The 288358-nt window shown below is 41.5% G+C and overlaps 4 protein-coding genes and 3 long non-coding RNA genes across 10 annotated transcripts in view; 2 read left to right on the top strand and 5 right to left on the bottom strand.

The window, feature by feature from the left end:
• The window catches only part of cyyr1 (cysteine/tyrosine-rich 1), a 9140-nt gene extending 1957 nt beyond the window's left edge, over positions 1 to 7183 (bottom strand). The window contains exons 1-3 of the mRNA XM_004066596.5: positions 6931 to 7183; positions 3927 to 4026; positions 2724 to 2884 (exon numbers count right to left, since the gene is read on the bottom strand). Coding sequence (XP_004066644.1) covers positions 2724 to 2884; positions 3927 to 4026; positions 6931 to 7015 — 346 coding nt within the window. The 5' untranslated portion in view covers positions 7016 to 7183. The remainder of the gene's footprint in view (positions 1 to 2723; positions 2885 to 3926; positions 4027 to 6930) is intronic.
• A 5075-nt stretch (positions 7184 to 12258) lies between these two features.
• Positions 12259 to 17558, bottom strand: adamts1 (ADAM metallopeptidase with thrombospondin type 1 motif, 1). Its single transcript, NM_001104716.1, is given in 8 exon segments — positions 12259 to 13961; positions 14041 to 14216; positions 14428 to 14606; positions 14719 to 14905; positions 15022 to 15479; positions 15559 to 15691; positions 15771 to 16111; positions 16672 to 17558. Coding segments are annotated over 8 exon segments (2805 nt in total). The 5' UTR covers positions 17261 to 17558; the 3' UTR covers positions 12259 to 13219.
• A 7498-nt stretch (positions 17559 to 25056) lies between these two features.
• Positions 25057 to 41706, bottom strand: adamts5 (ADAM metallopeptidase with thrombospondin type 1 motif, 5 (aggrecanase-2)). Its single transcript, XM_011485086.4, has 8 exons — positions 39835 to 41706; positions 31766 to 31898; positions 31252 to 31419; positions 29463 to 29746; positions 28378 to 28561; positions 28114 to 28289; positions 27859 to 28034; positions 25057 to 27405 (listed from the first exon to the last, which is right to left on the bottom strand). The coding sequence occupies exons 1-8, from the start codon at positions 40834 to 40836 to the stop codon at positions 26727 to 26729; spliced, it is 2802 nt and encodes a 933-aa protein (XP_011483388.1). The 5' UTR covers positions 40837 to 41706; the 3' UTR covers positions 25057 to 26726.
• A 3279-nt stretch (positions 41707 to 44985) lies between these two features.
• On the bottom strand, positions 44986 to 91294 carry LOC101161615 (sodium- and chloride-dependent GABA transporter 2). 3 transcript variants are annotated; one of them, XM_023965870.2, is made up of 16 exons: positions 90473 to 91294; positions 66750 to 66796; positions 66104 to 66342; positions 65856 to 65990; positions 61832 to 61972; positions 61673 to 61763; positions 61468 to 61600; positions 56671 to 56805; positions 56458 to 56561; positions 56162 to 56286; positions 54694 to 54806; positions 50724 to 50861; positions 50546 to 50648; positions 49170 to 49270; positions 47998 to 48168; positions 44986 to 47913 (listed from the first exon to the last, which is right to left on the bottom strand). In XM_023965870.2, exons 2-16 carry the CDS (start codon positions 66755 to 66757, stop codon positions 47767 to 47769), a joined length of 1884 nt encoding a protein of 627 aa, XP_023821638.1. In that variant the 5' UTR covers positions 66758 to 66796; positions 90473 to 91294; the 3' UTR covers positions 44986 to 47766. The 3 variants fall into 3 exon arrangements, with proteins under 3 accessions (XP_023821638.1, XP_023821632.1, XP_023821633.1); XM_023965864.2 differs by lacking the exon at positions 90473 to 91294 and adding an exon at positions 67661 to 69906; XM_023965865.2 differs by lacking the exon at positions 90473 to 91294 and adding an exon at positions 67375 to 67513.
• LOC111949229 (uncharacterized) lies at positions 67446 to 237495 on the top strand. The gene is made up of 10 exons (XR_002875247.2): positions 67446 to 67582; positions 102308 to 102612; positions 103241 to 103323; positions 110231 to 110362; positions 110692 to 110739; positions 126346 to 126436; positions 195042 to 195165; positions 230577 to 230638; positions 230735 to 230854; positions 231197 to 237495. It is a non-coding gene; the product is annotated as an uncharacterized LOC111949229 (long non-coding RNA).
• Positions 237496 to 250075: 12580 nt separating this feature from the next.
• Positions 250076 to 252065, top strand: LOC144990093 (uncharacterized). The gene is made up of 4 exons (XR_013654038.1): positions 250076 to 250196; positions 250838 to 251018; positions 251093 to 251223; positions 251400 to 252065. It is a non-coding gene; the product is annotated as an uncharacterized LOC144990093 (long non-coding RNA).
• Positions 252066 to 274053: 21988 nt separating this feature from the next.
• LOC111949227 (uncharacterized) lies at positions 274054 to 276276 on the bottom strand. 2 transcript variants are annotated; one of them, XR_013647828.1, is made up of 4 exons: positions 276165 to 276276; positions 275255 to 275899; positions 275045 to 275175; positions 274054 to 274872 (listed from the first exon to the last, which is right to left on the bottom strand). It is a non-coding gene; the product is annotated as an uncharacterized LOC111949227 (long non-coding RNA). The 2 variants fall into 2 exon arrangements; XR_013647825.1 differs by having other exon boundaries at positions 275255 to 276182.
• Between the last annotated feature and the right edge of the window lie 12082 nt (positions 276277 to 288358).

Genomic DNA, 288358 nt, shown 5'->3' on the forward strand with positions numbered 1-288358 from the left:
AAACACAACACCTGGGAAACAATAGTGTAAAAAAAAAACTCAAAATACCCCCAGAAGATTATATTTCCATTCTACAGATACAAGCATCTTTTTATTTCACTAATCCACATAAAAAAGAGAAAAAACTACTAATTTTTTTAAACTAAACCTGTCTTTCCTCTCTTTAGTTAATGAGTAACTGAGCGTAAACGGTGCTTCCGTTTCACAATTCCTCTCGTTTGCAGGCGTGGATTGAAAAGCAAGTGGTTTGAAAACACAGATGTCAGCTTCTATGGCCGCAAACCCCAGTTAGACCCCAACAACTAAAAAAATAACCACCCAATGATCAAAGCTTCAGGTCTCACAGAAGACTCTCAACTGGGGAACCCATTCCGATCATCTTATGATCTATTTTCAAAGCGTTACCAGAAGTCTTTTAATTGTAAATTTGTAAAATTGTAAAAAATTCTAATGAAACAATTTTTTGGCAAAATCAAAAATCTGTGTTGTTTCTTAGGACATAGTTTCTGCAGGAGTCGATTAAGCTACACGGGACATTTGACGCGAATTCAACAATGAATGCCCGCATAGGCCATGGTGTTCACACTGGACATCAGGCAGGGACTTTTTCTTTTTTTTCAACTGTTTACTAGCATATGTCCGCCACCTACGGTTAAAAAAAAAGGTTTGGAGGTAAATGTCAAAGTTTCTCTGTTTCTACGTTTCTGTCACAGCTCTATTCCGATAAATGAAAGACTTTGGTTTTGTCCGAATTCCTTCCCTACTCACTATATAGTGCGTTAGTCATTTTGTAGTGCTGCTTGAATCTACACTTCCAAAATCAAGTGCCCTAGAAATTTTCCCAGAAGTCTCTGTGAAAAACCAGTGTGCATCGATGCTCACTAGATCGGTGAATATAGACCACAATGCATTTTTTATTTAAATGTCTTTTTTTTAATAAACCATCAACATTTTCATCTTCAGAAGACAGTGGATTCAGAAATGGTCGTCGCAAAACACTCATATAAATTAGATTTTAACTTTGTGAAATCAATGATGTCATATCCGCCGTTTTAATGGCCGCATGTTTTGTTTGTAGAGGCTGAAAACAGTCGTAAAGATTGATACCCATTCACATAGTCTTTCATTGTAGGTGGCCGCTTGAACATAGCTTTAAAAATTACCCTCTGAGTTGTGGGTGGGATCTTTGGTGTAGAGCAACCCTGATACCCCCTTCCCATCACCCACAACTGAGAGCTCTCTGTTTACACACTCTTGGTGGCTCACAGCTCCTCACACCCCCAACCTAACATCACAAAAAGGTGACCAATATTGGAACTATCCAGCTGAACAGTTTGTATCCAGATTCCAGCTCAACAAACGTGGATCTATTTGTCTCCAAGTGGATGCATCCGACATTATTTTATTTATTTAACATTTATTTAAGCAGGTAAGCTATTAAAAACATGTTCTTATTTACAGTAACGACCTGTAATGGAGTGGGGCAGGGAGCTGGTGGCCTGTCTGGCGTATATTCTACGATCTTTTTTCATCTGCTCCTGATTCACAACGATTTGAATAAAGGAACAATCAAAAATGCAATTTTGATCTTGTTATTCTATACACACGTCTTCAGTCTCTGGAAAAATGGCACAAAAGCACGTGGAAAATACAATTTTTAATCACAGTGGAACTCTGAACAGTTCTCTTCTTCACTGCTCAGGCCGCATAAGTCTAAATGATAGACCTCCTCTTTGTTAATGTCATATAAAACAGAACAAGAATAAACAGACGGGACAAAAATGAATCCATGGAGAGTTTTAGGTAAAATCATTTTAGTCACACTTACAAAGAACATTCAGGTTCGTCCCCAAGACTTGTTGGGGGAATAATCTACAAACCAGTGGGGTCGATTTTTTTCATCGGTGTGCATTCTGTTTGAGATTTTCTAAACAATCTTGATAAAATCTCAGTAAAAAATCCTATGCGGTGGCAGTGTGATGGTTTGGAGCTGATTCAGGACCTAAAACGTCAAACATAAACTCCCCCTGCAAGGAAATCCTGAACAACAATATCTGATCAGCAGCTGATGAGCTCTAAGGTTCTGCAGGACATTAACCCAAATTTTGGATTGTGAAGTGTTAGAGTCAAACTCTGGATTTAAATCAGAACACGACGCTGTTTTATTGTGGAAAAGTCTTCAACAGTGGGACAAAATTCTCCAGCTTTCCATTGTATTCCATAGATGTTGGCACCACTGGTAGCCCAGTTTTCGTATTTTCCCCCCACATATTTCATACTGCAAAACACATTCACTCGTTGGCATAAAGAAATAGGGGTTTACCCAGTTAAACCTCTGCAGTGCCCCCGGAGTTTTCTGTTGTTTCCGAAACACTAAGCGTTGCACTCAAATAAGATAACGCCCAACTGATGAATAAAACAAAAAAGTTAAAATGGGCAATTACCCTTTTTTATATCAGTTTGGGAAAATTGAAACACTTTCTCCACAAAACCATCAAATAAAAGTTAAAAATCTGAAATTTATAGGCATTTAAACCACAATTAGGCTCCAGCAACCCCATGACCCCAATTGGGATTAAGAGAGTTTAGAAAACTAATGGATGGATTTGAAATAAATCTAAGCGGTTTATCCTTTTCAAACAACTCTATGTATCCATATTTTAACATAATACGCTCCTGTTTTGCAACAGTTAAGAACCTCAAGAGCTGCTGGATCGACCAACCTGGGTAGCTCTGTGTCACAGTGTTGATGTAAGAGGTGTTGAAGACGCCGACCCGCGCGCCTCGTCCGTTCTTCATGCACATGCACATGCACAGGAACAAGGCGGCCACCGCCCCCATCAGAAACACCACACCGAACACGATGCCGGAGATGGCGGTGCCCCTGGAAAAACGAACGCACAAACTTCAACAATGATTCTTATCAGATCGTTTTATGGACTTCTTTTGATTTTCTTGAGGCTAACCCTCATTGTTCTTAAACTGTTGATATCCAGCCAATTAATTTGTACCACAGTCATACCTAACGAGGTCCTAACAAGCTCATGTACCGTTCAATTAGGATGCCCTTAAGTGGCCCAAATATGAGAGGATGTGGTACAGCGGTTGGGCAGTTAACAGCATTCTCTGATTGGAAGATTGTAGGTTCAGTTCCCGCCCTGCCCAACCATGTGGGCAAGACATCGAACCCCGCACTGCTTCTGGTGGTTGTAGGTTGGCGCCATTGTTCAAGCCGCCATCAGAATGCGTGTGTGGATGGGTGAACGGGACTGTGATTGTAAGGCGCTCCGGGCCTTAAAGCGAGGTAGTAAAGCCATTTACCATGAATATGGGGCCAAATGGGTGTCAGAAGATGCAAGTTTCTGGTTTCCAAGGAAATAAAGTGACAGGACACATCAGGGGGGGTTTCAATGTAGAAAGTCTATGTGAGGAATCATTTCGTGACTGAAAATCCCCAATTCATTTATTGAAAGCGGCTCTGAACTCGTGCAACAGCAAACAGTCCCGTTTCCTACACTTCTCAGCTTCAACTGTGATCATCAGCACTTTTCTCGAGGTTTTGGCCAAATCCCTTCTGGAGGGATCTATTAACTTAACAAGATATTCAACCCCCCGCCCCCACCCATTTACCTCACTCGAGTTTCACAGTGTTCTGAGTGGGCAAGCGTTAGATCACACTCTTTTATCCAGCAGGAGATAATTGAGGCTTCCTAGCAACCAAGGTTGTTGAGGAGCAGACTGCTGCATCTCAGATCGGCCCCCTTTTCATCCTCATAGACGTGTCAGGCCGGCAGATTTGTCACATCCGAACGCTTTCAATTACCTGAGTTATTTCTGGACTCAGAACTGTAGACTTTGCTGTGGACGAAAACAGAAGTGCCTTGGGGGAAAAAAACGGGTCGTTTCTTTCGACGCATTAAACTTACGAGAGGACGTCCCCCACGTAGGCGTAGTAGGAGCAGCAGAAAGGAGGAGATCCGTCACAGCAGTATTCGATGCAACCTTCGCATTGGCCGTCACTACCCCCTGCAAACATTCACAAGGTTATCAGAGCTTCAAATGCAGAAAAACTAATCTGGGTCATACAATCTGCTTCTTTTCGGCTTCTTCAGATAACCTTACTTTGGTCAGTATGAGATCTGCAGGCGATTCAACGGAAAAAACCCTTTTGTTTTCACAGAAACACAACACTGCATTATAGAGAGAGATACAGATATTCTTTATTGATCCCACGTTGGGGAAATTCACTTGTTAAAGCAGATCATTGCAAAATAGAGAAAAAATAAGAACAACAGCAATGTGTAAAAAGAATGAAAGGGTTTTTACAAATGTGCAAAAATGCAAAAATAATAACATTTAACAACAAGAAGAATCTACAACTATATATTTACAAATAATACTTACGAATGGTAGCCAATCAGCTCAGTCATAAGCCCTTTTAGTCTCTTCAACATTGCAAAAAGATTGGGTTTAACTACTAATACAATTGTTGTAAATAAAACACGAGATAAAACTGGTTTTTGAACCAACCTGAATGTTTACTTTGGTTATAAAGTTGTCTATTTTACCACTAGAGTGAACAGAGACTGATTTCCTATTATTACAACCCTCCAAAGGTTGATCATTTTCAACAAGCGACAGGTCATTTTACGCACCCACTACGTACATGTTGCGCATATTGTATGGATGAAAATTGGTCATAGGTGAATTTACGTGGAAAAAGCTAGAAAAGTTGTGGTCTAAACGTGAAATTTTTCCACAGATGTATCATGATGAACAACGTTAAAAACACTACAAACAAACCTAGCAAAGAACACGTAAATCAACGTAAAAGCCAAATCTGGCCCAACATTTGTGTGTCTATTGCGTGAGATTTACATAATAATTGCATATACTCTACGTATAATATCTATAAACGGTATCATTCCATTTGAAAAAGGACAAAAAGGAAATAATATAAATACCCGTCGGCTGAAACCCTCGATGGACATCTGCGCACGTCGGCAGATGACAAACGCAAGAATGATTTTCGTATACCACGCACGTTTTGCGAAAGACTGAATATTCATACGTGGAAAATGCACAAAATGCTGTTTGACACGGCCACTACAACACGTAAGGGTGAATGAGATGAGTTGTAGTGTTAACAGGTTGATTGTCCAATGGGTGTGATCCCAATTATTGAGAATTCTTCTCAGGTGTTTTCCCTGTGGCCATCCCATGTCACTGCCTATTTAAACTGCACCTGCACCAATAAACAGTTGATTGTATGTTCTGACTGCAGACTGTGTCCCAGTGGAAAGCCATGTTTAACATGTAGGCATGTTGCACAGATTCTTTCATTTTGTATCCCCCCTCAATTCCTGCTGACTACGCAAGTCCTGTTCGTGTGATGAGTAAACGCTCCTTGTGCAAAGCCTGTTAGAATTTAGGGAGTTAGACGTTATACTCAGCCGAATACAAGCGGCTGAAAGGAGCTTCTTCCGTAGGGCGGCTGGAGAGACTATGCCTCTCGGCTGGCCTGAGAACGCCTCGGAGTCCACCCAGTGGAGCTGGAGGAAGTGGCCGGGGAGAGGGGAAGTCTGGGTATCTTTGCTTAGACTGCTGCCCCCGCAAAACAGTCCAGGATAAGCGTAGGAAGATGGATGGAGACGTTCAGAGTATAGTTTGTGTGGGGTCTTACGTGCACACCCTACGGGCACACCCCGTGCGTGCAGCTTTTGCGCGCGGTCAGTAAGGAGCCAGTGCATGTACCTCACTAATCACGGGAATGTGGCATGAGGGCCCCCTCACGGTAGTATTACCCACTACCCAAGTGCACGAGTGCATACAACTTCCATTAGCCTTACAAATACATCACAATACCACATGCACGACAATGGTACGTTCCATTTCCATGATATCCCTTGAGGTGGCCATATGAGCCCCAGGGGAACTGCAAGACACGCCTGTTCTCCCCTTAGGATGACCCTATACGGGCCCGGACATCCCAAATCCCCACCATGCAGGGCATGCGACAAAGGTATTGAAGTTTCAGAGTGATCCAACTGTGGATTTGAACCCATTCCCCCAGCCTCAGGGAAGACACCCAACCACTTGGATACCGAGCTTGTGTTTCTTGTTTGCTCTACTCACTCAAGTCGATAATCTGGTAATTTAAGGCCATTTTGTGCTGAGAAATATGAACAACCAAATCATATGTACACCAAGCAGATGCATCGTGGGTAACGGAGTTGTGGTTTTGAGTTTTTTTGGGAGATCTTTTGATCATGAGTGACTCATCTTTAATGAAATCAGACACTGAATTGTCAGACTGCTCTTTTGTTACTTTAAAAGTGTGAAAGCAGCATCAGGGATCCTCACCGAGGATCTAATTAGTCGAGTGGGAGATCGTTAGAAGTGCACATGGCAAGATGGGCACAGACGAACAGGAGCTCTATCACAAGTGCAGACAGGACTCCTGATCGTTTGTAGGGCATGCTGAGGATCTTCCAAGGAAAACAAGCAATCTTTGCTCATGGATCTGTTCTGTGTCAACACTTCCCGTCAAAGAAATGTGTGCCTGGGAGGGAAAATATGAAAGGTTGTGAATGCAGAGGACAATTCCAATTCGCTGAGGAACAACCATTTTCAAATTCATCAGAGGACTTTTAATTTGGTTTAAAAAAAAAGTAAAAAGCAGGAGCCGACTCCTGGGGGGATCTTTCTGGGTGGTCCTTTGAGGTCCTGGCTCCTGTCTCTCCACACCCCTGTGGAGGCAGTTGCACCACATGTCACCCCCCAAACACCACCACCCCCAGAGCCCTCTTTTTCTTCTCACTCTGTGTGACACTCAACCCCCCACATCCCATCCACAGCAGCGTTGTAGATTGAACTTAAATCTCCCCCACGCCTGATAAGAAACTTCATTAGAAGAAGAGTGAAGCTCACCAGTAAATAAAGACAGAAGCAAGGAGCTCCTCAGCCACCTCCACCTCACCGTCTGGCCCCTCCAGCTGCTCCAAAGCTTCTCCATGCTCACTTTGAAGAAATGTCAGGGATTTAAAAAAATGTTTAGAAAAATCACATGTTTCCCTCTTTCCTGCAGAACTTTAGGCTCAAAAGCTCAGTCCAATCCCCCTGAAGAACAGGGATTCATTTTGTTCCCCACAAGTAGGTGTCTTCTCTATTTCCACACCTCCAGACCGTCTGATTACTGAGGTTTTTATTCCCCTCCCCTCCATCCTGCCCTCCCTTTTAGTTTTTTTTTTTAACTCAAATTACTCCATTGACTTCCCGTTGAGGAAAGACTGTTGTGAAGTTTGACACAAACAGGAAGCGGATCCTGACTGTTGCTTTTCAAAGTAAAAGTGAAATTTTGGTCAAATCCCTTTTTTTGGGAACAAACACCTGGATGTGCGTATATGTATTATAAAAAAAAAAGAATGGAGCATTGACAATTCAGGAAGTCAGGGACGTGTTTTAAGTGGGTTTATCATCCTCACCTGCCATCATGAGATGAACACTAATGCTAAAATAAATATTTGCCGACTGATTTGTGCTATAAATTCAATTTTATTTTGATTTTTCTTTTTTAAATTAAGGATTTTACCGTCTACATGTCAGTCTTGCTTATTCAATGTTCAATTTACAGTGTGGGCAGCGGGCTTAGATGGCTTGAGCGTTTTGCTAATTTAGCACGCGCTAACACTGTTTTGCTTTATTAAAATGTTTGTATACATTTAAAAAAAACTTCACGTCTCATCTGATAGTTAATGTGTTTTACGTTTGTAAAATATGTTTATTTACAACTCGTTCTAAAAGGACATTAAGTCAGACCGGAAGCGGCTCTGCCGCACAGGAAGAGGGCGCACGTGAGCTCAAGTTTGTTCTAAAGTTTAATGGGAGTCCGTTATTTTACTGCTCTAAGTGCAAAAACGACGTATCTAACAACTGAATCAGCTCAAACATTTCTTAAAAGTTAACTTTCAGTCAGAACGTTAGTAATAAATAATGGAACACCAAAACGTTTGAAATGAAAGGAAGATAAGAAGGACTTATTTGTCATGAGGTCATGAAGATTTTTTTCGAGAATGAGAGCTTTTTAATGCAAATAAAGGTAAGACCGCTGTGTGTACTAGTATGAGTGAAAGAACGCTTCTGCCTTAGCTGGTGCTAGTTTTTTTTTTTTCATTTAATTCTTTATTTTATTGGGAGTCATTTTGAACCACTGTACATTTTACATTCTTTCTTGACCTGCTATTCATGTTGCAAAGATGCTGATATGAGAAATGAACCACAATATTGGGTTCATATGTTTGAAAATAAATTTGTAACTCTGACTCGTGAAGAGTCAGTGCCTCACCTGCGCCACAACCTTCACCGCACGTCACTGTTTTTTTCCAAGTTTGGGAAGTTTTTGTTTTGTTTTGTCTATGCTTTTATTTTGAAGACGGTGCTGTTCCGGTGTGTCATGGCGGATCTGCTTGACGCACCAGAGCGCTGCCTGTGATCACGACCCCACAGATGAAAGTACAATCCGAAAAATAATCAGAGACCACGCAGAGAGTTTCCTCAGGCAGACTGACGTCAGCTTTACATGAGTCAGGACATGTTTTTAGGAGGTAAAGTGCTAAAAAAACAACAGGAAGTGCCCTACTTTTGATATACTTATTTAAAAAGTTAAGAGAGTTTGGGAAAAATGTACCATATAAAGGCACCGGATTTAGGAAATCAAACGAAAAACATTAAATCCCATGACTTCAATGTATTTATTGCAAAAATAGCCATGAAAATTAAACTTTAAAGTAAACAGAATTGTTGTTTTTGACGTAAACCTAATTAAATATGGCCTCACAGTTCTTTTTTTTAACCTTTTTGTTTTTTGGAGTGCAAATTAATTAAAAATAACTCAAATAAAATGGATATAAATTTATATAAATATATAGTAAACACACGCTGTAATGATTTGTCTTAAATTTCCTTTTTTAAACTTCAAATTCATGTATAGATCTCTTTTTTTAACCTTTAACCTTTGTAAACAGTAATAAATGTCAAAGGGTACCTTTTTTTTAACCATTTCTTTTCTTTAAACCAACATATTCTGTATTCTTACATAAATGGATCATCTGTCATTGATGAACAGCTAATCTTAATGAATTAGATTAGTCTCGATCACTCCAAACTGGTAAGAAGGAATGAAGAAACAACTGCTTATGTTAACCCAAACATACCTTACCTCAAAAAATGTCTCTATCTTTTCAGACAATCTTCTGTAAAACAAAATGTCTGTGTTTACCTGTGGTGACCTAAAACAGACCATTCTGGTTGCAAATTAAATTTAATCAAGTGATTTTGGATTAAAATAAGACCTCATCCGGCATAAAAAATTATTTTAATCAGGTTGCATTCGCTCATGAGCCACAAATCAATGTAAGTGAATAACAGAAGTTCACAGCATTTAAGTTATGACTGTAACACAATCGTTCCACAAACTCGTTAAAATATGCATTTGCCTGGAATCGATTTTTAAAATATGTTTGTTTTATTAGCTGGTAAACTGGGTCACATTTGCAATAGTTTAAACAAACTTTTACAGGCAAATCAAGGGTGGCAAGAAGGATGAAGATAATTAAGTTGTTGGAAAAGCCACCCACCGTGTGGACCGGTGATTCATGATGCCTTCCAGATGTTTCTTTCAGACTGTAATGAAGTGATGGGGAGACATGTAAAAACAAGCAGGTACAAAGTCGAGCACCTTTTAAATTTCCGCTAATACAGACACAATTTCCCCTAATTTTTTGTTATCTTTTTTAATTAGTTATCATCTCAGAAAGAAAAGTCATTTGAGTTCAGTCTAACATTACAAATCGTTTTTTTTCTTCAATACCGTAGCAAACAGAACTAGATGATCTCCTGAATTACCTGTAATTACGAGATAATGATCACCTTTATACGGCAGAGCAGTAGATTGCTGTCCTTGTAAAGCAACAGGAAGTGACAATTTAGTTCTGGGCTTTATTGACAGTACTTTGTGAGCTCAGCAAGAGCCCAGAAAGTTTACGAGTCATGCAATTTTCAGCCTAGTGACAAAAGCTGTAAATAAATTGAAGAAAACTTTGGCTGCAATCACAATTAAATGTTATTCAGACAGAATGCATTGGTTGGAGTTCTTTATCTGAAAGATAAATACTGTGCATTAAACATAATTTGCGTTGATTAATATCTAAAAAGGACTTGCCTGCAGCCCAATTGCTGAAAAAGCTACCTGTGAATCAAAAAGATCTGGGAGCAGAAAGCATCTTGGTAACTCACTTGTCTGTCCGGATTGACGTCAGCAGTAATTTTAAGGCCAATTCATTCACTGTGCTTTGAAGAAGTTATGCAAGGTGGATTCTGAAAGGTAACCAATGTTGCCCCCTGGTGGTTGAGTTTGATCATGAGCCAGGTCCTCTTGGGACTAAGGGCTTATGATCTGAGTAACTGTTTGACCCTTGTGCTATCTTAGATGAGCCCACCCTTACATTGACGTGTTTCCCTACCATGACAAAGGTGGATAAAGGTGGAAAGATTTCATGTCATCCATGGACACCAGTGAGGTTGACAAATCATTGAAGAAAAAAGGTTCAGCGCACTGTCTAGTGGGTCTAGATGACCCAACTCCCAATGTTAAAGTGCCTAAGATAGCACAAGGGTTAAAAAGTGATATTATGTATGTAAGGTCAGCATTGAAACCTCACATTGTGGAGATGCTAGTTCAAATCCTGGCTGAAGCTTGACTGTGTGAATTTGGACGTTTTCTAAACCTCTGGCTTCCTCCCATGGTCCAAAATCTGGTCTGAAAGGTTAAAGGAGATCTGTTTTGCCCTACATGGCGCATTTTTGCTGTTTTTAACATGTTCCTGGGGTATTATTCTGATCAATGAAGACATATTTGAATAAGACTAAGCTTAAAGGTGCATCTCAGAGTATTTCATTATTCCAGTCGATGTGAATCAGCAGTAGACATAAGCAATTCTGTTTAGAAAGGAACGTATTTGTGACATAGGAATACGCCGGGGGGCCACAAGGTCCCTACTCTGAGCTTATAGCAACAGGAAGGAACAAAGGGGTGAGGTTTTTTCTGCGCCAACGGTCCCAACCACGAATCAATGGTGAATTTCTAATTAACTCCTGCCGCTCTGCAGAAATTAAGTCCTAGTTGGCTAAAAATGGCATAATTATAATTTATAAAAAAGACCACTGGGAACACTTTGAAAATACATCAAAAGATTATCGGAATAGGACTTTGCATAGAAAACTGATAGAAGGTAGATTAGACCCAAACAGCGCCCTCTTAGGCTCAATTATAGTGGTGTTAGGGGCTCTGGAGATTAGACTGATGAAAGCATCTGGCTTTCATCTGAACGTTCAGTCCTGTTTAGAATGGTCCAGGTAATTCAGGCAAGTCCTTCAAATTAAAGTTGGACTGTCACGGCGTATGTGGGTTGTAGACCTATTGCGTAGCTTTACGTCATTGAAATTTGACTACAGTAAAAGCAAAGCTATCAACAACAACACTGGAGGTCTCACTTTTTTCCCCTTGGCTTTTGGTACTTCGTATATACACGTCATTCAATGTTGTTTGAGGGAAGATTGTGGGCGGTGAAGCGGAATACGCTGGTGCTGGTTTGGCGCTTTCTTTTGTCGTAATGACCTTCCCCTATTCAATAGGTTTTATTGTGTGAGGACAGTAGCTTCGCCCTGACCAGTCCGTTTCATTTTTCTACAGACCTACAACCCACAGGAGCCCAAAAATGATACGGTTCAGTCCGGCTTGATGGGTCCATTTTATAATGGAAACGCTCAAAATACTGTACTGGGCCATTCAGAGGAAACAAGGCTTATGAGTGAAGGGATCAATGAAAAGGAAGGTGGTAGATCTTGAGGACTGGTGTTGGGTTGCCCTGTCCAAGAGGAAAGAGTTGGTTTTGTTTTCTCGGCATGTAGTTGCCACTACTTTATGGACTATTGATTGTTTTTCTTCTACAGCTTGTTACAGATTGTATCAAGATGATCCCTTTATTTCTTATGATTTGACTCTTTGGGTGAATGTCTGCTTGGAGAAACAGTTTCTACATTATGGTAACGTTTTGGATGCTAATCAACATCTCATAAAGTGAAGTTGGAGTTAGGCAGTCTCTGAGTGTATTACCCACCTCTAACCTTGGTAATGTTGCTGCCTCAGCAGGTCAGACATCAGTAAAAGTTCAAGACAAAAAAAACTCAGGAGACAACCACTGCACAAGTCAATGCAACGCTTTATTCATGAACCTAGGACCTTATATATATATTTATAACACTGTATAAATACTCTGAATATTCTACTTCCTTCTGTGATCTCAATAAAACAAATAGAAAATAACTTTTTATTTTAGAAAAGCAACATGATTATATTTACCAGGCTGTACAAAAATAAATAAAGTCTGAATATTCTGTACAAAACCGAAAGAGAACAAGTGAAAACAAGCCTTCGCAGAAGGCACGAGAGACTTACTTATGAAGTAGTTGTAGGAGACAAGTCCCTCTTTAGGTCTTAACACACACAAACACACACACACATACACACTCCTCTTTGGTCTTTCAAAGTTTTCCTCACAACACAATGAGTAGACGAGGGCAAGATATGGCTAGTAGAAAGTACTGAGACATGTTGAAAAACTGTTTGATAACGATGTGCCACTGGTTAAAAAAAAAAAACAGACAAAGAAGAAGTGCTTTATGTTTGCGATAAATAAAAGTGACTTTAAACGCTGTTTATTTTCCATACCTGATGGGTTAAGAATGAAGGTTATTCTGTTACTTTTCTTTTTCATTGAACTATCAAACCCCAGATCTCCTTGTTCTGTCCAGCCCAGCTTGGACAAAGATACTTGAGCTAATGCAACACTCACACAGTCACTCACACGGAGATATGACAACAGCATGGTACACAGCATGCTGTTTTAGGAAACTCAGGAATGTGCTGGTTTCTTCCTCTCATGTGCCTCTGCTGCCGGGTATAAAGCTGTTGATGTTGCTGCATCACCACTGTTGTACATTTGGCGGCAGGGTAAACGTCACAGTCACCAGAAGCCTTCTCGTTGTTCATGTAAACATTCATTAGCCCTTTTAGAGTGTCCGTGGGAAAAGGAAGGCATTGGCGACGGGACTTTGTCTCAGAAAGTTGGGAAGTGGAGAGGTCAGCTGGTGGACGCAGTCCTTAGCAGGCGGTCTGATTGCACAGTTCCAAGAGGGGCCGTGGCTGGTTTTTAGAGTCACAGCTGTCATTCGTTAACGTACGGCCATTGTGCCCAATGCAGCTCAACTGACGCTTGCGGAATCCCCGGCCGCAGGTCTTAGAGCACCCTGACCACTCTCCCAGCAGCCAAGTTGGACATTCTTGGGAAGCGCAGGGCCGTGAGGCCAGAGGACGAAGCTCTTCAGGGCAGTCCAAGGATGGTCGTCCCTGTGGGTCTAGACACACAACCTCTCTTTGTTGAATGCCACCTCCGCAGGTTTGTGAACACATGCCCCACTCCCTCAGAGTCCAGTCGGCTGTGCCTACATCCCGGATGGCGTTGATTGACTGCCGGCGAGCCCCGTTGTTATTGGAGGCTGAAGCTCCATTGTTGGGTCTAGGTGCAAAATAGCTGTACTTCACGCGAGGTCTTGGGGCTTCCCCCACTGACAGCACCTGGATAGTAAGAGGCTCAGGGAGCGGCGCAAAGCTGCGAAGCCGCTCCAAGGTGGCAGAAGAGCCACTGTACCTCAACAGAGCTCCTCTCATAGCAATATCTGTCTCCATGGTCATCAGTTTGTAATCGCCGTTTAAAAGATATGTGCCGTCCTGACGACGCACCGCCAAGTAGCTGTTATCATTGCGACCGTTCCCTGGAGCACGTTGTTTGACATCAAGGTGGGTTGCACCAGCAGGGACAGTTATAATATCCTGATAACCAGGCCTGAAAAACATTAAATATTAAAATGATTTTTCAATCTATGAAATAAAAGCCAGAAATGTACAACCTGACAGGCCCTTACCTTGCACGGTCGAGGGAGCCCGACACTTTCTTGCAGGTTGATCCATCTCCACCACAAACACCACACTTATCAAAGCGCCTGTTAGAGCCAATGATGCGATCACATCCAGCCTTAACGCACTGGCCTTGCACACATACTGAGGTAGAATCTGGGCTGCAGGTCGTCCCATCAGCCACCTGGGGTCAGCAAAAACACACAAACGGAGGCTTGTCAGATGGTTTGTAACTGTGTTGAGTCAAAAGATTAACTCTTTTTCTAATGCAAGAGTGAAAGCTTAACTTTTTTAAAATAGCTGAGGCGTGGGAATTATTCTGAGATCACTAAAACCTTCCTCCTATTTTATTCTGAAGCAAAATTATTTTTATAAAAGTCCCTTTGTTTACTGACCTTAGGTTTGAGAACAAAGAAGTATCCCGTTCCCTTGGCCCGGCACACCAACTTGCAGCGGTCTTTGGGTGAAACTCCGGCATACTTGGGCACCCATTCGACGCCTTCGCCTGAACCCAGCGACACCTGAGCTGACATGTCATTGTGGGCCAGACACTGTTCCTCACGGAATGACAAACCTGATGATAAAAAGCAGGAAGACGGGTCAGATTTATTGCAACACTAAGAAGGCAACTATTAATTTGAAAACTGCAAATTAATTTTTTCCAAATCTGTAACAGAATGTCTTACCATTGGTGTCTGGGCAGGTCTCCGTATTGCAGGAGCGATACTGAATTCTCTTGCCCTCACAGAATTTCCCTCCATTTTTTGGTAGAGGGTTGTCACAGGAGCGAAAGGAATACTGAACTCCTCCGCCACAGGTTCGGGAGCAATCGCCCCAGGGTCCCCATAAGCCCCAACCACCATTGACTGGAGTCTGTAAAAAAATAAAAAATAAAATCCGTTTTGATCAAGAATAGGCCCAAAATGTGTTAAAACACAGTCTCTTATGGTCAGACAAAGCAGAGGTCAGTTGGGTAGAGTGATTCCTACCTGATGTTTGGCAGCCTGGCTCTTTGTGAGACATTGTCCAGCCAGGCAGTAGCTCTCGGTCCCGCATGCTGTCCCATCGGCCCAGGGGAAGTTCTTGGTCTGGCACACCATCAGACCACTTGGTAAAGTCACAGTGCACCACAGAACTGCACAAGTGCTACTATGCTCTTGGCAGTGCTTGGAGTCGTCGCCAAAGATAAGGCGGCACTGGTGGTTCACATCATAGACTGTTCCCGGGAGAGGCTGCGGGAGCGGCTGAGGCTTGACAGGCTTGTCCAGCAGGCACTGGCCATAGCCATTGTCCAGGAAGCTGGTGATCATGAGGGCTGAGCAGGGAGACCATGGCTGCTGCTGGTCCAGGTTAGACAGAGTGGAGGCCATCATGTGGGATCCCCAGTGAGGCCCGTTCACACCAGAGCAGAGCTGGGCATCATCGTGCGGCATGTTGAAGACGTGACCTGGGATGTATGATACTTTTAATGCCATGCTTGAGTTTATGCACCACCATGCGTTATACTAACACATCAACACTCGTACCCAGCTCGTGTGCAACTGTAAAAGCTGCTTGGAGTCCATCATCCTCAATTATTGAGCAGCTTCTTTCAGGGTCGCACACTGTGCCGACATCTGCCATGCCCAGGGTATCACAGTTCTTGGCACCGCAAAGATCCTAATCAATCAGATGGAGCTCAAAATCAACATCCAAAAACTCTTTACCACAACTTTTATCTATTTGTCATTGGACCTACCGTCCTGGTGAACAGCACCGCTGTGTCGTAGTGCTCCGGGTGGCGGTCACTTGTGGGGTTGTGTTGCCGCTGCCACTGGCAGAAGTTGCGGAGGGTCATGGCTGCGTTGGATGACACCTGAGGGCCCTTTTCCTCCTCGTACACCACCAGAAGCTTCACCACCGCCAGGCTGATAGAGTTATGGATGCTTGGGTGACGATAGAGGCGGGATGCCACAGCCATGATGGTTAGGAGGTAGGGTTTGAGCCCTGCACCGTGGAACTCAGCCATGGACTGATCTGCCACCAGCATGATCTCGAGGTAGCGTGGGGTGGAAACGAAACGCCTGGTTCTTTGGCGAGCTGTAAGGAGACCAGAAGAACGTTAATGGGATATTACTCTGTTAGAGACCAGCGGCTGCCTCATTGTCACACCACCCATGGCTCCTCCTCCTCTACTTCAGGGACTCTAAAAGTGGCCTTCTCTAAATTTGTGACAAAGCCATAAATTCTTGGGAGAAATAAACTCCTTTGGGGCGACTTGTACCAGGAGTTTAACCTCTCAGCGCCAACCAGCTCCAGTTGTCCCCATCGCCTGCTCCCCCCTCCTTTATTCCTTCTGTTTCCACGAGTCCAGCCCAACACACACATGCTGACATTTATTCCCTCCCTCCCTCCTTTCCTTCCTGGCCGCGCGCTGACAGCGCTGTCAAAGGGTGGCTGAGTGCACTGAGCACGCTGTACAGGGCGCACACATCCATCCAGAACTCTGGAAACACTTTTGGAGTAACAGAAACATTCTTTCCTCGTAAATTTGTTTAAAATTTGTCAAAGTTTTGCGTACTTTTTGTAGAGTTTCTGCTGTGAAAGTTTGGGTTTATGCTGAGAGTGAGTGATGGTGTGTGAAATGCGCGCGAGACTACCTGTCTGTTCTGCGTTAGGGGCTCCGTGACTGGCCTCCTCTCCCGGATTCTTTGGCATTCTCTCCTCGTCCTCGTTGACCCCGCACTTGGAGCTCCCTTCCTCCTTGTGAGCCGCCCGGCTTCTGCGCCGAATCGAGTGGACCTGGTCCAACTCACTGGAGTCGAGGGGCTGAATGAAGTATTCATTCCCTTCAAAGAAGAAGCCGCCGCTCAGCCCGCGGCAGAGGTTGAGCGCAGCGGCGGAATGCGCCTCTCCATTCACGGTGCCGGAGAAAAAGCAGCCCGGTTCCGATCCGCTGTCGGATCCAGCCAGTGCCGGCACGGACTCCGGGCTCCCCACAACATGGAAAACGAAACCCGGCGCCAAGAAGGTTTGGTCAGGTTCGAGCCGCAGAATCAGCTGTTTTCCAAACACGTCCAGCTGATAGACCCTCATCTCCCCGACTTTCTGCTCCTCTTCCGCCGACAGAGTCCGCCACGGTTCGCGCTGGTCCGGCTCCAGCCGGACCGGCACCACCGTGCTCTCCTCCCAGGTGCAGAGCGCTGCGCCGACGCACAGCGCGACGATGGAAACGTGTAGAAGCCACATTACGCAGCGCTGGGATCCAACAAGTAGTAATCAGAGCAAAGTCCTTCAAACAGCAAAAAAAGGAATCCTTTCGATATTTCTTCCACAAAAGTGTCCACAAAATTACGCACGCGCACACAAATAATCTTCAGAAAAATCCAGTGCAGAACTCAGAGGAGCATCTCCTATCTGTCTTTGCAGGAGATGCAAACCAAAGCTGGAGATCAGCAGTAAATTCCAGTGGCTCTCTTTATGCTCTCAGACTTTTTAGAGGTCAGGAGGCAGCTTTCTCAGACCGTCTAGTCTGCTGTCTGCTCTTGCCTTGCAGTCAGACCCGAGCCGATCCTCCTATATATAACTCTCACCCCCCTCCCCTGGCCCGGGACCACCCCTTTCCTGAGGGCCCTTTGATCTTGGCGGAGCCAAATCCCGTGCGCAAGGAAAACGCAGCAGCGAGTTGGAGCGCTGCCACGATAATCAATCATCCTGGTGGAGTGGGAGAGAATCTTTTTTCCCCCCTCAGCCTGTGCCTTTCAAAAGACTCATAATACAAGTCAAACCAATACATTTGTGTTCGGAGACCAAATCCAAACTAAAATAAAAAAACTTCGTTGTGAGTGCAGATTTGATTTTAAATTCACTTTATTTCAGTTTGAGATGTGGGGACAGCCGCTCTCCGGGACCCCGGCTCTCCACCTTACAGCCAAGCCGGCTTTGGCGCGCCTCAGGAGCGAAGAGGGGCTACTGAGGTTTTAAGGTGGACCAGCCAAGTGTTGCTACGTTTTTCCAAGACTTCCAGCCCTTAGACCCCCCCCCCCCCCCCCCCCCCCACACACACACACATGCTTTCTATTTGCGTTCCTATGCACAGTACAGTTGAATTTAATGAAAATCACTTTTAGCGCGAATCCTTTAAGCCTAGATAATAATATAAAACCTAAACATTTTAAAAATATTGTAAGTTTTAATAACATGCAGTTCAACATTAAATTTAAAAAAACAGTAATAAATAAACATATTTTCGCTTGAAATTATGCAAAACTAATAAAAACTTTAGTTTGAGAGCAGAAATTTCATACAAGTCCCCCTTAAGAGGATTGGCCCTGAAAATATAAACTATTGCAGTTCAATTGTTATCCACTGAAGGGCAGACATGTTCTTTATACTTCATACAGGGAATGAGAGCTGTGAGAGACAGATTCTGATGTTTGGTCGACAGGGGGCGCTGTGGGATTAGAAGTACAGACTCCCAAAATGTCAAAGCAGGATTTGATGAGGCACGCGGGGGCGACGTGGAGAGTTCAGGTCACCAGCAAGGAGCCCAAATCATCTCTGATTTTCAAGAAATGATGTTTGATGTTCTCAAAAAACAGTAACGCGAAAATGCTTTACTGACTTAAAACAATTGAAATGTCAATTTTAAGGCACAACATAATGAAACAAAAAATTACATATGAATCAAAGTCAAAGCAGAAATAGAATTAGAAACCTGAATGGAAACCTGGGAAATCTGTGTTGTTGATTTGATCATACCTTGCAGGGATTCAGAGGTGTTTGGGAGGATTCTGTGACAAATTGGGGGAATCATCACCCTCACCTGTCATCACGAGATGCTTGATGATAAATTAAACTGATAAAATAAACTGATGGGTGCTGTACGTGCAATTTCTGCATGATGTACATTTTTTTTAATGTTTTGCATACTTCCTGTTCAGTTGCAGCGCAGGCAGCGAGGTTAGACGGGGCGATCTTTAGAACAGGGCGTGCCTTTTGCTAACTTGGTGTGAGCTACCAGTGTACTGCTTATACATTCTTACTTTAGATCATGTATTTCATGCTTGCCTATCGTTTATGTTTTTTAGTGTTTGGATCTGACGTAAAGTCACTCTGAAAAGACAATAGGGGAGACAGGAAGTAGCTCAAATGTAGAAGGGAATCGTGAGTTCACGTTTCTTTCTTCTTCTGTGGTTGTAAATAAAGTTCAATAGGAGTCTGTTATTTTTTGAAATAGTCTGACTGACTACAAAAATGGCAGATTTCTCAAAATTAATTGAAACGTGATGTAATAAATAATGGAGAACCAATGCTGGAGCTTAACCCTTTAACAACAGTGTTTACGTTCTTTTGACTACTGTAACTCTTCAACCGTTTACGCAATTAACATCATAAATTGCAGAACTAGTTAATTTATAACGCAATCTAAGTAAATGGGAGGATTTTGTTGCACAGAGAAGAGACTTTGTGCCATCATGCAACACTTTATCTGAGTTGTGTGTTGCATATTGGTTTTCTCGGATTCACGTTGATTAAGTCTGCATGATATGAGAAAAACTTGTGATATGCGATATTGGTGATCAATATTGCGATGGCGATATAACTTGCGGTACATGAACAAATAGCAAAACAACCAAAATCATAATTTCCATTTCACTGCAACAGTTTAAAAAAACACACTCCAAATGACCATCGTCTACATAGGAGGCGAACACCCAATATATATTTTAATAAAGTCATCTATCTATAAAAGGGCTCCATCCGATTGGTCAACAATGTAAAGGAGTCCATCCGAGTGGTCAAATGCATAAATGGATTTGTTTTATTCCATAAATACTTCAAGCTGCCATAAGATTGTTTTAGAACATTTAAGGGAACCGTTTATTGCCATTTCCACCTACTTTCGCGATATGTGTTTTTCATAAACTTGGCCTAACGTTGATCGTATAAACGGCTAAAGACTTACTGTAGGTCGAAGGGCGTGGTATTTAGGTGTCTTCAGCGAAATCTCTGGTGTTAAGGGGTTCAAGCTTCAAAGTTTACAAAATAAAAGTTGGAAAATTATTCTAGTACTGTTAGAAGGAATAGGATTTTTACACCAAACACTAAAGATTTTACATTTTTTTTCTGACCTGACATGTACTTTCTATGTTTATGGAATAAATGCTAATATGAGTGGTGAATATAATGTTGGAGCAAATCTTGTTCTTGGTTTAGATTAGAACTTGGTTTGTTTTGGTATTGCTTTGAGTGTATTTCTGTTTTATTGCACTGTGACCTACGTTACAGTCAACCCCTGGTGGCAAAGTGGAGTTTATAACAGCGAATAGATGTCAGTGTACAGGAGGTCACATTGGTTTCACGAAGGGTGTATTTAGACTAGAAAAGTCAGATGGTCCGGATGGAGTCCTGAACGTTGTGCTTGGTCTGTACTCAGACAGCCTTCAGGCGGACAATTCCTTTATGAATCCAAGGTTGCAAACAGAACCATGTGACTGAAGATGTCTTCAGTCAGTGGCCAGGAATTACAAGGGCGGGGCAAAGCAATGAGAGAAAGAATAATGGAAGTCCTATGATTTGCAATCCTTGGCTGCAGGTATGGGGTAAGGAATCTGTGGAAAAGATACGTTTCATAAAGACAAAGATTTATGTGCTGACTTTTCTTTGTCTTGAGCACTAAATTTCCTCTGTTAACAAACTGTCAAAAAGGGTCACAGGGTGTAAACATCGTAAACATGTCACTTAGCCTAAAGTAGGCTAAGTGACAGCCGACTGTTGCTGCAGTAAAAAAAAAGCTCTAAATAAATAAATATATAAACGTAAGTAGGTTGAGAATACCCAATTTTCTTTTTTTAAAATTTTCTTTCTTTCTGTTTTTCTTTTTTACTATCGCTGCGGTCGGCTACCATTCTTAGGCCGCATTTCCACTGCATGGTTCAAGTGACCCAATTCCGATTGTTTCCTCTCACGTGGCACTGATCGGATATGACCGCTGAACGTGTAAGCAGGACAAAAGCGCATGGATTCCGATTTTCTCAGATCGGATACAGGCCTCCTTCATATGTGGAAATAAATCGGAAACGAATCGGATACGTGCATTTGCGTGTGCCATGTAAGCAGACAAATCGGATAATCCCCAGTAAATGCGAGTCGTACGTCAGTGACATCAACTCAGGACACCACCAACTGAGATCACATGACTTATTAAGGTGCTTTTGTGGGCTCATTTTGCTTGTTCGAGGACAGCTGGAGCCCCATCTGCGTGTTACCTTTCAGCCTCAGGCTTCAGACCGTAGTCGGAAACTTCTGTTATTTCCGGTCCGGTCCCGGTCGGGACGCAAACGGTAACTAATCAAGCGGGACACCGTTGCTCTGGAACAGACTAGAAACTGTTTATTTCTTTGCTTGGATCAAACTATTAGTACAGCACAACGTCTGCAAACTCTTCCTGCCTCACTGTCGCTGCCCGCCTCCGGCGGCGCCCTTGGCCAGCAGGCAGATGGGAAAGCGATGGCTGCAGGAAAGCGGGGATCCCTCAGCTGCCTGCTCGGGTTTTTATTATTTTGTTTCGTCATTCTCTTATTATCACCTATTTTTAGACGAACATGACACCTTATATGAGGGATGTCTGCTGCTCTTTTCCCCCACCACTTCCAGGTCCGGTGCATTGTTTATTCGAACCGCTGTCCTCGCCTCTCAACAAAAAATGTGGCAGGACATCGCTGTTATAACCTGTTTTTTGATTCAACAGAGAATTTTGTAAACAAGACAAAGACAAGTCGTATTCAAAACAGACACATCAAACATAAAACTAAATGTTGTATTCATATTTTTTATTTTTAAGTTGTGTATAAAGTATTATTTTGTGCACAATGTAGTATTTATGCATACATTTCTTATTGACAGTTATCTAACTGCGTAGCAAGGAGGTTACTGAGGAGACAACAACTAAGAAGGTCCGCTGATAAGTCTTTATGACATAGAAAACTCTATGAGAAGCAATGTGTATCATTTTAAAAGTTGTTTTAAAGAGCCTGCATTCATCCGACCAAATGTGTTGATGTGTCTCATCGTCATGTTGCTTCCTTTCTACTCTGTTTACATCCCATAACGCCCGGCTACAGTAGCTGTTTTGGTTCAGTTGTTCCACTCCGAGCACAGAGGCTATTCAGGCTGAGGAAAGTGAGAGCAAACCGGAGCTCAATCCGATTGGAAACCAACCGAGACCACCAGGACCAGGAACCAAGAACTGGTCCCAGACCTGGGTCTGCTTGGGTGCATTCAGACTTATTGAAGGCAACAAACTCTGGTTCACTTTAAGCCAACCAAATGTGTCCAGTCTGAATACACGCTAAAACAAAGGATTCTTTGACATTATTTTTTCAAACCATAACTATCTCCATGCAATAATGGCCGCCCTGGATTTTAATGGGAACACAAACCCAAAAGCCAATTTTGGCTTGACATTATTCTTGCAGTGTGTCAGTGCTTCCGTTCAGATCTGAAGAGTGACTAAAATTCGGGAAGGAATAGTCCCAAAAGAGAGTAAATATTTGTAAATCTGACTCGGAAAGAGTCGGCGCCTCACAGCCACAAACCTCATCGTACGTCAGTGTTGCAAAAAAATGTTGGATGCCTCAGTGTGTCAGACTTCTAGCTATGATTGTAACCCAAAGGTTCCACAAACGCAGTAACCTGCGCTTCTCAGTACCGCTTATTTTACAAACCTGCAAATCAATTTGAATTTTTCTCAGATGAATAAGGAGATGCCACTTTTGACAGTCTATTTTTAGAAACTTCTTAGATTTCATCATTTTTAAGTCAAATCAAACCCAAATCATCAACCTTCTACCTCCGTGCCATGGTTCTTATGAGTTGTTCTATAAAATGTCATCATTTGACTAAAAGATTGTTGCCAATACTCAACTTGTTATTCAATTTATTAAATAATAGTGTATAAATGATAACAATCAAGTTTTTTTTTACAATCAGTCATTATGGCTGTATTTTTGCAGTGTTTTATGACTAAAATAATTAGTTTTTCTCCATTCAGTCTGTATAATTTACTTTTACATTATTATTAACCTTTATTTATATTCATACCAACACTTAAATTGCAATTAAAACTGATATTTTACAACTAGTTTATATACGTTTTCAACCATTTCAATTTACTTTTATTTTTAAAAACAAAACAAAACTGGAACCAATGTTATGCACACAGACAAAAATTCAAACATACATATTTATAGTTTATATACAAATACATTTGTAGCATACTAAAAAAGAAAACACTTTACTTACATCAGTGTGATTCAGAAGGTCATAATTCTCAGTTAAATAGATATTTGATACAAAATGACTAGAATAAATACAGATAATCTCCTTGTTCTTTGTTTTTTATTCACACATACCAGTTGTACAAACAATAAATTACAAATTTCAGTGCTGTTTCTGTCGCTCATTGAGCAGAGTTTTGCTGATGGGAGAGTGCCAGCAATATCGGAAAAAACTGGTAGAAATAGGATTTTTTTTCGCACATTTTTCTCTGAATATGGTTGCATTCAGACATGTGTAATCACTGCACAAACACGGCGACTTTATGCTAGTATTTCAGCATGGGTTTTTTGTGAGAGGTACGCTGACCTGGGTCATGCACTGAAAAACAGGGAGGCTTTTCTCCCGCGTGGGAGCCAAACGGGTGAGGTTCCCCACACAGGAAAGGATAATGGGTGCCAGACATTGCAACACAATGACATAAAGTTATTTCCAAGCCCTCTAGATATGTTGCTCACTTCGTTATGCCTAATTATCCATGAGAGCTGAGGTCATCTCTTTCAGAATACTTTGAATTTTTAATGCAATAAATTGGCCTTCATGGAGAAAGGCTTGTCTTAACACAGATGTACATTCTTTACACATTTACTAAAATAAAGTACAATCTTGCTGTTTTTTTTTTAAGTTGACCTAATTAAACATTAATAAACAATAAATGACCTGATGGTTGACGTAAGCCTGAGGTGAAAACAAACATGTTTCCGAATCATGAAAACAAAGTAAAGTTTGGTTGTTTTTGATCAGTTTTTATCCGGTTGGTTGTCATTTTTGTGTTGAGTTGTACCCCAAATTAGCAGGTGCTAACAAGCTAACACGAGATGTTTTTACTGAAACTTCTCAGCATTTGTGTCGAGCCACCAAACAAACAGGTTTAGGATTCGTAGATGGCTCATTTTTGCAGCCTAACAGTTTCAGTCTATTAGTAGGACTAAAATCACAACTTTGCCTAAAGATAAAGAAGTCTGCATCGTGAAAAACAATGTACAACTTCCCGTTGGTTTTGTCGCTAATTCAAAAACTTTTGCCCTCTTTTCCATTTATGCAAGAATCACATCTGATGTTCAGGCCTTTGTCCTGTTTTCCCAAAATGTCTGTTTATGTAGATTTTGATCCTAACTTATCTGAAAGTCCTCCACTATATTTGTCACCTTATAAAAAAACAAATAAGAACAACAAAAAAGCATTGAAATCCATTGCTGTCGTTGCCAGTTTCCAGGGCACACATTGTCATACAGGCAGTTTGTTAGAGACAGCACTCACCCACCCGGTCACAGAAACACAAACAAAACCTTACAACGATGATATAAGTCAGAAAGAAAAAGCTTTAAGACACTGTAAAGGACAAAAACACATATTCATGGAATATACTGTTTGATTTGGAAGTTTTGGAGACAGCAATGTGCGAGCGCTTCGTTTGCTTACATGAGCCCCTTCCACACATTTACGTCTGAATAGTTAGCAGGAAGTAATCGATTCGTCAGCAGCTCAGGTGAATTATTTTGCTAAAATGAAACAATTTCAGTTGGTTTCTCATTAACCCATAAATGGAAAGCAGGGCTTGTTGCCGTGCAGAAAAAGGCCCATGGAGCAGATTTTCTATCTTCCACTATGGTCTGACTCATAGGGTGCAAAGTTGTTTGCAGGTTGGTTTGCCTCACCGATTGTATATGAAACCTTGATCGAGTGAGTGTGACATCACCCATTGAAAAATAACTTACTTTTGGGTCCAGAGAAATTATGTTTTTTTTTTTTTTTTACTTTTAGTGCAAGACTTCATACATTATTAAAGTAAATTCAATTTTTTCTTTTAGTTCTTTTAAATCCAAAGAAAATTTGTTTTAAAGCATAAAAATAATTGGCTAATTTATGAAATCCGTTCAATAAAAAATCATTTACACCAGTTTTGGAGTGAAACTCACATGAACTTAGAAAATACCCAACACAAAGTCCTCATAATTTAATTACTTTTTAGCATAATTTTTTGTTTTATACAACTTCTAAACCTGTCACAAATTCCTGATTTGTTGGGCTCTTTTGCAACTCTGTTGCGGTTCAGTCTGATAAACTAAAACTGTATTGTTTCATGTGTGAAAAGGGCTCCAGACAAATATTAATACAATGTGGACAGCTTCCCCCAAACCATTGAGTCATCATGAAGCTTCATAATTATTAAACTGCATCTTGGTTTAACTCTTTTGTTGGTTTTCCCAAAACACTGGAGCTGCTTCTACACTGATAATATGATCAAAATCAGTACAACCAGTTGTGTTTCCTGGAAGAACTTTCTTTCTTAGCTGTAATTCCACAGAACTGCATATTTCAGCTGACCAGAATCCAAAATGTGTGGATTTTCCACGTCGTTCTTGGCTGCATATTTCAAAACGTGAAAATCCTACACATGATGCTGACCACTTTGGAAGACTTTGGAAGACAATTTTCTTTGAATAAGCACTTCAGTTTAACAGTTTCGTAGTTTGAGATATCGCCGTTCCTGATCCAAGGCTGTAGTACATGAACACATACACTATAGTAGGAATTTGTGTTTTAAAAATAGGTCATTATCATCTAATGGAATCAATCTTAATAACTGAAGATTTATGTAGCAGTAGCGAAGAATACTGCAACAAAGATCAACAGTCTAGTGCAGGAATGCCAAAATCTAATCCTCAAGGGTCTTTGACCTGTTTTGAACTACCCCCACCTGTGCTGGTCCTTAAGATGAGTACCTGTTTCAGGTAATCACAGAGAGCAGGGATATCTGAAAACCAGCTGGACTCTAAAGAACTGGGGTTTGACACTCTTGATCTGGTGGGTCAGTGTTTCCTAAGATTCTTCTATCACATTTCAAGGTAAACATGCAGGAATGAGCGATTTAGAGGCATCATGTGTAGAATGCAGGCTCTGGAGCAAGGTAGCCGTGCAAGTAATCAACATCAAGCATTTCCCATTGTTGGGGCTCTTGTCTCGGGCACAAAGGGCAAACATATGTGACGGCAATGACGACACATAGAGCCATAAAAAGACACACATGCCATCATTGGGAACAATCCCAAACACTTCCAGGATTGAACCAAAGTAAAGACAAATATAGTTTTTTTTACTGTGGAAATTATATGCAACTTGGATCCTTAGCTGTTCCAAAGCGGTACGCTGTTTTGCTTGAGCTCTGCATAGGTCATTTCTCTGGGCTATAGTCACGCACATCCACATCAGTCTTTCATTAAATCTCCTTGTCCTGGCTTTATTCGCCAACATTTACAATCCAGTTTAAGGTTTTGTGTTTTAATTCATTGGTTCATTGTCTTACATCCACCACTTTAGACATCTAGGGATAACAGTGTTTTCCAACAAGTCCTTTTTGTCCAAAACTGCAACCTTAACATTTCTTTACCAGACAGTGCCTGAAGGCGGAGGGCCGTACACCTATCAGGCAGTTCTTAGATAGTTTTCCATGTTGGTCCTTGCATTGAACTGTCCTGCTCTGCCATCCAGTGTCACATGTCCTGGAACATGCCATCCAAGATCCCGTCACCCACTGGGGCCCTGCGGTAGGAGGTGAGGGGCCAAGTGCTGCCACTGGTCCTTGGATCAAAGCAGGGAGAGTAAAGGAAGACATAGTGGTGCTAGAGGTTGTGGAGGTGGTTCCTGTTGTGCTAGACGTTGTGGTGGTGCTCTGTGACTGTGTCAACTTTGGAGCTAACAGTTGCTGTGGAGATGTCACTCGTGGCATGAGGAAACTATAACGTACGTCCAATGGTTTTTTTGCATCTGTAGCAAGGATCTGGACTACCAAAGGTTCTTGAAGAGCTCCAGGACCCATGCTGTGAAGCCACTCATCCCGCTGACTCCAGCCGCTGTAGTTGAGCAAAGAACCGTTGAGAGGGACGATTGTCTCTGAAGTAGAGATCATAAACTTGCCATTAAGAAGGTACTCTCCATTGGGCCGTCGAAAGGCCAAGTAGGCAGTGAAGCGGGTTTGGTCCTTAGCCTTGTGTTGACGAACCTTGATGTGCGTCGAGCCAGCAGGGATCTTTACTATGTCCGTGTAGCCTTTGCTATTTGGCAAAAAACAAAAATTGATTAGATGCAAAGTCTACCACAAAACAAACAAAATACCTGACAAAACTACTTCTGACAAGAAATGATGAGGAGATTGATTCGTTTTTGGGGAATCTGTTCTTTAAAACATTCTTGTTGCTTTTCTCTACACTGAGCAAATAGGCAAATATTCAGAGGTCTAAAATAATCAGTCATTTCTTTTGAATGGGGACTGGATCCATGCCCCGATTAAAGATCTTAATTGAGAACATGCTGCTGAAATATGGGTTCTATGGCCTTACTCTGAGTAATAAAAGTCCTGACACACGGTTGTTTTTAGTGAAGGAATCTTCAGGTGTTAGATTGTTTTTGTTAACAGCCCACATTGTCAACTTAGAGGAATCAAAACAGTTTTCTTGTTTCTGACATTTTTTTTGACTCTCTTATCTGGATCGTGACCTTAGTCTTACCTTTTTTTTGTGAAATTCCCAACGACCCGAATGCATCCTGTGCTGTCGCCCCCACATACACCACACTTGTCATACTGTAGCTTAGAGCCGATGATGCCATCGCAGCCTGTACGCACACATTTCCCTTTCACGCACACCGAGCTGCTGTAGGGGCGACATTCTGTCCCGTCCACCACCTGAACACAATGAGTGGAGGCGTCACTCCCTTTTTCTTTAATAAAGCTACACCACTTTTGTTTTGTGTGGCTGGCTTACCCTGTGTGAAAACACCACGTAGTACCCGGTACCTTTGGCTCTACAGGTTAACTTGCAGACATCTTTTGGAAGAACACCTGCATACTTTGGCACCCACTCAACAAAGGTTTTGACTCCCTTAGGATCGGTCTGGGGACCGTTTCGGGCTTCACATTGCTCCTGGCGAAAAGTTTTATCTGCAAAAAAAAAAATTCCATGTTAATAGTGAGGCAAAAGGACTTCATCTACTGCAAATTGACAGTTACATGTGCACCCTTTACTTACTTGATGGTGGGCATGGAGTGACGTTGCAGGATCTGTAGATGGCTCTCTTCCCGGTGCAGTAGCGCCCGTTGTTCCTTGGTGGTGGGTTGTTGCATAAACGCTGCGCAAACTGCACCCCACCTCCACAGGTTCTCGTGCATGAACCCCAAGAACCCCAAGAACTCCAGCTGCCGTGGTTGGACGTCTGGCAGGGAGGTGGAAAGTGGTGAAGAAGCAGAGTGACATAAAGAGAAAAGAGAGAGACAATCAGTAATGCTTATCAGATTAGTTGGAAGTTGAAGTGACAACGTGTCGCAGTAAAAGGCGTTTGGAGAGAACGCCAAAAACGTGGCATTCACTAGAGTGTGGAAAGAGGAAGACCGTCGTCATCTTGTGATAATAACTAACGTCTGTTTATAGCAGAAGGCAGAAAGCTCACATGGTCCCCTTGAGGAACAGCCTGAATACAATTCTTCATTTTTGTGTTTTTTCCAGCCTTTGGTACATGACTCTTCAGTTTTTGATGGTTTTAGGGGGGAAGAATACCATTACTGATCCTATATTCCCCACTCTCTCTGTGGAAACTGCTTTTTTATTCACTTCCACAGCTGAGTTTTTATTATCCCTTTAATCTATCCTTTCCATTGTAATAAAAGGATTAATTTTGCACTCGCTTTATATTCAATCATAGAGATTCTGAAGTCTAACATGGAGCGGTAAACTGCACAGCAATAAAAAAGAAGCCAGGAGACGTTGGATCAGATTTATCCATGGCTGCCAAAAGATCCAGCAAGGACAATTTTTTCTGTCTTTTCCTCCTCTGATACATAAACAGCATCAAGAGGCTGCCAAGAACAGATTTGAATCTTTAGCTGCTTAAAGTCACATTGATTTTAAATCAAAAGGGAATAAGGGAAACTAAACAGCAGACCAGCATTGGCATAAAATAGAGGAGACCACACAATGGGGCCACCTAAGGAGTATGTCAATTCTTGTCATGAGACTTCTCTGCATCTCATTGAACACAAGAGCTACAGGAAAAATCGGTTTTCTATTTTGGTCCCCTCATAAATCTACCATGTCCTCAGATTATCTAACACTCTCACCGAGTAGTGCTTCTTGCGGGTCTTGTCCACACACTTCCCCTGCAGGCAGATGCGTCCCTTCCCGCAGGGAGTTCCCTCAACCGCCGGCAGCTTCTTAGTGAGACACACCATCTGTCCCTGGCGAATCACTGAGCACCACAGTCGAGAGCAGACGTCCATGCCATGGCAGACGGTGTACTCTGGACCAAAGGCCAGGCGGCATTGGCGGACGGCATCGTAGCTTTGACCTGGTAGCTCTTCCGGGCCGAGAAGGGACTGACGTGGGGAGTCGAGGAGACACTCAGCTGTTGTGTACGGGAGACAACAAAGACTGTTAAGCCTCAAAGAGAAATTTAGAGCATGCTCCCCAGTGTTCAACATTACTCCTTGTGCTTACAGTTGGCACCTTGCATGGCAGTTGACCGCTATCAGTGTGTAAGTACTACTGATGGGGTCAGTGTTCAAAGCTGTTTGAGCTAAGTTGTGCCACTAATTTTGTTGGGCAGTCTACATCATAAAACAATCAGAGTCCTGAAAAACTTGAATGACTACATATTGCTTGCGCCACGGTGCAACTACCCACCTTTGGGTGGTGCTGCAGTAGAACCAAGTCCTTAAAATGTTTGTACAGGTTAGGACTGAACGTTCTTAAGAAATAGATCTCAATCTTTTTTTTAATCTGCTCCCGCCAAACCAAGGCTGCATCTTCTCTGTTTGTGGACCCGGCTAGCTATTCAACCATTTTTGACATTTACAAATGAAGGCACACACAATTACAGAGATTTCTGGTCCCGGCCAGTCAGAGGGGAGCTCTTAGTTTAAAATATTTCTGATTGGGCTTAATGTGTGTCTGCTATTAAACCACAGGGAAAGACTTTGGGCTAGAATCCGGATTGCTTCCCTACCCCTCTTGCTCTTCTCTATTACTCCAATTGTAAGGGCATTTGAAGCTGTAGTGGTGTCCAAAACTGTTTTTTAAGTAGGACACAGGGCTGGTTTTCCCCTCTGCCAGTAGGGTAATCCACACTGCACTTGTGGCCTAGAGCAGAAGTGCATTTCTTCATATGGGTGTGCTCTGAAGCACAGAAGTTTACATCTAAATGTAAGTAATTACTTTTTGGTTCTATCATGACTTTTTAAAGGTATTAAACTGATGTCGTGTATTTTCTGAGCACTGGTAGCTACGCGTTAACGTAGCTCAACGGTGACTATTGACTGTCATATCAGAATTTGAACACACAATCTGAAATCTTATTGTTCACATTACTGGGAAATTAGGTTGCATGTGTGACCAAACTGATCGCATTCTAAAGCCCTAATTCCAATTCATTCAAATAACTGGGTGGTAGTGGTGCAGAGGTAGATCGGTCGACCTCTGATCAAAATCTCATAGGTTCTGTTCCTGCCTTGCCCGCTCATGTGTCGAAGTGTCCTTGGGCAAAACACTGAACCCCCACATTGCTGCTAGTGGTTATAGGTTGGTGAAAGTGTTCGGCATTAGTGCCGCCATCAGTGTTCGAATGTGTGTGTGGATGAATGGGACTGTGACTGTAAAGCACTTTAGGCCTTCAAGGCAGGTTTCAGTATACGTTGGAACGACCATGCAAACTGTCAAAAGCAGCACTTCAAAGCTGTACACTATGAAGCTTGAAAACAAGCATGATTCACATTCATGTTTGGCTGCACTAAAGCTGCACTTTTTTAAAAAAATTAAGAAGGTTTTAATCGACTTTTTTAAAGCAAAGCTTAGAAAGTTCTCTGGACACAGAAATCATACAAATACACTTTTAAAGTCCATTCCGCCACTTACCGTTACCGTCGTCGAAGAAGTCTGTGATGGTGGATGAGGTGCAGCGGCTCCAGGGTTTGGACGCATCAATGGAGGTGAGAATGGAGGACATGAGCCGCTTGTCACTATTTACCCCAAAGCGCTCCTCACAGAACTTGGAGTCATCATGGGATAAGCCCAGTAGGTGACCTGGTGTGCAAACAGACAGAGGAAAGATGGATTTAGGTTTAACACTTTATGGAAAACTGATGCTTCATTCTTTTATTCTAAACAAATAATGGAAACTCTCCTTAAGCTGTATTTTCTTTGGCTTTGAAATGATGGTGAAAAGGCATGAAAACGCTCCCTAATCACTTGGCAGAACTCCCAGAAATGACAGGATTTGCCTCCAAAAGAATGAGAGAAGAAAACATACCAAGCTCTCAGATTACGAGGTGAACTACGTGATATTAATCCACAAATAAGACCTGCCGACAGATGTGCATGCCTTGGCGTGATCGTGTTGCTTTATCTGTGTGCAGTCATGCCTACCTACCGATTTCATGAGCCACTGTGAAAGCCGCGTGAAGCCCGTCGTCCTCGATGACGGCACAGCTTCTTTCTGGGGAGCAGATGGTGCCGACGTCCGCCATGCCCAGAGTATCACAGGAGTGATGGCCACAGAGGTCCTGTGGAAAAGAAGTGTAAATCAGATTCTAACATGGTGTTTGGATCTGCTAAACTTGTTCAGAGGTTGAACAGTCGATCAGAAGATCAGAGGTCGAACCCCACATTGCTCCTGGTGGGTACAGGTTGGCGCCAGTGTAGTAGTAACCTGTAGTAACCAACAGGAAAAGTGCATAACGCCATCTTTATGGGGTAAATAACGCTGTAGCACATTCACTCCAGTCTGGACCCCAATGAGCAGTGTCAACATTGGCCAAGGAAGGTCAGATTTGGCCATCTACTAGGAAATTTGTACCGTACCATCGAGTAGATTTGACTCAAAAGTATGGTTTATTTGGATGCTCTAAGGCAGGGGTGTCAAACTCATTTTGGTTCGGGGGCCACATTCAGCCCGTCTGATCTCAAGTGGGCCGGACCAGTAAGGTAAAAGCAAAATAACAGCTATGTTTTAGTTTTTTTACCCAGTTGGAAAAAATGCCTCAACCAACATAGTAGCCTAATAACTTGCGGCCAATGGATCTTAAATTAAATTAATTTCACTTCAAAAAAAGTTGGTCTATTCAATTTTATACAGACTGAAAATTTGACATCTGACACTGAAGCAATCCCGATAATAAACTTTCAGCATCGTGAAAAAAAAGCTCTGTCCATTTTCCTGGAAAGCTCTTCGCTCCACTTTACTTTTTGACAACATTTAGGTCATTAGGGTGTCACTACTGATCATCCTTATAGCAAGATAACAGTGGTAAGGCTCATAGGGAACCAAAGTGCATCCCTACCCAGACGCAGAGCTGTTAGATTTCACTATTGTTACATGCAGAAATATGCTGTTTCACCTGTTATATTTTTCCTTTGCTAGTGGCGGAATTGCGCATTTCGGTTATTTCTTTGAAAAATCATAACTCGCCACAGGAATGGACTATAAACTTGCTTTCTTTTTTAAACATCCTTTTGATTTTGACTCTTCATGTGTGGCCCGGACTTAACCACCTGGCGGGCCGGATACGGCCCGCCAGGTGGTTAAGTCAATTAGGCAATTAGGCAACATCCCATTTAGCATCTACAAACATTGTGCTTTCATTGGTGGATGATGACCCAACAGAAAGAGTTTATAACGCCATCTTTATGGGATAAATAAAGCTGTGGCATCCTCTCAGGCCTGGGTCACTCTAAACAGTGTCAACACTGGTCAGGGAAGGTCAGGACTAGGCGGACAACTGTGCTCCGGCATGGATTGCCTCATGTGAGTGGACACAAAAATGAACTGCTACAGAATTGATTGAAATAAAATGTTCCTGTTGTTCCAGGAGACGGGCTTTGTCAAGCTATTTTTAGAGGGTATGGACACCAACTGTACACACGATTGACCTAGTTTTACCATCAAGTGATAGAATTTAGCGGCCACCTTTTAATTATTATCATTATGAAGTGCCAATGGGGGAAAGAGCTTTTCCACCAACACTTAGACTAAGTATATTGCATCGATTCTGGCTCATAGTTCCCACACATATCCATGTAGATGAAGCCTCGGGCTTGAGCAGCCTGTCCCTTCAGCGCAGAAGTCAATCCTCTAATAACGCACCCACATCACCGTACATGCTCGTACGTGCATCCCGACAGGCTCAAAAGGCCCACTGAGATCCACGAATACTCATGTAGAAACGGACATCCATGCACATGGGAGCATAAACGCGCCCTCATGTCTCGGGGAGAGGATGAATCGTCTTGTTAAGTGGCGCTGACAGGCCTGCTGGGTTGTGTGAGAGGCTCTGTGGGGAGGGTGTTTACCCGTTTTTGGCCGATCCCTTTGGAACAACCTGCCTTGTGTTGAGACGTCACACACATGACTGACTGGGTGGGACTACTTCACAACAACACGCTCACATACTCAGATAACTACATTAAAGTACATATAATAATACTTAGAAAGCATACACAAAGGGTGTGACTTTGCCTGCTGACTGCTGGATACCTGGCTAGCAAACGAAGATCCAAGTAAAGTTTCTTGGCTTTATTGTGTGTGCAGATCATCACGAAGAATGTAAAGCAAAGCCTGTTTATATTGATCGGAAAATAAAATACAGAAAACTTTTGCTATACTTTTCTTTTTTTATCCACGTATTTTGTTTCCTCCCATCCAGACGTCTTTCTCCGGTGTGGCACAGCGAAACAGGAAACACCGGTTAAAATAGCCGGTCTCCGCTTAAATTTTGACGTGTGAATACAACCTGAAATAACCCCCAAACTGACAGAATTATTTCTACTTCCAGCCAGGTCTCAGCAGAAAGAAGGCGGGAATAAAAAAAAAAAAAAAAAAAAAAAAAAAAAAAAAAAAGAAAAAGAAAGAAGGCGGGAAAACAAAAATAAGTCAAAGCACTTGAGACACCAGGGAGGTACAGATGGAAAAAGAAATGCCGGAAATGAAGGAGATGAACCAGGAGACATATGGAAACGTTGGCAGAAACAACACAAGAGCAGGTGGCGAGCTGGCCGCAGAGGTCAAGAGACGATCAAAGGCTGTGCTTACATGTGAGGTACGAGACCACTCAATATCCAAACCAACGACGGTGTTAAAACAAACGGAGAGCCAGACGCACACATGCACACATGGGAGTCACTTACTCCATGAAATACAACCCACTGAAACAGAACCCAATAAAGAAAAGACTGAACAGATGAATTAACCACCAGAAACAAATGTATTTGAAAGAAAACATCAAGAAAATTTAACTGCTTTTTTTTTCTTATTTGGACAATGGATTTAGATACTAAAATAGTCGTAGTGTATATTGACTAACCTCACATCCTTGTTCATTAGAGTGGGTACAAGTAATACCACTGCAACAACTTATCTTGATCACATATGTGCATAGAAAAGTAAAGTGAAATTTACATCAAAGAAAAGTAGAAAATAAAATTAAGTTTGAATGAAACTTTTGAGATGCAGTCGATGACACTATATACTCTACTTATTTGTTTACTAGAGGTGTAACAATTGATCGACCTAATCGATGAATCGACTTATATTCCTATGATCCAACCAGATCAATCCGCCTGAGGCAAGATGTTAATCGAATCGACCTATAGCATTAGAGAATCGTTTCAAAATAACATGAATCGATAATTGAAATTGGAAAATACTATTTGGATCAGTGCTTCTCAAGTTTTTTTTGCCAGCCCCCCCCCCCCAGGAAAAAGAAAATGTTTCGCGTACATGGGCCCAGAAAAACCTTATCTGATTATGACAAACGTTTACATACGCCACACTTTGAGTCTGAATAAACCATTTGGACAGAAACGGTTGTAGAAAAAGAAATGACAAATTCAGTTGTAAACAAACAAAGCTGCGGCATAGAGTGAGATGGTCTTTTCATTAAGGGTTTGTTTGATCATAATTTTCCAAATTCGTGCGGCCAGTGCTTTATTCTTGGGCAAATTGACCCGGAAGAAAGGTTACGGTTAAGCTAATATGTGCAGACAAGATTTACCAGTTGATGCGGACAATGTCGCAATCTGCATCTTGGCTTCATATAAATATGTCTGGATAACATCGGCCTTTATTTTGTCTGGACACGACTGGTAACACAAATCCACATGATTGTTTGCTCGGTTCCTCAGGACTGCGCGGCATTTCTGCATTCAAAAGCCGCTCCTCTGCTTGGAAACACGGTTTTCTTGAGTCCTGCAGCTCGCTTACGCAGAGCAGCCGGACGGACTGCGGTCCAAAGCGTCACCGTAACAAAGCATCCTCCCCTGTCCGCAAACACAAAGCTACGCGTCCGGCTGCTCTGCTCAGAGACTTCAAAGTCTTCTTTGGAGCCACACAGTCCATGCATGATGCAAAGCCAGCGCACTAGTGACACACGATCAGAATAAACTGTTTACATGCACAACGATCTGACCAACAATTGGCATAATCCACCTATGTCGATCGGAAATGAAATTTGGATCTGAACGAGTATTATGTTTACATGACACATTTTTGTTCTGATCAGGCGTTCATTCCGATTGCTTATGTCCATGTAAAGACAGCCACTCTGTCACTGTGCGCCTTAAAACCAGCAGCCTGTGCTTCCTTTCTCATCAGTTAAGTGCAAGAGGTCCTGATTTGAGCGTCTCTTCTTGCAGAAGAGATCGGTTTCATCCATCCTTCATTCATCCGGATGATAATTGTTCTCTGCGATTATCTTCCTCAGCGTATCAGGATACTGTCCGAACACTTCTGAGTCGGCTTGAGTTTCTCCACGCAGGGACACAAACTTTGATTATAGAAGTTCTGGAACCGCTGTGAAATGTTCTTTAGCGGCCGGCGAGGAAGCCGACGGGCCAGCGTGCTCTTCATCTCCGCTTCCCTCCTCAGAAATTCACGCAGCACCTCTGTCGCACGCAGTCACATGACTGAAAAGGCTAAAAAAGCGTAGTCTGTTTCAAGTCCATCCTAAAAGAACAACACACTTCCCTTTTCAACCCTTCAAAATAACACATGTTGGGATAGAAACAAAGTCTCACTAAGGAAGAATTATTAGGCTATTGACGCCCGCTAACACTTTTAGCTAGTTAGTGGTTATTCATTTCCTAAAGTAAAATATAAAGAATTGAGGCAAAGACAGTTATTTCCTGTAAAATTGATGTTTAGTCCAGTTTCAGAAATTTTGTTTTTTCCAATAAACACTTTCTTTATCAAATACACACAAGGCCTTTTCGCCATTTATGCTAACGTTTTCAGGATCTTCCTTTTTTTCACCCATTTAATCCACAAACGTCTTCCAGCTGCCATCAAGAATGTAAGATGTTTGCTTTTTTTCTAGAAAAACAGGTGAAACCTTAGCAGGCTGCTTGAAACGGATTCCCTCACGGTGGAACATCAAAGCTTTGATGGACCAAAAAATAAAGTTCCCTCTTATTTGCCCGGGTAAATGGGAGAGCTCAAGGAAGACCATCGGCTGTGACAGCAAACAGGAGTCGGCTTGAAGGCTCGCTCATGCGTGGAAGCCCGTGTTGTTGCAGGACAGACCAAGTCCTCTGGACAGTTTGCATCATGTCGACAGGCGTGGTGCCGAGGTCAGGAGTTTGATCTAAAGGAGCTGTCTGCGGGCTGTCGACTATGCCAGACAAAATAAAGCACGTGTGAAATGTCAAAAGCACGAAAACAAATATAGTGACGAGCTGCGACGGGGGCGAGGGCTGGGAAATGTACACTTCAATGTATAGTCAGACCCCAGAAGGTACATGCAGCCAAAGTACAGTAGACGGGGAACAGACTGTACTTTTAACAACAGGTTGCTGACATTTTTTCCCCAGCTGTGTTTTTATCTGTAATGTTTAACGTTTTCCCATAATGCACTGCTGTTTGCCTTAACTTTTAAGCTAGCTGACTGACAGATGACCTCAAATTTCAAACGAATTAGGTTTCATAGGCTCTGACATTTTCTCTCGGTTACATTAAACCAAATGGAAGTTGGGTAAAAACAAACAGCTGAGTTAATGGCGCAAATGCACAGTCGGTGGTAACTCATTGCTGCAGTAACACGCTACTTCACAAACTGGCTCAAAGATGAGACGAGAAGAGATGCTGCAAGGAGTCTTCTCCTCCCCAAGGAGCAGCAGCAGAGCAGAAACCTTCTAAAGATGTCCTCCATGATCAGGAAAAAGGCCACAAGAATTAGTCAAAAACACCATTGTGCATCAGAGTGGCTCATGTAGCCAATGATGGCTAATGAAGCTGGGTAGTTGTCTATGTGCAATAGAGTCTGCAGCTTTAAAAAAATCAAACTGTTGCTCATGAGTCTTCAATGCTGACTTGCTTGTGTTGGCCAGTGATTGTCCAGCGCTCTGTTGGTGTTATATTTTAGTATAAGAATCAAATATCAAACAGTTATCAGACCAAACAGGGGGAAAAAAGTGATTGAAAAGCTCAGGATTCTGCTCTTTCACATGACCATTAGTGAAAAGCACAGAAAACTGAGTGACAAAAAGCTAAACTCGCGTGTCCACAGCACCACAGTAGCGCTTTGTCCGCCATCCAAGCTCCCGACAACACAACCATGCGGAACATTTAATGTTCCCACATACCCTGATGCACGCTCAGAAGAGCCCCTTCAATGTGCTCCTTGTTTGGTTCCGGTGCTGGCATGTGTGGCGCTGGTCCACACTGCCACACGGGTCAGCTCCCAGCAAGGACGGCCCGTTGGAGTAATTGGACCCAACCACACAGAAGTGAGTTTCCTCTAACCCTTCCGCCCCCGTTCCTGACAGCATGTGAACAATAGGGCGATCTGATTCCACAATCGCACTGTAAAACTCAGTACCACCAATATAACTTGTTATTTCTCTTATTTACAGTTTTTCTAGACGTCTGACCTTCATGCACCTTAGTTTTTAAAGATTTCCCTTCATGAATATCACTATTTTTCCGTTTTTCGTCTAAAATGAGCCAATATTAGAGCCAATTTTAGTTATTTCATTATTAAAAGCAGCAAGTATGTTTAGCACAAAGCAGCACAGAAAGCCCTATAGGCAACTGCTGTACCTTTACATGCCAAATAAAAGTGTTAGATGACAAGAGAAATTGGTTCTGGCAATAATAGCAACAAGGTTCAAAGGCTAAAGCGAGTTCATGGCCTCTCTTTACGTCTTTTTTCAGATCATGACCCCAAAGCCAAGTCACTGAGGGCTTATTCTGCACGGAAACCCGATTTAGGTGCAATTAGGCCAGTTTTTCTGCAGAAATTAAACAGATTAAGATCAAGAATGTGAAGTTTTCCACAGATCTCGGCCATGTTGCAGGTGAGCCTACCTCCTGGCAACAGATTAAATCCACAGCACGCCCTGTGGCTCGCCTGCAGCAGTGTGAGAAGGAAAAGGGGCAGAGGCAGGTTTATGAAGCTCTAGCATCTGTTTCCGTAACCCCGTTCAGCCGACTAAAGCCAAACATCTGATTATTGCTGCTGCAGCCAAGTGGAGATACAACATAAGCCACAAGGTGTTTGGCATTCATGCCTGGTGCCACACTGCCAGAGGACTAACCTCAGGCATGCACTGCCCAAAGCCTCTCCAAGGAATCACACTGCCAACTGTGCACAAGTGCACGAGACCTGAGGTAACACCGCCAGCGTGTTATCTTCTGGCAAGGCCTTGCAAGACTTGACGGCACCGCAGTCCAAGGTGAAGCCATCTGACCCGTGAACTGAAGCAAACCACCACGGAGCCCCACCCAGAGGTGAAGAATGCGCGCAGATCCGCTGCTGCCCTGCGGCTTTGGACCAGCCACTTTACAGGGAGGGAGGAAAGAAGGGATGGATGAGTGTGGTCTGGCCTTCAACAGGGTGTTGGTTTTCCTGACAGTCTACGGACAGCTCCCAGTCCCAGCTGACAGACCCCTGGAAAAGTGGCGGGGGGGGGGGGGGGGGAGAAATATGCAGGCTGGAGCGATGACAGAAGAAATGGGAGCGCAAATGTGATGAAATGCAGTTTCAAGGGGAATTCCGAGATATGTCTGCAATGTGCACAGCAGCTGATGCGAAATCTCAAATATCCATGGGAAGAATGTGTGCGCGGAGCCGTGCACGCACGCGCACCGTTACATGCCCGGGAAAGTATCAGGAGCCAGGACAAAACGCGGAGGGTTTTGCGCAGTTTTACGCACGGAGGACTCAGCCAAATGCACAAAGAAAACACACAAATGCGCGTGCTGGTGAGTGTGTGCATGTGTTTGGGGGGAGGGGGGCATAACAATTAGCGGAATTTTAATTAGGAAAGGAGGAAATCGTTTCAGTAAATGCCAGGTGAGCCCGCTGAGTGCAAACATCGTGGCGTCACTATGTTGGCATCAGAAACAGAGTGTGGGCTACCCCCCCCCCCCCCCCTAAGGCGGGCGGGGCTCAGAGACCTTTTTTTAACTAAGGTGTGAAGAGGGAAAGTGGAGGTGGGTTTGTTTACCTGCCTGGTGAAGAGGATGGCCGCGTCGTGGTGGTGCGGGTGGTCGTCATCCAGCGGGTTCTGTTGGTTCTGCCACTTGCAGAAGCTCTTGAGCGTCGCTGCGGCGTTCTTGCTCACCTCCAGACCCTTCTCCCGCTCGCTGAGGACCACCAGCTTCACCACGGAGAGCCGGATGGGGTTCTCGATGCTCGCGTGTCCGTACAGCTTCGAGGCGATGGAGGCCAGCGTCAGCAGGTAGTGGTTCAGGTCCTTCCCGTATTTCTTGGCCATGCTGTCATCCGCCACCAGGAGCAGCTCCACGTGCCTGGCGCGGGACACTGACCTCCTGCGCCGCGCGCCACCCTCATCCTCCCTGTTGTGCGGCTTCCTCTTCCTCCCTCTGCGTGCCCTGTCGCGCGTGCCGCAGCTCTCGCGCCCGTCGTTGGCCGCCTCGAAACGAAAACTTTCGCGCGTAAAAACGTGCAGCGCGCTCTCCGCGTCCTTGTCCTGCAGCGCGCGCACGTCGTGCTCGTGTCCCCTCGCCCTGATGATGGGGGTGATGGTGTAGCGCGACTGGTTGACGGCGAAGAAACCCTCCAGACCCCCGCCGCAGAGGTTGAGGACGGCCAGCGACTCCGGCTCCGAGTTGACCGTCCCGCGGTACGCGCACTCCCGCTGCGAAGGTGCGGAGCTCTGCCCCATCAAAGCCATCACATACTGGGGACTAAAGTGATCCGACAGCACCGACTCATCCCGCTCCATGTCCAGCTGGAACCGCCTCCCATCCAGGTACACCAGGTAGCCCACTTTCCCCCCACCGTGGTAAATCCGGTCAATCGTCCGCACCACCCCGTCCGTCCGCCGCGCAGGTGTGAACCGCGTCCCGCCGGCAGGCTGGATATAAAACCCCTGGAAAGTCGGCACCTCGGCTGCCAGCTGCGCCTCCACGGCGCACAGCAGCAGCAGCAGCAGCAGGAGACACCGCAACATGCCCACAGTCAGAGCTCCAAGGAGCCGCACCATTGTTCATTCCAGTCCCGAGAACATCTATGCTCCCTCTAAAACAGCCTCGGACCGGCCGGAGAGACGCCTCTGAGGCTCCCCGAAAAGCGCATCCTCCCGCCCAGTGTCGGGGTTCGGTAGTACGCCGGCAGGTGAGGAGACCAACCCCGAGCCGCAGAGGGAGAGTGCGGAGCCTGGAAGGGACGGAGCTGAACTTGGAGAACAAAAACACAAAGTTTGCTCTTAATAGAACCCGGAGAGTTGAAGTCCTGCCCCCTTTTGCGCTCAATCACCCCCTCCCTCTCTGCCTCTCCTCCTAACATCACAGTTGGAGGAGAGAAACCTGGACTGTGGAGGCTTCCTAACGCCTCAGCAGGAAGGAGGGTGCTGGAAAAGTTTGAAAAATCACCATAAAACCAACAGCTCATCTAAAAAAACACATGGTGAAATACTTTGCCTGTGTTGATAAATAAGAGCCTAAAAAGTCCTTTGTTTTGCATTGAGAGGAACAGATCATCCATGGCTTTTCCAGAACCTCAATTCCAAAGTCAAAGGTTGAATAGAGGAGAAGAGAGATGGAGGTGGAGCAAACGTGTGAGTGTGCAGTTCTCCTCCTAAAATTGAAAAGAAAGAAGGCTTTTCTAAAATGTCCTCAGCAGATGATCAGCTTTTGCTCCCGTTAATGCACAACAACTTTGTTGCATCAAACGGTGGGAGTCCCAAAGCTAAACCAGGGATGACAGAGCGGCGTGGGCCGCCTGGATGCAACCGCTGGTGGGCGGGCGGCATGAAGCCAAAATAGGTTAACTGATGCATTTGTAGTTTTATGTTTGTACACATATTTTCACATTTTAAAGACCCGCTCTGACTAAAACAATAAATAAAAAGGTGTCTTAACATATTGTGTCACTTTTCTGATGATGGAGGACACGTGGAAAGAAAATGAAGTTCAGAATTCCATTTATGAGTATTTCTTTGAATTGTTGAATCAGGAACGGACAAAGAAGGGCTGTTTGGGATTTTGTTTTTTAATTTGTGATGTAAAAAATAGGCTGGGCGGGTTCACAAGCTCCGCTCCATTCTGATGCATCCACTTGCAGACAAACCTCTTTGTTTTCCTCGTCTGAGCTGGAATCTGGATCTAAACTGTACGGATGGACAGCTCCAATTTGGTCGCCATTTATGTTACGCCACTGATGTTAGCTTGGGGTTGTAAGCTAGCGGGAGAGCATGTAAACAGCAGTTATCTGTTACCCCCGTAAGCTACTTTCAAGTGGCCACTTCCACTCAAAAATCCACGTAAATGTGAGTAAACGCACATTTTGGGCTTCTGTGCTCAAATCTCTTGTGTTGTCATATTAAAATTGACAACCGTTTTTGGGCTCAACGTACAAAACTTGCAACTACTGAAGGTGCGTTGAAAGTCAAAGTGGATCAGACTTTAACCAATCATGCACTCGGATATGGTAGTGCCGTATGGATGGCGTCCCCTTTGAATTCCACGTAAGGATCAAGTATCAGAAAAATTGATCACGGAGGAGAAATTGATCATTGTGGTTTGTGTCCAGCCGTAATTCTGCCACACAGAGTCTTTCAAGTATCGGAATAGAGCTGTGAAAGAAAAAGCCTGGAGCGAGATTCATCACATTTACGCCACATTGACATTTCGCACCAGGCGTCTTCCAGCTGTAGGTGGCGGACATGAGGAGGTAAACAGTAGAAGAAGACGAAGAAGCCCCTCCCTGCTTGTCCAGTGTGAACGCTATGGGCTAAATGTTCGTTGTTGTCCGCACAAGCTTAGTGTGTCCATAGCATTTGAAGTGGACAAAGGGGTGGGGGGTCTTGGAGGCGGGGCTTAGTCCCTCTGTGTTGACAAAACCTTCCTGCCCCCCCTGCAGCAGCGGATCCGGTATCAGGCTGAACTTTTTGACTCTCCTGTTATGCAATGCAACTGCCCCCTCCCCCCCCACAGCCCGTCTCTGATTTCCTTTCTGTCCTTAATGTATCTACCCCCCACCCGTCTCCTTAACACCCCACTGTCAACTCTCCGGGTCCGGAAGCGATGGAGCTCCGTGAAAACCTGAAGGCTTTTCCGGCATCTTCTCGGAGCTGCCTCTCCTCACACACACGCACACACACACCCACACACGCACGCACACACACAGACACACACAGACAGGCTTTTAGGTCCTCATTCCCTCCTCTTCGTCCCTCTTCCTCTCTGATGCCCCCCACCCCCACCCCACCCTCCCATTGGATCCTTTTTAATCCTCCATCCTCTGAAGATGCATGCCAAAGCAGCCATATGAGCATAAACCCGCCCCCGTCATCCAAAAAACACACACAAACACACACACGCACAGGACCAAAAACAACTAGCGTGTGTGAACGGCGCGTGGCAAGCCACGTGCTCCAAAGGAGAGCGGCCCACTTCCTGCACGAGGAGAGGGAATCCAATACGGCTAATTGATGAGCCGTTTATGTAACCGCCATGATCCCCCCCCTCCCCCCCAAGCACACATCTTCAACATGGATGTTAAAATAAAAGCTTCACACAGAAAACTAATTAAAAGCAGAAGACGGAGTGGAAGGCTTCTTTTCCTCCGTATCCCTTCGTGGAACCCAGGTGTGTTCTGAGCATCCGTTGCCATGGTGATGGGCTCCTGTGAGACCGATCTCCTTAGTCACAAGTAGACTTGTTGTTTTACTCACCTGAATTCAAAGCAGCAACTATTTCCTCCACAATTTGGGCATGAGGGAAAGTTGGTGCCTCATCCAGAGTTCATACTTTTCATTTTATGTACAATATTTAGAATACAACTAAACCATCGAATCCCATTTTAAAATGAAACTGAAGTCAGGTGCGGTTCAATTAATTATTTGAAAAAAATCTGTTCCAACTCCCTCCAATGTAACACAGTTCAGCTGCACAGCAGAAAAAGAAAATATTTAAAAGTGTGGTTGCAGAGACGTTTTGCACCTTTTTGCTGCAGTGTTTACATTCGTTTGACTACTGTAACACAATTCCAGCAAATTCTGAAGTTAAGAAAAGCAGCTCTGTGCTGATATGCAACACTTTACAGTAGCCTGTAACATCCTTCATTATAAACGTGTTTAAAAAAGGACGTTTTCGACCTTGAAGCTGGAGATAGTTTCCCCTAAAAGTGAAAAAAATGAACCTGACAGTTGGAGGCTCTCAGGAAATCTCATTTCTCCAACAGAACACATTCTGTTTGGAAAATATGATAGTAAAATCTCTTTGAGATATTAATAATAACATTACATTTATGTTGTACATTTTCTTTTGTTGAAAGGATTTGAAAATCTGAGCGCTAAATGTAGCTTTTAGGTTTGAAGCTTTTATTTTGAAATCTCTCTGTCAAATCGCAATGTAGAGAAGATGGAAATGGTGGAAAATTGTAACATTGACGTCACCTCAGTAATTAGAAAGAAATAATTGGTTGTTAAAAATAAAAGACTATTCATATTTCTAAATAGCTTTGAAAAAGGGGGCCAAGTAAGGATATTTATGTTTTTATTGTTTATTAAATGCACATTTCTTTGGTTCTACATTCCATGTTTTTAATGTATTTTATTTTGAAAAATTATGAAGGGAAAAAAAGTGCAGGTAATCTCAGTCGACATCTTTTTGCTCCCTTTCCGTCCATGTTGTTTTGTTCTGCATTTAAGGATCTAAATAAATAAACAAACAAAGCTGGTTTATTTACTCCTGAAGTGGCTTAATAAGCCCAGATCACCAGTCTTCCACCGCCGTGCTTTCACAAATAACTTGAGTCACAGTGCACTGTATGGTCAAATGTAACTCATCTGTTGCGTTTGATACTTGATTTTTTACTTTTAATGTACATTTTTTACATATTTGAAAACAAACTTCCAATAAATTATCAACCCCAAACCTTTTTTCATTTACCCAATCACAGACTAAAAAAGTTTGGGAACCCTCTCTGGCTGCAAATAACAGACAAAACTGCTAAATAAATCCACCAACTTTCTGCTTCCAGCTTCACTTTGGATCTAAATTCTTCACGGAAAAGTTAAATTCTCTGTTTTATTCATGACATTTTTGTCAATCAGAGGATTTGTAAGCGTTAACCTTTAGATATGAGTTTTCTTCAGAGCGAGGAGTGACAAGTACCATAAAAAATGGAGTTATCATTCAGTTTTTTTTAATGTACACATGCACACAAATGTAAACATAAGAAGAATCCCATTAGAAAACATGAGGCACGTGATTAAACCTGTAAACAGAGATGATGGTAAGTCGATTTCAGACACTTGAACACATCACACTCGCCCCAGAAATGTTTCCCATGGGCCGGGGCTTCTGCAGGATCCCGGCGTACAGTACTTCCTGTCCTAGACATACAGCATAGCGAGCTAACGCTAATCTGATTTAATAATCTGGAATCTGCAAAGACGCAGAGGAAAGAAAAAAAAACGTGGTGTGGGGGAAAAACTCAACAAGAAAAGTGAATTTTTAAGAGTTTTCTGACAATTCCAAATCAGGAAGTCACAGAAAGAAGTTGATAAAAACACATTTGATGATGACTTTCTTCGTAATTGCACACAATAGTTTGTTTTTCGGCAACAACATTCAAAAAAATAAACATTTAAATGTCTTTGAAGGAAAAAATTGTGATTTTCCTAATGAAAAAAAAAAGGCAACGCATGATTGATGCAGATCAGTTTGTGAACTTGAGCTAATGTTTCCTTCGGAATTGTTTCAGCTCCGTTTTCCAGAAGTATTTTTCATAAAACTATTGTTTTAATCCTCTAAACTGTGTCATATTCCAAATAAATTTTATTTAATCCTGAAGAACCCAAGAAAAAATGTCTTCGGGGCTTTAAAAGTGCGTTTAACGGATTGTGCTGAATTTGCTCAATTTGGGTGGTAGCCACTTCCAAAGAAAAAAAGCCACGCCCCCTCCCCTCTCACCCCCCCCCCCTTGATCCGCCCTCACTGGCTGAGGGGCAGCTACACGTGCCTTTCTCTCCCCCTCTCCTCTGTCACCCTGGTCAAAGCTGCACAAGACAAATTCATTAAAAAAACACTTTTTGTATTAATGGAAGCTTTTCTGTTGTTTTATCTCCATAGCAACCATTGCATTTTTTGGTCCTCTGGTGGTAACGAACAGGTCTATGTCATTTTTAGAAGAATCGACAAAAGTAAACTTTCGGATTTCCTTGGCAACGGCGTTTTTTGGTTAACCACGCCCACATTCCTCATATGTGCATATCGTATGTTGTATTGTTTTGTTCGGCTTGAGCTAGGGATTCATGTATTACATTTTGTCAATATTCCGGTAAACAATGTCCAAGGAACAGGGAACGGCACTTTTGCGAGCTCGCCACGCGGACGCCGCTCAAACTCTGTTTCCAACTTTTTTCCCCCTGGTATCTTCTCAAAGATGCTGAGGCGATACATTGAAATCCCCAGGAGGGGTTGAAATTTGTAGAAGCTACTAAAGAGGATTTCATTTATTTATTTTTTCAATTCAGGGTGGAGCCTCTTCAGGAGGTCAAAGTTCAACTAAACTTCGGTTGTGGTTGTAGACTTAACCTGGCAACACGTGCGTGAAATTTCATGAAGTTTTTCTTAACATTAAAATACTTCACACTTTGCCACAAAACAGCCGCCAAGCCGTAGGTCCTGTGTCCATCCCATAATAATTTCAAAACCTTCTTTGGATATGAAAATAGATTTTGAGCTCCCATACGAGATTTGGTGTCATAGTTTTTTGAAATGTCAGAATTTCGTTTTATGAGTTTTTGGGGGAAATCTCTGCTCAAAGGCGCAGAAAGAAAGAAGAAAGAATCGTGTAAACAATCTGAATAAATAAAAGTCTAGAAAATAAAAAAGCGAAATTTGACTCTGTGGGTTCTCCAAGATTAAAAACTAAATTTTATCAGCTCATAAATATATTCTTGACAATTCTGAATATTTCCTAAAACATCCTCAGAGCTTAAAACATTTTTATATCATACTTTTGATTTTTTTTTTCGGGCTAAAAAAACTTTTCTATCAGGCAGCAGCAGCAATTTCAAATCTAACAGGAATTCTACACAGATTGTTAGCAAAAAAAAAACAACAAAAAAACTTTCTTTTCATAAACATACGGTGTAATAAAATCTATCAGGTTGTTATCTAAAAAAAAAGGTTGAAAGCTTTTCGTATTCTAACGCACAACTTTGTCTTTTGTTCGATCCATTCTGTGGTCCGGTTTTCCCTTAAATTGAATGCTGATGGTTTCGTAACATTTTCGTCAAAAACTAAAACCGATTTGTTGCAGAAATAGTTGGAAAACCTTTTGCCAGCGAGTTACCTAAACTGCAGGCGTTAAAACGTTTTCTTTCAAACCATTAGACCGACGTGACGCAGCCAAACCAAAGCTGATCTCTCCTTCTCTCTCAGAGAGAATACAGGGAGCCCAAAGCGGCGGTCGGAGCTGCTAGCAGGTAGCGGCCGACACGGCCACCGAACTGTCAAATAAATACCAAACCACGGGAGGAAAAGGCCGACGGGATCCAGAAGGTAAGCTGGTTGGAGCCAATGGGGGGGACGGAAGGTTCAGGAAAACCCCTTTGTTTCACGAGGCGGAGCACAACCTGGCGGTCTTTAAGCCCCGCCTCCACCAAGCCGGTTCCAGACGGCGTTGGATTGTGCAAAGCAAATGGAGGAATCGACGGAAAGCAGGCTAGATTAAATTCCAGATTAAAAGAGCCAGTTTGGAGAGACGGATACAGAAGTTATATGTTGGATGAGCGGGAAACCGACAGGTTCTACCATGTGGAACCAGCTAAGCAGTGAAGTAGCACCGGGTCACGTTGGTTGGAAAGAGGGGGGGGTGCTCCATCAGGGTCCAGCCCTGCTAACGGGGTCCAGCTTGTCCTGGTCGGGTGAGCAGCACACGGGGTGACGCCATGTCCTCCTCATGTCATCTGGTCCTGGATGAGTCCCGCCACCTTCTCCTTTGGCTTCTCGGTGAGGGGGAGCACGGGGCTGTAGGCCAGCACCGAGCTGTTCGGGGAGAGGTGGTGGAAGGACTTCTTCGTGGGGCTGCAGAGACGCTGGAAACGCTGGAAACCAGAACAAACCGGTCCGTTGATCCAACAGGGTTTGAGCGAAACCTGGACCGAGGCGTTGGTTGGCGGGTGGGTTACCTGCGACAGGTTTCCGGGCGTGGTGATCAGAGCGTAGATGGCCCAGATGGGGAGGAGGGAGACGGAAGAGAGGGTGAGGAGCCAGCCCAACGTGGAGGCCCAGAGCGGAGCGACCAGACCTTTGACGAGGCTCAGAGGAGACCAGCGCACCAAGGAGAAAATGAAGGTGGCCTTCAAAAAACAGAGGACAAAAGGACATTTCTGTTGGTAGGAGAGTTTGTACCACTTTATATAAAAGACAGCTTCAACCAAAAAAATTCTTTAGCAAAATTATGAAAAATTAGAAATTGAGTACGGTATTTGGTTTTCTTAGCTTGATTGTTTAAGACTGTGATGGTTTTGGACCTTAAACTGCGATCCAGGGTTTTCCAAAGTTGGACAAATAGGTGAAAGAAACAAGAAAACGGTTTGTAATTATAAATATTTGATGGTCAGCTGTCAATCAAAAGACCACACCTCCATGTTTGGAGGTCAAATTATGAACAAATGTACAGAAATGTGATGCTTAATGCATCCTCATAACAATTAAAAAAATAGTTTTGCTTAATTTTGACTATAAAGTTCGACGATTTCATTTAGTCTGCCCCTAGTGGTTATAGGGGAAATTGCAGCTGCCCCGAGTAGAATTAGCTTTTCATTTTAACTGGCTTCATTTTGGAAGTCAAATACATCTACATTTGGTCTATTTTATAATAATAAATATAATTTTACTTTATTTATCCCACAATGGGGAAATTCTTTCTCCGCATTTGACCCATCCCCTGGGGGAGAGCGGTGAGCTGCAGGCTAGCCGCGCTCGGGGGGCGACAGCTGGCTGGGGAGAGTCGGGATCGTTCCACGCACTGTTTGGTTGTTGGACGACCTGCTCTAAACTCTGAGCTAAACTGCCGCATTTCCAGTGGTTTTTAAATGACGATGATGCTGTTTTTAGCCAAAATCTAAAAACCCGTGTGGTTTTCTTGGACATAGTTTCTGCAGAGTGGCAGGACTTCATTAGAAATTCCCCTCTGAGTTGTGGGTACGAAGCATCCCCGTTCACACGCTCTTCAGCTAGTGTACAGCCCAAACCCCAACCTAATATTAGTGGTGCGACAAAAATAGCAGCCTATATTGGAGCTGTTTTAGGCTGTTTATAGGCAGACTAGGGTAGGTTGGAGGGGGCAGTTACTTACTGTGCACACAGCCGGGGTCAAATACTTCCAGCACAGTTTGAAAACAGGCAGCGGGGTGTAGCCCGTCATGTCTCGGATGTTGGAGCTGAAGCGCTCAGCTCCTGTGGGTAAAACAAACACAACAAGGGCTTTGGGTGTGACATCATAGTTTGGTGGTGACGTTAACGGCAGCAGAAGTCCCAAAAACGTCACGTTTACGCTTGAAAAATGTGAGAAAACCCAGAAACTTCTATTCTCTGATGCTTTTGTTTGTCGTTTCCTTCCAAATATGTCTACACAAAAACAGATTTACGGCCTTCGCTGCAGTTCAAAGGTGTTTTTGTCATTTCTCTAAGTGTATTGTCCACACACGCCCTCACTTCAACACCCGGTGACAGAGAGACTGAGACGGAGAGACGAAGGGGGCCCAAAGGTGGATTTAGGGCCCGGAGGAGGCAGACGGGGGGGTTGGGGGGGGGGGGGGGGGGTGGCCTAAAGCCAAGCGCCTCACAGCAGCAGGTCGCCGCAGACGCGTTCATATTAGGTCTGCCGGCTGGGAAAGGAGCGCAGACGGAGCAGAGGAGTCTGCCAGTCTGACAAGCTGTGGGAAACACCGAAAACAGCCCAGATCACTGAAAGACCAGGGAGGAACGGTAAAACGAGAAAAAAAAACGCAAAAAAAAAACACAGGTGTGATGCCGAAGGACACCTCTGTATGGACGTTTAAAACATACAAAGTACCTTTAACATTAAAAGGGCTAATTATTGCCTAAGGTTGAGGCTGCCAAATGAAGATCTGATGCTAAAAAAATAAGAAAATAACCAAATGAAAGGGAAAGATCAAAAATATTTTTAAATCAGGAGCAAAATTAGCAAAAAAAATGCATAAAAGTACTATAAAAGTAAAAGTCGAGGTGAGAACGTCTGAATAGTAACATATAGTTTCACACAAAGTCTAACACGACGAAAATACTGGGGAGGGTTTGAACACTTTTCCATTCACTTTCAACAGAAAAACAATAAGTGAGCAAAAGAAAATGACATTCCCAAAAACGTGCAGAATCAGGATCTCACGAAGACTGCAGGGTTCTAAAACTTTCCAGGTCTAAGGCAAGTTTTTCCAGCAACTTTTGTAACTACATATGAATCTGACAACACAGATTCAAAGACCCCGTCTGACAAAAACGGTGTCTTTAACATGTTTTTGATGAGGACGGAGGACATTTATAAAGACATTTAAGCTGAAAATTCAATTTCTGAGTATTTCTTTATTCAAATCGTTATGAATCAGCAACAGGAAGGGGGGCGGGGTTGCTCCGTGTCAACATGAAAAGAGATAATGGAGAGAAAAGAGGGAAGAAGGCAGGAGGGAAATCCGACACGGAGGGGTTTCGTACCGTACACCCAGCCGACAGCCAGAGACTGGAAGATGGAGAGCAGCAGCAGGCTGGCTCCACTGCAGGAAAAGTGGTCGTAGATCTGGAACACGTAGAGCCCCCCCTGCACAGAAAAGCTCATCAGACCCCCGTCTTTTCAAGACAGAACGAGCAGACGTGGGGGCGGAGAAGGACGCACCGGCGTGACCATGACCAGCCCCACCAGGAAGCAGACGATGCACACGAGCAGCAGCAGTAGCTCTCTGCGGCGGCCCCGCCGGATCAGGTGGGGGTACAGGTCCGTCACCGACGTCATCAGCGCCTCCAGACTCACAAACTGATGGGAAAGAGGGCGTGTCAGCTGGTTCGCGCCTCGTTCAAGAAAATGGCGTGGTTTAGGTTCTATACGGTACTGAACTGGTACTTGAAATGGTGCCGGTGCCTAAACAGTGCCAATCTGGTGATTCAAAAAATGAGTGAGGTAGCAGCGTGACAGGGTGGAGGAGAGCGCTTGAATGTCCCAAATTTGTTTTTCTTTCATTGTTTCTGGCAGTCTTAGCTGCAGGGCTGCATCTCCGTTTTCACACACGCTAAGGGAAACACGCTTAACCATCAGGTCGCTAAATTAGAATCTTATACTGTGAAGTACAGACAAACTTTCGCTCAATGTGCTTTCTGCATTTTGACGGAAGCTCCGCCCCCTCTCACAGCTACACCCATTCTTGTATGAGCTGGAAAGGAAAGATTAATAGCTAGAATTCAGCAAAACTGAATAGAATATAAATGATTGACATGTCTGAAACAAACCACTAAAACGAAAAACCGACATCCGTATTTTTATGTGGTACTGGCAATACCGTATATGCTGGTACTGGTAATACCATATACATCAGTACCGATCGGGAAGTACTATATACATTATTACCAGTAGTACCATATACGTTAGTACCAGTTGTACCATATGCGTTATTACCAATAGTACTGTAACAGTCAGTGTTGGTAGGGTAGTGTCATATATGTCAGTACCAGTAGTACCATATATGTTAGTACCAGTAGTACCATATATGTTAGTACCAGTAGTACCATATATGTTAGTACCAGTAGTACCATATATGTTAGTACCAGTAGTACCATATATGTTGGTACCAGTAGTACCATATACGTCAGTACCAGTAGTACCATACGTTTGTTCCAGTAGTACAATATACACTAGTACCAGTAGTACCATATACTTTATTACCAGTAGTACTGTAACAGTCAGTGTTGGTAGGGTAGTGTCATATATGTCAGTACCAGTAGTACCATATATGTTAGTACCAGTAGTACCATATACGTCAGTACCAGTAGTACCATATATGTTGGTACCAGTAGTACCATATATGTCAGTACCAGTAGTACCATACGTTTGTTCCAGTAGTACAATATACACTAGTACCAGTAGTACCATATACTTTATTACCAGTAGTACTGTAACAGTCAGTGTTGGTAGGGTAGTGTCATATATGTCAGTACCAGTAGTACCATATATGTTAGTACCAGTAGTACCATATACGTCAGTACCAGTAGTACCATATACGTCATTACCAGTAGTACCATATACGTCAGTACCAGTAGTACCATATACGTCATTACCAGTAGTACCATATACGTCAGTACCAGTAGTACCAAATATGTCAGTACCAGTAGTACCATATACGTCAGTACCAGTAGTACCATATACGTCATTACCAGTAGTACCATATACGTTAGTACCAGTAGTACCATATACATTAGTACCAGTAGTACCATATATGTCAGTACCAGTAGTACCATATACGTCAGTACCAGTAGTACCATATACGTCATTACCAGTAGTACCATATACGTTAGTACCAGTAGTACCATATACGTTAGTACCAGAATTACCAAATATGTCAGTACCAGTAGTACCATATACGTCAGTACTAGTAGTACCATATACATTAGTACCAGTAGTACCATATATGTCAGTACCAGTAGTACCATATACGTCAGTACCAGTAGTACCATATACGTCATTACCAGTAGTACCATATACGTTAGTACCAGTAGTACCATATATATCAGTACCAGTAGTACCATATATGTCAGTACTAGTAGTACCATATACGTTAGTACCAGTAGTACCATATATGTCAGTACCAGTAGTACCATATATGTTAGTACCAGTAGTACCATATACGTTAGTACCAGTAGTACCATATATGTCAGTACCAGTAGTACCATATATGTTAGTACCAGTAGTACTATATATGTTAGTACCAGTAGTACCATATATGTTAGTACCAGTAGTACCATATATGTCAGTACCAGTAGTACCATATATGTCAGTACCAGTAGTACCATATATGTTAGTACCAGTAGTACCATATATGTTAGTACCAGTAGTACCATATATGTTAGTACCAGTAGTACCATATATGTTGGTACCAGTAGTACCATATATGTCAGTACCAGTAGTACCATACGTTTGTTCCAGTAGTACAATATACACTAGTACCAGTAGTACCATATACTTTATTACCAGTAGTACTGTAACAGTCAGTGTTGGTAGGGTAGTGTCATATATGTCAGTACCAGTAGTACCATATATGTTAGTACCAGTAGTGCCTTATACGTTAGTACCAGTAGTACCATATATGTTAGTGCCAGTAGTATCATACATATTAGTACCATTAGTACCATATATGTCAGTACCAGTAGTACCAAATATGTCAGTACCAGTAGTACCATATACGTCAGTACCAGTAGTACCATATACGTCATTACCAGTAGTACCATATACGTTAGTACCAGTAGTACCATATACATTAATACCAGTAGTACCATATATGTCAGTACCAGTAGTACCATATACGTCAGTACCAGTAGTACCATATACGTCATTACCAGTAGTACCATATACGTTAGTACCAGTAGTACCATATACGTTAGTACCAGAATTACCAAATATGTCAGTACCAGTAGTACCATATACGTCAGTACTAGTAGTACCATATACATTAGTACCAGTAGTACCATATATGTCAGTACCAGTAGTACCATATACGTCAGTACCAGTAGTACCATATACGTCATTACCAGTAGTACCATATACGTTATTACCAGTAGTACCATATATATCAGTACCAGTAGTACCATATATGTCAGTACTAGTAGTACCATATACGTTAGTACCAGTATTACCATATATGTCAGTACCAGTAGTACCATATATGTTAGAACCAGTAGTACCATATACGTTAGTACCAGTAGTACCATATATGTCAGTACCAGTAGTACCATATATGTTAGTACCAGTAGTACCATATATGTTAGTACCAGTAGTACCATATATGTCAGTACCAGTAGTACCATATATGTCAGTACCAGTAGTACCGTATATGTTAGAACCAGTAGTACCATATACGTTAGTACCAGTAGTACCATATATGTCAGTACCAGTAGTACCATATATGTTAGTACCAGTAGTACCATATATGTTAGTACCAGTAGTACCATATATGTTAGTACCAGTAGTACCATATATGTCAGTACCAGTAGTACCATATATGTCAGTACCAGTAGTACCATATATGTCAGTACCAGTAGTACCATATATGTCAGTACCAGTAGTACCATATATGTTAGAACCAGTAGTACCATTTACGTTAGTACCAGTAGTACCATATATGTCAGTACCAGTAGTACCATATATGTTAGTACCAGTAGTACCATATATGTTAGTACCAGTAGTACCATATATGTTAGTACCAGTAGTACCATATATGTCAGTACCAGTAGTACCATATATGTCAGTACCAGTAGTACCATATATGTCAGTACCAGTAGTACCATATATGTCAGTACCAGTAGTACCGTATATGTTAGAACCAGTAGTACCATATACGTTAGTACTAGTAGTACCATATATGTTAGTACCAGTAGTACCATATATGTTAGTACCAGTAGTACCATATATGTTAGTACCAGTAGTACCATATATGTCAGTACCAGTAGTACCATATATGTCAGTACCAGTAGTACCATATATGTCAGTACCAGTAGTACCATATATGTCAGTACCAGTAGTACCATATATGTCAGTACCATCTTAGCACAGACCTTCAGTACCCATCCCCAGCCTCATGCGGTCTGTCGCCCCAGTCTACCTGAGTGTCCAGCCCCAGCATGATGATCATGAGAAAGAAGCAGACGGCCCACAGCTGGGGCAGGGGCATCATGGACACCGCTCTTGGGTATGCGATGAAGGCAAGACCGGGCCCTGTCCAGAGGGACAACAGTGATCATCACCCATCGGTTCACTGAACAAAACTGAGCAATCAGAAAACACAAACGAGTGGCACTTTAGCGCAGAACGCCCTCCGCAATGGTGGCGAAAGCACAAGAGTTCTTGATGCTCCAGACTGTCAGGTTTACACAGATCTCTGTAAGAGTGTCTTTGAAAAACTAACACTTTCAACATCTTTCACTTTACTTTTCACATCGGCTTTGCATCGGCATGCAAGAGTTAATGTTTTAGAAAGAATGTAAACGCCTTAAAGCATGTGTCAAAGTCAAGGCCCGGGGGCCAAAAGTGGCCCGCCACGTCATTTTATGTGGCCCACGAGAGCATCAAAGTTTTAAACTTCATAAAATATATTTTTTTAGTTGATTACATATTATTGATTTGTAGCTGCTGTTGTAATTATTCAATGTTTGCAGGTCTTGTGTGTGTTTGCAGAGAAATTGTCGTCATCAAACCATCAGTTGGATGCAAAGCTGTGTGCGGCATTTTTTTGTAAAATGTAACACGTGTAACACATGTTCTTTCTAGCTCAGTTTTGTGTTATTTTTCTTTATTCACTTGGACAGTTAAATCCTTCATTAATGGAGTTATGTGGGTTTTATTAAGTGGACAAAATGTAAAAGGATTAATGCTAGAGTAACAAGCAAACATATGTTTTCTATGCTACTGTAATTGTCACTTTAAAAAGTTATAATAAGTAAATAATGAGTTCTTTAACATCAAGGAGAAGTTATATTTCTTTTTCATTACATTTAGTTACATGTATAAGTTATATCTGGCCCTTTGAGGACAGCCACTATGGTGATGTCGCCCTCGGTGAAAATGAGTTTGACACCCCTGACATAAAGTGTTAGAGGTGGAGCTAACCCCTAGGAACCTCAGCCACCCAGAATTTCCCAGAGAATCATGGGATGAAGCTCAGAAATCTCTCATCCTCTAAATATTGTCTGTCCTTTAAATATATTTGTGCTTTGCAAATCAAAGTCATAAATGTTAATTTGAATATTTTTTCTGCAGGTTAGTTCCCCAAACTTCCAGCAAATGTAATTTCAGTTTTGGACTTTAAACAGAGGCTTCATTAACCAGTTGTAGCTTTGCTGGAAAGTATTTTAATTTGAGACCATAATCACTCTCTCCGGACATCGTGGCGTTCATACTGCAGTCTAGATTCGTCCTGCAAAGCGCATACTCCTTTTTATGTTGGAAAAGTTGCATTCTGGGACGCATGTTTCGGATTTTTTCCCAGAAACGTCAGTTATTTATTTATTAGTCATTAGACTTGTTTTCTTGACCTTGGAGCAAACGTTTCCACCCGGAGACGGCGGTCTCACCTGACTGAGCCACAGCGGCGATGTCCACGCCCTGTTCTTCAGCCATGAAGCCCAGAACTGCGAAGATGGCGAAGCCGGCCAGGAAACTGGTGGTGCTGTTGAGGAGGCACAGCAGGAAAGAGTCCCTGGAGACACAGAGATGCCTTATTAAGGGGCGGGTACATCAGACTAGTTGGTAACAGCGGTTTGTGTGTCAGTTTTAGTGCATCTCTCCATGCCTGCCAATCCTTCGGTGAGCTAGCATTCAACATTTCAGTGAGTGTTTTGTGTGTGGTCGGTGTGACAAAGAGCCTCACTTATAGCAGTCATTGTTGTATTTGTTGTAACTTCCAAGAGCTGTGAGACTTCCCAAGCCGATTCCATAACTGAAAAAGATCTGGGTACCTGCATCCATCCATACCTGCAGACAGACGGGGAAAGGTAGAGCTCCAGCTGTCTGCAGCAGAGCCTCCACAACAATTTGACGGGAAAGCAGTGAAAGAGCACAAGAACTGTATCCCGGAACGCACCTGGGGGTCTGCCAGGCGGGCGATGTCGGGTTTGAGGTAGTAGATGATGCCCTGGGTCGCTCCGGGGAGGGTGGCACCGCGCACCAGCAGCACAAACAGCATGACGTAAGGGAAGGTGGCAGTCAGGTACACCACCTGCAACAAGGGGAGCAGATTTCCTGACTCATGCTGGTATAAAAAAACAATATATGTTTCAATTAAAAAAAACTAAAAAGTACTCAAAGTCACCAAAAAGTATCCAAATTTGGAGGTCTGCGTTTTTCCTGGGCTGCATTTGTACGCTGTCCAGATGCAACGACTCCTTCAAATGCGGCCAACGAATACGGCCTTGTTTTTTTTAACCGATTTTAAGGATTGGTTCATGCTGTCCCGATCCCAACATGCATTGCAGCCTATCCTGGAGACTTTCTGACAACAATGGTGGAATGTGATGTGGGAGTTGGAAAAAATTACACTTCCAAGAAGAAAAGTTGGATCAAATAAGCCAGGAAAACTTTGAGCTCCATGCCTGGTTCACTACTCCTCTCTGTCCGGGACTTACAGTTGCTAGGCGACAGGACATTTGCCGATGTAACGGCTGGAATTATCTAAAGGCTTCTGGCCTACCCGCTCGATGAAGGACCTGGCCAACGTCGCCCGGGAAGGCCGCAGCCATTAAAGGACGCAGCCCTTGGATCTGGACACACTCTTAGTCATTGTTCTATCTATCCATTTTCTTAACCCGCTATGTCCCTCTCTGGGTCACGGGGTTTCTGGAGCCTGTCCCGGCTGCTGTTGGGCAAGGGTGGGGTCTGTCGCGAGGATGAGGTCGCCATTCTGTTGCAGGGAACACAATCACATGCACACCCAGAGACACTTTAGAGCAGGCCTTGGGGGCCCAAATCCAGGCATGGGGGAGCTCCTACATGTTTTCCAACCAACCTGCCATTGAATCTCTTTATTGGCTAAACACACCTTATCCAGGTAATCCCTCGAGGCCTGGTTTTGGACACTCCTGCTTTAGAGTGACTAATGAAGCGTGCTTTTGAACTGCGGGAGGAAGCTGGAGTGCCCGGAGAATACCCACACACTTACCACTGCGTCACCGTGCAGCCCTTAGTTATTGTTACAAACTTTAAAAATATTGAGGGATTTATTTTAAAATAGATAAGCATTCGGTTAATTCTCGTCCAGTGGTTAGCAAAGTGAATTTCTCTTGGAGTCGAACGGAAATATGGATATTTTATGTATTTATCTGAACAGCTTCACCTGTTTTTAAGGGTGGCTGAAGGTCAAATGGCTCCAAAGCTGCACTTACAGTAGGTCTGGGTTCCAGACTATTTTTATAATCACTGCGCCCTCTAGCTTTGCTGGTAATATTCATCCTCCATCGATTGAATATCAATGGGTTTGATCAAATTGACTAAAAAAAGCTGCGGTTTCTCTCAACAAAACAATCTTTAAATCAACATATTTCAAACTAATAAAAATATTAAGTTTATTTTCTGACGTCCATACTTTCATTTAATTTAATGAAAAGAGGCGGGTCATGTTACTATGGAAACCAGATGCTTACTATGGGGGAGGTGCAGGTTCTGTCCACTAGACTACAGAACATCATTTCATGCTTAAAAACACATTTAAAAATTAAAAAAACAACATTTGTAAACATGAATAAAGTATAATTTGTAACTTACTGTTTTTTGACCAGAGGAACATATTTTTGCAGCAAAAGTCTTCATGACTTTAATATTTAGGTCCAAATTCAGTGTTTATGTTGCCACACAGCAAAATTATCCAAATATTAAAACAACAAAACTTCTTATTTGGCAAAAAGGAACATGTTTTAGGAGCATCTCTGCTAAAAAACACAAACACACGCTGAACATGTGTTTAAGTAAAGCTCTGTATATGCATAAAAGAGATTCTGGTGCAAAGTATTCACCTTTCTGAGGACTTCAGCTTCAGCAGCAGGAAACGGAATTGCTTAAGGACGATGCTGAGTCGTTTCTTCAGAGAAAGCGTGACACAATGAGCCAGTAACAGTTCTGAAACACTTCCAGTGTGTAGAACAAAACCACATCCTTCATGAAACGTGGGGCTCTGTGATTTTTCTATGAACTCCCACAAAAAGTTTCGTTTGTGCTGCAGGTGGACTCTGCAGGACTCTGCAGCTTTCAGAAAACAAAAACAAGCAGCCCTGACGTCGATTTTTTTGAGAAATGGTTATCCTAAAGGGAACCTGTTTCGTTTCAAAAATACACTTGGACTGAATTCCTTTAAGCAGCAAAGATTCGTGTAATTAGTTGAATTGATGTGTTATTGGTAGAATGAGCAGAGAATACTGTCTTTCTTAAAAAAAAAAAAGAGAAGTAACTTTCTAATTTTAATAAGCATTACGAATTTCCCGATCAAGTTTTTCTGGCCCCGATCCGATTCCGAGTCATTTGATTCTAAGAATCTGCCAATACCGAGTTCCGATCTGATACTTTTGTCCCCCATTAAAAAAATAAACATATGGATGAAACCGGTCCAGGTTTTCCACTGTTTTTAATTTATTAACCTTCTTTATACAATGGTCCGGGTGAATACTCGATTCTGATTGGCTGCTGGGTGTACATTAAAAAGTGATAATTATAAGTGATAATTCATTGATTCATTTACTTTTGTTGTAGTTGTTGTTTTTCAATTTTAAATTGTTTTTTGTTCCTGAACAGTTGTTTGTTTTTGTTCTTGGTGTGAACTTCATTAGTTATTTCTGTATTTTGAAAAAATTTGTAATGTTTTTTTACAGTTTACATGTTTTGCAGACCGCATGTTTTTTACACTTTTGCAGCTGTATTTATTTAATATTTATTTCTTTATTTAATAAGAATCTCATTTTTGATAATAATTTTTCATAATAATTTTAGTAATATTTTTATTTTTCTAATATAAATGTAATTTGTGATGTCCTTTATTGATGTTATATTATATAGATTATTTCTGAATGTCGTGTTGCTGCCACAGATAAATGAAATTTCCCCATTGTGGGATTAATAAAGTCATCTATCTATCTAAACCACAGTGATAACCGCACGGTGAAAAAAGAAGTTCCGGTATACCATACAGTCACTACTGCAGTTATATAGCATAAATGTTCTGTGTTACTGCGCCGGCTCCTTTAAAACAACCTTTTGCTTCATCATTTGGACAAAAACAAGCGGTAAGAAGTGAACTTTTTCTCTGAACTGATGCTTTATTCAACCCATCGGAAAGATCAGCATATATACAATGCCGAATCTTGACCGCAGCGGTGGTGCGGAAAAGCAATCCAAATCGGAAAAAAAACAAGAATTAAGGACTAAAAACTGGTTAATATGTATTGCTTTTGTAAGTGACCATGGTATAAGCTGGTTAATGGCCTTCGAAGTGTGCATTATTACTTTTTAACGCACTAGCAACGGTCCTCCGCAAGTTCAGGCTTCCACGGCGTGCATTAAAAAGTAATAATGCACACTTCGTCGGCCATTAACCCTTACTTAAACAGAGCCCTTCTGTGAAGTAGATTTAACAATCAAGTAATAGTAATGCAACTATTAACTAGAAAAAATAGATCAACCACACTTCGTCGGCCATTAACCCTTCCATAACGCACGCTTAAAAAAAGTTCCATTCACATAGCATAAATGTTCTGTATCACTGCGCCGGCTTCTTTAAAACAAACTTTAGCATCATGATCTGAACAAAAACAAGCAGTTAGAGGTGAACTTTCTCCCTGAACTTATGCTTTATTTAACACATCGTGACGATCAGCATAGATATCGCTCTCCTTTGCCGCTGCAGTCAAGGTCCGTCCCTGCTCAGGTGGCTAAGCGCGTCATGTAACAAATAGTCAGTTTTTTGTGTCAAAAAAAGCGATCCAAACCGATAAAATTACCAGAATAAAGGACTAAAAACTGGTTGAATATTTCTTTCTTTTTTAAGTGACCATGGCATATGCGGGTTAATGGCCTTCAAAGTGTGCATTGTCAGAATTAACGCACCCGCGGAAGTACCCATCCTCTGGTTCATGCGTTATTTTTTAATAATGCGTACTTTGTCTGCCATTAACCCTTAGGTAATAATTAGTCATGAGAGAAAGTTTGGTGACTGTAGCTTTAGGTCCTTCAGAGATATTGAACATTTTCAATCAGATGTTATTCATATCTTTATTAAAAATTCTCTTCCTCCTCCAAAACTTTTGATGTAGCATAAATATGAACACAAGTCATCATTTATTAGTTCTGGTTTGTGAGATTTCATGGATTTTTTGTGGTGCCTTTGTTTGCATTAAGACAAACCAATCAAGAGTTAACTTTAGTCTACATAGGAGGCGAGCATCAAACATCAAAGGGCTCCATCCGATTGGTCAACAACGTCAAGAGCTCCATCCAATTAGATGCATAAAGTGATTTATTTGATGCATAAAGTGATTTATTTGATTTGTTAAATACTTCAAGCTGTTATAAGATTGTCTTAGCACATTTAAGGTCACCATTTCACCGACTTTAGCGATATGCGTACTGCACTGCTTGATATTGCGATAACGTTAAATTTGCGATTTATTGTGCAGGCCTAGTCACGAACCTAATTTGATTATTTTCCCCTTGGTAAATAAAAGTAAAATAAGATCAAAACCAGACCCTCGTTCTAAAGAGGACCTCAGTTTCTTTGTTTGGTTAGCACAAAAGTGCAGGTGAGCTTCCACGCCAGCTGAACGAAGGGGAACACAAGTAAAGCTAACACGCGTGTGGATCAAAACCTGCCTCCTCGGGGAGGATCGACCCCGGCGCTCACCTTTCCGGTGGACTTCACTCCCTTCCAGACACAGAAGTAGCAGATGAGCCAGATGGCAGCCAGACAGAGGGCCAGCTTCCAGCTGATGGGGCCCAGCTCATCCAGCGAGTCGGACAGGCGGAGCACCTCCCGCCTGAAAACACGGGCAGTCGTTAGCGCCGCGCGCCGACCCCCAGGAGGCTCCACCCACAACAGCTCAACTCACTCCCAGAACTCCATGACGGGGGAGGTGGCGTTCTCCAGCGGGCTGCTTCCATTGGCTGTCTGGTTGAGGTGCTGGAAGAGCACGCAGGAATCTGCAGAAAACAAGTCGACCTGAGCAGCTGTTGCCTCCTGCGAGTCTAAGTGAGTCTCTTCCACTGACTTGTGTTCCACGTGTTGTTGCAGTGCGACCACGGCAGCTCCGCCTGGAAGCTGTAGGACAGGTAGTAGAGTGCCCAGGCCAGGATGACGATATAGTACACGCAGCCGTGTAGGATCATCACCTGGCTGGCGTAACCGAGACCTGTAAGGATGCGGTGATGAGTCACACAGCAGTGAAGAGCCTCTGTGCAGAAGTGTTCTGTTATCAGCCCCAAGGTGGTTGAGTATCTGATGAAAGCCTCCTTTTACTCACAGCCCACACCTCGTACGTCTTCAGTACGATTGGAGGCTGTGGGCCGAGACAAACGGCCGCTTGTCCAGGCGGCGTCAGATCCCTTCAAAGTAATTGTGAGGAACTCCTCCAGAGTTTCTTTTCTTCTTCTCCGCATTTTGACCCATCCCCCTGGGGGGAGGGGGGAGCTGCGGACAGGCTGCGCTCGGGGGGCGACAGCTGGCTGGGGAGACCGGGGATCAACCCGCCAACCCTTCGGTTGTTGGACGACCTGCTCTACCGCCTGAGCTAAACTGCCGCCCAGCTTATGAAATGAGAAAAACTTGCGATATGCGATATCAGTGATCAATATTGCGATGACAATATGACACATGAACAAATAGAAAAACAAATAAATACATAATTTCCATAAAAATAAGAGTCAACATAACTTGAATTATTCTCCAAATAACTCTTGTCTACATAGGAGGCGAGCATCTAACATCAAAGGGCTCCATCCGATTGGTCAAATATATTTGAATTGTTCACTTCAAGCTGCCATAAGATTGTTTTGGCACATTTAAGGCAACCATTTATTGCAACTTTCGACGACTTTTGCGATAAGTGTATTGCAGCGACAGTCCCGCCCGCAACTCAGAGATGAATTTCTAATGAGCTTCTGCCGCTCTGCAGAAACTATGTCACAGTTTGTTTGTTTTTATTTTGGCTAAAAGTGGCATAATCATAAAAGACCACTTTGAAAGTCGATCAAAAAACAATCAGTGTGGGACTTTAGCCACAGCAGGCAATCATTTATGCTGTCCTATACATTTCCTGAACTTTTACCTGCAGGCAGAAACTAAACCAAGCTGGATATACCTTCATTGTGTGGGAGGAATCTGAACTATCCAGAATCAAGCATAGCTTCAATACTCTGAATTTCCATAAATAAGTGCAAAACTTTTCCAACTGGATTTCAGAAGGTTTTGAAAGAACGTGCAGGAAAGTGACTCAAAAAGCTGGTTTTGATGATGATGATGATGATGATGATGATGACATGAAACATGTCTCGCATGGCCAACAGATGTCCTGAGTGGAAGATCAGTGTTTACTTTAGCGTGGTGCTAATCTGCACAGAGGAATGCAGCGAGCGCTCGCACCAGGGTGGCAAAGCAAAGGACAGAGACGATGAAGTCAAGAAAACAACATTTTCATCTCTTTAAAACTAAACTGGGCTAAAACTTCTGATGCCATCGCCTCAAATATTCCTGCAGTGACGACTTTGTGTTGTTGCCATAAAGAGGCGAGCTCAAGCAGACTAAACACATATGACTGACCTTTACTCATGTTATTACTGAGAGTTGCAAACAAAGACAGAAAGAATGCATTGTTCTCCAATGACACAAGAGGGAACAAAACTTGGTTCAAACGAAAGAAAACCATACTTCATTCATATGTGTACAAATACACCTTTGTTCCAGCAATCGTTTTGGCTTAAGAAGCTAAATTCATTTGAAATAAAATCAACGTTTTTTTTTCTCTGAGGTGTCACCTAAAACCAGCAGTAACCTTTCATTACCACAATGAACCCTCCAAATTCTAACAGTCTGTTGTTTCACAGTTTAATGTTTAGAGGTGGGAAGCACGCAAGCAAACGGTCGGGAGAGGGGCGGGCACGTTTAAACAAATAAAAAGACTATTTCAGTTTGTCAAAACACAAAGTATCCTGATAAAAATCAATATTATATCAGTTATGAAAGAAAGTAACGGTGAAATGGCTAAGAGCAGCAAAAAGCAGAAACCCCTTCCCCCGTCATTATTGATTTCTTTTTCAGCAGACTTCTGGCTGGTTGAATTACCCCTCCCCCACCCATGTTAAGGAACATTTTTAAGTCAAATTCAGATTCATAAGTTTTCTTCACCAAAAAACTAGCCAAACTAAAGATCCACACTCAAAAAATAAACCGCACTTCCTGTTGCGGCTCGGTATGAACCTTTTTTAAGATAAATCCGCTACATCTACGTTACTTTCCCAAAAGGCCGTGTCAAATAACCACTATGTACATTTTGCGCATTTTCCACCTATGAATTCTCAGTCTTTCGGGATCCATGCATGATCTACATAATTCATAAGTGTTACTTTCGTTCGTTGTTCGTCGATATGCGCAGATGTCCATCGAGGGTTTTGGGTCTATACGTCTAATGCAGTTTACATGTTTTTTACGTATTTCATACGCAATTATGACGTAAATCTTATGCAATTGTGCATGTTTTTTGCGAGATGCAAACTAGGTGCTTACCACAACCGTTCCTTACATGTCTGACAGATGTTTGACGCATAGATAACTTTTATTTTGCGAACACGACGCACATGTCACGTTAAATTATGTGACTGATGCACGAATCACTAACGAATTGCATATAACCATTACAATTATCACGCACGGATCACGTTCTACGTTGATTTACGTGTTTTTTTTGCGTTGTTTAGTCGTAATTCTTCTTCGCTGGTTTTAACGTGCTTCATTCGTGATACAGTGATCCCTCGCTATGACGCGGTTTACTTTTCACGGTTTCGCTACTTCACGGATTTGTATCGTACATTGTGTTCTGCATTCTGATTGGCTAAAAATCACTCCGCTTCTTTCCTACCTGTGCGTCAATAACGTTGCAGTTTAATATGTACACGTACGTAAAACAGCTTGCAGAATTTACAACACGTACGTGCAAATTCTCTTGCAATTTCGAGTTTCTCTAAAACCCATAGAAAAAAGAGCGACAACAACTGCCTATCATGTTCTTCTCCCGAACAAACACACCTGAACCGCGGGCTTCAAAGGGAGAAAACACTGCAGAGTGGAGTCAGGATGCAGCGGCTCAGTCTGAAGAGCAGTGAAATACACCTGAGTCACTATTTGTCCCACTGTACTTTGTATTTTTTTCATAATCATTTTAAATTTTCTCCTATTTAAGTTAATTGGGTCGCCTATTTAAGTTAATTGGGTCGCCCACCGCGACCCAATTACTTGGGTCGCGGTGGGCGGGGCTAATCTCCGCAATTTGAAGCCTTCTGTTCACATCGATGATTCAAATTATTATTTGACAGTACAGTACAGAAGTTATTTGTTGAAAAAAACGTTTCTAAAGTACTTTGATTTGTGTAACAAATGCTTGAGCCTGTAAATGGTTTGTTCTTTCTTTTCAATGTATAATAGAGTATTTGATTGAAAAATAATTGTAAAAAAAATAAAGGTTTCTACTTCACGCATTATGCCTATCATGGGTTCTTTTTGGAACGTAACCCCCGCGAAAAACAGGTTGTTTACTGTACATCTGTAAAAAACTGACGTTAAGACCACAACTTTTCTCACTTTTTCCACGTATGACCAATTTTCATTCGTCCAATATGTGCCAAATGTGTGACACGGCCTGAGGCAGCATACTAATTCATTTTACCAGGTGACTGCGGCAACAAAAACTTTGTTGCATGTTTTAGTGGCCTAATAATGAAATTAGGGTGCTCATATGGCACATCCAAAAATCTAAGAGGACATGCAGTTACCAGCTTTTTCACATTTTTTTGGAGTTTGACCTTTAACTTTGTTCAAAATATATAAAATCACAATAATAAATGTAGTTGAAAAGATACAAAAATCCTGATAAAATGATTTTTTCTAAAACTTCATGAACTGTGCCCAAACCAGACAGCCAAGATATTACATCAGAATTTGTAATTATATGACAAAAATCTATATTTTTAACACTTAAAATGTATTTTAATGTGTGTGCGGACGGCTTAGTAAGAGAAGTTTACCTCCAAATATTGGGCAGATAGTCTTCCAGGCGCTGACCCCTCCCAGGCTGGTGTACTGTCCCAGCGAGGTCTCCAGGAGGAAGAGGGGGATGCCACACAGCACCAGGAACAGCAGGTACGGTACAAAGAAAACACCTGGACACAGACAGGCGTTGCTAAAAGCTCATGGGAACCCTAGAGATTGGTGTCAGACAAAGAGAAATAACTCTTTTCAGACACGTCGAGAGCGATGAACTTCCTTCCTTTACCTCCTCCATTTTTGTAGCAGAGATACGGAAACCTCCAGACGTTGCCCAGCCCGATAATCTGCCCCGCCACTGCCAGGAGGAACTCGGCCTTGCTGGCCCACTGCCCTCTGGCGTGCAGGCCGTCTGCAGCGGCCTCCTTCCCGTTGGGGAGTCCCGCCGCGTGGAACTTCTTCAGCGGCTGCTCGACTGAAGCGAGCTTGTCGGCCATGACCGGTTCCGGTAGGGACATGCACACACCCCTGAGGAAGGAAATGAGTTACGAACAATTCCATAAAATTGAAATAACACACAGGGCAAAAAGCGCTGACATGTTTGCAGCCTGGACTGAGCATAAAATGCTGAGTGTCATTTGCTGCATGACAGCCTGGCCGCCTCACTTATCTAAGATGAGAGTCTCAAGGACAACTCATGTGGGTGTGTGTCCTTTATCTGCAACTTGCAGGACACTCTGTCACTAAACTTGCCCGTTTCCACTCATCCCTTCATTTCAACCACGGCATAAAGATATTTCCCAGACCAAACATTTTGAGTTGTGAGTGACAGCAAAACTTTTTTTTTTTGCACATTTATGTCTCAGGTATGTTTTTTTTAAACAGTTTTTCTGTCATAAACCTGGATTTTTATTGTTTTTTTTTGCCACTCTTACCTGACCATTTTTTCCGTGTCGACCGCCGCCTCAGTTGTTTAACTTAACTGAAATTATTCAAGCAGAAAAAAAGGACAATTTAGTCAAAGATCTATACATACAGCCTCACATGACATCAGTTATGAAACTATTTCATAACACTGTCATTACCAGTATCTTTCTATTCACCTTAAATGAAAGAATTCTAGAAAATTATCATGAAAATAACATTTGTTTTTATTTTGGAGTACCGTCATTTTTGGTGTGGAATATTACATATTTATATGTATATTTTTACTGCTGTTTGTGCACACATTCTTTATTTTTATCAGTCTGTCCTGATAGCATCTTTCTATCTATTCCACATTTCTTTATATCTTAATTCAAACAAATGGATTTAATCCACTTATTTGAAATAAAATTCTTAGAAACTGCTCGTTCTTAAATAACAAACAGTGGTCGTTTATGGTAAACATCGGAGGGCATCACCCCCGGGGCCTCATTTTTGGGGGACCTTTATTCTTTTCCTTAAACGCGCGTGACCTCACTTCCACCGCTCCGGCATACCCTTTTTTCGCTTCAAACACGTGACCAGGCAGCAGCGGACGTCGCTGACATAACGGACTCCCTTGCTTCTGTAACTCACCTTTCCCCATCACTCCCACGAGCCTGTGGGGCTACAACGGGCGCAGCGACACGGTGACTACAGCTGCGCCGCGCTTTCAGGACCGGCTCTGCCGGCGCGCTGCCGCACCGCTGTCATGTAACGGCACAGCGTCGGCGCGAAACTCAGCAGAAGAGAGGCGTGTTTCAGATCCAGGATGCTGCTCAAGCAACTAATTCGGCGACTTTACGTAAGCGGCGCTCTCACAGTCGCTCTCTGGGTCGACTGAAAAGATAAACGTTGAAGAGTTCAACAGCACATTTCCTACCTTCTCTGTTTCCTGTACTTCTCCTTACCGGGACTACCCCCCCGCTTGTGCTGTGAAATGGTCTGTTCCGGTCATTGGCAGCTTTTCATTGAGGCTAGCACGCGTGGTGGATGCACGTAAAAAAAAAGAGGTTACCAAAGTAACAGCATGGCATTCTGGGTATTGTTGTTTTAATGAGGTGATATAACCAGCAAGTCTCGACTCTTACGTATGCCTGCTTTGTTCTGTGTACCTGTTTAAACCAGAAACTGACAAACTAGCTAACAGGTCAGAAGCAAAAACAGTTCAATAGGATGAGTAAAGATAAGGAAGTATAATATATAGTTTAAAAAAAAAGGTAATTTCAAACAAATTTACCTTATTGCTTCTTAAAGAGTAGTGCACATAGGAGTCAGGGGTGCAACTTATATAGAGAAACTTATATATGTAACTTCTATAACTTGTATTATATATATATATAGAGAGAGAGAGAGAGAGAAGGAACACTGGGGCTAAAATTGCAATAAGATGCTAATATGTATATAAAAACATAAAATTGGGAGTAAAAATAAAGGCATAAAATAAAGTTAAATACATACAATAATATATATTAGCAAATTAGATCAACTAAATCAATAAAGGGTGAAATTAAAAAGGTGGGTGTTGAGAATCTTCTCAAAAACTTCTATGGTCTCTGCGGCCATGAGGCTCTCAACCAGGCTGTTCCAACACATCAGCACCAAAACCAAGTTTCTGATTGGTCGAGGCAACCAATGTACATCAAAGTGCCGCTGTTTAAAGTCTAGAAATTCACAATGTGCTGCCTCGATTATACCGCGCCACTCACCATTCCCACCATGTTGGCCACTAAATTTGTGCCATAGTACATCTCACCATGTGTTTAGAATGACTTGACATTAAAGTTTGCCTCCTCGCCATACAGAGTGTGTCTACGTAGATATTATTAGCCCTTGTACTATCTTAGATGACCCCCCCCCCCCCTTACCCTGACGTGTTATTCCCACCATGACAAAGGTGGATAAAAGTGGAAAGATTTCATGTAATCCATGGACACCAGTGAAGATCACAAATCATTGAAGAAAAAAGGTTCAGAGCACTTTCTAGTGCAGTGTTTTTCAACCAGTGTGCCGCGGCACACTCGTGTGCCGTGGGAGATGGTCAAGTGTGTCGTGGGAAATTGCCCTCATTAACTGATCTAAAAACATTTCCCATCTCCAGGAAATCAGCTCTTTGTTTATCCAAACAGGCCCTGAGAACACTGAGTAGTTAGGAATATAAAAGATCATAAAATTAATTTTTTTTTTTTTTTTTTTTTTTAACTTGTCCTGTCCAACAGCTAGGCAAACAGATGAGAGCTGAGGGCCTCTTGTGTTGGACATATTTTATTTTAACAAGAGGGGTTATTCATCTTCAGACAAACCAAAGGTATGTCTGAATAAACCCCTTTTGTAATTGAGGCCAAAATTTATTAATTTCAATCATGTTTGAAAATCTTTGGTGTTGCACCGGACGGAAAAGGAAAGAGGGGAAGAAGAGAGAGGGACGTTAGAGAGAGGGGGGGGTAGGAGGGTGATAATAGGAGGGGAAGGGGGGTAAGACCATGAAGCAGCATAGAGCAGACAGGTTTACTGGTTGTTTATCGTTACGGTACGGTTCAAATGTAGTACAAAAAGGGCGGGGCCTGTTCACACACACTCAAATATTATCAACACACCTGCTAGCCGCAAAAATGTCCACATGTCAACATGCACACAAAACAGATAGTGTTCACGAACGCATACCTATGCCTTTAAACCAACTAGTGTGAAATCTTTCATTCATTCAATCATGCAAACTATTAGTGCAAAGGTGAGCTAACACCTGTGCTCAGGTGAGTGTTTATGTTCTTCTAAAATGGATGGTGGAATGTGAAAAGAAGGAGGAGGAGCGCCCAGCCACCCCCACACCCATACCCCCGCCGCAGCAGCAGCGGCAGCCGGAATTCCCCCAACGCCACACGGGAACAGGCAGGGAACAACCGCCCCCCGGGCGACCAAGACCGCCACCCAGGCCAGGGCCAGCCGGACCGCCGCGAGGCCCCCAGAGCCAGAGAGCAGGGAGGCGCAGAGGGAAAGAGAGCGCCGCCCCAGCCCAGCCAGGAAAGCAGCCCCCCGCCGCGCCGGAAGAGCCCAACGCAGGGCCCCACCGGAGAGGGACGCCCACAGCCCCAGACGAGCACCCCACCACCACCCAGGAGTTCCGGGCATCCCCCCGCCCCGACCCCAGGTACGAGCCAGGACCCCCCAAGGGAGACCCGCTCCGCACTCCAGGCAGCCACCCACCCGGCCCACGGTTGGTCCAGGTAGGAGCAAGGCAGGGGCCCGCCGCCCCCGCCCAGGAGGGGGGAACCCCGGGGAAAAAAGGGCGGCCCACAAGGGATGTTATAAATATGGCCCGACCAGGCTCGGCCATGTTGGAAGTTTGGCGGGGCCCAGCGCCCAGGGGCAAGGACCAGGACCCACCCCCCAGGGACACGAACACCCCCGGCTCAGGTGTAATATGAACCCCCCCACCGTGCGGAGAGAGCACCGCCGGGCCCAGGGAGCCGGCACCCAAGGGACACGGCCGCCATCGCCAAGGGGCCCGCACCCCCCACCAGGGAAGGGGTAGGGGACAGATGGACCCAGGTCCCACCTTCCTTGTAAAATGTGTGTGCGTGTATGGGTGTTTGAGAGGGTGTTTGTGTGCATGTGTGTGTGTTTATGTTTGAATGTATATATTGAAGGGGGAGGGGTGTGTGTACTAAGGGGGGTGCAGTTAAAATTGGCGAGTAGGGCACTAAGGGGACATCTCCTGATTACTCACAGTGATGTCCCCTCACCCTCCACACCAAGGGGCCCTAAATGTCTAAGGTGCGGTTAAAATTGGCGGGTAGGGTGCCAGGAGGACATCTGCTGCTTGCTTGCAGTGATGTCCAAGCACCCCCCCTACCAAGGACCCTACATGTCTAAGGTGCAAATAAAACCGAAAGAGGGGGGGCCCACTCCATACGGCAACCATAGGAGGGGGGCCACTCCCAAGTAGCCCCCCCCCAAGGCGCATCGCAGGCTAGACCCCCCACCCCCTCACCCTAATATGAGGTTATATAAGGAAGGGGGTAAGTTGGGGACAGCTGGTAGACTGTCCCCCGGTGGTCAAACAGCCGTCCCCCAGCCCACCCCCAGCAAAGGGGCCAGGGCCACCCAGCCCAGGGGCCCACCCCCGGAGGCGCCGACACCCCAGGCCCGGCACCACCCACCCCACACAGAGAGAGAGGAGCCAGAAAGCGTCGCCCCCCCCCGGAGCAAGCCCAGGCCCCCACCCCCAGACGCCGGCCCTAGAAGAGCTCTGGTCAGGCCTCGACGGGACCGAGGAGGCCAACCGGCCGAGGCAACCACTGATTGCCTCAGCGGAGACCCCGACCCGCTAGCCCCCCCGACCCATACTAATAATGGGCCCCCCCTCCCCCCCAGAACGCCCCCCCACAGGACAGGGCCGACAAGCCCCCCACCCCAGACCCCGCAGCCGAAGCGGGTGACACCCAGAGCGACCGGGGGCCCCGAGAGGGTTGTCCCGTCCCGCCCCAGAGCCAGGGAAGGGCCGATCCCAGCCCCAGGTGCAGATGGGCAGCCCATCCGGCGCCGCTGGGCCCCCCCCACCCGAGCAGGGCCCCCCGCCAACCCCCCCCAGCACAGGCAAAGGGACCACCCCCCCAAGCCAAGCCAGACCACCACCCCACCCCCCCACCACGCACCCCCACACCCAAGCCCAGAGGACCACGCAGCGCCCCAGCCCGCCCCACCCAGGCACCGGACCCGACCCCCCGACCAACGGAGCCCCCCACCGCCCCCGCCAGGCACCGGAAGCCCCGACCCCCACCCCAAACCACGGCAGAAGGGCAAGGAGCAGCGACGACCAAGCCCCCCACCCCCTAAGTCATGGAGTCAACCACAGGAGACCAGAGAGACTGAATTCTTTCAAAGTTACTTGAGCTTTGGGCTGACATTTTTTCCAAGCTGATATGATCAAACAGCAGATTTCTGTGTTGACTTATGTTTATATTTTTCTTGTTTTTCCAATTCATTAAAATAGTTTTTTTGGCAATACAAAGAGTTATGAAAATGATAGAAGCTAATCCTTCTTCTATATCGATGGCACTCATGTCACCAAGCACACAAAGTGACGGTGAGGCAGTGATTGAAACCTTAAGCCAGACTGATAAATCGGCACATACCTGCTGCCAGAGAGCCTGGACAGGCGTGCAGAACCACAGTGCGTGCATGTAGCTGTCGGGTAGATTATTATCACAGTGCTCGCAAATGTCTGAGTTACTGAGACCCATCTTGAACATCCTCTGTCCAGTGTAGTAAATTCTGTGAAGAGTTTTGAGATGGATTAGCTGCAGATTTGGACTTTTTGTCAGTTTAAAGGTGTTTAGACAAAGTTCTGACCAGAAGCTTTCATCTGTGCTGATGCTCAAATCTGCATCCCATTTTTTTGTTGGAAGGGCAATATTGTTATCTAAATTACATAAAAGTTTGTATATTTTGGAGAGAGTTCTATTCATTGAAAAATTAATCAGAGTGGTAACTACATCTGGTAGCTTTAAATCGTCGTCTTTAATTTTATACTTTTTAGTAATACTTGATTTAAGTTGCTGATATTCCAAGAAGTTATTTATTCCATGTTTGTCTTGAAGTTCCTGGGGGGTTATGAATCTTCTATCAATAATTACGTGCTCTAGTTGTTTTATGCCCCCTGCTTGCCAAGCTGGGAAGTGAATCATTTTTTTGTTAATAAGGATGTCCGGGTTGTTCCAGATGGGTGTCATTTTGCACGGTTGAATTGATGATTTTGATATTTTGAGAAATTCCCACCAGGCTGTTAAGGTGGCATTTATATTAATGCTTTTGAAACAATCCTGTTTTTTAACTGTTTGGCTAATAAATGGTAGCTGTGACAGGTTGATCTTTCCACATAACGCCTGTTCCAAGTCTAACCATGAGTTGGTTTCTGGATTATTTTTTAACCATTTTAAGATGTATTGTAATCTATTTGCAAGAAAGTATTTGTGGAAGTTAGGTAATTCTAATCCTCCACAGTTTTTTGCAGATTTTAAAGTTTTTAGACTAATTCTTGCAGGTTTGTTGTTCCATAGAAAGCTTGATATGGATGAGTCTAATGTTTTGAACCATTTTAATGGCGGTTGTGTGGGAATCATTGAGAAGAGATAATTAACCTTGGGTAAGATTTTCATTTTAACCGTGGCTACCTTGCCCATAAGGGACAAAGGCAGGTTGGTCCAGCGTGTTAGATCGTCCTGTATGCTTTTCAGTAATGGGGTGTGGTTTAGCTGCACCAGTTCTGATAGTTTGGGGGAAAAGTAGATAACCCAGATATTTGATATTTCCTGTTTTAACTGGAATTGTGAGTCTTTGTTCCATATTCCTGTTGAGTGGTAATAAAACAGACTTATTCCAATTAATGGAATAGTCTGATATGGAGGAGAATTCATTTATGATCATTGCTGTTTCATTTACAGAATGTAAATTCCTTAAAAACAGTAATATGTCATCCGCATAAAGACTAATTTTATGATGGCTGTGTTTGGTTTTTATTCCTATAATGCTCTCATTCTGTCTTATTGCTGCAGCTAAAGGCTCAATGAATATAGCAAAAAGAGAAGGAGAGAGTGGGCAGCCCTGTCTGGTTCCTCTTCCAAGAAAAAACCTGTTTGAAGTCTGTTTATTAGTTCTAACTGATGCATTGGGGTTGTGATATAATATTTTGATCCAATTGATGAATGATTCTCCAAAACCAAACTTCTGGAGGGCAGCAATAAGGAACTTCCAATTAACTCTGTCAAAGGCTTTTTCAGCATCCAGCGATAGTACCGTCATTTTCTGGTTTTTAATGGTGGCAAAGTCTATTATATTAACTAGTCTACGGACATTATCATCCGAGTGTCTGCCTTTGATGAATCCAGTCTGGTCGAAGTGAATTATGTGAGGAGTGATTTTTTCTATTCTCTGTGCTAGTGCTTTGCAGATAATTTTTACATCTGCATTGATTAGAGAAATAGGGCGATAGCTTGAAGGACTAGTGGGATCTTTGTCTGGTTTTAGAAGAAGAATTATGTTGGCTGAGTTCATGTTAGGTGGCATTGATTGGCTCTCATTAATAGATGTGACAGTTTTATAAAATGTTGGTGCCAGTTGTTCCCAGAATTCTTTATAAAACTCAGCAGGAAAGCCGTCAGGCCCTGGTGCTTTACCATTGGGCATAAGTAACAGAGCTTCATGAAGTTCAGACGGCGAGAGCGGAGAATCTAAGTTTGTGATTTGATCCTCATTTAGCCTGGGTAGGTTTACATTATTAAGAAATGAGTCAATACTTTGCTCTGACGGATTGATCTGCGGTGTGTACAGGTTTTTATAAAAGTTTTCAAATGCGTTATTAATTTTGACCGGGTCATGGGTGACATTTCCTGTTTGGTCCATAATAGAGGTGATTGATGATTTTTCTCTGTTAATTTTAAGCTGATTAGCCAGAAATTTGCCAGATTTATTAGAGTTTTCAAATCTTTCAAGTCGTAGCCTTTGTATTTGAAATTGTGTTTGTTTATTGATGATGTCATTTAACTGCAGCTTTAAATTTTTCAGATCTCCCAGAATGCGTTCCTGTGCAGAAGCAGCATAAGCAGTCTCCAGGGTTTTGATTTTATTTTCTAATTCTAATAAATCTGCTTTCTCTTTGCGTTTTTTGTGCGTTGAATAAGAAATGATTTTCCCTCTCATGACTGCCTTTGCTGTTTCCCAAAGAACGCACGGTGGGATGTCTGGAGTATTGTTGAAGTCTAAGAAGGTTGCCCACTCTTTTTTAAAGAATTCAAGAAATTCCTGGTCCTTTAACAGAGACGTATTAAACCTCCAGGTTGTACCAGAGGGTGTGGATTTTTCCCTAGAAATGTTCACAGAGACTGGTGCATGATCACTGATAATAATTGGATGGATATTGGAGCTTTGAATATTTTTTAAAAGAGAGTTACTGATTAATAAATAGTCCAAACGGGAGTGTGAATAGTGAACTGGAGAAAAAAATGTGAACCCTTTAGTGTTTGGGTGACATGAGCGCCACGCGTCGCAGAGACCCAGATCATTCATGTACTGCTTTAGAATACTTGCAGATCGCCATGTACGCTGATTTGCTGCTGTGCTGAGTCTGTCAAGTTCAGGGTCCAAAACAAGGTTGAAGTCTCCTCCTATAATGATTGTGGAGTCAGAGTAAACTGAGAGTGAGGTGAAGAATCTGTGAAAGAAGGAAGAGTCGTCAACATTGGGACCATAAATACTCACTATACAAAAGTCCTTATTCTGAATGGATATATTAATGATTACAAATCTGCCTTCTGGGTCAGTAACTGTATCCTTATGAGTAAAATTAAGATTTTTATTAATTAAAACAGCAACTCCTCGTTGTTTGGAGTTGTAACTGGCAGAGTATATAACTGGAAATTGTAAGCAGCACATAAGGTGATCCAAAGAATTTGATAAATGGGTCTCCTGCAGTAGAGCTATATCTGCTTTTAGACCATCCAGGTGATTTAACACTTTCAGTCTCTTTGGCTCAGAGCCAAGTCCACGCACATTCCAGCTAACGATGTTAAGACTGTTCATAACTGCTCTGACTGAAAAGGTGTAAAGCTAAGTAGTGCTTGTGTACCAGTCCGTGTGCGCGTGCCCGCATTGAGAAGCGCTGTGCGCGTGAACGTTTTCTGGCTATGTGAGCTGCGTGTCGTGTGCGTCCTATGAGAGCCTGTGTGAGGTGATTGCAGTATGTCGGCGTGTGTGTGCGGGATCGCATGTGCACGCCCCTGTGTGCGCTTGTGTGTGCGCGCGCCCGCTCCGTGCATAAATAAATACTTACCGAGGATGAGTTGCTTCCAGGTGATTTACATATGATGAGGGGGGAGAGGGGGGGGGAGAGTAAAGGAAAGAAAAAAAGAGATAGAAGGGAAAACGAAAACAACAACAAAACAACAAAAGAAACATGAGTGGGACTGAGGTGACGAAGAAAAAAAAAAGACTGTTTTCCTGCGATCGAGGTGTGGATTATTGATGATCCGGTTTTCCATTCATTGAAGTAAGTTTAGCGGGTTTCTTCTGGGCAGCGCAGATGTTCTCAGCGCGGATCTGAAAGCCTTCAGCACAGCCAGGGGGTGATCTCCGGGTCCCGGAACAGCCGGCCGTCCACGTAAAGTTTGTCAACGGCCACAATCGCTCTCGAACCAGCAGCAAGATGCTTCCTCCTCAGCGGGAACAGGATCTTCCTTCTGCGGAGGATTTCTGCCGGGAACTGGTCATTAACGCTGTAATGCGTGCCTCTCAGTTCCCGTCCGCGGCCCTTCACCAACTCCTTCTGTTTGAAATGTTCGAATTTAGCCACAATAGGACGCGGGCGCTGGTGGTCGGACCTTCTTCCTCCGAGGCGGTGAACCCTGTGGAAGGAGATCTTCTGCACCTCCTCCTTGGGGAGCTTCAGGTGGACCTGTAAAAAGGATCTAACGGTGGCCTCGGGGTCTTCTCCTACCTCCTCTGGAACCCCCGCGACCACTAGATTGTCCCTCATGCTCCTCGACTGAAGATCCAGGAGGGTTTCCTTGATGGATCGGTTCTCCTCGGAGAGACGGGCGGTGTCATTGCTCAGGGTCTTCACGGTCTCTCTGAGGGCCTGGTTCTCCGCTGCGAGCTCCCGCACCTGCTGCTGGCTGAATTCCAGAGACTCCCGCAGACCTTGAAATTCTCTATGGAGGATCTCCAGCAAATTGAGGCGGCCATCAAAGCTGGAGAGCTTTTTGTCAATCGAATCCAGGATATCGCTCATTCCGCTGCCCGGAGAGGACACAGCCCCGGGAGAGTCCTCAGGCCGTTCACGCTTGGCGGAGGGGGTGGTGGTGGCGGTTCTGGGCTTCACCATGTTGCAGGTATTAAAACACTCGTCAATGAAATTCTCCAGGTCCTCCAGGCTGACAGAAGCTTAATACTCTTAACAGGTTGTGTTAGTTAGCAGGAAATATTTTAATATGGCGGAAAAATGAAACAAGATCGAAAATGTTTGTTCAAATGCTTACGCGCCGCCAAGTCGACTCACCACACTCGTCTCGCTGGGTCTCGCGATACTACAGCATCACACTCGATACTACAGCATCTCGATACTACAGCATCCACTCACCAAAATTAATTTTTCTTTGTGTTTATTTGATTCTATTAAAGACATTTTGATAAGAATGACGGTACCGCGATTTGGCTGCAGCTAAAGCTGTTTGCGGCAAAGTCCCGCCCCTTTAAATGTCTCCGCCAATCATTCTTGAAGGCTTGATCACATGTCATCAGTCTGACCAATCAGAAGTGGTTAAAGTCTTCACTTCCTTGTTCCAATTTAGCTCAAAAAGTCTCTCCGTTCTAAAAAAAATACCAGCCAAAGCTCGTCTTTAGCGGTGTAGCTTTCCACAGAATCCAGTATCAGACCGTGGAATAAGTGAACAAAACAATGAAGCTCAGAGACGCGAGTCTTTCTGCCCTTTTGCGGCAGTTTTCACACTACATCTCCCATTAAGCATTGGGTTAAAGGGACAGCGTCTTAGCGTACAATGAGTAGTCCTTAAACGTCTTGAAACCACAACAAACACAAATCAAACCGTTTTTGAATTTTCTAACTTAATTTTTATTTCATCTTTAACAAAAAAACAGCTGCAACTTCCTGCTTTTTCTGCCACAATTATCACAAAAATGGTTAAAGTGTGCCGTGGCTCAAAAACGGTTGAAAAACACTGGTCTAGTGGGTCTAGATGACCCAACTCCCAACATTAAAGGGCCTAGAATAGCACAAGGGTTAATCAGTCGATTTTTCTAGAGTTTCTCTTCTTACTGATGATAAAAATCACATGAAGAAACACAAAAAGTTCTAGTTTCATCTGTGTCCCTCATATGGAATCATGTACCCAGTCAAACACCCCAATTCTCTAACAAGGCCTGCATTATGTTTTAGTACAATATAAATTAGATTTGTCCACCAACTGCTGGAATTCGGTTGTAGAGTATTGAGAAAAAACAGCAGCGTCTCCCTCCAAATACTGGAGTCTATTGTCCCCCAAATGGTCCTAACAAGTTAGACCCCCTGAAGCAGCAATACACAGGTTTAACAGGCTGTGTCATTGCCTGCGCTCATTTAGCAGGGCATTTATAACTCCAGTAAAAAAATAGCTCCTCCCTTTTGTGCGCACACTATGGACTTCATTCAGGAAATTGAATTCCATTGCTAAGACATATTAGATTACATCACTTGGTGAATAAATCTCAAACAACGTTGGTGGATGTACTGGAAGTTTCAACAGCCACTGAAGCACATTTTCCTTAGCAGGCTGTAATCAATTATATTCCTAGATACCACTTAATAGTGGTTTCCACGGTTTTAATACTTCCCAAATGGAATTAAACTCAAGATTTGAGGCTGACAGCTTGCTTTGTCCATTCACAATGTCCTGATCCCTGCAATCCTAGAAAGTTTCCAGGATTCTCTCTGGGTTGTGTGAAGCTTTGACAATTTCCTCATTGTATTACAGAGTTTTACTCTCTCTCACAGGCCCTTTTCCTTACTCAAAGACTGATCTAGTTAGAGGATCACTTTAAATCTTACTAAGAAAACTGCCATGAGGAAATAAACCTGTCAAGGGCCAAAAAAATGTCAAATCTTTTTAGAGGAAAAAAGCTGTTTACCCAACAAAAACACACATTTTTATTCTCTATATGATATGATAGAGTTACATATGCTTCATTTAAGTACTCAATGCCGGATCTGCAAAGGAGAGAAAGGCAATGTCCCAATAGGTTGTGAAATCTAAACAAAAATGTGGTGATTTGAATTTATGAACAGATTCAAAAGGCTTTTCCCAAAATGCCTCTAAAGGCTGTCAGCGATTTAGCACACAATTGAGACAAATACACCCATAAACTTGTACCTTGTTCACTGACATTTACTGTCTTCTGGATTGTTGTGAATGGGAGCAGGAAGACAACACTCTGTGCCGCTCATCACTTCTGTCATATCTTTATGGTTATGATTATAAATGTAGGTGATGAGTTGGGAAAAACAAGTCCACGTGGGCTCAAAAATAACTTTACAAGAGTCCTACTTAAATTACAGCTCATTTAACCAAAGTTTAAGGCCTATTCATAAACTTATTTATGTTTGGGCTTTGGTTATGCCACCTTTAGCCTGCCAGCATTTAAGCTTCAATTATAGCAGGAAGACAAATCTCATTTAAAATGTGCTATCACAAGTGTAACTACTTTATTAAAACCAAACTTTAGAAGAAAAAGTATTGTCAAGACGTACTTATAATATCACTGGAATATCAATCTTAGTAGAATAAATACATTAAAGTAATTTCTTTCCTTTTTCAATAGTAGCAACGCCAACCTAAAGACATTTTCTGCATTCAAGAATGCCAACAGTTTCCATCCAAAGCCTCCAATTGGTACCAATTTAATTCTATGTCATAAGTAATTCACTTTGTCTTCCGTGATACCTGAAGGACCTTTGACATAGAAAAGCAAAAGGTTTAAGGTCAAGAGTCAGGAAGTGGTGAAAAAGTCATCTGCACTCTGCTTTAAATGGAAATAGCTCCAGTCCCAGAGGTCAAATAAAAGCCCCAGAATGAAGGGTCCTTCAGTATAGTCACCATTGTTCTGCCCCTGACGGAACCAGAGTCTCGTGTGCTGCCAAAGCCGTAGCTCCAAACAGGAATCTCCCAGCAGTTTCTGCGTGCTTTATGGCTTTTTTTATGGTTGCCACTGAGGGCAGTGGGTCATTGATATACATTGATACGCGTTGTAAAACTCCCGCGCCGTGTCTCCATTCTGCACTGCGGTTGAATGGTTTTTCTAAACAGAGTGCCGCAAAAGGAGCTGCTCTGTCCTTCTTCCATGTTTGCTTGCAGTATACATGGTTGGGTCCTATGTAAACCTCATGCAAACTCATAAAAGGAGTAACTGCTCATGTTACACAAGTGATGACAAAATAAAAGCTCTAGTGCAAACAAATCAACAATATCTTAAGCTTCTTTGAAATCTGAAGCTGGATAAAAAACAACAACACATCATCTAATCTTATACCATGGTCCGAGTGAATACTTCTGATTGGCTGCTGGTTGTAGATTAAGTTGGGATGATGCACACCTGAGAAAGAAGTTCCGGCCACATAGCTTAAATGTTCTGTATCACGGGGCTGACTTCTTTAAAACAAACTTTAGTTTCATCATCTGCATAAAAACAAGCGGTGAGAGGTGAACTTTTTTTTTTTAATCTGATGTTTTATCGTGACGACCAGCATGAATATCGGTTTCCTTTGTCGCTGCAGTCGAGGTCCGTGCCGGCATCGCTGGCTAAACGGCCACCACCACATAACAAATAGTCTGTTTCTTGTGAAAAAAGGTGATCTAAACCAAAAAAAAATGTCTAAAAGAAAGTACTAAAAACAGATTGAATACATATGACCATGTTATAAGCAGGATAATGGCCTACGAAGTGTGCATTACTTTGTCGGCCATTATCCCTTACTTGTCTAATCTGAGCAGACGTGTCTTTAACAACAGGACTCAAACTCAAATAGTGTAAAAGGTTGAAGAGTTAAGGTAGCTCAAAGAGCGTAAACACTGGAGCTAAAATTTCTGTGTTAAAGGGTTACATTTTTCCCCATTCTCATCCCGGACGCATACTTCTTTTGACACGGAGGTTGATGTGTCCCCCTTGACTGACTTGAACTTCTTCAGAGTGATGTGATCCGCATCCTCACTACCTTTCCCATGTTTCAAATTCCCATGTCCCAAATAGGTAAACATTCCTGCGGGTCGACCACCTTCTACCTTCAAGCTGTGTGCAAAGCATGCGTTGTAAAAGAGTCTTTTAAGCAGATCATTTGGCCTCATGTCAGCACTGCAGGCTCCCCTGAGGTCTGCGGTGGGCCTCATATTTTGTGTTGATAATCTTTCCTGGAGGAGTCATGTTTTCAGGGTTTGAAGCTCTTACTGGTTTGCTTTTTATTAGACCTTCAAATGCAATATCTCCTGAAAAAATAAAACTCCCGAAGCCGTCTAAGAACTGTTCCTGATAGCCAGTTCCGTTTCAAACACCACCAGATTTTCTAGTTTCGAAGCACTTTAGGGAGCACGAGAAAAAAGGTCAATTTGACGGAGAGAATAAAAACAGCAGGTGTGACCAAAGAGCCTATCGTCCAGGTGGAATCGTGGATCACGCCACGATCTCTTAGCTTTTCCAGACTGTTCAGGTGCTTGGTTTTATTCATGGAACGACACACTGTTTGTTTGGCGTTCGGGACCAAAACCAACTGTCTGGAAAACAATCCCAGTTTCAAACTGCTCTGCAAGAGGAAAAGCATGTGAAATGTAAAATTATGCTTTTGTAAATTTGTATTATTAATTAATCATCCCCTGTAATTAATCAACCCAATTGCTACATTTTTTAATCTAAACTGATATTTGCAATAAACAGCCTCATTTTGAGACATTTTATTTGAAATTCATGACATCGTGGGATCAGGTCCAGTCTGCTCTAATTTAACGTATAAAAAAGTTGCAACACTTTTCATCCAAAAAGCACTGACCACAAACTTCTAATTGATACCATAACACATGCTTACATACCTTATGCCACAGTTTACCGTCCCATGTGATCACGTGCCCCAATAAGTTATAAAGAACAAACACTTGATCAGGCTTTATCCCTTACATAATAGAAAAGATTTTTGGCGTTTGCGTTTGTTCTGTTGAGAGCTACAAAGCCGCTCATTGACGGCGTCAAAGCAGCGATGCGGCTGCATTGACCCAATGCAGAAGGAGCTGAATACATGACTTTTTAGCGCTATTACCTAATGTGTCAATAAGTGGAATCATTCATTCATTTCCAAACCCACTGGGGTGCTGGAGCCCATTGCTGAGCAATCAAATCAAATCAAATCCACCTTTATTATATAGCACTTTTACAACAACATATGTCACTCAAAGTGCTGTGCATAAAACACAATAAAATTTTAAAAAAAGATGACAGGAGAAACAGTGCCGACACCCCCCCCCCCCCCAACACATACACACACACACACACACACACACACACACGCACACACACACACACACACACACAGTGGTGGAGTTTACCCTGGATGGTCCAATGCCCCACTGCAGGGCATAAAAAAGAGACAAACAACCACCCAACTCACATTCACACTTGGAGACCATTTAGAGTCATCATCTGACCAAGGAGGTGTGGGAGAAAGCCCAAGCATGCATGAGAACATGCAAACTCCATACAGACTGGAATGAAACCAGGACATTCTCAATGTGAGGCAAAAACGCTAACCACCACACCATGGTGCAGCCTCTTACATGGATTAGATTCCTTGGTGAAAAACACATTTTCTTAGCAGTAAATAAATACAAAATACCAAAACTTCATTAAATAGTGTTGAAAGGGAAGTTGGCTTGTTGGGATTTGAGGCCAAACATGTCATCATGTCACACACAGACTTTATGTAGACATTCAAGATTCTAAACTGGATCAATCTTGAAGGAAACGTTTTGTTAAAAACACCTTCCAGTACTGAAAGGTTTGGCCCATAAAATAGTTCCAATGTACGCATCAGACGTTCAAGCGAATGCAAAGATCGGCCTGCAGTTGAGATAAATGTGATCAAAAGCCTGAAAAGATTAACATCAGCACTGTATTAGGATTACTATTTACTCAGACTTACCGTTGTTTATTAAATGAATAGTCAGACAGAGCAATAGAACTCTTTTGTGTGCAGCTTTACAAATTATTTACTGATGGCTACATTTATATCACACCAATTGCAGGAAAGAAATTCTTCTTGGTCCTCAATAAATACAGAAAACCACTAGCTTGTTTCATCAGAGACAAAACTTACCTCTGATTGGTATTGTCAATGAGCTCTGGAGGTGGTGCCTTAATGAGTTTGGATTCATTAAAATCCTGTTGGTGCTGAACATTTCACACTGTAGTGAGTCAGCCTCGCCTCTCCTCAGCCCATCCAGCTTTTGCCTTTGTCTCACACGGATCCGGGTAGGGTGAAACAGACCCAGATTCCTGTTGTTCACTGAGGCTAAAGCTTGAAGCCAGCCGATCATATCACGGGACTCGTGTGGGTCTGGATGCTGGGGCACATGAGCTACTCGCTACTTTTTGCGGCCTCAACCCCGAAGCAGCAACAACAGTCGACTTTCTGTGTGAACGCCAGCGTGACGATCAAAAGTCGGCAACAACTCCAGCACCAAACAGTCCTGTGTTTAGTCAAAGAAAACCACACCTCTGAGTATAGAAACCAGGCTTTAAGGGAGTAAATCAGCTGTACAGTAACTAACTCCTCTAATCTGGCTGAGGTTCCCAGACCTTCACACTCTTGGCTGAGGTTACCCCCAGGGAGGAATGCAGCTGTGGATTATCGCAAAACTAATAAGCAACCCCCCTCTGCCACAACTGACAGCAAACACAAAGACTCCTGTTTTACACTCATGTGAAGAATTAAAGAAATGTGGGCGACTCTGTGGGAATCTGACTTTGAAGGCTACATGATGAATGGACCAGATGGAAACTTCCACCTTAAGTCCAGAGGCGTATGGTTTGATTAATTGTAGGTGGCTTGTACCTCACATAAATCCATTGTTGTGTCCGTGACAAAGTCGTTTCTCCACCACAGGCCATTGCTTCTATTATAAGCTGATTTGATTAGTTCATTACTGCCCTCTTTGCTGACATGCCAGCTTTAGGTGGTGAGGTTTAGATGGTCATTTTAACAAGTTTGGATACAGAAAAGCTTAAATGAGGTTAGCACATTGGTCAAAAGGCTTTAAGGGCTACACTACACTACTTTGGAATCCACATGGCATCTCTTTATCTTGTCTAAAAAATGTGCAAATATCATCATAAGCCATTCTTTTGTGGCTAATCTACTTCTGACCCGTTTGCTTTATGTACTGTCAACGTCAAGCTGCATGTACAATATGGAGAGCATAGAATTAAAACAAGAAAACATGTTTACGTCTCACAAAGAATCCAACAAACTCTGTATAATTCTGCTGGAATTACAGAGAAACGTCACGTCTTTCTTTTATTTGTTCTGCTTTCACACTGCACTCTCGAGAGCAAATAATGAGCAGTAACAAACTCTGTTCATTCGGCAGGGATATCCCCCTAAGCAAGGATTAATCATAAATGGGCCTAAAGAAGAAGGAAACCATGAAACTACTGTAATTTTAACCTGCATCTTCTCAAGGCTTCATGACTTTAGCTATTTCTTGAACACAGTTTGATTTGTGCCTCGATGGTTCTTTTTTTATGTCTTAAAAGGTACAGAGTACAGTGGTCCCTCACTATATAGCGGTTCACCTTCCGTGGCCTCGTTGTGTCGCAGATCTTTGTCAGTGCAATTCGGGATGCTTCTGTGTCCTGATTGGCAGTTGACCTAGTCAATTAATCGCATTCATGCTGTGTCTTTGGTACAGAGTTCATTCAGTTTGCCACAATTACATAAATCTTTGATCGTCAGCAGATCTGTCTTTTCATTCTATAATACTGGACTTATTTTTCTGAAATGAAACAACAGAAGTGCGAAAATGTTCATGTCTATATGAGAAGAGTTCTAGAGCTTTAAAACGTCTCTTAATCCTCTTCAAGGATTTTACCTATCGTAGGTACTTTATCGAATGCTTCCTCGTATCAATAAACGAGTGAACACTCTACCTACTACACATGTTCCTAGGTTTAGGCTCTCTCTTTTTATAGTCAGACTGCATTTATATTGGAGCAAATTAAGGCATGGGTACCTTAAAAACCGATGAGAACCAGGGTTCACCGAATAGCAGAGCACTTGAAAACAAAAGACGACCAACTCAAAAATCAATTCTGGGTTAGACTGTATAACTCTAGTGTGACTAATCCCTATAGTATATTTTTTAGGTCATAAATAGGCAACTCCAACATAATACATCCCAACCCATTTATACCCCAAAATTTCCTATTTAACTGTGCTAAAGCATGACATTTTAGCCAGTTTAACTTCTCCCCAGCTAGCTTTCACAGTGCCTATAATAATCTGGAGCTGATCTTAGTGTTTCTGCTGATAACTGTTTGTCTCTATCCACCAATAAATGGAAAGAAATACAATTGCAGGTGAGTAGTAAACAAGTCATTTTTGGATATGAAACTGTATTTTCTGTTTTCCATTATAAGTTCATGTGGATCATTTAGTGATCACACCAGGTCAGTACTATACCAGTACTGTTCTCCGGCTCACCATGGTGATCTGTCCTCAGCCAAATTATTCATAAAACAGAACACGGAAGTCAGACAAGTCGTAAAATGGGGTCAAACATGTTGAAGTACAGAACAGATTGTCGTAGACGAGTGGGCTTCTAGCTAGGTTAGGGATCTGAGAGCCCAGAACAGAACAATGGACCAACATTAGCTCCATTCCACTTCAACTCTAACTGATGACACATTTTGGTCCAAAAGATAATAAATAATCAGTTTTACCAGTTATAATTCCTCCAGTAGGAGAAAAATACAGGACATAAATGGCGGTTCTGTACATTAGCTTTAGAAGAATCAGAGTGGTTCCAAAAATTAGTCAAATTCCTGTCGGTTTGCTGTTCTTTTTAGTTCATTTATACTCTGTTGGATCCTTACTTGTGCTGATTGTTCAGTTTTTTTAGGATATTACATTCACTATCTTGCTTACCTTTAAACAAAAACCTGTTTTCTGTTTGAAGTAGAAAAAAAGACATGGGAGAGGAACAATATTTCATAGTTTTTTGGATGTTTTTGACCTTTTTTTATCTGAGAGCTGCCCAGTTCAACCACAGATCAACCCATGACCAACAAGGAGAAGAAATTGAATCGATTAGTTCAAAAGAGGCCCAAGTCCACAATTTTTCAAAGTAAAGATATTATATGTTCTATGGTCTTCAAGTGAAAAGCTATCTGATTATGTGCAAAAAAGTCCCAAGTCTGTTGTGATGTATTGACTATGCTTGACATTTAAAATGAATTTAGTGCAAAATTCCTGGACTTGGGTTTCTCTTGCATGGGTTTAGCTTTATCCCATAGATGGCAGCACTAGTTATCCAATATGGCAGCGCCTTTGTTTAATTCAAGAAGGGCCCAAGTCCAGAGAATTTAGTTTGCTAGTCCTCTGAAATGATAAAAGTGAGGTGCTTCATATTATAGCATTTGTAAGATATGAACTGCTGCTAAATCTGGGTAAAGTATTAATCATTTGGTGTAGCCTCCCTTTAAGCTATGCAAATAAAATCACTTCCTGGAAAACCAAACCTCTTGGACTTGGACCCCTTTGAACCAACCGATTCAATTGGAGTGAAGGGCTTTGCTCAAGGGCATCACAGTGGGGCACAGAAGACTAATGGGTTATTTTTCCAATCCAGATTTAATCCAGCCACCCTTTATCTGGAAGTCCACCACTAGGCCACCAATGTCCATACTGGGACGTGCTTGTGTCGTCTTTCAGGTTTGTTTTGAACTACATGTTGTCTTAAAATGTAAATCTTTAAAATTTTATAAACTAGTGGGCCTCCTGTTGATGACATGATGTAGTTTTAACAGAAAGCATGTAGGCTACTGTATGCATCTCATCCAATGTACATGTGTGGCACAGAGGAAAAGGCTGCATTTTACTGCTCCCCTGCTTTATTGGCACATATTGTTTTTTGGATTAACTTCCCAAATTTGAAAGTCAAGACCTTGTGAGATCAACACTTTGATGCTGGTTTCATTATAAGTAAATGTGCTTATGGTATAAGTTTGGTAACAACATAAATTAGTGGGTACTTGTTGAGCACAATTGTGTCCATGTTCACGTCTCCATATCATCTGGAAGCTGTGGCAAAGTGATATGTAAATTATTTACAGTCAACAGAAGAGATCTGAGTGGGCTCATGTAAATTCTTGGTTAAAAAAAGGTAATGCTGGCTCCACCTGTGCTTTATCTTGACCAAAGAATGTCACAGATATTCAAGTGAAAATTCAATTAATGTAAAATGTATGCTGACATCACCACAACAAAAGTTCAATTCAATTCAATTTTATTTGTATAGCCCAATTCACAACAACATTCGTCTCGATGGGCTTTGTATAGGTAATTGAAAAAGTAAAACATGAAATCAAAAGGTTCATGAATACATAGATTTCAATAGGAAAATACTAAATTGAACTAACAAACTGACTAAACTAAACTGGACAATCCCTGAAGATTGTCCCCTGTTCCCCTACATAATGTGACTGTTGTCAATATCTATTGTCTACATCTCTGTTGTGTGTTTGTCCTGGTTGATGCCATGGCTACAGAGTTTGGGGTATCTCCATTCTCAATAATGCTTCTATTCTCTTGATTTTCAGGATGGAAGTCTCAGTTTTAGTCGGTGTTTCTCACCTGGTGTCTACAAGAGCCTTTTTATGTACTTAAAAATGCTTCTGGTAATAGCTGGAAAATCAAGATTTCTTAACTAACATCAATGTTTTTGAAGAAGTACAATTCACAACTAAAACCTACCATGCATTCTGGTGAAGTGCATTTTGTCTTCCGTTCCTAATTCTGCTCCTCATCACGTCCTCATTAACAAAACCATCTGGAAATTTCTCTTATTTACAATTTAACCACATATCACATTTTCCACACTATAAGGCACACTTAAAGAGCCTATATCATGCTTTTCTTAAGCCTTTTCATATACTTTTGGCACACTAGAGAACAAATTTTTTATGAAATATAAGTTATTTTCGCAGCTCATTTTCTTACCTGGAAGTTAGAGGCCCCGCCTTTCTCTCCGTGTGATTGATGCACATTTTGTGAAGTGAAGCTAGAACCGGCGTCGACAGCGTGTCTGCGTTTTTCGCCCACGAAAACAAACAACATCCAAACTTTTGCAAAGATGGATGTGGATGTTGTGCATAGAAAATGACAGCGTGTTCTAGCTCCACGGAGAAAGTGGGTGTGTGTGTTAGCCTGGGGGGGGGATGCCGTTAGCACAGACTCTTCCTGGAAGGGGCGGTTCGTCATTCACCTACGTCACATTGTGAGAATTCGTTTGTTTTTTTGGGTTGGGAGGGGCTGGTGCTCAGAGTGCAGGTCTTCAGAGGAATGTTCAGAAAAGCAAAATCCCGCTTTGGGGTTGTTTTTTGTGAGGAATTAACAGTATAATACACTTGAAAGCTCAAAAAAGTCTATTTGTAGGCCTTTTAATGCCCCTTATAGTTCGGTCCACCATATGTGTGACATAAGTTCAAATATAGACCATTCATTGACAGTGGGCCTTGTAATCCGGAACACCCTATAGGGCTGAAAATACAGTAATCAGTTCCTGCAATTACTTTACGCATTTATTAGAATGTCATAATTACTGTTAATATGCACTTTATTACTTATTTATATATATCTTAACTCTATAATTTTTTCTAACTTCTTCTTATTTTATTAATTACATTTATTTTTAAATTAGCAATAAAACAATAATTTGTTTGATTTTTAAGACACACTTCCAACACATTTTACTAATGACACGCTAAAACTCTGTGTCAGCGGAAACATCAGAAGAAAAGGCACAGCCAGCCCTCCATAGTTACATCTGAGCATTTGTCAACAACACATGGTGGCCTGGATCACTGCTGCACTCATCCACTGCAATTTTCCTCCCAATAGACAATGAAAAGAGGCGCACTGCTCATCATGCCACGATGACAGAAATCCAAATGAACCTAATTCAAGAAGCTGACTCAGCACTGTGGTCAAAAGGAGCTGGAAGCATTTGCGGTCAACTTTGGCAAAATCACTGAAGCTAAAATAGGATCTAAAACAGAAATGACATCACTGTTTGTTGCCGCAAACAGGAGAAGCAGGTCCTCGTGGGACGTGGAAGCATCTGTCGCGTTGTGCTGCACGTTTCGTGGTAAACTCTTTTTTTTAAAAGTAACCTGCTCATAAAAACTCAGTCCCAGCTCATTGCCCAACCCCTTTGTCACTGCATTTACACCGGTAGGTGTGTCTAAAAGGTCTACAAACAGTAAATATCTGCATACAAAACAATGGTGATAGGATTTTTCCACTAAACATTTGGAGCAGAAAAAAACTGAAAGAGTGACCAAAGAACCACAAAGGGTGGGGCAGCAGAATATTTGTTAACAGGTACTTTAAAAAGATGACTTTGGTCTGTAATGTTCCTCATAGGTATACTTTGTGTGGGAGAGACAGAATAAAATATATAATCCTGTCAACCAGTTTCCTAAAGAATGCCTTTGTGTAAAAGTGAATGTACTGAAATACAACTAATTCTCCAGTTAACAGGCACCAAAATGGAACTCTTTGGTATAAACGCCACTCGACATGTTTGCAGGGAGGCGAAAGCCGAGTTACAGCCGGAGAACACCATACCCACTGTGAAGCATGGGGGCGGAAGCATTATGGTTTGGGGCTTTGAGGACAGGACAACTGATCCATCCTAGGGAAAGGATGAATGGATCATTTATGATGAGAGTTTGGGTCTAAAGCTCCTTCCATCGGTGGAGAATATGTTGCTGGATCTTCCAGCATGACAATTATTCCAAATACATCACCATGGAAACATGGTAGTTTTAGGCTCTAGAGAAGATCTGTATGGAAGAATGGACCAAAAACAGCAGCTACTGTGTATGCAAAACTGCTGAAGACCTACAGGAAACCTTTGACCAACACTAAGCTGTGTTGAAGTGTACTGTTGTTATATTGTCTGGTCTATCAAGAAAAAAAACTGTTAATATGATTTCCTGGACTTTTTTTTTTTTACATAATGTCTCCTTGATGGACATTACAGACAAAACTCAGCTTTATAATTTGCAAAATGAGTGACTGACAAATATTTTTTTGCTCCACTGTACATGTACTTTTCTCTTTAAGAACTGTTTAGGAATCATCAGCAGCAGCAGTTTCATGTTGAAAACCATTGTTATTACTTTGTCCATATTTGGACCATAAAATAAAAGTGAATGGGGTAGGGGTAGTCAAGAATGGATTAGATTAAAAAAAAGGAATTCTTTGTAGAAAGAAGTGAGAAAAGGTTTCTCTGTCACTAAAGCAAACCACTGTTGGTTTAACCCCACCTCTTAAAAATGAAGAGTCACACAATAATACAAGTGTTGAGAGAGAATTCTAAAAGGACTCCAACTTTAGGTTTTGGTATTTCCAATTCCGACACAAGGGTAAAGTAGTCTTGTTAAACAAAAGATCGTAGTAACCCGCATGTGTGAGATGTTTTTGCTGTGTCATGTAGGTGTGTGTTTGCAGTCAGCAGCAGCTCTTTCACGTTGCTGGCAAAAGAGCTCCGATCTGCTCGTGGTCCTTTTGTAATTAGCATGACTCAGCTGTTTGCGTAAGTCCGACTGACTTGTGTAATTCTCACACGACGAGAGATTGTGTTATAATGACAACAACCTGCAGTGAAAGCAGCAAATGATGCAGTTAACTGGCTTGTTTCAAAGACCATATCATCAACTTGGTGATATTTGGCGTGGAAGCAGACGCAGACAACGTGCACGTTTCTGTCTTCTCCCCCACGTGGTAACCTGACACCTCTGGCTTTATACTCCTCTCATGTGTTAAATAAAAGGCAAAGGAAAGGAGTAAAAACACATTCACAGGTCAGGTGAGTGGAGCTGAACTCACCTGTCCAGGTGCTTATCTTCTGTTTGACCTCAATCCCAGAGTGGAATGACCTGTTCACAGACTCAGAAAGGATCTTCTTCTCACCTTTAAAGATTCGAAGCACCACGTTTTGTCCTGTCCTGGGAGATGTCTGATCTATGATCCTTAGGGCATCACAGGTGTAGGAGAGGCAGAGGGAGGAGCTAAAGCTTAGGGGGCAGGGCAATAGGCTGACACTTTCAAAAAATCTCTATCAATGGGGCAAAGACAGTTTTTTTTTTTTAAAACATGATCATCTCTATGAACATGTTGTGTATCCAACAAAGATAAAGACATTTTTATTTTGAACTCATCAGTGACAGGGGTAATGTTGTTATTGTTTACCTTTTGGCATATTCCCCACAGGTCACCACAGCAAATCAGCTTCCACCGAGTCGCACATGTGGTTTGGCAGATTTGAACGCCGGTTGTCCTTCCCTGTAATGTTTATCTGAACTGGGGCCTGGCACATGATTGTGTAATCAGAAAAAGTACAGAGTTCTGTATTGTCTTTATGACAGCTGTTTTTAAAATTAAGTCAAGGAAGTGAAGTAGTTTAAGCCTTAGTCCAGGGGTGTCAAACTCCAGACCTCGAGGGCCGACCTCCTGCTGGTTTTCCAATCCTGCCTTATGTGCTGCTGATTACCTGGATCAGGTGAGTTCAGCCAATAAGAAGCTTCAATGGCACCGGCCCTCGAGGCCTGGATTCTGACACCCCTGTCTTATTCTTTTGCACTCGTGCGGGTCAACCCAATGTACGGGGGGCAGCATGGAGAGTCGTATAGAGGCATTCCGCTTGAGGCTCGTGTGGCTACCACACAGTGGAACGCAACCAATAATCATCTCAGCAGATCTGATGGCTCTATTTTGTAACTTTTAGAAATTTGTGTGTTACACACAATTCAAATGTCACACACAAACCCGAAGTTGCGTACAAATCAAAAGTTACACACAAACCCCTACAGGGGCCCCCCCTAGCACCAAGAGGCATAGGGGAACCTAGTGTCTGGGCCCCCAGGCCACAGGACAGGTGCACTCCACCGTACCAGGCGGCAGCCATGGGGGCCACCGGGCGCCGGACACCGAGACGCAAGCCAAGGACGAAGCCAGGGCCCATGAGCCCCCCACTACCCAGCCTGTGCCCCGTCTCTGCAAGCCAGCCCCGGCACCCGACCCAAGCAACCCAGAGTTCACCGCGCACTCACAGCTCCACCCCCCCACTACTCTACCCTCTACAACCCTCCTCACCCGCCATGTTCTCCGACCCCTCCTCCCATACCCCCCTAAAGCCCTCCCCACTCTGCGATGGGGAGGGAGAGCCCCAGAGGATCCCGGTGAGCCACTCCCCGGTCTGTCCCACCCACGCACTATCGCACACACACTCACGATCTTCTGGTTGCCCTCCACCCCCCATCGCCACGCAGTAACCCCCTCCGGCCGATCGACCCCCCAGCGCCCGCTCGCCAGACCACCACAGAGCCGACAGGATACCCACAAGCCCGGCCTCCTTGAGAGGACCAGGCGGGTGAAGACCGGCTGCCCCTCCCCTACCCCACCTATGTTTGGTGGTGTGGGTGAACTGTGTGTGTGCTGCAGGTAAAATAGGAGGTCTTTAGTGTGGCGGGCCCCACCCCTGCCAAGCAGTAGAGCCCCCCCACTCCGGGGTCCCTCTGAGTGTGGTGTGTATTTGCTATGTGTTTGCTGCTAACATGCAGTGTGTGTGTCTAAGGTGGAAGTTAAAATTGTGGGGCGGTCCAGTGAAAGATGAGCACGGATGTTTCACTGTGCCCCCCTCCCCCAGACCATCCCCACAAGGCCCTAAATGAATCAAGGTGTCTAATATGCGAGTAAAAGCGGGATGGAGGGCGAGCCCAAAGTTACACGCAAACCCAAAATTATGCACAGATCAAAAGTTACGTACAAATCAAAAGTAATCTAAAGTTATCGTGTGTGTGGTAAGAGTATTGTGAAATATTTACAATGTACAGTAGGTTTCACACACTTGCGACGTACGGTTGATCTTGTCATACAGCGTCCTTACAAAGCGCTCTGGTCATTAGGGAGGCCAAGTACACGTTTAAAAACATGCTTCATAGGTTAATTGGTTACTCTAAATTATGGTGTTCATGTGAGAGTGCATGATGTACAGCAGGCACGGCGTGACCAAGAATCCAGGAGCCCATTGTAGATGTTTAACTGAAGCTTTATGGACACTCCATCTTACCCCTTTACATTCCGCTACATCTCAGTCCGTCTTCCTATTTTGCCCCCACTGGATGCCCACCACCACGTCAGTTCCAACACAATTGCCCCTCAGTGCACATGGGTTGTGCTATTGTGGCCCTGCGACAGACTGAGAAGATTAATGAATAAAATACGTAACAAAATGAGTAAAAGAAAATAAAGCGCCACCGACTACTGAATATTAAAATCCATTTCAATGAGGACACATCTTAGGAATACAAATAAAGATTTATTTGAGATACAAAAATGTGCATGAAATAGTCTTTTGGCAGTTAGGCTCTGGGCAGATGTCGTCTACATCTTGGTGGGATAGGCTTGGACCGTAGATAGATAGACCCCATAGCCTAGATGCAGATGGGGGTAGAGGCCAGTCTACAACGTCCGGTCCGAGTGGCGAAGGAGGCGGAGTCGGGCCGGCAAAACCATCTTGTATGTAGAGAGAAATGAGGATGTGAGTGGCTGAGAGAAGAAGGCGGGGAACTTAGCCATTGGTTTAGAGTGAAGGCTTCTGCGATGAGTGACGCAAGAACCCAGCTTACCCAGAAGTGATGTAGATCTTCCAAATTGAAAGTGCGCCAAAGCTTCACTCTAATAAGGTACATATTTAGTTAACATTTAAAGCTGTCAAGGTCTGACGTCATGCACAGTTCTGAAAGTCATAACTGAGGGCCGGCCATGGAAAAGGAACGGCTACCCCAGTGTTTCTGTCATCACCTGGGCATATAAAGCAGATATTGGTTGGCAAGCCTTAAAACTCTAGAATCGCGGCGGACTGTTAAAAGCTCAGTTAAGTAAACTGGGGCAAAACCATGAAGAGCTTTAAAAACAAACAGTAAAACTTTAGAGGTGTCACCAAAGTTACACTTGATTATCCTGCTAGAAATACAAGGAATCTGGAAAACTTTTTTATCTCTGGGTCACACTGGTTTAATTTTTGGCTACAGATGTCCTGGATCGGTTTTAGGTCAGTGAATTGCATTGTTTAAAATGAACCAAAAACGACTATGAAAAGAAAATGATGGAAATGATTGTTAAAACACTCCTTTCTCTGTCCTTTTTTTTTAAAGTAGTTTACTTTAATAGGACTAATAAATTCTGTTTGCATTTCAAATCTATTTAATTTCACAGTTGCATTAAAGGCTTTACCAAGTTTAATTTCCTACTTTGTGTTTGTTTACCTGCTATATCCCGGGGTTTAGCTTTGGGGTTAGTTTCAGGAGCTGTGATTGGACGCCACTCGGTGGATTTTTTGAAGTCAAATACCGAACTCTGGGGACATAAAATCCAAACTCTAATTCAAAAAGGAGGCAGTTTGGGTTGTAAAAAAGGTCAAACATGTTTTGCAGCTTTAGTCTAAGTGAAAAGGTTTAAACAGTAAAAAATAAAAAGATCAGTGGACATTTATTTGAGAGCGCAACTTGAAAGATTGTTTCTCATAGATTTGGGGTTTTAATTTGAAAAGTAAACTAGTTTGTCTTTGGTTTTGTCTTATTTTTTCTTTAAGCAGTGTGTTTTTTTTTCCGTAAGAAAGACATTTATATGAAGTGAAAATAAACATCTACAACAACAAAAACACAATAACAGCTTAAAATTCTATGTTTCTTTCTACCTTTCTTTTAGCAGCTGTTTATGTTGTGGGCTTGGCTCCATCCCACACACTCTTAAACTGTAAAATACTTCCTAATCTTCTGTCACATGAAGCCATTCTGCGTTTTCCTTGCGTTGTGCCCCAGTTATAATCCTTCACGTGTTTCCTTCCGTTTATGGGCTGTTTGTTTTTCTTTCAGCAACTCTTTAAAAAGACTTGGACCGTTGCAGCTGCACCTCCTGGTTGACAAGTCATGTCATGATCTATTGGACATATTTGCAGATCTGTTAAAAGTGTCACACCTTCTTTTTTTTTCTTTCTAGTTTGAATTTCCAAACAAGTACAATAGCAATTGTCTTGTATCATTGGCCCCCATTAACATTTTCTTTAGAACTAAATTGATCAAAGTTTTCGTCAAAGTTCCGATATTGGTAAAAAAAATAGCCAAACTGTTAATATACAGCTGATACATGCATATTCATTTTTGTTCTTTTCCCATTAGTTGTCTTTTATTGGACGGATAGTTTAGAGAATCTGAGATATTTTACGTTGGAGTCGATTGGAATTCAATGACTTGGTGAAGAAGCCACTTAGTGGTTGCTGGGTAAACGGACATGGACTAAGTGAATACTGGGGGGTTGCTCCATCAGCTGTCAGTCTTGTTTGTCCTGCTTTGTCCCCCATTAAGTGAAGGGTAGGGTTTGGTGACGTCCTGTCCTTGCCAAGATAATGATGAAAACCAGACCCTGAAATCTACCTTTGAGTCACTCAAAAAACAAAAAACAGGAGATCAAATGAGCAGAATCAGTGGTGCCAATGCAGCAAAGCACCAGGCTGTCCATCAAACTAGTTTGTTCGTTTACTTTGAGTCAATCCAGTTGGGGCCATCATGAACTTTGTAGCTGAACCTTCTTTGAGCCAAGGCACACTTTAGCTTTGACAAAAATTACAAGGCACACCAGCAACCAAAAATAGAGAAACTCTATAGTCTGTATTGTTGTACAGTCCCTCTACGATCTTGTGGCCATTTTTTTTGTTCAAATAATTAAAGGCTCAAAGTTGCAGTTGTTTTCCAAAAAGTCGTGCTAGTTTTTAATAATAATTTTCAACTAAATTAGGAAAACAAAATTTGCCGCAGTGGTGGTTTTTCCCTCGAATTTATTAAAATGCAATTTCATGTAATGTAAAAAATAAGAAAAAATAAAAACAAAAAGAAATCTTTACTGTTTCTTTCTTTTTTAACAGTAATTTTGTTATTGTTTGTGCAAAACAAACTGTAGTTTTTGAACAAATATATAATCACAACCTGCTTGATCCTCATGTTTAAAAGTTTCATTGTAACTACACACAAAAGTGAACTCGCTGAAGTTTTGTTCGTTTTTCTGTTATCTAAATCCGAAATGTCACTTAAAAAAATGTTTTATTTATTTTTGGGAGGTTAAATTGTTTCATTGGAATCTTTTGCTGTCAATGATTCCTTTGTGCTCCATCACAAACTCTGAGGGAGAACTCAACTGTTTACCTCTGATTTCATTAAAAAGAATAGACTGTTCGATATTTCTGGTTGTTTTGCCTCATGACAGTTAACAGTGAGCACAGTAAAAGTTACACTAACCCAATGAATCATGGGAGATGTGGTGAATAAACAGTGGCACTGGTACCACTCATGTCTTCAAGTTTCATTAGACCCCGCAAGACGCTACACCGCTAACCCCAACCACAATCTTTAGCTGTTATTTTTGTTGGTACTAAGAGACTTTCAAAAATTGGCACCAGGAAGTGAGTACGCTAACCGCATCTGATTGGTTAGACTGACGACGTATTGATAATGCCTCTAAGAATGATTAGTCGAGACAGCGTAACCCTTGTGCTATCTTAGATGACCCCCCCCTTACATTGACGTGTTCCCCCTACCATGACAAAGGTGGATAAAGGTGGAAAGATTTCATGTAATCCATGGACACCAGTGAAGATCACAAATCATTGAAGAAAAAAGGTTCAGAGCACTGTCTAGTGGGTCTAGATGACCCAACTCCCAATGTTAAAATGCCTAGGATAGCACAAGGGGGGCGGACTTTTCCCCCAAAAAACAGAGCGATTGGCTAAAGTTGCGGCTCAATTGCGGTCCATAACCAGTCAATTTGAATGTCTTGAATGGGAAAAAAGTATTTTATGATTTTTCCTATTCCAAAACTGTTCTGTGTGAAACCTAGACATGTTTGGATGAACACAGACCTGAAATTCTGCTATGGTAAATATCTTTTAGATCAGTGAAAATGAATAACGTCCCACGGCACACCTGACCATCTGTCACGGCACACTACATTGGTTGAAAACCAGATATGGCTCATTAAAAATGTCAAAACAAAGTGAGGGTTGGCAGTGAACAAGGGAAAGGAAACGGTGAGTGCTACAAATGGCATTCCACTGTCTGCTGGTGTAGATAAACACATTAGTGTGTCCAGTTCTTCATTTATTGACCTGTCGTTCCACCCTATGGCGGCACGTTGATGATCCCCCGACAGATTCATGATCTCAGCTTAGACAGGTGATTGCTGCCCTCATAAACACATGTTTTCAGCACAGATGTGTGTGTGTGTGTGTGTTTGGAGAGGCAGGTGCAAAGGTACGAATACCAGGAATCTAGTAAATACACACTGTGCGGTCCCTAACATTTGCACTTAATGGAAGGGGAAAGATGTCTGCACAAACAATCAGGAAGTAGTCATCCCCCAACATTTTTGGCTTTTGTGAGTCAGAGTGGGAGCCATGCATGCTCAGCACGTCCACATCCTAAAACCTTTAACTCCACCTGTGACTTTGTTACCTCACTGCTTTTCTTTGGGAGTCTAAAAAGCTAAGGAGTACAGGCACCCATCACCACAAACCTGTCACAATAAGGTGTTTTTACCACCGGACACTCTGGATTTTCACTCTGCATCCAACTTTACATAATTTGCTTCAAGATTTATTTTTATTTTTATTATTTATACTTTATTAATCTGTTTGGGAAAAATTGCAGGTAGTCTGGCCAGTATAAAAGTTACACATAAACCTTTCAGGTTCCACCTTTTTGCTTCTGTTTTATCTTTTTGGACAATAATAAGCACTTTTAAGGTACAATGAAACAAAGCAGTCATATTTCATGTTATGATTACACTACCCAGAATTCCCAGAGGGGCCAAGCGGCAGTAGGCGATTGGTCAGAGGGGTTGATGGGAAGTTTCTCAAGCAAACTGTGCTGTTCTTCATGTTTGCCTCTTTTCCCTGCAATAATCAGCCTTTGCTGAGTGAACAACACAACTGATAGGTCAAACTTTATTGGAAACACATAAACTACAAAACAATACTGTGGCTTTTTCACTTCAGTACTTTGAGGCACAGTACCTATCACTCTGCCAGGCTCCTGACCATAGGACTGCTTCAACAATCCATTGAGCGGTGTAGCTTTGTAGTTTACCAAAGTTGTACTTAAACATCTAGAGAGACTTTTGAGTGCTGTGTACCACAGAAAATTGGTAAGAACAAACAGAATTCGTACAGAGGGCGCACTGTTGATTTTTGAGAAAATGTAACATTGAAAGTCAATCTTATGGTCTGAAAAAAAGCCGGTATGTGTCAGAGGGACAAACATCCAAAAGTCCGATTAATCTACTTTAGGAACATTTGCTTTGTAAAATGATTTTAGGGAAAGATTTGCACAGACTGAGTTTGATTTTGTGAAGAACTCCCCCTTTAGTTAGTTTGCTTTTCACCATTTAAAAAAAGAGCAGACCACAAATAAAAAATGTAATCACCAGTTCCTCATGTGGGGGACTGTTGCTAAAAGCAAACTCTGACCAGGAAGGGAATATGCTCAAAAAACAAACAAACTCCCCACTGCTACCACTTCTCTGACTGTCAGTTAAGGCTAAACACCCTTACCTCCAGACTACAGAAACGCTACACAAAAATAGTCCAAGCATTTTATTTTTATTTTTACTGCGTCATTCTCACAATTGTTATTGTTTTTGGCCTGCAGTCCATCTCCATTTAGACCAGGGATAGGCAACTTAAAGCCTTGAGGGCCACATTCTTGCATGTTTTCCAACATCCCGTGCTCTGGCATGTTCCAGTTGGCTGGATACACCTGAACAAGGTAATCATTCATGAGTAGGATTTGGATATCTGGAAATCATGCGGACACACCGGCCCTCGAGGCTTGGATTTGCCCATCCCTGATTTAGACTGTCGCTGAACCACACCAGGGTTCACTTGCAACTACATCTAGACTTGTTTTTGTCGACAGCAGATGAGTTTTCATGGCAGTCAATAGAAGTGGGCTATCCAAGCAAACTACCTGGGGTGAGTAGCAAAAGGCTCAGTGTGAAAGTATCCTCAGTGTTTTGCTACAAGTACTCTAAAGTGTTTTAATAAGCCCCAAATTCTTAATTTTGTACTTTTAAAAAACCCAAAAATAAGCCCTGCTCTTTGTTTATGCCCATCAGAAAACCCTCAACAGATTTGGGCTAAGATTAACTTTTATCTTTGAACTTTTTAGATGAATGAAGCTTTATTTCTTAAGCACTTTACTACTCCTTCAGGGTACCAAAATGCTTTACAAGAACACAAAGACATGAGGGAGGTGTGCTCATCTGGATTTTCCAGTCAACAGTCATGCTGCAGCATTCTGGACTAACTGGAGGCGGTTCAGTGATTGTTGAGTGACACGCTGAATTGCAATAATTTGTCCGAGAGGTGGTCAGGTCCTGGATCGCAGTTTTGAGATGACTGTGACCCGGTGAAGGCTTCGCTTTAGCTTAAAGGCGCAAGTGATGGAAGCTTAGTTTGGCAAACAGTGTCACACTGAAAAACAGCTGTCAAAACTAACCCACAGATTGTGTCACCGAAAAAAATGCTTTCCGTTTTTTGACACTAATACAGAAAGTTCTGGCTCAACTTCTGCCTAACATGGTCAACACACTCAGTTAGAACATTCTGTGAGATCTTTTTTACCAAACTGAGGGGTAGACACATCTGCAGATCATCTTCCCACCAACAATGAAAAGTGACTTTATGACAGGATCAAGCGGCAGCAGAGATAAAGAAAAAAGAGCAGGACCCAGGATAGAGCCTTGCAGTACCCCACAGGACTGAGGAACCTCAGCAATCCTAACAGAAACATTTCTACCTATTGTATAGGACTTGAAATCCCTCTGGTTTATATTTTTAGTTGTCTTAGTGCTAGCAGAAAATCCCACAGCATGATGCCACCTCGTCTGTGTTTTGAAATGAAATGATGCCATTTTTCCCCCTTCTGTCCGGCAGTTTAGCAGGGGCAAACTCTTTAGTTTTAGTGTGACAGTGGAGGTTTTCCAAAGGTGTAATTATATAAACCACTTTTTCAAGACATCCTTTGATTTAATTTGTATTGATAGACACATTTTTTTCTCAAAAAAGCTGTAAAAGATAAAAAAAATACTTGATGCTTGTAGCTAAAGTCATTCAACTGCTGGTTTAGTGGATTTCTACAGAAAGGACAAAACTTCGCCTCTGCCCTGCGCTCTGCTTCCCTTCGGTACCCACACCCGTCTCATCCAAGTCTGACCACACCATGTGACCTCTTCTCAGAGTTAATATCTCGCCCTGTTTGGGCGCTTCGTCTCGACATTCAAATATTTAGATCAGTCTCTGTCACTGAAGCAGAGGTTAGACTTTTTGTGCAACACAGACGCTTTTTTCTGGTGGAAGGAATTTCCTAAACTTGAGCAAAGTCTGGTAGTTTCTCACATGAGAAATTGCTGCAGCTGGAAGAATCCACTACAGATAATTGCTCTGATCTGCTTAGACTGGGATACTTGAAACTCGAATTTGTGGTTGTGTTGGACAGCTTTTAAAACCAACATGTTATTTTACACACCCACTGTGTGCTACTAGCAATAGCAATAGCATAAAGATTCTGCTTTTTTGGATCCATTTTGTTTAATGATCTAAAAAATGATATAAGGTCGTGTCAGTCATAAAAAATACAAATTTACAAGGAAGGAAACAAAGAAAAAAGTGGCAAATTTGCTTTTTTTTTTACCCTGGAGAACGCAATAAGGATTTTCTTTTAAAGTTAATTTAACAAAATTGAGCAGCAGCATTTAAACGCAGCCAAAAGATGAAAAACAAAACAAAAATACAATGGCCAAATCTGACCCAGTGGGTTCTCCAGGGTTAAAAGCTGTATGGTTTTATCTAAAGTGGATTGAGTCACACTGATTGACACACTGATAAACAGAAATAATGAGTTCCCCCTAAAATTGAATCCTATGAGCTTTTTACTTTGATTGTAATTTTATAATGAAAGCCCCGCCTGGTCCTTTCAGGGCGGCCAGGCTTGTGGGTATCCTGTCGGCTGTGGAGCTGTGGGGGCGCGGTGATCTCTGGATTGCTGGGGTCGGGTGGCGGGGTGCCGGCTGGGTGGTGGACGTCTCATGGGTTCTCGGGGCCCTGGCCTCGTCCTTGGCCCGTGTCTCGGTGTCCGGTGCCCGGTGGCCCCCATGGCTGCCGCCTGGTATGGCTATGCACGCCTGTCCTGTGACCTGGGGTCCCAGACGCCGGGTTCGCCTATAGCTCTCTGCGCCGGGGGGGCTGTAGGGGGGCCTCCTCTGTACCTGGCTGGGTGGGTCCCGTTGCCGGGGGCGCTCTTGGCCTAGGGTTCACTTCGGCAGCATGCATGTATCTCCACCCCCACGTGCATGTGCACACTGCCACACTGCTCCCTGTCTGGTTCATCCCTCCTCCTAACCCACAGTGTATTGATGGACAGATGTATTCCGCTCATCTTCGTGTCAGAATTTCACCTTTGATGTAATATTTGTCGTCTCAGCAGATCTGGTATAATTGTTACACAGCTTAAAATAATGACTTGTTCAAATCAGTGCTTGTATCCCCCACTTTCTCACCTCTCTTCCTTTTACCCCCCCCCCCCCCCCCCGTCTCACATCCCCCCCCACTCTGAAAACACTCTGGTTTCTTGAAGCTATACAACCTCTTTTTGTGATAGTAAAACCTGTCCAACACAAAAGGCCTTCAGCTCTAATCTGTTTTCTCAGTTGTTGGACAGAACAAGTTAAAAAGGAGAAAAAAGCAGAAAACAAAATCTTATAATGAAAGCCCATGACTCAATTAAATCACGGCAGATGATTCACTATAATCGCAGCGAGGACTTAACACACATGGACGCCATCATTTTAAGTCCTACCTAGACAAACGTCGTCTGGAAAAAAAAACCATTTTGGTCATAAAGACGGTACATTAGGTATTTTTAAACTTTTTTGTAACTTTACTGTCAGAAAATAAGGTCACTGAACCCATTTTTTCCCAAACAGTTTGAAAAGACCCAGTAAGGCTGTTTTGGAGCAGGTCGTCAGTCCCTGACAATCAGAAGACTAAATCTTTAGTAGATCCTTTCGATTTTTACTAATTTAAAAGATTGTTTCCAATCTAAAAGTTGTCTGAAATTAACTTTGGGCAAAATGAGTAAACAGTAAAGCAAGCACAAGGAAAATGATTGACAACTGTTATAACTCTTTTCATTCCAAATATTTCGAGGTAGTGTTGGATATTAAAATCAGTCCCAGGCTAAAGCTGGATTCACACCACATGTGAATCGCACATCAGTGGAGGCCAGTTTCAATGTTAAGTCAATGTACAGATCCAATCAGCGGGATTTGAGACAAATTTGGACAGCGCGGCCAGAGTTCAAATATTTGAACTTTGGCTAGGTTGTCATGGTGCCTCTGGCAGTCTCTCCTCCCCCTCCCCTCTCTGCTCTGCTCTACTGATTGGAACCAGCTGCGGACACTCACGTCAAATACCACCTGCCTTCATAAGAAGATCCAGCCCCAGCATTCATCGCCAGTTCGTTGCTCCTAATGGTGCTTGGTCTGGTCGCCAAGTATAATCTTGTCTTCAAGTTTTTTCATGTTACTTACCTCGTTTTGTCGCCTCACTCTCAGGTCCATTTGCACGAGTGTCCACCTGGAACAATCCTCTCCAAGAGCAGCCACGCATTACTCCAGCCACGCAACGACTCTCGCTTCGTTTTCGTATCCAGTCACGACAAAACTCCTACTACGGCAAGACTGCTATCATTGCTAGCCATCATCCAAGCTACGAACTCTGAAGACTCTTTTACCTTTCCCATCTGGAAAAATAAATCAAGTTTGTTAACTTATCTACGTCTGAGTTTTCTTCCGGGTTCCAGCATCTGGGTCTGCTAGTGTCGTGGGTCCCTCAGTCAAATAAAGGCAGAGGAGCCAAGGTGAGAGTTTTCTTTCTTTAATTCAAGAACCATGAGCACTACAACTGCTCCATGCACATCAGCACATGACACCCTTCAACTCTCTCTTTACATTTCCTGTGACTCTTCCTTTTAAATGATAAGCCCCTCCTACTAGGCGTTGCTCTTCAATAGTCTCAGGAAACAGTCTTACATTGTTTTAGCAAGACCTAATTAAACATACAAAAATAAACAGTGTGGGTACAGTGTGGTACCAGCTGACGGTGCCACACCGTCACAGCTACGTCATACATATCATGAGAGAGGTCAACCAATCAGGGACTCTTCTTTGGGCAAATGCGTTTTTAATGACTCGATACAAATCCGATGGTGGATTGATGCAGGGGTTCCGGCCCTGAACTCCATTTTCTTTCCCTTTCGGGGTGATTGGGCTACCTGAGTCTGTTTCGGCTACTGATGGGGAAAGTGGGTACCCGGCCCCCGGGTGGTGAGCTGGCATACAGATATAGAGCCGCTGCAGCCTGGGGAGGCAGCCAACTCGGGCCTCCTAGAGTTTATGATACTTTTCTTATTTTCATTGAAACAAAAAATTTAAAAAAGTCCCCTGATTTTATTCTGGTTTTTGGTTTTTCCTCTTGGGTCAATGCAGGACAGCAAGTCGTCACACTGGGTCACAGAGACACGGAAACAAAGACCCAGCTCCCTCAGCAGGAAGCAACCTCACCGTACTGGGTGAGTCTCTGAATGATGTCACAAACCCAAACATAGAGACAAAATGGCCGATTCTTTTGTAGAGCTCTTCAGAATAAATTAACCTGATCTCTCAGCATCATCCACGTCTTTCATGTATTGCAAATATGGTATACACGTCCACGTAAGGATCAGGCGAAAAACATTTGGCAGTAGCTCCACACGGATCGCATTCAGTGTGAACACAGCTTCTTTTTATTGACCATCAAGTTGTAAGACTGTGGAGTGGAGAACTGTTGGATGTCCAAGAACAGAACCCACTCCTATCTTCAGAAATAAATTGTATTTGATAGCATTTAGTTTAGTTTTTGTCATCATCAGGGTTTATAGATTTTGGTTCTTTACCTCAGATTACCTCAATAATAATCTCACCCAACAACATGGTTCCTGGGTTTACAGGGTGTTTGAATCCAACTGGTATACAAGTAATTTGGATGACCTTTGAGAAGGGATTTAGAGGGGAAGCTGGAGTGGGAAATGGGGAGAACCAAAGGACAAACAACTGAATTGTGGTAAGGAGTTTTCAATTTATAATTTCAAACAGAAAGACATTCTTCCTCTGAAGGGAGACTGTAAATCATGGTGGAAACATTTTTTTCCTTTACATCAAAAAAGGTTGGTTGTGGTGATTTGGACTTTTGGTTTGGGCGTCTTCTGCCATCCGACGAGTTGTTTGGAGAAGTGGGGAGATCTCCCAGTTAGTTTGGGAACACTTCCGTGTCCTCTTGAAGGAAGAAAATGAAGTTGAGGACAGAAACGTTTGCATCAAAAATGAAAGATTGTAAATTTAAGATTTGTTTCCATTGAATAGAAAAACCAGATGATTTTGTGATGAAACTGTGAAGTTGGATTTTCAAAAAAATTGTTTAATGACCACCAAAAACATCTTCACCTTTAAAGACGCTCTCATAAATATGTCTGTGATCTAATGTTTTCCTAATATTGGACAAACAAATGTAACTTCAAGCCCTTTTTGCTGTAATTGTAACCACACCCCTCTTACACAAAGACTGTCGTCTTAGCCTGGAGGTTTTACTGTGCTGTCACGTTCCTTCTGACACTTACAGGTGGTTGGAACAGAAGCCTGAGGGCGAGCATGTTTTGTAATAATCTTGTTCAACACGTTTCAACACATGTTTTGTTGGGCATAACTTTTATTTTTTTTCTTTCTGAACGACTGTGTGAATTCACTTGGAGAGCTTCTCAGCGTTCTAGCTTCAAAATTCTCGGTAGCTCGTCGTTAAATATTCAAGAGGCGCGGAACCCAAGATAAGATGTCTTTGCCAGCAAGCTGGTATTCATTAGAGCTTCTGGAAGGGCAAAGCGTTGACTCTTCCTTTGATAAAGGATTTGTGACTGACTGTCAACGGTTAGAAACCCAATTAAATTAAAGTTTTGTTTGTACCATGTTCTTTTAGCAGGAGTAGACGAAAAAAGAAAAAGCCTTCTGAAAAAGCTTGTAGCAGTGACATAGATGCTACAAACGATGGCCCACCAGCTCTCTGCTCCGCTCCATTCTGATGCATCCACTGGCAGATAAATAGATCCCTGAATGTCCTTGTTTTCCTTGTCTGAGCTGGAATCTGGATCTGAACTGTACGGCTGGACAGCTCCAATATTGCTCGCCATTTTTGTTGCACCAGGTTGTGGTTGTGAGGGGCCTGTAAGCTAATGGAAGAGACTGCAAACAGATGGATGATGGGAAATGGGGGTGGGCCACAACTCAGAGGCAAGTTTGTGATGGACTCTTGCTGCTCTGCAGAAACTATGTCCTAAAAAGTGTCACAAGTTATTGGAATTTAGCTAAAAACGACCATAATCACAGATAAAAGGCCACTGGGAACGCTTTGAAAGATGACTGGAGTGGGACTTTAAGAAACATTGAGCAACACCAACGGTCGGGTTCATGCCTGTTTAGAGTTTTTGAGCACAAGTGAAGAGGATTTCATGTCTTGAAATGTTAACCTTTATTGTTAAAGTCACAGGAAACAACAGCCAAAGCTTTAGTCACATGCACCCATCTGGTGCGTTATCCGTACTTGTGCTCCAGGTTTTTGGGTTGTCCGGGCCCATGGAGGGTCGTGGAGAGGAGCGGCTGGATCTTAAGGGGAGCACAGCTTTGTCTTGCAGTTCCCTTGAGGCTCATTTGGCCACCTCAAGGAACGTCACAAATTATTATAAATTAAATAAAATTTTAATGCGTGTGGTTAGTGTATCGTGAAGCATTTGTAAGGCTGATGGAAGTTGCATACATGTATGACGTACGGGTGATGCTGTTGTTACGCCACACTTGTTACCTGTTGATCGTGAGGTGTGAGTACCGGTGACTCAGTGACCGCGGGCAAATGCCGGATGTACGGATGGAGATGTGTTGCATCCGTGCCTGAAGGACGCCTGTATGATGCTGAAACAAACTCTGCTCTGATTGTCTAATTTTCTCTTTTCTAACAGTCACGCTAAACGCAAAGAGTCCGCACAGATCACATGAACAGCACTAATGGGCTCCTTGCACAAGATTGGGGGGAGTTCATACCACATGCCTGAGTCTCACCCATTTCACCCTAACTTACCCTTACATCTTGTAGAGTTCCCTATGACCTGTCACCTGCAGGATGTCCATAGAAAAAAAAAGAGGTCTATGAACATTTTTGCCCATTTTTCCCTTGCAGACAGCACGTATCCACCCATAAGGGCGGTTGTGACTCAGGCTTAAAGAGAGCCCCCACCTCTTCGGTTGAATTTAAGACACAAAACCTTCAGCGGTGACTTCATTCAATGGTCATGTGTGGAGTTTACGAGCCTTAATCCAAGCCACAGTTGAGATTCATTAAGCCACCTCCTGCAACTCTCAAGAAATCTCTTTGTCCGGAAAAAAGAACATTTTCCCTAAAGGCTGATTCAGGATGAAAATACGACACCATCAAACCCCAAGGCTAAAAAAGAAACACCTGGTTAAATACGCCAATGCTTAAAGGATCAAACCCAAAAACCCTATCCATTCAGCACTGAGGTTATGCATGAATAATTCTTGCCATGTGAGGTTCTGGAAAAGCTCAAACCTCACATTAATGCTGTCAATGTTACAGCAATTAAAAGGATAAACTGAAGATGTCAGTGAAACCTATACCCTAATATGTTTTATTCACTCAACAATACTTTAGAAAATTTAATCAAACATCGTCAGGAAAACTTTCTGTCCACAACGGTCAAATTCTGTTATATTTAAAGCAAAATAAAAACATAGTATTAGCTGGGACCTAATGGTATTTCCCACTACCATCCCTTTGTTCCACAAACACATCTTTCATTTGCACTGGAGATTAGATACTAAAGTAATACAGTTCTCTGCTGCACAGGCTTAGACAGACAGCCACATTGCTGCCAGGTTGCAGGAAGTATGCAGAGATTTACGGTCAGCCGTCGCCATGCAAGTTTTTCTTTAGCGTCCTCCAGTGATGAATTATGCAGACACCTGCTGTCCTCTGGCACCTTTCTGTCTCCAATCAAGGCGCTCCCCATGGCCAGAAAAACAGGAACTTCAGGGAATGCAGAGTTCACTTTGTACTTGACAATTTCTTTTCCAGAATTTTTCATTGGATTCCCTCTTAATCCTGGGATTAAAAAAATCTATAAATCTACCAAAGCAGATCTAAGTGCACCTCAAGTCTGCTGCCTTTATTGTTATTATTTTTTTTTTTTTAGATAAAATCTGGCGTCAAACAACAACCGAACCGAAATATTAATCAAGGGGACTACTTTGGCTGCACAAAGTTCCCTAAAAATAATGCTGACCTTGTTTGTCACTTGGCAATTTTCAAGGTTTCTCCTTGAAAATCCCTGCTCAGACTTGGGGCCTCCCACCTATCTAAGACCTTAAAAGCCACTGAAGTAACATTAGCACACAGTCAAAAGGTCAAAAATGGCTCTTCTTGGCATCTGTGACTCTTGTGCTTGTGCACACAAACGTACCTCTGCAAGAAGCAGCTAACTACAGCCATCAAGTTGTGATTAGAGGCTTTGACACACGAAGGACAGATCTTCCAAACAAAAGCATTTTTTGAATATGCAAGGAGGTTTTGTCTGCTTGTTAAGACTTAGGGCTTCAGGCAAACACCAAATAACAGAACAGGTATATTTGTCTGGAATGCTTAGCGCAGACAAGCCCCTGGCTCCAACCTGAAAGCACTCAAGTCTGTGGAGTCCGACAGGCAGACAGAGGTGGGAGACAGTGGACCCAAGCCTCACAAAAATGTTGCTCAACCCTGACAATAGCAAACGCACCGTGGACCCCTCCTGAAACACAATCCAGAAATTCCTCCTCTTCAAAGCACTTGCAGTTGTGGCATACTGCCATCTAGTAAAAAATAACCTTTTCTCCAAGTAGATCTCTCGAGGCTTTGATCAATTCAGAGAGGGTCTTTCCACTTTTTATGTGGAAAACAAAAGTACATAAATTACTTTAAATTTCTCAATTTTGACCCATCCTTCATTGGAAAACAATTTCAGTTTAACAAGCCATTCAGTGCTAAATAGATAGAAGTTGCCAGTCTGAATTAAGGTTGTAGCAGAAATATTTACAGCTATACAAGTTCCAAAAAATAATACAAAAGAAACACTTTGTGATCAAACCCAACACTAAGCAAAGCATTTTGTTATTACTTTACTTTATAATTACATATTAAACTAAAACCTCTGACAGGTGAAGTCAACTCCGATATAAAAGCTGAATGAGTGATGGACCAATGGAACACACTGGCAAGTGTATGGGCAACTCATGTTTTTTTATCATCTTATCAAAACCTCAATTCTGGTGTTTATCATTCAATGACAGCGGTGGTACAGCATGATGTCATTGTTTTCTAAAGCTAAATTAGTTGATGCTTGTAGAAGAGCCAAATGAAAGGGTGGGATTGAAGTCTGAAAACGTGGTAAGTTGTTAAATATTTTTAAACAGAACGTAAAACCTATTGTTGACAAACTAAAGCCAGGAAGTAAACATAAGAAGAAACCAATTAGAAATGTGGGTTTGGGTTGTGCACATCACTCCTGTCTGCTCATCAACACAAAGGAAAGACTGCTACAGACTTGACTGTGAAAATCTATTGTCTTCCAAATAGACTAAGTAGTCACAAACTGAAACCAGAAAATACAAAAAAGTAGAAGAGACAAACTTAGTATGATTTGGTGAATAGTAACCATATACAGTAAGTTATGGTAAATGGTGTATACCTGCACAGTGCTTTCCTACCTTGTTTGAAGACCTCAGTCACATTACCCCATGCACACCCACATTCACACACTTATGGTGACTCTGCTGTCAAACACTGGGGTCAGCCTGTAAACACCTGGAGTCATGTGTGTGCCTTGCTCAATGACACTGACACATGTCGTTGAGCAATGACACATGACACATGACACATCCATTCATCCATCCATCCATCCATCCATCCATCCATCCATCCATCCATCCATCCATCCATTTAGGGTGACAGGGTTGCTGGAGCCTATCTCAGTCCCTGTTGGGTGAAGGCAAGATCTCCAATCAATCATAAATTACACGATTTTAGGATTAACCAACTGAACTAAAATAGGAAAGAAGAGGAATTGGCAAGGAGGAAAGGATGAAAATGCAGCTCAAACATGAAAAAACCAGAGGCATATATAAACAATACAAACTGAACAGACAATCTCTACAGTCAGTTATTGTTTTTGCATGATGAAGGTGAAGCCTAGAGATTAGCTCACCCGCTTACAAAAGAAGAAAGAATTATACTGTGATTAGGTTGGACAAAGCCATACTTAAGGTTACTCATGTGTCCACCAACCTGCCAATCAAAAACACCACAGATTTTACCTCAATAAAAATTGAGATAGCTATTAAAAAAAATTATGAATGAAAGATAATATAAAATTAAAAAAGATTTTGACACTGGGCTGAGTGTATGATTATTGAAATCTCACTTTTTACTATGAAAGTCTTGAAAAAATTGCTTTCTTCTTTTTTCGGTGGTCATTTGAAGAATTGCAGTGTTTGGGACTTTCAAGGTTTGCACCAAATGTCATCACAGAACAGTGGTAGCTGGATCAAAGCATGGATTTCCAAAAATACAAATAGATCAATCAAACAAAAACAAACTGGCCTCAGCGACATGCTTTCAAGCAAAAACTTCCAACAAAAAGTTTATGTAAATGTGTGTTTTGGCCTTTTGTGTTCAAAACTCTCACGTTTGGGCTACCGTAAATGCACGGCTATTGAATGTGCATTGAAAGTTAAACCAGCTGAACTTTGAACAATCAGGGACAAAGATGTGGTAGTGATGATGATTACCCTCCTTTTTAATTTGAGGAAGTGACAACCATCTGAAAACTGATTATGAAGGAGAAATTGATGATTGGAGTTTGTGTCTGTCTGGAATTCTATGACACCAAGTCTTTCATATATCTGTATAGAGCTGTGACAGAAAAAGTCTGGAGCAAGATTTGCAATGATTTGGAACCAAGCCTCTTCCAACTGTTTATACATGAGTTGATATCGGGTAGCAACAGTCCAGTGTGAACACCATATGCTAAAAGTGCGTTCAAGACCATGCTCTTAGCATGGTCCTGAATGCACCACATGTAGCCGAGGGGATCTTCATAGCCTTTTTTTCTGCTCCATAACTGGTTATGTCACAGTATCAAGAGCTATCTAAACAGAAATGGGGTAATTATCTAGGACAACAAGGATAAAAGTTGGAGAATTACACCAGGTAAAACTAATATATATAATTTAAACCCCAAATTTTATACATATATCTTTTATTTTTTATTTTTTTACAAAAACAATTACGTTTTCAAAAAGTTTATTTCCTCTCAAGATTTTCCCTCTTTTACAAATTTTTGTCCCTAGTGCATTGTTCCAGCCAATCACCGACTGTTGCCAGGGTAAAGTGCAAACAGAAAACACGTAAATTAACCAATCAACAAACAGCATCTGAGAGACACAAGCTGCTGTCGCGATTACACCAAAAAACATCGTCAAGTGAGTAAAACCTCTTTTTTTGCAGTTATTTACGTCTGTTATTTAATTAAATTCGATAAAGGAAAGTTTTATAAAGTACTTTATGAAAATAATCTGGGACCAGATAAGCGTGTCTTGACCTAACACGGTAAATTTTCGCTAAAAGTTGCTAAAATGGCTAATTTAGCTAACCGGAACTAGCTGCTACAATGCATTTTTCTGGTTTAATGTTGTTGGAAAGAGATTATCTGGACTGTGGTGGTAGTTAAAGACGGCCCTGTTTAGCATTCTTGAGACATGATTTATCATCAATTACAGGACAATAAAACATGTACATATTTTAATTACAGCACCCTCCAGAGGTTCACCAACAGCAGGAAAGCAAAGCCATCAGCCAGGTAGGTCATATCCTGTTTTTTCCACTTTGTTTAGCTAACTTCATGAACTGTAAAAAAATACAATAAATAAAAAAATCAACAACAGTTGTGCATAGAAAGCATTAATAAAATAAATATAAAAACCCTCTGGTTTTCTTTAGATGTAAATATATTTAGATAAAATGTTAGATAAGTTCATTACTGTGTTAATAGTGATAAAAGTCTAATGTGTTACTTTAAGACATAACAAGCAGAGTCCTGCTTAAATGAACGCAAACAGAAACTTAATTTAACAAACTGAATCTTAACATCATAAAAGTAAGGAAGTTATCATATATATGGTTATATACCCGTAAAATACATGCAACCAAAAACCAAAATTTACCCCTGGACGAACTTAAAATACGTGTGGAAACATCGATATGTTTCTGTGTCTCATCGTTGTGGTGCTATGAGATTTTTTAAAGACAATTCTGTCAAGGAAACTACAAGGTCGCTTTTAGGGACGCCTGCTGCGTAATGAGACACAGAAAAGCATGTAAGAAGCGTTTTCAGCGGTGTTAAAATTAAAGTTCTGACAAATAAACAGCTGGACTTTTTTTTTTCTTCTGTCTGATAACATGACGATCGTTGCTTTATTTGTGTCCGAGGCTCACTCTGTTTACGTCAACTACGGTGGCCATTTTGGTTCAGTTGTCCCGCTCCGGGAACGGATTGTATTCAGACTGAGGAATCTCAGAGCGATCCGAAGCTCAGTCCGATTGGAAACGAACCAGGACCACCCCCAAAGACGGGTTAGAGAGCTGTTCCTGGTCCTGGACCAGGGTCCGCTTGTGTGTATTCAGGCTGAATATTTGTTCCAGATTATCAGGGGAAACGAACTCTGGTTCACTAAAAGTGGACCAAATGTGTCCAGTCTGAAAACACCCTTAGATTAAATGCTCTTAAAACGTCCAGTTAATTAAATTTAGTGAGTTCAGTTGCCCCCGCTGAGGGATTTGCCTCTCCTTTCCTTTGGGCGGATGTTTGACAGGAAGTGGAAAGGTTCAGGCAGCCTCTTCCTGCACCAACCCATGCCAGCTCAGTGCAGGCCACCGTGAGAAAAACAGACTTCAACATCCTCCCAGATGAAGATTCAGTCTCTCAATTCCCTGCTGGGGCCAAAAGGAAAAGAAAAAAAACTCCTTAGAAATCTGTGCTGTGAATCTGACTGTCTGCAAGCCAGACCAGCTAAATTCAAAGCGTGGCTCCTAAGTTGAAGGGTTGAAAAGAGCTGACTTAAAAAAGCTGATTGCATTGTGGCGAAGAGTGACTTCGCAGGGTAAGAAGTAAGCTGGAAAACTGAGTAATAGAGGAGGAGAGCTGAAGCAGGGGGAGGAAGAGGGGAGGTTTAGCGGTGAGGGTTTCCCTGATGAAGCACAGCTGACACTGCAGTCCTTGCAGCTCTTTCATGACAAGCCTCACCACATCAACCCGTTGACTTGTATTATTCAGCCTTCCTCAGCTCAGGCCCACACACACACTGCTGACCTGCTGCACTGTGCTGCTCTGCCAGGCGAACGCCTCTCCTCACATGCACATTCCCTCCTGCAGGCAGGTACAGCCACTGTCTGCTGTTAACGCTGGGATTCATGTGTGCGGTTTTAGGACAGATCAGATAAAGAAGCTTGTTTTTGTGGTGGCCACATCTGTGCTTGTTCTTTTTGACAAAAAAGCAGGAATGTATTGAATTCTCCTATATTTTATGTTAATAATTGTCGACAGTTTTGGCTTAACTCTTTAACTCTTTAACGCTGGAGATGTCGCTGGTGACACCGAAACAACACACAGTCTTTGACACAGTTTGACCCCTTCAAGTGTTTACGTGATCAACATGATTTGGCTGGTTCTGATGTGGAGAAAAATGGATTTGTAAATCACATTAACGCCAAAAATGACCTCAAAGCTGCTTTTCCCCCCAAGACAGAATCAGCTGATTTACATTTATTGCATAAGCACTTCACTACTGTATAGGCGCTTTTCTCAGCCTTAGAATTATGTTAATTACACAAATGGTCGAACACTTAGGGTAGTTGAAAGAATGTTGCCACTGGAGCTGCTGGTCTGGTGTCAAATGGTTAAAAATGATAAAATAAAAACAATCAATTTTATCTCTTTAGCACCTTTCTTTGAACCCAAGGTCGCCTGATAAAAAGTTGGGACGTAGATAAAGCAGGAGTTAAAGATATACAGTTAGAGTTGTGTATTAGAGCCAAAATATTGTGTCAGGTGTTGTATTTTCTAGTGGCAGCTTGTTTCAGGATGCACCGCAGAATATAGATTCAAAAATTCTGATGCAGGTAGAAATTCTTGCTGCACAGCTCAATTTTTCAAATATCTGAATTTTGGTTTACATTTGTATCGTGTCGACTAATCAGAAAAAAACCAAAAAAAAACACCCCAAAAATCGTCAAACTTGGTCAAGGAAGTATAGAATTACTACTAATAATCAACCCTAGGGCTGCACGATATGAGGAAAACATGCGATATCAGTGATCAATATTGCGATGACGATATAACTTGCGATAAATGAACAAATAGCAAAAACAACACAAACATTTCCATTTCACTGCAAAAGTTTAATTTAGATAATAGTCAAAATACCTTAAATTAGTCTTAAGGGATTTTTAAAAATGTATTAAATAGTACAAGTTGCCATAAGATTGTTTTTAACATTTAAGGTTTACCATTTATTGCGATTTTCACCAACTTTTTGCGATATGGATATTCCACAGCTTGAAATCGCAATAACGATAAATTTGCGATTAATTGTGCAGGCCTAATCAACCCTGTAGTGGGATAGTCTCTGCATGATCTTGTGAACCGAGACGTGGCGGCATACTTGCCAACACCTTTGAGAAGCACTTTAAATAATGAAATAAAGCTAATCATCTCTCTTTACGTCTTCCATATCGTCCACAATGTAGCAATGAGGCTGTTAAAAGCTTTTGATGCTAGCTCTTCCTACTCGCCAATTTACGTCAGGTTTACGAACACACTTTTGGACAAGAGCCTTGCAGCTAAATTGGCATGCATCAAAACAGAGGCAGTGGATGCGTAATTGTTGCATGAATTGATTTTGTTTTGAATGCAACATGAAAAAGATAAACAGAGTAGTTGACCCCAATATTTACAATTTGGTTAACAGCTTCGGTACCAATAGATCCAGTTTGCAGAGCCCAAATCCATATACAGACATACATAATAATGTTGGTTACAGTCTTTTGATAAAAAAACCCCCAAATGTTCACTTTAATAACTCAAAACAAAGTTGTGAAAAGTTAACCAATGAAAACGTAGGCATGTTGTTTTATGAAATTATTTGAGAATGCAAATTAATGAAACAAGTCTGAGTAAAGAAGGATGGTTAGCTTAACCTAATGCTGTATAAAAATAACATAAATGTCCTTCTGGATTGAAGTTCTCCACATGACTCACAAGACAAAACTGATTACATGGAATGGACCTTAAGTACAGGTGATGATTCATCAGGTTGCTTTATTATTATGGATAAATAGCACTAAAACCCTCAATCTTTGTTGAGAAGGGTTTTGAATGAGTAATATTTACCCTCAACTCACATTTTTGTGCAAGTCATGCTCAGGCCACAAGTTAAAGATGAAAAACTGTGTTTGAGAATAGCTCAATGTAAAACCTTTCATTGTGCAACAACCAGCACAGCAGTTATTAGTCATCTTTTTAAATATGACAGAATGTCAGCTGCTTCTTGTGGGACTTGGCTGTTGAGGGGGGGCATTTTAGACTAAATTATTCTATGGTTTTGTCTTTATACAATCATTAAATGAATTACTTAAAGTCATTTGTCAGCTCTGTTTACAGTTAGCCATACCCTTGTCTTTGGGGGTCACAGTGGTGCATTCTGGGAATTTTTAGCTTGTACAAAAAGACAGGGTTATGGACGGGGTCTATTAAGGCCACCAAGTTAATAGAGGAATAGTTTCAGGTCCATTTCAGACATTAGCGTTGTTTTTACAAGTTACTTAAAGCTTTTACAGTTGACCTTTTCACCAACCAATCAACAGATTGCTTTGAGGAGTTTGAATGACAGCAACAGAAATGTGGCATCAACTGAGAGAGACAGTGTGGACTTTTTATTTTTGTGACCAAATTTAGGGCTGCATCCCCGTACACCTTGGTGTTTCCAATGTAATTATGGTTTTACTAGCCATAAACTTTGTTGGTGATAGCTAGATCTAAAATTCCTGTCAGATGTTGTGTTCACCTTATTTTTTATATAGGACCTCAAAATTATAAAAAAATACTATGTGGCCTTTTGATCATCAGTTTTTCACAATAACTGTCAGTTTAATCTGTTTAGTTTTTGGGAGGAGGCTGCTATTGGAACATCCCATGTTGGAACACAAATAAAGTTGACAAACAGATTGACTTCTTTATAGTAAATCTACAAATTGGTGATCTTAGAAACTGAAGAAGAAGGAAACCTTTCAGGGTTTTTTCACATTCTCCTGGAATTGAAGCGAACGATCTTCTTTCATGTTCTCCTACTGTTCCTTTACCGTTTAACTTTACCACTCACTCTTCATGTCCAGACCTACACACTCCTACACACCTGCAGCTGCACCACAGGCACCCCCTAACCTTTAATTTCATCATAAGCCTTCGGAGCAGTTGGCCCACGTTTGGAGACAAGCACAGCCTGTTCATTAACTCTATTATAAAGCGTTAAAGAATAGTGGGGGGGGGGGTTAATGGGATGACGACAGCAAACTTTGACCTCAGCCTGTCTTTGAGTGAAGACTTTAAACGCCACTGTTAGGTTTGGAGGCTGACAGGAAGACGCAATGAAACACAGATGCTCTCTCTCTCTCTTGTTTGGATATTTATTACTAACAGATAGAAAAGCAAGAAGGCAAAGTAGCAAGCTGGAATTTTATCTGCAAAAACCTTCAGCTAATGCAGCACAAATGCTAGAAATGAGTGTTTTTACTTAGTAGAAATGAAGTGGAAGAATTTTTTTTCTCATGTATGTGCTGCTTATGCAGAAAAGGAGGTGGGATGATAAGCTCTTATTTCTGCAGAAACACATGTGGCAGGGGAACAGGAGTTAGGGCCAGTCTATTTGAGAACATATTGTATTAGGGCTGCACGATATGAGGAAAACTCGCGATATGAGACATTAGTGACCAATATTGCGATGACGATAACTTGCAATATATGAACAAATAGCAAAAAAAGCAAAAACATCATTTCCATTTCATTGCAACAGTTTAAATATTACAATCCAAATGACCCTCTTCTACATAGGCGGCGAACATCTAACATAAAAGGACTGATTGGTCAACATCATCAAGGGGTCCATCCAATTGGTCAAATGCAAAAATGGATTTACATGATTGATTAAATACTTCAAACTGCCATAAGATTGTTTTAGAACATTAATTGTAGCCGTTTATTGCAATTTTCGCCATATATTGCGATATGGGTATTGCACACCTTGATGTCACGATAACAATAAATCTGCGATATATTGTGCAGGCCTAATAAATATATACATATATTTTTTAGTCAAACAGTTCAGAGAATGAAGCAAGAGTCCACAAAGATGGGCAGGGACGCACACGAAATAAGATCTGAGATGCACACACCAGTTTGTTTTAAAGGAAACAGTTTTGCCTGAATGTGGGGCTGAACAATACGTTTGGTAAAAGAAGACGTTTCCTTTTTATGAAGAGCCAGAGCCTCACATGCAAACAACGTTACCTAAAGTGGAATGACGGAATAGACTCAGGGGGACAATCAAACTTTGCCCTGGAAGACCTGCCCATCCATGGGTGACGGAGCCAGTGAGGTCTGGGTGGAGGCCTGGAGGGTGTGGAGCGAGGAAGCGGAAAGCTTGGAAGGGAGTGTCCCCCCCCCCCCCCCCCCCCCCCCGCCGTCTGAATGTTCCTTTCAGACGAAGCCAGAGAGATCCTTCTTCGCACACCACACACACATTACTCTTTAGCCCCGGTGACAGGAGCGGCTTCCTCTTTCACACACAGCAAGCCAACATCAAAACTCCCACATCGCGTTTGATGTTTCCACAAGAGACCCGGAGCAGGAGTCCTGAGCCGTTGTCTCAGGACGTTGAAGGAAACGCATCACAGCTCCTAAACTCCATCATCCAGATCATTTGTAACTTCATTTGAGCGTTTGACCTCAAATAAACACGCAGCCTGACTTACATCGACATCATGTAAACCAAGACGGTTTGGAGAAAGTGAGCGGTAACAAAAATATGTCAGTCAACGTTATTACCTTTAAATGACTTAGCAGAGCTTTGAGCATGAAACATGTGAGTGAATTCATTAGGAGTCACGCTACAGCTGATGTTTCACTGAAATGCTTTAAGTCAACAGCCTCAACATGGTAATTAAATACTGTAAAGACATGTTAACTTTGCTCAACGCACTGATGACAGTGAAAAATGGAGGTTCTTTCCAAATATTTTCCACTGAGTAGCTTCTTAGAAGAAAAAAACCTGACATGTGGTTCGTATTTTGTCTTCTGGGAAGTAAATTTTGGATAGACGACAATTCCAGACCGTGCTCCCTCAATGTATGGTTCCCCTTTTAGTGATGGTGATGGGCAAGCAGCAGCCACCACAGATTACTCAATTTGATTATTTTTTCTATCAAAGCACAGATGGACGAGAGCTCTTCCTCTGTTCTCAATTGGTTCTATAGTGGACTTAAACTTCAAGTCCCTCTCCGATCATCTTTAAATCTATTTTCAAAGCGTTCCCAATGGTCATTTAATGATGATCATGCCGTTGTTAGCTTCAATTAAAAAATTGTCATTTTCCAGGACATATTCTCTGCAGGAGTTCATTAGAAATTGACCTCTGAGTTGTGAGCGGGAATTTTAGCGGAGAGTAAGCCTGCCCCTATTTCCCATCATCCCTCTGTTTACACTCTACCGTTAGTTTACAGCCCCACACATTAGTGAGCAACATTGGAGCTATCCAGCCGTACAGTTTTCATCCAGATTCCAGCTCAGACGAGGAAACAAAGACGTTCATGAATCCATTTGTCTGTAAGTGGATGCATCAGAATGGAGCGGAGCAGAAACACCATTTTCACCTGAGTGGGTCTTTAATGAGAAAAGTTGGAAACCCTAAAAGAATGGTGTCAAACTCAAGGGCTCGACGGGCAGTGAACAACATGCTTTCCAACTAACCTGCCATTAAAGCTTCTTATTTTCTAAACACAATGGTTATACAAGTCCAAGCTCAATTTGCCCCTCCGTGAGGAATCTTACAGAACAGTAGCACCTGACCATCAGGTCAGGATCACTTTAGGAAATCTGAATGTTGTTTGGAAGTTGAACCAGGTGAGCAACTGGGCTCTTGGGTGTAGTTGGGATGGATTATTTTTTTCTCTGAGTTGCATTTAGCTTTAGTATGCAGTTGCTAAGATTTGAAAGTGTCTTTTGTTCAGACTACTCCACCAAAAGTCTGTAATCACACCAGGAGTTGGTTCTGAAAGAAGGTCCCGGTTGATAAAAAGGTCAAGAATAGCTGGATGGATTTCTGAGACAAACTGGAAGACCACCTGAGTTTAAGAGGATTCCAAAAATAGACTGAAACTTTACCATTTAGATAAGAAAGTCTTGTAGAAAAGTAGCTTATACACCATTGAAACTTAAAATAATTGCAATTTAAACTTATGCTGGTGTTTTTCTCTCCATCACCTCGTCTTTTTTTCCCCTGGCTCTTAGTCGGACCACATCTGTCAGTGAGGGGAACAGATGTTTTCCAGATGAAGTTCATAGATGAAGTTCATCTGGCAGGTTGTCTTCCTTCCTGCTTGCTTTATTTGGTCTGATTATGTCAGAGTCAAAAAGTTCTACTTAAATATGTCCTCAGCTTCTGTTTCTTCAATCTTCCTATCAGAAAACCTCTATCTTCTACTCGCAAAGTGTTTCTCCTTCACTTCATTCCACTTTCTGCTTCACTCCCAGCGATCTCCAAGACTTTTTTATTCAGAAGAATTGACATGTATCAGTAAGTTTTTGAGTTAAAGATAAAGTTCAAATCAACCAAAAGAAACTTAAAATTTAATAGAAACAATCTATATGGCAAGGCGCTGGCATATGAATTGTGTAAAGCAATTAAAGATACTTTTTGTTAACCCCCCCCAAAAAAAGTCCACCTGATACCCAAAACAAATGGTCTGTGGTGAAAAGTCGCCCCTCCCTGAATGACACCTGAGCTTCTGCTTCCTTTAGCCAGCTGGCATTCCTTCTCAGATACATTTGACTATAGTAACGAGGAATAAAGGCACCCTTCCTCTGTTTCATGTTTTCATTTCTCTATATCTGAGGGGCCCCCCATGCCTTTCTCAGCCAAACCACACTTACAACAAGCCCATCCCTCTGCTTGTAACCCTAACAGATCCCTTTATACAAATGGACCCTAGGCGGGAAATTATCTCATAATATAAATGCAGTTTTTTATAAGGGGTTGTGGATATATAGGATTAGGATGTGCAAAGGCAGGGAACACCATTCCAGATTTTTCTGTTGAAGAGGTTGCATTAATGATTGAATAAATCTTTGTTAGGTCACATGGGGTGTAGAAAAACTCTTTAAGATGTCAAAATAGCAACAAAATGTTGATCCTGTAGGTGTCTTAACACCAGGGCTGTTTGTTTTAGTTAATGTGTATAAAAATGGGCAGACTGTGTTCTCCATTGACATATAAAACATATAAGACATATAAAACTGAAATGACCTCACATACAAGACAAAAATGAAGCCTTACGTGGGAAGGGCACATTAACTGGAATTCAGTCCGTCACAACTCCCATGCATCCACCTAACTGCCTTTTCACTAAGCATGCTACCATCCATTTAAGTTAAATCCACCCATTTTCTAAACTCAATCAACCCCTTTCAGGGTCATGGGGTTGGTTAAGCCCGTCCGAGCTACCATTGGGGCGCAGGTGGGGTACACTCTGGACAGGTCGCTACTCTGTACACAACCACACATTTACACCGAAGAGACAATTGTTTTAGAAGATCATCTCTTAGATAAAGTAAATTTTTGGACTGTGGGAGGAGGCCTAATCGCCTGGAGAAAACACACTTGCACTAAGAGAACATGGAAACTCCACAGAAGGATCTAAGCCCAAGTTTTGAACCGGGGCCCACCAGGAGGGGAGATTGCCAACCACTACACCACCGTACAGTCTAGTATGCAACAAAAAACTCAAGTTGTAGTAAAATAGAGCCCAAAATTGTCTGGAATAGAAAATAAAATGATTCACAAAAAGTAGAAAAGATCCTTGATACTACTCTGTTCACAGATTTACTTTTTGGTTTCAGAAACCTGCCTCCAAGAAGTTTTGGTGGAACTGCAGCACTTTGCTCTTTTTGGGTTGCATCAAATTTTGGACTGTAAAGTTGGGGGTAGGTGTGCTCATTTGACTCAGTAGTTTTGCTTTTGGTCATCGTGAAGCCAGTCATTCAGCAGAGTGAATGTTTGGGTACGACATTACCAAACCTCAGACTTTCTAAAAATGTGCAAGTAAGTTGTTCAAATGACTTGACAGTTGTTGGAACCCAGTACAGCCATTCAGGAGGTTGAGGTTCATGTATAAGTGAGTTAGGACCATTTCACTTTTTGTGAGTACTTTTAATCTTAAATATAGAGTTAAACAGTGAAGACTATTTATGTTTCCTGTTTGTGATGGATGCTGAATCTAGCCCCAGTGGAAAAGAACTGCCTTGGAACCAGTCCGTGAATTTTTTCTTTTTTCTTTTAAGTTGTTTGTTATTTGAGTGAACTTTTTGGCTTCTTAATGAACAAATCTGGCTCCAGTTATTTCTTTTTGGACTAGCCTCAAGGAAGAAAAGAAAGTTTTGGTCCTTTCTCTCAGCCAAGGTTTATTTCTTGGTTATTCTGCTTCATTTAGGCAGGTGTGAAAGCTCGTCTAAACATTTTTTTCCTGACTAAATATGCAGATTAGGATCCAACTGAGGAAAGGAGTCTTATTTCCCTTGCAAATGTGTGTGGTTCACTTTACAGTGAAACCACTTGTAGAACAGGGTTATCCAGCAAATCAAACAGAGGTAAATCAAATTAAGAGATTACATTTCAAATTGAAAAAAAAAGTCAAAGAAATCCACTCTTATTACTTCTGATTAGTTTTTTAAAATGTAGTTCTTTCATCACCATGTCCCATCCCATAAATGTTATTGTCAACAGTATAGAATAACTTCTTATGGTTATTGCAGATCTATAGACTCGGGTCCCTATGCACAATTCTTGATTTCCTCTTTGCAACAAGCTGCAGTTGGTGATTCAGCCCCTCCCACATCTACATATTCACAGCACAGATGGGCGCAAAGTTAATTGTTTTTACTTTTATTTTTGGATGCAAAAAACATTAAAAAATAAAATAGTTTAACATGAGATTTGAATTTATATTGTGGCTAAAGTTCCACCTCACGCTATCGGTGACGGGAATTGTTGTCAGCAAAAATCAGAAAAAATGTTAGCAAAGTTGACAAAGTTGACCACACCCACAACGTGAGCGTCCAGCAGGTCACCCACAGACTTTGCTGCTTTGTGTCCAATATTGTCATCAGGAGTGACTCAAAGACAAAATAAATAAATAAACAGTTCCTACTGGCAAATATTTATAACTTCACTAGTGTTTTGGTCTGTAATGTCTGTGAATAAAGTCAGTAGGGAGAACAAAAACAACATAAACGAAACAACTCATGTCTATCATGAAAATCAAAACAATATTTTTTTAACAGTATGAACAGTAAATAGAACAAATTCAGTTTTTCTAAGAGTCTTTTGTCCCAACTCTCAAGCATCAGTCAGTTATTAAAACTATTAAAACGAAGATCCCCCTTGTTTTTTTATTGTTGAACGCAGTACACTTCCATACGTTACTGCAGCTTCCTTCATACCAACAAAATCCAAAAAAACATAGCATACAAAATTGAAAAAAATCGGCGCAACCGCAAGACCATGAAAGGTGAATCGCAACTGAACCGTTGACTGTATTAGAGAACTGGACCAATGAGTGAGATGTCACCAGTAGAAAATGTCTTTCTGGTTCCAGAACCAGAAATCGTCAGTGAGCAGTAATTGGTCAAAGTCGGTTTGAGTCAACATTTCTACGGCAACCATGCTTGCTAATCAGGAGTAAGCATGTTCACGTGTAGGTGATAGACAGAACAGCTCGTTAGCATAGCATCATTAGCATCAGCGTCTAACAACAGCGCTGTTTCCAAATCAACACTTTTAATGCATTTGTCTATTGCTGATGTGAGTGAAGCAGCTTTATCCTATCCTATATGTTAGAAATCGTTGCATGTTCTGCTGTTTCCTTGCCTTAAACTGAACATGTGTCACATGCGTTTGTTTCACTCATGTGCAGACTGTAGAGGAGGAGTGAGCAAAAGAAATTCACCAGAAGGAGAGAAAATTAACATGACAAAGTTCACGCAAACATTTACTCACCATCCGGCGACTAACCCTCTTACTTTTACTCGCCAAAGATGAAAAAATGCTCACAACTGGTGAGTGTTTATTTTGAAAGTCTATCATGATATACTCATTCTTCTTCTGAGAAAAAGCTTTGTCGTGATAGATTTAATTATCGTTTTATCGCCCAGCCCTATATACAGTCAATAAATGGAACACTGTATTAACTAGTGTCTCATCGTGTTATTCTTAATTTAAATGCACAAACCTTTATTAACCAGATAAACAGAAATCAAAACTTTGAAGAAACGTTTTGTACTCAACCCTAAAATAACCCTAAATGACATCCCCCCAGAATATTTCCTCAACTAAATTATCTGGATAAGAATCTAAATCCATCCTCTTACTCGTCTGTTCTCTGTGGCTCTCCTCCTCTCCATTCTTATTATGTCTCTCTCCAATTAGACATCTGGAGACAATCTGGTATTTTCCTGTGTGTGTTTATGTCTCCCAAGATGCTGACATCGCCTTTTACAGCGACAGCAGACAGGGTTAAGATGTGGGATGCACAGCTACAGAGAAAGAGCTTTTCATCCTTAGCGTGTCCACAATGAGTTAGACTTGTCGCGTTGAACAGAACGATAAAAGACGGCTGAATGACTTTGATAGTTTGCGGTCCACAGAAGGTGGTTTACATTGGTTTTCCCCATCGCAGCCTCCTCTTCGTGAGGATTGCGTGCTCCAATTCCCGTCGACAATCACACACACTAGGATTCCTGTCCTTTTTCATTGCATTAGCATGTGGTCATGTAAGCGGTGGGCGCCAGACCAGACCGGGGGTTGTGTAAGTTCTGCTGCAACAGCGAGGGCCAGAGGACGAGGTCAGCGGCTGCAGCTGTTCTCATGTCCTCATCCTTCAAGCAACCATGACTTCACCTCCACCGTTGAAGAATGAACTCTGAACTTACATCTCAACAATTAGCCATCCTCTGACATGGTTCAAGTTTGATTTGATTTGTCTGTGGTGTTGAAACACATATGATGGCATGCTGAGATATTTAAAAAACATCATTGATTTGGGACGCCATTTAAACCTAGTATTTGAATAGTTTCTTTTTTGTTAACCCATAGTTTGGCCTGTTTTTAATCCCTCTATAAGCAACATTATTCAGGATCCGCAGTTCCTTTGCTGCTTTTCTTTCCTCCCTGTTCAGAGGTCACTCTCTGGTTTTCATCATCAGTCCTTTAATAGCTTCTGATGCTGCACAGCCTCCAGGCTTGTGGTCCCACCCTAATAACACTCCATAGATGACTGACAGAGTAACTAATCGCAACCATCTGAATTCCTGATGGGCCTGTTTTTATTAATAAATTACAGCAACTTATCCCTCCATATAACCCATTATTCTGGAATTTATTTGGCAAAATCTTCATCTTTACAGTCTCTGCTTGAATGAACCCAATCCCAGTTGACCAAATTTGTCAATATTTAACCTTAAATCTTAAATTTATGGTCAGTGGAGAAGGGGGGGGGTTGTCTTTCAGAGATTTGGAGTCTTTACTAACGGACAAATCTTATCTGGTTTCTGGCTTAAAATCCAGCTCTCTGCAGTTCATCTGGAGTTGAGAGCCACAAATGTTCAGCTGTGTCAACTCAAGTATTTGTAGACTTCTATAAATGTCATCAAGATACAAAAGCATGTAAGGAATCTTCAGTTGATTTGAAGTAGTTTCCTGAAAAGTGTGCAAAATCTATTGACCTGCTTTAACCCAGGGGTTAAAGCAAAAATAGAACTCTCTGTTGTTTTGTGTCTGGGTCTCACAGTCAACAACCCAGGGGTTGTAGGTCAACCTCTCTTGAGAGCGTATTGTAGCTGGCATTCAGTACAGTACGCATGTACGCCAATAAAGAGACGACTTTGTTTGGTCTGTCAACACGCTGTCTAAGAGAGGTGGAGCCTGGATTGATGACAGGAAGTGGCCAAAGCCGATGGCAAACTGTGTCACTCATGGCCTCTGACACACTGACACACTGACACACACCCAACTATAAAAGTCAGCACACCACGAGCTCTATCCAAACAGATAAATCATTGTGAACGCTATAAAAGAACAGGGAAGTGGGTCAGATCCCTGTGGCAGTCTGCAGCCCAGCAGCAGGGCATCAACCAGTCCGCAGTGAACCTTTCGGGGTAATCTCAGATAAACAATTATCATAGTAACTGATTAAAGCGAGCTCCCAAAGCTTGACATAACAGGTGACAGAGCTTATCTGAGGTGCAAACAACAGCTCCCGTTCCGCAGGCTCAGTGCGTATCTGGCGTCAGCTGTTATGACTATCAGCTGCACTCAGTGTCATCCTTTGGCCTTGCAGAGTATCTGAACAGCTGCAGCAATGAAAGCAGAGTCCAACGGAATCCAGCACACACACCAACACGAGCAGTTGACACTGTGACCCAAAACTGTACTCACTTTCATTCATTATGTTCAATTCAAACCCAGCAGCAGGGGGTTTCCCGTCAGAACGACAAGAACACCACTTAATGTTTAGATGTTGAGTCAACACCCTTGTGTCTAGAACACTAACGACTTTAGTACTTCTTGTGTTTATTATTTTTTTACTTGATAGGTTTTTAAAGCTTTTTAAAGATGTTACAAAGATACAGGGTAAAGGAAGTTTTTAAGGCTTATATGTTAAACTCAAGTTAGTTGCCACTTGGCGGGTAAATGTTTGCATAAAACTAGTCATGTTAATTTGCCCTCCTTTTGGTAAAAAGTGTTGAGTTGGACACAGCGCTGTTGTTAGACGCTAATGCTATGATGCTAACGAGCTGTTCCGTCTGTCACCTAAATGTAAGGAAGGATTGCTTTAAAGTTGGGCAGTATTTTCATGGGCCGCCCTTTAAGAGGTGGCAGATAAATCTAACAAAATGAATTCATGGGACATTAAAAACGATGAGTTACACCAAAAACTGTGATCTGTTAGATTTGCTTAATCCTCCTGCCCCCCTCCCTCGTCAGAGAGCTGTAGCTTTAATGTTAATGATATAGAAGAACAATAATTCAAAACATGAACTGTTATCAGGCTGTTTTTCTTGGGATTTAATATGAAATATGATCACCTGGAGGCCAAATTAAATGTGTTCTTGTTCTCTTTGAAAAGAAATTCTGACAATTTGCTTTTTGTTCCTGGCTTATTCACAGGATGTTGACAAAAATGTTGGTCGATTTAATGTTTGTTCTGTAAAACTTGAAAACATTTAAATGGAAAAGATCAAACAGTTTAGCATTCTGTTTTATTTATGTTCTCCTGTAAAACTTGAAATCTTTTGCTTTAATCATGTTCCTTCAGTAAATCTGTTATGTTTAAAGGATGATAAGAAATAAATATTTAAAATCTAAACAACTTGCTGATGATTACACATTTCCCTTTTGAACAGAGTGTTCAAATTTAGTTATTTGGATTATATCATGATATATATTATCGCCTGACTATATCATGATGTAAAAAGACTCTATATCACCCAGCCCTACATACTGTACATCTGAGATGAGACAACAAGTATCTAAGACAAGTGAGCAGTAAACTGAGCCTTAATGTAGGTTTATTACAAAATGTTTTGATTTATCTAACGGAAACTAGATTTTGGCTTTTCTTGGTCTTAAGAAAAATGTTGTGAGTTAAAATGAAACCAGAAAAGCTGTAGAAAGAGCTTTAGAAAAAAAAGCAGCTGATTTTCTCTTGTATTTAACGTTTAAAGTTGTTCTCTTAAAAGGGTTCTCAGTTCCATTTTCAAAGGTCATATACTGGGCTTCAAAGTGGCAACCTTCAGCCATAATAATTTTATTACTGTTTTTCTTGCTGCTGCAGACACTTCATTTTTTTTATCACTATTTTGCGTGTTTTTGGTCAGTGTGAACTTATATTTTTTTATCAGAAGTTACTATTGAAAGCTTTGGATCTTGGCTTTGACAGTTTTTTATGTTTTATTTTTGGCCCACTGTGTATTTGGGTTTGAAAACACTGCTTTAAGGCAACAACTCCAGAGCTCTGTTTACAATATTTAGTCATTCCAGGAGAACGAGTCATCCACTCAGAGAAACTCCTCTGTCTTTTATAGGGTTCACCCAAGAGGCAACCAGAGAGGAACAGGCCCACTGTCTACTTGACTCCAATTTGGAACAGAAAGTGAAGCCAGAGCACTTCACCAGGTAACCACAAGGTGGCTTGTCAAACGATTGCATCAGTGCCTATTTACTTTAGAGTAAAACGCCAAAAACAGACTTGCACTTTATTTTCAAAATGTTTTCCCCCTTATGTGTGGAAAAATCCAGAAAATCACATTGTCTGACTTTGAAATAATTTATTTGCAAATTATGGTGGGAACAATTTGGTCTCCTACAAACAAGCAAGATTTTTGGCTCTCACAGATCTGTAACTTCTTCTGTGAGAGGATCCTCTGTCCTCCACTCGTTACCTGTATTAATGGCTCCTGTTTGAACTCGTTTTGTATATTAAAGACACTCGTCTAAAGTTTGTCAGAGAGCATTTGGATGATGCAGAAGAGGATTGGGAGAATGGCCTTTGATAAGATGAAACCAAAATAGCACAGTATACCACAGAAAATAGGTTCCAGGTCAGAAAAGACAATAAACTTTAGTTGTGTTTACTGACAGGGTTACAGAGTGCTCTGTATTTTTGTAACATTGTTACAGGATGTTGAATCACCACTTCACTGTTCAAACAAACATTTTAGAACTTCACTGTGTAAACTTTTTGCTTCACAGTCTAAAACGTTGAATTTGTCTGGACGGCTTTTATCTTGCTAATGTTTGCAGATGACTCATTGTTTATTGGCTTAGTGCTTTGGATTGGATTTCACTGTCTTTATTTATTTATTGTATGTCGATCATCCACTCATTATTGATTTATCAGGTGAAATGTGTACTTTAGAAGCTCACAAATGTAACTGTCGAAGTTCATAGAGTAACACTAAATTATTAAAGTATCTTTTTTAGTAAACAGATCGTTACAGCCGGCAGTTATAACTGATGCAGGAAAAGGGAAGATGAGGAAAAATGAGAGATAAATGGTTGTAATGACAGAAGTGGGAAATATTTCCATCATTAAGAACATTTAATGCTATTTCTATGTGAGTGTATTGATGTCAGTTAATTGTCCCTACATGTCTGAGTGTCTAATTTTGGATAAAGCTATAATCATCTGTTTGGAGAGTTTGGTGGAGAGAGTAGATGTTTGTTGAAGAAAACAGAAAGTTGCAGTTGGAAAAATACACCTTGCGTTGTTCAACTTGATTTAAACACCAAGAAGACAAATTCAGATAAACATTTCATGCGTCAAAGTTATCTGCTGGTCTATGTGAGGTTTATTTAGAACCTGGGCATCTCAAAAGGTCTGGAGTATCCCTCACAGTGAAAGCTCCAGCTTGAAAGGCTGACCTAGATCATCCCTCATTTCTTCTCCTTTCCTAATGACTGATTAATCCCGGCCTCTCCTCTTCCTTCCTACCGTTTTTCCTCCAACATTCCCCTCTTTCACCCTCATCTGCCTTTCACAAAATGTTCCTAGACTGGAATGTGTTTTTGTGACCCACATTTTTGAACAAAACAAGAGCATATGATGAGCAGACAGGGCAAGGCGCTTGGTGTCCTGCATGTGTGCTGGTGTTTTTGCTAAAATGTACCTTCACCTTGACTTTGCTTTTGACCCTTTTCCTCACAACCCCTCCTTTGGAACGCCATCTTAAAGTCAATTTTCCTGTGTGGCAGGAAATCTAATCAAAGTGGGAGTGTCTTTACAAATTGTTAAGTGTTAGAGATTAGATGTGGCGCTACAGTTTTTAAAACCACGCATGACGGAATAACTTCTAAATAGAAAACATATGGATGCTCAGTTTGATTTTATTCATGGCTTATATAATAGACATCTTATTTTACAACCTCAAAGCTGTTTTTTTGTAAAATAATAGTTTATTTAGTTTTTAAAATGATGAAATCACTCACAACTCAGAGCTGACTTCAACTTTGCGTCTGGATTTAATAAAAATAAAAGATTGTTATCACTTCTGTGGACAAAAGTCAGTAAAATTATTACTGAAGCGGATAAACATCAGAACCAAAACCTCAAGTAATCTATAAAGTGACATATCAGTTGAGCAAGGAAGAATAAAGAGCTTTGCTCAAATGATTTTATGCAACATTCACATCTTCCTGTAACTGTGGAGTGTTGTTGTATATCTTTGGAGATTGTACATTATATATTTCATATTTAAAAGCAATGCTTTATTGTTGGTAATGAGGATGTTGTACCCATCACTAGTTTTGTTCTCTACACTCATTCTGTTCCACATGGACAGTTTTGGTTTATTACTCGTACTGTGCCGGATTATTAACTGTTAACTGGAGACTTTCAGCCTTCTGTTTCTGATCTTCTTGTTTGTGATTTTTGACTTGGTTCTGACTAATTATTCTGCCTGCCGCTGCCTAAGCGTGAGTTATGTCTTTTGGACTGAGATTTTGATGAAGAACGTTGGCTCTGCTTGGCTCCCGGATGGATATGCTTGTGTACCTCGGACTTGAGAAGAGGGTCTTAAGAGAACAGATATTTACTTGGATAAGTCTTCTGAAAACTGGTTTAGTGACTTTGCATTTAAAGCAGGTTTGAAAACATAAATATCTGGAGCCAGATTATGTCTTAAGGCAACCACCAGGGAGATCGCTACAAAAACAAGTTTGCCACTCCAATACAAATTAGCTTAACGTTGTAACGGAAATATCAAATTAAATGATTTAAAACTAAAACCTTCACTTTTTGTAAAACTGCTGCCAGGTACTAACTTGTATTTGTCCCATTAGCTACTTTTGCGTCCTTTCCGTCTATGTTGCGTCAGCACCATCTAATTCAGCACAAACAAGTGAATCAAGATGATTCTCTTTCTTCTTCTGACACTAAATCTATAATACAGTATATCTTGAAGTCGTTTTATTGACACTTGATTACAAAAAACCTCTGGTTCGTACAGATGTCGTGATAAATAGAGCCGGTCTCCTTTAAGCATCGGTCTGCAGTAAATGCCTAACTCCAACGACCCACTGTCGGTTCTGTGCACTAATATGTAATACCATACAGGTTTTATAAAAGAGTATGGCTGTACTGATAACTTCATTAAATCCTTAAATGTTCATCCAGTTTTGTTGTCCACACTTTGTGGCCTCAAATATGGTACCAAACTGTATTTCACTGCCAAAAAAACCTGTTTATGCTGTCATGGCCTGTCAGGTACTCCCTCCTCCCCCCTCCTTCCTGTGTTGCATGCGACCAGCTGGATCCACTTACCTCATCTACACCTGCCTTCATAAGCTCCTCCAGGATCATCAGCCGGTGGCAGTTCGTTGTTCCTCCTATGGACTATAAACCTGTTGGATCCTCACCTGGTCGCTGTCCTCCTACGCTGCTGTCACGCCGCCTCAAGAAACCTCCAGCCAGCCGCCTCTTCTCGTCTTGGTTCAAGCCTCGCCTACGCCGCCTCAAGAAACCTCCAGCCAGCCACCTCTCCTCGCCTTGGTTCAAGCCTCGCCTACGCCGCTGTACCCCCTCAAGGAAATTCAACCTCAAGATTCCTCCAGCCTGCCACCGCCCTCTTCCTAGGGAAAAACCCGTCAAGATCTGGTTCTGATTAAATCTCTTGAAACTTACCGTTGAGTCCTAGCCTCCTTCCGGGTTCCAGAATCTGGGTCATTCTGAACTCACGTCCGAATCATGACAGAACGAACTGGCCAAACGCCTGACCCAGCTGACCCGGAAGGACTTCGTCACGCCATTGCTTTCCAAGGTAACCTGTTGAATCGCCAAGCTGACGCTCTGACGCAAATGTCTTCTGCCCAGCAGGAATTATTTCGCCGTCTCGACGGCATAACGCAATCTCTAATGGAACTGACCGGCCAAGCTACTAATCTCGCCCCCGGAGCTTCCTCCGCTGTTTCCGGCAACAATGCCACTTCCGCTTCCCCTTTTCCCCCGGAAAACGTTCGACTACAGCCGGAACCTTTTTTCGGGGATGTTTCTGCCTGTGGAGGGTTCCTACTGCAATGTGACCTGATTTTCCAACAAGCCCCCAGGTATTATCAAGCCACACGCTCGCATCTCACTAATCGTAAACTCTCTCCGCAGTAAGGCGCTGCAATGGGCTCAAGCTTTCCTGGCCTCCCATTCCATCACGCATCTCCCTTTCGAACGCTTCCTGGGAGAATTCCGCCTCGTCTTCGACCAACCTCGAAAGCAGGAAGAAGCCACCCGGCGGTTGCTAAGTCTCAAACAAGGCAACCGCCCGGTAAGCGAACACCTCATAGACTTTCGGATTTTTGCTGTCGAGGCTGGATGGCCGGATCCCGCGCTCAAGGGAATTTTTTACCAGTCCTTGAATGAGCGCATTAAGGATCATCTTTGCACCCAGCCAGAAGCGGACACTTTCGAAGAACTCGTCACGGCCGCCCTGAGGTCGGACATCCGCCTTCGGGAACGCCAAGCTGAGCAGAAAAGTAAGCCTCCACCATCCTTTGTCAATCCCGTTCGCCACTTACCTCTGGCGGCTCCAGCTAACCCAGCTTCGCTTCCTGTTAAACCAGAAGAACCCATGCAAATTGGTCACTCGAAGCTCTCTCTAGAGGAGAGAAAAAAGCGTCGTGATGAGGGATTATGTTTTTACTGCGGGCAGGCGGGTCATCAGGTCTCACAATGCGCTGTTCGTTTAAACTCCTGAACCCCCCGTTAAGTGACAGGCCACGGGGGGATAATTCTGAAACTTCTCAATTTCCCAAGTTTCTGTATGTTCCTGTCAAAGTCTGTAATCGGAGCAAAATTTTGGAATCTAAGGCTCTTATTGACTCTGGGGCCGAACATAGTTTAATGGATCAAAGTCTCGTTCATGAACTCTCTCTCCCTATTGAAGTCCTCGACAACGCTGTAAATGCTGCAGGTCTGGGGGGTAAACAACTTTCACGCATCACCAAACGCACCGGTCCGGTTCTCGTTATTACCTCCGGTAACCGCCGGGAGTACCATCACTTTTTTATCACTCAATGTCCGCAGACGCCTTTAATTTTCGGGTTTTCTTGGCTCCAAAGCACAATCCCTGTTTAGATTGGGGTTCGTCCCGCATTTCCAACTGGAGCACTTTCTGTATGGCTAATTGCCTGCAGTCTGCTGTTCCCCACACCATATTACCTGACTCAGGATCCGATAAATAAATCGATCTGACTAATATACCCTCCTGCTATCATGACCTGCGTTCCGTCTTCAGTAAATCTAGGGCTAGTGCCTTACCATCACATCGACCGTACGACTGCGCCATCGAGTTGCTAAATGGAGCACCTCTTCCTAAGAGTAAACTGTACAATCTTTACGGTCCTGAAAAGAGCTCCATGGAGGCCTATATTCAGGAGGCTCTTTCCCTGGGTCATATACGTCCTTCCTCTTCTCCAGTCGCTGCCGGGTTTTTCTTTGTGGAGAAGAAGGATAAGACGTTGCGACCATGCATTGATTTTCAAGAATTGAATTGAATCAGGATAAATACTCCCTTCCCCTATTAGAATCCGTTTTCAACTCCGTCCAACACGCCAAAATCTTTTCGAAGCTAGATCTCAGGAACGCTTACCACCTAGTACGCATGCGCGAAGGTGACGAGTGGAAAACGGCTTTCAACACCCCGTTGGGCCATTTCGAATATCTAGTGATGCCATTTGGGCTTACCAACGCCACCGCTGTGTTCCAACGTTTGGTGAACGATGTTCTCAGAGACTTTCTGAATCGCTTCGTCTTCGTGTATCTTGACGACATTCTGTTTTTTTCCTCCAACGAAACGCAACACGAACATCATGTTCGTCTCGTCCTCGAACGGCTTCTCGCCAATCAGTTGTTTGTCAAGGCTGAGAAATGTGCGTTTCATGTGCCCTCCGTCCCTTTCTTAGGTTATATAATCGAAGCAGGCAATATCCGTCCTGACCCTTCTAAGATCGAGGCGGTCGTTCAGTGGGAGACACCACAATCTCGCAAAAAGCTCCAACAATTCCTGGGGTTTTCCAACTTTTATCGTCGTTTCATACGTAATTACAGCAGTATTGCCGCCCCTCTCACGCAACTCACTTCCATCCATCGCCCCTTCGTTTGGAACTCTGCTGCAGATGCCGCCTTCAAGCGCCTAAAGACTCTGTTTGTCTCAGCCCCTATCCTCATCCAACCCGACGTATCCAAGCAATTCGTGGTGGAGGTCGACGCTTCAGACTCGGGGGTGGGCGCAGTTTTGTCCCAACGCGAGGACGGCACGGGAAAACTGAAGCCCTGTGCCTTTTTCTTTCGCAAACTAAGCCCCGCCGAGAGGAACTATGATGTCGGCAATCGCGAGTTGCTCGCCATCAAACTCGTATTGGAAGAATGGCGTCACTGGCTGGAGGGGGCGGAACAGCAATTTATTGTTTGGACAGATCACAAGAACTTGGCGTACTTACGCAGCGCAAAACGGCTCAACTCCCGCCAAGCCAGGTGGTGTTTATTTTTCGATAGATTCAACTTCTCCATCACATATCGCCCAGGCAGCCGTAATGTCAAGCCTGACGCCCTCTCACGCAAGTACTCCAGTTCTGATGTGAACTCAGTCTCGACCATTCTACCCACGACCTGTTTCATTGGCAACCTCACATGGGAGATAGAGAACAAGGTCCAGCAGGCTCAGAGCGAAATCCCAGCCGGTGTCACATACCCTCCGGGTACTCTCTATGTTCCTGACTCGCTCCGGTCCGAGGTTCTCACCTGGGGACATACTTCTCGTCTGGCCTGCCACGGAGGCGTTTATCGGACAACTCGCCTCCTGAAACGTCGTTTTTTTTGGCCCACCTTAGAACGAGACGTCAAGGAATACATTGCCGCCTGCAGTACTTGTGCTCGTTCTAAGACGTCCAACCGGCCTCCCTCTGGTCACCTGCTGCCATTGCCCATCCCTGGCCGTCCCTGAAATTCCACCTCAAGATTCCTCTAGCCTGCCACCGCCCTCTTCCTAGGGAAAAACCCGTCAAGATCTGGTTCTGATTAAATCTCTTGAAACTTACCGTTGAGTCCTAGCCTCCTTCCGGGTTCCAGCATCTGGGTCATTCTGAACTCACGTCCGAATTATGACATATGCATTGCTATTGTGTAATAAGAACAGGTAGACGGCTGGATTCAAAGGGGGTCCATAACAGATATGAGAGCATCACAGAAGAGATGGGGTAGTCAGGATGCAGGCGAGAGTCGGGGCAGGCGGCAGGCAAACGGAATCAGGGTCAGGAAACAGAAGATCAGGTCCAAATGTAACGCTCACTAATGAAAGCAGAGTAGCACAAACAATACTTTGCACTGAGTGAGGCTCAGTGCAGTGCTTAAGTAGATTGATTAATTGATTGAGTGAATGAGAGTCAGGTGTGTGGAATCCGGAAGGTGCACGCTGGGGTTGCTGGGAGATGAAGTGCATTCAGTACTCTGGAGACTGCTCCCGTCAGTGACCAGAAAAGGAGACATAGCTCAAACTTCTGACACATTGTAAGGAGAAATGTTGTCAATCTCCAACCACTGCCGGTCTCTTTTAAACGCTGGGCAGTCCGGATCATTGTTGAAATAAACACCTAGGCTACTAAGGTATTTGGTGGGAACCCTCTTTTTCCTGTCTTTCCTTTTATTCTTGTACCTCCCAATGGTTTTGGAGTCTCACTGCTGTTTTTATTTTTGCTGTGTCGTTCATTATAACAAAAAATCAATTTATATCATAATTTGTGGTTCCTGACACGATTCATAGTCAATTTTATTTCACTTTAAAAAACAAAATTCGATTTGATCTGATTCACTGACCTAAAATCGATCTAGGACTTTTAGCCAAAAAATTAAACTCAAAGAAAAATTCCATAAACAGTCTAGTTATTGCAAGCTTGTTGTTCATCCATCACAAAACCTTATAGAGAACATTACACTAAAAAAACAACTCTTGTAATCCTGCAACATGAAGATAAAGCAAGAAATTGTAGTTTTTATTTAGGAAAAACTTTTGGAAAATATTTGTTTAAACTAAATTGACCTTATGTATTTTTTCTTAATCACCCGTTGGATCTGGGAACACCAATGTCCTCAGAAAGAAGAACTTATCAAAAGAAAACAGTGTTAACAAACAGAGTCACAATCCTGTTCCCCTCCAACTCATCTGTACATATGCTGTATTTTATGTTTGAGTTTGCTTTCCCTAACAAATTTAAAGCTGTTCGCCCTCACTACGCATTCACTTCTGGTGGGGATTCATCCCTGTCTGTCAGCAAAGCCCCATTAAATCTTGAGAATTCCTGTCTCTTCAATTCATTCGCGCAGTTTCACTCACCTTTGTACACAATGCAAACCCTGTTCTGTCAGCTCTTTAAATGTAGACATACATGTTTGTTGGCATATAAAGATGTAAAAAGTCTTATTCAACTCAAACATGGACTTACCCGTAATTGAATTATATATATTATATTAGTTCACAATCCCTTTGACACCTAAAGTACATCAGTCATTTTGAAGTCATTATTTAAAAAAGAGAAAAGCAGATGCTTCATTCTGCTGTGCCTTGTCTATTCTATCTGGACTATCTCTCCATCTGGCTGGAGCTGACCAAAACAAATTGCTGAGCCAGACAGTCACGAGAAGTCAACTCACAGAGTGTAAAAAGCTGCTGCCAGAAAATATATATCTTAGGTCTGACTTTGAGTGATGGAAAGTAGGAAGAGAATAAAACAAGACAACCACAGGAAAAGAAAAAGATATGCACACGTGTGAGAGCTCTGTCCTAATGTGTTCTCCAGACATGACAAAGGGAAGGACAAAAACAGACGGATGGAGAGAATGGAGAGAAGAAACGCTTGGATGGTGTTCTAGGCCCATGACTGAAATGTTAGTTTTTCTGAAGGCACTTCTAAACTCAAAGCATACATTAACCCACAGGCTAAGTCTACATAAAGGCTGTCTATCAAGACTAAACTACATTAGCATTGAATCTGACACAATGTAAAACAAATAAATAGTTAAATCAAATGTATCTGTACACCAACAAAGAAAAGGTCAGTTTAGATGTTCTTAAATGTAATCTGGACTTCTATCAGTCCTACAAACTTTTCGGATTGGAGCTTCTTTAAACCAAGCCCCAACTTTCCGTTTCTGAATTTAATGCCACTCTGGAGATATTAAAAATTGTCTAGGAGGTAAAAGCCCAACCTCACACCAAAAATTAGCCTCACAAGTATGTGCTTTTAATGTTTATTGCTTTGTTTTCTATTATGACAACTATGGAGGGTGAGGATGGGTTTAACTTTATTTTTTAAACCCCCATTTTGTTTTTAGTGGATTTATAAATTAGCAGGAAAGTGTTCTTAAGTTTTGAATGGCAAGTGGACTCAATAAAACTTATTCAATCTTTCCTGCCCTTTTGCTCATTTTTGGAACGTTGTTGAGCCTGACCATTGACTCTATAAGAGAACTGGACGAAGTGAGTCTGACATCACCAATAGAAAACGGTTTACTTCTGTCTCCATCTTAATGAAGTCAACTCAACATCTATCATTTCTTTTGCAAGGTCTTCATTTCTACTTTAAATTAAAGTTGGTATCATTATCTCTTAAAGGCAGTCTGAGGTTTGGTTCAACTTCACCCAAGTACAATTGTAGGGCTGGAGGTTTTCCATAATTTACTACTTTGGTGTTGAATAAAAAAAAAGCATTTTGTTTTTTTCCGGCTAGACTTTTCTGTGACTCAAAAAACCCACAACCTTTCCACTAACAAGTGGCCTCCTTAACTTTCTCCTTCACAAGAAACATAAATACGTTCAAAAAATGTACTGCAAATACAAACAAGTCGAGAGAAGATGTTCACATACACACACACTGCAGCGTTTACGTACAGAGACCACAACTGGCACTAAATAGTGTGTGTGTGGGGAAACACCAGACCAACCCTGTGGGACCAGCTGTTACATAAGTGATGTCAGAATATGGTTATATTTCTATAAAAGGCTGGGAATAGGTTTGTGCAAAGACGTCAGATTTTTATATGTTGACTTATGAATTTCTCTCATCAGTCCATCTGCTGATGTAGCTTCATAGTTAGAGGCGTCCAAGCACAAATGATTAAGTCGTTGAAAGAAATGTTGAGTTTAATGCATTTGCTTACCTTAAAAAAGCTTTGTGTGCTTCTGTCTTTATATACAGCGGCAGGTTCCCATTTCTGCTCTCACAAACTAGGATTTTGAAAATCAGGAGTCTGGAGGACTTTGGACCTCAAGATCTACTTTTCTGCTTTCTTTCCAACCACTCTATCCCACTTGTTGCTGATTAGTTGGGTTCCAGAATTTAACTGACTGAACCACTTCATCTAGTTAATGGAACCAGTTAAGGAAGGGTTGAATGGAAAGCAAACAAAGGGACGATCTTACCCACTTTAAAGACCAGTGAAGCCACAATATATCTGCATGCCTCACAGTGGCAAAGGCATTTTAAGTGGCACGGCCAACAAGTAGCGGTAATGGACCTTCTGTTTTTAATAATATGGTCAAATAAGACTAATAATTAGGGCAGAAACAGCAATCCTAATGCTTTGGTCACATATACAACTGCCACAGTGCGATGAGGCGGCATCAGCTGAATCTTCAAGATTAGCCGCCTGATTTTTTTGAAAAATCATTGGCGTGGTCATGAATGCAGACAGCAGCAGTCAGGCAGCCGTCAGTCAGTCAGGGATGATGCCATAAGGAAATTGGGCAACAGCTGGGTGGTGGCAGCCGGACCGCTAACCGGCAGCAGCTCTGATTGGACAATGTGTAAATGTTGCTGTCTTTCTCAAGTGCCACCGGCTGGGGAATTTAAAATGCGGGCCATTCTGCACCACTGGTTATTCGGTAATCAGATTTTGAGCACACATTATCTTGTCAATTTACAGATTTACTAATTGTTTAGACAACATGGCTATCAAGAAAGCACAGTGTTCTGTCTTCTTCATATTCTTCTCAGCATCCACCACAATTCGTTAAGATGCAAATCTCATAGTTGCTGTGGAGGTATCAACGCCATGAGGAGTTTTGTGCAACATTAATGCCGTCTCCCCATTTGGACCCACTGTGGCCATGATCGCCAGATTGATGTCCAGTCATCACTGGGCCCACGGCCCATCTCGACAGCCCTCGTTGAGTACCTGGACTTGTACTGTACAATTTCTAACAATCGGATCGTGGCAGTAGGGTGGCAGCAAAGGGACAGGGGGGTGGCTAGAGGGTGATAGTCTCAAATTGGCTGATCATCGGTCGATTTTGGGGACCTTTGAGACCCTCTTATCCGTCAACTTTCACGCTGGTGCCTTCCTGCCACCCGCTTGTCACTGGATTGCCAGGGACCTCCAAATGTGCCCGGGTGGCCACGAACCCAGTCAGGACCATAAATATTTGGACAGAGACACATTCTTTCTGATTTAGTTTCTGTACATTACCACAATGAATTTCAAATAAAACCACTCAGATGCCATTGAAGCGCAGACTTTCAGCTTTTATTCCATGGGTTGAACAAAAAGATTGCATAAAAATGGGAAAAACGAATGCATTTTTTAAACACAATCCCTTCATTTCATGGGCTCAACAGTAATTGGACAATTGACTTCCACGCTATTGCATGGGCAGGTGTGGGCATCTCCTTTGTTATGTCATTATGAGTGAAGCAGATAAAAGGCCTGGAGTTCATTAGAGGACTCGTGCTTGCATTTTGAAGATTTTGCTGTGAACAGACAACATGCGGTTAAAGGAGCTCTCCATGCAGGTGAAAGGAGCCATCATTAAGCCGAGAAAACAGAAAAAAACCATGCCAGAAATTGCTACAGTATTAGGAGTGGCAAAATCAACATTGTGGTACATCCTGAGAAAGAAAGAATGCACTGGTGAACTCGGCAACGCAAAAAGACCTGGACGTCAACGGAGGACAACAGTGGTGGATGATCGCAGAATCATTTCCATGGTGAAGACGAACCCGTTCACAACAGCCAACCAAGTGAACAACACTCTCCAGGACGTAGGCGAATCAATATTCAAGTCTATCACAAAAAGAAGACTGCATGAAAGTAGATACAGAGGGTACACTGCAAGATGCAGGCCACTCATAAACCTCAAGAATAGGAAGGGTAGATTGGACTTTGCTAAAAAGCATCTAAAAAAGCCAGCACAGTTCTGGAAAAACTTTCTTTGAGCAGATGACACCAAAATCAACCTCTGCCAGAATGATGGCAAGAGAAAAGTATGGAGAAGGGGTGGAGAAGCTCATGATCCAAAGCACACTACATCATCAGTAAAACCCGGTGGAGGCAGTGTGATGGTCTGGGCGTGCATGGCTGCTAGTGGCACTGGGACACTAGTGTTTATTGATGACGTGACACAGGACAGAAACAGCCCAATGAATTCTGAGGTGTTCAGAGACATACTGTCTGCGCAGATCCAGGTGAATGCAGCCAAACTGATTGGGCGGCGTTTGATAATACAGATGGACAACGACCCAAAACATACAGCCAAAGCAAGGCAGGAGTTTATTAAAGCAAAGAAGTGGAAGATTCTTGAATGGCCAAGTCAGTCACCTGATCTTAACCCAATTGAGCATGCATTTCAATTGTTGAAGACTAAACTTCAGACAACAAACAGCAACTGAAAGCCGCTGCAGTAAAGGCCTGGCAGAGCATTCAGAAGGAGAAAACCCAGCATCTGGTGATGTCCACGAGTTCAAGACTTCAGACTGTCAGTGCCAACAAAGGGTTTTCAACCAAATATTAGTACTGACCATTTTGTTTTCAGTTATTTCATTTGTCCAATTATTTACGAGCCCATGAAATGAAGGGATTGTGTTTAAAAAATGCTTTAGTTTTTCACATTTTTATGCAATCTTTTTGTTCAACCCATGGAATAAAAGCTGAAAGTCTGCACTTCAATGGCATCTGAGTGGTTTTATTTAAAATTCACTGTGGTAATGTGCAGAAACTAAATTAGAAAGAATGTGTCTCTGTCCAAATATTTATGGTCCTGACTGTATGTCAAAAAATTCTCTGGTGGTTTAATGTGAACTTTTTCTTAAAACCACTGTGACTTACAAATCCCGCTACGCGGCCTCCTGCCGAATCGGCGAAAAAACTTGCATTTAGGTCGTTGTGCAGTGGCATTTTGGGATATGTGACCATAGTCTAACATAGGGGAAAGGGAAACCAAAGTTGAGGCCAAATTTAGTGGTTTGAAAAAAAGGCACTTGTTAAATAAAACCGTTGACAGCAGGATTGAATTTGAAGGATCCTTCAATTGTTGTCAACAGAAATCCCATTTTCTTTCTCCAAGAAAGGTTAAAGCTGAGGATGCTGTAAGTTTGTGATTATAATTAGCTGAAAGCCTTAGTCATATGCACACATACCGGTGCTGTGGGTTTTTGGGTTGTCTTGGCCCGTGGAGGCTTGTAGAGAGGAGCAGCCACCTCTTAAGGGGAGCACAGGTGTGTCTAGCAGTTCCCTTGAGGCTTGTATGGCCACCTCAAGGAATGTCATAAAAATGGAATGTACCATTGTCCTGCGTGTGGTAAATGTATTGTGAAGTATTTGTTAGGCAAGTATTTGTTAGGAAGTTGGACATTTAAGAAGTATGAGTGATGCTGACGACAGTGCCCTTACGCCAACAAGATGAGCTTGTTATTTTCAAGGTATGTGTACTGACCCCTTATATTACGGGGTGTGCATGAGATACGTAGGGCGCCCATAGGATTCTAACAGAAATTATGCTCTAATTGTCTAATTTCCTAGTTTGGATCAGTCAGGCTGCACGTAAGGAGCACGCCACCATGTGAACAGCACTAACAGGCTCCTTGTGTACTCCGCAGGATTTGGGGTGGGCAATAAAAAAAGAACAAATCTGTAAGACACGCCCATGCTTTACCTACTTCACCCATGCTTACCCTTGCGTGTTGAAAAAGTGTTTGCTACGACCTGTCGCTCGCAACATGACCATAGAAACATTTTTTTATGAACATTTTCACTCTACTAGCTCATTAGGCGGTCTACAACCTTGCTATTCTGTGTGAGACACCTGGGTGCCCCATGAGGGTTTGCTCATTTCTCACCTGCAGACAACCTGTATCCACCTGTGAGGGCAGTTGTGACTAAGGATGTGTGGTGCGTTCAAGAACAGGGTGAACGTGGGTTTTTGAATGCGCTATTAGAATATGGAGTTTTCACTGCGCATGTGCTAGCACATGTACTCAAAGTTTGAGGCTTGGTGCAAATTGTCAAAGTGGTGCAAAACTGGTGAATTTTGCTCCAGGTTTTTTTGTCATAGTTCTATTTCGATAAATGAAAGACTTGGTGTCATATACTTCTGGCCAGGCAAAAACTACAATTAATAATTTATCCTCCATGATCAATTTTCAAATGGTTGGCGCTTCTGTGAATGAAAAGGACGACTTTCATACGTCACCACCAAATTCAAGTCCCTGATTGGTCAAAGTTCTACTGGCTTACCTTTAGACGCACACACAATTGTGTTTTGTACGTAGAGCCTGAAAATAGGCTGCATAGCGATGCATGGACGCAAGATATTTGAGCAAAGATTCCAAAAAGCACTTATACATGCGTTTGCATCAACTCTTCGTTGAAAACTGTTGCTCAAATGCGTGTTTTCGAGCCCAGTGTGAACGTAGCATAAGACTTAAAATTTTCCTGACTGATAACTGTTTGATTCAACCATTTCTGTTTGAATGACTTTTACGGAAAAAAATCCAACTAGCTTGCCTCTTTTTTTAGAGACCTTGGCCCTCCTTAGTTTGATGTACTTCTTGGAGGCCATAAACATGAAGAAAACGGAGGGATTCCTGGGAGTTGCTGTCTTTTTACACTGCCTGCCACAGCTGTGTTATGATTTAACTCAGATTACTCAGTGAACATGAAGGTTTCTCCTAATTCTTTTCCTCAATTTCTGGTATATTCATGGTTTGGTTTGTAATTGATCTTTTTGATAGTATTAACCTTGTCAAATCAAAGGAAAGTATCTTGTTTTCTCTGTGACCTCTGCAACACTTCTCTACCATCCTTCTCATTGGAGTCTTGGTTGCTTCCAACTTGTTTTGGCTCAAAACCACTGAGCCATGTGTCTTTTCTGCTGGCTGTAAAGCTGCAACTTCCCATCGGTGTGGGTGAAACGGGATCTCATTGTTGGTCTTTCCAACTTTCCCAGCACACAGTGAGCTACAGTATGCATTTTCTCATGCCAGAGGAGGTGCATTGGAACATCCACAAAGAATTCTCCTCCATCTTTTGTTTATTTTGCATGTCTAGGAACAAGATGAGCTTGCTATATACATTTTTATACTGTAAGCATTGTTTCAACCATATGATAATAAGTTGCTCTGAAAGTATGTATGGATTGAATTTCCGCCTTCCTCTCTGTTTTTATTTTTTTTATTTTTATACAAGCGTTAGACAAATTACCTGGGACAGGAACAGGAGTTTTTGTCTGACAAAACCAGCAGCTGGATAAATACAACACCGCTGCTTTGGTCCGTTGGGTGGGCTCACAGGAGAAGTCTCGTTTTTGACTGATGGCTCCTCCATAAGAAAATCCTTTAGTCAGCTTGTGGATGACTCATTCGCCCACGTTGGACGCTCTGTCAGTGTCTTCATTAGCTGCAACCCACACTGCTGGAGAAAAACGAAGAAATAAGACGACTTCTGACAGAGGGTTGTTGGTGCTACTGAATGTGAAAGGTTCTTTATTCTGGTTACTGCAGACCACAACAAACGCCGTACAATTAATTCAGCAACTTCTGAATCTCTCCAGCGAGATGAGAGCGCTTCTCCCAACTTTATATTCACCTGCTCCCGCTCCAGCCCTCCCATTTCCCTTATTTGGCCCATAGCTGAACCCCATTGGTCCAAATTACCTAACAACAGGCTGAGCGACAGAACTGAGAGCCAATCAGATCTCTGCTTGATGCGTTCCAGAACTCCAGAACTTATAACGCGGCCTAACAGCCAAGTTAAACTCAGTCCGCGACAATATGTTTAAAACTAAATATACAAATGAATGTGTGCATTTGATGTAATTTCAACATTTTTAAAGTACAATAAGTCTGTGGATTCTTTTCAATAACATTGTTATGTTGTTGCTAATAAATGATGAGTATTTTCTCGTGGTAGTTTTGCTGATTGATTGTCTAGTCTGGTTGATACGTGGTGAGTTTCTGCTTCACGCAGGCGTTGAGACGTTAAACGTGATCTTAGGTTGGTCTGAATGTTCTTTAGATGTGACAAAGACTGCTCACATGCAGACGGGGAGCCAGACACACACGCCACAGTGAGTGACAGGCAGCGGGTTCTACGTTTTTACAATCCCTGCGCGATTCACCTGCTGCCGGTCCCCACAACCCCTAACCCCCACCCTCTGCTTTCTTCCTCACACATCCCGTCTCCGCAACTGCACGCTCTTTCTCAGAGACGATAGCGCGCAGTTTTAGCCACGGCAATTCACAGGTTTTCAGCTGGCACAAGCTCTGTGAAATAATAGATAATAGTAAACTGAAAGTGCTGGCGCAGATTTCTCTCTCTAAGCACCGCTACTACTGCGCGCCTCTGGCATCGCATCGTGCCGAGGACTGGTCTAATGAAAAAAAAAAAAAAGTATAATTAAAGATTTGTCTGCGAGCCACATGTGACCATCAAAAGAGCCATATATGACTCGCGAGCCATAGGTTCCTGACCCCTGGTCTAGACGTAGCATTGTGTTTTTAGGCTTTTCACTAAGTAGCGCTCCTGGCTCCATGTTCTAAGCATATATGACCTCTTTGCTGGGCTAGAGGGAAAATCCCTTACATTGACAGTTACACTTTTCATATTGTGTGGGACAACATTCTACAAATAACCCAGGAAAGGGGAAATCTGCGAAGTTCTGTTTTTTGTATTTACACAATTATTATAGATGTTTAAAGGGAGTAAAATATCTCTCTACACACTTTTTACACTTCTCAAACAAACATGAACTTTTTCACATTTTTCTCTCGCCTCACTCTAACACTCTAAACCTTTGTAGAAAAGTAAGTCCACTTTCATGGAATAAAACCAAAGATCTGATCGCAATCAAAAATGTATGTTGATGTAGAAAGCTGAACAGATATTTTACAGGACACATTGCACATAGGAGATTGATTGACAGTATGTCATGATCTCGCGAGAGTGACAGACCCAGATGCTGGAACCCGGAAGGAGACTCGGGAGGAGGCGTGTTCGATGGGAAAAGTTTTAATACTTTTCACAGTTGGAAAGGCATTTATGAACAATGGATAAATCCCAGGATACTTGGACGACCAGAGGAGGAGGCTGGAGGGTCTTGATGGCAGTAACCGTGATTTTCCAAGATGGAGTCAGAGACGAAGCATGGTGAGGCGAGCGGAGGATGGACTGCAACCAGGTGAGCTTCTCGTGGGTGAGGTTTCCTGAAGCAGCATAGAAACAAAGTATTAGCGAGGAGCAGACAGGCATGAGGGCAGACTTGAAGTGGCCAGACTAAGCACCGTAGGAACAACAACGAACTGGCGTCGAATAATGATCCAGGGTCTCCTTAAGAGGCTGCAGGGTGATGAGGTGAGCAGGAACAGCTGGTTGCGACAGGTGAAGCTGAAGAGGGGGAAGAGTCTGACAGAGGCACCATGACACAGTAGTCTACAGCCATTTAGCACTGTAAAATGCGAAACTACAAAAATAATCAGTAAAACGACGAGACTGTAAAAAGTTGAACTGCGTCAAAGCAAAGGGACCACTGTATGTAAGGTAATGTGAAAACTCTGAATTGAAACTCTGAATTGCAATTAACTTTACTTGGAAGTTAATTGCAATTGTTGGTCCAGAGAGGTGACCTCGATAATTCCTAAATCAAGTCTCAGTTAGCTCTAACAGTTGGATAATCCATCCATCCATTTATTTAACCAGTTTTATCTGTTTGTGGTCATGGGGCTGCCAGAGCCTTACCCTGCCACTGTTGTGCGAAAGCGGGGCACACCTGGACAGGTCACCAGTGTCTCGCAGGACCACAATCACGCAATGCACACATAGTCTCACCTAGGGACAATTTAGAGTTATTAATTTACCTATGAAGCATGATTTTAGAGTCAGAGTCCCCAGGGAAAACTCATGCATGCGCGGTAGGAACATGCAAACTCCACACCGAAAGATCCATGATCTTGGGAATTGAACCGTGGCCTTTTTGCTGTGAGGCAGGAGCACCAACAGCTGTGCCACCGTGCAGCCCCAGTCGGATTAAAATAAACCAATTCTGCTTTTTATGTTTTGTGTTTTTATTTTCAGTCAATATTTGTCAGCTTTAAAAAAACCTGTCTTTATGTCTTGTAAGATGTTAAATAAGAAGAAAGCGTCTTATGTAGAAGTGGGAATTCATTTTGACAGCTGGAGTGAATTGTTTCAGGATAAGGTTAAAAGGTTGACCTCAACTTCAGTCACACCGCTGTTGACTTAACCCCAGCCTGCTGACTGCCTGTTATCCACTGTCTTTGTCCAGCCTGACATTCAAATGTGATCTTTGATCTTCACTGTTTAGACTTTTACCAAGATCATCCTGGCTGCTGGCTCAGGCGGATGGCTGTTAACAGCAGGAAGTAAAGAGGAACAACAGAAAAAGCTTTGACACTCTTTACTATCAGTTTGGATAGAAAGAGAAAACTTCTTTCTAGCTTCTAGCTGGTTCTTCACTTCATTATACATGTATGGATGAGTTTGCATGTTAATCTGACAACTAGTGGGTGAGGAATATTGATCTTTTCTTTCATTTTTTCCTAAAACGCCCACAATCTGTAGACGCAGCATTAATCATATTGCTTATATGTGTGAAACGTTTGTCCCAAGTGCAGCATTTTATGGATGATGTCACTCTTTGTGCATGTCTTTGAAACATCCAACTCAACTGTTACTAGTGTAGCATAGGGATGTGGAAAATGGGTCGCTGTGGGGTTATTTGATTGTACTTTTTCACTTGAATGTACACATAGCTCAAGTGTCACCAGACAAGACAACTGAAAGATTTCACATGTAAAAATTGTAAGTTACAAGCTGTCATGATTTAATGTCAGGCATTTACAAAAAATGAAAAATGAAGAAAGATGTGAAGTGGATTAAGGTTTAGATTGACAGCAAAGATTTTGCAACAATAAAACTAAAAAAGTTTCCATCCAAAATAACTTGTTGACATAAACGTTTCATTTTACCCAGTTGTTTTGTTATCTTCGGTAGATGGTGATGTAGGAGACTCCGTATATTTTCACCAAGAAAATGAACTTTTCATCAGACTGCCCTGGATTTGCCATTTCTGCAGCTTTTTTTCAACTTTTGGTGGTGATTATAAAACAATTTTTGCTTGGATTGGCCACCATGACACATGACACTGCCCTAAGCTAAGTTCACATTGAACCCGATTCGTGTGGCATGAGCGTCCAGTTTCAATGTCATGTCAATGGCACAGACGTGATCTGAGTTCCTGCGGCACAATATGAGTGTTGCACCGCGGCGCTTCCAGAGTCTGAATATTTGTACCTTGGCGAAGCTGTCACATTGCGTCAACCAATCGGGGATTTGGTTTTGGGCAAGTGACATGTTCAGTGACTTACTCAGCGGATGGAGTACAATCCAATATAGAGGATTGATGTGATAGTTCTTGCCCTGAACTTCCTTCCTTCCTTCCTTCCATCCATCCATCCATCCATCCATCCATCCATCCATCCATCCATCCATCCATCCATCCATCCATCCATCCATCCATCCATCCATCCATTTTTTTAACCACCTATACCACTTTCGGAGCCATAGGATTGCTGTAGCCTATGCCAGCTACTGCTTATTCTTGTTTTTATGTCTTTCCCTCCTTGGTTAAAGCGCGATAGCAAGTCTTCAAACTAAACCCGATCTTTAAACATCCTTCGTTTCTTCCATGCATTGTATTGAGATGTACATAGACACTGTTCCATGTAGTGATCAGGCTAAAACATCTATTGGTAGCTCCTCCCATACGCGTCTGGGGTGTCAAGCTTATGAACACATTTGGACAGGCTTCAAGCAGCTAATTTGCCATACAGCGAAAGAAAAGCAGCTGATGCAAATTTGATCCTAATTGCCTATGCTGTCGTTAACCGGCCCAGTTTCCCCTACTGACAGAAAGACACTAGTGTGTTTGGTTTCTACAGTTCTTGAATGATAATGGCTTTGTGGCAAGAAAAACACTTGGTTAGATAACTTTGTTACTGAAAAAATACAAACTTTACTTAACTGATTTATTTTGAATAAAATCATTTTACTGAGTTCATGAATTGTTTGATAATCATATACGTTTACAAGTTATTTCAACTTTCAATAGTTTTTTTTCCACACTAAAAATGTGAAAATTGGGTCAAATTTATCCTTGTAAACTTCAACTAACGTATCAGAAAATGATGAACAATAAATTAGAATGCAAAAAAGTTGATTGCAAAGTTTTCTTTGAACAGGTTCATTTATTTTTTTGGTCTAAATATTTTTTACCCCACAATACCTTAGTGATTTAGATGTACTCCAAAATAAATATATAATGTCTTGACAAAAAATGTGAACAAAAGATAGTGTTTAATCAATGACAACATAACAAATTTGCAAACTAAGGCGTTGAAATACATCCATTATTTGATTTGATTTGATTTATTTCAAGCATTAATTGTAGTTAATACAACATCCATTTGGTTGATGTTTTTAATGGAAGTGGTCAGAGAGTGTCATCAGAATTACCTTTGATGGTAAAACTAGAGCTGCCCTCCCATATATGGTGCACATATGTATATTTAGTACATTGCAAAAGTTTTTCAAAGTAGTTTTGCTTGAATTATGAAAGTGATGTGTTGGTTAAATCTCTGCGTTCTTTTTTTTTAGCATTTAAAACAAAACAAACAAAGGATTCTTGTCATCACAGCATAATACTAACACTCTGTAAAGGGTACCTACTGAACCATATTTTTTGGCCGTCTGCAACTTTCTCATTTCTCAAACTTCATAGATTGTTGTAAACGTGACTTTATAAGTACCAGTGAAGCTTCCGAGGTCCAGACGGACAACATACTTTTTGCTAAAGATTTGCCTTCAGATTGTTGAAAAACCTTTATAGTCCTGTGAAGTCAATACAGACTTATTAGTAGAATGACTGATGAGCAGTCCAGTCACAGCAAAGAGATTGTTCTTGTTATGATTTCCTTTCCAGGAACTGTGGAACAATGCCTTTTGGGTATTCTACTTTTGGTCGTCTGGTTATTTTGTCATGAAGTATTATTATTTCTAGGAACTATAGAACAATTCCTTCTGGGTATTTGCTTGTTGAATGTTTGCTAAGGACTCTTGATGTGGAGAAAAAGTACATCCATCAGCCAACATTCTAAACCTTTGCTGAAATCACATCCCGATGTGCAATCCACGTCTCTGATGACAACCTAAATCTTTTCCTGGATCTCTGCGAGGAAAACTTTCCTGCACCTCCTTAACTACGAGCACTAAGATGTATGAGCGATAGCAGGACTGGAATATAAACCATGTGCTTTTGGTATGTGCAGTCTCTCAGTCTTTGTGAGTTTATGGATCACTACGCAGTCTAACACATGACATTCAGGTTTTTGGAAGTACTTTTATTGGCTGTGTTGTCTAAAGTAAGCAATGAAATGTGCATAAATGAGCCATCGAGCAATCAGAAGGAGAATTTTAGAGTTGAGGCTTTACATTTAATTGTTGCAATTCTTCTAAAATTAACTGAAACTTTAATGCCAAGCCGTTCTTTAAGTAACATAAAACGTTTAATTTCACTAATTGTCTCAAGGTTCTTTGAATTGTTTAAATAAATGTTACATATTCCTGCTGATGTACTTGCATTTTTTGACATATTCCTGATTTTCTGGCTTGTTAGCTGACTTTTATTAACTCTTGGGATATATGACTGGAATATTTACATAAAATTTGAAGCCAAAAAAAGATAAAAAAGATGTATTATAAATGAATAAAACCAAAGACTTGGGCGAGAGGCTTTAAATTAGGTGGTGTGTCGTTCCCTGTGTTCTCATCAATTAAAACCTAAACTGCTGCTTGTTCCATTACAGCAAAGCTACACAGCCGCACCTTCACGGCAGGCGAACTTCTTTTGAGGTTTATTTCTGACAACCACAGGACATTAGCTGGCAGAGAGAAGCCGGTTCATCTGAGGGGAAATTATACCCCGTGGTTTGTTTTTTCAATAGATCTAGAAGCCCAGATTCTTGTGTGGTCCATCGTTTCGGCCTCTCTGTAAGGTGTGGGCTATGGCGTTATTTGTTAGTTTTTCTAGCTCTCTTTACTCTTGTATTTCATGGAGGAATGTATTATACCTAGACATGAAGTTTAAGAATTTTTTTGACCAAGAACGAAGAAGATTCTCTTTATGACGTAGGGGGAAAATGACTTTAAACTGAGACTTCTACTGTTATTGATGAGTCTTTCTAGTCCTGTTGCCATGTGTTCTATGTCGGCCTCTTGGTCTATCCATGGTTTTGACTTACCCAATGACAGCTGTTATGGTTCCAGCCACCCACAAGCCTGAACAGGTGAAAGAAAATAGATGGGTATGTGACTACATGTCATAATATTCATGTAAAATATGGCTAAAGTTTAAAATAATCAGACAAACCGTTTACTCATAACTGCATGACGTCTAAGAACACCCATGAAGTGCAACTCACGAGCTCTGAGCCTGGTTCTTTGAAAGGCTTCCAGAAACCAAACCATCAGAACAAAGCCTGTTTTTTATATTAATATTTTCAGTCTCGTCTTTGTTATCAAACCAATAAAAGCTAATGATGGTAGAGTGAGTCTTTTGAATATGGTGTGTATTTAAATACTTCCTGTTTAAGCTTTTCAGTTTTTATCATCATGGATGTAAGGTGAAAGGTGTGGACCAACACATAATAAAGAAAACCCAGGATTGGAAATTAAAACGTGTAATGCCGAATAAAACAATCAAGGGTTTTTAGTTTACCAAGATGCAGGAAGAATCTATACAACATTTAAGATTTTTCTTTGGATGTGGTATGGCAAAATAAGGTAAAAACCCAAGACCTTGGTGGCTTAAAAGAGTAAGACATAGGTGCAGAACCATGTTAAAAAAAACTACCTTACACCTAAAGTAATTCCATCTACTCTGCACACTAATCTAAGCTTTTTGATGCTTGTTGCTTTATATTTATTTTTGAAAACTCCTGGGGGCCTGGGGGATCAGCCATTTTTATGTGGAGTATAAATCTCTAAGTTCCTTGCCATTTCGAAATGTTGACAGGAAAAGGCCTGTCTAACTTCAGGTAGAGTTTTTATCGTACAGATGGGTGTTCATCCTTTAGGCTTTCTCTATTTGAGCTTTTTAAGATGTTTAATCTCTGGTGTCTTCTAAATCCTGTGTCGGACAATCCTCTACAGCCATTTGTGTCTTTATTCCTTCAGACTAAACAATTTTGATGATCAACATTCAGACAATAATTCCAGTTTTGACAGACTCAAATTTAAAATATTGATAATATTAAAACAAAACGAAAAAGATGAATGTTTATTTGCTTATATAGGCTGCCTTTCCGTCATAGTTGTGAGTCCAAAACAAAAGCGCATTACTTGATTTGAGTGGGAATACACACATCGAGCATTTATTGTAAACGTTGACTACCACTGTACTCATCTGTCCCTTTAGTTAAGTACGCTCATGAAGTACGCAACACCGTCATCTCAGAGAATCAAATTAAACTTGTGGGTCACGTCATCAATAAGTAACCAAACACCGTTGACCGCAAATGTTTTCTGTTCATCCGAATTTGAAGGATTCTTTTCCCGCTGGAGCAACATAAAGGTAGCTTTGTGAGTGTGGCTTGTTTGTTTGGAAGCTGCGGCAGTGCTTACATGTGGAATAAACCTTTCTTTTTATGGTCACACTTCAGCCACAACTGAAGGTCTGTCTTTAGTACAGACTTTCCCTCAAGATGGCCAGCCTAAATGTTTTCACACCATTTCTAAATATTTTACTGCCAAGCCGGCGTACTGCACTTTTGTTGGTCGCCGGTGTCTGTAAATCAGTCATTTTGTGTATGAAGTGTTTAAATTCGCTGTGTTGTTCAAAAAGGCCCGTGCCAAACAAACCCACCTTAAAAAAAGTCGCTCAATTGTGTAACAGTTTAAGTTTTGTGAATTTCTGACTGCTAGAGGGGGGGGGTGCTCGCGGAAGCACCCGGAGGAGCAATTACAATTTTAAAGGAGGAGCTGAATTTGTGGTTGCTCCTTCATTATCATCGGCATTTGATGCAAACAGAAACTCAGAAGAAGCCAAACTGCGAAGGAGCAGTGTTGTTTTTCTTCACACAGGAAGAGCCCTCTTATGACTTAATGCTCGCTGTGAATAATCTGAATGAGTAGACTGTTTACGGATTGGCCTCTGAGCAGCTTTAGAAATGCTTCCACAGAGAGAGCTTGTAAACTACCGAGCTGTTAACATGGACAGCATTCTTGTTTGTTGGTGAGGGAGACTGTTTATACCCAGCAGAACCCCAGAGGAAATACTTGCATTTTGGCCGGAGTGGTTCCTGATCCTGTGTCCAAAGCATGCTGGGATACTGCTGGCAAGACCACACAAAAAGGATGAGCAGAAGGAGGATGACTAACACAATGTTGCAAAATAAATACAGTTTATTTGACGCAGCAAAAACCTCTAGAAGTGTAGTGTTTGTACGTTAAAAGTTGCAACATAACATTTTTAAATCATCTTTGCCAGTCACACCAAACCCTTTTCAAAGAAAATTTCAGAAAAAATGTTTAGAATTTGCACAGTAGATTCAAGGAAACTCTCAAGTCCTGTTAGAATCACACTCTTTGGGGCTCAAATTTGTGTTGCTATTATACATAAAATGCAACTCTGGCCATAATTTCCTGGTTGTTGTATAAAATAAAACATTCCCCTGGATGTTATCGTCATGGTACAGTTTGGACTCCCATTCATTTTCTATACTTATTGCAGTTCAGGGTCCTTTCATTGAGAATGGCGTTTACTTGTATAGTGCTTTTCTACCTACAAGGACAAAGCGCTTTTACAGTCACAGACCCATTCACCCAGTCACACACACATTCACGGCCGCTCCGCTGCCAAACACAGGCGCCCGCCTACCAGCAGAGGCAAGGTGGGGTTCAGTGTCTTGCCCAAGGACACTTCAAATGGTCGTGCAAGGCGGGAATCGAACCTGCAACCTTACAATCATGGGTTGACCACCCTACCGCTCCACCACGGCCGCCCCTTTCATTGGGAGATACCTCTGGCGAGGCATACTCTGGACAATGTTGGACCGGTTGACTGTATTAGAGAACTTGACCGAGTACTATGGGTGATGTCATTTTCCCACGATCTGGATGCCAGACGTCGTCATTGAGCAGTGGTTGGTCCAAGTCGGTCCGAATCAACGTTTCTATGACAACCATTCTTACCATTCAGGTGTGAGCTTGTTTGAAGGCCCCACCCCTATCACTCGAAAGCAAGCTTGGGAGAATCTGTCAATCAAACGTTACGAATATCTGATGTGGGGGCCAGCAGGCACCACCTACTTTTTTTAAGGCATCTGATTGGTCAGTCTATAACTTGAACAACTTGCACTACAGAAAAAAAAATACTATGAAAAAAAAATAGGATTAACAAGAAGGGGGTGGTTTGTGGTTATGACGGCTGTGAGGAGTTGCCGGTGACACAAATAGAGAGCTTAAAGAACTTAAAGCTACATTATACACAGTAAATAGGCGAATTCCCTAAATTTAAATACATGTTAGTATCACAAGTAATTTTCCAACCTTTTTATTATTTTGCAATGACTCCCTTTTGGTTCTGCTCCTAGAGTTGCACCAGAGTTCATCTGCAAGTCAACAGAGCCCCCTATTCTTTAGAGAGCCAGAATTGACATGTAGTCCAAACTAGAGTTTTTACACACCTACCAAACAAAGAAAACCACCTGAGAAAACAAACTCTGGATCCCATCAAAGTTTGCAGAAACATTCTTTTGGCACTTGACCCGTTCCCTGAATAAGCAGTGGTGATCCAGCAACAGCAGATTGGAGAGTTGGATCGCATGTTTGATATCTAACATTACCCACAAATCAATTAATCCCGCCGTTTTCCAGTCTCAAAATTAAACACTTCTCTAGGCTTCACAGATTTCCTCCAGCCTGCAGGCGCTTCTGCTTTTGGGTTCATCTGACAAGCACGTCTGAGGGCAGAATTACTTCACTTCAACTCTTTCTTTCCTCCTGCCCTTCAAGTGTTCACTGAAATATTTACCAGCGCTATCACACGATCTTCGTTCAAACAGCTTCTTGTTTTTCTATTCCCTCTCCCACAAGCCGAGCTCTGGTCTGAGGCCAGCTAACGGGATCTGTGTGTGTCATCAGCGTGAGACATCTGCTGAGCCGGCAGAAAGGGGAGTTCGGAGCTGCAGCAGGCGGAGAAGCTTTTCCTGCTGCCAGCAGCCACTTCACAGCTTCCTGTGGGCTTGTGTTTTCACGATTATGATCTTAAGTAGCATTCATAAACAGAACTTCCTTTCCTTTCATCTTCATCCTCTTTTATTATTTTCATTTAAACTTTTTAAAAGTATTTTTTAGGTAAGTTGTTTGTTAAGCATGCATTCTTTCGCCTTTTACCTGTTGTTTTACCCGTTTTACCTGAGCTGTTGAGTCATAAAGTGGCATCACACTCCAGAATTTAATCGCTGTTATTTCACATGCTGGAGCAGAAATGCAACCCCAAACCATGGTGCTCCCTTCTCCATACTTCAATTTCAGAAGGATTTATTAGTGCACGTTTTCATGTAATGTCTTATTTATGTTAATATTTGTGCAATTTCATTTACATGTAAATAAAATAAAATAAAAAAACATGAGTTTGAGCGACCGCATCCAATGAGAAGTCTATGTCAATACCCGCATATTCCCGTTTTTGGGCCGCTGTATCTAAAACCCTCATGTTGATGTGTCGCTATGCAGGTTTTATATTATATCAAGCTAATACATTTTAAAATTTGTCGCTACTTTTTATGTTTGATGATCAGTTTATTAGATTGGCGGATCTGAGTTGAACTTGGCTGTTTTTACTATTTATGAAAAGTACAGTATTTTTCGGACTATATGTTGCTCTGGAGTATAAGTTGTAGACGCCAAACAATGCTTAATAAAAAAGAAAAAATCATATATGTAAGCTGCACTTTTGGGGAAAAGTTTTTTACAAACACGGGAACACGAATAGATTATTGATTTTGAAAGGCAAATCATATTTATGAAAAGATCATAATTATAGACTGAATATATGCAACTTCTCTACTCTAACTGTATTTTGCTACACGAAACATAGGAGTTGAATAAGTGTCTAGTATAGTAACGCAAGATTTATTTAAAAACCATAGCATAAAGAACGTGCCAAAAAGTCGGCTAAGCTCTTTACATCACTTTTAAATCACTAAATCTATTGAATTTGTCATCGTCTGTGTCCCTTTGAAACAACTCAACCAAAGTCGGCGCTTCTCCTTCTGTGCTGCTGTCAGTAGCAAACATGATACACACACCTACAGCGCCCTCTAGCAGATGTTAGTGGGAAAAATGTTTTAGAAAATGTAAAAATCACATATAAGTTGCACCTGGGTATAGGTCGCACCCCCGGCCAAACTGCAAAAAACGTGACTTATGCTCTGGAAAATGTGGTACTTTGTTTTGTTTTTGTATTGGGTTAGATTTAATGAGGATAAATCATTTTGACCTGAATAATAGACTTTGTATTTCTTTTTTCTAAGTTAGTAACTTTTGGAAAGAAGGTCAGATTTGGGGAGATGAAAATGTGTGAGGGTCCACCATTCAGCCAGCATTCTTTAAACCCTTTTAATAAAATTAAACGCAAAATTACTATTTAATTGGAATCTTTTATGCAATAGGAAACTTTTCATTTCTTCACAAAGAACATGAATACATCTACTAAATACATTTTTACCCAAATTACTGTGAATTTCCTGTTTGAAGAGCAGAAAAAAATGAAGAAAATGTCTGGAAATAAAACTTTTGTCAACATGAAATCTGGGTTCACATAAAATCTTACATACTATGTACGTGCTCACCATAAACTTGTATTTTAGATCATGTGAACAGGAAAACACACAAAAAAAATCCTACTCAGGAGTACAAAACACAGTTGCTTTAATCGGAGAAACAAATCTTATCATTTTGTTTACAGTTGATATTTTAGAAATCTGCTTGAAAGTGTCACAGAAGGGTTTTGCAACAGTGCTGTCGCAGGTTTCCAATAGCTTATAACCTAGTTTATACAATTGCAGTCAAGACATTGTACACACAGTTTTTAGAAAGTGCTGGGGGGCCGCAGATTTTATGACAGGGCCATGTGGCCTAGGGGCCGAACTTTGGACATGTCTGTCTTAAAATGAGTAAAAGAAAAAACCTAAATCTCTTGATTAAGCTAAAATACATGTAAATGAGTGCTAATGAAACTGTTGGTCTAAAAAAAGACCTTTTGTCATCATTTCAAACATTCTAAACATTCTCAATTGTTTTTTATGTGCTGCTAGGGTCAAAGTTTTTCAGTAATAAAAAAAGAGCAACCTTGCACAAATAGTATGTGTGATAGATCGAAATGCTTCACATGTGTTGATTTGTGTGCGTATGTGCGTGTTAACTGTAGTTGTGTTGAGTAGATGAAGATTTTTGGAGCCAACAGGTATGTTTCTAACACCTGACTCTGTGTGTGGACAGACCACGCCCCTTTTGTCTAACCTTTAAACCAGACAGTAATGAGGAAAAGTTGCTAAGTTTAAACTAACAGACGTTCATTCATTGCTAGATAAGTATAATTGAGCTAAATGTAACCAAATTCAGTGTCTTAATGCAACACATGCCAGATCCATAGTGTCCTTTATTTTGAAATACTACTGGACAGCAGCTCATCACTACCTTCAGACAGTCTACTTATTTCATCAAACTAAAAGTGCATTTTCTTGGATCTGTGCAGCTCCATGCCCTTATTAGTCAATGATGCATTTGCGATCACTTTGACCTCAAATCCCAGCGCACACACACACAGGCCGCACACTTCAGCTTATTTATGCAGCCATGCTGCGACCAATACAAACAGCTCCCAGCTCCTCTGCCTCTCAGGAGTTGATGGCTGCTTCAGCCGACACCTTTCTCTGGAATCCGGCTGTGTGTGAGGACAAGGTGCCGAGGAGCTTTTAGGAAGCACAGACCACCGCAGGCTGTGAACCGAGGCCAAGGCCAGATCCCAGGCTGCCAGATGTGGAGGTGTGGATCTGGAGCTGTGGTCGTGCCTGTGGCCGGCTGCACTAGCTGACCCTGCACATGTACGTATATGCCTGTAATGACATGCTCAGGCTTATTTTCATTGCAGTGTGTTGGGGGCAAGGAGGCAGCCTTTGATTAATGTGCTTATTAAGATGCAAACATGACACAAGAATCTCCTGGCAGAGAGTGAGAAAGCATTTGCCCCATTCTCAGGGCTATTTAAACAGCAGCTAGCTGGCCACACTCAGTCAAAGAGCAACTTCTGAGTTGCCCAAAAGCACAATTACTCAAAACAATGCTAAAAAAAACATTTTATGTGTTCCTGTAACAATAGTTGTAGGATTTCCCACACGTTTGTAGTCCGTTGATGCATCAGCTGACCTAATGTTAGCCGAAGGTTCTTTTCCGGCAGTACCTTTTTATAACAAAAAAAAATTTATCTGCTTGAACAAATGACAACACCATCCATCAACATGAGTCAACAATCCGTAAAGAAAAGAGTATATACTTCCCCATAACCCGTCTAAAGGGTCTGTACGCCTTTAAGGGGAACGCAGGTGTTTTTTGAGGTTCACCTCTATGTCATAAAAATGGAATGTACAATTGTCAAGCATGTGGTAAGTGTGTCTTGAAGTAATTCTAAGGATAATGTAAGTTGCAGGCACTTATGACATACAGGTAATATGTTGCATGGTGGCCTTGTACCACACTCTTGTCGATAGTGAAGTACACACTGGCTCCTGACTGACTAGGCACAGATGCCGCATACACAGGGTGTGCAGGTGAACTAAAGTGCTCATAGGACACCCAACCAAACGACACTCTTGATTGTCTTAATTTCCTAAATTGTAAGTCAGGCTGCACAAAAGGAGTTTGTTCTTATCGCTGGAACAGCGCTAATTGGCTCCTTGCACAGTGCACAGAGTTACCGGGGGTTAAAAAATGAAATATCCGTATGAAACATCTGCGTCTCGCCTCCTTTACTCTTACTAATCCTTACCTGTTGTTAAGTGGGTAACGCTTTCTTTTACAGTACAGTACTTACAGCGTAGTTAAGTGGCATTTACATGGTACTTACAGGGTATTTAAATTGTACTTTTATGGGACTAACTGGGTACTTACATGGTACTTTTTTGTGTCTACTCGGTACTTACATAGTACTTGCTGTGTATTTATGTTGTACTATTTGGTTCATACTTATGTGGCACCTACTGGGTATTTACATGTACCCAGTAAAAATAAAACTGGCCTTGCAAAAATTTAAATTTTAAAAACCTGCCCCAACAAAATTTGTATTGAATTGAATTAAATAGCCCTGCACTATGCTGTACATATAGCAAGACAGTGCTAGACAGTGTTATTGCAGCTGCACCCAGCCCCCCCCCCGACTCCCAGTTCAGGTGCTTTCCAGCTTAACTTCTTCTCATTTACTCCCCCCCTCTCCTCCACCCAAGCCTCCTCTCCTTTCTCTTCATTTCTCAGACAGACTGCTGTTTTTATCCGCATTCTTTGACTCCAGGCCAAGTGGAGGAAGGCTGACATTTCCACTTGACTAGACCGGCTTTGGACTCCCTCGTTAACCCCCTGCCCCAGTGCTCGTCCCCGTGACAATGCTCACATTGACTGGCCCTACTTACTTCCTGGCTGTTGAGCCAAACAGCAATTTGAGGGTGTGTTTTCATGTGTAAGTGCGGTCTTATTTGTCTCTAATACATGTTTTTTTTTAGAACAAGTGCCTGCACAGAAGCAGCCAATACACAGTATTTTTTATTACAAAATACTGTTTTTATGTAAAATTAGCTTTCTCAGAAGTATTTTTTACAAAACAGCCATTGCTAAAATTCTATTTTGAGCCAAAATTCCCACTCCAATCATGTTTTGATCTATTTTCAAACTGCTCCCAGTGGTCTTTGAATTATGTTTTTGCCATTTTTAGGCAAAAGCAAAAACCCTGTGCTCTTTCCTAGGATAAAGTTTGTGCAGAGCGGCAGGAGTTCACTAGAAATTTACCTCTGAGCTGTGGGCTGGACCAGTGGCGGAAGTAAGCTTTTGGTGATATCCCATCATCCCTTTGTTTATACTCTCTCCCACTAACTTACAGCCCTTTGCAACCTCAAACAGAGCAGGACGCTTTTTACTTGCTGTTTTTTCAAACAGCATTTTGTCATCTGCTCCTGACACGTCCCGATTTGAATAAAGAAAAACTCAGAAATGCAGTTTTAATCTTAAATTATTTTAGATATGTCCCTCATTGTGAGAAAAATGCTACAAGAACATGTTCAAAACACAAAAAACACCATTTTGATTGGAGTGGGTTTTAAAGCTCTGTAGTGTCACTTTGTAAAAGTATGTACCCCCCCCCCTCCCCCGATTACTCTGGAAGGCTGACAAAGTGACAAAGTGCTTACCTATAAGGGAAAGTGATTTTGTGTTTTGGTAAGCTCTAGGATCAAAATGTCACCAAACTTTATTTGTTGAGCACTTTTTCGGACAAAAGTAGCTCAAAGTGCTTCACATAAAAAATTTTCAGCATTTACAAACCATAAAAAACCATGCATGAAAACTCCCTGAAGGCGGTGTTGTGTCAACAGGATAGACTGAATTTTAAAATAAGAGCAGTCATGAGAAAAAGCGAGGACTATTGAAAGAACATGAATACATCTACTAAATACATTTTTACCCAAATTACTGTGAATTTCCTGTTTGAAGAGCAGAAAAAAATGAAGAAAATGTCTGGAAATAAAACTTTTGTCAACATGAAATCTGGGTTCACATAAAATCTTACATACTATGTACGTGCTCACCATAAACTTTTATTGTAGATCATGTGAACAGGAAAACACACAAAAAAAATCCTACTCAGGAGTACAAAACACAGTTGCTTTAATCGGAGAAACAAATCTTATCATTTTGTTTACAGTTGATATTTTAGAAATCTGCTTGAAAGTGTCACAGAAGGGTTTTGCAACAGTGCTGTCGCAGGTTTCCAATAGCTTATAACCTAGTTTATACAATTGCAGTCAAGACATTGTACACACAGTTTTTAGAAAGTGCTGGGGGGCCGCAGATTTTATGACAGGGCCATGTGGCCTAGGGGCCGAACTTTGGACATGTCTGTCTTAAAATGAGTAAAAGAAAAAACCTAAATCTCTTGATTAAGCTAAAATACATGTAAATGAGTGCTAATGAAACTGTTGGTTTAAAAAAAGACCTTTTGTCATCATTTCAAACATTCTAAACATTCTCAATTGTTTTTTATGTGCTGCTAGGGTCAAAGTTTTTCAGTAATAAAAAAAGAGCAACCTTGCACAAATAGTATGTGTGATAGATCGAAATGCTTCACATGTGTTGATTTGTGTGCGTATGTGCGTGTTAACTGTAGTTGTGTTGAGTAGATGAAGATTTTTGGAGCCAACAGGTATGTTTCTAACACCTGACTCTGTGTCAGGTGTTAGAAGCTCAGCACTGAATGTCCAAACCATGATCAGTCTTGACTGGGTTCAGTTGATCAGTTTCCTGGACAGATAGACTGAATTTTAAAATAAGAGCAGTCATGAGAAAAAGCGAGGACTATTGGCTTCTAGAAGACTTCACAAAAATATATATATGCCAGTTGGCAATATGTCACTATGATGCAAGGGATATAAATAGTTGTGAAAGACAGTTTATTAAAATCCCCCTCTGATCATTATTTGATAAATCTTCAGAGTATTCACAGTGGTCTTTTAATTATGATTACACTGTTTTTAGCCAAAACAACAAAAACAACAACAACAACCTATGTCGTTTTCTAGGACAGTTTTTGCAGAGCGACAGTAGTTCATTAGAAATTCACCTCTGGATTATGGGCGGCATCGTTGGTGCAACAGAAATGAGAGGAGTAGGGAATTTGTGGCTTGCTGTCGTAGGTTCTACATCACACCCACAAGCTTTTTCCAACTGCATTTTTGCGTGGAACATTCCTCCATCATCAAACTGCCACAAGAACAAAAAACACGACTTTGGTCAAAGTGGGTCTTCAGGTTCTCCTAGTGTCTCATACTTGTTTTTAAATCAGTTTGGAAGCCTCTTAATCAAATCTTGTATCTCACATAATGACAATCGTATTAAGTCATGTATTCTGCATAAACTCTCAGTAAAACATGATCCAGAACTTGTGTAGAATTTAAATATGTGTCACAAAAAAGTTTCCCATTTGTCAGAAAAGTTTAGCACATTTTTGTCCTAAATTAGTCCATAGCTTCAAAGGTCACCAGGTGTCATAAAATAGTTTGATATACATTTTATGACTCAATGGAACCTGAATTTAAAGCAAACTCTGAAGAATATATTTTGTAGTGCTTCATACAACCATAAGAGGCTGATTTTATGATGGTAAATAGCGTATACTTACAGTATATAGCACTTTATTACCTTCTTTGAAGGGCCAAAGTCCTTTACAGGAACAGTCCCATTCATTTATTCACACTCTGATGGCAGCTCTGCTGCTGAACATTGGCGCCAACCTATAACCACCAGGAGCATCATGGGTTTAGTCTTGCCCGAGGACACTTTGGGCGAGTACGGCGGGAACCAAACCTGTGTTATTCCGATCAGAGGTCGACCGCTCCAACCCTGCCCCACGCCCGTCCATAATAAAGCAATTGATATTGATTTAAATGTCAAAAAGCCAAAATTCAACTCAAAGAAAATGCAACGGGTATCCGTCCTATGGAGTTTTATTTCATGCTTTTACTCTTAGTAGAGCTCATATTTGAGGATAATTAGGAGCAAGAATTTTGTTTTGTTTTTTGCTTTTCCTTTTTAGTTGCTCATTTTTAGGAATATTTTGCGTTGGCCGGGGGGTGTGTGTGTGACTACAGCTAATATGACTGTCCCACACATCAGCCTTTTTAAGAATCTCACAGATGGCAGAAACGTTAGAACCAACACAACCCTTTGACTTCCTCGTGTCAGAGAAGCAGATCTATTTTTCCAATTCATCGTGCCGTTGGGATTCCAATATCCCTCATGATCTGACTTAAAGCAGCACATTACCCCTTCTTCAACCACTTGACCATAATTCTTTGGCACATTCAGTAAAAACGTGTTACTATTTACTTTGTTTGTGGTTGACAAAGCTCAGCACTGAATGTCCAAACCATGATCAGTCTTGACTGGGTTCAGTTGATCAGTTTCCTGGACGGAATATTTGTTTTAGATCTGAGGGCAGAAACCAAAGACTTCTGGACACCCACACTTTAAACTCTTCTCGTTTTTTTTTTTTACTTGCTTTGCTGAAGTCTGTTTTTTATTTTAAAAAAACAAACAAAAGTCTTCCAATTAGGATTTTGTGGGTCCAGGAGGTTTTGTTGACTTCTGTTGTGTTGGCAGCAGCTAGAGAGCGTACAGGCGAGTCAAAGTTTGAGGTAAACAAGGAGAATAAGGCTTTTCTGTGGAGAAACAGCCTTTACTGTCAACCAATGATGTGTTAGAGTTTCTAAATCGCTTCATCTTCTCATGTTTGATGTTCCCCTATAACATTCCTTCTTGTCATCCACGGTCCAATCTTGACAAAAATTGTTAGAAAATACCTTCTAACTCGGAAAATCTAAGCTTCTCACACAAAAAGTTCAGGTTCACTGGGTTTTTACTTCACCACATCATTTCCATCTGTAAAAACACATTTCTTTTACACACATAAACACCTTTACATGGAAGTCTTTGGCCTAAAGAGAATAAAATAACTGAAAACAAGCCCAGATGCTAAAATGATGTGGATCAGACAAAGAAAACCACAAACTGAAACAAAAGTTTTCAGGCAAAATTTGTATTGGAGCTAAGAACAAATATCTCACTCCATTATGCCCTTTACCTTTGCTTCTACAAAAGCAGTTTCTGAAGGCTAAAAAGTGGATTAAATGACTTGTTAGGATGTCATCTTCAATAGTTCTTTTTTAAAATCATTCCTCAGCAGGTAGAGTGAGCTTCTTGGGCTCTCTCGGCAGCCCACATTCTGTTTTTTCAGGCTTACATGAAGCCGTGTAGCGGTGAGTCTGACCTGCTGATGACCAGAGCTGGTGGTGGGAAGCAGCACGGAGGCCCTGATTTGATCTGCCTGCATGGGAGGGAGGCCAAAGGAGGCTGGGTGGACTGGCGGATTGGGTTTTTAAGGAACTCTGTGCTTGTTCACGCATCTTCACATCGTTTTTACATTAAAATATAACCCTTTTGTGTTTATTTACACCTCCAAAGCCATAACTAAAATTCCATTAACATTTTCTAAATGCTTTACCCTCTTAAAATAAGCACTCAGTATGTTTTGGGTTCCATTAGGAAACTTTTAGAGATACACAGTCGATTTTTAGACGTTAAAGCCTGTTTAGAATGTTTAAAATCCGTCTGTGAAAACTGTTGAATCTGAACAAATAATCATAAGTTGTTAGGGTGATGTCATGTGTGTTTATGTCTGCAGAACGTTGGGTTCATCATGAACAAAAGCTGAGCTGCATTCTGGGAAAATTTGGATCAAAGGTTTATAAATGTTTTTGTTGATCCCCAAAGAGGAATTAAAGGTTTTTATAAAATCGTGTATAAAAATAGGGCCGGACGTCTCTGTCATTCGTGTTAACGCACGCAACCATTTCAGAGTTTTTCAAAACATCTCTAAATATTTCAAGATTGGAGAAAAAAAAACTTTTATACAAGTTACTATTAATAATCTGGCTGGAAAAAGTTAATAAAAGCCAAGCATCTGATCTTTGCGTGCAGCAAGTTAGTCTGAGGAGCAGACGTTCTGGTTCTGCACATCTGGGAATCTGTGCACACTTGAAGGAAAACAAACACAGGAAAATGATTTAGAAATGTTAGTGTGAAAACAAGCACATTATAACATTTTCTTGCAAAAGATACCCTAGATAGCTTGAAAGGATGCAGATGTGTAATTAGTTTTTATAATAAAGTTGGGGAATTAATAAAGATATAACAAATAAATCAGTTATAGTTTATACTTTGCGTGGGCAATGTTTTATGGACCTTCTACCTTTAATTTATTTAGGATGACATTGTGCTTTCATCTTCACTTTCATTTAGTTAGAATGAACAAAAACACCTGGACATTTCAGGTAGTTTTATGGGGCAGCATTTCCTAAATTAGGAATGATCATTAAGTTTATTGAGAGGCTATAATCTTTGTTTTGTCAACTTCTTCATCCCACACCACACAACCATTGTAGAAACATGTTTTAAACTCTGAGTTTGGAAGCAGACTAAACAGAAACTTTAAAAATTAAATGAACAAACATAAAAACCTGATTAAAAACCAAAGCACAAAACTATAACGTATATACTAAACTTATCATCTTTGACGTTATTTGTAGAACTCTAAATGGATAAAAGGAAGTTCAAAATGGGAGGGGCAAACTGACTAAAGTTTGCTCCACCCACCTCAACAACATGCTAGATACGGCCAAATCGGCAGGACATTGTAAAGTGGAAATTTGTTGGATCTCCTCCCAATATTTATAAAAAAAAACATTAAAATAATAATTAACCTTAATGTATTTAAGCTTAACGCTAGAATACTTTCGCTATAAAAAGTTACACCATCACTTTTGCCGGGTAATTTGTACCCGATATGATGTATAACCAACAAAAAGTACTTGTATTATAAAATAGATCAAAACATGACAACACATGATAAATGAGAGTGGTTTTCTTTTATTTTTAACTGTGGTATGTGTAAAAAAATGAAAAAGAAAAACATAGGAAGTTCCTAAAAACATGCTCAAAAATATTAGGAACTTGTGAACAAAGAATTCCTAAAAAATAATAGTATTATACCAGAAACTTGGTCTTTGGTTCACCCATTACTGTCACAGACGCCTCGACACGCGTCGTAGTGAAATTCATCTAAATAGTTTTGCTCGGGGGAAAATATTACGGCAATAGCACTCAAGGGTTAAGTCACTCAAAAATACCTGCTAAAATATCCTCTTAACCCATAACCTTCATTAAATATCAATGATAAAACGCCAAATAAGAAGGAGAGATACCCCAAACTCCACAAGTTTTTGTGTGTCATGTAAAATCAGGTTTTTTGATAAAGTGCAATCTTTGAAACCTTCAAATCTGGTAACAGAAGGTGGGGGTTTGACTACAGCATAACAAACCTTAAATGATGGGAGACACTGAATCAAAAGGTATTTGATTCAGACAGAAGCACTGATACTAATAATTCAAACTAAAGGGTTTTACCAAATAATCACCATATCATGACTAAATCCATTAAAATGACTAGAGCAGAAAAATACATACAGAAAAATCTAAACAAAATGCAAAAATGCCACCAAGGTCAAGGAACTGAATAAAAATACTGATCTCTATGATCCCTCTGTAAATTTAGTTTCCCTTTATTTATTTACCATTTATTTCTTATATTTTTTAGCTTATCAACAAAAAGAGTCTGGAAACTTCTTCTTGTATAAAACTTAAAAGTAAAAATTCTATGTTCAGTGCATTTTAGTACTTTACCTAAATGTGTAAAGTAATATCCCAAGACGTAGTTACACCAAGAGAGTAAGTTATAAAACTGTATTTATTAGAGAGTCAAATACTGCCACATCTCTGTCTTTGTCTCTTCTGGGCACACACACAAGGCTTTTTCCAAACAATTTGTATCATGAAGAACTGGACCGTATTTTTATAGCACATCAATCACTTTTGCACATTAATGTGTCAAGAAGGCACGAGCCTGCCTTGCACAGCCTCAGAAAAGTCTCTGCAAGCTTTTGTTTATGTCAGTTGCAAAAGAATGGAAGGACTTCAGGAGGTGCTGGGAGATCAACCAACACCCTTAAGGCACGTTGGCACATTTCCTTTAGAATGGTGCCAGTACTGTTTGTGTCTCCTTTTTTGGGTTTAGAGCGCAATGAAAGAGAAGAGCATTCAGGAACAGAAACATGCAGATGGAAAACGGACTTGCAGGGAGGGGTGGAGTAAAAAGTTTTTATTTTTATCCTTAAAGGCTGTTATTAATATTGTCAATACATACATTGTCTTTCAGAAAGTTAGCAATGTGTTTTGGACAACATATGTGTTTTATAATCACTGTTGTTTCCTGAGTTTTCCTTAGACAGACTCCTCATTTCACCGTTTTTTTGTTTGCTGGTATTAACATCAGGTGTTTTGAGCTTTACCCTTGAGGTCTAAGTAATCGCTTTCAAAGAAATCCAGATGAATAACAGATTGTGTCTTGAATACATCTAGAAGGCAGATTGTAGCATTTTTCCCTCATCACAATCTTTGCCACCACACACCAAACAACTAGGATCCAAACCATCTTCCTCCGAAAACCTATCATTAAATGTATTTGAGGAGGCCAAGTGGGCTTTATTTTGACCATTCAGCTTCAGAAATTACTCCAGTGAAACTATTCCACCATGGGTGGAGAAACAAAACAATATGGATGCCAGGCTTTGCATGCCTACACATTGCGGGAGTAAAAAAAAAAAAAGGACTGTAGAAGAGACAGACTTTGCACTTGGTTATGGATGTTTTTGTAGAGCCAATCTGAAGACAACTTTAATTTGGTGGTAACCACTATATTGGCCAGATATCCAGTTAAGAAAGCCCCAGCCTTTCTAGAAATGGACAGATAGGTGGAACAAATGCAAACATTGGTTGTTTGAACACACTCAATGAGCTGATGTAAGCTGGGGATTTTATCAGAAAACCACAGTCTGTGTTGCTGTAGGTTTGAGGTCAGATGTATAAAATCATGTGGTGAAAAACAAAAACGTATGCACAGCACAGCTCTTATGAATATTTAATTTAGCCACATTGACAAAAACTTTTGTAATGAAATTGTTTGCATTGTTCTGTCTTTTATAAAACTGGACCATTTTATGTTGGAGTGACATAGAATAACTTGGGTCATTAATAAGCCACCTAGTGATGACTTGGTAAACTAAAGCCTTATTTCCACTGAGCGGTCTGGTCCGGTCCAGTTTATGAGCGTTTCTGTTATAAAATGAACCCATTATGCCAGACCGAACTGTACCATTTTTGGGGCGCCGTGGGTTTTAGGGCCATGGAAAAAAAGGAACGAACTGGTTAGGGCGGAGCCACTGTCGTCACATGATGAAAAACCATTATTTGGCTGAAGGTCGTTGCAGTAGCAACAGTAGAAAGCGTCAAACCAGCACCAACGTTTCTAAACGTTCAATTGTTGTCTTAGTTGACGTATGTCAGGAACAGATGACCTGCAATAAACAGCAAGGTCTGGTCGGCACTGGAACTACAAATGTTCCTTGCCATCTATTGTTGTTGTTGAAAGCTTTGCTTTTGCTATAGTTGCACTACTGTGACGCAAAGTAACCTAAACACCTTGCATGCGATGTGACAGTCCAACTTTGAGTGGAAACCCTCACCTGGATTGTCTGGATAATTCTGAACCGGACCATATCGGACCGTACCATACAGTACCAGGCGGCTAAAAACAAGTCTTTTGGGTTTTATCCAAGCTTGAACCTGTAATAAAAAGGGTTGCCCCCGAATTTAAGAAGCACGTCAACACTTGGTAATGACCTGGATCAGCTGTGTTTCACCTTTCATGTGATCAGTATTAAAATGGACTAGAATAGCTGAAGAACATTCAGGGTTGGGCAGCTCCTCGCTAGAGAGGACCATGAACAAGCAATTCCTCTTCATTAAGAAAATTGTGTCATGTGGTAAGAGGCTAAAACTTGCCAAACTTTCAAAGGGCACCATCTTCCCTTTAGGGGAAAAACTTCAGGGATTAAATTATGTATTAATAAAAACGACAGTTCCCGTAAACGTTCTAACTCCTGGAACTTCTCACCATCCGTTGAAGTCAACCAAAGTAGTTGCTTCTGGAGTTCTACCACCTTGCTGGTTTTTCTATTTCAGGAATTGAATGTACACACTTGACCCCGACAATCAGCAATGAAAATCGCAGGTATTCTTGCCATAGGTTTTTTTGAGCTGCTTAAATGATGTTTTAAAAATATAAGGTGTAAGAATTTTCAAAATCAAAGAAGAATGTTTTTGGAATAGTGACAGAACAGAAACAATAGATATTGGCTCACAAGCCTCCCAGTATACAGAATCCTCAAACAGACCTAGAGGCTTGTGCATGGGAAAAGCCTCTAAGTTGGAATTTTCTTCAGAAAAAAAGGTTAAAAGCCCCAGAAAAGCCATTTAGTCAAGGTTTCCATTGCATACCATAAGTCACCAGCTACTTTGGTTTTTCACCACAGAGAGAATTCCCTTAACGTGTTGGGGTCAGATTTTTATTACACTGGCGCCTTTTAAAACATGCCCTGACAAAGGGAGAGCACACAAAACGTTCCTGTTTCCGAGGGGAGTACAATGGTTTGTATATATACATCTGGACTGCTTGTTTATCAGCTAGTCTGTCCGAGACAAATGCCATCACTTCTACAGTGATGGAATTTGTAGGCTTTTAAAAAAAAAACTCTTCTCCTGGTTTACAACTTTTTTCTTCAAAGTTCAAGGACAAGAATGGAACAATGTCTTTGATTTTATTGGTTTCAGCCTGACGGTAGTAGCGCTTCATAAACAAAGAGGTTATTCAGATGTTGATGTTTTTATGGACTTTGGAGGATCCACAGACAGTAGAGAAATATTTGGGGAGATTAACCTAATGCAAAGTTGATAATATTTCTCACTAAAAAAAAGTAGATTTAAAAGTAGATTTTCATCTATTAGTCTCCCTGCAGGACGGTCTATGGGGTCTTGGGTGCTTGGGAGTAGTACTGACTAGGGGTGTGTATTGGCAAGAGTCTGGCGATACGATACGTAGCCCGATACGCGCCCCACGATGCTATACATATACCGATATTGTACCGGAACATATTTTCTTTCTTTTCTTAATAAAATTGTCAAATTCTATTGATTTAATGATCACAATGTTAAGCACTGCAACTGAATCTCATACAGACGTTGCTTTTACCCAGGCAAATTTGTAGTGCTTTTATTTTGGTAACTTAAACTATAGAAAGGTAAGAGTCAACATTGTCTGATTTCTACAACAAAATATTTTTAGTTTAAGAAAAAAATGAAAGTGCCCTAACCAATAAGGTTCTAAAGTATGATTGAGGAAATAAAGTTCTGTTTATTTTCAATATTGCTAACTGTAGTGTCCCCAGTACTTTCAAACGGAGTGTGAAACAGGAGCCTGAATGGTATTTTAAAGATAAAGGAAGAAAAAAACACAAATTCTTTGCAGAAACAATAAAGTGTGATGATGATGATGCAGCAGCATGACCGGATGAAGGAGACGCTTTAATGTGGCAAAGATGCTTTGTTTACATATCAGTCTTCTCTGCACTGCTGCAGCCACGCTTTCTCATACACACGGAAGTCAACTAGTAATGGTCATCGCCACGACGTTGCCCTTTTTTCAGAGCGTTGTACACATCAGTCTGATGTGTCCGATCATGTCGCTAAAGTAGAATCTATTGCTGGGAGGTTCTGCAGAACTTTGGCCCGCTTTGACAATAGTATTTTAGCTTGTGTGAACATTTAGGTCACACAAGCTTCTTTTTAACAGTTTCACAGCACAATCCAATAAAAGCAACTCTGAATGCAGCCAATGAAAGCCACTGATTTCACGGACAGGCTAATGAAGACTTGACGGTTAATTTGAAATTGCTGAAAAGAAACAGAGGTCAGCTCTGACGCACATGTTTCTTTCTGGATACAGAGAAGAGGCGCACATAACTTCAACACATTTTCAATCTCTTTGTTAGAATTTCTCAGCTGTGTTGTTTTAAACTTTTTGGCAAACGTGCAGAGATTTATGACGGTTCAACTGTCAGCTTCCATTGTCTCCGCCAAAGAATGTACAAAATCAGGAGTTTATTTTTTTGTCAGCTTGTTTTAAATATTTATTTGTTCCCAGAAAAATAAGTCGGTGCATTCTTTGAAAACTGACATAATTGAAAATATTTTTAAATAGCTTTAGTTTAAAAAAAAAGAGCAACCTTAGTAAAATCTTTAACTAGCAGCATTTGATTTATTTACGTTCAATCAATATACAAATCAAAGTAATCGGGTTTTCTATTTTCTTTTCACATGTGAAACTCTGTCCCACAGAGCAACTGTGGTTGCAACTCTGGTTGCTCTTTGTCCCACAGAGAAACCAGAGTTGCTCTGTGCGACAAAGAGCAACCATAGAATAGTTATTTCTAGACAAATTAAACATTTTATGCACCTTTTTGATTTTTTGCATAAATACTCACAAAAGTTGCTAACTGTTCACAAAAACATTCAAAGGCCTGCCACATTGGATTAGAGAGAGTAAAATTAGTTTTGGATGCTTGCTGAATAATTTAGCCTCTTTGGCCATTTCCTACCAACATGCAGCCCAATTAAAAAATAAATCCCTAATAAAAACTCTGCCAGCAGTAAACGGTCTACTGTTCTTCTGAATATCAGAACTCCTGTTGTGGTACAGATCAAAATAAAACTGCAAGACAGGCAAGCACACTGAGTGATGTCCTATTAATCTAACCTGCCCAATGAACACGGTTCAAATTGTAATTGGATTGATTGAGAGGTAAGTGGATATTGGTCTATCTGATAATGTTAGCATAAGACTTTTTGCAGCCCCAAACATGCCCACAGGTACAAAATATCTTTGGAGTTTTAAGGCTTGCTTTTGAGGTTTAATTGTTTTTTAGGAAATGGCTTGAATAAAGGGCTGGAGTTAAGCTCATGACTTTAAAGGTAGAATACAAGCTAGAAATCACCCTAAGCTATATAGGCAAGTTGATCTGTTTCTTGTATCCTTTATCCTTAGGAGAGTTAGAAAACTGCAAACCCAAATATACGCTATATTACCAAAAGTATTTGGTCACCCATCCAAATGATCAGAATCCGGTGTCCTAATCACTTGGCCTGGCCACAGGTGTATAAAAGCAAACATTTGTGAAAAAATGGGCTGCTCACAAGAGATCAGTGAATTCCAGCGGGGAACTGTCATAGGATGCCACCTGTGCAAAAAATCCAGTCGTGAAATTTCCTTGCTCCTAAATATTCCAGTCAAATGTCATCTCTATCATAACAAAATGGAAGAGTTTGGGAACAATGGCAGCAACTCAGTGACCACGTGGTCTGCCACGGTAAACTGATGGAGAGGGTTCAGCAGACGCATAGTGCAAAGAGGTTGCCGACTTTCTGCATCGTCAATTGCTACAGAGCCCCTAACTTCAGATTAGCCTAAATCCAACACGCAGAAAGCTTCATGGAATGGGTTTCCATGCCCGAGCGGCTGCATCCAAGCCACACATCACCAAGTGCAAATCATTGGATGCAGTGGTGTAAAGCACGCCGCTCTTGAACTCTAGAGCAGTGGAGACGTTTTCTCTAGAATGATGAATCATGCTTTTCCATCTGGTAATCTGATGAAGGAGTCTGGGTTTGGAGGTTGCCAGGAGAACAGAACATCTCGAACTGAATTGTGCAGAGTCTGAAATTGATGGAGGAGGAATTATGGTGTGGGGTTGTTTTTCAGAACTTGGGCTTGGTCCCTTAGTTCCAGTGAAAGGAACACGGAATGCTTCAGGATACCAATACATTTTGGACAACTCAATGCTCCCAACCTTGTGGGAACAGTTTGAAGTGGGCCCTTTCCTCTTCCAACATGACTGTGCACCAGTGCACAAAGCAAGGTCCATAAAGACATGGAGGACAGAGTTTGGTGTTGATGAACTGGACTGGCCTTCACAGAGTCCTGCCCTGAACCCGATAGAACACCTTTGGGATGAATTAGAGTGGAGACTGAGAGCCGGGTCTTCTCCATCAACATTAATGTGTTACCTCGCCATGTGCTTCTGGAATACTTTTGATAATACATTGTACAGTTTTATTGCTTTAGCCTATTTTTAACACAAGTCTCAGAGATTTATAAAATAAGAAATGGGTAAGAAAAAGAGAAAGGGTCTGCATAATAAGGATCTTAAATGATTGAGTGATGAAAAATAGTCTGAACAGGGATGTTGGAACATTTTGCTAACAATCTCAACTTTTTATTATTTCAGATTGATAACAAAGTAATGCCTAATGTACGAATATTAACACCAATACATTTCATTGTAGTGTTATCTACGAAAAACGTATAACCACGGAAAGATTTAAATAAGGAGTAAATGGACCATTTGGTTGGCGTTTTTGTGAGCATTGTCCTCTTGAGAGGTACCGCTGCAAGGACGTTTCAGTGGTGGAGATTGCAAATCAAAGACATTCAATACCATGACTATAAGAACATCAAGTCTTTGAAGGATGGATTAACCCCTGTAAATCCAAGATGACAAAATTTAGTCCTAAGCCTTTTCATATACAACTTTTGTTTATGTGGAGTTGGGAGGATTATTCTTTTGAGCTCCAAGTGTAGAAAAACTGCATTAGCAGTTAGAACTACACTGTCCTGATGGCAAATTTTCATTTATAGCATTATTATACCTTCAGGAATATACCTTAATGTATCAAAGACTCTATGGACTAGTTTTATTGTTAGGGCAAGGGGAAAACAATGGAGGGTTGATAGCTGTGATAGTCAATATTAAGTAGGTGGTTGATCAGGGTTGCCCAACCCTGGTCCTTAATTTCCACAACCATACCTGTTTACCAGCTTCCCTTGGGATGCTTGATTCTATTTGTCTTCAGTCAATCAGAATTTGCAGCAAGCTGGATGGGGAGAATTGGAATACAGGCAGGCTTGTGGCTCTAGAGGACCTGGGTTGGCCTTAAAGTAGGGTGAAATCTATAAAGTAGAGTGAAATCTGCTGTGGATTGGATGATTCCATTTTCTGATTGACTAAACACACCTGATCCAGGTAATCAGCAACAAGGAGGCTAAGGATAGCTGAAAAACAAATAGTGGTAAATCTCAAGGACCAGTGTGGAACAGTCCTGGACTAGATAATGGTAACAACATGTGGGTTTGTGGGGAATGTGAAGTCGAAGTATCTGAGCCAGGTTGTAAGATAAAGGCCTAACATTGTATACATTGTACCCAGTTCCAGCCGCTGCTTTTTGAACATAGAAGACCCAAATTATATTCATGCTTTTCTCATTTTTTTCCTTGGCTATATATTAAATTAACTAAATAAACCTTAACTTGAAAAGCTTCACTGATGTAGCAGTGTTTAAATCAAATAAACCCACTTTCAAACATAAAGTAAAGTACAGTAAAAAGAATATAGAGAGGATCACATAATATGTCTATCACATCCAGCAACTGGCAGATGTTTCTCATTAGCTGAGATGCACAGGCACGTGAGGGCATTCCAGCGTTCTCCCATTCAGTTCCCATGTGTTTACTGAGCAGAGTGCTGTGTGAAGCAGGTCTGTTTCAAGATGACAAATATTGAACGTGGCATATTTACTTGCTTGCACGCAGACAAAAACAAATGCCGTTTAGCAGACAAAGTGCAGTCCTAAGAATCAACGTAGCAGAGTGCGTTCATGTCTCCAGTCTGTTTCTCATTTGCCATCACACACACATACGCTATTTGCTCGTGCTCTGCTTCACATTTGGTTTCGTAATTATGTGGTCAGCCAAACTGCATAAGGGCAGCCATGAGGCCATGGCAATCTGCATAGTTTCTGGAGATAAGGAGATAAAGTTTTGTGTATTCTAAGAACTCGGTAATAGTTTTAGGGCTCTGTAGCCTCAGAAGAAGTAAACTGCTGGCATGTCTCTCATGGTTTAAGGATTTTCATTGAAAGTATGCAGCCTTTTGTTGGCATAAACAAACAGCAGTGGCAAATTTGAGCGTTAGGTCCCATTTCCCCATCATTAAAATGTGCAGGATCTTTTAATCCTAAATTATGGAGAGAGTGTGCCCCTTTGGCACCAAAATACAAGACTGGCATAAGCACTGGCAGTGGCACTCAGCAGAGAAAGCCTTTATTTGTTCCACGTTAAAGTACGTTTGACCACTGAGCACGTTCATTTGGTGGCTGTCGCCCTCTTTCCATTCATGGAGACAAACATCTTGGCCGGCTTTCAGGGGTTTGCCAAAATGCCATTCCCTGGACTCAAGAGTGGTGTTGTTGGTTGTGAGCACAAAACATGACACAGTCATGCATCCATTCCTCCATGCATCGTCAGAACCGATTGAATTCCTTTTGGGGTCACAGGGCTGCTGGAGCCTATCCCAACTACTGTTGGGTGAAAGTAGGGTACACAAGTCATCAGTCTGTTGCAGGGCCACACAATCACAGTCAAAGCACTAACAATTGTAGAATCTTATATTTACCTGAGAAGCATGTTTTTTTAACTGTAGGAGGAAGCTGGAGTGCCCAGAGAAAACTCAAGCTGGACGAGAACAGGCAAACTCCACACAGAAAGGTCCCAACCGGGATTTAAACCAGAGCCCTCTCACTGTGAGGTGAGGGTGCTAACCACTACACCCGAACATGACATATGATAAAGGGAATTGTACAACAATATTTTATTACCTATCGGTCTTATATCAAGTTAAAGCGTTGGCCACGAGACTATTCAATAATATAATAAAATGATCCCAGTTTATCCAGACTTAAGCTTAAGTTAAGTATCTACTGGACACCGCAAAAGTAATTAGTTGATGGCTTAGGCACGTCAGAAGACGTACGGAATGCCACATGGCTAATATTTGTGCTGTACCAGGCCAAAATGGATACGAATATCTTGGTGCAAGTCAACAATCCTCCGTTGTTCCACTTGGCAAGGTCCTACCCTGTTCTGTTTTTTCATTGAGAGGTATAATACCTAAATCTTCTTAACAACCATCAAGGAAGCCAACTGTACCTTGAATTTTTTTTGTCAACCCCAATTGTGCTTTCTTGTTTTTTAGATGGTCTCTGTTGAGAAGTGCAGCAGTTTTGTAGATCAAAACAGGGAAACAATGTCCAGATTAAATTATAGAGGATACAAGTTGATGCACTTTTGTATTCAGGGTGTATTTAGACTAAACACAGCTATTTTGAACTGTAAAGGGCCTTCCTTTCCCTCCCTGCTCTCCACTAACGAGGCACTTAGGGCTCACTACCGTGGAGTGGCTGCTATTGTTCTGCATTCTGTTACAATAAGTGGAGAGATGTAGACATTAGCCAATAAATGTAAGGAAAAGGTTGTCTTGGCTAATGCTCAGTTGTTTTTTGTGAAACTTTCAGACAGTGTTTCATTCACTTCATAGCTTTGGACTGCTGCACCCCAGCCAGGTCCTGGTAATGCAAGAGCATAATGAAGATCACCATAGTCCACATCTCCAATCATGGCTCAATAGACTAAATTATACTCATACATAAAATTATTAAATCAGATCTAAAACATGTACAGGACTCCAGGGTCAAACAAAGATTAGAAGATAAGATAGAACTTTATTCATTTCATTATGGGAAATTCAGTGCCATCAACAAACTACATAAGTACCCTAAAAAAACTAGAAAATAAAGTTTCTAGTTTAGTTTGGTCATCTAACAACACTAAGAAAAGATGTAATTTAGAGCCACTTTTAAAGTGAACTTCAGTCTTTCAAAAGAGTGTTTGTGGGTACAGTGACATTTAGAGGTAGGAAAAAGGCTTTTCCTGTTCTTTGAATGTCTGAACTGAATCGAAAAATCCTGGCAGAGAAGTGAAGGTAAAGTTAAGGTTTTTCTTTTCATTCATTTCACAACAGTACATGCTGAACTTTTAGGCATCTTCTTAGAAAAATATTTTTTTTATATTTTTGGTCATAAAAAGAATCACAGAAAATACTTTATTAGAATAATGCAAGAATACAACAATAGTGTTTATAATTAGAAAGGAAATAGAACAATATTTATGTTGTATTTATTTGTTTAGTATTCGTCTTTCCAAAACCAACAATAGAGCTTTCCACTTAGAAAATATGTCTTTCCTTTTTAGTGAAATGTGCATATGGCTTCAGGTTTGGTCGGCATCTGTTTGTGTTCTTCCAAGAATTTGTACCTCAGGTTTGAAGGAGACATTTTTGACTCTTGACTTAATTGGCATAAATAGCTAGACAAAGCATAGACACCAGTTTTACTTTCATACTTTCCACCTGTTGACATAATCCGGCTCAAGAGTGTTTTTTCAAAACAACAATTTCTCTGTCATTACTCAACTTGATCGCTGCAAAAACACAAACTCAAAATGTCATGTGCTTTTCCGGTGTTTTGGAACATCCTCTAGTCATCCGCTCCTCCTCCATTCAGCTGGCATTTCAGACTAACTTCATCTGTGATTTTAGGACTTGAACCAGGGGCGTGGGGGGTTTAACAGCCTTTGCTTGGCAAAAAGGTATCTTGGAATCCACCTTTTGCTTCGTCCCAGACATCAGTAATTGTACTGGTAAAGCTTTTAGGCACATACCACTCTAAATCAACCTGGAAATGTAAACAAATGAACACTGCCCTTGCTCTGACCTGTGGGCAGTGGGACGACACTCGTCTGGTATGTATGAGTGGATATGAACACTTGTTTTTGTATACTAATGTGAGTCTGGACGGGAACTGGTGAGGCATTGCACAGGTTAGCTGCATGTCATTTGGGTTATTAGCAGTTTTTTTATCCAGCACCTTCAAGTTTTTGAGTAAATCTTTTCTTTCATAAATAGCCTGATTCTTGATCTAATGGCAAAGTTCTTGGATTTAAACATTGTTTTGTTTTGTTTACTGTCATAAAAAGTTCACGTAATGATGACGGTTTGACTATAATCCTGTCTTTACCCCTGAATCATTTCAAAAAATCTTTTCCAGTCTCTCTGAAAGACTAACGATTTAAATATAACCACAAGAAAACTTCATGTTTTCCTTTTGGCTTATTGCTCAGAGGTGGGACCCATCTTCGTTCCCACTGATGGAAAGCTGTAAGACTACTGTAAGACTATGACTTTGTCTGCAGTTTAAAGTTAATGAACGCTACAAGTATGTTTATGTAAAACACACCAGCAAAATACAGTTTTGTGTTAATAGAGAATCTTTGGATTTACACTGTTTTACAGCATTACAATGAGAATACAGATTTTTAGATTAATGGTCGAACAGATGATACATTTTACCAGTGGCTCAGAAATACAAAAAACTAAATACACACCAAAATGTCCACTTGAAGGACCAAAAGGGGATGGGGTTTGGTCTTTTTTAAAGAACAAGGGTTCTGCTGTTCTGCACAAAGGCATACTTCTCAGACATATATAAGCTACATCAAAGCAGCACAGCAGATATAATATTGAATTTCTGTGACTGAATGGTACAATCATTTGTAGTGTACTGCTGTATTTGTTTATGAAAACTATCCATGAGTTCAGGAGTCCAGAAAATAACGCTTTTGAATTGAAACAAGGTTGTGATTGGTTAATGAGAAGAAGAACGCTAATGTGCAAGAATGGTTTTATCATGTTTTGACTGCTGTTCTGTTGCTGGGCTGCTGAAAGCTCATTCTGCCCAGATACTGGTACTGTGCTTGGACCAGAACTCCAAAGCTGTTGATTACTAACTCCATCAATGCAGTGGCCACTGTCCCACCGCTGGAGCAACAATATTTATTACAGAAAAAGCTACAAACAAAGCACACTAGAAAGTCACTTTTCCTACTTTATGATCGGAAATAAATGACTGCGAACAGTGTGTGGTCCAAAACAAGAAAGTTATGAGGAAGAGTAGAACATAAAGATTGATGAATGTGATGGTTGCAGAAGGGAATCAAAGTTAGAAAAACAGCAAATGCAAAATTCCCATTTTGCGCAATCTTAACACGAAACCTTCTGTGGTTAAATAAACAGAGTTCTTGGCCCGTCCAATCCAAACCACTTGGACTCATCTGCCCTCAGACAAAGTGAACTCGTGGTGACTTTTACAAAAATATTTAAAAAAAATAAAACTACTTCCACAATTTTGTCTTTTTTTTACTTTTTTGGTACCAAAAAATCCCCTCGGCTTACAAAATCCAGGCTAATACCCGACACAATGGCCTATCAACCGCTGTAAACAAATTCAGAAGGCTTTTTATGCATAAAATGACTGTGAAGCTCTTATTACTTTAACCCCTCTATCAGCTTTGTACTAAAAGAATATCCTGAAGACAGAATAGTGGCATTATGAGAGAAATGCTGCCTTATGTGAAGCCAGTCTGTCAGTACTTGTGCTAATTCTAATTCAAAGTTGTTTTGTGAGAAACAGAACAGCATGTTTATCGACATATTTTAACGCATGCAAAGAAAAAGACTGAGACATAAATGATAAACCTGATTTAAGCAGCTGAAGCGATCTGAATAGCTGTAGGCTAGACATGAAGTCTGAAAGAGAACGTGGGTGTCACGCTACCACAAAAAATGCGGGTCTCTTTGTGATCTGACAATAACCAGATACCATAAGGTAAGAGCTATAATTATTGTCTTGAGTAACATTTAAGCTTCCTACCTTGGGATTGGGATTTCATGTTTGTCTCTTAGATGGAGAGGAATGACCTTGATGACCTCTCATCCCGCTGACTTGTTCCTCTTTCATCCCACCTTCTTTTCATTCTTAATACCTCTTTGTAAGAAAACACTCCACAGGGGTGTAGCTGCATTGAAAGATGTTACACTTAAGGAGACATTAAGTCAAGCAATGCCGTGGATTGGATTTGTTTTGTCAAACTGACAGGACAATAATGGAAGGGTTGCCTGGGACCACATTTAATCTGGCTGTTGGCTCTGAAAAAGTCCCGCAGCCTTTCTAGAGATACTTTTTCACTATGGTGGTCTGCAACCTTGAATTGTTCCAGGAGCATTTACAAGAATTTTAAAGCCTTCCTGAAAAAAACCCAAAATATTTAAATTTAAGCCTTAGCCAGGTACACCCATATGGGGGGGTTGCCCCAAACGGGTACTACGGGTTTTTGGATTGTCCAGGCCACATCTTAAGGGAAGCACAGGTGTGTGTTAGTAGGGTGCGAGTACTGGCCCCCTAATGAGTACGCACCAATGCTGCAAGCACAGGGTGTCCGTGTAATATGATAATTGGCCGTTGGACGTCCATTGGATGCCAACACAAAATACTCTTTGTCTAGTTTTCTAATATCTAATAATCAGGCAGCACGCAAGGAGCATCCCCTTATGGAGCAAACAACACTAAAGGATTTTGGAGTTTGAGAAAGAGAAATCATAAGACATCTGCGTCTCACTTACTTTAACCATACTTACCCTTACATGTTCAGTGTTCACTACGACTTGTTCCCCGCTACATGCCCGTAGAAAATGTGCACGAACATTTTTAGTCTACGGGTTCACTGAGCGGTTTACCACCTTGTTATATCTTGTGGTCCACCTGGGTGCCAAATTTTCCCCCACAGGCTGCCACCTGTAAGGGCAGTTTTGACTAAGGCATTAGCAGACCAGAACTCTTAGAGAAGAAATAACTTATCTGACACTACAACTACTTATTTAATTAGTCCAGCAGATGGGCCTCATCCAGATGGAGTTGCAGGACGGCTGGGGGTGCGACACAAGCCAGACATTAGGTCCACGGCCAAGTGCAGATGTACTCCAGAGGGGAGTGGGAAAGAGGGCCAAAAGAGGGGAACTAAATGATATATAAATGATCAAGAATAGAGCAGAGTAGGAGAGAAGTTGCCAGGACTCCCTTGAAAAGGAGATTCTTTATCTGAATGGGACATTTCCTGGGTAAATAAAGGTTAAATAAAAAATTTTAAAAAGTAGACATGAATAGAGGACAGAACCCCAGTGCATCATACTTTCCCCTAGCTTCTAAATTCAAGCAGCATATTAACAACTACCGTAATTTCCGGACTACAAGCCGCTACTTTTTTCCTGCGCTTACAGTCCTGCGGCTTATTCAGTGACGCGGCTAATTATTGGATTTTATTGGCGGCCACCGTGTACGTATTTTTGGACACAGTGAATGGTTTGAATTCTCTAACATCAAACACAAGTCATTTGTTTTTCAACACACCTCTAAGCAGCCAAACAGCATGGACCTCACTTCAGGTCTTAGACACTTCAGTCATGGTTCAACAAAACGAAACACGCATGTCCAGCCGCATCCCAGAATCCTTTGGTGCCATTAGACCCAACGTGCACGTGATCGCCGCTACAATATGATGAAGCTTTCAAGTTAAAAGCAATCGTTAAAAGCAGCGTAAAAAAATCACCAACGGGTTTGGAAAAGCCGGTCAGCTGCGTGACGGAGAGAACAGCGCATGCTCAGGAGTGCATTTACCTCTGAGTCATAGTGACTCGGCTGGCTGCACGTAAATATGTGGCAATAATATCAGCCTTTATTTTGTCGGGACACGACTGGAAACACAAATTGACGTGGTCGTGTTAACGGTTTCTAAGGACTGAGCAGAGATTTGCATTGAAACGCTCACAGCCTCCGTGTGAGCTGGAGACTGCGTGTCGTGTGAGCTGCGGGGCCGATGGCAGTCTGAAGGCTCCCACACGTAACAACGCATCCGCCCCTCATACACAAAACGTACAGTATTAAGTCCGATTGCTATGCACAGACACGATTTGCTCCGTCCACCGGCGCAATGGGGACGAAGCGCTCCTCCCTGTAGCCGCGCTGGCCAGAGCTGTCGGAGTAGATAGGAAGGGGAGACAAGGAGCGCGCGGGAGCGCGGAGGCGTCGAGCCATTCTGCAGGCTGCAGCCAGGGCTTACTCGAGGCGTCCGCGGAGCAAGTGTTTGTTGTGGAAGGAAACTTCTGACCCACGCGCCGCGAGGAGGCGCGCGTATCGCGCTGAGGCGCGCGCTTTTCAGTCGTCGCTGCTTTATTTTACTAGCGTGTTTTTTAAACAGCCCTGTTACTCCCATAACGCTGCCGCGACACAAGCGGAAGGAGAGCTTTACCCGTTCACCCCTCCATGCACTGCTGCTCATTCTTAAACACGTACAACAGAATGGCGAGCCGGGCGTTGGCCCCGCCTTTAGCCCCTAAGACTCATGGGAAATGGGGGATCGGGGATGTAAATTTCCTCATCATAACTGAGGGATGTAATGTTGATTATATGGTTACTGTTTGTAATTTTATGTGTGATACTTAGATTGTCAATAAGTTAAAAAAAAATAAAAAAAATAAAAACCATAACTGAGGAACTTGTGAACAGAATAGAGGTGCATACTGTTTGGCAGATGCAGATAGACTCAAAGACATGAGCCTAAGGCAAAAATGACTCCACCCACTGTGTGCTAATAAATCACACTTACACTCTGAGTCAGGAAGTGATCCGTCAGGATGACAATGTTGCCTAATTCATGCGGCTTGTACCCCGACGCGGCTTGTGTATGTAGAAAATTAGTTAAGCACGTGAAAATGGGTGGGTTGTGTATGTATAAAATTAGTTAAGCACGTGAAAATGGGTGGGTGCGGCTAATAATCGGGTGCGCTTTGTAGTCCGGAATTTACGGTAATTATAATTGTTATTGAGTTTAATTCCACATGTTCAGAGTAAGTTAAATATTCTCTGAATTATAGTTAGCCTTGCAATAAGCCTGTCCAAACATAGAAACTGTGTCGGCCTCTCTTACATGAATTGGGAGCTTATTCCGTAAGACAAGAGCTTGGTGGCTAAAGGCTCTACCTCCAACTGTGGTTTTACAAATTCTAGGAACCACAAGCAGTCTTGCATTTTGTGAGTGAAGTGTTCGATTTGGTTGGTAAGTCACCATGAGGTCTTTTTTTTCTTCTTCAAATGCAGCATGTTTATCAAGGTCAGGCAGGCAGGTGTAAATAATAGGCATAAGATCATCAGAGGAGAGACAGGGTAGTCATGATCCAGGTGAGAGGCAGGCAAACAGAGTCACAAACTTGGTTAGGAAACATAAGATCATGTTCAAATATGATACTCGGTAAGGAAGCCAGAGTAGCACAAACAATACTTCACACTGAGTGTGGCTCAGTGCAGTGCTTAAGTAGACTGTAAGTGATTGAGTAAATGAGAGTCAGGTGTGTGGGATCCAGGAAGGGCACACTGGGGTTGCTGGGAGATGTAGTGCATATAGTACTCTGGATATAGTTTCCGCTGGTGACTGAGCTCTGACTTCTTTTTTATTTTTATTTTTTCACTATGAGGTCTTTGATATAGTAAGGGGCCATACTATGTAAGTCCTCATAGGTTAGCAAGAGGGTTTTGAGCTTAATTCTAGAATCAATTGGGAGCCAGTGAAGTGAAACTAACACAAGAGTGATGCGTTTTTTTTCCTGCTAGTTCCTTCTAACAATCTTGCTGCTGCATTCTAACAAGCAGGAGACTTCTTAAGGAACTTTTAGGACATGCTGCTAGCAAAGACTTACAGTAATCCAGTCTGGATGTGACAAATGCATGGATGAGTTATTCAGCATCACTAAATACAACATACGACTGTTTATCATCTGCATAATAGTGAGAATTAATGCTGTGTTTCCTGATTATGTTTCCTAAGGACAGCATGTAAAGCATAAACAGAATGGGTCCAAAAACTGAGCCCTATGGGACTCCGTAGCTAACTCGAATGCAATGGGAGGACTGACCATTTACATTAGCAAACTGGTACGTATTAAATAAATAGGATTCAAACCACTGGAAGGCAGATCCCGTGATCCCTGTATCATCTAATCTTTGGAGTAAAATACTGTGGTCGATAGTGTGAAAGGCTGTGCTAACGTCTAACATGACCACAATAGAGAGTAGTCCCTTTTCTGAGGCCAATAATAAGTCATTAAAGACTCTAACTAGCGCAGTTTCAATGCTATGGTGTCGTCTGAACCCTGATTGAAAATCATCAAAGTGGCTATTGTTCTGTAGGTGGCGGTAAAGGTGCTTTACTACAACTCTATCTAAATAGTATTATTTCTGCTAAATCCACAGCAGTGAATCTGTCTAATGTTACATACGTTTCTATGGATGCCTTCACTTCCACTGCTTCAGCCTGCTCGGGGCTGGCTAGGAATAACTTGATTCAACTCATGTCTAATATTTGAGATTTTACTAACATAGAATTTAAGGAAATCCTCAGAGCTGAGAGTAGCAGGAATATGTGGTTCTAGTGAGCTTTGACTGCTGGTTTTTCTGGCTTTTTACTAAAAAGAAATCTTGGATTATTTTCCTTCTCTGCTATTAAGGTTGAATAGTACTGGGTTCTAGCTCTACGTAGAGCTTTTTTTAATGTAGGAGGCTGTGTTTCCAGGTTGTTCGGCAGGCACTACTAATCCTGGAGCGGATGATCCAGGACAGTAATTTGATAACTGCTCTTTAGTTTTTGGTTGGTATGTCGGAGACTGACGTGCCAAACGTCCTCTCAGCTTACAGCAGGAAACGCGACTCCGTGTTAAACCCGGGACAGCAAAACATCTACACTTTCTTGTTAGGACACATAAGGGAACACGTGACGCAACGTGTTGTGTCATCATCATGCGTGTTGTGCTAAATTTAAGAGGAATTTGTTATTTATTGTTTTAGTACATTACACCAGGCTACGTACAAGCCATTTGAATTATTTTTCATTGTTAACTGCTTATTAGCAAATTTAAATGGATGTTTCACAGTTTCACAGTTTTTTGCTGTTGTATTGTAATACAATTGTAATACAAGTGAAGTAGTCATCCCTTAAAAAAAAAATGTATATAGATGACTTAAGGCGATATACCCCTTACTATACACTTTATCTACTTTTTTCAGACAAACAAACTAAAGGTCTGATCCCGATCAAAGTTTTCTTTTTAAAGGAAGCAAGAAGAACGCAAAACTATGTATGCCAAAACCACTCGCCACAAAGACAGCTTCTTCCCCCGAGTTTTCACCCTAATGAACTTCTGATCAGACACAGAGTATAAAACCACAAAAAACAAAAACAAAGAACCGTTAAACCGGTACAACTGTTGGATTTATCATGTTCTTCCTATCTTTTAAACATTTTTTAATTTATTTTTACATTTATGTATAATTTCAACCGTTTATTTATATTGCACTTTTACAACACATGGCACTCAAAGTGCTTTGGATAAAACACAATAAAATTTAAAAACAAAATAACATGACAAACAATGCCTACCCCCCCCCCCCCCCCTCCCACCATGATAACAGTGATAAAGTGATGGAATGTAGAGACATAGCTTTGTACTGAAGTGGGGAAACGATATTTTGGTGACACGTCCACATCAGTGACCCCCCCCCCCCCCAACCCACCCAAATTCACGGAATAAATTACCACAGGACCCCCCAGATCCAATTAAAAAAGTGCAGTGACGCCGTTCTCTGAGAAGGGTCCATCACCGATGTGGAGGATCCCTCTGAAGAAAACACTGGAGTTACAAATAAAATGTAAAAGGAATAAAATGAAAATTAAAATATATTTAAAACATGAACAAAAAACAAATGATTATATAAATAAGCCTTATAAGACATATAAAATGGTAAGTGACTAAAAAATTTAAAGTAAACAAATAAATAAATACATAACAAATAAATAAATAAATGTATATACATACACATATATTAAACTAGTAAAAAAAGAACATAAATAATTAAAAGATCAAATAAATTCCTAAAATTCAACTAAAAGCTAAATTAAAAAAGTAGGTCTTCAGCCTTCCTTAGTCTTGTTTGTTCAAGAGAGAACAAGACATCTTAGTCAAATTCTGCTCTGGGGAGGTGGGCTGGTTGGCCCAGTCCTGGAGGGGCTGTCAGTGGGAGGGGGTATATATATGACCCCCCCCCCCCCCCCCCCCCCCGTCCGGTCCAACAAAAAACGATTACAAATATAATCTATATAATTAAAAAAATGTAATTATTCTAAATTAAAAAAGGGGTTTAATACAAATTAGGGCTGCACGATATGAAGAAAACTCGCGATTTGCGATATTTAAGATTAATATTGCGATAACGGTATAATATGCGGTATACAAACAAATAACAAAATAAACAAAACATCATTCCCATTTCATTGCAACAGTTTAAAAATTATACTCCAAATGACCCTCGTTGACATAGGAGACAAACATCTAACATAATAGGCCTCCATCCGATTGGTCAACAAGGTGAAGGTGTCCATCCGATTGGTCAAATGCATAAAGGGATTTATTTGATTCGTTAAATGCTTCAAGCTGCCTTAAGGTTGTATTAACACATTTAAGGTTTACGATTTATTGCGATTTTCACTGTCTTGTGCGATATGCATATTGCAGAGCTGGATATTGCGATAACGATAAATTTGCGGTATATTGTGCAGGCCTAATACAAATATACCCTTTGTGAATTAGAAATTCATAACCACGGTTGTAAAAGTAAAATCTGTCCAACACAAGAGGCCTTCATCTCTCATCTGTTCGGTTAGCTCTTGGACAGGACGAGTTTTTAAAAAAAAGGCCCAAGTCCTTGTATGCGCAGCAGGTGGGCCGGATCTGGCCCGCCTCCATGTTTGGTCCAGCCCACTGAACAATATCAGAGATCCATGTTTATTTATTTTTTTAATCTGGCCAAATGATCAAGACGTGACCTTTTATTCCACCCTTCTCCGGGTTTGTGCTCCAACCTGAAACCCTCTAAAAATCTCTGTCAAATAGAACAGAAGCAGTCTTCCCTTTCTACGTCGCAGTTCATCTTTACCGGTTTAACTCATTCTATTAGAGCGACCATGCTGCTTTTTTTAAACAGCGCACCCTGTTCTGTGTCCTGATTGGCTGGAGACCTTGTCAATCAATCTCCTCAGTCCGTGCCGAGTGTACTGTACAGAAACGTGGAGCTCTTCAGATCAGAAATCTGTGATCGATGATAGGGTTGGGCGATGTCCCTTAAATTGGCAGTTGACAATGTTTGCAGTAAACCATCGGGATGGACGATGATATCGTATTTTTTTAAATTTTCGTTCTTATATAACCATTATTTGTTATTTTACTTTATTACTTTATTTATTTTATTTCCAAACTAATGACTCATCCGCGATGATCCAGTATCAACTGAGGGAAGTGACTTTAACAAAAAAAGTAACAAACAAAATAGAAAAAAAGTAGTCCGCTCCTGCAATTAATTAGTCAAGTGGACCGATGGAGCGCGGACTTACAGCTTTGTGTTTGAGGGGAAGGGGGGATGCTTTGTTACATGTGCGCTATGTGTGGGAGACATCTGACTGCCATCCGTCCTGCAGCTCTAGGAGAACGAGCTACCGGACTCAGGAGAACCGGGTCTCCCGGTAAAAATGTGTCTCCGGGCAGAGCTCGGACCGCCAGCTCACACAGCGGCTTTGAGGCGGTGTGCGAACTTTTTAAAGCAGAAATGTCGCTCAGTCCTTAGAAACCGTTCAAGTAAAATAAAGGCTGATGTTATTCCCACATATTTATGTGCAGCCGAGATGCAGATTGCAGAATTTCCCGCATGGATTTTATGTTCATCAAAGGCTACATGTTGTTAGCCCGTGTTAGCCTTCTGCTAATCCTGCCTTCTTCCCGGCCTTGATCTTAAACAGAAAAAGCACTGACCACACGGATAAAAATTAAAATGATGAGCGAACAGGCGCTTCATAATAACCGTAACATTAATAAAAGCATGTTTAGAAGATCGTCTCGTATATTACGGAGCTGACAAATCTCTGTATGTAGCCTCTCAGCAGAACTCATTTCCTCTTCCGGTATTTCAAATACTACTGCGCATGTGTGAATGATTTATTCCAACCGAAAGTGTGATCCATGTGAACGTTTGTTATATTCTGAAAAAAATTTTCTGGGTCCATGTACACGGTTGAATTCTAATCCGACCATTGATCCGATCAAGATATTTTGCACATGTAATCGCGGCTTATGGTGTCGACTCACAGCGTGGCGGGGGCGTGGCATCACGATCGTGTCTCTCCATCTTGAGGTCAGTCACCCATCACCATCGTCCGTCGGCACAACCCTAATCGATGATCAGATCTTTGTTTTCATTCTAAGATCCTGGACTTAATTTCTATGAAGGTTTGAGAATTTAAACAAGAGAAAAGTGTGAAAATGTTCATGTCTGTGTGAGAAAAGTAGTGAGGAGTAATCAGACTCCGTGGATTTCACCGATCACAGGTTATTCTGAGAACGTAACTCCTGCAATAAACGAGGGAACTCTGTATTGGTGAGAAGGTAACACAGATATATGCGTAGCTGCAGCAGAAGACAGAGAATTGTGATTTTTTTCATTATTACTATATGAGAAACAGACGCGCAGAACACAGCGCAGCTGCTCAGTTTTAGCACAAACTGTTAGACGAGTGATGAGCTGCAGCCCTCTAAGTCTTTATTAGGATTATGACGGGAGAGAAACGACTACTTTTTTTTGTTTTTTTTCAAATGTATCAGTATATTTTTCCTGAATTTTTGTCTTTGAAAATCATAGTGTTATCGGGTCATTGTTTTATTTCATAAATAATCTTATTTATGCCCGAGAGTTAAAATAATTGCCCACCCCTCATCTACAGCCTACCTGGACAAAGAACACAATGCTCTGTAAAAGCAAAACAAAAAGAAAAGAAAGAAAAAAATTACACCCAAATAATTAGTGAAACAGCGAAAAGTGGACTGCAATGTAGCGAGGGAACACTGTGTAGGGAAAACAAATGTGCAGAAAATGTTAAAAGGTTAGGTGACGAAAGAGTGACAGACTTGCGGTGTTTTTGATCAAAAATTCGTGGCAACAAAAGATAAAAGTGTTCTTGAACAAACTGTGTGTGGTCCTTCAGACGAGCCCGAGACATTTTCATCATCTGTCAGTGCACCTGAGGTCTTACAGTATATTTCATTTTTTCCTTTCATAGTCTGTTTAGTTTTACCTTAGCCGCCCCAGGACCATGTCCCCCCATCCCCACCTCACAAACACACACCAGTCTGTCTCATTCATTTAAACTTCCAAGTGCTGAAAGTTTAGTGCCTGAACTCTGGGGCACACAGGTGGCAGCTACATCATAACTCATCATAATTTTGGCGGACCTTTATGATTCCAGGGCCAGAAGCCAGATTCTCATTGGAGAGCCTGAGCAACTTTTGAATACCTTTAAATAACTACACCTAAGATAAATCATGCAATCCAAGCTGCAATAAACAACCCAGACCAGAAGAATTATCTGAAATCATGCACATAAAAAAATTAAAAGAGTTGCAGAGAAATACAAAGTGAGTCTGTTGGAATTAGGATTTGAAGAAATGTCTTGGGTTTAATGCCCGTCTTACTCTCTGATCAACTTGATTGGCTAAGAAAAAAGGCTCAATATGGTCTCAGATAGGTGGACTATTCTTAGAATCTCTCTCCTTCTTTTTGAACCCTTCAATGTTGGAGCTTTTATTTAAGTATCGGCATTCTTTGAATTACTGCAACTGTTTGACCATTTACGCAATTTACATATTTTTAAGTGATTCTAAAGTGGACCAGAATCAGTTTAAAGTATTTACATAATCTACGTAAACCAGCTGATTCTGGTTTACTAACATAACATTAGTAAAGTGTACTTAGTTGTACACTTAGTAGTATGTTAGTAAAGTGCACTTTAATGGCAGCGGACTGTTAAAAGCTCAGTTAAGTAAACTGGGGCAAAACCATAAAGAGCTTTAAAATTGGAACTGAAATCTTAAATGAACAGGGAGCCAGTGAAGTGAACAGAGTACCGGAGTGATGTGTGTTTGTCTGGATCTTTTAGTTCACAGTTGTGTTTCTGCATTCTGAACTAACTGGAGTTGGTTAAGTGTGACACCAAACTACAGTGAGTTGCAATAATCTATCAGAAAGGTAATCGCACTTTCAAGATCTCTGTGACTCAAGGACGGTTTTGCTTTTGCTAAAAGGTGCAACTGATAAAAGCACATTTTGGCAACATTATCAATCCATCCCATCCCGTACTGTGTCACAGGGGCAGCAGTCAGCAGTAAGGGGCAGTCAGGGGCAGAGTCAAAGTCTTCCCCCTTTGCCTCCGCCCAGTGGGACATGCCCAAAACACCTCCTCAGCACCTCACCTCCTCTCCGTGGGTGACCAAGCTCCTCCCCCTATCTCTAAGCACCCAGCCACCCTACGGAGGAAGCTGATTTCAGCCTCTTGTATTGGGGACTTCTTTCTTTGGGTCATGACCCAGAGCTCATGTATGTATTGCAACAAAGATCGACTGGTAAATTGAGAGCTTTTCTTTCTGGCTCAGCTCTCTCTTCACCACAACAGACCAGTACAGCAACCGCATAACGACGGGCACCACTCCGATCCGCCTGTCAATCTCACACTCCGAGCTTCCCTCACTCGTGAACAAGACCCCACGATAGTTAAAGTCCTCCACCTGGGCAGGAGCACTCCACCTGCCAGAGGCTACGTTCACACTGCAGGGCTTAATGCTCAATTCGGACTTTTTGAAAAAATCCGATTTTTTTGCAAGACCATTCACATTTCCAAGTAAATCCGAACTTTTCTGATCTCGAGTGTGACCGTGAAACGACCCAGAATTGACCCGCATGCGCAGAAGAGTACTCAACGGGGAACAACGTCACTCGTTGTTTGTCGAAGTAGCTAACGTTAACATGGATGTCAACCACAGTGTTGTCAACAGCGGAGCTCTTTTTGCAGTATTAAATTTATTTTCACAAAGGAGCCAGCACAATAACAATCTTCTCATTTTAAGAAGGCATTGGAGCCGGGATCGCCTGTACCCACTGTTGTGGAATGGGGATGTTTATGTGTTGGGGCCGCGCGCGCGTGTGTGTGTAATGGGCAGGAGAAGAACGCGTGCAGCGGTAGAGAATGAGGGGGGGGGCAGTGTGGGCGCGCATTCACGTCGTGTGTTAGGGAGGAAGGAGAGCGGTAATAAAAGAAGGTTTTCCCCAGAAGAAATGCTATTGATTCTTTATTAACCCGCTCTGGAGAATCCTGGAGAATCTAAGGGTCAGAACAGGGAGGAGGAGGAGGAGGAGGATCCGCCTTGGGTCCCCCGCGCTTCTGACTACGGTCGGAAAGGGGAGAAAGAAAAAAAAGTATTCATTCATTTTCTTAACCGTTTATCCCTTTCGGGGTCACGGGGATGCCGGAGCCTATCCCGGCCACCTGTGGGCGAAGGCAGGGGACAACCTGGACAGGTCGCCAGTCTGTCGCAGGGGAGAATGTCCACAAACACACACCCATTCACTCTCACACTCACACCTATGGACAATTTAGAGTGACCTATGAAGCATGTTTTTGGACGGTGGGAGGAAGCCGGAGACCCCGGAGAGAACCCACGCATCCACGGGGAGAACATGCAAACTCCACACAGAAAGGTCCCCCGTTGATGTAATGTTTTTCATGTCCCCCAGCCGGGACTTGAACCGGAGGCCTTCTTGCTGTGAGGCAAGAGCGCTAACCACTGCGCCACTGGGCAGCCAGAGAAAAAAAAAGTAATCGCGGTAAATGTTCAACACCACGCTCGGCCATTTTGCTGGAAATCTTTTCAAAAACCGCCCGGTTGCGATAAGAGCCCTGGAGTTTGGCCTGAATAGAGCTGTCACCCCAAATATTAATCCAATTGGTGACCTCGCTTCCCTTCCACTGACTGGTCTCTGATGCATCGTCCGCCATGGTTGCTGTTTTTGTTCTTGTTCCCGTCTATTTCAACGCAGAATGATGACGTTTGTTGCGTATCGATGACGTACGGGTCGGAATCAAGTGGCCTGGCCGGTCAGACGGCGGTCGCATGTGAAAAGATCGGATACGTATTTGATTCAGGACCACATACCCAAGTGGCCTGGGTCGCATTTCAAAAGATCGGATCTGTGTCATTCAGACTGTCATGAAAAGATCAGATACAGGTCGCATAGGGGCAAAAAAAACGGAATTGGGTCGTTTCAGCCTGCAGTGTGAACGTAGCCAGAGAGGCCAAACTACTTTTCTCCTGTCAAGAACCATGGCCTCAGACTTAGCGGTGTTGACCCCAGCTGTCAAAGATAACCCCTAGATTTCTAACAGCGGTAGAGTCAGCTGTTGAGGTGTCACCAAAATAAAATGCTCTCAGTTTTTGTCTCATTCTAAAGCGTTTAACAGGTGACTACAGCTATAACTAGAACTTGAAATACAAAAATACAAATTGAAGTAATAGAAATAAATGCTTCAGATTAAAATAGCATCTGAACAGAGGGGTTTGGAAGCAGCCTTTATGCCGATGTTTATTGTGTGCTTTTGTTAAAATATACTATACACAAAATATATTTTACACAACTAAAAATGCTAAAGAAATTCTTCTTTCATCCTTTTTTAGATCTTTTAGCCCATAAATAGCATCTTCCAGCTGGGCTGCAGGTCTGTTAGACTTTAAAAACAAAAGATAAAAATTGGACTCAACCCCAGAAGGATTCAGGTAAGCCAGGAGTTCTCTACAAATCACAAAGCAAATATCTGAGACAGCATCTATGTCAAGTTTCAACAGGCTTTGGCGTTGCAGGCATTAAAACAGAGCTCCGGGTCCCTGGCAGGGTTTTCTGCTGCCACTTCAAGCCAAAGGAGAAAGATTTGTTTGGGCTTTTTTTTTTAAGCGTAGGGAAATGTCTGCAAGTTTGAAAAATGTATGCATTGCAAGGAAAATTTGCCGTCCAATAGGAGTGATAAGTTAGCAAATGTGGATAGTTAAAAAAAAAACAAAGTTAAAGGATTTTAATTGAGAAAGAGTGCTTACAAAACTCCTGATAGAGGAGTTACGGTTACCCAGACTGACATCAATCTGCTTTTTTGGCCAACTAGAGCAATGCCCAGCCTCTGAACTTTGTCAAGAGAAATCCTCAGTCTGGAAGAATCATGCATTCACTGACATCAGCCAACGGATTGGAAAATATGAGAAGTGGTGCGAGTCCGAACTGGAATGTTCTTGAAACTGAAGTGGGCTCCTTTAGTTGCAGCTGGGTATCTGATGTAAACGGTGTAGGATGAAATATTTCAGCTCTAGAGCCCACCACCTGTTGTGGCACACACACTTCCCTTCCTGGACCTCTTGCTCTTTGATCCGGTCTGCTTGTATGACTTGGCACGTCTGCCGCCGTGGCCCTGCTGCCCTGCGCCGTGTTTTCCGAGGAAGGGAGGGGTGCAAGGAGCGAGAAAAGGAAGGGGAAGGAAGGGAGGGTTGTAATTTTGCACCTGCAGAACATGAGAGCTGTCTAGAGGCTAAGTTCTGGATCGCAATGTGGGGAATTCGCTTGGAAATATTTGCCCTCACCCCTCGCGTTTTTTCTTTCTGTCGTTCCCCACTTTGCTCCAAAGGTTGTGCTTCCCTCCCCCATCTGTTTCTCACGATGTCAGCACTGTAAAACTGTGCTTTAAAGTGACCTTGATACCCAGAGTGCTTTGCTGGTCTGACATCACTGTTTTCACAGCTGCCTCTCTCTGTGCCAACCTCTCAGTTCTCAATGTGCTGCCCTCTTCCGCTTCAAACTCTGAGACTTCTGCAAGAAGCCAAACACTCATGAAGCCTTTTATGCCATGAAGTATGGAGCATGTTAGCTACGCACCAACCACCACATCAGGACGCTTTGAACGCCAACTTCCAGACAGATGAAGCTCTGCTCATTCAAGTCCAAGTAGCTTTTGGAAGGAAAAGCAGCCACCAAGCAGAGGAAAGACTGTTGTACATCTTTAGAAAGTACTGATCAGTTACTTTTTTTGTGATGCATGCTGGAAATTAGCAACCAAGCATAAAATATCACAAATAAGTCACTCCTGAATATAAGTCGCATCCTTATGCTTATGCTATGCTGCAGACTTAAACTCTGGAAAATACGGTAATTAGAGGCATCTGTTTATATGTACCAAGCTGAAAGACCAAATCTGTGACTTCCGTTCAGTTCCAAATGTTGCAGTTCCGTAAATGACCACTGGAGGCCTGTGTCAGATAGTAGAAATTTCCTATTGATTCTAATGTTGAATAATCTGATTTTTATGTCTGGTTTCATGGAGGTTTTTGATTTATGCTACTTAATTTCCTAATTTTTTCAACTGCAGGGAAAATATTATTTTGGCTGCATGGTGGCACAGTGGGTGGCGCTCTTGCCTCACAGCATGAAGGCTGCCGGCTTACTCCCACCGTCCAAAAACATGCTTCATAGGTTAATCGGTTACTCTAAATTTTCCCTAGGTGTGAATGTGAGAGTGCATGGGCGTGTGATTTGTGCCCTGCCACAGACTGGCGACCTGTCCAGGATGTCCCCTGCCCTTGCCCACGAGTGGCCGGGATAGGCTCCAGCAGCCCCGTGACCCCGAAAGGAACAAAACAGGTTTAGAAGATGAATGAATGAATGATTTTAATATGTCACATGTGTTGGGGGTGTGGTCTCTTGAGTGGTGGACCCTAAAAATCTTTAAACATTGTGCCGCCCAATTTTCAGATTGTGATTGAAGTGGGCGGAGTTAACTCTGTGCTCATAATGGTTAAGGCTTCAATTTTTTCCTAGTAGAATTTAACGGGAGACTTTTGGATGATCTGTCCTGAGTATTGTTTTCTTATGTGGTTCATTTCTAAACAAGAATATTTCCCAACTCCGACCGAATTAACTCACAACAATACCAATGATACCAAATGAAAAGGGGTGGAGCTCTGGGAATTTGAGTTTCATATGGTCTTAAAAAAAAGTTACACTCGATAAAGTTTTTCACTCTGGTAGTCGGGAAGATGGTTTGCAAAAAAAATAAAAAAGAAAAGGGAGCCAGGACTCACTACAAGACTCTTCCTATGGACTACTATGACCACAATGCATCTGTTCTTAGCAAGATTGCATTTTCTGAAGAAAATATATTCTGGGAAAATTGAAAAAAAGACAGAAGCTAAGGTGGAGCAGGGCTATAAAACAAATGTCTTTCCCGCTACAGTCAAACAGTAATGTTACACTAAGATAACCCACATAGGACACAAAGAATTTTCAAGATATATTTTTATGTGTTACCATAATAATAAAAAGGTTTTTCTTAAGAGTTTCAGAGCTTCGTTGGGATGTGACTTTTGCAGATTCAGGTTAATGGAAAGAATGAAGGTGGTATTCTTTTTAGGTACAGCTGCAGGAAAAATACTGTCAGACTGCAGTTTAGCTCCAGGAAGGTCAGAAACGGATGGAAGCTGCTCTAATGCCAAAACTCTAGGCAAAGTCAAGTTCAGAGTGAAAGCAGACATCTCAGAAGATAGGAGAGGAGGAAGAGGCACAGAAGAGAAAACAGAGGAGGGAAGTAAGGAGGGAGTCTCTGTGAGTTTGGGGAGACGGGATAAAAGAGGCTCTCCGAGGCAGAGAAGCCAGGATGAGAAGGAGCAGAAGCTCCAGATGTGATAAGGAATGCCAAACAGCACATCAATCCAACTTCTACAACCCGACTGTAAACAAACGTACAACAGGAATTCTGGGAAAATTAGAGAATTCTTTGATTAGAAGGAACAACTGATTTTAACACTTACAAAGACAATTCGGTGCTTAATATTACATTTCTGATTATTTCTTTATTCAAATTGTTGTAAATCAGGAGCAGATGAAAAAAATGCAAGCTCTCTGCTCCGCTCCATTCTGATGCATCCACTGTCAGACAAATAGATCTATGTACGTCTTTGTTTTCCTCATTTGAGCTGGAATCTGGATCTAAACTGAACGGCTGGACTGCTCCCTTATTGGTCGTCAGTGGCTAAATAGCTCAATTGGTTAAGTTTCGTTAGTTACAGGAAACTTACTAGCCACAAATCTGGTTTTCCCTGTGCCGGTCCCCAGTCTGTGGGTTTTTCAGGAAAGACATCTGGCGTAGTCTCTGCCAAACCACCTAAAAAATCTAAAGCTGATTAGCTGCAGTGGCCAACAAAGGGATGTGCGAAAGATGAGCAAAAACTATTGTTGCACCGGTAATTTGGGTTGGGGGTGAGAGGGGCTAGCTTGCGGGGAAACATGTAAACAGAGAACTCTCAGGAACAGGTTAGGGGAGAGGGCAGGCTCACCCCTCGCCAACGGTTCCACTAACAACTCAGAGGTGAATTTCTGACCAACCGCTGCCGCTCTGCAGAAATTGTGTCCTGGAAAATGACACGGGGGGTTATATTTTGGCCAAAAACATTGCAATTATGATTAAAAGACCACTAGGTACGCTTTGAAAATAAATCTAAAGATGATCAGAGTGGTACTTCCAACATCAGCAGCACTTTTCACATTTAAAATGAGGACAAAAAAATAACATTTCCTAATGAAGTTTTGTGACACAAAGTATTCAGTGTGACACAAAAAAGATAACTTTTGCAGGATGAAGCTGGAGATTGTCAGAGCAGACATGCGTCTCCTGTCTCTCTCCATCCATCAAACTTTTGCTTGTAAAAATAAACACTTTCACAGCTGTTATGGTCCACATATGGTTGATATGTGGACGTCCTCAACAGCCCATTGATAATCTCTATACAGGCAACAGCGCCACCAGTAGTTTACGCTTAACAAAATCCTCCACAACATATTTTTACATTTTTTGTTCTGTGCTGCCTCCTGTGGGTCAAAAGAGGCACTGCAGTCCCTGCATTCTCCAAAGGAATTTCAAAGTGAGCAAACACCAGGGGACAGAAAGGAGCTCGCTGCTTGAAAGTAGGGCAGTAAATGTTGAAGTTTTTTCTCAGTTTACTATCACAATGTTGAGATTTTACCTTCAAAATATTTATTTTCTTTAGTTTAATTGAATTTATGCACAGTTTTTAAAGCAGTTTTTGGGTTAATATGTGCTTTTCAGTGTGAAGTTGAAGTCACACTCCATCAGCAATGACTGTGACAGACCTTCAGGCAAACACTGTGTGAATCTCAGGCCTTCATCCTCTCACACCTTCTTACACATATTCAAAAGAGCTCTCTTTTGGAAAGTGGGCCACCTTTTCAGGTACACACAGACAGTGGCGGCAGGTGGATGTTTGTCCAGAACCGGACGATATGGGTGGGTGACGCTGTGATGACTAAAGCAGGGCAGATTGAAAAACCACACCCGGCAGGGGCAAGAGAGGAAGGCCGGGCTTGCAGAGAAATGGAAGAAACAGGTGAGGGTTAGCAGGATTCTTCCTGTGGAAGGTAATGGCTGGCAGGAGGAGAAATATTGGCTCAAATTGACGGTAATAAAATAAAGGGAAGCGGCTAATGACAGGTCAACAAGACGGTCCCAGTTTATATAATGTGTGCAGCTGCCTGAAAGAGGCTTATGCATGCAGGGCAAAGAGATAAAATGCATCCCTTCAAGGCATCTAGACACGATAAGACGCTCAAATATATATATGGCCTCTCCTATGCACCCTGGTTTACATCCTCTCAAAGCCCTCATTGTTTCGCCTTCTTATCACTTCCCTTTCTGCTGTTTTTCCCTTCCTGCAGCCTCTTACCTGCCCTTATCTCCCCTCCCTTTCATCTCAGGGCCGGCCTTCTCGGACCAGCGACGAGGAGAACAGAGGAGGAAAGAAGGAGCGACAACGGCGGGGCATGAGAAGAGAGAGGAGCCAAGGAGAAACGGAGGAGGAGAAGAGTAGGCCCTCTTATTGTAGGCGACACACACACACAGACATGTACACACAGGGGGCCATTGTTCTGCGGTTTTTCTGCGGGGCCCTGTGATCACACAGACCCAGAGTGATCAACGTGTGGCCCCTTCTTTCTTCCTCGCTCCTGCTTTCATCTTCTCCCAACCTTCCTCTTGATCCTCAAAGGACTCCTCTTCCTTCTTGTCTTTCTGGACGTCTTTAGTCCCTCATCAAGAGATTTGTGCGCATCAAAAAGGGAGAAAAATAAAACAAGTATTAGTGGTTTTCAACATGACACAACACATTTAAAGCTGAGGCGGCTCCAAATCCAGATTGACTTCATTCACAAATGTTTGATGTGGAGAAATTCTCCTGTTCAGACCCCACTGGAAATTGTTAGAAAGAGTTGATGGAGTGGACAAGTTTGGTTCTGATTGTGCCGACATGCATAAACACTGAAAAACAAACCCAAACTATCATACTTCCTCCACCAAATGTAATCCAAATTCGTCCATCCTATGTCTTAGTCAAAACTGTCCTTATAGGTGTCTGCGCAGGTTGCCCGCACAAAATGTCTAGGTCGTGGACCGCTCATTGAGCCAGTGGAGAGAAAATGTTTGTGTAGATTTTTTCTAGGGGCTTGCTCCAGGAGGGTGACATGTCGTAGTGAACGCTTATACAGCACGAAAAGGGGAAATAGGTGCGTCGTACGGATTTTTTATTTATTCAACCCCTCTGACGAATCCTGCACACTGCGCAAGGATCCTAATAGTGCTCTTCATGCTGTAAATGCATGTTCCTTGTGCACACCTGACTGTTAGAAATGAGGAACTTAGGCAGAGTGGCTGCGTTTACACGGACAAAAGTAATCAGAATGAACAGCTGATCAGAATAAAAATGCGTCATGTAAACATGCCGTTCGGAATACCTTGATTAGGGTCGTTCGGATCCAAATTTCTTTTTGATTAAGATAGGTGGGTTATGCCGATTGTTGATCTGATCGTGGTGCACGTAAACAGCTGGCTTAGGTCGCAAAAAGACGGTGTGGCGCTCCAGAGAAGACTTTGGAGCGCAAACAGGACCGGTCGCCTGCTCCACCCGTGCGAAGCATGTCTGAGCAGAGCAGCCGGACTCGTGGCTTTGTTTTGGCGGACAGAAGAGGGTGCTTCGTTACGGTGTGGGGCTCCAAAGGAGGCTTCGGACCGCAGTCCGTCTGGCCACTCTGCGTGAGCGAGCTGCCGGACTCAGGAGAACCATGTCTCCTGAGAGGACCGCGTCTCCAAGCAAGAAATAAAAAAAGACTGATTTTATTCTCACATATTTACGTGCAGCCAAGATGCAGAATGCATTGTCCGCGTCAACGGCTAAATGTTAACCTTCTTCCACCAAGAAAAAAAGCACGGATTTAAAAAAGTTATGAGCGAACAAGCACTTAATGAAAATCACAAGAATAATAAAATCCCATTTAGAAGATCATCTCGCTCTATGTTTACAACAGAACTCAATATTTCTTCTGTTCTTCTTTCCGGTATTTTAGAGAGGTCTGCGCACGTTCAAATGATTTATTCCGACCAAAAGTTTGCCGTATGTAAAAGTTTGTTACAATCGGATATATTTTTTCTTGGCCCATGTACACAGTCCAATTCTAATCCAATCTTTGATCCGATTAAAAACATTTTGCACATGTAACCACAGCTAGTGTAGCTTATATGATCATCATACGGACCTCCTACAGATGTCTTACAGACCCTTACCTGCACACCCCGTACGTGCTCTTCTGTCAGTAAAGGCCAATGAGAGCACCTTACTGATGACTACCGTGCGGCGTAAGGACAGCGTACGACTGCATCACCTGGTTTTCAGAAGTATGTAACTTTCATCAGTCTTACAAATGCTTCACGGTAATTTTACCACACGCACAACAATGGTACATTCCATTTTCGTGACTACGGACCCGGACAACACAAAAACCTGCCACTCCAGTTATTTTTTTTCCCTTTCTTTGTGTTTATTATTTTTATTGTCACTGATAAATGGTAATTTTAATAGGACCAAACCTTTGAAAAAGTATAACATCCATTTTATTAATCCACTGAATTCCGTACACCGGGTTGCTGGAGCCTATCCCAGTTGGGCGATATCCAATATTTTTAGTGTTTATCAACAGTTCAGTTCAGCAGAAGCTGGTGCAGTTTTTGTGGTTCTAGTTCAGTGGAGTTCCTTTGTGGGGCAATTCAAACACGTTCAGAACTTTTCAGTGTTACTGAGTATTATGGTTACAGAGTCTGGATAAAATACAAAGATTAGATTAAAGAAAACTTTAAAGACCTACTCAAATCATCTTTTGATCTGTTTTTAGCTGAAACTAAAAAAAACGTGCCGGTTTTTAGGACATAGTTTCTGCAGAGCACCAGGAGTTCATCGGAACATGCCCTCTGAGTTGTGGGCGGGACTGTTGGCGAGGAGTAGGCCCGCCCTCATACCCCACCCTCTGTTTGGGAGATACCAAAGAGAAAATACCAAAAACACAATTTTCATTGGAGTGGGTCTTTTAGGGTTTGCTTTAACCCATGGGGGAAGTAAACTATTTAATATTTACTGTGCTTTCAGTGAGAACGCACATTTTTAGTGTGGTGAAATTAAAACAATTTGTTTACCATATTGCATCTGCCTTTAGCATGTCCAGTGACCCCTGCTTAAAAAAAGAATCCCAAAATGGTGCCCAAACAGAAACAGAGTCAGCATTCAATGAAGATGTTCTGCTTCCTTTTGGCAAGTCGAGACGTATTATCGATGCACGTTCGCATTACTGTAGTAACAGAGACTCTGGTATGCAATAAACACAGCAAGAAATTCCTTGATAACTTTATCATTTCAGCTGAGAGACTCTTGAGCAACATCTCTGTCCTTTCCTGGCATCAACAAGTTGTTTGATCCGTCTGAGTTCACAGACCCAAAAAAAACAACAACAACAACTTTGGGGCAACAATTGTCCTTTCTACTGAGACAGAAAACAATTAGAAAACATAACAAAGACAAATTGAATTTATTGCAATTAACTTTGACCGCACAAATACCAGCAAACGTCAAGCCGTTTGGAACCACATGTGAAAAGGTCAACAATAGCATGGCTCATCCAGAGAAAACAAACACCAGCAAACCGTCTGGAGCTGTGAAAGTCCTCCAGCCAAATGTGGCATCTGTTTGTTTGATGTTTGGTTGTTCTCCTGCCACCGTTGCCATGGAGACAGCGGAGTAGTCTCCTGGTTCCTCGCGTGTAACATGAAGGAGGACCACAGCTCCTTTTAATTTCCCAGCATCCTCTGACCTGCAGGTTGCAAAACCTTTAACCTCCCAGCTCGTCTCTGACAGGGCTCGCTTTCATCCGACTGAAAAATGACCCATCACTGGAAGAGGAGGGTGTCTGGAGTTTTAGACAGACGGGTGGGAAGCTGCTCTGTTTTAGGAGATGTGGATTAGGAGAAAGATCTCACTTCAAGCCTCCTGGATTGATGCTGTTAAGGTTTAGATTAAGAGATACACGGAGGATTTGGTTTCTTTAAGGTGCAAAGTTGGCTTTGAAGATGCAGATCAGCTGGCTGTGGATTCAGACAAACGCACAAAAAGGAAACCTTGCCACTCAAACATTTGTTCTGTTGTTGGGTTTTTTAAGCATTTTAGGGTGCTGTTGTGTATCTTTGGGGCCTAAGAGGGGTTCGGCGGTATTACTAGAAACACATTCTTTGGATCTTCAGGAATGCATTTGCAAAAGTAATCAGAGATGAGGCCTCTAACCCACTGTTGAACTCTGGACTGAAACTTTTTTCCATTACATTTTTTCTCCCAAAAACTCTGACGCTGCCATTTCAACCCACTCTTTTAGACGCATTTATTCAATTTGGCTTTTTCTTTCTTTTACTTTTTTAATAATCTGAAAATGCTGTAGAAATTGGTGGACAGAATCATGCTTAGTGGGCGTGTTTGTTTCCATGGCGAGGCTGACATAGCAGGACAGGTTTACAAGCTACCTGGAAAGTATGTGTGACTGTATGCTGTGTGTGCAGGCGCGCTGTCACCATGGAGACCGCAAAATGTTTTGTGTATGCATTGTGACGAAGGAGAAAGATCTCCACAAGATTATAAAATTAAGGTTCTCAACCTTTGACCCCTGCTGTTGGGGGAAAAGGGTTACTTAGAAGTTTAGCTGTGGTCCAGTTTGACCTTCTAACACCAGATTTGTTAAACATTTATGCCATTGCTCAACGGCAAAGGTCTGGGAATCGTCTAAGTCGCTCAGCAGTCGCTGATGCTCCACATGCATTTATGCATGCGCCTCTGTTTGCACGAGCTTGCACAACTGTGCATGAACAGGCATAATAGGGATTTCTGAAGCAAATATTAAGCAAACAGCCAGCCTGCTTTGCACATGTTTGTTTGAAAAGAAGCTGGAAAGTGACCATTCATAAAGTGGTTCCATTTAAGGGAAAGCTGCAAACGTTGAGTTTGAAGTACACAAAAAGTTAAATGCTGCTTTTAGCATTGATTGGAGAATTTGGTCAAAGGAAGCCAAAGTCACCGCCGCTGGTCTTAAATGCATTATCCTGTATTTTAGCTAAGCTGAATCTAGCTTGATATGATCATTTTCCAGTTGAGAGGCGCTTTGACGTGGCAGTAAAACAGCAAAGTTTTGCTCTGTCACACTGCAGATTAAAGAAGGGAGCCAGAGGAGCTGCAGGTGCCAAGACCCAAAACTGTTTGGAAAATCCTACCGCTGACTGAAGCTGAAAAATGAGAAGTTTATTTGAGTCATTAAGAGATAAAGAAGGACGGTATGATAGTGGTGGCTAATGCTAGCTGAAAACTTGAACTTTTAGGAATTAAAATCCTAAATCTAGGGAATACATATTTATGTATTTAGGCTCCATTGAAGCTAGTTTTTCAGCTGAAGTGTTAGTCAAAACTGCTCTGACAGCTGGATAGGGGCTGTCTGCGGGTGAAAAATGGGCAAACCTGTACAGAACATGCAGGTAGCCCACACAAAACATCAAGGTCGAAGAACGGCTATTTAGACAGTAGAGTAAAAAATGTTGAATACTACAATTCACAGGTTGTAGAGTACACTTTGTCAATGCGTAAGGGTAAATACAGTGAAGGGGAAGTAGTCGGACAGATTTTGTCATTTTGACCCCAAAATATCCTAGGAGCTGTGCAAGATGCCTGTTAGTGCTGTTCACGTGACAAGTGTGCTCTCCTGGTGGTGCAGCCTGACTGTTAGAAATGAGGAAATTAGACAATCAGAGCGTGATTTGTGTGGGCATCCTCAAGGAATTTACTGAAAACCCCCTAAGTGTGGCATTCATGTGCACCTTACTGATGAAAAGTGTGGCGTAAGGACACCCACCGTACGACAGCATCACACGTACATCACAAGTGCGTGTAATCTGCATTAGCCTTACAAATACTTCACGATACAGTTACCACACCCACAACACTGGTACGCTCCATTTTCATGACATCCCTTAAGGTGGTCATACGAGCCCTAATAAATAAAAACGGTGTTGTTTTCTCAGACAGAGTTTCTGCGGTAGTTCGTTACCTCTGAGATGTGGGTGAGGCAGTTGGCACAGAGTAAGCATGCACTCATATCCCATCATCCCTTTGTGTACAGTTTCTCCCGCTAGCTAGCTAACAGAGAATAAAAGCATTATCCCCCTCCCACCAGAACATTTGTCTTGGTTTGTAATTTAACCGCTGAGACGAAAAACAAGAGTTGGGGTTACAATTTTTCTAATTTCTTCTTTCATAAAAGATGAATAAATGTAGACTTTTTCCCATTGAAGTGAACGGGCTCTGACTTGGTTGTACTTGGTATCCTGATCTGGGTCCATTTACTTTTATTTGTAAAACCACCTTCGAGGAGGATGTAAAAGTGTTTACTTGGAATATATGTTTACTTTCATAGATGCCTGTCTTTTGTTTATTAAAAAATATCTAAAAAAGTTCTAGATAGTGTCTCCTCTGGGATCAGCAGGTGTGATGGTGTGGAGTTAATGGTCTTGATAGCTCAAGGCCGTCTCACACAGCCACCACCTACATTTCGTGTTTGTTGCACAGATGAAAATTGGTCATTTCAGAAATGTATCCGAATGCACCACGTTAAAACCACGGAAGAAGTATAAATAAACCACGCAAAGAACACGTTAATCAACTTAAAAGCCATATCTGGACCAAAGTTTGTGCGTCACTTACAGAATTATAACGCTATATGTGCGCCGTATGCGCCATATAAAAGTTATACATCGGTGGTACATGCCTGAAAAGTCTGTTAGGCTACGTTCACACTGCAGGCTGAAACGACCCAATTCCGAATTTTTTGCCCCTAAGTGGCCCAATTCCGATCTTTTCATGACAGTCTGAACGACACAGATCCGCTCTTTTCAAATGCGACCCAGGCCCCGTGGGTTTGCCGGCCTGATTCCGAAACGTAGCCGATCTTTTCAATTCCGACCGCCGTCTGACCGGCCAGGCGACTTGATTCCGAACCGTACGTCATCGACACGCAACAAACGTCATCATTTTGCGTTGAAGTAGGCGGGAACGAGAACGTAAACATCAACCATGGTGGACGATGCTGCTGAGACCCGTCAGTGGAAGGGAAGGGAGGTCACTGATTGGATTATTATTTGGGCTGATCGCTCTTTTCAGGCCAAACTCCGGGGCTCTTATCGCAACTGGGCGGTTTTTGAAAAAATTTCCAGCTAAATGGCAGAGCGTGGTGTAGAACCTTTACCGCGATAACTTTTTTTTCTTTCTCCCCTTTCCGACCGTGCTAAGAAGCGCGGGGGACCCAAGGTGATCCTCCTCCTCCTCCCTGTTCTGATCCTTAGATTCTCCAGAACGGGTTAATAAAGAGTCCATAGCATTTATTCTGGGGGAAACCTTCTTTTATTAACATGCGCGCCCACACTGCCCCCCCCCCTATTCTCTATCGCGGCACGCGCTTGCACACACGCGGGCGCGCGGCCCCAACACATACACATTTCCATTCCACAACAGTGGGTACAGACGATCCCGACTCCATTGCCTTCTTAAAATGAGAAGATTGTAATTGTGCTGCTCCTTCGTGAAAATAAATTTAATATTACAAAAAGAGCTCCGCTTTTGACAACACTGTTGTTGACATCCATTGTTAACGTTGGCTCCGCAAACAACAAGTGACGTCGTTCACCGTTGAGTATTCTTCTGGCTTCTGCGCATGCGGGTCTCGTTTGGGTCGTGTCACGGTCACACTGGAGATCACAAAAGTTCGGATTTACTTGGAAATGTGAACGGTATAGCAAACAAATCAGATTTTTTCAAAAAATCCGAATTGAGCATTAAGCCCTGCAGTGTGAACGTAGCCTTAGACATACGTGGAACGGTCGTGGAAAGCCATAAATTTGCGAATGCATGCTTGTAAAAATCCCACACAATTAAATAAAATTTACATTAAAATTGTGAATAAACTACATAAAAATATGCATAATTCCTAACTGACCAAACATTTTTAAACAGCTCAGAACTGAATTCACGTAAATCGGCTGCAACCCACAAGGGACTACTGCGCACACCAATGAATGACGAGCGGAGGAAGCATTTATGAATCATGCAAATTACTCATGTATCACGAAAGGCTGAAAATTCATGCGTGCAAAATGCGCAAAATGTACATAGTGGATGTGTGACGCAATCTTTAAATAATCCCAGGACTCCTAAGAGTTTTCTGTGGTTTCAACTTTTAGGAAATGCCACTTCATATTTTCAAAATTGGTTGATGAACAGTGAAATGTTTTTGATTGACTAAAATAAAACATCTGAATGTTTGGGTTCCTTTTTACATTTGCAGAACCAAACAGAAATAGAAGAAAACCCCCACAGTTTGATATAAAGGTCTAAGGTCTTGAATTAGAAGTTTGCTTTCTGTGAAAAATGATCACCAAATTAATTTGAAATGTGGCCTTGTGGTAGAGTGTCCGCCCTGAGACTGGAAGGTGGTGAGCCCAAACCAGGCCGAATCATACCAAAGAGTCTAAAAATGGGACCCAATGCCTCCCTGCTTGACACTCAGCATTAAGGGGTTGAATTGGGGGGGTTACATCACCGTATGGTTCCTGAGCGCGGTTGTGTCTGCAGCTCACCGCTCCCCCAGTGAAGGGTTCAAATGCGGAAAAATACATTTCACACACCTAGTGGGACTTTGACTTGTTTAGCTTTTTATCTCATCTACCCAAAAAACCAATGAGTTCTCCTGAGAAGTGTTGTAGAAATGAGTTTTTCTCGCTGACATGTTTAGCTCAACTCTTTGATTCCAAAGACACAGCAGAATGGAAAACATTCATTGTGTGGTCAAAAAAATCAGATGGTCTTGATTCCAAAAGGGTTTCTTTGGTTCATCATTCCCGTGGAAAGGATTTGATTTATCTTGTAAATTTTGCAGTGCCATGAATCACTTGCTTTTTCCTTTCATGACATGTGAAAGTTACATTTTTCAGCATGTTTCTCGTGTTCTAACCTCAGTTTCAGATTAGCAGAGAAGCAACATTTAACAAAGCAACAAGGTATTGTGAGGTGAGTTCACCGTTCACTATAAAATTGAGTGAACCATATTGGGAATGCACAATGGGGCAGAGGTTAGCGCTCTTAGCTCACAGCAGGTGGGTCTGGGTTCAAATCCCAGCTGGGCCCTTTTGTGTGAAGTGTGCATGTTGTCTTTATACGTGGGTTTTGTTCAGAAACTCCAGCTTCCACCTACAATCTAAAAACCGTGTGTTTGATTGTTTCTGTGTGATTTTACGATGGACTGGTGTAGCCCTGATATGATGTGTGGTTGGCCAGGTTCATACGGAACCGTCTGCTAGGCCTTAAACTCAAGCTGTATTTTTGGACTGGATGATACGTGTACACACTTTCATATATTGGTTTTGTGGATTATTTCCTGAACTTGGCTTGCATTCATTCTCTGGAATTCATGAAACCGGACCTGTAAACCTTTAAATGGGAGATGGACAATAGAATCATTTCTTTGATGAACTGGTGACTATTGTTCTTTTTGTTTCCAATTGTAAATACATATTCACTCTAAGCATCTCAATTCTATTCTGTTGAGCACAACCCTTCCACTGAGACGACGGTATAGTTGTGCTCCTGGCCTGCTTTATGACAAAGTATTCAAGGTCAACAGTTGCTGGGATTGGCTCCCAAAAGTCTGACCAGAAGCAGTCCGGTTTAGCTGCTCACAGACAATTGACATCCTCACCTCACCAAGGTGTACAATGCTTTCTTTGAGTGCTGAGTCTTGGTGGTGTGCTTCTAATCCACTTGAAGCAGTTTCTGTAAAAACAATTTCTGGATCCAACAGTGTTTATACTCTAACAAACATTTCTACCAAATGCCAACAGCAGGACACCTCTACATGTGTTTGACTCAACAAACACCAGTAAATAAGGAGTACCTTCTATGAAACTGGATTTCATCAGACTAAAGGATTTTTCTTCTCTCTGATTTGCTCAGATGATTCTTGGCTGTACGCCCAAACAAAGCAATCTGCTTGGCCATTCGATCGGGCTGACAACGTCTGCGAGAGGCTCCAAACGTCTTTCATTTAAGTGATGAAGGCTGCTGTGCCGTCAAGCACTTTAAATTACAGATTGAGAGATATGAGCTTTTCATGTCTGATGCCAATCTGCCATGAAAAAGAGTATATGTGCGAAACAGAATTTTTCTGTTTATTGGAGGAAATGTAGAAGTTTGTAAATAAAATGATTTAAAAAAAGCTTAAACTATCAGCATGAAATAATAGTATGAATTTTAGAGAAACAGCTTTACTAATGAAGATAAGACAGATGAGATAACTATTTCACTGCGAGTAGAGCCGGTTGGGTTCTGAATTGCCGCGTTTAATGACTCAAATCTTCAAACGGGATCAGGAATCGAGGGTCTGAGGTCTTGATTAATCCAGACAGTCTCAGTTCTCTGGCTGGGGGCTGCAGAATACATAAGGTAAGGTTACAGACTTATAGAAGGAAAGCAGACCCAGATAGTTTTTTTTTAAACTGGAAGACTACAGGCCACCTCAATGCCCCCTTCAGAAATTCGGCCTCACAGTAATGAAACATGTTTAATTTGATCAAAGTATTTCATTATTGTTTTTATAGCTTTTTTCAAAACTTAGGGGAAAAAACGTCGTAACGCTTCATATAAGGAATCTAAAATGCTAAATAATGTCTTATGAATGTCCTATAAAGGCTTACATACACATAAATCACATGTGTCAAACTCAAGGCCAAATGTGGCCCACCATTAGGGTTGGGCGATGTCCCTTAAATTGGCAGTTGACGATGTTTGCTGTCACCCATCGGGATGAACGATGGTATCGTCCATCCCGATGGGTGACTGACATCACGATGGTGTCTCTCCATTGTGATGTCAGTCACCCATCACGATGGACGATGGTACGTTTATTTTTCATTACATTTAGTTAAATGTATAAGTTATATCTGGCCCTTTGAGGACAGCCACTATGCTGATGTGGCCCTCGGTGAAAATGAGTTTGACACCCCTGACATAAATGCTTGCTAATGTCTTATAACTAGATATTTAAGGAATCTTGTTATAAAGCATCGTGAAAAAGTTTAAATCTAACTCATTAAAACTCATTTTATCTTTTAGCCTGTGTTAATGAAGAGTGGCAACTCTGACTTTCAACTGTAGGGACATGTAGCTGCAACATTACATTCAGTTCATCCGAAAGGGATGACCAGTTTAGCTTAGTTAAGTTTAGTATTTATCTATTGAATTTTATGACTTCATGATCCTCATGATTTGATGTTTTATATACAATTACCGGTATGAAGCCCATTGTTGTAATATTGGGCTGTATAAATAAAATTGAATTCAATTCATTAGTGATTTGTGCGTCAGTTAAATCATTTCAACGTGATATGTGCACTGTATACCCAATATAAAAGTTACTGTAAACATCGGTGGTACATTTGTTCACCAATATCCTTTAGACGTACGTGTAACTTTCATGAAAAGCCACAAATCTGCAAAAATACAACTCACAGAAATCACGAAAGAATTGAGTAAGATTTACATAATAAGAAATACTTGTTGGCCAAAACCTTTAACAGACATCTGAACATGTTAAAAACAACAAAAAGTGGGTTTCTAAGACCTAAATCATAAAGTGTTGAATCCTTAAATCGGTCAATACTTGGTGATCATCAGAGAACAAGGAAGACTTTTGTGCTTTTTTCGTTCGTTAGGTTTTTCTTTCGCTCCTTTTTGGCAAAACTGTCCACCAAAATGCAGCTGCTGTTCCTGTGTGATGTTTTTCCAGGCGGTTAGGTCCACTCTGCAGTGTGAAAGCAAATTAATTCAAATGTGAATTTTTCGGGTTTTTTTAAACCAAGCAGAGTCCACCAAACTATTTCAAATCCCCCCTAGATTATTTTAAAAATAAATGTAATTTTAATGCTAAACCTATTAAAGAGCCCTAAAGTATTTTTCCCTCTCAAATATATTTATCTGCTGGGATTTAAAGGTATCTGATACTTTGGTGCCACCAATGCATACGCCGGGTCCAGGTCCACCCCTTCCCAGAAGCCACTGCGCACATCCTTGGTGTGCTCAAACCAACTAACTTTCAGACACAAGAAAGAGGTTAAGAATGACTCTTCTTCTGTTCATTTTAAGCCATGTTGACAATTCTCATGACAAAGTGTTAAAGTTGGCGCCGCTCAAACGACTTATGGCCAAAGTAAATCTAATTCTGCCAACTCAAATGCATGGAGTTTGCTTTGACGAAGGCACCTAGGTATGACTCGAGGGATTTTGTGCTATCCCGAAGTGCATATTTGTGTCAGCGGAGCCCTGCACGTGTTTTATTTTTATCAGTAATCGTGTTCATACGTGTTTATGCTGACAACAGTGTTTGGGGAATAATACGTGTGCGGTTTTTCATAAGGTATGAAGCAACGGGATCCCTTTTTCAACAGAAGGTTCCACTTGAAATCATCCTAACAGCTGGGCCTCTTCGTACCTGTTGACCTGTTTCTTTCAACGTTACCTGGAAACCAGCCGGCTGTTTTTCTAACACTGCGGCTCTTCTCCATCCAGAGAGGTCAGCAAGATTTCTCCAGATTTATGGTAGCTAGGTGTGACCTCCAATTCCAAAAAAAAGTTGAATTTCTGCTTTCTGTTTGTGATTTGCTGACACTGGCAAACTTTTCTTGCACAGCAAAAACCGAGAGGAAAATGCACTGAGTAAAGTAAACGCTGACCTGAAAATGCAAAACACAATTTCAGCAGCAAAGACACCTAAATGACTCAGTACCACCCAAGGCATTGCTGAAGGGTTCAGATGACTTCTTAAAGACCCACTCCATTAAAATTGTTTTTATGATATACTTGTGGCATTTTTCTTGTGATGGGGGACATATTAAGCTTAAAGTTGTGTTTCTGAGTATTTATTTTTTCAAATTGTTGTTGAATCAGGAGCAGACAAAAAAATGTTAGCACTGTCAAAGGAGATCAAACTCTTCATTCACTGTCCATTAAAACTCTTTAAATTTAATGTTACATGAAATCTTAACAATTTTAAAAGCACCATGTCAAACTATATACAAAATGGTTTATTTGAGCCTTTTCAACAATAGGTATTTGAAATAGGGTTGTGTATTGGCAAAAGTCTGGCGATACAATATGTGTCATAATACTTCATGTGTCACGATAAGATAGAAAGCCCCAAAAGATTCCAAGACAGTACCAGAGACAATAAATTACTATTTTTTAAGAGTACCACTCAGAAAACAATGTAGTATGAATAATAATACATATTTCACATGAATGAAATAGTAAAACTCACTTTATAAATGATCAGAGCGTTAAGCACTGCAACTGTTTTGCAGCTACAAGTCGCTCTTACCCAAGTCCATGGTGCTTTTCTTGGGTAAATTAGAATTTTTTTTTCAATATTCAAACGTCTCAGTATAAAAAAAGAACAAATATTGTGTTTCAACGCTTTATAAGTATAGTTACAAAAATAAAATGCTGTTTATTTCCAACACCACTAAATGTGACTGAACCGGTTCAGGTGCCTGAACGGTTCTTGAACAGGTGGTTCCCGGAAACATTTAGGGGGGAAGAAGCGGCGTGGCAGGGTCAAGAAAAGCGCTTGATTGGAAAAGTTGCTGGTTAAGTGTTTTATAATAGCAATTTGCATGAACTACATTTTGTGTCATTCTCAAAAATTTTGAGCCTTAGCATTTTGTCCATGACTGTACACTGCATCTCTGTTTTCACACACACGGAGGTAAACACACATTTCACCGCTCATCGCCACTCGTCGGTCTGTTTTCAGACACGCCACTCCGATCCATCAGAATTAGAATCTTTTGCTGAGAAGTACAGCGGAAGCTCCTCGCGCTGCTCATCCGCACAGCCTCACTCCTTATTTGAGCTCAAAACGAAGCACCGAAATATGTATTTTGATACAGTACATGCACGCAACCTGGCCCAGAGTACCAATCTCAAGTTAAAACTAAGTTGTATACATTATTGAGCTATGTAACAACAACAAAAACCACAAGGCTCAGTTGTTTTCTTACATCCATAATTTGAAATATAGAATGGAATAAAACTTTATTAATCCCACAAAAGGGAAATATGTATGAAATATGATACACATGACAGTATGTTTAAAAGCATTTAAAAATATCTTATTTTAAGAGTGTTGACCCATCCATTTGGACCCATTCATTAATTTCTAAAATAATACTCCAGGAACATAAACGTCTAATTCGTTAGATTTCTTAGAAAATGTTATTAAAATGTACAGAAAAATGTAGGGGGTGATTGTAGAAAATGATTTTAAAAAAATCTTTTAGAGTTTCTTATAAATGTAGAGGGTGCAAAACTGATTAATTCGTGGTCAGTGATAGATTTTTGGCAATTAAGAATTCCTCTGAAAACTATTAGCCTTCCGAAGTGCTGTCTGGGAATTTGCACCTCCTTGACTCATTCCACGTCTTTTATTGACATATGTGGGTGAAAGAGATAAACATCTCCAGAAAAAAAGCAGTCTCCTGGATGTGCCATCTGTGTCTCAACGTTGTCTTGGCCACCCCCTCGCCTGATGCACCTGCCTGCAAAGATGCAGCGTCCTGCCAATTTGCTCAAAACCCTACCTCTTTGTTGTCAGTTATGCCCATCTGGAAGGACAACAGCTATTTTTACTCTGTCACTCACAAGTTTCCACTTCAAACGGCCTCCCCCCACCACCCGCCTAGCATTCCACACCAAGAAGCAAGTACTTTGAACATGGCGCCATGCCGCCTCCCCCAGTGCTGGGAAGTCTGTATGGGCATCATCACCAACCTGAGGTTGACCCCGTTGACCTGTTGTAAAATCCCCTTCATCTACTCAACAAGGACAAAAAAAGGGAGTCCGAATTTACATTTTAGATCGTCCTAAATCACGGAAGTGAGGTTGAGTAGATTTTGCACCTATGTTTTACACAACTGCTGGCTATTCCTCGTTATCATAAAGCGACCTGAAGTTTTGAGCAACAAAATAGTCAGGATAAGAAACCAATGCTTTAATAAGTTTGAGTCATTCTTTCATCGTTGCTTGACTCCTCAACTTTATCTGCATGACCGACTCTTGCAGGTTGGATAATTTGTTTATTTTGGCTTTAAGAGTCTTAGCTGTTATGAAGATTACTTAAAGTGTGTGTTCTCCTCTGCGTGCCTTGGCTTTCTGCTTTCCTCATAACCACAAATCAGTAAATTGCTGGTCTATCATTCAAGCACTTCAGTTATTTCAGATAATGGAGGTGACGCAAAACCTTTGACGGTCGGTCGGAAGGCCGAAGGGAACAGACTCCACGTAAGAGGAAGTCAGTTATCCACTTCAACATCACTTCGTACATTATGTTTTAGCCAGGACCAATCATCCCTACATGAAGGTTACAACAAAGGAAATATCTCACTGACTTTTTCTGTGCTTCCTTAAACACACACACACATACAAGATATGTGGAAGGACTAGACTTAAACACCAAGTTGCCACTTGCTGTTATCTGTTATAAGATCTACACCAAATCTTCATGTGAATTACATCATTCCTCCTGAATAGAAAACACCCCAACATATCAAGTAACATCAGTCTAAGTCATTTCTGTTGCTTACGTCAACACAGCATTTCGTCATTGTCCGATAAGCTTTAGGGTTAAGTCCTTGTCAATTGGTCAATTGAAGGAAGTTATTTTAAAAAAAAAAACTGCAGAGATGTTTCCACATCATCTTAAATAGATGGGTTCTTTGTCTTGTCATAAAAACTCCCATAAGAATAGGGGTGCAACGGATTACGGCTGATCTGGGGTCCGTATGGATCACTAGCCACTCTTTCCCCTCACGCGTATCATTTTCATGAACAAGCATTCAGTAGGTGTTGTTCACACTGGACAAGGAGTCAAAAGTTTTTCTCGATCTCATTATGAAAGGCACCGAAGATGTTGAGAGAGCCAGTTTTGTGATTGAGAAGAGTTCTGCAAAGGCGTCGGTAAACACGGCTCCATGTATCTGTTCAAGAGATCATTCAGATTTTCTCAACACGTAAGTGATGCCCGCTTGGAGCTCTACACCAGTGTTTCTGTGACCCAGTTGGAAAACTTAGACGCTGAGCGTCTGTCCCCAGTGTGAGTGGGTTCTGTAGCAGCAGGTGACATGAATTACTATTTTGTTAGAAAAATGAAGCGAACCGGCCGAACCAAGGCTCTAAAACGGCGACATGATCTGAACTATGAGTTTTGTGATCTGTTGCACCCCTACATGAGACACTTAGGTCAATCAGTTGAAGCAACCAGTTAAGCTTCACTTTCATGAAGTTGTTCCATTTTATTTAAGTACTCCAGAGGTAGGATGTCAAAGATTGATCTTCTATAGGTTGGTTAGTTGGGACCCTTTTAAAACTTGATATTGTAAATCATAGGGTTGGGCGATGTCCCCTAATTTGGCCGTTGACGATGTTTGCTGTCAACCATCGGGATGGACGATGACATCGTCGGGGGGGGGGTATTTTTTTACATTTTTCGTTCTTATATAACTGCTATTCGTTATTTTGCTTTTTTCATTTTATTTCCCAACTAATGGTTAATCCGCGATGATCCAGTATAAACTGAGGGAAGTGACTTTAACAGAAAAAGTAACAAGCAAGATAGAAAAGAAGTGTAGTCGCTCCCGCACTTAATTAGCGAAGTGGACCGGCGGAGCGCGGACTTAAAGCTTTGTGTTTGATGGGAAGGGGGGGGGTACATGAGCGGTATGTGTGGGAGATTTAAGACTGCGATCCGTCCCGCAGCTCTAGGGGTACAAGCAACCGAACTCAGAACCGGGTCTAAAAGTGTGTGTCAGAGCACAGCTCGGATCGTCAGCACACACAGCGGTTTGAGCATCAAAGCAGAAATGTCGCTCAGTCCTTAGAAAACATTCAAACAATCACGTGGATTTGTGTTTCCAGTCGTGTCCCGACTATATAAAGGCTGATGTTATTCTTACACGTTTACGTGCAGCGCCACCCAAAGCTAATGTTGTTAGCCCGTGTTAGCATACTGCTAATCCTGGCTCCGTTCAGAAAAAGCACTGACCACACGGATTAAAATTCAAATGATGAGCGAACAGGTGTTTGATAATAACCGTAACATTATTAAAAGCACGTTTAGAAGATCATCTCGTATTTTACCGAGCTGACGTGTCAATATATATAGCCGCTCGGGGCTGTTATCGTTTTGTATTGCATTGTTACATTCAATAAAGTTTGGAAAAAAAGCCGCTCGGCGGAAGTTGTATCCCCTTCCGGTTTTCAAACTGCGCATGTGCGAATACTGCGCATGTGCGAATGATTTATTCCGACCGAAATTGTGACCTTAGTGAACGTTTTTATATTCTGAAAACATTTTTCTGGGCCCATCTACACGGTTGGATTCTAATCCGACCATTTATCCCATCAAGATATTTTGTACATGTAACCGCGGCTTATGGTGTCGACGCGCAACGTGGCGGGGGCGTGGCATCACGATGGTGGTCTCTCCATCGGGATGTCAGTCACCCATCACGATGGACGATGATATCGTCCATCGGCACAACCCTAGTAAATCATCACCGTTTTCCTCCTTAACAGTCTGTATTAGGTAGTACAAACTCAGCTACCGTAGAGTGGATGGAGTCCCAGTTAAAGATACACTGAGGAGGTTAATCATTAAGGCTTTGGTCTACATTGAGGTGAGCCAGCTGAGGCGGTTTAGACATCTGGTCAGGATGCCTTCCTAATGATGTGTTACGAGCATGTTCACCAGGGAGAAAGCCCTCATGGCCAACTCAGAACATGCTGGAAAGATTATACCCCGTAGTTGGCCTGGGAACACCGTCTTCTCAGAGAAGGTGGAAGAAGTCACAGAGAAACATTGGCAGACATTTTTGCATACAACTGTATTAGTATGATAGCTTTCATATAGTTGTAAGCAAATATCAAGAGGATATTTAGACTCAGTTTAAGGAGGGGTTAACCATTTAACACCGGTAATTCATCATTACTTTTGCAATTAGCGTAACTCTAACGGATCCTGAACATGAGAAAAGCAGTTTTGTGCTGATATGCAACACTTTACAGTAGTGCAGTGTTTTCTGCAATCAAAGTAATTCCAGTGGATTCCTGCACTGAAGCTGCTTTTGTCAGCTTCAGAATATGTTATATTTATGGCAATTGTTTAAATAGTACGATAGTTGAATCAGCGTGTGTTATTTATTGTCATCGGAGGCACCTCCTGTATTAAAGGGTTAAATACAAGTTCCATGACAACCGTCTGCTTAGGGATTTTATTCCCATGACTCGAACACTGCCTGTCTGCCACAAAGGTCTACTTCTCAAATGGTTTGACTCAAATTTACCAAGTCAATTTTAAGCATCTGTAAAAATTCCCCTTTTTTAAAAAAAAGAGATTTTTTTGAAAATTCTTTGAAACAATTAACATTTTAAAATACCCGAGAACGAGAGTGTTGCAAAGACATTGTGACCTCCTGCTAAAGTGTTGAAGTAATTTAATAACCCTTCTAGCAGGTTGTATGTCATTGGACTTTGCTCTGGTTCTCAATGGCTGATTTTTGCCCAGACATTAGAAAAAGGTTAACCAAATACTATTTAGTGGGATTTTAGTTAAAAACTTGTGCAATATTTTCCAAATTTCCTTTCTAAATTGGTGCCTTCAAGTTGTTACAAACTATATTCGCCCCTGTTAGGTACCTCCCATTGCATAATGTACCCATTACCACAAGTGGAGATTAAATGTTTTGATGATGATGATGATGTTTTGTCACTATAGTAGAGGACCACTGAAATATCCCTCATGTCCACCTTTCAGTCTTAGCTTAGTCCTTCATTGACAATGGTTACTGTACTGTTTTTGTATAGCTAACAGAATACAATATTGTATAAAACTGAGAAAAAGAAAAAGGATTTTAGGGTAAGAGTAGCCTCTTAGGTTTAACAGCACACATTGCACTCATACTGCCAAGGAAATTGTACCCATTATCATTCACACACATAAAGTAACTTTCATACATCCGAGTTAAAAGAAAATGTATACAGCAACACAAACAAGAAACAATGAAAATGACATGCAGCCTACAGTGCTGTAAATAATGCTAACAGTTCTTCACTGGTCGCTGTCCTCACCCTCCCTCTCCTGGCCATCATCCCCACCCTGCCGACCATCCACACGCTGCTGTCTGTCTGACCACAGATTCTCGTCCACATCTCAGCGTATATTCTCCCTTTCTATGCAACGAGGGAAGAAAAGGCGTGCATGTTGCAACCATCCCCTACACTGATCTCCTGTAATATCCTCACACGCAGCATCCATTGCATGGAGCAGGGACCTCTGATCTTGAGCCTGATGCTCATACATTCTCCACCTCCAAGTGGAGGAAAACTCCTCAATAGGATTGAGGAAAGGAGAGTAAGGTGGTAGGAACACTATGACCATCGTTGGATGAGTAGTGAACCTGGCCCTGATGAGCGGGCCACGGTGGAAATTCACATTGTCCCATACAATAACATATAGTGGCAGGTGAGGCCCTACGAGATGTCTCTCATTGTCAGGGATCAAATCAAAATAATAATAAATGTATCAAATGTTCCAAGGGATTCATATATCGTATTCATGGTATTATGTTCTTGACTAATTTTGACAATTGAACAGACTAATGTGCATGTGATGATTTACACAATGAAATGATGCTGACTCATTTTGGAGCGAACAACCATTAGACTGAGAATCAACAATCAGTTTAGATCAACAAGATCTATTCACTTGGAAACTGCTTAATGTAGGCTACCTCCACTTAATCAATTTCAAAGATGTACTGAGACATTGAGACATGCACTAAGACATTTGCAATTTGATGAAATTAATGAGAAATTGTGGTTTGGAGATTTGTCCATGTTGTTTCTCATTTCTGTTTCAAAAAATGAGCCAAACCGATGGAGAAAAACTGTAAATGGACAATGTTTGCCCTCATACTGTCAAAACCTTACATTCACATAACTCTGTCTGACAGCTAAAATGTTGCTGATGCGTGACATAATCCACCCGGAATTGGACTTGGTTGGCTGTCATCATCCGGTGCAAAAGCGATGATCAGAGGTAATTTAGCTCCAGCCTCATTTCAAGTCAAACAATAGAATGACGTTGAGTAGAAAATACAGATTGTTTTAGATTATCTTTGCTTTCACATGTGTCAATTTCATAAGATGTTTGCCTTTGTGGGGCCAAATGCTTTGGCGCAGACACTTTACTCATTGGGAAAAAATCAAAAACATGCCGGCGTTTGGGGGAAAAAATCCATGTTTATCTAAGTGCTTATATAAGAGTCCTGGATGAGGTGTAGCTGCGTTACATCACAGATTAGCAGCAGGAAGAAACCATCACTTTGGTTTAGGTAATAAACCGTCTCCGGATTACAATTTAATCAGAATCACACCCAGGTCTCTCTGTAGTCTGAGGTAAACTTGTGTTAGGGGGTATTTTAACAAGTAACATGCTTCTCACACCCATACATGCACGCACACGTAGGATTTGATGCACAGTGTGACTGACTGGAGGTATTTGTCCTTTAGCCACACCAATTAATACCTGACTTGTGACAGATGCTCCTATCTTTAGCAGGTTTCACAAGCCTTTGTTTGGATTAGGTTCTCACGTTATTAGAAATGCAAAAGATGTAGAAAAGGGCAAAGTCTGATGCAGAGTTGAAATATCTCCCTAATTTATTCCTCTGCTGAAAAGTAATTTTTAAGATATTTTTGCAGTTCCTAGTAAAACTGAGCAAAAGGAAGGCACTGTAAAATTTAACAAACTCTGTTCCAATTCAGGTCCATCGCTCTGTTCAAGCACAAATGTTTCCAGTTAGTTTCAACTTCAGATTTATGGTTGATGACTGACCTGGTTATTAATCATAAGTGATGCTGTTGAGGCCTCATTGGTGCCAAGGGCAGAAAAACTTTCCCTGCTGACGAGGCTGATGCGAAAACAAAAGTAAAAGTATTTCCATTTGCCGTTTCAACCTGGTCCACCTTGACTTGCCGTTATTCAGCTCTGTCACGTTCGTTTTTCCAATACACTGGCGTATGTGGGCGGGGTAGTTGTAGCAAAACAGGCAAAGCAAACACCAAAGGCAGTCTCCTACTGACAACCAGACAGAACTCAAGCTACTGGGCCTTCTGTCTGTGACCGGGATTCGTGCTCACTGTGGGCAAGGCGGTACTAAATCTGAAGCCACTGAACTTGATGTTTTCTTTTTGTTGTTGTTGTTTTTTTGGTGTTTGAGATCGAAGAAAGTACCCCCTGGTGAAAGTACCCCCCTGGTAACCCTGGTGATTTAGCATTTCCAGAAGGGAGGCAAGACGTCAGTGCTATCTCTGTGTGTCCCGCTGCTAAAAGACAGACATGCTATGAGCAGTGCGGCCAGGCTTGTAGCCTTTTGTTAGAGACAAAGGAGAGGGCTTTGTGACGGATGTGCTCACCTGATGATTGTACACAGCTTCTCGTGAAAAGCAGCATTTCCACCTTCCGCGGTCCTCCTTCGGACGCACCGCGGTTCGTCTAAACTTCCCCCGGGACTAGCTTTGTCTTCGGACCGGCAGCCGGATCCCCAAAGGCGGAATTGCTGCTATGCATCTGAGAAACTGTGAAGCATCATATGAATATGTTCTTCCAGTGGTGTCCAGACAAAATAAAGGCTGATGTTATTCCCACATATTTACATCCAAGATGCTCATTGCAGCAATGCAAAATCAGCGCAAAGCTGCAGGAGACTATCTCCTAAATGTGCTTTTATGCGCTGATTTTGCTGTTCAAGGACAGCTGGAGCCTCATTGCGACATTGCCCGCACAGAGTTTTAGGTTCGTCCATGACTAATGTTTTTAGCACGTATTAGCCTAATGCTAACCCTTATCCGGGGTCATAAGCACTGACTGCACGGATTTAAAGAATTATGAGCGAGCAGGGCCTTAATGATAATCATAACAGTAATAAAAGGACATTTAAAAGATACGTGTTGGTCCAACCAGCAAACTGCAAACTTTTAGCATGGCGAAATCTGCTTGAGCTGTTGATGGGGAAAGGTAGGCGTTTGATCATGTCTAGTCAGTATGGCATTGACAGCAGAACCCAATACAAAACAACAGTTTACGTCCCCACTGATTGACACACAGTTTTGTTGTTTTGTGTTGGTTGACCTGTTGAGATGGGAATCCTTTGGCAATCCTCCAGTCCTGTAATTTTCTGTTCTCTTTTCATTAGCTTCCTGTAATCCACGAGAATTTTCCTCATCAACACAGGAAGTTCTTCATGTGAGACTTCTCCGGCTTGCACAACCAGCAATTGCAAAACAAGATGGCAATCCAAATATTATGTCTAAACCCCTCATTTGCTCACTTAAAACCGAGAGAATGTTGGTTTTAAGCACCACCAGCTTCACAAAGAAAGAAAACAGCATTATAAATCTGCTATTTTACCAGCAGTTTGCTATGAATCCACAGGTCCATATCTCCAAATGATCCCATCTGACGTCTTCTAATGTCTCTTCATTGCCCATAATCATTTACATGCTTGAGAGATCATGACTAACAGTGTGACAAATCAGACATAAAGGCTGCGGTTGACCTCTGGCTGCCTGACCCATGTAAACCACTTTGGCTTCATGGTTCCCGCCGTCTTGTTTTAACATGTGGTTGTGTTCATGTTTGACGCTACACTTGTTTCGTCTTGGCTGCGTTCTGAACATGTTCTAGAACATGTTACACGCATAAGATCCGGTCCAGTCTTGCTCAACACCGCATTCCGTGTGTTTTTCCCCTACATCTGCCCGACTTCATGTTTCCTGTGGTTTTTCACTCTCTTACTAGTCTTCTGGAGAAATTCTCCGAACAACTTTTCTACTCTGGTTACATATTCGAACTGTTAATGTGATCATTATGCCTAACGTCCTCCGCCACAGGTCATCCATCCAAGTTAAAGACGTGGCTGAACAGTCAGAGTGCAAGAGACGGTTATGAAGTGTGGAAGGGGCAAAAGAGAGACTGACGACGTCAGCTACTGATGAGAAACAGATCGTTGTTGGTCTCCTTTTATTTCCATCTCAGATGCAAACATATGTGTTCCAGATCTCACCTGATTCATTAACCCGTATGGTCTCTGTCCCAAAGTGTTCACAGCTGGCAAATTCGCTTTCCCATCTTAGAGCATCTGTTTCTGAAATCCTTGAAAGAATCAAATTTACATTTTTGTCAAATATTGTTCTGCAATTTTCAGGAACTGGAAACTTTTCTGATAACAGAAACCTTTCTTAATATATTTTAAACTTTTTTGTTCTTTAAAGACATTATTTTGTCAAACATTTTAAGAACAACTGTTTTAAAGTTTGCCTTTCACACTAAAAGCTTCTAAAACTATTATGCTATGTTCACACCGGGCTCGGAAACGCACGTCCGAGCAACTGCTTCCGATGAAAAGTCTACGTCAATATACTCAGTATGTGCTAACAACAGACCTGAAGGCACGTTCAAAAACCCAGGTTATTAAATGTGCCACATATGCCTGGTGTGCACGTAGCTTTAGATGTCTAATCATCTTTTAAATTCAGGCTTTTTTGGTAAACTTCCAGGTCCAGGCCTCCATAAATAAACAAAAGCGGAATCTAAAGTATTAAAGTGTTCTTATTTAGTGCACAATCAGTGGTGGTTATAATTTTTTATGGAAAAGTAAAGAAGATCCTGGCAATAAGAAAGATGTTAAATCAACTTTTAATGGCGCCTTCCTTTAAATTTCTGGATGTTCCACTGACACAAATAGCTGTTGTTTCCTAAAAAATAATGTAACCCCAGTGGCTTCACTTTGAAAAACTTTGTTCCATGTAATTATGCTCAATAAATGAGAATGAAACATCTGAATGCAACCAAAAAAAAAACTATTGTCTTTGCTGCAACTTACTTTTATATTACTGAAACACAGTTACTGAGTAGTCAGTGAATAGTAGCTTATTTTTTAACACTGTAGCCAACACTGGTAGTGATTTATTACCAACAAACTGGTAGTGTTTTTACCAAGCCTTCTTGGCCATTACTCCCAACAGGGGTCCCCAAATCCAGGCCTCGAGGGCCGTTGTCCTTCTGTTTTTCCAGAAACCCTGCTTTATTTGCAGTAGATTACCTGGATCAGGTGTGTTTAGCCAATAAGAAACTTCAATTGCAGGTTTATTGGAAAACATGTAGGACACCGGCCCTCGAGGCCTGGATTTGGGGACCCGTGCTCCATAATACATAGTGACATAAAGCCATAATTTGGCTTTACTTTGGCTTTAACTCCAATTTCAGATTGGTAATGAACCGAGACCACCTCCAAAGATGGGTTCCAGAGCGGTTCTTGGTCCTTGACCAAGGCTCGCTTTTGTGTATTCAGACTGAATATTTGTTCCGGATTATCAGGGTAAACGAACTCTGCTTCACTTAGAGCGGACCAAATGTGTGCAGTCCAAAAACCCCCCTTAGTCTTGAAACGTATTCTGTCTCTTACGGGTCCAAATGTTCTAGTTTTGTTTCTCTGTTATTCTTATGAAAGTGAGTCACAGAAGGGATATTGTTAGTACAGTAAATTGTGCGTGAAAATGGACATATCGCCTCTTGTTGAAGTCATTTATACAAAGTCTTGTTCAATATTGCCTTTTCCATGGAGACCTTGTGTATTCTTCCACACTTATGAATGGGGGGGGGGGGGGGGGCAGTCTGCTTGTGGCGATGTCATTTTAAGTTCCAGTTCACACCCAGACCCCTCACCTGGTTTTCCTTTAGCCCCTGTTCCAATGGAAAGTGGACACTAAAGATGGGGGGTCCAGAGTGAAAGGAGAGAAGGCCATGCAGGTGAAGGGGCACCTGCCCCCCGCCCAAATTTCAGCCAAAGCTGTTAAAACTTCACATGTTGAATGGGGCCAGAGGGATGGAAGAGGTTGGGGGGTTCCCATCTTCTGGGAATCCCGTTGATATGGTAACGAGGAGAAAACAGCACCCGTGGTAATGTTGGGTGGGTGGCCCTGCCAACTTACCCCCCCAGACTTCAAATAAACACGAACCCCAACTTTGACTTCACGCTTATTATTGGATTTTGAGAAAAAACAAAATCTAAGGGGGGAGTCTGACTCATTGAGGGGCCATGAGCTGACAGTTGGTTGGTGAGTACACCTGGTTGTGGTCTTGGTTTCCCTGGCAACGCACCGTCCACGGGGCCCCGGAGTATTTGCACTGCACACAGCTGTGCGACATGGAGGGGGCTGGTGTGATCGGGGAGGGTGGATGGTGGGCACCAATGTCAACAACCTCAGACAAGCTGCTCCTTCTTCTGCAGATAAAAACCAAACCCCTCAGAGGGAAAGCAGTGTCTCCACGGATGTACCAAACAGACTGTGTTTGTTGTTTGAAAAAGTTCACATGAGGAGAAACAATCAACCGAAATATCGATGGAACAGGTTCTAGCACACTGACACAGATTTGGAGACAAGCAAGGCGAATGCACCAGAAGCATTATGCAACTGTCAAAGCCTCAGAGGGAACAGTCATTTTTCCTTAAATATTTGACAAAAGGCACGCTTTAGCTCGCAAAATAAGCTCCCGGTATACCGGGAATCCGCAGCGCTGACCTCACCACTTTGCAGAAACTTGAACCAATAAAACAATTTATGGTTTTTGCTGATGTACAGCTGGCAGGCCGATTGCTAATGGGTTTAAAATGTGCCGTCTGTGGCTGAGTGAGGAAGAAAGAGAACAAAGAAGAAAAAAAGGTTGACGTTAGGGACTCTGATTTATGACCACCATCTAAAAATTCAGCAGAGCATTTTGCTCCCTGAATGGCGATGTTGCAATGAGTCTCTAGATTTTGACATCATTGTTTTCTTTTGGGAAGTGAGGCCAAGTTAAAGCTTCGTCCTCACAGGTTAGAGCAGCACTGAGCCAAGCAACAGCTGACTTATAGACCCTTTGATGTTGTCTCCATGAAGCCTCTGGAGTTGTTTCGTGTAGAGGGCAATGCAGCGACTGGAGGCCACCCAGAGGAGGATCCAAAAACTTGAAATGCATTTATGTTTTATTATCTGTGTAACTTCTTTATGCAAACATGACAACGTCAGTCTGTCAGGCCAGCATTCCTAGAAATGGTAAAAAGAGTTACTGTCTGTGCAGGAACCGTCCAGAAACATCTGGTGTTTAAAATGAATGCATCTACGTACACCATTGGTCCAAAGCTTAGACAAAATATGCAGTTCAGCTTTTACAACCAACGTCCAATGGTGTAAAGATATTTCTTGACGTTGCTAAATTTAAGTTAAGCCAGAAAACAGTCATTTTTAGGGCAAATGATAGAGAAAAAAAACACTATAGTTTTTTTCTCAAGCAGCATTGGCGACTTGGTTGAAGGTCTAAGGGGAAGCAAAATGACCCCAAAGCAAATGTAAACTGAACCAGAACGAACTTTGGACAAATGATGGTGTTGAGTACCCATCATGCTCCGAGTCAAACTCCATTGAGCTGGGATGAAACAGAGATATAGTGGGAAGAGCTGGGAAGAATGCAACAAGTGTGCTCAGCTGTTATATCTGGGGGAAAGGGTAAAGATGTTGCACCTAAACCACAACTTAAAAAAAAAGGGCTTATAACAAATATTTATTTGATTCAGTGACAGATTTGGGGGCTATGGATCTATTAGAAACACTAAGTTGTGTTAAATATAATTACCTTGCTTGGAAACACCACAGAGAGCTAAATAATTAGCTACTTTGACAACAATTTTGAGCAAAAATACCATTTCCTTGAAGATATGTTTGGTATCCAAATGTTTTTCAAAAGAAAAAAAGAATTGGAAGAAGGCTGATCTTATTTTCAAATCGATTTCTGTTAGATAAAACTGAGTTTGGCCAAAGGCTAACCTTTAATAGTTTCTAAAAATCCATATAACCTAAATATCCTAAAAACAATTCAAAACTTATAAGTAATTTAGCCAATCCAAGCTGAATTTGATATAGATTCATGAAGCAGGACGTAGTTCATTTGCCAAAAAATACAGCTGAAACAGAACTTTTCTCTGGATTTAAAGGCCTTGAATTGATTTCAGACAGAAATCACATCAAATCAAACTTTGTCTGTAGAGTTTTTTTCTGACAAAAGTAGCTCAAAGTGCTTTACATAATGACATTTTCCAGTTTTAAAAGCCAAAAGCGAAAGAAAAATGATAAAACACATACAATGCCCCCCCCCCACACACACACACACTCATTTACACGCACACACAACATAATAAAGCCTGAAATGAGACACAGATAAGATGCCAAATAGGATTGATACTTGATACTAAAGTGGAGAAACGACACTTTGGAGACATGTATGCATAAGCACACACACACACCCCCCCCCCCCCAAGAAAAGTGTTTCTTTTTTGTCATTAATTTAGTCTGTGCCTACGCATCACAGTCCAATAACACAAAGTGGTGATCCTTTCTGTAGTGTAAATCTATAGATTTTAAAGTTTGGCCCTGCAGTCAAAAAGAGCAAAAGAACCAAAACTAATTGTCCAAAGCTTTAACAGATACTGCTGCTGAGTTGGCAGGTTCTGCTGACAAAAACTTCTTTGTGACTCATCAAGGCTCACTGTTTACATTTTACCGTTCATGGCCTGTGACGGAACACAAAGCTCTCTGGAAAATGAGGTAAGGTTTGAGGTGTGAAGCCTCACCAAAGGGTCAACCAATATATACACTGAAGGTTCCCGTAGTTATGCCTGTCAAACCTTTGGATGAGAAGTTTGACTCGGAGGTGAAGAAACGCTTTGGAATTCTACCAGATTTACCGTTTTTTCACCAGACTCCACCTTAGCTAGGCCTCATTCAGAAACCTTTCTGGTACAACCTGCTTACTCTGAAGTACCACGAAACTATGATGTGGTTTGAAGATGGTCAGAAATCGATCCCTGTGTGGAGATGTTTTTATTAGATGTCAGGTTGTGGGTCATCAGCAAGAAAAATCCCTTTTCAGAAAGATCACTTAAATTAGCATTAATCTCAGGATGACTAATGAAATGCTGAGCTTTTGGCATTGGATCCCAATGACAGCTGCTATAGTAGCACCATTAAAATGTCACAAGTTGGGACTTTGGCTCAGTGACGCCACCTTCGCAGAACCTCAGGAAATCTTTACAATTACCTAAGATCTGTTATACTTGTTACAGTTTAGCGAAATGACTCTGAAAGCCACAGCCATTATTGAGACTTCTGCTAAAGTCCTTTAGAGTTGTCTCCAAACTGAAGCGAATACAGCTTCACATTTGTGACTCCACTAAACCAGACTTTAATTCATTTCAGAATTTTATTTACTGTTGATGTTAAAAACAATCTGAATTTAACATAGATTAATGAATACTCATGATCATACAGCTCTGTTTGGTATGTCTACCAAATAAATTCAACATTTGGTCAAAAGAAAGTTGAACCCTTTTGATTTATAGATAATAGCAATGTCAGCAATCAAGCATTGTACTATTATAGAACCTTTTTTTGTTGGTTAAAAGGAGAAAAAATATAGTTTTCTGTCTTGTTTGATTTATTTCTTTAAACTAGTTTATTGAGTTTAATACATAATCCTTGGAAGATCCCAACGTGGAGATTTTAGGATTTATCCATGATCCATGATTTATCTGGCTTCTTATATTTAGTCAAAAAATATTAAACTATAGAATTAAAGCCACCTCAAAGAAAAAAAACTAAGTTTACATTTTACGGGAGCAAAACATATACTAAGAGTTGACATTTTGACAAATAAGATTCCATTTACAAAACCTTTAAAGGTGTTTTTAACCAAATAAGGTTTTGTTGAAGTTGGTATGAATAAAAAGTTTGATAATAAATTCGTATTTTACTAACGGGTTAATAGTTAAGCTGAAGCTGAAGCTGAAAAGACAGGAATAAAATTCACTAAAACATTAAAAAGTGGACTTTATAGCAACAATAATATAAATGTTGTAAAAGAAATTTTTTTTTCCAAGTTTTAAATTAAAAAAAAAAGTTGAGGTTTTAAAAAGTAGTTGACATTTAGTTTTAGACAAACTAAGGAGGATTCTACACTTTTTTGTAGAAGGTCAAAAAGTAAAAAAATGTTAAGAATTTACATGAAATGACTAAAAATAAAGTTAGAATTCCTCAAAGTGAAAGTTGTGGATCCAAAATCAGTTTCTGAAACAAGAACTTTGTTCTACCGCTTCTTACAGAAACATGTTGATCATTAAGATTCTATTTGATTTACAAAGATTAGGAGAAGAAACAGGCTCAGTGAATGTGTCTGCATCTATGAAGGCCAGAGCAGCTGTTAACCAACAGATGTTCTGCTGTTGTTGTGGCGCATCTGCATCGTTGCTATAATGGAACTGCTTTACTGACTTCTTTTTTCAATAGTTCCAAGTTTGATTTCAAAGACTTTAGTTTATTTCTTTCCTGAATTGACCTCAGCACTCCAACATAAGAAATCATCAATTTTATGCAGATGCTCCATTACAAAGTGTGCATTTTACAACTAGAACACACTTAAAAATCCTTATTTTAGTACCAAAGAGGCTCTGTAAACACACGTGGCTCTAATTTTGCAGGTTAGCTACTCTATTAACCAGATGTGGCCCAATTGTCAAGAGACCTCAAACATTGGGGTTCAAATGTGGGCGATGTCCACCATCCAATACGCAATCATAGCCCAATTTAACTTTAACAGTTTATGTCGTAACTCTTGTGCTATCTTAGATGACCCCACCCTTACATTGAGGTGTTTTCCCCACCATGAAAAAGGTGGATAAAGGTGGAAAGATTTCATGTAATCCATGGACAGCAGTGAAGATCACAAATCATTGAAGAAAAAAGGTTCAGAGCACTGTCTAGTGGGCCTAGATGACCCAACTCACAATGTTAAAGTGCCTAGGATGACACAAGGGTTAAAGGGGTCAAAGATTCATAAATGTGGGCCACGGAAGGGTTCAGGCACTTTTGTAAAGGAAGAAAAAAATCATTTTTCTTTACCCCTTTCCGTTATTTATTTCTTTTTTTTGGTCAAACAGTATTCACCACCATGAAGTTATGGTGCCACCAAGTGATTAAGCTTTGAACATTTATTCTCCTGTGTACAATAAATATACTTTGCACAGTCGTACTAGAGTGTAACTGCACTGCCGCGTCTACTTTAAATCCTTAAAAACAAAAACATTTGTTCTGTCTTAATGGCTATCTTGCAGGATTTTCTTCTCTGAATTCACAGCTTATGTTCAATCATTCGGGCTTTCTTCTTTAGTAAATGCCAGAAACAGCGCAGATCCTCTTGTAAAAAGTAATCTAAAAGATTCCTTTGTGTCAGTGGTTGCTGCCGGCTTATATCTTTAAGAGTCCACATTCCTAGCAGTCAGCTGGGTTGTCATTGTACCATTGAGTGCAAGGGTCTGGATCCTTTTCTGTTTCTGTGTGCCTTTAAGAAATGAACAGAAACATTGACACGTGGGTAAACAGACTGAAAGACTACAGTTAGGAAATTTCCTGCAGCATTGTAAAACCCTGTAAGCCTATTTTGGGAATTTTTTTTTTACTAATTGACTATGTCTGAATTCATTCAGTACTCCCTAACCCCTAAAACACTATATAGTGAGGGACTATCCAGCGTCCTGGGTTTTATTTCAATTTGGGCACATGCTTACTACTTTTTTCAAATATGACCTCACCCAGATTCCAATGTAAAATCCTAACAAATATGAACTTTTTACAAAGGCCATTTATAAATCGACGGTGTTCTTATGATGAGAACTTGAATGATTTATAAAAAATGCATTCATTTACATTTTTATCAAATGACAAAGTGTTCAAACATCGTGGTCTATATTCACCATTCATCTAGTGGGCATCGATGCACACTGGGGTTTTTTTGCAGAGACTTCTGGGTAATTTTCAGGGCACTAGATATTGTAATTGTAGATTCAGACAATCTGACAAAATGTCGAACGCCGTATATCAGAGGTCCCCAAATCCAGGCCTCAAGGGTCAGCGTCCTACATGTTCTCCAACCAACCTGCCATTGAAGCTCATTATTGGCTAAACACACCTGATCCAGGTAATCAGCAGCAAATAAGGTAGGGATTCTGGAAAACGGAGAAGTTTTCCCACGAGGCCTGGATTTGGGGATACCTGCCCTATATGGTGCAATAATGGGGAAGTACACAGCCAAAAAGACACTTTTGGGCATCTTCCTGAATTCAAAAAGTTCTATTGTTACGACTTCTTACCAGTGGAGACACACAAGTATCATTGTGTGAAAACCAAGTACATAGAAAGTACTTATTGTATTCTGGGATTTTCTAATATTGGCAATCAAAATGTGCTCTTTAAGAAACATTGTTAAAACTACACAACATGTTGTCATTTTGCCCTCAAGAGCGTGTTTATTGTAAATATCAAAAAGGACGGCAAAGGCATTCAGATCAAAACAGAAAAATCTTGTTTCCTGTAATTTGTTTGCACATCTAAACACTTGATATGGTAGAAGAAGCTTTTGAAAGACTTAATTGTCCAGCGATGATATTTCCAGAGGCCCACATGTCCTGATGTGTAACTTTAATATGCCAATTATAGAAATGCAAAGCCTCAGATTTAGGTTTTTTTTTTCTATTTGTGAGCCTGAACAGCAGAGGCTGATATGTAGACTTAATCCCTGCATATAACAAAAGAACACTGTGCTCCTCTGTCTGGCTCCAGAGACCTACCTGGACGGGGTTACGCAGGAGGAGGAGGGGGAAGTCTTTGAGAGGGAATAATAATGTAGGCAAGGTAAGAACTCAAGAGCAGGAGAGGAGGGAGCCTAACTTTAAAAGGAAACGCCGAGGAAAGACGCCAAAGTGGGTTTAAAATCGAGTTAGCACATGCTGCGAGATAGCAGACAGGCTGGCTGTGGGAGATGATTGTCACGTTAAAAGGGCCATAAAAAGGAGAGAACCCGGGTTCACAGCTGGGTTTACCTGCTGAACTGACACATAGGAGAAAGTGCTCCTGCAGGCCTCAAAGAGGAGGTGCGAACCATTTGGAGAAGGCCGTTGTTTCCTATTACTATGGAAAAGGTATATATCTGTCAACTTCTCCATGGGCTGGTGCTCTGTTCCGACGAGGACACACTGCGATGCTCTTGCTCTCATAAACACAATGACGCATGCACACCGTTCCTGCCAAGATACATAATCATATCAGCTGCTGTGTGTCGACTTTGTGCTGCGTTGGCAGCGGGAAGATGAAAAAACAGCCTCATATGGACCTTAGAAGCTCGATTTTCTCCCAAACTTGACCTTTTATTGTTTTGGATTTTAAGACTCACATCTTAACAGCCAAACTAACATTTTATTCATAGCATAAAAAGATTAGAAAATTCTTTATAATCTTCTTCTCGTGCCTCCCTTCCACCCAAAATGCACAAGATAAATGAAATTTTAACAACTACAACAAATACAAAAGGGAGGAGACCTCCAATTGGGGTTTTTGAAGCACGGTAACAAACCACAAAAGCCAACATCATTCCGTATCATTTACACACATGAGTACCATTTTAGCTCTCCAATCCAAACTGAGAAATATTCCACCGTGTGACCAAACCGAGCTCGGTTTGCAATGGGACAGAGGTTTAGTGAAATTTAGGTCAAACCAGGAAAGTCAGAGCAGAAGTCAAAGAGTCAAGAAAAGCCACGTGCAGAGACCGTTCCACCCAAAATCCGAATCAAGAAGAAGGTACCATTGGATCTTTTTTCAGGGTTAACAAATATCCATCACATATTCCTGCCTTAGAAACAGGTAAATAAATAGAAATCAAGTTAACTCAGGCTTATGTTTGCTGCAGAGAGTAGTAGCAACTTTTTAAAATAAAAATCCAACAGAGGAAATAAAGATTCCCAAAATGTCACCAGTTGTCTCCATAAGTGTCAAAAGGTCAACACTTTAAATACGTCAAATGTGTGCTGATTTTGAACAGCAGCCTGCAGACGGTTACTCTCCCCACCTGCAAACGTTCTTTTGTCTCTGACGGCGATCTGCGCCTCGCTCACATGGCGTCTGATCGGCCAAAAAGCATAAACATGAAGCGGCCGCAATAACTGCAGCAAACAGGCAGGTCAATACTGAACACTCTGTGCTTCTTACACTTTTCCCCTCACCCTCCCTCTCACTCTTGTACTCACACATTGCTGTTACATAACATAATCTGGAGAGGGGCTACAGGAGGTTGAGTCTCACTCAAAGTTCGAGAAGTTCCACCTCTTTTCTACGACTCTGAACGCTCATTGTTGTGTTAATTACATACAGAATTTGGGATTTGCTGTTTTTAATTAGAGCAAAATTTGGTTTTAATTACATTCGCGGGCAACAAAAAAACCTTCAGATGGTTTTGCTATTAGATTCAATCCGGTGTTTATTAAAAAAAAAAAAAAAAGGAAAATCACTAAAGCCAATCCTAGATATCTTTGGATAAAAACACATCAGGCCTGCAGCTCGCCAGTCTACCACTCACAAACTCCTTGACCCTTTAACTGCCCACTATTCCATCAAGGCAATCAGCAGCAGTCAGATTCATTTTTTTTATTGATTTTGTGTGGGGGGGTTGACCCATAGAAGGTGCTGTTTGTTTTGGGGTGATTCAGGCACATGGAGGGTTATAAAGAGGAGAGGCTGCTTTCTTAGGGGAGTGCAGATGTGTTCTGTACTTCCCTTGAACCTTATTCCACCTTAAAGAATGTCGTAGACAACAGAACGTACAGTACAATTGTCGTCCTTATGGTTAGTGTTTTGTGACGTAGTCTTGAAGCTAACAGAGGCCAAGGCTAAGTAGGTAAGGAAGACACTAAACCCCACAATAAAGGTGGTTTTTATACAGAACTAAAGAGTAGAACCTTGGTAACATGCGACCGTGTGGAGCAGGGGTCCCCAAATCCAGGCCTCGTGGGCCGGTGTCCTGCTGGTTTTCCAGAAACCCAGCCTTATTTGCTGCTGATTACCTGGATCAGGTGTGTTTAGCCAATAAGGAGCTTCAATGGCAGGTTGGTTGGAAAACATTTTGGGTGATTGGCCACTTCATGGGATGTAATAAAAATGAAATGTACAATTGTGTGGTAAGTGTATCATAAAGTGTTCAGGAGGTTAAATTTGCTTACATGAGCTACAGTTGATGCTGGCGCACGGCACCATTACGCCACACTCAAGTCAGTTGGTGAAGGCCATGTCACACGGCCACTATGTACATTTTGCGCATGTTCTGCATATGAAATTTCAGTCTTTCAAGCTACGTTTGTGATATACATGATTCATAAGTGTATTGTCATTTGTTGATGTGCGCAGATGTCTGTCGAGGGTTTCAGCCACAATTATTGCAATTATTATGTATATCTTACACAATTGTGCGTGATTTTTGCAAGATGCATAAATTTTTGGCTTTCACGTATGTACCACCAATGTAAAACTTTTATATTTGGCGTGTCAGGCGCACATATCACATTAAAATTATGCATATGATGCACAAATCACTAATGAATTCCTTATAAACAGCACAATAATCACACACGGTTCATGTTCTACGGTACATTGATTAAAGTGTTCTATGTGTGGTTTATTTGTACTTTTTTCGCTGTTTAAAGTGGTTCATTCGTAATACATCTGTAAAAAAATTCACATAAAGGGAGCACCTTTTTTTTTACTTTTTCTACATATATTCACATAGGACCAACGTACATAGTAGCCGTGTGACACGGCCTTAAAGTGCAAGTACTGGCTCCTTAATGACACTGCATGAATGCACTATAGCAGTGTTTTTAAACCTTTTTTGAGCCACGGCACACTTTAACCCTGACAAAAATCCTGCGGCACACCAGCATCCAAAAAAAAAGAAGCAGAAATTCATGGTCTGTATTGATCGACTGCAACCCCCCCCCCCCCCCCCCCCCCGCAATCTGACGTGGATTTTTGTGATAATTGTGGCAGAAAAAGCAGGAAGTTGCGGCTGTCTTTTTCTAAGAGATGAACCACCAGCTAAAGACGAGCTTTAGCTGGTATTTTTGTTAGAACTGAGCGTCTTTATCAGCAGAATTAAGAACAAGGAAGTGAAGACTTTAACCACTTCTGATTGGTCAGACTGATGACATGTGATTAAGCCTTCAAGAATGATTGGCGGAGACAGTTAAAGGGGCGGGACTTTTCCTTACACAGTTATAGCTGCAGCTAAATCGCGGTACCGTAATTGTTATCAAAATGTCTTTAATAGAATTAAATAAACACAAAGAAAAAGTCATTTTAAGATCTTTTATATTCCTAACTACTCAGTGTTCTCAGGGCCTGTTTGGATGAACACAGATGGAAAATGTTTTTAGATCAGTGAATGAGGGCAATTTCTCCACGGCGCACTTGACCATCTCCCACGGCACACTAGTGTGCCGCGGCACACTGGTTGAAAAACACTGCACTATAGGACTAACGGGCTTCTTGCGCAGTGTGCATGGTTTGGGGGGTTGAAAAAAGGAAAAGTGCTTGTGTCACTGACTTCACCATTACTTATTCTTACGGGTTGTATAAGTGTTCTCTACGATCTGTTGCTTATAGAATGCCTAAAGGAAAAACTATGCATTTTGTCTCTTCCTGTATATTTTATGCCCATTTTTTGCCCACAGTACCTACAAGTAAGGGCAGTTTGGACTGAGACTTAATCAAAAATTGAAGTGCAAGATCTCCAATCGTTCATTTGCATTTTCAGGGAGAACATCTAAAGATGATGCAGCCAAGATGCAAACCAGGAACCTGCCTTTTTCCTTAAAGGTAACAAAATCACCTTCCGACCCTGTGGCACAAGCATTTTCTTTTCTTAATGAACAATTGTTGAATCACAGCTGTTTTTACTAAACTTCGAAGCAGATCTGAAATCTCCAACGGCAGTCTTTGACCAAGCCCAGGACAAGCAGCTGATAGGCAGGCATCACAGCGGACTGGAGCCCTTCTGATGAAGACTGCAGATGACAGTCGAAGCACGTAAAGGTAAAAAACAGCACGTCTTCCCACTTTTCTCGTCTCATAAAAGAGTCTTACTAAAATCTGAGCGCCACAAATAGGTGCAGAGCTTTCGGGGTCAGCGGGAGGACAAATGCAAACAATGGTTAAATGATAAAGTCTTTAAGATACAACCCTAATGTAGAAATCTGTAGTAAGTGGAGATATATTTTGTAAACAAAAAAAGAACGTATACGGAACAACAGAATATGTTGAAGAAGTGATATGTTTTTGTGTTGTAAACAAATTAACAAGTCAACCCTGAAGTGTTTAGTTTACTGGAATTTTCCGCAGTCTCATTGAAGACTTTTTTTTTTTTAACCTCTTAAGTTTGGACAAAGATTACAAGACTGAACAAGACGAAAACTACATCACAATCTCTGAGAAGAAAATGCTTCACAAACAGTTCCGACCTCGTTCCAGCTGAAAAGCTGTGGTGGGACTTTAAGCAAGCTGTGCCAGAGGCAGTGCCAAACAACCCCAATGAACCTAAGTTGTGTTGGAAAAAAAGAAATTGGTGAAAAATATCTCCACAACAATGTGAGACAGATAAAATATTCCAAAAAATGGGATTGTTGGAGTCATTGAAAAGTTTTTCGTGATGGCAGAATTTATGAATATGCAAAGATTCAATACACCCAGCTGCTTCCTGCTGCTTTAATTAACAACAGTTGCATTTTGAAGCCCATGGCTTTGTCTTTGTTCGCCTGTTTATTATGTCACAATTACATTTTGCAAAGTCATTTTGTAGTCTTTAGTTTTCAGCTTTTGTGTCCTCCACAACACAGCAGTGGAGTCCCAGTTCTCAGCTGCCACTGCAGCCCACATCAGGTTACTTACTCTATGTCCACGTTACCATCCAACTTATCCTGTCTGCCTGTTTTAATAGAAGCTGTTTCAGCGCTGCATTTTCACTCCGTCTGGACCAATTATACCCAACATTGATTCAGTCCCAGTTGTTTTTTTCATTCTCATCCCATTAGTTTGTTTTTGGGGACACCTGGTATTTGTGGTAGTTTTTAGGAGGGGTTACTGTGAGAATTGATATGTAGTTTCTTTGGAATTGTTCTTTCGGTTGTTGGTAATTGTCATGTTCGCTTGGCGGGAAAGACCCAGATGGAATTTAAATGGATTTATTTTCCTGGACGCGGATCCGAGGGTGAGTGATATGATGATTGTCCGACTGGGTGATGAGTATGGGGTGACGACCGGGAGTTCTGGCTTGGAGTTGTGGCGTAGCTCGATATCTTGGCGTGGCTTGGAATTCTTGGTTTGGCTGATGTCGTGGTGTGGCTGGAGGTTAAGATTGCACCTACAGGAAAGGACCCAGGTGGACAGCTCTTGGTGATTTGTCCTGTAGATGAGGCAAAGAAGCTTGGTTAATAGAGAATCAGGGAACAACAGCGTAGATACTTGATACAGAGACCAGGCTAAGCACCATAAGGGGCAACGAACTGGCGATGAATGCTGGGACTGGATCTCCTTATGAAGGCAGGTGGATGATGAGGTGAGCATCCACAGCTGGGTCCAATCAGGAAAGCAGAGCAGAGTGGGGAGGAGAGACTGACAGAGGTACCATGACAGTAATATTGATTTTTTTTTTTGTGCTCTGTTGTGTAGTTATCTTAATTAGAGTCGTCTTTTCTCAATAAATCCAGCTTTAATTATATTCAATTCAGTTCAATATTTTATATGTATGGCCCAAATTCACAACAACAGTTGTCTCGATGTGCTTCATATCGGTAATTGAAAAAGTTAAACAAAAAATCAAAATGAATGCATAGAATTCAATAGGAAAATACTAAATTGAACTAACAAACAGGCTAAACTAAACTGGCATCCCTGCCCTTAGACCCCCCTTCACGGTAAGGAAAAACTCCTAAAAAAACGGATTCCGGAAAAATCGAAGAAACCTCAGGGGTGCCCACATGAAGGAGGGATCCTCCCCCAGGACGGACAGGCGATTTACCAGAACTCTTAGAGAAGAATTAACTTATACTCTACAACTACATATTTAAAGTCCAGCAGACGAGCTTCATCCAGATGGAGTTGGGGGGGACAGTCGGGGGCGCGAGTCGAGCTGGAGACAGGATCCACAGCCAGGTGTAGGAGCAGCAGCAGAGACGAGGTACTCGGTCAGGTACAGAGCACGGATTAGCCAACTGCAATCTGGAAGCACTCCCACTCCCGCCGAAAGGAAGAGGGAAAAGAGGAACAATACATGAATCGCACTGCACCAAACAGAGGGGACTAAATGATGAATAATGATCAAGAATAGAGAAGAGAGGGTAGAAGTAGATGAGAAAAGAGGACAGAACCCCAGTGCACCATAGTTACCCCAGCTTCAACTTCTAGCAGCCTAAAAACAAATAGTTATTGTTATTAAGTTTCATTTAAACACATTAACATTAAGTTAAATAATCTCGGAATACTAACTTGTCTCACAATAATCCTGTCCAAAGAGGAATGTTTTCAGTCTAACTTTGAATGTAGAAACTGTGTCGGCCTCTCTAACATGAGCTGGGAGCTTATTCCATAAAACAGGGGCTTGGTGGCTAAACGCTCTACCTCCTTTAGTTGTAATTACTACGGTTGTTTTGTTTTTAATACCTGGTTCCCTTAAATTGAATGGCTTTAGTTAAGAATTATTATATCACTTGCATGTAATGATTTTTATGTTTTTCCTTGCTTTCCTGATGGAGTTTTTGTTTGAAACATTCTAGCCAATGTTTCAAACATTGGGTAGAATTTTCATTTTGGTTTTTTGAAGTCACTTTTCTCCTTTCTTCTCCAAAACACCTTCATACACAAGTACAACTATCAATAAAAGTCATTTTCTTAACTTGAAACGCCCTTGTTTATCTTCTTCAGTATAGAAATTACTTGTTTTATTATCAGAATGAGGTGGAATTCTGCTTGGTGGAATTAGCAGACCGTAACAGAAAGATAAAGTGCTCCTAAATTCATAACAACCGATGTAGGTCAGATCAAAAGACAATGATTCCTTCAGTTATCAGATTTTTCATGTGATCTAGGAAAAGAGGATGCAAGGTCTGTAGTGGATTACAAGTAAATTAGATTACTGTAGTTCAACATGTAAAGGTAGTAAAGTAGATCGTGTAGAAGAGGGGATTATGGTAGTAGAGTGGATTACGGTAGCAAAGTCGATTATGGTTGTAAATTAGGTTAATTAAGTACGAGATTGAAGAGTTACGGTAGTTCAAAGAAGTTATTTTGAGCGCCCGGCGAAAGATTTGGTATTAAAATCTTAATATTAAAACCCTGAATAAATTACAGGGTTTGATGAGGCTGTGAAAATGGTATTTTCTTGCATCTGGAAAGGCATTCCCTTTTTGCTGGAGTCCCTCTGGACTCTGAAGCTCACCATCTTTGGCAGACCTTCTGGGTGAGAGGTGGACATACGACTCCACTGGGTGTCCCAGTCCACCTGTCATATCAAACACTCCAATTGTTCCAAGTCAGTTCTTGAGTGAGATACAGCAATCTCTCCTTCCTCTGTGCGAGGCCCGTGGCTTAAAATGATTTCCTGGCTGTGATGACCGCCGCACTCGCTCCAGAAGGGACTGCACCTGTGGAGAATGGCCTGAATCCCTTTCTGCATCAGATGAGGCTTTCATTAAGGCTGCTGCATCGATTAACAAAGGCATTTCATTTCATATATTAGCCTCTAAAGATTGTAAAAGAACATACAGTTAAACACAGAGGGGTGATGAATGTGACTGAGTAGATTGTTGCATGTTGTGCAGTTATTTTGTGTGCACGTGCGCTCTTGCTGACAATCAACAACACTCATTTCTATCGACTTGGGGGTGCAAACAGTCAAGGCTGTCACAGAACAGCTCATTAGTTACAAATAAAATGAACATTTTACTAAAGGAATATAATTTAATGAAGTCAAGAAAACGCTGTGTCATGCTAAGGCCTACTGCTCTGCGTTGTCCCGGAGCCAGTTTCAACATTTGCTTTGTAAGCAAGTGTGGAATTGCTTTGGAGACAGGCTTTGTTACTTTCAGCAGGGATTTGATTATGATGTGGTGTAAGTATGAATGAGGAGAGAACGCCATCCGGAGCCAGCTGAAGCTCCTCGCCTCGCCTCCATGTGCTTCTCGTTAAAGTCCTGTTTTATATTTTGTGGTTTTGTGGGGGTAAAACGCAGCTCAATTGACTCTTGGGCTTATTTTTTAATAGAGTGTCACTGGCTCACATGTCGATTAGTGGAGATCTGCCGCTGCTAATTTGAAGCTTTGATTGTCAGGAAGCGCCACGACTGACGTGGGGAGGGTCCCGAAACACACCATGTACTAACAAGCCTTTATGAATATCAAAATAAAAGTTCATGTCTTGCTTCAGTATTTAAACACTTAAACTGACTTTTTTTGGCAAGTTGCAGTGAAGTATAAAGCGGGGAAAAACTGTTTAGAAAGAATTATCCCTCTTAAGTAGTCTAAGTGTGCTTGGTAGGAACATTTGGAAATTTTAAGTGGAAGTTAATCAGAAGTATGGCCATTTGTTCCAATAACAGATGCAGGTCTAGATTTGGAGTTTATACTATCAGAAGCTTCATTTGAAATTTTAACATTTGGGCCACATTTGACATTACAAAGGATTTTTCATTTTCATTTTTACATCATTTAGTTTAGGAAAAGGAAGCAATTCATTAAACCTCACCTTTAAGGTGCTTTCATGCAGGACATTTCTGGTCTTGTGTAGTTTACTTGTGAAAGACCGCCCAAACAGGCAAACTCTGATACACCTGAAGACAAGGGTGTTGAGTCACTTGCAAGTACACCTTGGTGCGGTTCAAAGACAGTATGAAGACAGAGGAACGGCCGCATCTTAAGGGGAGCGCAGGTGTGTCTTCCCTTAAAGCTTGTTTAGCCTCCTCATGAAAATGGAACAGACCATTGTGTGGTAAGTTGATTGGTCAGTTGATTGGTCAGTCGGTCGGTTGATTGGTTGGTTTGTTCCAAGCATTATAGTCAATGCAAAAAAGAATTTACAGATTTGTCAAACTCATCACAGAAATGATGATAGATAAAAAAAAAACAGAAAAGACAGATCACATTTGATTAATTAAATATAGTCTTCATTAACTAAAGTCAAGTAGAGCTTGATTTATTGCTTGAAAAGTAGCGGGATAAGCAAGCTTATACAATCCCAGCCCTACTGAGTTAATTCATTTCATAGTTTTACAGGTTTTGTAATCCGGTTCTGATCAGATAGATTCTTTTCAAGTAACAAAATCCAGTGCCCAGTAATGACTGATTATCTTCAGAAAACATTCATTCATGATTCAGTAAACAGTAACGGTAACAGTTATGTAATAATCATTGGTTATCATTAGAACACATTATCACATTAAACCAGTAATTATTGCTACACATTGCAGATCAAGTAAAGAAAATCAGTACTTTATTGATTGTAATTAAAACATGACAGTACATTACACAATGTAATACTTATTGGTTGTAATTAAAAGAGGTTTGATTGTTTCACCGCAATCAAGTTCACACATGTATTTGGAATTATTCAAACAAAGTGTATTGTAAAATATTTTTTAGGTTAATATTAGTAGACACGCACTTATGGGCTCTTTGCGCAGTTGTTAGGATTCCTGTAGGTTGAAAGAATGAGAAATCCTTACGATGTTCATTCTTTTTACCTACTTTAGCCTTATTTTGCATGTGCATAATTGTTCACCAAAACGTGGCACTCACAGCATGGACATTTTCGCTTTACGCTTTCGTTGAGGGGTGGTCTACAACCTTAGTGTACCATCTAGTCCAACTGCATTCCCTGCACTGGTTCAATCATTGTTCGCCACCTGTAAGGGGCAGAAAATGTTGTCCAATTTAGTGTTAAAACCTGAACGCATAAATAAGGAAAAGTCAAAATCATTTTGTGAGAAGGTGAAGAGATGACTGGCTGATGGTTTTTTATCTTGATGCAGAAAACGACAAAAAATACATTCATGAGCTTGTGGCCCAAGAAATTTTCGAAAAAGGTTTCTTTTGAGCCATAAATGATGATACAGATGTAAAACTGCTCCCCTTCTGAAAATAAAATTACAAGTTATTAAGCTGTCAGCTGTATTTTCCCTGTTTTCTTTCCTAGAACCAATATTTGTAGCTATTTTTCTGTAGCATTTATGCCTGATAGAAGTCAGAGCTCCTCTAGAGATTTTCTTCTTGGTTCTGCGAAGTCAACTCCTCCAGTTAAATTGCATTAAGTCAAAGTCAATGATTCTGCAGCAATGACAGCCTGTTCTTATTTCTGGCCCAGAACAAGACCTTTATGACTGCTGCATGGTAGATCCAGGGAGCTCATCAAAGTCCAGTGCTTCCTGAACTAATCTGACAGTTTGCTGTGGAGTTAATACACCAAAATGAAACCCAGCATCCCATATGGACCAGAACTTCAAAGCTCTTCTTTTGAAGTCAGCCCCGTCTCGAGGCTCGTGTGCCCCAAAGAGACCCTCTCTACTTCTTAGAGAAAATCGCAGAACACACAGTACAGACCCGCTACATAAATTTTAGAACGACGGAGATGTGGGAGCTCGGAAACCTGCTGGTTCTTACGTCATGGAAGCCTCGACGTTTTCATTGTGCCGGAACAAGAAAAAAGGGAAAATAACTCTTGAATGTTTTGGTTTCTCAAGATCAAATATGCAAAATCCTCTGCACATGGTGAAAACCTTAAGGCCTGTTAGAAACCGTGAACAACTGAGACTGTTTGACAAGTTGAGCCAGACAGCTGCACCAGAAATGAGCTAAGAATCGTGATCTGCGGTTGCACTGGTGGTGGAGTTCACCTTTCCTCAAGGAAAGAATTATTCAGACTTTCTTTAGCAATAATACCTCTATTATACTACAATCTATCATTAACACCCGCAGCTCTGTTCGCCTGATGTGCTCACACAGCGACCGGACAATGGAATATTGTTAAGAACCTTTCTAGCCCGGCGGAGACGCTAACTGAAGAGATTCCTGCTGCCTGGTTGGTCGGCAAACAAGACAGTAGTCATTATGGCTTAGAGTGATGTTTACTCGCCTGGGGGTGTTGAGTGAGGATTTCCTCGATTGTTCAGCCGCGATGAGCAGAGTGACGGAATCAGACAAACAGTCACACATCATCGAGTCAACACATCAATGCTGGAAGCTTACATAAATCTGCACTGGCACACAACAAATGAGACCTTTCAACGCACTTAAAACACACACTGATCTACCAAGCAGATTGACTGTCCTGTCAGTGTGTTCTGTCTGTGTTTAGAATGGCCTTAGGCTTTGTATCCGTGAGTCCACAAGACCCAACATATACCCCATGCTCTAAAGTGGAATGACATCATGCAGCCCTACAGGTAGGCATGTGTCTAATCATGTGTGACAACGTGATGAAAGTTAGTTCAGAGAAGGTTAAAGAACTTCTGCTCTTCTTTTTTAGTTAATTTGCAAAAGAACAACTATAGTTTTTTTTTGTTTTTTTTAAAAAGGAGCTCCAACAAAAAATGATCATCTACTTTAAATAAAATGTCCTGATCGTGGAACATTTCCATTTCCTGAACAAAAATCTATAATACATTGTTGCATGGTAGTGTAGTGGTTAGTGTTTTTGCCTCACAGCAAGAAGGCTGGTTGGATTCCTGGCTGGGACTTTTCTGTTTAGAGTTTGCATGTTATTGTTTTTCTCCAGGAACTTCCTCCCATAGTCCAAAAACATGCTTCACAGGTCAATTGGTGCCTCTATATTGTCCCTAGATGTGAATGTGTGTGTGAGTGTGTGGCTCTACAACAGACTGACGACCTGGTCAGATCCTGACCAGTAGGTGGGACAGGCAGCAAACCTGTGACCCCAAAAGGGATACTGTCAGGCTGGGTGGGTGGACACAAGCGCAGGACGCCAGAAGGTAAGGTAACAAGGATTTAATCGTAAATGACTCGAACTAGAAGCAAGTAAACCAAAACGATCCGGTGACATGTACCGGGAACACAGATAATATATACACAAAAGTGAATGGGAAACAGGTGCGTAACCAGGTGCGAACAATCAATGAATGTGAAGACAACAAGTGAAATAAGGTACCAGTAACTGGATGTGTCAAAATAAAACCGGAAGTGAAACAGAACAAATAAAAGCCGCCCTGGCCCCCCGGTACCTAATAGATACAGTAGATTCATAAAATTGATGGATGGATAGATAGAAGATCTATGGCACTGGCCTCAAAGGGCCAGTGTCCTACATATTTTCCAAATAACTTGCCATTGTAGCTTCTATTTGGCAAAACACACCTTATCCAGCTATAAAGAGAGGTAAGTAGTACCAGGTTTCTAAAAAAATCTGTGGGATTCTAGCCATTAAGGCCTAGAACCCGACACCCCGATCTAGTGTTTTGTTTATGTCTTAAAATCTGTAGAATTATTCACGATAGCCAGTTTCAGCTAGCCTCGTAAGGCACAGTGGCCCCTGTATAGTGGCTGCGTTGGTTGCCCGGTTAGGTATTTACGGAGAGGTTTTTAATGCACTTTCAAGTATTGGTCCAAAGCCATGTTCTGTATTGGGTAAATTTCCCTTTACCGTATTTCAATCTATTGTGCTGTTCTTCCTTTACAAATATCCTATTTCAAGTTTTCGTGCCCGTAGGTGTCATAACGGTAAAACCTGATGCACCTAACTCTTCACTGTTTCTATTCGTAATGAGTAGAAGTTGACTAGTGACTAGTAAATTGTCTTCTCGTACTTGTATGAGGACTATAAGGACAGCCTAAAAGTAATGAATGAACTGCATGAAAAATCCACACAAGTCTCAACTTTTTCCTAAACTTTTTTATTAAAATCCTTCTATTGCAAAGAGGTTTTTAGACCTCAGCAAAACCAAGTATTTTGCAGATTTACAAGAACCGACTCGTTACTTTGCAAGTTTTTTCAAAATGAGCACAACTTTTATGATGACATAGACCTGTGTAGGTCTTTGTTTTACCCCAGTTCTGTTCAGTCTGATGTTACCTGCTGCGTGTGGGCGTGCATCCACCATTGCATGCATGCGTATGCAAATGCATGTAATCTGTTCATCGGCTTCATGCTCTGTTTCTGCTGACACGTTCACCTGCTTCGAGACTCCTCTGTTAGTTTAAGATGTCTTATCTGGATGAGAACCTGCTTGCACGGATGCAGAGATGGTCGTTGCTTCCAAAAACACAAACGCTGCATTTACTGAATTGAGTAAACAACAGCAGGAAGGAACGGCTTAAAATGGAGGGTAAAGACAGGGACTTGGAAACCCAAAGTGAAGCGGTTTGTATGAGTTAATGAGAGGTTTGAGTTAGTGCCAGACCAAAGGATGATAAATGGGCTCGTGTGTTCCTTGATAAGAATAGAGATATGGATACATGCATAATGCTGAAGCTCATGCATAGCCGAAAGGTATAAAAAATGGCCTCAATTTATGCTGAGGAAAAATCCCCAAACTGGAAATCCTCCTACAAACTTTCCTCCATCCATCCTGGAGTTATTGTTCCACTTACAAAGACAAAAAAAGAAATGGGTTAAGTCATAAATGCAAACAAAGAGGTTCAATTATTTATTGCACGCCGCGTGACGGACGCAGATCAAATACAAGCAGACACATGAAGAGTTGTAATCCCCTTCTCGCCGCTGCTTCACGAATGTTTTAGGTTGCAGAACAAAATACACCTCAGGGGTTTCTGTGAATCACGGTCCGCATCTCTTTCACAGTTTTGTTGCCACTTGAACACATGCTTGTCTCGGTGGGTGGGCTGTATATCTGCCCCCAATCAAAAAAAAAAACCCCAACAACAACAAAAGTGTGCTAAGTAATGACGCAAAATATGGTCTGTTTTTTTCTCAACTTCTTATATATATTAGATGGACAGTCGACATCATGCAGCTACAAAACCTCTCGTCTACACTGCTGGATACGGAGCACACACACACAGCGCTTTACAGACTCTGCTTGTCCTGAGTTTGGAGTGAAGCAGTTGTAAACCCAGTAAGAATAATAGGTTGCTGCCTTGTCTATATAAGGAGAAACTCCACTCCTGCAAAAGCCCGTGCTGCGATGGCAGTTAAATTGCATGTTATGTTTAAGTTTAAAGTGCTTCTCCTGTGGTTGCTTTCTCAGAAATGGAATTCACCTTGTCCTCTAAGATATTTTTACAAGTTTTAACAATAATACTGATTTTAAACCAGCACTGTTCTAATTAAATCTAATCCAGACTTAGGGAGAGAGTTTTTATTTCCGAATTAAACCCTTTTTCTAAAGCCGCTCAGTATAGGTACATGATGAACTGTTGTTTTTTCAGCTATAACACATCCCAGTGCATCGTATGATTTATGGTCACACGGCTGACACACTTCCATGAGCACAAACACACACACACCTGAACATACCACGTATAAATTGGCGCCTAGCATAACTCATTTAAAAACTAAAGACATTGTGCTCGTTATACAATATAATGGTATGATGTTAGGGATTCTGTGGGGCGTTGAAACACTGAAGGACCTTCATATGGCCCCGGTGCCAAACTGGGAGAGGTTTTTGTTGGTTTGAGCCTGAGGCTTCCCACCAGTAACAGTCGACACTGTCGTATGCAATGATTGACAGCCTTTTAACCTAAAAAGACATGCGTTGAAATCTAAACAATCTGTAGCAGTGCATTTTTGCTGAACAAATTGGAATTATCCAATTTGTTCATATATATTCCATAAGTTACTGCAAATGTATTTGCAGTGAGGGCTTTGAGGTGTGGGAGGGGCCGATGTCTGTTAAAGAAGAAATTAGATTAAATTGTTAATTTTTTATCTTAATTCTTCGTAATTTATCATAAAAGTAAGTGAAGTTACCACAAAAAGTTCAGTTGTAAAAAATTTTTATCCTGTAATTATGGGTTGGATGACTTACACTCTAGTCTTATACACCTCTGCTTTTTCTTCTGTTTTGTAAATAACTAAACTGGGGAAAAGGACCCCTTTGAAAATGCTACAACATGGCAGTGCCTTTGAAATGCTTCTTTTTTGTGCTTCCTTGATTTTATTTTTAATTAAAAAAATTAAGCAAATACTCCGGTGTAATGACGTAGGGGACAAGACGCGTCCGGCATCCGCTCTGCAAAAACTTCAGAATAACGCCATTAAAGTTAGTAAGTTACAACTACTTAGAAACTCTAATGCACCAATAGGTGAGGGGATAATAACTGAAGAGGCCGATAAAATGAAAGAATGCCAAGATCGCAGGATAAAAACAACTCGACGGCAAAAGCTAATAACTTAGCTGAGCAAGCTAACGCCAGAGCTAACATAACTCCGAGGGATCTGTTGAAAGCCATCGAGTCACTTAAGACTGAAAAGAAAGAGGACAAAGAGGGAATAAGAAAGGATGTTAATGCTTCACGTCAAGAGATGAGAAGTAAACGCGACAGTCTGATCGAAGAAATGCACAGCATATCAGAGAGACTTGACGAGGCGGAGACGCGTTGAGGACATGACGGTGGAGTTAACCCACGCGCTCACTCAGTGCATTAGACAACAAAGAACCATGCAGTCTAAGCTGATGGATCTAGAATCTAGATCCAGAAGAAACAACATCAGACTGTTTGGAGAGGAAGAGAGAGTGGAGGGACAGTCTATGCTTCAGTTCATCACACTTCCTCAGAAAGGAGCTCTCTCTGCCAGCAGACTTTTATTTTAAGTGTGCTGCGCAAACGGGGGATTGAAGTGGAACTACAGGGAACGACAACGGAGGACAACACGGCGGAGCTTCGCCTGCAGGAGATCTTCGGCTGGCAGCAGCAGACTCGACGCCAGCAGGACAACAGACCCTCCACGTCACAAAGAACGAAAGAAAAGCTGAAGGAATTCGAAAGGACGACGGAAACTGATTCATCCCGGAATCGCCAAAAGGCCGGCCTCTTCGATTCATTGTAATATAGGAGCGGCACCAGAAGCAGACGTGAGGACGTGTACGCTGGACAATGTGGACGGGAGCGATTTTGTCGCTCTCCAAACCCTTTTTAGGGCCCCTTCCTAACAGGAGGTGAACAGCAGAAGGAGAGGTGTACTCATGTTAATATCAAATACAGTCAACTTTGAGAAGGTTCAACAGGATACTGACAAGGATGGGAGATATGTCATTGTTAAAGGAAAGATCAACAATAACCTGGTTACACTAGTCAATGTGTACGCCCCCCCAAAGGGAATCAGAAATTCTTTAAATTATTATTTGACAAAGTTACTACTCTGAGTGAAGGAATTTTGATTTGTGGAGGAGATTGGAACACAATTCTAGACAATTCAAATGACACAACAAGCCTTAAGAAGAATAAGAGCATTAAATCAAGAGATCTCAACATTTTTATAAAAGAAACTGGACTGTGTGATGTGTGGAGGGAACTACATCCATCAGAGAATGATTACACTCACTACTCAGCTGCTCATAAAGTGCACTCAAGAAACTTCTTAGTGAATAAAATAGACAGATACTGAATATTGAACTGTAATATAGGAACAGCGGATATATCTGACCATAATTTCATATACCTAACTATTCATCTGGATAACCAACAAAGAACAACATTGTGGAAAATGAATGTTGGCATCCTAAATAATGAAAATGTAGTGCAAGAAATAAAAAAAGAAATTAAGGAGTGTATTTTGTTCAATAAGGATGACCAAATAGAACCAACAATAATTTTGGATACTGTTAAAGCTGTTATGAGGGGGAACATTATATCTAAGATGTCCCATTTAAATAAACAAAAAACGGTTAACACAAACTAAATTAGAACAGAAACTCAGGAGCCTCGGGAAGCAGCAACATTGGGACAGAAGTGAAGAGCTGACAAAATATATTAAAGAGATTAAAAACAAACTATCAGACTTAACAGTAGAAGAAATTAAAAAGAAATTAAGGTTCACAAAGCAAACCTTTTATAAATCAGGCCCCAAGGCAACCAAAATTCTAGCAAAGTGCCTAAGATCACAGAAGATGAGAAATCTAATTCACAAAATCAGAGACCCAAACACCAATGTCATAGATTATGAACCAGACAAAATTCAAAAAACATTTCTTGATTACTATAAAACTCTGTATAGCCAATCTGAACCAGTAAATGAAAAAGAAACCACAGACTTTCTGGCCAACTTAGATCTACCATCTATTGAAACCATTCAAAAAAAAACTTTAACCTCAACTATTACCAGAGAAGAACTCGACAAAGCAATAGGGAGATTGAAAAGTAATAAAACCCCTGGAGGAGATGGTTATCCAAATGAACGGTAAAAAATATTCAAAGAGGAACTCGCTCCTTTATTTTTAGAATCCTTCAATTGGACACTGAAAAAAGCCTCCCATCATGGAAAGAAGGAATCATATCGGTTCTACCAAAAGAAGGGAGAAATAAGGAGTACTGTGAGAGCTATTGACCAACTTCTATTTTAAATGTTGATTATAAAATATTTACATCAATAATCAGCAATAGACTTGAACAATTCCTCCCTTAACTGATTGACGAGGACCAGACTGGTTTCATAAAGGGAAGACAGATACAAGATAACATACAACGCACCATCCATGTAATAAACGAGGTCAATAAAAAAAATAAGGCTTTTTGCAGATGACATTATTGTATATTTACCGAACCCAGATACCGCATCTCCAAAACTCTTGGACATCCTAAAAGATTATGGAGGAAAATCAGGATATAAATTTAAATATCTCCAAGATTCAAAATACTAGCCATAAACTACAAACCAGCTGAACCACTCAGACAAAAATTTAAAGTGAAATTGGATTCAGAAAATATAAAATACTTAGGAGTTTACTTGACAACAAAATTAAACCCATTGAAAGACATTAATTACAGTACAGATACAATAAGAAGGGACTTAACAAAATGGACCACCTTAACCATGGATCTCAGCTCAAGAATAGAGGTTGTAAAAATGAATGTGCTGCCCAAACTGTTGGATTTATTTCTCACATTACCGGTACATATTCCAGATGAACAATTTGTTAAATGGAACAAACAATTAATTAGATTTATCTGGAATGGGAAAAAACCTAGAGTAAGACTGAAAACACTTCAGTTGGAAAAAACAAAGGGGGAATTAGCGTTACCAAGTCTCCAAGAAAATTATCTGGCAGCCCAGTTAAGAAGCATAATATATTGGTGTTCAACAGATTACTATTCTGAATGGAAACAAATTGAGCTTGACTATGGTTCCTGCCCTCCACAAGCAAGATTGGGGGAGAAAAAACATGTAGTGAATACAGAACAGAACCCAATAGTGGAGTTTGTAATTAAAACCTGGTGGGAGGTGGTCAATAAATACAAAATAGGTAACGACCACAAATTACTTATATGGCCTTCACACTCTGCTGGATTCAAAGCCGGACAGCTAGACAACACATTTAAGAAATGGAGAGTTAGAGGATTGACTGCATATGAACATTAACAGATGGGAACATTTTCAAAACGTTCGAAAAGCTCAAAGAAGAGTTTGAACTAGAAAACAGTGACTTATTAGGTATTTTCAACTTAGAAACTTTTACAATGAAGAGATAAAAAGCTCGGGCTGCACGGTGGCGCAGTGGTTAGCGCTCTTGCCTCACAGCAAGAAGGCACCTGGTTCAAGTCCCGGCTGGGGGACCTGAAACAGAACATCAATGGGGGACCTTTCTGTGTGGAGTTTGCATGTTCTCCCCGTCCATGTGTGGGTTCTCTCTCTGGAGATTCCAGCTTCCTCCCACCATCCAAAAACATGCTTCATAGGTTAATTGGTCACTCCAAATTGTCCATAGGTGTGTGATATGTGTGACAGACTGGCGACCCATCCAGAGTGTTCCCTGCCTTCGCCATAAGTGGCTGGGATAGGCTCCAGGAGCCCCGTAACCCCAAAGGGGATAAAACGGAAGAAAATGAATGAATGAGATAAAAAGCTCAATTACACAGGAAGGCAGCGATGTGATAGAAATGGTGACAGGGGCTTATAAGAAACTGCCTTCAAAGATGGCTTCCAAAATGTCTGTTGAAAAGTAATGGTTTTGATTTGTTGTATTTAAAACAGAAGTGGGAGTTAGAATTGCAGGTTAACTTGTCAGAGGAGGACTGGTATTCAATCTGTCTGCTACGACACACCTCAACAAGTTCCAGACAATAGAGAGAATTCTGGTGGAAAAATATAACAAGGTTCTTTATCAGTCCTCATTTAAAGAGCAAACAGCTGAGGACTCCACTACAATACTGGAGGCTCTGTGGAAGTGCGATCGCCAATCATTCACACATCTTCTGGACATGCAGTATAGTTGTTCCCTTCTGGCAAAGCATCATCAAAACCTTGCAGGAAATATTAGGGTATAAAATACCCGCTGACCCACAGACACTATACCTAGGACTGTTACCAACAAGAGTAATTCAAACAGAGGACAAGTATCTTTTTAAAGTCATGATCATGGTCTGCAAAAAAAACCATAACAAGAAATTGGCTTGAAAGTGAACCACTAAGACTGGATCAATGGAGAGACATTATGGAAGAGATCTGTTCTATGGAAAAAATGACACTTGTTCAACTTTGTTTGTTTTGTTTTTGTGTATTTTATTTTTTTACTTGATTGTGTTTTTATCTTTATTTGTTTGTATTTTAAAATTGCAAAACGTAAAATTAAAAGTAAAAATAAAATTAAGCAAAGTTTAGAAATAATAATGAATTAACAGACTTTCAACAAATTTGGAAAAAATAATGAAAACAATACTCGTTTTCAATTGTCATTAAAAGAAATCTGTAGCTCAAACAATTACTACATAGAAATATTTATTCATAAAAATTAGACACAAAAGAAATTCGAAATAGTAAAGAAGATTAAACAATTTACCTTCATTTTAATGTAATAGATTTTTATTAAGATGTCTTTTTGTTTTGCTTTTTATTAACTGCCTTCATAGAAATGCATCTTTCAGTTTTTTTAAAGTTTTGAATACACTTTAAATGTGTTTCTATAATGCCTGAGTCACATGCACCTGCATGGTGGTTGACCCGTACAGGGATTTCGGGTTGGATCTTAAAGGGAAAGCGGGTTTGTTTCGCAGTTCTCCTATAAATGAATGCAGGCTCACTAAAACCACTTTTTACGTTAATCACATTGCTTCTCACACTGTTTTCCCAACAATCCCCTTTCAGCGTACCTTCTTAGCTGTTGTCTCCTCAGTAACCACCTTGCAGCATGCCTCCGCCTTACCAAAGTAACAAGTAAAACGTGTTGTACTTGACATTGATACAGACGTTCAAAATTGGCCTGCGAAATATAAAGTTTAAATAAGTAAACTATCCCGACAGCGATAGCAAAGTGTAGGACTTCCAATGTTATTTCCCTTGTTGTTTTGCCCCGCCCTCGTAATTCCTGGCCTAAGAGTGAAGAGATCGTTGGTCACATGGTTTTGTTTACAAGCTTTGGTTCATAAATGTCTCACAAAAGACAAAGGGCATAGTTAAGGACTCAATCCGGACCAACAGACCTTTTCAGACTGAATATACCCTAAGTCTAGACTTGATCTGGACCCAGAAAGTAGCCTGTCAAACTTTGCCCTGAGTTTGTGTCCGTGCTTTCCTTTGTCGCTTCCTTAGTTTGCGTTCGAAAGTGATCCCAAAGAACTAGTGGTGTAGAACCCAAAATGCAGGAGAGCAGGCTGGGTAACAAAAAACTTTATATAAACTTAAATAATTGGGGAACAACAAAAGAGTGAAAAAAACAGACACTTATACATGCTGAGGACAATAAACAGAAAACAATGTGGAGAGTCAACCTGAAACTTATGTGTCCGTGACAGGCGGACACTCAGAACAGAACATAAACACCAATAAATATCACCTAAAAACCAGAGTGCCCAATCCTCACAGACGGAATAGGACTAAACTACTTTAAGAGTTTTTAAATTCTGCTTGTTTGGAACTAGGATGTGAAAGAACATGAAGAAGAAATCCATCAAGTCAAGCTAATCCTCTGACTATTGTACGTTATCAAGCTCCTTCATGTCTTAAACGCACCGTGTGAATTTTGGGGAAAGCAACAAACATTTCTTGGTTCAATTTTTCTTATTTAGAACGGGAAACAATTCACAAAGGATGTCTGTGTGTTGGCATCCAGGTCCTAATGAGACGGACCTCAATCTGAGACGCACATATAGACACGTATGCACGCCTTAAAGTATATGTGAGACGCCGAAGTACTTCATCTGTCTGAGCTGCAATCTGATGATCTGTCAGCCGGTGGTGATTGGAGGTGTGATTATATGGGCCGGTAGAGGGAAGGAAGCTTGCACAGGTTTTCCTCTGTTTTGCGTTCCTGTGTGGTCCAACACACACCCGTGACACATTGTCACAATGAGACTATTGTCTCTCGTGGACAAGCCTGAAATGGTAGGAATGACTATATGAAAGAGACAAAAAAGAAACAATAATGCATGCAGTAATAAATTGAAAAGGGTTAGACGATAGAAATAGAGTTGGAAGTGTAGAAGGAGGACCGATTCTGGAATGGAGGTCAGTTTATTTAGAAAATGTTTGCATAGTTTGTCCCGACTGACAGCACATTTGGCCTGGAGACTGAGCTAACTGATAATGGCGTGCTGCACACGATGATTATACTGTGCAAGCTGTTTGGTTAGCGGACGTGTTCCAACGGCTGTAGCTGGAAATGCCAACGTTCTACCCTTGATTCCACCACCGAGAAGAGCGCCGTTTTTTTCCTACATCCTGTTATTCTTTCCTCAGCGTTCACACAAAAACCAGCAACCGTGACATAAAGGCCCGTAATATTAGAGAAATTGTTCCTCACAAAGGCAGGTTTGCCACACAGGTGCTCAGTTGTTGCACTACTGCACCCATAATTACATTAAAGAGCACCTTTCAAGAGCAGTATTGTCTTTTAAATACAAAATAACCTTCATGGTGCAGTTTTTTTCATGTGTATTTGAAATGCAAACAGAGCAGAACCCCCTTTAAAGACGACTCCAACTACGCTCACATGAAATACTCATGAGTACCACAAAAGGAAGTAGTCTGTAATCGATATTTTTCAGATGTCAGAAGGTTCCATTCATAGATGATTCAGCGAGGAAGTAAAAATGTCTAATGACTGGTTCTCATTCAAAAGAGTTCCTAATCCAAGAAAAAAAAACCAGCAAACAAAGCAAATTTCTTTTGAAAAGGAAGAGGCAAAGTTCTATGACTTGATGACAATAGATAAAAGCAGGAAATCCCCCCAAAACCATAATTACAAAGCACTTGGCTTTTGGTAAGAAATAATGGACATAGCTTGGAATCCAACAGCCGCACTCTCACAAATCTCCCAGTTACATGAATTGTTACCAGACACCAAAAACTCCACTTTAACTTTGGTTTGACTGCGTCGCTCTTCTTCGGTTTCATCAACAACTTTAGAGCCTGAAGGCTTGTGCTGTCACTGCGGAGATGAATTTTTTGGTTAGATGCACAAAAGGCCAAGTCATGATTATGTTAGAGCTCTAGAGCAACCAGTGCATCTAAAGGGCCGTACACACCGGGACGAATATCGGCACACGTTGTTCGCCAGCGTTTTTCAACACGTTTTTTGTGTTCACAACCAGGCGATTTTCGCTGACAATGAGCCGAGTGAACATGCAAATTCATTCCCTGACATTAGATGGCGCTTAATGTAAAACAGAAATACCCCTGTACACAAGGTGGCGCTGCACAACTTAACGCTTCTTAAACTCCCTTTTCACTCAGAAGAAGAGAGCAAGTATTTACGCACTTGTCAGAATCATACAAAGAAAACATGAATATTTCAAGCACCAGTAGCTCCAGCTCCAGTTCCAGCGTTGAAGAAATTATTGTTCTGTTGAATGATGAAGGTCGCGGGAAAAGACGCTGATTTTGGGTACATCCCATAGTTACGAGAAGAGAAGAACATGAGGAGTTTTATCGACTGGTACAATAGCTGAAAATGTATCATGAGCGTTTTTGGGGATATTTAGGCTGTGTCCGAATTACCGCCCTAACCCCTATATAGTGCACTATATAGTGCGGTCGCCATTTTGTAGTGCTGTCCGAATCTACAGTTCAAAAATCATGTGCACTAGAAATTTCCCAGAATTCTCTACGAAAAACCAGTGTGGATCGATGCTCACTCGATCGGCGAATATTGCCCAGAATGCACTGCGTTCATACCAGAATGCATTGCGTGTAACCCACAATACACTGCGTTTGAATTATTCAAAGATGGCGGACGGTTGCGCTAGAAAGAGGACTTAAAAATGTAAGTATCTTTAAAAGTATCAAGTATCTGTTGTAAAATATATTTGTAAATACGTAAGATGATGTGTTTAATATGTTTTATTCCTCAATCGACTATCTACATTGTTTTGAAGCTCATCAATTTTGGTAATGCTAAAGCTAACGCTAGCGCGAATTAGCATTGAAGGCTAAAAACAAACGCTGTTGATAGTACATCAAAAAACAGTGAGTTCTAACCGTAGTTATAAGTTATTAACACATTTTTTAAATGTGTTTATATATGTAGGGACTGACGAGGATGAGGAAAATCTGATCCATCTGTGGATGGAGAAAGATAGCCTGTTTGTTATCAGGCAAGCTCGTGCCGGATGGGAGTAAGAGACACTACTGCAGCACGAAGGGACAAAGAGTGACAGGAGAGTCTGTTAAGCTTACCTGAGTTTAAAATATTGTTCACAAAATGTAACGTCGTCGTTGTTTTTGCAATTTGTTTAATAAATGCAGGAACAAAAATGAATTATTTACATTTATTATTTAAATCTGAGCCATTTTTAACAATCTCAAAAGTAGTTTCATATAAATATCAAATGTACATATTTACATTTACGTTTTATATGTTAACATTTATTTTTATACATCATAACAATAATCCTGGTCTTTTAGAGTCATGTGTGTCACAGTTAGAGCTGAAAGGAAAGCAGAGATCTGTCCTCGCAGACGGCCGCCACTTTACCCGTCCTACTGGTTCCTGCTGTGGCTCAACATCTGTGGCTCCAAGCAGTCCCCTTCTCTGATGCACAGATTGTGCAGAACTGAACTGCAGGCAATGATTTTCATTGCAAAGGTTGGTTTTACTTCCAGTGCCCCCAGAAATATTTCTCTCCTCCTCATTTGCCAAATGCTCTCTCTCCACCACAGAGCGTGCCTTGGCGTGGTGCTGGTTGTAACGGGCCTGAACCGCATTCCTCATGGGTTCCCTGTAGGGTGTCAGCAGCGTGATGGGATGAGCAATGCAGGGATACCCACCATCACCCAAAAGGATCATTCAGGTGGGTAATGTTTTATTAACATAAATTGGGCTTTTACGTAGAACCTGTGAACTGTGGACTGATCCTTGATTCCCAACAAAAATATCTATAAATTTGGCATTAGAGTCACATACAGCCTGCAGTTGAATGGAATAAAAAAGCTTCCTGTTAAAATAACAAGCTGCATTTTCTTTTAGGGCCTTTATACTTCAGTGGCAGCCATCGATGTTCCCCACGACCTTTTGGAAGGTGCAAGAACAAGCGAGCTGCTATAAAACCAGAGGTGACTAATGACAGTTCATTCCCACTGGATGCTGGGTGACCCTGCTCATCAGCTGGAGGATGCGGTCTGCCGCTCACAGTGGACCGTGGCATGTCAAAGGCCCTGGTTACCACGCCGTAAGATGCGCCACATGCCAGCCAGAAAAGAAACACCAGGACCTCAGTCTCCTGTACACCCCCCCAGAGTGTGAGGAACCCGAAGCTGCTCCACCAGATGCTCAATGGTCCTGCGGGTCAACCGATCTGCAGGTCTGCCGGTCTGGTCTTGTGTCGGACTGACCGTCAGCGTGAAGGGCCACGACAGACACCTTTATGTTGGCAAAGCAGTAGAGACGTGGAAGACCCTGTAAAATAGAAAAATAATTATTTCATTGAGAAAATTAAATCTGATTTTTTTGAATGTTGCATTTTATTCTGATGTCTTACATTTTAGTTTATGACGTATTTATAAATGCTGGAAAATCTCATGGTTTTTTTTTGGCTGGGTTTTTGGATTTTTATATAAATATTTAAAAATTAAAGTATTTTTGTTTAAAACAAGTGATATGGTTTGACTCTGAATAAAAAATACTAAACTTTGATCTCACAAGTGTTTCATGTAGTTAGACTATACAGTTCATAGTCCAGTGTTGAAAAAGAATTTTAAACTCTTACGCAGACTGTGTAACCTTGAGCACAATTAGTGACAAACGCTTAAATTGAACTCACAAGTTATTCTGTCTGGTCAGGGCATCCAGAGGAAATCTTCGGAGACGTCTGCTTCTCCTTGCCGCCCTGTGATGCTGCATATCTGCTCGTTTTTGGTTTGATCCCATGAAAAACGGTTGAATTATTGCCAGGAACACGGACAGATTCATATATAAAGCTATTTTCAGTAAGGTAGAAGAGAAAACTACAGAAAAAAATGCCTCCTCGCAAGAGCCCATAAATCGTTCAGCGGCACAAAAATAAATATTGCCATGGAGTAATAACATGGGGGTTTATTTATCAACAAATACATAAAATCTACACCAATGTGTTTGTAATTTTATTATTTATAAATCAGCCACATTTTCCATGATCAGAACACAGCAGATTCATAAATACTCTTCATAAAATGTTCATATTTATTATATTTTTAATTTGACAAATGGGTGTCATTCTCCGCGTTAAATAGAAGTAGTTCCCCTCCAGACCAGGTGGTGGCGGTAATGCGCCACTTTGTTTCCGTGCCAAGCGCCATTTGAAAACACCCGAAAGAGAAAACTAGTGAGCACGGGTGTCCGAATTGCTTTGAAAATTCAGAGAACTATATAGAGAACTATATAGTGCCGCACTATATAGGGTTTTAGTAGTTAGGGGTTAGGGCGGTAATTCGGACACAGCCTTAGAATGTCTGTCAGTATCTTCTTCGCCGTTACGTATGTGTGCTCAGCAAGACAGTTTTGTGTTTGAGTGCCCCCTAGTTGTGTTTTACTGTAACTTCAGAAGCTCCAGACACGTGTGCAAAAGCGCTGTTCTCATTGGTGATACAGTTTTTGACGAACCCGAGGCATTTTTAAAAAAATGACGCTTTTACGGGTGGCGTTTTTCGCGTCGGTGTGCACACTCACATTGGTGCCCTTTGTTTAGTCACGAGGCGTTCAACGTCAGCGAATATCGCGCGACATTCGTCCCGGTGTGAACAGGCCTTAACTTTTATTCTTATATGGGTCAGCACAAAACATTTTAAACTGCATTGGATTTAACCTCACAGTTTTACACCTTTTTTTTTTCTTGAATTGCCGTTTATTTGCTGCGGAAAGGGAGAGGAGACACTCCGACAGTACATTAATCACTGCATGAAAGTAAGTTGAGTTTTTCACCATATTAAGTCACTATGCATTTTTGTCAGCCATAATTTTTCCAGTCTTTACAAAAAAATGCCAACACAGTCCCACCCCAGCTCGCTATAAATAGACGCATGGGTAGGGACCCCCATCCGCGTCACATATTGATGCTGTGGGTGAGCCCATCTTGACGTTTTTCTACATGATTCTGACACAAAAAGTTTCATTTTCAAAGATTAAAGTGAAATTATTTGTATGGTTGAAGACGTAAATCAATCACCAGCGTTTCAGGATCTCTTACTTGAGCTCACCCAATATGTGATGCGGAGGGGGGGGTCCCTAGCCATGCACCCATATATAACGAGTTAGGGTGAGAATGTGTTAAAAAATACAGTGCATCATAGTATGGGCTTTACTGTACATTCTAAAAATGTATTCTTCTATTTTTTAACATTCTTTCTTTGTGCGGTCAAAAACCTGTTTCTGTTTTTTGTAAAATTCAAAACGAATTTGAACCGAGGAAGAAACATTTTTTCATCCACTGACCATATATTTTTCCTTAACTTATCATCCCCTTTCTGATCCAAACTGTTTGGTGTGAAATAAATAGTATCTCCGTTGTATTAATGTTCAAATGAAATGTCCACTTTTTCAGAATAAAAGCCTCGCATTGGCTCCACATTGAAGCAAACAGCTGTCTCCGCTTGTGAAGCGACACGTTTTCCTGGAGCTGTTTGCAGTTGTACTTCCACCCCTCTGGGGTCAGTGTTCAGCTTCATTTAACCTTCATTTGGGATCCGGCAGCAATTAGTTCCTTCAAAAATACAACCACAACACGTTATGTGGACCAGCTGTCCCCAATCTTTGGGCTTTCAGGAAACCTGCTCTAACTGGATATTTCTAATCAAAGCAACACCACTAATAGTGCTGAAAGGTAAAACATTTTCAATGGAACCTGGTGTTTAATCATTTTTGTACAAATCAGCACTGAACATTGGCGTCTCTCGTCGTCTGTGGCCACATCCTCTATGTTTATTGAACGCAGCCAACTACTACTTTGCAATTGGAGCCTCACACACATACAGCAACATCAAGCCCTTGGCCAATCAGAAGTGGCCTCATGCCTTTCACCATCTCCAATTGGTATTGATCACAAAATGGGCTTATTGTGTGTCTGTTGTTCAACCACGTGAAGCCTTTCAAAGTCAGAGGCAGAGTTTTTTTTACATCTTAAAAGGACTTTTATTTTAATCACCTTTGAGAAAATAGGTTGCATGTGAGTCCCAATCGTTTGCACTCTGGAGCCCTTTAGGTTATTTTGACTATTAGGGTTGGGCGATGTCCCTTAAGTTAGCAGTTGACGATGTTTGCAGTAAACCATCGGGATGGACGATGATATCGTCAGGGGGGGGTTAATTTTTTGTTATTACATAATTATTATTCGTTATTTTACTTTATTACTTTATTTATTTTATTTCCCAACTAATGCTTCATCCGCGATGATCCAGTGTAAACTGAGGGAAGTGACTTTAACAAAAAAATAAAAACAAAAACAAAATTGAAAAGAAGTAGTCCACTCCTGCAATCGATTAGTCAGGTGGATCGGTGGACCGAGCGACTGTGTCTCTGAGAAGAGCAGCCGGACTTTGTGTTTGAGGGGAAGGGGGGATGCTTTGTTACGTGTGTGCTATGTGTGAGAGACTTCGGACTGCGAACCGTCCCGCAGCTCTAGGTGAACGAGCTACTGAACTCAGGAGAACCGGGTCTCCTGGTAAAAGTGTGTCTCCGGGCAGAGCTTTTCAAAGCAGAATGTCGCTCAGTCCTTAGAAACCGTTCAAACAATCACCTGGATTTGTGTTTCCAGTCGTGTCCCGACAAAATAAAGGCTGATGTTATTCCCACATATTTACATTCAGCCAAGATGCAGATTGCAGCGTTTCCCTCATGGATTTTATGTTCATCAAAGGCTAAATGTCGTTTGCGCGTCTTAGCCTCTCTTAGTCCTGGCTTCTTCTGGTTTTGTTCTTCCACAAAAGAAGCACTGACCACACGGATTAAAATTAAAATGATTACCGAACAGGTGCTTCATAATAACTGTAACATTAAAAGAAGCAGGTTTAGAAGATCGTCTCGTATATTACAGAGCTGCCAGATATCTATGGATGTAGCCTCTCAGCGGAACTCATTTGCTCTTCCGGTATTTCAAACCCTACTGTGCATGTGCGAATGATTTATTCCAACCGAAAGTGTGACCCATGTGAACGTTATGTTATAACTCGAAAATGTTTTTCTGGGTCCATGTACACGGTTGGATTCTAATCCGACCATTGATCCGATCAAGATACTTTGCACATGTAATCGCGGCTTATGGTGTCGACTTGCAGCGTGGTGGGGGCGTGGAACCACGATTGTGTCTCTCCGTTGTGATGTCAGTCAGCCATCACGATGAACGATGATATCGTACCCTATTGACTATCAGAAATAACCATGCAATTATTTTTATTTTTATTATTAGTATCATTACAGAAACCCAGTGGGGTTTCATCAGTTTCAATTTACTAAGATTATTATTTGTTTTACAAATAAACGTTCCACTAGGAGTTAATATGTTTATTGACCAAAAATGTGTCCTTGTTAAAATTACAGCTTTCCTGCATTTTCTTCATTCTTAAACTTGTTTTCCACACTTGATCATTTTCTTGTAGATCTAAAGTCTTAACAGATGTCCCTGCTTTCGGCATAACAGCCTCAATTGCTTCTTGCTTTGGTGCTGAACACTTAGCTTAAGGAGCTTACGACGAGAGGCTTGACCCTATCAATAGAGTAATAGCAGGCATCTGTGAAGATTGACTTATCACCCCAAACCTTTCTTGTTATTCCAGAAATTCTGCTCATATTTTAGCAAGCCATGTGTCACATATTGTCCAGTTACTTACTTAATAGGACGGTCAAGTGAAAATTCCGTTGATGCCAGTTCAGGAGTGATTGGTACCACTGTGGTACTAAAAGCCAAAGCTGGCATTAGAAATATCTAATAACCTTTTAACTCTGGAGCCGTCACCAGTGACAGAAAATGACACACAGTCTTTGAACAGCGGTAACTTTTTGACACAATTAATATATTTCCAACGAATTCTGAAAGCTCAGGAACTTCAATGATCCTGGTATTATTACATTTAATTGAGTCTTAAGCTTCCCTCTTTACCTAATAGTAATCTTTATAAAGCAAAAGCTAACTCCCAATAATGTAATGTACACTCTACCACAAACAAATGAAAAGAAAAAAGAGAGAGAGAAAGTGAGATGTTAGGGATGGGAGATAAGAGGTTAAGATGGGGAAGATCGAGGGGGTGGGGGAGAAGTCCATATTACATACGTAAGTATATTGCATGATTTAGTTTTCACATACACAAATCAACACAATAAATAGCATGCACACAACAGGTTTACAGGTTTTAAGTTTCTTCAAACATAGAAGACTTATCTCACAGGGCCCACCGACTGAAATTAATTTATGCACACATTTAGTGACCCGCCCAACTCCAAGGCCCTCCAGGCCCAGACCAAACGCACCAACCACGTTTGAGCTTGTGTTTTCTAATCAACTTTCTAATATTTGCTACTAATGCCTAAGTCACCATAGACGTAGGCCGTGTCCCAATTTCCTCTATACTCACTACTTAGTGCACTATATAGGGCGTTTGCCATTTTATCAGGGTGTCCAAATCTACAGTTTTAAAATCCAGTGCTCTAGAAATTTCCCAGTAGTCTCTGTGTGCATTAATGGTCACTAGATTAGCGAATATAGACCACAATGCATTGAACTATTTGTCATAAAAATAAAGTATTAAAATGCACTTTTGTACAAATCATTCAGATTTTTTTAATCTTCAAAACACAGCAGGTTCATAGTTTTCATATTCATTGGCTTTTTAGGTTAGCAAATAGGAGACGTCCTATTCGGCGGTTTATAAAAAGGTAGTTAGAATGTGTCCAAATGGTGAGGGAATTAGTACACAATTGTGGTTACTTTGACCCTTTAATACGTTTCCTGCAACACAGAATAAAAAAACGCTCTTACAACCAGCCGTTCATAATTCCAACGGATCCATTAGTTTAAGTTGATTGTGAGAAGACTTTACTATTGTAAAGTGTTGCATATCAAAGCTGCTTTTGTCCACTTCAGAATCTTTTGGAATTGTGTTAATTGCATAAACAGCTTAATAGTTACGTTAGTTCGGAGTTAGTTCAAAGTTTGCCACCACTGGAGTGGTGTTAAAGGATTCACTTCTCCAGAGCTCAGCTGTTTGCTTCTACCAACCTTCTGTTGGCCTGTTGTCACATGACACTTTATTGTCTTCCATTTTACATACATCAGGTGATGCGAGTCACTCTGTTTATAATTCTAATCAACGTTATAGTTCACGGTTTTGTTCACATTAAAGCACATCACAGCAGATTCTACTAAACTCTACTTTAAGATGGATACCACTAAGTTTGCTTAATTTGTGCCCAAACCTGGATAAGGTGGAAAAAAATCTAAAGCAACTTGACTTTAAGCAATTTACATCCAATGAATCTTAAAACTAAATAGTTCAAACAAATAAGATGCTTTGCTATTGGACTGGCTTTTGAGCATATTGCAACTTCCTCATACCTCTTTGTGGCTACCTTCTCCACTTGATGTTATATATGGTCAGTTCTTCTCACAGAGCTTAGATAAACAGACTGACCAGCCAATCACGTAGAGCAAAGCACACAGCCAAACAGCATTGTCACACCTGAGAAGGAAAGCCACAAGCACACCCGAACACACACTCAGACACAAACACAGACTCAGACATAGACATAAATACGCAGACACACACGTGCAGTCTCTCCCATCAACATGGGCACACAAAGGGCAATAAAAACAGACAGACTGGAACACACCGACAGACTCTCAAATGTATCAGCACATTCATCCTCAAACAGAGACAGACATTCACTCACAGAGATAACTTTGCATAAAGGAATAGACACACTGAGCCCTTAGGACATCCTATAATATTGCTCGTGCCACATGGTTGCACCAGCTGTTTGAACAAACGTTTCCCAGCTGATTTGACTGTTTAATTCCTTTAAAACACATATAAACAGGTTTTCTGGGTTTAAATCAAACTCAATAGCTAGATTGAAACACATAAATAAGATATTGTTCCATATATGGGTTTTTGGTTGGACCCAAACTGGTTTAACATCATCGTATCATTCTAAATCAGAAAAAGCATCATATTCAGTACAATTCTGTAAAAAAAAAAAAAACTTTTAATTATTGGCATTGCATTTATTAATAATCAAAAGATGACAAATCCCAAATGAAAAATACCAAATTATGTCAAACTGTTGGGGTGATAACTGGTGGTGATTTTTCCACAGTTTTGTAGAGAAAATTTAGATTTGATTCTTCATTAACTGCTTTTTTCTTGCTTTTTTTCTGACACATTTTTCATCAATTACTTCTTTTTTGAGGCCACAAAACAGCAATTTAATCTGATTTAGATTTAGTTTTCTGAGTTACTCAAGATTCAAGTTAAAAAGATTCAAGATCAACTTTATTAATCCCCAAAGGGAAATTTAGTTGTAGTAGCAGCAGACACAAAATATACAGGGAAGAAAAGAGGAAGAAATTGAATAAAATAATAATAAAATAACTATACAGTCGAAAAAACTGTAGAACTCTCAAAAGACTCTTATGTACTCCACAGTTTTCTTATTTTAAGCCAGTCAAAAGTAGATTTTCTTGTGGGTAGATTGCTGCCGTTAAAGTCCAACACCATTAAGCCTGAGAATATTTTGGGTCAAGAGCAGAGTTCCTGGTTTGTGACAATTTTTCAAAGTCTTGGAGCCACAATGCAGCCCAAACTCACACACTACTGTCACCAGGCTTCCCTGTTTCTATGATGCTCTTTTAAAGAAATTCACTGTTCCTCCCCTTAGCAGTCTTTCATAAATCTGTCTCCTAGTTTTTGGTAAATCCTGAACTCTGACCTTAGCACGTGGGGGCTGCAGTTCTTTAAGGATAGTTTTGGTTTCCTTAAGACCCAATGGTTGAACACCCAGTTTGTTCTTGATCAGTTTTTCTACTGTTTTCTGTTCCCTCTCCATGTGGATGATGGTTCCTCTAGATCGGTTGACCCATGATCGTAAGATTGCAGGTTCGATTCCTGCCTTGCATGCCCATGGGTCGAAGTGTCCTTGGGGAAGACACTGAACCCCACCTTGCCTCTGGTGGAAGGTTGGCGCCAGTGTTTGGCAGCGGAGCCGCCACCAGTGTGTGAATGTGTGTGTGACTGGGTGAATGGGACTGTGACTGTAAAGCGCCTTGGGCCTTGTAGGTAGAAAAGCGCTATATAAGTATACGCCATTCTCACCGTGGTTCTCTTTAGCTCAAAAGATTAAGGAAGATATGTTGTTTTTTTAAGGCTCATTGATCTCTATTACTTTTCCCCCTCAACTTTCTTTAAACCTTTGTCACAACTGCCCTTAAGGGTGGATACGGGCCGACCTGTACTAGGCCAGGTCCTTTAAACATGATAAGTCCTTGCGTTCAGCCTGACTGTTAGAAATTAGGAAATTAGACAGAGTAGTTTATGTGGACATCCTACAGGTGTCCTTTTAATACTTGTGTATCACCTGAGCACCCGTGTGTGCGGCACTCAAAAATACTAATGACTAGAGTGTGACGCAAGGACAACATACCATAGTATCACCCAAACATCAAAAGTGTGTCCAACCCCCCCACGCACTCCACCCTCCCACCCACTGAACCTTGTGTACCGTGTGCTCGTGTGAATATGTGCTTTTGTGTTCAACGTTGTAGTTTTTTTCTTGTATTTACACATTGTATCAGTGTTTAGATATGACTTTTTTTTGTCAACATTACCCCTATACCCCCCCCCCCCCCCATTTGTAACCTATCTGCACCAATCCTAAGCAAGGCAGCGAATTGACTGCTGCAGCCTCAGTCAACTCTGAACTGTAAACAGGTATTTGTTGTATGTCTGATCTTGTTCAGGTTGAACTGGAATTAATATCGTATGTCAGTGTAAAAGCTGTGCAAACGACAGCTAATTATCTGTCTAATTTAGGAACACTGTGAACAGAAAAAAAACAATAAAGAATATGTTTTATATAATTGGAAATAAAATTAAGCGTGAAGAGGGTTTGGGCACACCTGTTAAGACACACCTGTGCTCGTTTTAAGATGCAGCTGCTCCTCTCTACGACCCTTAATAGGCCCGGACGACCCACAAACCCGATGCACCGAAACCCGAAGGTGCGTGTGACGGAAACATTGTTTTAGTTCTCCTAATACCCAATGATTGAGTACATGTTGCTCTGTTGGAGTCGACTATGTTCCCTCACTGTGAAGGATGGTTCTCACCATGGTTCTCTTTGGTCCAAAAGATTAATAGTATCTTTATGATCTTTTTTAGACTTGTGGATCTTTCTTACGTTTTTCCCTTAGCTTTCTTCAGATGGCTTCATGATTATATTTTAAAACTTTATTATCTTGCTTCATTTTGCTCAAAGCTTCTAATGTATAAAGTTCTTAACTGAACAGTTCTTAAAGCTATTAGGCCTGAACAACCTGCAAATATGTAATTAGCTCTTGCAAACCATAAACAAGCATTAAATACAATTAAAGCTACAAGTAGCATTTAGCGGGCCCGAGCACGTGCCACCGCCTGGCACGAGCGACCGCCCCGTGAGCAACGCCCTGCTCGAGCCATTCTCGTCGTTTTTTCTTGTCCATTCTGGAGCTCCAAGCTAATGTTAATATGACAGCAGCCTGTGGGGGGGGGGGGGGGGGGGACTATAATCTGTTGCCTTAAGGGACAAAGACTTATGCATATAGCATTAAAAAAAAATTCTTAAATCTAAGCCTCGTTTAGACCTGCTCATTTTCTCATCAAGTAGAAGAAGGTTTTTATCAGATTAAGAAACAAGCAATGATGATAATTGCTATCACTGTCCCTAAGGATGAGAACAATAGAACTCATTCAATTTTCACTACAATGTCTAGATGAGTGTCAGCTATGTCTGATAACTTGTCGAATTAGCTGGACCGGGATCTTACAAAGTGCAGGTGGTTTAACGTCCAGTGTGATGAGTCTGTGGACGGCAACAGTACAGCATAGCTTTTGGTTTCCACAAGAGAAGAACTCCTGACACATCTGCCCTAACAGACAACAACAAGAGGAGTTGAAATGTATAACACGGTGAAGGAGTTTTTGTGCAGAAAAAGGTACCATTAGAAAAGCTGGTAGCCATACCTGCAGACGGGGCTCCTGCTATGATTGACCGACAAACAGGTTTCATCACTCACTGTAAAGCTGACCAAGACTTTCCAAAATGTCTGCATTACTGCTGCTTCTTTCACCAGTAGGCCTTATGTGCAGAAGTGATTGGCTCTGGACATATAATGACTCCTATTGTGAAAATCATAAAAAACCTCAGCTGCAAAGCAAAACAGAACAGGATTTTTAAGGTGCTATTGGTGGAGATATCTGCTGAATATGGTGAATATGAATATGGTGAATCTGAACTTGTATTCTTGACTGACATTACTGGAAAACTAAACCACTTGATCTGCGAGCTGCAAGACATTGGCAAAACTATATTTTTTTATTGACCAGCCTGCCTGAGCCAGTGTTTTTCTTGTGGGGATCTTTTCTGCCAGGGCTTGCCAGCTTGGTCAGTGGATGTTGCTGCAGTTGTCTCCCTTGCTGGGACAGCTGGAGTTAAACACAGCAGCTCACGGCTGTGAAGTGGACCCCGTTGCTGTCCCAGTCTGGATGGGCACTGTGGTGATGTTCCAATGTTCAGGCTGGCTCCTGGTATGAAGAGATTCCCAAGTACCATTTCCTAACCGCAGAGCCAAGGATGTGTTTACATGTTTAGGTCAAAAATGTGATGAACAGCTTCATGTTGTCTATTGATGTAAGTTTAAACCTAAACATGTTTCCCTGTTACTAATCCAGTTGATATGGTTCTCCATCTGTGTCTAGGTGATAGAAAAGCATTTTTTTATATTTAGAGCTCCAAGCAAACAAACAGTTGTCTATATAAGAGCTTTTACAATTGTGGACTTTTAGCAGGTCTCTGAATACATGTGACCAATGTATGGTGGATTTTCACAGACTTTGATTAAAACTGAAGGTGACAGAGACTTTGGAGAAGTGGCTACATTGCTCTGGACTTCTTTGTTTCATCCACAGAAGAGTAAAATATGTGATTGATTTTGAAAAGCTGCTGAAAAATGTATCTTTTTAAAATTGCAATTTCTAATTTGGGTTTTACATTTTGTGTTCCATTTTTTGTGATTGTATTAGAAAGATTTGTTATTTATTTGGTGTTTAAAGGTGGTACATATTGTATATACACAATCTTCTTAGAGACATTTGCTATATGTTGTGTTTGTTGTCGTTGTAGTTTAATTTCTTTGGATGTATTGAAAGGAAATGAAAAGAAGTTGCAGCATTGATTAAAAAAGCATAAAAGAGACATTTACTGTCTGATGTTACATCTGTAGGAGTGTACTGAGACTGGGTTTTGTTTTGGAGCACATTCATATATTTTGTTTGTAAAAAAAAAAAAGATAAAATATAAAGTTAATTGTATTTTGGATGAATAAAAAAGCAATGATTAGTGCTAAGGATGTATAAAAGACAAACAAAACAAAGGAAATTGCTGTAATTTAGTGTTGAACTAGGCTTTCTAACTGTTCTACTTTCTGTCTGCCACTCCTGGCTAATTTACATGTGAGCACACAGCCGGGGGTTGGGGGGGGGGCTAACTCCACTCCTGCAGCAGGGGAGACTGATGAAAAGCTTGAGGATGTAAGATTGAATAAATAAAATCCTAGAGTTGACCAGTTCATTTTATAAATGTAAATATTTTTTATTTTGGTGCTGATAAACTAAACAGAAGTTATGATAAAAATATTTGCTTGAGTCAAAATGTCCAAAAATTTGCTTTCAGCACAATAGGGTGATTAAGGTGGTTAAATGTTTCTCGTACGTATAGTGCTGCTTTTCAAACATGGAGCTTTGTAGGACGCATCTAATTCTGAAATCTCAGCTTCCTGAGACAAACGGCTGATTTCCTATGAAGCTTGATTATATGATCATGCTTCATGATCATTTATGAACATATATAGCTCGTCCAAAATTGTCATATCCATGGGTTCAGAATGGAAGTTTCATCAAATCTATTTAATTTCAGTGAGATCAGACAAGGAATGTGAACGTGAGAGCAACATTTGTGCATGGCGAGATACCCAACTTCGCCGCTCTGTCACGACCACACCCTCGCGTTGAAAGATTTGTTTTTCATCAGAGTAAACTTCAATGGTTTTTCAACAGGTGGACGTCATTTTGAGGTGTGTTTGCTCATCCTACTTGGAGCAGTGATGCTCCAAGTAAAACATGTCATTTCCTGTTGCCAACAGGTGGCGCTACACCTGTTTCGGATTTTTCCACTGCAGATGTGTTCAAAGTCAGACTACAATCATGCACAACAAATTTGGATCAGATTAGATTATTTATGGCTGAGTAATGGCCATTTTTCTTTTCATGGCGTGATTTCGAAACGACCTCAAATTTTGACGCGCCGCCACGGTCACAAACAACCGTAAAAACTTAAAAGCTTCGCAATTTAAGATCGGACATGTGTTTAGTTTACAAAACCAAAGTTTGGAGTCATTGTTCAAAAATCTCTAGGAGGAGTTCGTTCTAGAACGAGGCCTGCAAATGACCAAAATACAGCAAAAATGACATATTGACACCAATATAGCAGACTTCCTGTGCGACTGACAGCTTGGTCCCAAGAGACTTTTTTGTAGGTTTCTATCTGATGAACATGTCCTGTAAAAATCAAGCTTGTATGTTAAAGAACATGGCGGGGCTCTCAAAAACAAACATGGTAGGTGGCGCTATTGAGCCGTTTTTTGTTCACCCATGCAAGTGCTGTGTATCTAAGTTGGAGATATGTAAGAGGCCTCTCATTCTGAAATCTCAGCCTCGTGATACAAACGGCTGATTTTTTATGAATTTTTAATTATCTGACTGCAACGCAATCAACCACTTCCTGTTTGGCACTGGCTTGCGCAGGCACCGTCAGGTGTACACCCATGAAACTTTAGACGATGAGAGAAGACCCTTATGAGTATCTCCTGTTGTAATTTTATGAATGTCGGACAAAGCACAGAGAAAAGATAGGTCAGAATGTGACATAAAATGTATTTGTCAATATCTAGGTGGCGCTATGGAGCTCGTCCAAGATTGTCATATCCATTGGTTCAGAATGGAAGCCTCATCACCTCTATTGAATTTCAGTGAGATTGGACAAGGAATGTGCACGTGAGAGCAACTTTTGTGTGCATGGCGAGACGCCCAACTTCGCCGCTCTGTCACGACCACACCCCCGCATTGAAAGTTAAGGCTTTTTATCAGAGTAAACATCAATGGCTTTTCAACAGGTGGACATCATTTTGAGGTGTGTCGGCTCATCCTACTTGGAGCAGTGATGCTCCAAGTAAAACATGTCATTTCCTTTTACCAGCAGGTGGCGCTACACCTGTTCTGGATTTTTCCACTTCTGATGTGGTCAGGGTCAGACTACAATCATGCATATCAATTTTGGATCAGATTGGATTTTGCATGGCTGAGTAATGGCCATTTTTCTTTTCATGGCGTGTTTTCAAAATGACCTCCATTTTCGACGCGCCGCCACGGTCACAAACATCCGTAAAAACTTAAAAGCTTCGCAATTTAACATCGGACATGTGTTTAGTTTACAAAACCAAAGTTTGGAGTCATTATTCACAAATCTCTAGGAGGAGTTCGTTCTAGAGCGAGGCCTGCAAATGTCCAAAATGGAGCAAAAATGACATATTGACCTCAATATATCAGACTTCCTGTGCGAGTGACAGGTGGGTCCTTTCAGACTTTTTTGTAGGTCTCCATCTGAAGAACATGCCCTGTAAAAATCAAGCTTGTACGTTAAAGCGTATGCGGGGCGTCGGGACAAAAGTCACTGTAGGTGGCGCTATCGAGCCGTTTTTCTGCGCCCATGCCAATCTCCTATAAAATACGAAATTTTTCGCGACTCCTGATGTGTGTGCCAAATTTGGTGAGTTTTGGGGTATGTTAAAGGCCTCAAAAAGGCGACTCTTCCGGTAGAATAATAATAATAATAATAATAATAATAATAATAAACATTCGAATTACAATAGGGTCCTTGCACTCCGTGCTCGGGCCCTAAAAAGGAGAAAGTTTACATCAAAGGAGATAAGATACAAACCCGTCTGGTGCCTAATTCGCAGACACTCTGAAGACTCCATACAAAACAGTTTACCTTTGAGAAAAATGATGGTTTTTGGATGGATAAGAATATTTTAATGAAAGAAGAACCACTGGATTAAAGCAATCACTTTAGAGAAGTTGGAGGATGAGAAGCTTCTCTTCAGTTCTTCTGCTGGCCTGAGTCAGCACAATCACACGCAAGAATGTTAGTACACACAGATGACCATAGTTACTGTTGCTGTTTGGCTTGGTAGTCCACACAGAACCCACCTCCATTTCCATTCAACCTTTGCTCCAACAACCTCTCATGGGTTATGCGCCCTTTTTTCACACATATACTGGAGATAACTAAAGACCCTGTGACGAACGGTGGCCTTAAAAAAAAGCACAGCTACGGCCACATTATCACCAGCAACCTGCACCTTCTTTACACTATGCGTGCATACCATCCATGCATGCATGTGTGTGTGTGTTTGTGCAGCTAATGAAATCACAGTAATCCTCAAGACCGATAAAGCCCTGTTGGTGGCAGCCGGAGAGGGCTCCCAGACCAGGGACCAGGAGCCGTAAGCTGCTTTCCTTGTGTCAGCCGCCACATGCCTGCACCAAGACACAGCCAGCACAGGTGTGATGGACAAGTCCAGAAGGAGCCGGGAGCAATTCGATAATCATCAAAACTTCATTCAGGATCTTTATTTTCTGTCATTTACTCAAGCTTTCTGACAGAAGTAACTATTGTCTGTCTCCCTTGAGCCACCTTAAAAACCAAACCCTCATCTGGACTACACAAGGCTGTAGCAGAGGGTCATACTGCGGTACAACACTGACACCAACGGGTAAAAATGGAAAACTGCACCCTGAATTCTCTTAAGGTGGACCAAAGCTGATAGAACAAGCTTAGCTCAGTTTCATAAACGAGCTGCACATTTTACCAGAGTACTTTCCAACAAGTTGGTCCTTATTTTACCAAAAAAGGGGATGTTTTTATCCACAGAGGACCCAGCCATAGCAGTGACCTCAAGGCACAGTCCCAGTAACAAGAGGTGGTGTCAGCCAAGCCAGACATGGTGGATGCTGTGGGCCAAAGTAAATCCTTAAATGTGTGTGAGTGCACTCTATCCCCACAGGGTAAAAAAGCTGAAAAGGATTTAGCTACTGTTTAAAGTGGTTTTTGTGCTGGAAAAAGTTTAATTCAAATCTTCCAATTACCACATTTATTTTTTTTCGGTGAACCTTTTAACCTTAAACTCATAACTCAGAACTTTGATGTTTTATGTTATTTTTCTATTTGTTCTGACACAACAAAGATTTAAAAAAAACATATTTACTTTAAAGAACGGCACACAGTCCATACTCAAAGAGAAATATATGGGTCAAATCCCAAACTTGTTTTTTTCCATCTTTTGACTTCTCTGTCCCTATCTGTACCTCTGCATCCCTGTGGATGAGGATGAAAGACTTTCAACATCAAGCACATTAGACTAATAACCAGAGAGGCCTGGAGATGATAGACACAGAGAGATAAAGGCAGAGGCGATTAGATAAAATAGGAAAGATGGAGTACACAATAGCCAGAAGAGAGAAAAGGAAGACGATAGGAGCAGTGAGACACACCGCAGGACCAAAGATCTGACAGAAGACTAAATCTACACGGAGAGTTTGGGGATGGTAAAAACAACAACAGATAATCTTATGCCAAAGAATTTTGACACACACAGTGCACTTACATTTACGACAATTCAACCCAGTTCAAAGATAGTTTATTTAAACAAATGTTACGTTGATCAAAACTTAAATTTGAAATGCCCATACCACCCGGACACAGTTTCGTATTGATAAATATTTACCCCATTATTTAAGAAAGGTTGGAGTAATTTGGCCTTCCACTTCATGTGTGGTTTGCTGATAAACTTACCCTGCAGCTTTTCTATTATACTACTCTTCCATTTCCTTGATCTTCTCTGCTCAGATCAACTCAGTTTGAGATCATTTCGGTTTAAAATAAGAAGTCATAGATGAGCTAAACTCCCTGGATGTCTTTTTTTGCAACATAAAATGGAAGCAATGGAGGACATTAAGGCAAAGGTCCTCCGCCTACTTTTTACGTTTTTTTTTCTTTTTCTGTTAACGCTTTAACATCGTTGCTGTTGCCGACAAGATAACCCAAGCTCTCTGAACTAACCAAGGTCTCTACACAATTTCTATTATTCCAAATGATTCCGAGGTGGAAAATTCACATAAACCAACGCAAACCTGCTTCAGTTAAAACTGCAGTGTTAAAGGGAGCATCTCAAAATGACAGTGTAATAAAGCTTTATTGGGAAATAATAAAACGTGGAAGTCAGAACATTTGCATGCTGCTGGAAATGCCAGAGTTGGACCAAAGTTCAGATTGAATCGGTTTAGCTCATCTGAACTATGGTGTGAACCAAAGAAGGGAACCCTCAAAACAATGGTCACCGTATGATTCCAGGTGAACCATGATGCGGTCCACTTTGGCATGAAAGCAGACGGATAATTCTATGGACCAGAAAAGCAAAAGTAAACCAACAACTAGCCCTGCAATAGAGTAGTAAATTGTCCAAGGTTACCCTACCTTTGCCTAACAGTAGCTGGGACAGGATCCGATAACTCTGTGTACCTAAAGGGTTCACAGTGGGTTCAGTAAGCGGATAGTAACCAAGAAGTAGTTGATGGAAGTGGTGTAGATCTAAAAAAAAATCAATAGATGTCTTGTTGATCGATTGGGAAATGTAATGCAGTGCAGGCAGTTATCGAGATGCAGGGCTGGCCAACGCTGGACCTCAAGAACCTCAACCCTGCCTGGTTTCCAGCTTTCCCTGCTGTGCTTGATGCTGACAACCCAAATTAGGTGTGTTCAGTCAATCAGGATGTGGAATTACTTGAGTCAACCAAACAGTAGCAAGGTGGTCAGAGAAAACTGGAAACCAGGCAGGGTTGAGGCTCTTGAGGACCAGGGTTGGCCAGCCTGCAACAGGTGATGAACGGACTTACGTATTTGCACACATTTATTCTTTCATCTTGGGGTGGCTGTGGTGCACAGTTAGTCGACCCTTTAGGAGGTCGCAGGTTTGGACTGGTCCTCTCCAACGAATTCAAAGTGAGGGCAGACCAAACCAAGTGAGAGTGAAAATTTTGCCAGCATTTCTTTCCCAACAGAACAATCTGAGGATAAAAAAAGAACTAAAGAAGAAAAAATAAATAATTAAGTAATTTGCAAATTAAAGCAACATTTAATATAAAAACATTTGCAGTAAACTTGTGAATTCACAATTTTTTGGAAGAGTTAATTCAAACTAAATCTTGTTTAGCTTTTTTATAATATTTTCGGTTCATCACTCCCTTTCTTGGAATAGACTATAAACTAGTTGTACTTTGTTTTGTTGTTACAGAAAGTGGACCTTAAGAGAAAACTGTCAAACGAAAATACTCCTATCAGTTTTTCTTCTTCTTTTTGTGGATGGGATTGAACCCTGGAACCCAGATAGACCACGATGATTTGGACTAAAATGGCATTAGTCTTTAACTCTACAATAGGTTTTAGTTTAAGCATCATGGTGACTGAAGATTTTAGGACAGTTATACAACTGTCATCTGTTGTCCAACATTTCCCTTCAGTTATGCCTTATATTGAAAGAAAAAAGTTGTATTTTATTATTTTTCTTTCATATAAAACAGATCAAACCCAAACAACTTATTGCATCAGCTTCACCAACAACAACACACAGAGTTTGACGTGGATTTGTGCATTTATTTGACAGTGTAGTCTGCTCTGGCAGTGAAAAATTCTCCTTTTCCTTCGGGGAGACAAGGGCTTAATGAAAACAGATTGCAGGAGTGGAAACATGAGCCGCATGCCAAGATTTCAAATCTCAGACAAAAATGTCAACAACAAAACCTGATCGCTCTGAAGACCACAGGGCTTAACTGGAAAAGGTTTGAGAAAAACGGCAATATTCTCTATCTCAGATGGATTAAAAGATCTCAGCAAACAAAGTCAACTCAGTCCAGTTATTCTGTTGATATTACGCGGGCCTGATTCATGTAGAAAGACGTCATTGCCAAGCTTTGCTTCTGTGCAACGTCACTTCACTGTGAGAGGGAACGTCCCGGCCATTAAAAACGTCAAATGATTCACAAATCACGGCTCTTCCAGGCACAGTTTGGGAGTTTTATTTTGTTTGCATCAGATCTCTGTCTTGATAACGTCACAGCGAATATAAGCCGTAGAGTGTCCTTTGGACCAGATGGCTGGAGCGAAGTCAAGTCGAACATAAACAAGGACGGGAACAGACACATTTCAGGAAAAAGAATAGACCTTGTTGCAGTCTGGGACTCAACATTCCTCAAACTTGAAGACATACTAGCTCTATTATTTCTCTGAGTCTTTTAGGAGAATAGACTCGGGGTCACGCTAAGGATGGCTTTCCAGGAACTTCTTTTCATGCTTTTATGCCTCATCAGCTTTTCATTTCATTTCTATGCCACCATCACATGTTGCAAAAGGCAAAATGTCAAGTGGTCCAATGAATTAATTGGAGTGTGGGCTTTATTTACCTAATCATGCTGCAGCCCTGTTGGCTGTTTATACTCAGGCATGTTGTCCTTCATCATCCTCTAATGCTCTTTGTGATCTTCCTCTCCGTCTCCATCATCAATGACCATAAGCGTCCAAATAAATAGGTTTGTTTACCAATTGGATAAACAAAAAAAAATTGTCTGAACTCCCGCCTTCACCTGATCATTTTTTTAGGAAGCTGTCAAAGCTTTTGGACTTATGCAAAGTTTCAAGAACATTTTTTGAGTTGGGAAAACGATTTTGATATCTTTTTTTTTATATGAGTGTTCTTGAGTCCACGAATTGCACTAGAGTTGTTTACGAATGCTTTCCCTCGTTGTTACCTGCTTGGTCATCACATTGACTTACACAAGGTCTTAAAAGGAAAACAATTTACGTCGCTCGAACCCTTTCATCTTCTGGTATCTCACTAGTTTTAAGCGTTTTCCACGTCTTCCTCGCCAATGGCTTGTCCTCATCTCAACTCAACGTTGGTGCCAGACTCATCTTTTTTAGCTGCTTCTCCCTTCTATTCATCGCCACACTTTGTTTATTTACTCTCTTATCGGCCTTGTCTGTGGATGAACACGGACGGTCATCATAACCCCAAGGCTTTGTTAAGTGTTCAATCAGCTGGAAGGACATTTATGTCACTGTCGTGACTCAGCATCAAATGTTTAACAAAGAGTCATAAAACCAGACTGTTAATAATTTAGTTGGGTTTTGCTCACTGAAGAGGAAGTTCTAGTAGCTGCAAGAAGGAACTGAAACGTCCGGTTTTGTCCACATGAAACAAAACGGAAAGGGTAAAAAAACAAAAAAAGGCAAAAGGGGCACATGTCCACCAGCCTCTTTTTGTGCCCATGTGATGAGTGTGCTCTCGAACGGCGATAAGGCTTCCACTGAAGTGCTGCCAGGACACAGATAAAGAGCCACAGAGAAGCCGCCTGTGAACATGCCGCTCCTGGAGAGCCCCACCTGGCCGGTGCCAGACTCCCATCAACCCCCCCCGAAAAAACACCCCCCTCCCCCTGTTGCCGAAACAAATTCTGTACATTCTTCCTGGAAAGTTTCCCTCTTCTTGTCACCAAGATGTGTGAATTTGGATGTTGGCTACAGAAATGTTTTAGTTCTCATCATTCTTGGGCTTTTAGACAAACCAGATTTGAGCTTCATCTAGCTCTTTAATAACCCATGCTAATACGCCCAAAATCTGATTTACACATATGTGTGTAAGTACTTTGAAGTGCTGCCAGGTGGGTTGGAGCCACACTGTGAGGCCACGGCGGGGAGACTGACACGCAGGCCCGGTTCCAACGTGCCCACCAGTGCTCTTTAGCTCGACCTGCCAATGATAAACCAGGTTTAAGCATTTAAGGGCTTGAAAGACTGAGCCGAACAGTTTTTGTTCTCCTTTCTTTATATCTTCATTTAAACATTGTTGCTTTAGTGGTTTATCGACTGGTGTTGTGTTGTTTTTTGTTATTGCATTTGTAAGGCTGATAGTTCCTCTCCAACTCTATATTTTTTTTACTGTAAAAGCGTTCCCAGTTGTCTTTTATTTGTGATTATGCAGTTTTTAGCTAAAATCAACAAGCCTGTGTGGTTTTTTTAAGACACATTTTCTTCACATGGGCAGTAGCTCGCTTTTGGGTATAGGCCGCTGAAGTTAGTCTTGCTGATTTACCCTTTGTTTACACAAAGGGTTGCGACAAGCGCCTCACAAGCCCAAGCTAACATTAGCATCGCAAAAAAAGCGGCAAGCAATATCAGAGGTATCAAGGCAGAGAGTTCAGAGATAGATTGTATCTCAGACGAGAAAATGGAACCGGACGTGGATCTATTTTTTTATTTCAATTCCAGTTTTCCTCCAAGGGATCCTCACATCAGTGATGGACCCTTCCCGGTGAGCGGGGTCGCTGCGATGGGATCTCTCTTTGTCTGGATCTGGGGGGTCCTGTGGTAGTGGGCTCTGTGAGCCTGGGTGGGGTGTCACTGATGTGGACATGTCCTCAAAACATCATTTCCCCAACCTCAGTACAAAGCCAGATTTCTACATTGCATCTTTTTGTCTTTTTATCACAGAGAGTGAGTACGTGTGTTTGTGTGTGGGTGTGGGTGGGGGGGGATTGGCATTGTGCCGGTTTTTTAATTACATATTTGTTTGTTTTGTCCTTTGTTTTTAAACTTCATCATGTAAAGCACTTTGAGTACTTTGTGTTGGAAAGGTGCTATACAAATAAAATTTGATTTGATTTGATTTGAAGTGGAGGATTTAGAATTGGAGCAGAGAAAAACAAGACTTTGGCCCGCCCACAGCAGTAGCTGTGTCATATGTTGGGACTTTTTCAGACATCAGGTTTTCATCTGGTCCTTACCCAACGCGGTTTGAAGAAAGAAATACTCAGAAACACAGTTTTAATCTTAAATTATTTTATACATCTTCTACATTATGAGAAAAAACTACAATAACATGTTAAAAACACCAAAAACAGGATTTTCATTGGAGTGGGGCTTTAAATGCTGTGGCAACTTGACAGGAGTAAGGTGTAAAGTTGACTTAACCACGCAAAACACAAACAAATGAAGACGTGGTTTGGTTTAGTTTTGGTTTGCCCGGTGGCATACTGGTTAGCACTCTCGCCTCAACTTGTCCCTCTGGGACATTTCTTCGTGGAGTTTGCTTGTTCTTCTCACAAATATTTGGGTTTTCTTTGGCAACTCCAGCTTCCTCCCACAGTTCTTGCTTCATAGGTTGGTGGATGACTCTAAATTGTGGCTAGGTGTGAATATGTGTGTGGTTGCCCTGCAACCAACTGGAGACCTGTTCAGGGTGTACCCTTCTTTTGCCCAACTGTGGCTGGGATAGGCTCCAGCAACCCGGGTTCTGAAAATGGATGGATTGGTTGGTGACCTTGAGCTAAACTCAAGATAAAGGGAATAGAACCAGAAATAATGGACTTATTTTCCACCATGATTCAAAAATCAGAAAATGTGATTTTCTGGATTTTTTTTTCTCGTTTGTTTCTCATAGTTGAGATATACCTATGATGAAAATTACAGGCCTCTCTCATCTTTTTAAGTGGGAGAATTGGCACAGTTGGACTGAATACTTCTTTTGCCCCACTGTATGTACTTTATCGAAGTGGCAAATAAAAAGTTAGGCTGTGTCCGAATTACCGCCCTAACCCCTAACTACTAAAACCCTATATAGTGCGGCACTAAATAGTTCTCTATATAGTTCTCCGAATTTTCAAAGCAATTCGGACACCCGTGCTCACTAGTTTTCTCTTTCGGGTGTTTTCGAATGGCGCTTGGCACGAAAACAAAGTGGCGCATTACCGCCACCACCTGGTCTGGAGGGGTACTACTTCTATTTGACGCCGAGAATGACACCCATTTGTCAAAGTAAAAATATAATAAATATGAACATTTTATGAAGACTATTTATGAATCTGCTGTTTTCTGATCATGGAAAACGTGGCTGATTTATAAATAATAAGATTACAAACACATTGGTGTAGATTTTATGTATTTGCTGATAAATAAACCCTCATGTCATTAGTCCATGGCAATATTTATTTTTGTGCCGCTGAACGATTTACGGGCTCTTGCGAGGAAGCATTTTTTTTTCTGTAGTTTTATCTTCTACCTTACTGAAAATAGCTTTATATATGAATCTGTCCATGTTCCTGGCAATAATTCAACCGTTTTTCGTGAGATCAAACCAAAAACGAGCAGATATGCAGCATCACAGGACAGCAAGGAGGAGGAACAGACGTCTCAGAAGATTTCCTCTGGATGCCCTGGCCAGACATGAACAACTTGTGAGTTAAACTTAAAGTTTTTTTATTAGTTCAATTTAAGCATTTGTTACTAATTGTGCTCAAGGTTACACAGTCTGCTGGGTAAGACTTTTTAACATTATTTTTCAACACTGTACTATGAGTTGTATAGTCTAACTACATGAAACACTTGTGAGATCAAAGTTTAGTATTTTTTATTCAGAGTCAATCCATATCACTTGTTTTAAACAAAAATACTTTAATTTTTAAATATTTATATAAAAATCCAAAAACCCAGCCAAAAATAAACCCACGAGATTTTCCAGCATTTATAAATACGTCATAAACTAAAATTTAAGACATCAGAATAAAATGAAACATTAAAAAAAAATCAGATTTAATTTTCTCAATGAAATAATTATTTTTCTATTTTACAGGGTTTTCCACATCTCTACTGCTTTGCCAACATAAAGGTGTCTGTCGTGGCCCTTCACGCTGACGCTCAGTCCCACACAAGACCAGACCGGCAGACCCGCAGATCGGTTGACCCGCAGGACCATTGAGCATCTGGTGGAGCAGCTTCGGGTTCCTCACACTCTGGGGGGGTGTACAGGAGACTGAGGTCCTGGTGTTTCTTTTCTGGCTGGCGTGTGGCGCATCTTACGGCGTGGTAACCAGGGCCTTTGACATGCCACGGTCCACTGTGAGCGGCAGACCGCATCCTCCAGCTGATGAGCAGGGTCACCCAGCATCCAGTGGGAATGAACTGCCATTAGTCACCTCTGGTTTTTTAGCAGCTCGCTTGTTCTTGCACCTTCCAAAAGGCTGTGGGGAACACTGATGGCTGCCACATAAGAATAAAGGCCCTAAAAGAAAATGCAGCTTGTTATTTTAACAAGAAACTTTTTATTCCATTCAACTGCAGGCTGTATGTGACTCTAATGCCAAATTTATAGATATTTTTGTTGGGAATCAAGGATCAGTCAGTTCACAGGTTCTACGTAAAAGCCCAATTTATGTAAATCAAACATTACCCACCTGAAGGATCCTTTTGGGTGATGGTGGGTATCCCTGCATTGCTCATCCCATCACGCTGCTGACACCCTACAGGGAACCCATGAGGAATGCGGTTCAGGCCCGTTACAACCAGCACCACGCCAAGGCACACTCTGTGGTGGAGAGAGCATTTGGCATGATGAAGATGAGGAGGAGAGAAATATTTCTGGGGGCACTGGAAGTAAAACCAACCTTTGCAATGAAAATCATTGCCTGCAGTTCAGTTCTGCACAATCTGTGTATCAGCGAAGGGGACTGCTTAGCCACAGATGTTGAACCAGTAGGACCAGGAACCAGTAGGACGGGTAAAGTGGCGTCCGTCTGCGAGGACAAATCTCTGCTTTCCTTTCAGCTCCAACTGTGACAAACATGACTCTAGAAGACCAGGATTATTGTTAAGATGTATAAAAATAAATGTTAACATATAAAACGAAAATGTAAATATGTACATTTGATATTTATATGAAAATTCTTTTGAGATTGTTAAAAATGGCTCAGATTTAAATAATACATGTAAATAATTCATTTTTGTTACTGCATTTATTAAACAAATTGCAAAAACAACGACGACGTTACATTTTGTGAACAATATTTTAAACTCAGGTAAGCTTAACAGACTCTCCTGTCACTCTTTGTCCCTTCGTGCTCTCTCCTCCTCTCCTCTTTCAACAACAACCTTTACCCCAACATGACAACGATTACAGTTTAATGATAAATAAATACAAATCTGATGATCAAGTGTCTCTTACTCCCATCCGGCACGAGCTTGCCTGATAACAAACAGGCTATCTTTCTCCATCCACAGATGGATCAGATTTTCCTTATCCTCGTCAGTCCCTACATATATAAACACATTTTAAAAATGTGTTAATAACTTATTACTACGGTTAGAACTCACTCATTTTTTTATATAATATCAACAGCGTTTGTTTTTAGCATTCGGCGCTAATTCGCCCTAGCGTTAGCTTTAGCATTACCGAAATTGATGAGCTTCAAAACAATGTAGATAGTCGATTGAGGAATATAACATATTAAACACATCATCTTACGTATTTACAAATATATTTTACAACAGATACTTGATACTTTTAAATATACTTACATTTTTAAGTCCTCTTTCTTGCGCAACCGTCCGCCATCTTTGAATAATTCAAGCGCAGTGTATTGTGGGTCACACGCAATGCATTCTGGTATGAATGCAGTGCATTCTGGGCAATATTCGCCAATCGAGTGAGCATCGATCCACACTGGTTTTTCGTAGAGAATTCTGGGAAATTTCTAGTGCACATGATTTTTGAACTGTAGATTCGGACAGCACTACAAAATGGCGACCGCACTATATAGTGCACTATATAGGGGTTAGGGCGGTAATTCGGACACAGCCTTAGACACATTTTTGGGGGGCGTGTACCACCGAAAATCAGTTCCAGGTCAGTAAACACAACCAGAGTTCATGCATGAAGTGCATTTAATTATGTCAATGTTTGAGAGGATGTTTGGTGCATCCTATGGTTCAAAAAGTACGATACAGAGCATACATATCGGTACATAGAGGCAGAAATTGGTATGGAAACAATAAAAGAGAGGCCTCAATTAACAGTGAGGTCCTGTACAAATTATTCTTTAGCCAATTTTTTTATTTTTCTGCAAAGTGCCGCCTCATTTATGACTGTTGTTATTTCAACACCCCAGGCAAGTGTTTTAATATATCTTGCACTCGCCAGAAAAACAGCATGTTACGATGCTTTAATAGTGGAATTGTGGCAACAACATAAAGAGAAAAACCTTTTTCCAATATAAGTATTGGATGAGTTTCCTTCCAACGACCCTTGACCCCCATGAAATACAGAACTGTTGCTGCCAAGAGTTATTCTGAGACTCTTTAGAGCCCTACCAGCAAGATTTTTTAGGTTATCAGAAGTCAGCTGTAAGTTTGCAAGAGTTAAAATATTCTCCTTCTGTGATAAATATGAAATCCAGCTTGATGTTTGCCAGCGCAAAAGGACTCTAGTTCAGAAGATTCTTAAACAGAAGCCTTTGGGATCAAAGAGGCTCCCCTTGCTTCAGTTTTGTCAATATTAGCCTCCAGCTCCAAAACTACTCTCATGGGATTGTTTTCCAACCGCAACAGAAGAAACTGCCCCCTTTTTTTTTATTGACAACACCTCAACGTGTTTACCCCATGGATGGAGCTCCCATCTGTTGCTTCATTCTGCAAACTCAATTAGTTGTTGGTTATTCTTACTGAGTCTGGTTCTGATCAGTTTTTCTTCATTCCTCTTATGTGTCACTTAATTCTGGATTTAAGAGTTAGAACTAAAACACCCTAAACAGCATGTAGATTACCAACGTTTGGTATTGGACCAAGAAGGAGGGTCTAAGGCCCAGTTTAGCTTAGTTTGTTTTTTTATCCATTACCTTTTGAATTCTATGACTTTATATTCTTTATGATTTCATGTTTACTATACAATTACCGGTATGAAGCCCATTGAGACAACTATGGTTGTAATGTTGGGCTTTATAAATAAAATTGATTTGAATAACACTTAGATAACATGGGATTTTGTGTGATTTTGTGTGCAATTATTTGAACATCAGTGGTCCCTCCCTATAAAATGGTTCATCTTCATGGTGTTTCGTATTTTTTCTAGTGCAATTTCCCTTTTTTTTCATATAGTGCCTGATTGGCTGTAGAGCATTGCCAATCAATCTCTTGTACAAAATGTCTTCAGCTTCCCAACATTACATAAATCTTGACCTTAAATCTAGACTTTTGTTTGAATGTTTAAAGAAGGGAGAAAAGTGTACCATTTTTATAAAACTTTATCAAATGTGTAGTTAGCAGTTTTAGAGCCTTAAAACGTTCATAGTTTTTGTTAAAACAAAATGTTGACTACTTTTGATTTTGTGAATTTTTTAAGAACATAACTCTCAAAATTAATGAAAGATTAGAAATAAATCCTGTATTCCTTAAAATTAACATGATGCAAATAAAATTATCCAAAATGTAACGCAGTGATGATAACGTAATGAATAAAAATCTTGAGTTAAAAAATGTTGGATTAATCTGATCTCGTCCCAAAGTCTAGTTTATTTATCAATTGGAGACAGATGACTTGAAACAGTTGGCCAAGGAATCAAAGTCGGCTTAAGCTCCAGGACGACCGACATTCAATTCAATTCAATTCAATTTTATTTGTATAGCCCAAAATCACAACAACAGTCGTCTCGATGGGCTTCGAAGTAAAACATGAACTCAAAAGGATCACGAATACAAAGAGTTCAATAGAAAAATACTAAAATGAACTACCAAACTGACTATGCTATACTGGCATCCCTGCCCTTAGACCCCCCCCTTAAGGAAAAAGTCCTAAAAAACCCGGATTCCGGAAAAGACGAAGAAACCTCAGGGGTGCCCACATGAAGGAGGGATCCTCCCCCAGGACGGACAGGCGATTTACCAGAACTCTTAGAGAAGAATTTACTTATCTAACGCTACAACTACATATTTAAAGTCCAGCAGACGAGCTTCATCCAGCCGTGCTTGGGGGGACAGTCAGGGGCGCGAGTCGAGCCGGAGACAGGATCCACAACCAGGTGTAGGAGCAGTAGCAGAGACGAGGTACACGGTCAGGTACAGGAGCACGGATGAGCCAACTGCAATCTGGAAGCACTCCCACTCCCCAGGAGGGGAGAGGGAAAGAGGGACAATACATGAATCGCACTGCACCAAACAGAGGCATGGAGAACTAAATGATGAATAATAATCAAAATAGAGGAGAGAAAGGCTAGAAGTAGATGAGAAAAGAGGACAGAACCCCAGTGCACCATAGCTACCCCAGCTTCAACTTCTAGCAGCCTAAAAACAAATAGTTATTGTTATTAAGTTTAATTTAAACACATTAACATTAAGTTAAATAATCTCTGAATACTAGCTAGTCTAATAATAAGCCTGTCCAAAGAGGAATGTTTTCAGTCTAACTTTGAATGTAGAAACTGAGTCGGCCTCTCTTACATGAGCTGGGAGCTTATTCCATAAAACAGGGGCTTGGTGGCTAAACATCCCATCCATACCAGTCAGCCAAACACTGATGAGAAAACTTGGCAAAATTTCCAAGCTAAAAATGGGCTATTTTCCTTTTTTAGCATAAATGTTCACATTTTACCACTTTTGTGTTCTGCAACGTGTTTCTTTGTTGGCTAGTTGGATTGTGGGTAAACGGTCTTAGTTGTTAGTCGTGTCGTGTTTAAGCAAGCTCAAACATTTACACACAGCAGCCCCCTTGAGCAGCATTTTGTGTTGAGAGCTGCGATGGAACGTCTTTGGGCATTTTTTTTTTTACTCAATTAAAATCATCTCAAATAGAGGAATTTACTCTACAAAACGTGGTTTTTCATTTTTGTGGTCGGCTGTGCTCAGCTTTATTTGTTGTTTGAGCTTTTTCTGGCAGAAACCAAAGGGCTGTGAAGTGCAGCCGTCCTGCCGTCTGAAAATGTAGGCTGATAGACGCATTAATAAAAGAGATCATACCACAACCAAACTTCCACTGACACCATTTAGATGTTTATAACACAGTTTCCCTGTTTATGGTCTAGGAATAGAACATCCTGAATGGAAAAATGGTCGAGATTCTTCCACCAGTCAATTCCGATAAATACAATTACCCTTTTATTTTGATTCACTAAGTACAACAAAGACTATGATTGCATGAGATATTCTCGATGGAAAAAATGTCCACAACATTTGCTTAAAAATGTAGACTGTGTTTAAATATATCCTTGAGGGAAAAGAAGCATCGCTGTAAATTAGATGTGATTTTTTTTCACTCGGTCTGTTATTATGAAAGGTACAATGTGTGGCTGCCTGTCACAATATGTTCGTGGAAAAGTCCAGGGTCAAATAATTTTACTCTTGGCGCTTGGCAGAGAAATGGCCCCATCCCGACTGCCTAATCCAAAGTCAGGTGAGTCAAGGCCCGAAATCCTAATCAACGCCCCACCATTATTTACCATTTAAACCTGAATTCAAACCGTCCTAATAAATGAGCATCACTTCCAAACGTCTGTTTGTGGTCGGGTTTGGATACCCACATCCCTGGGCGGGTGTGTGGGAAGGAAACCAAATGAACGTTGCAGCTACAAGCTAAAGGGGAAGAACGAGAGCCCGAAGCGGTTTCATTTGGCCAAGTGCATATGGCAACTATCTGCCTTAATTGCCAGGGATTTCCATTGCTTCTTAGGCAGTTTAATCATCTCTGTGCGATTTTTTTTGTGGGCCATCTGGAAATGATGTGCTCTCAATTAAGTTTCCTCTTCCTCGTTCAAGGTTTTAATACTTTCTTTCACTTTGAAGTCGCTTCCAGCCCTACAGCAAACTCCAACTTTGATTCACCTACTTTTAGGGTGCAGAAACTTTCTTTTGGACGTCACATTCTCGACTTTTTCCCCTTCTCTTACAAATCGTCTTTGCGTCGGAAAGCTGAGTGACGTTTTTCCATTGGCTTCTAAAAACAAAACAAAAAGATGACAAGTTTCGTAGTTTCAGTGTCTTTTAAACACAGTTGGACCCCCCTGCAGAACTAATCTTACGCTCAAGAGTTTGAGAAATACCCCATTTCAGCCCAACGGAGGTGAAAAATGAGCATGTTCCATTTTGCCACTCTCCAATGAGAAAATGAGAGCAAACAGCTTCAGACTCGTAAAAATGAATTGACTTCAGGATGGAAAATGTGAGGGAATCTTTGCGTTGTTGCTTCTCGCTCTTCAAATCCACGCCAAAGCTATAATCTGCATTCTCACCGTGATGTTTATCCAGGAGCAGATGTGCTCTTGAGATCGTCCTGCATTCAGGTGGGCCTTTTTTTTTAAACATTTGAACATCCCAGTGGCCCAGTTTTTGCTTCTGAACAAATGACAGGATGCATGATAGCTTTTGTGTGCACACATTTTAGCCACATGTTTGGGATACTGGTACGAATGTTGGACAGCAGCTCGTAAGGTGATGTCTCAGAGCCAGTTTTCCATTTTTTGATTAAATCCATGCAGTTAGGGAAGAAATTCGGGAGAAAAACATGGAAAATACCAAATTGATTCTGCCTGTTTTCCCTTTTATGCCCTACTTTGTGACCAGAGGACCCTGGAAAGATCTGAGCGTGTCACTACTGGATTGAAAGTTTCCGTAGTCCCCATCACTGCACAGGGGCCCCCCAATCCTTCAGCTTTCTGTTTGGATAAGGAACCGGCCGTGCCCCAGGCACTTATAGCTGAGATGCAGACTGGAGTTATTATTAGGACGTGCACGTGCTCAAACTTTCACCCCCATGTTTTATGCCTCCAAATTCACCAGCTCAGCACTATGTTCCTCTGGCTTTCGTCTTTCCTTACCTTGAGGCCTCTTTCTTGCTATTTGGATGCAACAAAAAAGGTAGTTGTTTTATTTGGTAGTTTCTTTATTGCAACATAAAACGTTAATGGCAATGTTTTAAAAATTGCTGTAGCCCTGTTTGATTAACTGGGGTAGGTATAAACCATCCCCAAAGACCCTCGAAGCTCTACGAGGTGTTTCATTGTCAGCTTTTTAAACCATTTCTACAACAACTTAAGTGTAAAAAACATGTTTCTCTAAATCGTTTTTCCCCCACAGAACTTTAATTAGGCATAGTACCACCTCCCAGGAGACAATTCTGTGCATCAGAGCTTCTGAGAAGAACTGAGTTGTTGTTGCTGTTTGTTCTTAATTGACCAACAAATACTTACAGACAAAAACTGTCGTTTTACGGCACATATGGCCTAAAATCGCACTTAGTTGCTGACCTAACAACTATGCAACCATACTACTGCACAGAACATGGGACAGAGACCAACCTATAACCTATAAATTATCAGTTTGACTCAGAGAGCCCAAATAATTCCCTGGTAATACTGTGAGTATGGACATAACCATCATTTTAGACGTACATTCATGTCTTCTAAAGAATCTATAGTTAATTTGTACATTTAATTAATCGTGACCTGTAATTAGTTTGCTTTATGGAGACCGTAGTCGGGAGCCTCATGGTTCGTACTGCACTAATATACTGGAAAACCCCTCTGACCAATCATATTCTGCCTCTTCTACTCTCCGGGTCTTCTGGTTGATGTAACAATATGACGGTTTTGTTTAGCCTTTTAACTCCTATAATCTGGTGTGACTTATGGTTTGAAAAATTGGTAAATCCAGTTGTGAACAATTCACAAGATGTCAAGTTAAAATGCGCTGGAAAGACAGTAACCTAGAAATCTCTTACAGTTGCTCTGTTTTGGATGCTACGCACCTTGCTGGTATGTCCAATATGACACCGTCATTGGACTTTTGCTCTAATTTTTGGTGTTTGCCTACTGTTTTATTTTTTATTTCCTACTGTTGCTGTTTGTGTATTTGTATTTGGGGACATCTGGGATACATCTCTTTGAGAGGGGTACTGTTATAGGAATAAAATAGTTTTCCTCTAGTGATGTTTCACTTTTGCCAGACATCGCCACAAAAAGGTGTGAAGATTGACTCTATTGAATACTCTGATTTCTTGTTGCAGTTCATCTGTGTATTTTGTATAGGTTCCTGAGTTTGTTTCCCCCGATAATCCGGAACAATTTTTCAGTCTTAATACACCCAAGCTGACTTGGTCCGGGACCAGGTCTCAGCTTGTTTCCAATCAGACTGAGCTTCGTCCCGCTCAGAGATTCTGTTAGTCAGAACAGGCTCCATGCTCTAAACAGAACATCTGAACGAAAAACGGCCACCGTAGCCAGGCATTATGGGATGTAAACAGAGTAGGAACGTAGTAACCATGACGATGAGACAAAGCGACTCATTGAAATTTGGTCGGATGAAAGAATGCAGGCTCATTAAACAATGTTTAACAATCTAGAAGCCGATTGTTTCTAGATTCGATTGTGGGATCGAATACCGTGAGAAGCCGAGCGGTCTTCTCCGCTCGGCTTCTCACGGTATTCGATCCCACCACGCCTCATCGTGCTGCTGCGTCTGAGCTTCTTAGCCTTCAGCAGGGATCCCGCTGTGTCTCGGACTACGCGGTGGAGTTCCGGACCTTGGCCGCCAGCACCCGCTGGCCAGATGAAGCACTGCTCGACGTCTTCCTGCGGGGCCTGTCTGACGCTCTCAAGGACGAGCTGGCAGCGAGAGAACTTCCAGACGACCTCGAGGAGCTTATCGACCTGGCGGTTCGTATCGACCGGAGGATGAGGGAACGGGGTAACGAGCAACGCAGCCTTCCTGGTTACCGCCCACCGCGCCCCGCGGAGGTTCCTCCGCCTCATTCAAACTCCTCCCCGGAGCCCATGCAGCTTGGAGCGGGCCGTCTCTCTCCAGCTGAACGGCAGCGCCGCATGCGGGAGGGACTTTGCCTTTATTGTGGACGTTCGGGACACGTTGTGCGCAACTGTCCGGGAAACGCCAGGGCTCCCCAGCAGTGAGGAAACTGGTGAGTCGCAACCATTCTTTTTCCTCTCCTTCTCGTCCCTCCACCACGGTTTTGGTGGCATATGCTGGAGCCCAGGTGGAATTTGACACTCTTATTGACTCGGGGTCTGATGGGGATCTGATCTCCCAGGAGGTGGTGGACAGACTGAAAATCCCCACCGAACCTCTGTCTCCAGCACTGGACATTCATGCCATTAATGGGACTCTCATACACAAGGTTTCTACTCGTACTGTTAAAATTTCTGTGTTGATCTCTGGAAACCACTCTGAAACCATGTCGTTTTATGTTGTTGAATCCCTTAAACCTCCTGTTATTTTAGGGTTTCCCTGGTTGAGCAGACACAAAGCCCACATCGACTGGGCCTCGGGGCGGTTTCTGTCATGGAGTCCTTTTTGTCTGCTTAATTGCCTTTCCTCTGCCTCTGTTCGTAAGGTTGTGGAGGTCCAAAAGTCTCCGGAGCCTCCAGATCTCTGTAAAGTTCCGTCTGTCTATCATGATTTGGGCTCTGTGTTTTGTAAAGTACGTGCTAGTTCTCTTCCTCCCCATCGCCCTTATGACTGTGCCATTGACCTCCTGCCAGGGACTCAACCACCGAGGGGTCACATTTACCCCCTGTCGCCACCTGAACGAGAGGCTATGGACTCGTATCTGCAGGAGAGCTTACAGGTGGGGCTCATTCGTCCATCCTCCTCTCCGGCAGGAGCAGGGTTCTTTTTTGTGGGGAAAAAAGATGGGGGTCTGCGTCTTTGCATTGATTACAGGGGTTTGAACACTATTACTGTCCGTAATACTTACCCCTTGCCACTGCTGCACTCCGCTTTTGACCTGCTAAGCGGGGCTCGTATCTTTTCGAAGTTGGACCTCAGGAATGCTTATCACCTGGTTCGAGTGAGAGAGGGTGACGAGTGGAAGACTGCGTTTAACACGCCTAGCGGGCACTTTGAGTACCTAGTAATGCCTTTTGGTCTAACTAATGCCCCAGCAGTGTTCCAGAGACTAATCAATGATGTACTGAAGGATATGCTTAACCGATTTGTGTTTGTCTATCTGGATGACATTTTGATTTTCTCTCCTGACCCAGAGTCCCACGTGCAGCACGTCAGAGCCGTACTCCAGCGCCTCCTGGAGAACCACCTTTACTGCAAGGCCGAGAAGTGCGAATTCCACTCTACGCAGACTCGGTTCTTGGGGTATGTGGTTTCTCCTGGGAGGATCCAGATGGATAACTCCAAGGTTAAGGCTGTGTTGGAGTGGCCGGTTCCCTCTGGTCGGAAGCAACTACAGCGCTTCCTGGGATTCGCCAATTTCTACAGGCGTTTCATCAGAGGTTTCAGTGGCGTTGCTGCACCCCTTCATAAGATCACTTCAGCTAAGGTGCGCTTTGTTTGGGATAAGGAGGCGGAGAGGGCATTTTGCGAGCTGAAGAGACGTTTCTCTACAGCTCCTATTCTGACTCAGCCTGATCCCTCCAAACAATTCATTGTGGAGGTGGACGCGTCTGAGTCTGGGGTAGGGGCTGTGTTGTCACAGAGAGCGTCTGATAATAAAATCCAATCCCCTGCGCGTATTTCTCCCGCAAGCTCACTCCTGCGGAGAGGAACTACGATATAGGGAACAGAGAGCTGCTGGCGGTGAAGGTGGCTTTGGAGGAGTGGCGCCACTGGTTGGAGGGGGCTGAGCGGGCATTTCTAGTTTGGACTGATCACAAAAATCGCGAGTACATTCGTTCAGCCAAGCGCCTCAATCCTCGCCAAGCGAGGTGGACTCTGTTTTTTGACCGGTTTAACTTCTCCCTGTCCTATCGGCCAGGGAGCAAGAACATCAAGCCCGACGCCCTTTCTCGCCAATTCCAACAGGAGGAGGTGGAGGAGAACCCCACAGAGGCCATACCCATCATCCCTGGCCACCTGGTGCTTGGAACCACCCGTTGGTCCCTGGAACGGAGGGTACAGGCTTCTGCTCCTGATCCGGCCTCCATCCCCTCAGGTTGTCCTGAGGGCCGGTTGTTTGTACCATCTGACCTACGCACCATGGTTTTGAAGTGGGGGCACTCCTCTCGGCTAGCTTGCCATCCCGGAGTAACGAGGACGGGGTTTCTTATAGCCCAGCGCTTTTGGTGGCCTACTATGTCTCCGACATAAGGGCCTTTGTGTCTGCCTGTTCCGTTTGTGCCAGTGTGAAGACCCCCAGGACCCTTCCCGCCGGCCTGCTTCACCCTCTACCTGTGCCGTCCAGACCTTGGTCCCACGTTGCAATGGACTTCATCACTGGACTGCCAAACTCAAGGGGTAAAACCGTCATTCTCACTATCATCGACCGTTTTTCCAAGTTAGCCCATGCTATTCCCCTGCAGAAACTTCCTTCGGCCAAGGAACTAGCAGCATTGATTTCACAGCATCTGTTTCGTCTTCATGGACTTCCCCTCAATTTTGTCTCGGATCGGGGTCCCCAATTCATCGCGGCTTTCTGGAGGGAGTTCTGCAACCTCCTCGGGATCAAGGTCAGTCTGAATTCGGGATTCCATCCTCAGACCAACGGCCAGGTAGAGAGGTACAATCAAGATCTGGAGACTTCCCTGCGGGCAATGTGCAGTAAGAATCCTAAGACCTGGGCTGCACAGCTTCCCTGGGTAGAGTACTCCCACAATTCTCTAGTTAACTCCACAGGATTCTCACCATTCCAGGCCGCGTACGGATTCCAGCCCCCCTTGTTCCCGCACCAAGAACAATTGGCCTCCTCTTCGGGTCCGGCGGCTTTCGTGAGGAGGTGTCGCCGTACCTGGAGCAGGTTCCGCCAAGAACTCCTGCGGAACCAGGAGCGGCTCACTGTGGTAGCTAACCGTCGGAGGACCCCTGCCCCGGAGTACAAGGTGGGAGACAAGGTGTGGTTATCTGCTACCGATGTTCCTTTGAAGGGTGGTTCCAGGAAGCTGCAGCCCCGGTACATCGGCCCATTCTCCATCACCCGAATTATCAACCCGGTGGCTGTACGACTGGAGCTGCCTTCCTCTCTGAAGATCCACCCAGTGTTCCACGTGTGCAAGTTGAAGCCTGCTAAGGTCTCTAGTCTCCAGCCTGCTCCAGCTCCTCCTCCTGCACCTCGGATGGTGGACGGAGGACCTGTTTACACCATTCGGGAGCTTCTCGCCTCTAGGAGAGTGGGACGGGGCGTCCAATACTTGGTGGACTGGGAGGGTTACGGCCCTGCGGATCGGCAGTGGGTTCTAGAGCGCCACATCTGTGACCCCGGGCTGATCACCCGTTTCCATCGCCTCCACCCGGATCAGCCCCGTCGGGGTCCGTCTGGTAGCCGGACTTCGGGGAGGGGGTTATGATACGTTCACCCTCCTGCTGCTCAGCCGTACTCCCTCTGGAGGTCGCTCTTCTTCTCTGTCTGTTGCTTCTCCCCACAGCTGGTTCTCATTTTACTTTGATTTGGTTCCTTTTTAAGGTCTCTGTCCCTGCATATGTTTGTCGCAGCGCCTTGTTTGGATGTTCTCTGTTTGGTTTAACGCTTTGGCATTAAATAGCCTTCAGAGTTCATTTGTCTCCTGGTTCTTCCTGCATCTGGGTTAACCCCCTTGGTTTCTCGTAACACTATATGTCAGAAACACTTATCGTTGTACCTTCATAGCCGTCCCTTCCTCAGTAACGGCCTTGCCTCCGTCGTACCAAAGTAACAAGCACAAGTGTTGTACTTTTGGTCAGGAAATATAAAGTTCGAATAAGTAAATTATCCCAACAAAGATAGCAAAGCGTAGGACTTCCACCATTCATTCGTTGCTTTGAAGCGCCCCCTTAATTCAATGACTAAAGAGATCTTTGGTCATGTGGTTTTGGTTTCAAGCTTTGCCTTGTGACAAACGTTTGGTTGGAAGGTGGTCTGAATACAGACCAAGCACAAAATTTAGGATCCCGACCAAAGTAAGCGCACTCGGTTTGGGCCAACTGATTTGAAGTTCAGTCTGTTGAAACACGTTTTGTTTTTAATGACTTTTGTGGGAAATATCAAATACTTGTTGCAATATCTCCAGTTCATCTTGACAATTTCTGTTACCACTTGTCACATTTTTACATGTGACTTTTTTAAAATCAATTTTAAGTAATTTAGGCAATCACATCTGATCCTTTTATATTGATTTGTCCCTCAATGTGGTGAGAGTGAAGCTGGACTCTTTACAGAGTAAACAGTTGTTGAGAAACCCTCTTGTGGGGGTTTCACTCAAACAGAGCTGCAGTCACCATCTGTGATGGAAACCATTGCATCATGAGGACTGGGCTTTTTATCCATGACTCATTCTGTTTGTTCCAATGCTCTTCATCTTGATGAATTCCTTTTTATCTAAAAGGTCCACCTTTCAAAGGACATCATTTGGAGTATAGACTTATCTGTGGGCCGTCTCTTCACTCTCTTGAAAAATGGTGTTGTGGTCGAGATCATAGGAAAAATACTGTCTCTGTGAACAAAACAATGAAATCCAGGAGGTTAAATTAGACCAAATCAACATTATGGCCATGAGCTTGCATTATCCAGACAATACAATATCATTAAACCAAATCAAGCTTAATTCAAAGACTAAACTTTTTTAGATGTAACAGAGCATAAAGAATTCTGATTAGAAAAAGAGGGGATAAGTTGAAAAAAAGGAGGGATGATTTTATTTTATTGATATTTAAACCTTAATAGAGGGACTTCAATTCAAAAAAACAAATACCCTCTGAAGCTTTAACTTCTTAAATGAGACTGTCGTATATTTTGTAAATGAAGGGATGCCCCATTGGCTGCAGAGCCAAGCATATTTCTCACCATGTGGGTT

The sequence above is a fragment of the Oryzias latipes genome, chromosome 2 (assembly GCF_053564925.1).
Source record: "Oryzias latipes strain Hd-rR chromosome 2, Olatipes_Hd-rR_3.1".
Lineage (NCBI taxonomy): Eukaryota > Metazoa > Chordata > Actinopteri > Beloniformes > Adrianichthyidae > Oryzias > Oryzias latipes.

What these genes read in the sequence shown, in the direction of transcription:
- adamts5 (XM_011485086.4), bottom strand. Translation starts at nt 40,836, where the DNA reads ATGGTGCGGCTCCTTGGAGCTCTGACTGTGGGCATGTTGCGGTGTCTC. An exon ending in CCCGCAAGAAGCACTACTCG is followed by an intron (nt 28,562 to 29,462) that starts GTGAGAGTGTTA and finishes CCTCCCTGCCAG; the next exon opens with ACGTCCAACCACGGCAGCTG. An exon ending in ACGTGGTGTTTTCACACAGG is followed by an intron (nt 28,035 to 28,113) that starts GTAAGCCAGCCA and finishes CATTGTGTTCAG; the next exon opens with GTGGTGGACGGGACAGAATG.
- LOC101161615 (XM_023965870.2), bottom strand. An exon ending in CCCGCCTGGCAGACCCCCAG is followed by an intron (nt 56,562 to 56,670) that starts GTGCGTTCCGGG and finishes GTCTGTCTGCAG; the next exon opens with GTATGGATGGATGCAGGTAC. An exon ending in CGCCGCTGTGGCTCAGTCAG is followed by an intron (nt 54,807 to 56,161) that starts GTGAGACCGCCG and finishes CCCTCTGGACAG; the next exon opens with GGCCCGGTCTTGCCTTCATC.